Source organism: Dermacentor albipictus, chromosome 9 (assembly GCF_038994185.2).
Source record: "Dermacentor albipictus isolate Rhodes 1998 colony chromosome 9, USDA_Dalb.pri_finalv2, whole genome shotgun sequence".
Taxonomy (NCBI): Eukaryota; Metazoa; Arthropoda; class Arachnida; order Ixodida; family Ixodidae; genus Dermacentor; species Dermacentor albipictus.
In genome coordinates this window covers 49,445,304-49,677,413 of record NC_091829.1, presented here as the reverse complement: position 1 = coordinate 49,677,413, position 232,110 = coordinate 49,445,304, and the positions used below count along the sequence as shown (strand labels likewise).

The following is a 232,110-nucleotide window of genomic DNA, read 5'->3' as shown; positions in this document are numbered from 1 at the left end:
TTGAAACCTAAGAAAGAAAATCGCAAAACAATACGAAAAGCTCAACATGAAACTCGTACTCACTTTATTCCGACATCACGGTGAGCATGCGCTATCTACAGAGAACTCTGTTAACGCTTCAGGATACACATGTAGGATAATGTTTTTGCGCACATTATTTCTGCTCCTTCACGCTCGTAGATATAAATAAAAAATGCGATATTTATTATGTGAAGTTCGTGTCAGTGTGCTTAATTTCTCATCGCCTTCTGATTTATTGCGCTGTTGGTCATAAATGTCTGCCGGGTATCTTATGTGGGCGCATACTGAGATAAGCAATTTAGCAACCGTAACTCGCCGTGACTGCTCAGTGGTCATGGTGTTGGGCTGCTGAGCACGAGACCGCGGGATCGAATCCCGACCGCGGCGGCCGCATTTCGATAGGGGCGAAAATACCTGTGTTCTTAGATTTAGGTGCATGTTGAAGAACCCCAGGTGGTCGATATTTCTGTAGTCGCCCACCACGACGTGCCTCATAATCAGAAAGCGGTTTTGGCACGTAAAACCCCATATTTTCGTTAGATTTAGCAATTGCCTTTCTGGAACCAATATATATATATACATATATATATATATATATATATATATATATATATATATATATATATATATAGAGAGAGAGAGAGAGAGAGAGAGAGAGAGAGAACCCATATTTTACAAAAGATACTTCATACCTACACACTACAAAATATACCAGGACCAATTAATTCCATTCTTGGGCATTGCCTGCCAAAACCAGAAATAATTATGAGGCTAGGTGCTGCGGGGGACTCCGGATTAATTTTGACCACAAAGGTTATTTTTTTGACCATGCACCGTGCACTGGAGTTCTTGCTTTCACCCTCCTCACCCGCCCCCTCCCAAAGAAAAGAAAAAACCCGGCCGCCGCAGCCGCGATTTAATGGCGCGCCCGCAGCCTTAGCCTCGTAACGTCATAGCAAAATTACTACGGCAGTTCCAAATATAGGACAGCTAGGGTCAACAGCTCTTCCTGCTGAGTGTATCGGATTTGCTGTTGCTGTTTATTGACTGTCAGATCGTAAGTATTTGTACAAAAGAGCCCGCTATCACATATTCGAAAGTCACAGCACTACGCAGGAGAAAATATTCAGCATTTCTAACATACCTTAGCATGCGTGGCTACCTGACCCTACTGTCACTTCGTTTTTCAGGTAAGAGCCGTCGGCAGTGTATTATCGCTGCGGTAGTCGTCTTTTTTATCACGCCGATTGCTATCATGAGTGAAATGCGCTTGAACATTCTCCACTGACCCACTTGCATTTACATTTTGTAAATGAGAGTTTCGGGACCAAATTCAGAGAACTTATCAATCCAAGCGATCTTTGGCCTTGGCTGACTTTCCCCGCTGACAACAATTCCAGCATAAGCATTGGGTGTAAACTATTGGCACGAACAATTCTAGCGTAGTAATTTCTTTTTGTAAAGTACGGGCCAGGTAAGAGTCGACGCGTGATGCTCCCCAATTTCCCGAGATTCTCGTCCTCTGTAAAGCACGCCCGCCGCAGTATCATGCTGCCGCACTCACCACGGCTAGGATGCCTGAATGGTCCCTAATTCCTTAGCGGCGGGCGAGGCGGACAACAAAGCACCTTAGCCGCGACTTTCACGTTGTTTTATTTTCAAGCTAGCAAAATTAGCAGAAGCCACCCAAATTCCATCTAAAATATGTTGTTTTTACTTTCTTTTGCTTAAAGCTGACTCGGAGTTAGACTCACAAAAATTTTATTCCGTCCCGCGCACTTGGTCTCAGACTAACCGAAATTTAACTCAGCAGGGCTCACTCAGACTCACTAAAGTTTTATTCAAATAGGCTCACTTGGTCTCGCACTCACCGAAATTCTACCAAGCCGTGCTCACTCGAACCCAAACTCACAAAATTTCTACTAGGCCGGCCTGTCAGGGACTCATACTCAACGAAATTCCGTTCATCTGGGCCTACTCAGACTCAAACTCACGGGTTGGTCCGGTTCTCATTGAGTCGATTCCTAGATGAGTTTGATTGCCTATGAAATAATACGCGTTTTTCAACAACGACTTGTCTCATCGCCGTTGTACCAACCTCCGGAAGGCGAATGCTCGTTTCGGATGTCTGGCAACCGCTCTCCAAGCAGTTTCCGGACGTTCTTATTTTTTTATTTCCCCTTCTTGTGAACTTTAAATCGGGCGAAGTGCGCGAAGTGGTTGTCCTCATGCGTCAGTCGAGCTTACCGCCGCTCACCCTTGCCACTCGCTCAGCTATATCGAAAGTCTGATCGCACTTGGTCATCTGCTTCGTTTGTCGTCGCAAGTATGAAGATTGGAAAGATAAGACAGATAAGCTCGATCAGGCGTGCAACGAATGGAAGACGCGGGGAGCCAGGTCAACCAAGCATTAGACGAAGATGGCTAAAACGGGGAACCGCATGTGTTGCGCGGCTGCGTGGTGTCCTAACACCGGGAATACCAGTTCTGTGAAGTTTCTCTGGTTACCTAATGACAGCTGGTAAGCGCAAGTATTTCACTTTATTTTCTGAGCAGGCGTTCATTTTGCACGAGCAAACCAGTTCTGTGCAAGCCTCAGTGGATTGACATAGGGGCAGTGTCGCTCGGCCCATTCGTCATGACGGCAGCCCATCTGCGTGCTGTCGGTGAAATGCTTGTACTGAAGGGCTCGAGTGCGTGTTTGTTGGGCTATACATTTTGTTCGCTCTTCGTAGACACATACAGCCAATGCTAAAGAGGAAAAAAAGGACAGCCATGACGTTTTATCAAATTTGAAGAGCAATGACGGCAAAAGGATGCACGCACGTAATTTCTTGTTGCGCTTTGATCCGCCATTATTAACCCTTTACTGCACAATTTTTTGTTTCCTCAAAATATTATTCATGGCGTTGTAGGGAAGCATAATAGTACCCGTACTCCCATGGAATGTTACTTTAGCGAATGTCTGTGGTTTCAATTTGCAGAAAAAGGGTATGTTGCATATTTGCAACAATGTGCAAATAAAGAAGAAGTTGAAAGTAAAAGATAAATTTAGTGTGATTCATACTCAGATGCTTATTTGCATACTCAGATGCTTATTTGCACAAGACAATCATTGGTGCACCTATGATTTAGTGTGGAACAAAAAGAAGCACTCGTACATGTTTGTGCAGCACAGGTGGTTCCCACACTTCGTGCAGTACGTTATGCAGATTCCCGTCCAGCCAGGCAACAATGCAGTGTTTTCGGGTTGTTGAAAAATTGTAGAACATCGAAGCACAGACGTAAAGCTGTGCGCGTGACGACGTGACACGGCAACGTGCGGAGGCACAGCGTACTTTTGAAAAGAAAAAATGAAATTTGACCAGAGAACATCTTGTCCACATATTGAATCGAAACGGACTTACACTCGTGGCTGTCGTGACTAATTGAATAGTCACTGCCTTCACTATCAGGAGGAATGTCTAGGCAATACCAGCGTTTCGAAGCCATTTCATTATTCCGAAGAAAATAAACCATGTACACGTTGTTGCATTTGTGCAACATAGCAACGTTCTGTCGCCAGGAACAAACTATTCCGAAATTACAATATTTTTTTGAACCTACAGAGTCAGAAGGATGTGGAGCATAGCGTAACCATTTTTGTGGTGCTTTGTCTTATGGACAAATACATTTACAATTTGTAAAACTTACCTATATCACTGCTCCTGGGTGCGCGCAGCCTCCGCCACGTTTGTTTTGGTAGAAGATGCAAAGAATTAGCACAGATTGCAGCACAAGGTGCCGCGTTTTACAGACCAATGTTGCGAATATGCAACAACATGTAGAGGAAGCTCGAAACTGACTTTGTTTCGGTTTTTAACGCCGTTCATCAGAATGTTGCGTAAATGCAACAAGGTGCAGTAAAGGGTTAAGATATCGTACTGAAGAAGGTTGAGACTCAATATTTTATCTAAATTTTTGTCCGTAGATGGTACCATCTGCTCCGTTACCTTGCCTTAAGCACATCTTCGGTGTGTGCAAGTTTCTGAGCGCCGAGGCATAATGTTATTCTTTTTTTTTTTGCTGGCAAAAATGCATTTAATAATACCAGTAATACAAGCAAAAAATATGTAATGCTAATTGATTGTGAACTGGTAGTCCGTCTTGCGATGAAGAGGGCTATTAAGTTTTTTTTATGTGAATTGTCGGTTTCTTGTGTTGCTGTTGTGTCGAAACAGTGTCCTAATACTCGCCTTGCTTTGTGTATATATGAATATGATGCAAATTATGGCGACAGGCAAATTATATGCGCTTGTAAGCGCTATAGAAATATGCTCCGTCATTCGGCATGTAGTTCAAATAATGAGAGCAATTTCGGTTCCTTCCTGTTCATGCAGATGCATGTAGCCAATTTAAAGTTCTGTGGGTCCTTACTTCTCATACTTTCAATGACATACGTGCATTGTACTCTACCCTCTTTCTGTAAGCCACAAGATGTGTCGCCGTCATAACAAACGTGATGGTCAAGCTCCGTGTGACCAGCCCGTGAACGTTAATTTTCGCATTGGTTTGGATCTTCTGGAATCAATGTTCGCTCATTATGTACAAATTTGAGTTGTGAATGAAAATTGCTCCTGCGGATTGACGCTTTCGCGCTGCGTGGAAGGCAGTCTTTTTCTAGTACGGGTTGCGCGACTAAAAACAAGAACGTTCAACTTTACTTGTGTTGAGTTTAGCTGACTGAGAAATAGACCTTTTCACTTCACAGCACTCGAACAAAATTAACGATTGATGATGCAATGAAGTTATTTTCTTTATACTACCCCCCCTATATATGGGGACTAGTTGAATTGCAGCCCTAAACTTAAGCACAAGTTAGGAATTTCAAAGCGACTACTTTCGCAAAATGACGAAATGTAATATGTCACCTGCGAATATCGGTAGTTAACGACGGTTTGCTATAAAATATTTTCCGTTATAATTGCTTCGCACCGGTGTGTAAGATAGCTGCCCCAGCGCTTAAAAAATATGAATGGAAGACTCTAAGTGCAACGCGGCAAAAAAAACAAGCTCTTCGTAAACACAGCACACCTCAGCGGGTTCTGCTCCGCGGTCTGGACAATGTCACCGCGCGGCCAGCGGACCGGCAAGAGAGCATGACACAACCCGCTTGCAAAGTGGGAAGGTAGGGCTTCGCGGCAAGCCTCCTCCTCCCGGTGACGCGCCCTCCCCCACTACCCTCTAACCTCATCAGTGACGTCATGGAGGCATTGTCTTGTTTATGAACTATTTCCAGTTGCATATCCGGCAACCGCCAGTAGTGGAAGTGGCGTTGCCGCAGCGTATCGGCATGGGACCAAGTATCCCCAGGGAGGTATAGGGAGTTTCTGCACCCTGGTTGTACGTCAAGCTTGAAAGTCATGTGCAACGTATCTTTATAACATTAAAACTAAGGTTATTAGCCATGATACAAGCCGGCACCGTTAAGGGTGCAAACAATACTGAGATCATATCATTGTATTGCACTTTTTTTTATTTTTGAACCTAGTAATCCGCGTATACAGTTAACTTCTTTATGCGTCGCCCTTGAGTAGTCTTGAAATAACGTGAAGCGCTTCCTCCGCCTTGGTTTGTGCAGCGAGGTGGCCGGCCCCCTGTAAAAAAGAAATGTGAACACCTTATGGTGTCCTTCTTCGCGGCATGCTTATTAACGTGCCCGCTTTCTCAGTACTGTGGGTCGATCACAATAAGACAGAAAGCCTTCCACTGACGCTCTTCGAACACCCTACAGTGATTATTAAGCGTTATATATTTCTGTCTTACGTGTTCTGCTCTGTTCTTCTGAGCAGATACTTACGTTTTGGTGGCGGCTCTGTGCATCAACTAGGGCTGTATCAGAGAGATTTCTCAATGCCGCCAATCTTGGAACTGGTCTGGCAGGCAGTTATATGCGCTTGCCAATACAGGTCAAGCTCTTTGAGCCACTACTCCAATTTTACCATTAGACCTGCTTATTAAACGTTTTCATTTAAATTACAATATAGGTCGCAGTTCAAGCTGTTTGACATTTTTTACAAGTCATCAAAATATCGCCATGGCGTGGCGAATGGATATGCCGGCGATATATGGCTACTTGCTTTGGATGACCTCCACACGTACGATCACAGCGCAATATTGTCTCGAATTTCTAGAGTTATAAAGAGATATCAAATGCATTGCTAAGGATTGAAACTGTACAGTAAATCGTCGACGTAATAAAGTCTTTTTATACGAAATGTCGCTTTGTTCGAAGATTATGGGAACCTGAATCGCAGTGCATCCCTTTTTTGAGCGAATTACACGGTGTTTAGTGACACCAGACTCCGCTTACCCTAAAGTGCGAAGCGAAGCTCCACGCAGGGCCACAAAGCGCAGCATGCGCCTTGATGCTTTGCGATTCTTCACATCAATCCGCCTCGGTTGCTTTGTGGCTATGATGTTGGGCTGCTAGGGACGAAGTCGTGGGATCGAATCCTGGCTACGGCGGTCGTATTTAAATGGGTGCGGAATGCTAAAACACCCGTGTACTTAGACTTAGGAATCCAAGGGGGTTGAAACTATTCCGGAGTCCCCCACTGCGGCGTGCCTCATAATCAGATCATGGTTTCACCACATAACACCCTATAATTTCATGAAAACTTTAATTGCAAATGATTTGCACATCACCTGAGGAGGTAAAGAGTGCTGGGAATGTCAATGCGCAATGTGGCAGCAACGTCTTATATCTGCGTGTGTGACATCATGGGCTTCAGCAGAATTTCTCCACTGCCCATGCCCCTACTATCGGGCGTGAATGTGTTTCGATACACATTGTACGAGATCTGGAAATGTTGGAGCGCAATTCCCTACCCTTACCATAGACTCTTTTTTTATATAGCATGTCGGCTTTAAACAACATACCGCATGTAACAAAGCTGATTTTATGTCCCGGCGACTTCGTTGTAACGAGTGTTCACTGTACATAGGAAAAGAAATGTGAGTGGCTGCAGGTCCCCTCTATAGTAGTGGATAACGGCCATCGTTAAACTGCTGGCAGACGCCTGTTGTACTTGCACTCGTGGCATCGGCCCCCGCCCGAGCTACGAGTAACGGGAATTTACCCTTGCTGCCAAGCTCTGGCTGCTGACATTTTTGCAATATTTTAGTGGGGGCAGGATGATAGTTGGTGGTCGTAGTAGTGAAGCGCTTAGCCTAACTATGTTATTTTAATGCAGTGGTTGGACTCGTCTTGAACAGCATAGCTAATGAAGTGTGGGCACGCCAGCTTACCTTGATTGTCACGAAGGTGACGTTTCCTTCGTAGGTCTGGTAATACCCTGCTACTTGGTCGCCAAGTTTCCAAGGCTTGTATTCGGAAAGAACCTGAAAATGAGGGTTCGAGAAGGTAGTCATTCAAAACAGGAAACTATTATGGATCGCTCAGCTGCAAGATGTTTTAACTCTAAGTCAAGAGAAGAAAAAGAACTTTTCGCAATAGTGCATACCTACGATTACCAGGAGATGTCGCGTTTTCGTTCAACAACGAACACTGCAGCTTTATTTCCGGAAATCGCGGTTATTTGGAATGCGTTGGTGCCTTTAAATAGCGCAGGTGAGGGATTTTCGACTATATATAGGTTTAATGAAGGCCATAAAGATAAAAAAGTCACGTAAAAGCCTGCTCCAACCTACAGTAAAATCATATAAATATGTCACACGCACTTAACCCTAAACCCGTGTCCAACAAACAAGTGAAACACGCTCAGTCTTCACAATAAACTCAGACAATTACGTCAAATGCCATAAAAACAGTACGGGCACTTGTTAAAAAAAAGATGTCGCATAAACGACACTGACGCATACATTCGAGTCCCATAAATACACAAAATCCAGCACAAAAAAAAGAAAACACAGAGTAATGTCATCCTGTATACACTTGCTGCCTAGCGGATGCTCCTGTCTGATATATGCGGGCTGTAACTACAAGTGAGGGAAACCACGCATTGCCAGCGCAAGCTCTCCCGTGTTTCTGTGAGAGTCATCTCATAGTTCGGAGTGTTTGCTAATGTCCACGGACGGGTGACCCTCCATGGTGGGAAAGCATTCGGGGACATCCCTTAGTAATACCGTTGAAACTCCGTTCATAAATGAGCATTAGTATTTTACACAAAAACAAGGAATTTCAGTTCCATCCGGTTTCTCGCTGTAAAGTTCACCATATCGCTGCCATAACCTGTCCATCCCCATTTTCGACTTCTGTGAACGCCTGCATCTTGTAAACCCCACCCCTTATGTAACACCCCAAAATGGGTCTTTAAGAAAAATAAAGTGATGTGATGTCCCTTTCGTCTGTCGAGTTAACATCTGAGAATACTCTGAAGGCATTAAACACCTTGCGCTTAAAGATCCCTATAAGCAATAGTTCATTTTCTTTTCAATGTTCATATTAGTTAGGCAATTAGGACGAACCCGCTTACCATTCGCCGTAGGAAAGTTCTGTGAAACAAAATATTCTCACTCCTCTCACGAGTACCACGAAGCACATGCGTATTGCTCAAATATAGAACAGGACAGTTGTAGAAAAAAAATTATTCTGGTTCAGGGGAGCGATACCCGCATCATCGCCTTTCCGTCGCAGTTGCTCTGCTGCTCAAAATAAATTAGCATTGTTGTCCCCTACGATCTCAAAATTGTATCTAAAAAAATTCACGCATAAAGAGAAATGAGTAAACAGTTCTCACCTCGTAACCAAGGCTATCGACGAAAATTTGGTTGCCGACAACATTGCAAGTCAAGTCCGTGTCTCCGTTGTAGAACAACGACTTCAATTGTTTCGAGTCTACAAGCTCTTTGACGACGTCTCGCAGTGTGATGTACTGTGTAGCGTAAAGCAGATGGTCGCTTGAGAGAGAAAAAAAAGGCACAATGCTCAGAAAAGCAAAACATGCATTCTCCAAGTCAAACTTTCTTCATATTGTATCGTAACGTGACATTAAGGCTAAGCCAGTTTCGTTAGTATGCGAGGCATAGGATTGTGAAACAAAAAAAAAAATTAAGCAGATGCAAAGCGCATGTCAGTCTCAATGTGAGGCGAGGCTTTTGTGAAGCGATGAATTAAATACTTGCATTAAACTGTTCACCTTCTGGTATACCTTTTGCGGCATGTCACTTATGTGCCTGCCCGGCAAGACGCGTGGACCCTGCCACGTCACCCACGTGACGGCGCTTTGCATTGCTTCGGGAATTGGCTGACTTTACTAGGCGAGAAACCAACCAAGAAGATGCGCCAAGCACCATGAAAGAAGAGATAAAAAGCTTCGCTCACATGAAGGAATTAGTCGTTTGAAATTTATACGGCCTCTAAAGATGCCGGTACGCCTACGGGGGTAGTAAATATGGCAATATATATATATATATATATATATATATATATATATATATATATATATATATATATATATATATATATATATATATATATATATATATATATAGAGAGAGAGAGAGAGAGAGAGAGAGAGAGAGAGGGAGTCATCATAGCCAAGTGAATTTTTATTAGTGCTGTCCTGTGTATGAGACAATTGACAAAGGAATTGCTGCAGCACGGAGCGGAACCAAATGTAAAATTTGTAACGCTCGGAAGCGTTTCCCGCAGTCAAAAGTTTAAACGGGACACTCATACAGGCGCTTTGATTTAAAGTATGAAACTTAATTACGGGCTACCGATATTATTATTGTAATTGCTCGAAGGAAACCGTTTCGCTGGAAATTAGGTCCTGATCCTGCAAGGTCGCAGAAGTCTGCTGTATTTTTCTTAGCGAAGCCTCCATAACATTGCTGATCGTGGCTGCTTCTGCTGTCTGGTCGAATAGCTCGACACAGAACGGTACACATATAACGAGTTGGTTTATGCATACGGGTACTAGTTCGACAGATGTGCAGGCGGCCGGCTCTATTCTTCACGATATTATACAATGAATCAACAAACGCTACCGTTTACGTCCTCACAGCAGCTCAGATATGGCTTCTAGTGCGTCGCTGCTTCGTTGAAGTGAATAGCTTTCTTTGGCTGTTTTTCCCGTTTGTGTGATCTGAGAAGCATGCGGCCTCAATTGCAAGCATAATAATCTCCCACCAACTCCATCTAGATCTTTGAAGGCTCACATCAGTGCCAACAGCGAGAAGTTTCCGTGTCGCAGAGACATAGATGCCGACTCGCAAGTCATTGTACCGGCCTGCCACTTCCGCCACTACGTATATTCGACAGTTAATCGCCTTAAGAATCCGTGCAAATTGGTCCTCAAAAGGGGCGTTGTCATCGCAGTCAGCTGGATTCCTTGTCGCATAAAAATTCGATGCCGTGAGATTGCCGACAAAGTATGCGCTGGAACCAACATGACACCGTGCCGCCGATGTTGCCGCCCAGCCTACGGCCTTTGAAACCCTCCGAGGTGCCATTCATTACTCTGACCTCTGCCGTGACCCTGAGAACGGACGGAGGCTCGATGCTAGCTGCCATCGATGCGAGCATGCCCGTCTTCAACCTCCAAATTCGAACTCACTGCGCCAAGGATTGTGCCGCAAGGGCCATGAACTACTGCAGCAGGTGCAAGCCGGTTTTGTCCTTACTCTTGACGTGCTAGAGATATCGCGCAGTTCAGCGATGTCCATCCTCATCAAAGATTCCGGGCAGATGCACCGCGCGAGAGTGGTCAGCCTTTCGCTACACACCATCCCACCTGCATGACGTCATCGGACCGACAGGCGATCACGTAGTCTACGACCATCATGCTCATGAACCAGCCAACCTAACCTATACACGCATTTCCAATTCGACCACTGCAGTAACCGTCGCTAGCGACGACGATTACAACCGCCCTGCTGGCGTATCAACCCCACGCAAAGCAGTGCTGAAGTCGCTGGTGGTCTTCGCCACTCAAAACTGACTAGTCCAGCGCAAATACTTACCTAGTGACTCCTCCCTCCCCCCCCCCCCCCCCCCCTCTACTCTATCAGGCTGAAGTGGCATCCATAAAATAATGCGTTACTGGCTCCCACTTTAAAGCGCACGTGCTGTGTTCGAGACCTTTGTGGTGCCCGAAGGTTCAGATGTTGCTGGTGGTGAGGCTGTGTCGCATTTCACTGTATAGGGACCTCTTTCTCCATAGCCTTTGTCTATGTTCGCGGGGGCCGTTTGTCGCCGCAGTCCGCTTCGAATTTTTTATCGAAATTCGCCGTTTTGTCTTGCCGGCTGAACACAGCTTCGCTTAGACCGAGTCCCACAGTGTGCAAGACATGCGTAGTTTTAAAATAATTATTTTTACTCCCTTTCCTTATTACAGCTTATTCCTGATAGCGCCTTCCTTCTGTGCACACCGGCCTCGCTTTGCGCTATGTAGAGAGCTTTAACCCGCTATGACAATGCATGGGACATACATGGGTCCAACAGCAACCGCGAGACACGAATGTTAGGCTCGACGTTGAAGTATAATTCGACATAACGTTTTAGAAGGCAACATGAATGGGAGAACTCACCTGCACGGTGTCCAGAGCATCGGTGAATCTGCGTTATGCAAAGCTTTGCGCACCTGAGGTTGATTCAGATAGGTGGCCACGTCGTCGAAAGTCACGCATGGTGGGTTTGAGTTGAGGTTTGCCTGACGAGGAAAGACGATATAGAATACTTTATTTCGAGCTTTCCTTGCTGAAATTATTTTAGCAAGGATGAACGGTCCCTTCACAGGGAAAGAAACCCCGCCCCGATCGGCAGAGAGTTACGCGAAGCAGGGGCATTCAAGATGACATCAAGTTGCGCATGATTCTCGTAACTTCTAGAATATTGTAAATCTTCTAAAGATACCTTCGTCTTCGTGACGCCTGTCGATACGGCAATGATCAGAGTTCCGTGCACTGCGAATACAGTGGTCGTTGTCACGCTGTTACCAAGTTTGCACCAAACAGATTATACTCTGGGCACTGAAAGATGCTGTAGCTCCATGATGAACGTCCGTCAAACATTCCATTTATCTGCACTAAACTAAACAGCTTATGCGCTCTTCTAAGTGTACATACCTTTTGAAGGGATACCGTAGCATGCAGTATGATACGGTGAGAAACAACCTGACTAAATTCTGTAGCTAGTCATGTTGCAGTATGTTGTACGAGTACCTACAGTATTTTGACGTCGTATGAGTCAAATTGAGCTGCGGCGCTGCTATATAGGCGCATTGCTTATGTCTAACGAATGGTCATGTCCTCACATGTTTAGCTGCGGGGCAGCCAGGCAACCGTAGTGACTCGTATATGTCACGACCCTTGTTCCATATGCTTTACGTAACTCATTATTGAAAGCAGAGCATCCCTGACAACTCAAGGCGACGGACGTCACAGTTGACCTAGCAATCACTACACAAATGCTAAAAAGTACGGAGGCGTGAATATTCTGAGTCTTGAGTGAGAATGGAATAGTGTTACTATTAGACTCGTAAGAAATTCGAAAATTCACGGTTTGAAATTGTCAAATGTCTGTTTCTCGTGAATTATAACCAATGACTACGTCACCAAACTCCGCAAGGAGGAAGTGTGATACAAGTGGCAACCTTTCTGAAGGATACTTCTGCTGCAACAAGGCCCCGATCGCAGCGCACATGCACCAGCAACTCAGCGAAAGCGTGGATTAAGCAGAAGCCTCTGCCAGGCCACATGGCCTTTAGCTTCTGCTTCCTTTCTATTGTAAACTGGAGAAATAAATCCAAATCCAAATTCAAAATACCTTCTGGCCAATAATTTCAGTTATTCGAGCATGGCATTAGCTCCCATTTCGGCCGGTTACGAATTTGGCGTCTGCAAACGAACAGCAGCGCACATTGGTCTGCTCAGATTCTCCGTGGACTAAGGCTCTCAGGTTTCGGTTATTGATTCAGAACAGCGTCACTCACCGGTTCTTTCACGTTGAGGCTTCGCAGCATGAGCTGCCGAGCCCTGTGATGCGGCGTTATCATCCCCAAGTCTCGCCTTTCACGTTCGACGCTCAACTCTCTGTCAAGGTTAGGATGAAACCCGACGCATGTGTCATAAAGGTCGTAACTGTTGAGGCCTCTCTCTATGATCAAGTGTGCCGCGACCTCCACCTGAGCAACAGAGGAAGTTTACATAGTGAGGGTGATCAGTCTGACTTCCGTTAAGCGGTGAAGTCATTTAATTCCCTGTGCTTGCTTCATTCATCCTGGCATGCAATACTTCGAAATTTATACATACGTCATGATAAATTAAATATGTGTGTTCAAGTGCTAGGCAACGCCCCTCGAAGAAGCAACAAGCATGTAGAATACTTAATATACACAGCAGAAGAACGCATTAGAAATTTTGAATGTTCGGTTGCTTTTGCTGATCCTACAAGTGAGGGGTCTCTGCCTGAATACGTCAGGCATTATGTACAATCTTGAATGTTTACCATGCATTATAATAAAAGTTCATGCATTTGCAGAAAATCTGCTTTACACAAAAAAATTCTGTGGGGTAGAACGAAGAATGTCAACCTAGCACTTGAACACATGCTGCCGAAGGCAGCAATCAAGACTTCTATCTTATAACTCTTTCCTCAAAACTGTCGCACTTTAGTAAATATCGCCGCACGGGTCCATTCAGAAGTGCTTCCGGATTATGCGACATTTCGAACATCGTCGGTTTGACGAACTGAAATTTGTAGACGCAGCGCCTGAATATAATAATAATAGTCTTGGTGCCTTGGCTTCATTTTCTCGATATACAAGGACTATAAGGGCCAGACAATGAAATCTTCCTTGCCTCAGTAAGGAAGCCTTCATTGCAGTGAGGCTACCTTATGTCACTCTGAAAGCTTCCTTACTGAGGGGCCCTCGGTGAAGGCTTCCTTGGTGCTTCCTCAGCATAAGGTAGCTCCAAAGCTACCTTCATGCGTCCTTACGCCGCTCCTGGCCCTGAACGAGCGCTTCACCTCACTGCTTAACCACGTGGCATTCGCTTGCGCATGCGCACTGTTGCCCACCTGCGGAGAAGCGCGAGCATGGTACGTCTTGCCAGGCATGTTCGTTTCAGTCACGCGTGCGGCATGAAAGCATTGCTAGGCGTTGCTAGGCGTTGCAAGATGCCGGCGTGCCAGCGTTGCTGGAGCACATCAAGTTTTGCACTGTAATGCGCAACGTTTTTTTAACTTTAGTAAACAAAACTAGAAGAAAGCGTCCACGCTTCTCTATATTAGCTCATCAACTTGAAGATTGTGCGACGATACAACCTTTTTTATTGAATAGTGGTGTTCTGGTGTTCGCCTAAAGCTTTTAAGAGATAATCTCGAACCCAGGCACGGCGGCAACCGCTCCTTAAGTGAGGGCGGGTGAAGGGAGCTTTCAGAGTACGCTTGCTTCCTCCATCGGTCCTTCGCTGTAAGGAGGCCTCACGTAACGTTAGGAAGCGCTCGAAGGAAAGGAACGTTTCATTGTTTGGGCCTAAGTGGGGCTATTAATGAAACATGCTTACAAGAAGGAAGCTTTCCACGACGCCATGTCCACGCACAGATACGTGCGCACAAAAGGGTCATGACGCCGGCACAAATGCGTCCACGCATACGCAAGTGCGGACTTTCGATGCCGAGCTCTACGGTGTAGAACACCACTACGTCTGTTAAAAAATTTAAGAAATCTATACACGTACTGCAGTGGCGCAATCCACAGATATGAAAGGCGGCTCGACGAAGCTGCATGTATCTTCAGAGGCGCTGCCGTTGCAGCACGAAGACAACAGCTGGCTCCACAACCTGTTACGCAGCGAAACAAGTTACAAAAAATGTCCTTTAAGATGTGCACACTTTCGTACATCATCTCAGGCAAACTATAGCTGCATACGTGCGGCACTAATCTGACATTTCCAATACGCTACATGCGTACATGTATGAGCATGGACTCATGCCACCTGGGCATCCCGCGCTGCACAGGTGCTTTTAACATTTCTGCGAGTCGCTGGTCTCAACGAGATGCGTTAATTATTTGCGTGTGTATTACTTGCGTGTTAAATGTCGCAAAGATGGTGTGCATGATTTTATTGATGGTTGCGTGCAGTTGCAGTAGCATGTTAAGTGTGCTCCAGTGCAAACCCCTTCAATTTACAATAAACGTACTCTCTATCTCTTTTTCGTGCGAATTATGAGAAGAACCATGAATCTCTAAACAACCCGTAGTGTCTGGTTTCGAACCTGACATGTTCCTTTGTAGCTGATACCTTTCCCGTCGAACATGTGGCCTTATTGAAGACATTAAGCCACTAAGACCTCATCAAAACAGCCTGCTTTCATACTTCTACGGGAGGGGGGGGGGGGGGTACAGTCTGCATAGGAAAAGCACCAAAAGCGCTAATCGCATCTGACACTATGCTGCCGAAAACGTGCCCTTGGGCCCTATTATGTAATGATGCTTTAAATTTTCCATTCTCTTCCCCTCTGTCATTGGCTGGCACAACGCCAAATCTTCGATTAAACTAATATCGACCACTTACTGCGGTGGTTGAGAAGGAGCGAATAGAACCTAGACAAAAAAAAAACCTGATTTAAGAAAGCCCCTGTATTCCACTTCCATTCGTAGACCTCATTTGAACAGACTCTAGGACTACCAGAATCTGCATTTGCTGAAGTTTCCCTGAACGATGAAGACGCCTGGTTTTTTGCAAATAATTCTTACGACTTAGCTGGGGCGCCTCTCTTATCCGAAACGAAGAAAGAATAATAAATACTTTACAGATGGCTCACTTGATCTCAATGGAAAAATCTATTTATCTATTTATAGTCGATATTCAATTGATACTTAGTATGTTACTCCAAGGAACAGATAACTGAATTAAAACAAAAGAAACGCATAAATCGGGCTTTGTTAAAGTGGCATGCGGCATGTGCTGGTTTGCAAGCAATTTCGGCTCCAGGTTATATCTATTTAACTATTTCGGACGGAAATAGACAGGCAAAGAAATCTGTTGCTATCTAATGACGCCGACAAACAACATGCAAACATTTTCGCATATTCCATTGGCTCCCGCCGCGCTCCGGCTCATGATGGCGATGCCTATACCGTCAATCGAGGAAAAAAAACCTGCCCGAGCCGAACATCCAGTTTCTCCAGTGAGCAATCGGAGGAGCCACGTGATCGAGATGTTCTGTCGTATCTCGGACGTGCTCCCATCTCGAAGATGAGGGCGCGCCTCCTCGTTCTATTATGTACGAACGCGAGCGCTTTCATTATTATTATTATTTGTTTTGAACACATATGCACATATATACAGTTAACAGGAAAGGGAAAGCGAGGAGCAGGCTGGCAACTGCCACCGGAAGGGGCACAACGCCTGCCTACTCTTCTGAAGGGAGGTGACAGCAACACAGAAATGGAAGATATGAAGCAAGGGAGGAAAGAGGAAAGGAAGAGCAACAGGACAAATCTAAAGACTAAAGTAGAACACAGTACACTAGCACGTTGTTCCGCCGAGTTTCGACTCTGCAGCCGGAATTAAAGTGACGCCGCATCGAACAGCCTCCACAATTATCAATCACATCCATGGCTAGCTTGCTATGCGGCTAATTGTGCTCTCCACGATGAGACGCCAAGTATAGCTGCACGCAATCACCGTTTCACTGGCAGTCGGTTCACAATATAGACTACAAGGTGTTTGAACCCGCCACCTCCCATCTTCGAAGGAAGAAGCGTTAGGACACAGTACAGATCACACACAGTAGGGCCGGTCACTGAAGGTCTCGCTACTACAGAATGTTGAACGTTCACGCTACAAACGTGAACCTAAGTTAGTTAGCTCTAGAAAGGTTAGTAGGGTGCGATGGGCCTGATCACGTTTAGATGCACAACCACTGGGGTATAAGCATTCCTCGACCCGAATATATTCCATGCACTCGATTTCAAATGTATACACAAAACCACGAGCGTGCTATAGAGTGCTCGAAAGTACCAGTCGAATGCATGTCTTCGAGAAGACAGGTAATCGAGTCGACAAGGATTTGGGATTTTGAAAAGAAGGCGTAAGTAACACCACCGCAGTCGAGAGCGGATAGACACAGACGAACTGACAGAGGCCATTCATGTACGACAAAAAAAAACGCATACGATCTTTCCCAATGTTTACGTAAATAACTAGGCACGTGGTTCAATTTGTCGCATTCGTTATGCGCTCTGAGAAAGTTGTCAGGACGAGAAACGAGGGTTACTCAGCGCCGGACTACTCACTGTGTGTCCAGTATACCATGGTACTGCCCGAATAGGAGGAGGGAGTTCCCATTAGAGCGAAAGTCAAGCGCCCCGTTTCCGATGGCGTATCCCTGAAAAAAAGGTTCAAATAAGCATCTCGATCCTGCATAGTACAAGTGCGTTGCGTATATTTCATTATAAATGAATGGATCATAATGTACTTGGTAACAACACGTTAGCGGGCTAGTTGGTTTGAGTAGTCTGTTTCTTTCTACGTCCTCGTTCAGTCGCGCTTACACACTCTATCACAGTGAACGTTGCATGTGACGAACAGTGGTGACGAACCTATATGATGGAGGAACCATTTGTTTATTTTTTTTTAACTTCGCATACCTATTCCAACATTTAAAAAAGTCACATTCAAAGCACGCTCTCGGTGGAATCAATGGACTTGTCTTGCCGCTTTATCTTTTCGTCCCCAACCGTTCACCAGGTAATGCAAAGTGATCACCCTCAGTGGTACCGTCGATTTATCCCTTATCATGCACACACCTTCTTTCAGACTTGTGAAAAAGAAATCACAAGGTGCAAAATACGGGAAGTAAAAAAGGCTGACGGAAGCTAACCTTGTCACGCAATTTTTTGGTGCGGAAGTGACGCGCACGCTCTGCGCCGTGTGGGCGGAAGTACGTATCACTTCCGGACAGAGATGGAATGAGAGATTGGAGCATTTTTCGTCTAAGTGCATTCGCGGCACCGCTCGGGCACCTCGACGTAATATAGCTGACTGACTATGTTACCTTGTGGTACATACCTAAAACAAGCCATTTCACATAAACTAAGTTTTTCGCGAGAAAGGATAACTTGACGCACACAAGCTTTTCTGTGACCTCCACCATTGCGAAACCGATGCAAATTGTGAGAAAGGCTTGATGGAGAGCAGTGCATTGAGAAGACGAAATTTCACACGCGGACGTGGTGCCTGGTCAGTTGATGGGGCTGATAGTTGATAACTAATTATGCGCTGACGTATGCCGCTTCCCTCTTAAAGGTGACGTGTGTCTCATAAATATAATTCGCTGTTCTTCACATTCAAGTAAAACCAATCAAATCAGTTTACAGCACTCGTATCTTAAGGATAACGGTAAATGTACGCTGTCCGCCAGTAATTACTAAAAATGCCTCTGCAACAATGTTACGATAGGCAGCACCGACAACGACCACTCCCAACATCGCAAAACACATATAACCTATCCTGTAACAAGAACCAGTGCTTGCATGTCTGAGGAGTGTATCAGATAGAAATTTTGTATAGAGTGCTGCCAGAGAGGAAATAAATAAAGGGCGTTTTTTTTCTTTCTGTCGAGACTATGAAAGACTGAAGGAGGAAATGCCTTCAGCTTGATTCCCTTGTGATCTTTGAGCAGGCGGGATGCCAACATGGCGACGTAGGTGGCAGCGCTTCCCTTGCCAGAGAGGTAGAAATCGTTCGCCTTCAAGCTGCCGAACTTATTGAAGAAATCTTCGAGGGCCCCTTGTATGTCGTCAACAGTGGAGTCATCGTTGCTTGTGTAGTTGCGCACGAGGTCGTAGGAGAAGCCGACAGATGCGGGCGCCTCCAAGTACAGCACGTTGGCAAGCTGCAAAGAATGCAAGTTTTGGTTACACTCCACGGGGCATGTGACTTTAAACATATACAAAGTTACAGTGCTAAGCTGTATACGTACATCTCTCCTTTCACTGCTCGCCGTCATTTCTTAAGTTGTACTGGGGCTCATACTGCATGACAAGTGGGAAATTTTGAGCTTCCCGCTATATACCTGACTAATATTTTTGTGAATTTAGTTCACTGGTGACTTCTTCAGTGTGATTTTCTTGCAAATTCTGCACATTCCGCCCAGCTTGCTTCAGACGTTACGTATTCAGACGATTCCTTATATTTGAAGATAGGAGATGAGTGATTAGAGCTCATTACTTAAGGTAGAGTTTGGGCAGGGTCAACTGAAACTTAGGAACCATCTGTGGGTGTTTTTATTTTTCGCAGAGCAAGATCTCAATTTGCGGAGAGATGGAACTAACTGTGGTCTTTTCCTTTTGATTTTGAGTCCGAGTTACGGCGTTGATAAAATGATTTTGCGAGGCGACATATTCCACATTAATTTTCTCATGTAAAGATTTGTTTCAATTTTTTTCTCTACATTTATAAAACCTGCAATTTTTTTCTCCGTCCATTTTTCGTTTCTTCCTTTCGAAGCGCCAATCATTACGAAAATGACGAGGAGCTTTCATACCTCTCGAGTGACGTTGTGGGTGCGCGGAATAATTTCACCCCATGCTCTGTGCTACACATTTGTTAATGCATAAGGCTCATCGGCCCATTTAGCATAACTTTGTATTTTCTTTGTGGGCTCTGTTTTTTGTTGCACTAGTTGTAGCTGAAGTAAAACTTGTGAATATCTTTCCCCTTTGAGCTTCGCCTCTCCCTTCTGACCCCATTCTAAAATAGCAACAATGATTCGGAAGAAACGAACTCCTGCATAAGCCATTACGAAATTAGGCCACGGGGCTCCGCTGCTAACGTGTCTCACCTTGTTCCAGCTGTACGGGTTCGCGACGAGACTTTTTCCTCCGTCGGCGACACGAAACGGACCGTGTTCTTTGAACATGCTGACCATGGCGCTGCATCCCGGACCAGCGTCCAGCCACAGCAGGAGAGGGTCCTTCTCGGGCGTCCCTTGGCTCGCCACGAACCTTAAGAATGTGAGCGAGGCTTTGTAGCGGGTTACCTTCTCATTGCACTGGCGAAGAACGGCGCCAGTTTTCGAAGGTGTAGACATTGAAAGAAGCGGTCGCGATAAACGGCTCCAGAGAGCGCGAGCGCTCGAAAGCACGTACTTGCACCAATTCTCGCATAAAATGCAGGTGCTCTCACACGAGAGCTTTGTGGAGTCGGGTGGTTTGGAAGCCGTGGTCGGTTGTGAAACTGTGTCGCGTTCATCGACGGAGTCATCTCTGCGCACCTCTTCTCGATCTGCATCGTTTTGCCTTGCCGGTTTGGCAAGAGCTTACTTTTGCTTACACCGATTCCCACGGTGCGTTTGAACTGCGTGATTTTTCTCAGTGGGGTTGATCTTTTCGAAAGAATACGTGGTCTGCGATAGACGTGGAAGTGGAGAGCACGCGTTTAATTTTTACCATCTGGAGTCTTTTTTTTTCTTTTTTAGCTCTGCCAACCCTTCTGTCGCAGTGCATGGGCACCGAATTCTACCACCAGGAAACAGCCTTGATTGGAGCTAGGTGCCTTGAGCTTAGAGCAATGCCACTTTCAGGCGAATATCTTTAGACCAAACGAAATTAGGGTTCTGTTATACTTTTTGTGACAAGTGTATCGAAAGGCTTGATTTAATTTGATGCTTTTGCTTATGTGCCAGTGGCTCGTGTAATATTTGTAGTTTGCGCAAGAAGTATTGTCTTTGTTGCGAGAGAGCTAGTTCAGATAAATTGTGCAATAACGTGTCCTTCTAGGCATTTTACGCGATTTCGCAGCCTTGTACGGAAACATTCGTTCTTAAACGGATTCCTTTTCACGCTGTTTCCACGTTTGAATGTTCCAAACAATGTGAATTTCGTGCACTGCCTTTTCAAGCACCGATAAGAAAATGTTTTGCCTAAGGTTTTTTTAAATTTTCACGTTTACGCTTGTCAAGTTTGCGCCACGCCCAGACACGCGTGTTCGTTTTGTTTTTATCAGCTCTTACCAGTAGAACATTTTTCTCGTCGCTCCCGCATTCAAAAATCCCGAGTAGTGCTTGAAGTTAGGCTGTTCAGCCAGACCCGGAAGGAAGAGAATTTCGTCTTCAGGCGGTCCTTGCGAGTACGCCACTAAGGCTGTTGCCAAAGCAGCGCAAGCCAGCGCCCAGAGTTCCATTGCTGCAAAATAAAGGAGGTCGGGGGCATGGCAAAACGAAAAACATAAAACCAATACGTTAATATAACTACCTTCCTATTCACGCTCAACCACGGCAATACACTATGGGTAAACTATGAACCCCAACCATAAATTATATATAATGCATGTTTAAGAAGTGATACCGAGCCGTACGATTCTGCGAAGGTGGATTCTCTGTGCTGTACTTTTCCACGATTCATGTTATTCAAACAAAAAATAAAAGTGGAGATTAAGACATTGCAAGTGCTTGCTAAACATTGTTTATTCGGTGCACGGAGTATACTTACAGACGACTGATGATATATACCATGCTTCGAAAAAGCAGGATTTATTTATTGTTGGTCCTGTCTCGGTGTATCCAAGTTTCCCCTCCTTCGGCACTTAAACACTTCTTATACCAAGGCTTCGTGTAACAGCCATTTGCATTACAAAGAGTGCCCGAGACAGAAATGCCGTAGCGGAAAATAATTGGCATGTTAAAAAGCCATCAACGCTAATTAACAAATTCATGTGGTTGTTGTGGCCCCGTGGCGTTGCTTTTCGTGAAATTTCGCTAGCGTCCACACGTGTTACAGCAGCACGCTGCGATTCAGTAAGTCTCCCAGTACCGGATCCGCCTGAAGCCAACGATGTTTTCCTCCTTGAGGTTACGTTTGTTCGTCGCATCTTTTAGGCGTTGTTTTAGGCTCCACGTAAAGTGTTTTGAAAGTGACGGTGCGATTATTTCACCTTTGCCGTTATTAGCTAAAAAAGTCTTAAACATCGTAACTTCTCTATATTCCATGGACTTTGACATTTGCAGGTAGGATTGATATTTCGGCAAGAAAAGCATGACTACAATTGTTTACCTTTTTCTGCCTCTGTGATGCACAATCATGCTCTGTGCAATCGGCGTCAAGAACTCAGAAACCGTAGGACCCCAGAAAACAGCCGAATATTTCCCCAGCCTTCGTACCTAGGAATTTTAGACATTGCCACCGCAGCCATCTGTCGAACTTCACCGTAATGTATCAGCGTAACTCAATGGACATCATTATTGAAATTGATATTTCAGAAGACTTCCTGGATTGCAGCCCCCACGCAGTCAGCAAAGTCGAGAGGGTACGGCCTTCTACTGACATGGGTACTTGCGACACTTATTCCTAACTTTCCTGCTTTGTCGCAGCGGTGTGTCAATCGTGGCGAAAAGTGTTACATTGGAGCAACGTTGCTACGACAAATTGCCGTGAATAGTCGAATGCATGGGCAATGTCCAAAATTGCTGGACGCGAGGAAGCTGGTACTCGTATTTGTAGCATCTGTCATATTTATTTATTTATTGAACATACCTTACAGGCCCCTTGACAGGGCATTGAGTAAGGGAGGTAATAAAAAAAGTACGAAGTAACTTGTCGGTGTATAACGTACGGCTCAAATTTGCAGTTTAACATAAAGGAGAGGAATCGATGATAATGTGGTATGACGGCAAGTAGAAGGTTGGGCGGGAAAAAGGATGACACGAAGAGAGAAAAGAAGTATTGGCTGGCATTCTACATAAGGCAAAACTGGATACAAGAACTTTAAAGTATACCGATTACAATGACAGCAGTAACAAGAAAAGAAACTGCAACCAAATACTGACAAATAAGCGGAATCTAGGCGCATGAACAGTTGGCAGGGTTTAAAAATACGCGCAATGGTAGGGCATGATAAAAACGCAGGGACTAATGGCGTGCACAGTAAAAACATTTATCAACATAAGGAATGCAGTCGGGCACAAAGTGGTATACTGAAAAAAAAAAACACTTGCTGTGGTACAAAAAAATGACGGATATCTTTGGTCTTAAAGCTGTCAAAATAACAAATAAATAAATACATGGGTGGTATACAAAACATGGCACCGGAAGTAATATAAAACTGGAAATACTAGTGGCAAGTTTTTATTGCGAAAAGAAAGAGTGCAGGAGTTGACGGAAATTATCGTGGTCTCGTTCGGATGCAATGTTGTCTGGAAGACCATTCCACAAACAAATATGTACCACTCTTTACATTAATTTTTTTTAGATGGCGTTGTTCGCCTTTCTATGTGTATATAAGGAAGAGATAGATGGACGTGCGCGTCAAAACGCAGTGTCTAAGTAGCTAATTAAGAAAATAGTCATTTAAGTTTTATTATTATTGACTCAATGCGCATATAGCAGTTGCAAAATTTAAGCAGCGGGGTAGTGACGTCATCTGGCTTGCTTAGCACAAATAGTAAGTCTAGCACTACTCTCAAGATACGCAGCCTTCAATTCTGCCTTGAAGTTCGTAACACTTACTACATGCAGTCTCTGCCCTTCGTTATATTACAGTACACTCTATAGTTGCAGATAGACAGTTAACTACGCCAGAGCAGGTGTGCGTCCAAATCTGTGACGTCACAGAGAGCTGGTGCGGGAACTTAAACACAGCGTCGCCACTTGTCGTTGCTTTTTGCCTCTGTTGTACCTTGTCGAGCTTCTACTCAATGTTTTGAGTGCTTTTTTTTTTTGCATTGTAGAATTGTAATTGACAGCGTAAACACAAGCATAACTTTCTCTTCCGTGTCCTTTTAAATACCTTTACGACAGACACTAGTTGTAGTGCAACATTTTCACCATGTTTCCAGAAAAAGTACACAAATTCGTAGTGACTCTGAAAGAACGTTCAGACGAAGAAAACGGGCACTTACTCAACTCCTGCTTTCCCGCGATTCGCTGTAACTGTGCCGAGGCCGGCGCTCCTCCACCGATGATGTTTCGATTGCAAAATGCGTGCGCCTTATCGGCAATGACAGAAACACTCGCGAGTTTCTTTTGTTCCACCGCTGTAATCTCGATCGCATTACACATAATCTTCTACCACAGGATACGGTGTGTGGGTGAAGAAGATAGTGTGCGTTCACCGTATCAGCAGCATTCAGACAGAAGGGAGCCTGATTACAAATTGTATTCGTTTATGGTTTGAAACTACCGGATATGCAGTATATATATATATATATATATATATATATATATATATATATATATATATATATATATATATATATATATATAAATTATGGGGTTTTACGTGCCAAAACCACTTTCTGATTATGAGGCACGCCATAGTGGAGGACTCCGGAAATGTTCTTTAACGTGCACCTAAATCTAAGTACACGGGTGTTTTCGCATTTCGCCCCCATCGAAATGCGGCCGCTGCGGCCGGGATTCGATCCCGCGACCTCGTGCTCAGCAGCCTAACAAGCCACTGAGCAGCCACGGCGGGTATATATATATATATATATATATATATATATATATATATATATATATATATATATATATATATATATATATGTTTATACACGTGCTTGCGCGTTTTTTTACTGCACACAATAATTAGAAATTGCCTGTGGCAGAGAGCAAAAATCTAATACTTTTGCACAATTAATATTTGCACAATTGAATTACGTAATTGAATCACACATATTATTTGCGTAAGTATTTTCTGAACTAGTTGCATTGAGGCGGATGGTATTTTACCAATTCTAAATGGGGTGCATGCGAGGCATATTCACTTGGAAATAATCCTGAAAATGGCATCGATTCCAAGCTATGCGAACTTCAAACGTGTAGTAAAAATGCACTGTTGTTCATAAAACTGTTATCAAAATGCGCTTCTATGATAGCCATAACCGGGCGAGTTGGGAAAGAATGACACATGAAAGTAGCAAAAAAGTAACTGGAACGCCGATGTATTTCATCGCACACTTTCGAAATGACTATCTAAAACGGCAACGTGCCATACTGTGAATTCATTCCAAGTGAATATGCCTTGCTAACTCATTGAATGCAATTCACAATTGCGATATGTGGCCCATATTATTTTGTCAAAACTGAATTAATAAAATTCTAATGTTTGATTATTCATTTAGTTTTCTTGGTGATGTAATGTTTGCCTCTTCGAGTAATCCAGCTAAAGGAATATAACCGTGCTATTTGCTACAGGCAATTTTTTTCATTCTACATATTCTAAAACAAGTACACCTGGCTATTTGACAACGTTACGTGGCGAACAAGGGGAAGCTACAGGGCTTCAACTGCTGCACATACTTTATAGCGGAACGTAACCCGGCACAATTTGACAACGCTCTCCATTTTGATGCCTTAGAGCAGGTGATGAATCAGCATAGCTTGCTACTTGCATTGGTTTGCCGAAACGGGGGTAGGGTGAAGCGAAAAAAATTACACTCAAATGTACCACTGCGTGCCATAATGTACGTATTAATTCATACTCTGATAAGTGCCGTATGAAGTAAAAGTGTTGTTTTCTGCAATCAACCATACCAAACACGAGAGCAATAGTGGGACTATACTCAGGAGTGCTGTCACGCGTACGCCTTCCTCCGTAGCTTTCGTTTTCTTGCCACAGAACGTTGGTGTTGACACGAGTGTAACCACTTCAGACGATACGAATTAATTCATCATGTCCTGGATCTGTTTCAACGGACGTCGCTCCCAACGTCGCAACATATAATGCCACTTATTGGACGTAAGTTCTTCAGTGCTGTCTTTATTGATGATTGCACAGTGAACGATGCCACAGAAAGAGAAAGACGGCTCAAGCGCTGTCTGATGACGGAAACTTTGTTGCAAACGAGAAATTGGCCAGTTTCACAGGAAAGGCGAATCATTGAAAGCGATAGCAAGGTTCAGTATTGCGTTGAAGCTTCACAGACATTTTTCTGAGTGTACCGCCGCCAGCTCACTTAACACGAACGCTCCACAGCGTGGCCATGACCAGCTTGGACTGACGCCAACGCCGCGAAGTGTTGTGCTCTGTTATCTCGGTGTGTTTGCGGCGGCTTACGTTAGCTGGAGCGCAGCTCGATTTGACCGCTCGTCTTGTCTTTCTCTTGTGCCTGACCGGCGGCGAGAGTGCGCTCGCTTGACGCGTCCGTTCCGCCACGTTTCGCTCGTGGTTACGGCCTCACCCGCTTGCAGAAAACACGTTGCGTTTTGCTCGTCTCGGCAATGCAAAATGGTGGGCGACAGCTAGCGCGCCTTTTGTGTTTGGCCTCCAAGTTTGCGCTTTAAGGAAATGATAAATAGGAAAAATAGAGCAACTGCAGGTTTGTGGCGTTTGTAAAGTTTGGACAACAAATAAATCGGCGAATCCGGTGGCATAGTTGTTCATGCGCTTCATTTCTTATATTCTCTGACAGAGTGCATCGGAGTGCTCTCCCAGGTTAGTGTCTGGCTTCCTGTTTACTCCACGATGCACTGAAGATCCATGGTCGGGCGCAAGAGCTGCGCGTGTCCTGAGCGAGAAAGACGCGCGGACGCAATTCAAACTACACTTTTAATGTCTAGGTATTGCCGAAAACGCTAAGTACCATGTTGCCGGTTAAGAAACTGGCTTTTTAGGTAACTAGAAAGACTCTGGCCATATCTGCAATATATCGAAAGGTAAAATGTTATAGCTTATAAGTGCACATAACGTAACTCGACACCCCCGTCGCATCTTGGTGACTTATACAGCAGGTTACCGATCTTGTTCATAGTGTCATGCTTTTCAAAAAGGCAAACTACAGTTAATATTTTAAATGGCTGTATGTTCCTATGGAAAAAGATCCTGCAGAGGCACTCAAGACTGCTTACGTATGGGAATTGCGAAAACTTGTCATTTAGGGAAGACATAGAGGTTTGGTTGCGGTTTGCCAATTGAGTTTATTAAATGCGATGCATTTCTTCGCGAACATTTGCCACTTCGACAGGATCTGTCTGTCTATCTAGCCGCCTACGTCTTGGTGCTCTTCTGTTCGTTTCGTTAACTTGGTAGGCTCACCGCATAACATCGCTTCCCACAGGGCATGGGATCTGCCTGCTTTTTCAGGCGGTCAGCCTAATTCTAATTCTAATTTTAAGCACTGCTCGCAAACACAGACAGGAGTGTATGACATCACCCGGAATGTTTTACGACGAACGGTTGCGTCACAATTTTGGTGCGAATGGCACCTGCGAGAGCACTCCGCGAGAGAGCTCCGATGCGCGCTGTCAGAGAATATATGAAAAACATGAAAAACTGTGCCGCTGGATTTGCAGATTTATTTATTGTTCTGCCTTTACAAAGGCCACAAACCTGCGTATTGCCCTCTTTTTCCTATTTGTCATTTCCTTAAAGCACCAGCTTTGAGGCCAAACCAGAAAGGCGCGCGAACTGTCGCCCACCATTTCGCTTTGCCGAGATAAGCAAACCGCAGCATGTTTTCATGGACGCGCGTGAAGCACCAGCCACGAGCGAAACTTGGCGGAGCGGACATGACAAGTGAGCGCACTCTCGCCGCCGGTCAGGCACAAGAGAAAGACAAGACGAGCAGCCAAGTCGAGCTGCGCTCCAGCTACCGCAAGCCGCCGCAAACATACCGAGATAACAGAGCGCGACACTTTAGGGCGCTGGTGTCAGTGCAAGCCGGCCTAAGCCACACTGCGGAGCGTTCGTGTTCAGCGTGCTGATGGCTGTACGTTGGGGCGACATGTTGCCGCCACACAACACGAGAGGCAACTGCTACTGCGCTGTGGAAACAGCGCCCTGGCAGCTACCAGGCGTCTCACAACGCCAGCACGATGAGAAGTACCATCACTGGCGTCGCACACGTCGCGGCTCAATGGTGCCTGAGCTGACACCGACGTTTGCAGATTCAAGCGTACGCACCGTTCTGTTCAGACTACTCTATGCACCGTGGCGTGATATGCACACATCTGTTCCCCAGGAACGTTAGTACTTGTGCGCGCAACTCTCACGCCAGCACCGGAATGCAGAAGGTTGCTCTAGCTCCGCGGCAGGGTCGATTGAGCCGAGCATCAGTGTGCGTTCACTTGGCCTTCCTAGTATTTTCACCCAATCAGACTGCGTGTTACTGTCTGCCCGCGTGTATCACGCATGTGCGTCGAATTGGAACTCCAATATCATTAACTTGTGCTGGCAACACTGTCCGAATAAACATATATGTATAACACATCGAGGTTCACGGCGGCTCTTTTGTTTGGTGGTGCTCTCAGGTTTCTAGATTGTGGCGTCGAATTGAGGTGTTTCGTCTACTTTCGACCACTTTATTTAAATCCGTTTCAAGAATATCAACTACGAAACCGCGGAAATAGTTGCGTTGTGTGCGCAAATGTCCTGCCTGCTCAGTGAGCCAGATAAGATTTTTTAAAAGACGAACAGCCTTTCAAGCACGTCAGTGTTCAATAAATGGAGGTGTCTGTGCGTCTAGCGAGCCTCCGATAGGTGCAAGCACCTGTTCGTGGCGTTGGTCCCCTGGTACAGGCACGATACTTGACTGTTTTTGACCTTCATAGGCACCTTCGCACTGTGACCCGTGTTGCAGTACATCACATATAGCATCTGACAATATATACGTAGTGGCGCCTGTTGTGCTTTCAGAAGCTAAACAAGGATGTGCTATAGAACGAGACTGAAACTATGCTGTTAGCTGGTCAGTGTGTCTGGGGATAAAAACACATGAGAGTTCCCTTTGTCGATCGGTATTCGCCTTTCCCTAAATAGTTAGCTCATACGTTTGATAAGGTCCTGTGCGTCTGGTGACTAGCAATTTTTCATCCTCGCAATACGCAGTGTTTGAGGTAAGGCTCATGCTTGCGAACGCAGCAGACACCTGCCGCTCGTAAAAATTGTTAAGCGCCGGTGAAGCTAGAGAAGTGAATAGCAAGCACGCGGACCAAATTCAGTTTCTTCCAACCGGTATCCAAAATTTAGCGAGGGTTTTCTTTCGGGCAAAATGCCTTGTATTAGCGTAGAAGCATGACATGAAAACGAAACGAACTAGTTGTAACGGAATTTAGCTGTGTGCACAATGTGGGAATAGCGGCGCTGTACGCAGGTCGAAAGCTCCAAGGCTGGAACGTGTGCTGTTTACCGTTGCTCCTGAATTCCTTGCAAGTAAATAAACTGACAACTCAACGCATTGAAAGAACTGACAGCATCTCCTGCTTGCGCCCCTAAGTTAAAGCATGACATGAAAACGATATGTCGCCTCGCGACAGAAGATTTGTCATGACAAATTTCAGACCTTCCGATGCAATTATCAATCCTGCTACTGTGCCTGCAGAGAAAAGTACACTAGCGAGAATATTCGTGCTTCTTACACGATTACTAACAGTAATGCTCGGTGAGAAAACTATAAACTAACAAAACAAAATTATGCTTAAGTGTACGTCACTATAATTTATGAAAGCGCCTGCCTAAACAAATAACACTGCTCGGTTCGTAACGCCAGCAAGTTCTTTAAGGTAAATAAAAGGAAATCAATGCTGTTTGTCGGCGGGAAGAAAAAAAGTCATCCCGAGTGAAGTGTTTCGAACAAACCGGTACAGTATCAGTCACCTTTTCCCAATGCGGAAGTTTTATCCAAGTTTCGGACGCGTGTCTGCTTTTTTCGGGAAAAGATGAAATTATACATTGCTGCCTTTCCACAGCAATGACACCCATTTTTGTAGGCAACAAATGTCTTCTGACATCGGTCTATTTTTCATTTTCGGGTTTATACGCCCTGAAATTCGGTCCTGAAATGTGTTTGTGCTCTCGTCCATACTTCCCTCTAGTACAAAGAGCCGTTGAGTGTTACCTGCGACATCAAAGCACTTTGCCTCAGATATTGAGGACGCATCTCTTGAAAGTAGCACAAGTACGTGATTTCTGCGAAGTCGACATTCAATACTACACGGCTTCAATTACGCATATGGCGCACTTGCCCTAACATGAATTACAATCGTAATTAGTAATGTTTCTTTCATTTTCTGTCTTCAATTCTCGATTTTACCCTGCAGTAACGTTCGCGTTTTCAAATAATCCAGCTCATGTGATAAAATCGCACGACATGTACCACAGGACATTTTGAACAACTGTTTGCAGGAAAAAACACCATTTTGCATAATAAAAAGTAAATATCAAAATGCTGACTCCAGAGCATTCAACAAACTTGGGCACCTAGGTAAGGCCGAATTGCAGTTGGAGGTGAAAATAGACCAGCTAGACAGCAATCTCTCGAAGATTCACGGCCGCTGTCATTTTTCTTTTCTTTTTTTCGTGGAACGCCCTCGAGCAGTACGGATGCTTTGCGTTGTTCCATAAAAAACAAGAATTTGACAATAGCTCCCGTCAAATTATCATTTCTAAGGACTCTCCAACGCGCCAAAATGTTTGCGCTCGTAAACGCTAAAAACGCAGTGATCAAGTTACACGCTAGTTAGCGTTCGTCGTAAAATATTGCCAGAATGAATAATGAGCGGTAGTGTTTTGCAAAACCGGTATTCAAGTTTAACGACTTCTTAGACTAGAAATGTATTGCAGTTAGAGAGCAAGGAAATAGTTCAGAAGGCGAGGCACTGGAAGTCACGTGGTTCGTAGAACAGATAACTGGTGCTGTAATAATGAAATGGGGTACCAAAGAGACGGACCTGTATAGTAAGGGGCGATAGAGCAATACTAGAATACTGACCGGGGCATTGGTTGGGCTACGTTGGCCTAGGGCATGGCCAAATGAAGATTTCTGGGGTCGCGCCTTCGTCATGCACTGAACTTATGAGAGACAGAGGGCGATTCTGGCCATGAGCGTGTAGGCCAACGCTTTCAAAGTGACGCATGACAGGTTTTGTAAACACAACCTTTACTTAGTGGCACGTCCATGCAAACTTTATCACTGGCGGAAGTTCGCGTACATCTCGAAGGACTCGAGGTAGGCCATTGCAACGTCGTAGCAGAACTTGTACTGGTCCTGAAAAAAAGAAAAAAAAAGAAGACAAGTCAGTGACGTTCTTAACCCGCTTTTGCTAGGAGAGGCTCTGATTACTTTATCTGTGCTCGCTACATGTAACCGATAGTGACCATATGGCCTGCAAGGAGCCTGAAAATGATAGAGAGTAGCCGTAATCGTCAAGTTGTTTATAAGCAACAATTGCTCGACAGAAAGGGCGCTGACCATTTTACATTTAGTGCTACCTAAAATTTCCCTAGAGCGGGGTTTTACATGTGGAGTGGATTGTTACATTTGTGCGAGGTGATCATAACAAATGTTCTAAACTAGCGGAATCTTTTAGGAAGGAGAGTGCATCAACAAGTGTTTACATCTCCTGTGTTAATGAGGTGCTTTATGCCTATCCTCCTTTTTAGTTTCTTGTTTCCATGCCACTATCTCTTCCATTGAGGAAGTGTTTGCAATAATAATTGTCCCCAGGGCCGTTTGCATTGTGCTTGTAGATGCGTGTGTGGCTGTTTTGGCCGTTATGGTTATACTTCAAACACATGGTATGTGCGTAGGGAATACCATCAACAAAAAGAGAACGTATAATTTAACAAGAAAAAGCAGGAGCTAGCCGTACACTCTTGTATCGCTAATCATCTTCGTCGTGAGTACTTTGCGTATTTCCTATTTCATCGCTGGTCACAAATATACCTTTAGTCTAACTGCTATCTTTAGTCATCCTTAAGGATTATAACTATTTAAGGCTGTCCTTGTGCATTGTTAATGTATTAGGCTTATTGTTAAGGGTTATACATCAAAACTGAAGTCGCAACTTCAAGGAAGTCAGTACTGTGAATGGACGAGCCGCTGAGTTCCAGTGTTAGTGCTCCTCAATGGGCGCTTACGCCGTTTCTGCACACTTCGCAGCAAAATTTGCCTGTCCGCGCTTTCGCATTAGCTTTAAAATAGTCGTCAGCAGGTTTTACTGCTACAGTAGCATGCATGTGTAGGCAATGTCTACATAGTGAGGTCGCAATTAGCGCTCCAAATGGTTCCATGGCAGCTACTTAACAAAAAAAGCGTATCGTGAATTCTGAGCGAGCTACAACGATCCACCTTTCGGTAGAAGTAGCGGCGAAAGCTGCGCTGAAAATGAAACAACGCGACTCCTTGTTTGGACAGCAGCGCCTCTCATTGTTGCTGCTGCTTCTGCTGTAAGATTGGGTGCCGCGCTGACGCACTGCTACGAATGCCGCCTATGAGTCCCTTCACCAATGTCGGCTTTCTTCGCTCGCATCATCGCGCGTCGCGAAGCTTGTGCACACACACATACGCCGCGTCATCTAGCACCGTACACATATGCTGCTCACGGCTGCGGGCATGAGTTCCAACATGGCTATCTTGAATAATCTAGTGCCTATTTTGAAAGCATCGTGACTGTAACTCCAACAGTTGGCACGTGCCTTTTTGAGTTTGTGTGCGTGTGTGTGTGCGCGCGTGTGCGTGTGCATGGACTGGTTGTTTTCATAACTACATTTCGTTTCCCCCTAACTTTTCAAACCTTCCATTTCCTTTCTCTCCGTACTGCCTGCCCGGCAAATACGCAGGCCGGAAAAATGTGATTGATTGATTGATTGATTGATTGATTGATTGATTGATTGATTGATTGATTGATTGATTGATCATCAATCAAACATTTCCCGCAAATTTATAGTCCTGACAATATGTGATAGCGACCAGGCCGGTTTCGGAACTTTCGACCTCGTGCTAGGCAGCGAAATGTCATAGCCACCAAGACCCGGGGTTTGGTTCATGTGAAATATTTCGCAGGCAGCTCCGCAACGGACGCCACGAACGTCTTACGCTGTCCAGGATGAACTGCGGCCGGTTTTCTCGAACAATCCTCGTCGCGTAGAACACGTCCACTTCCTGCTCGTCCTTCAGCTTCTCCAAGACGAGCAAGCTGCAGCAGAACAGTCCGCTGGCGAAGCACCCGTTCCTGTGGAACGAGAGCAGGGCGCTAGTTTCACAATGCGTTAACCTTAACTTCATACCATAACCCCTAGTTGATCTAGCAAAGAAACTTGTAAACATAAGCGGGGAGCAGTAAATCGAAGACGTGTGTGACGAAAGGGCTGCGAGTTTGACTGGGTGTCTTAGTATAAGCAGCCGCACGGATGCTATGTAAGCGGAGTAAATTTACAGCATTTCATCGATGGCTGATTCAGAATATTAGATACACGTTATTTGATACAAATCAGCATTCTTTGCTAGCCGAACTGTTCGCGACATCAAACTGTGTGAGATGATATTCAATAAGATTATTACCAACACTTCACTCATCAAACTATAGTTAACTACTTCAGTCGACATGTTATTGCAGAAATGAAGACAGCGTGTGCTCTTTGCTTAACACTTTGCTATAGTAATTGTGCGATGTAGCACTTCTTTTGCAAAATAAGATCTTTAGGGAAATGCACTTTTGTTCCACTAAAGGTTACTTCATCGCCAAATAAAAGCAAGGTAAGAAGCGATATTTTTTTTAACAGCAGTACATTTCATCTCAGTTTGTCCAAGTGTTCATTGCTAGCCACTAGGGTTTAGCGAAATGTTGTTTCCTGCAGTGTGTATACCTTCACTTCGGTATTACTGATTACCCTGGCCGTGAGTATTTAAAAAGATTTAGCTAGATAAATCTATTAACTAAGCGTATTGGCAATTATCTCGCAAGTTCTCACACCCGCTCGTGCTGTGACGCTTGTTCAGGAAATTTTTGTCTTATGTTCCTCATTGTAGTCCTGTAGAGCCGTCGTGAAAAATAAACGCGTGGTCTAATGGCACGTATTGTACAGCCTGTCTAAAAAAAGCAATTATGTCTACGACCGTTCCCCATAACAGCCGACATAACTTTATTTTCTTGCGGTGAGCTGTATGCGTGGTATTCTTTTTTGGAATTACGCTTGTTCGTCATAATTGATGATATGAAATTGTGAAGTCGTGGTGTTTCGTCTGGTCAGCGGTAGTTTTTTTTTATGCGAAGCATATTACGAGAGCACAACCCAAAAAAGCAACGAGGCACGCGCCCCGGGGTATACTGGCTTTGGACCTCAAAGGGGCCTTTGACAACGTGTCCCACGCCAGCGTGCTCGAGAACCTGCGCAAGACGGGGTGTGGCCGCAAGACCTACGGTTATATCAAAGATTTCCTAACCAATAGAGCAACAACTATCCGGATAGGAAATGAACGGTCAGAGCCTGTGGAGCTCGGAGACAGGGGTACCCCACAGGGGTCTGTCCTGTCGCCTCTGCTTTTCAACCTAGCACTCCTGCCCCTGCCCGAACTACTCAATGAGATCGAGGGCGTGGACCACGCGTTCTATGCCGACGATATAACGGTGTGGACGAACCGCGCGGGTTCCGATGCCTGGGTGGAGGAAGCCCTGCAGAGAGCGGCAACGACCGTCCACGAGTATGCCAGGACCTGTGGCCTGAGCTGCGCTCCACAGAAATCGGAGCTGCTCATGGTACAGCCCGGAAGACCGAAGAAAGAGCCGCCGCCAAACATAATCATCACCATCGAGGGCACAGAGATCAAACCAACGCAGCAGATCCGGATACTGGGCCTGCTGTTGTGCAGCGACGGCAAGGCGCACGCAGCCGTCAACAAAATCAAGACCACATCCGAGCAAGTCCTCAGCATGATCCGGAGAGTCACCAACCGGAACAGAGGAATCAAAGAAGAAGACGCACTGCGCCTGGTGCAGGCATTCGTCGTGTCACGCGTAACGTACTCCGCCCCGTACCTCCAGCTTGCGAAGGTGAACCGCGAAACGCTGAACACGACGATAAGGAAAGCAGTAAAACTCGCCATGGGCATCCCAGTCTACTCGTCAACGCAGAAGCTGCTGGAAATGGGTGCCCACAACACGGTGGAAGAGCTGGTGGAAGCACACCTATCCCACCAGAGGGTAAGGCTGAGCCGGACAGAGCACGGTCGGGCCGTCCTACGCAAGATAGGATGGCAAATTGAACAGCTACCGACAACGGAGCCGCTCCCCACAACGTGGAGAGACATTATTAAGACCAAGCCCCTCCCCCGGAACATGCAGCAGGGGAGGAACAACGAGAGACGCTCTGCGCGGGCCAAGACACTGGCTCGACAGCTGGAAGAGGACCCCGAGGTCCTCTACGCGGACGCCTCACTTCCCAAGCACGGAACCAGAGCAACGGCGGTCGTCACCACCATAGATAAACTTGTCACAGGCGCGTCGATACGGACAACGAATACAGCCGAAGCAGAAGAAGTGGCCGTGGCCCTCGCACTCGCACAACCGGGAGTGAGGACCGTTGTCACAGACTCCCAGACCGCCTACGCAAGCTACCGCAAGGGGAACATCTCTTCCGTGGCACTAGCGATCCTCAACAAATGCAAATCACCGGGGCGAGCCGTTGAGCTCGTGTGGGTCCCGGCTCACTCGCAAGTGGAAGGCAACGCACTCGCCGACCACTATGCCCGAGAACTATCGATCCGGGCCGAGGACGAGCCAGGGCTACCGCACCCCGTGACAAGCTACAAAGACATCACGCAAATGTACAGAAGCGGCAGATGTAGGCTTCCCCGTCCGCATCCGCAACTCAACCGAATTCAGCAAACGATCGTGCGACGCATGCAAGCGGGGTCGCTAGCGCATCCAGTGCTCTTGCATAAGATGTTCCCAACAGAGCATGACACTTCATGCCCTTTTTGCAGACGGTCAAAAGGCACTCTAGCACACATCCTTGCAGAGTGCACTAAGCTCAAGAACCCCCCACCACCCCTACCCCCCACCCTCCCCAGCCCCAACCCCCCCGAGCGATGGGAGACCTTGTTGTCCAGCCCCGACCTACCGACCCAGCTCGCGCTGGCGGCTAGGGGCCAGGAACTGCTGGACACATATGGGACCTGAGAATAAGGTTCCACCCCATCTGGTGCAAGCGCGCACCACCCGTCACTAAGGGCTCAGCACAAAAGTTGATTCTCTCTCTCTCCACTCTTGAAGGCGAAGCAGAGTAACGCATGAGTTGTTTCTTCATGTAGCCGAACCAAATATAGCCAAGCAACAGCAGTTCACCAGGCTAAACAGTGGTTCAACAACTAAAATTAAGGCTAGTATGCTTCGCATCCTGGGCTTAACCTTAGCTAAGCCACAGCCATTTTTCACTTTAAGGATCACGTTCTTTTTCATCCGCCCATTTTTTTATGTTTCCCTAACTAAACTCATTTGTTTTATCACGTGAATACCTTCGCTTGAAATTTCGTTCGTTGTATGCGTGAAGTGCTCACTCGGAGCGCATGGCTTAGGGTCCACTTTTTGCGCCACCGGTGTTCACTGGAGGCACGCAGTTGATGCATTTTTGTATCACATAAAAGCGAGAGCTTTTGCAATGCGTTTTGCAATGCTTTTGCAATGCAACCCCCTTTCCACTGATTACCGAGCACGTACCCAGCGCTCACTGGGGGTGCTACAAAAGCACCGGCCGCCATTTTGTCCGAGTATCGCGTTTCAATCGCTAAGAACTGTATATGCCCACAGTTAATTTGACAACAGTCATATCCTTCTCCTTGGGCTCAGTTTCACATAATATGCTTACACTCGTAATGGTTACAGTTTGCTCCTGGAGGCTGCAGTTGTAGTCAAGAGAACGGCCCTTGAAGTCTGTTATATCAGGCAACCCTTCGTTTAAACCTAGCTTAGCGCGTAGTTAGGCATGCTCGGCTTCCTCTATTCCCCGTTCTTGTACACCTACAATGTTCATCTGCTTAGACTCCCGCCTCTTTTTGGAAGAAAAGATTTTAGAAGCGTGGAAAAGTGTTGACCATGCCCAACGCACCATAAAAAAACACTCTTGAACTGTCTGTGCGAGATCGGCTCAGATGATCGTCTCTAGGACCTGTGAGACGACCTAGGACAGTGCGAAATGTGTTTACGCGATAACGTTCTTTTGTGGGCAAGATTACTCATGCGTGTAGTGTGTCTAACGAGCGCATCCGCGTAGTGGACAACATGCACATAGTAGCTCAATGTAGCATATCATAATTACCTTCCCTCTATCTCCCACTTCCCCTCACTCAAGTGAGGAGTTGCAGGCTAGAGACACGCTCGCCAGGCCGACCTCTCCTCCTTTCTCTTCATTAAACACTACTCCTCCTACTCATGTATACTTCATCTATCACTAGAACAAAGTCGGATTTGAACCATGCTAAATCATTATTTTGTGTGTGCGTTTTTTATTCTATGCACATCTCTACATTGGAACCACCTTCCTCTGTAATGCCATGTACCAATAAATAAATAAAAATAAATAAATAAAAACAAATAAATAAAGATAAATAAATAAAGATAAATAAATGAATACTATGTCATGGTTGGGCCCTAGAAGAGAAGATATCACAAGCTCCCTTACCTGCACTGTACAAGGATAAGCTTGTCGTCTGACTGCTGCTGCCAACGTTCCACGTGGTCCACCAAGTCGACCATTTGTCCCGCGCTATTCCACGTGTTGCGGTGAAAGTGCCTCACGGTTACCGCTCCCGACGACCCTGGACCCTGATGAGTAATAAATGGCGCAAACAATGATGCGGCTGTGCAAAATCATTGCGCAAGCACACCAAGCGCCAGTGCGTCCTCCCTAATGAGTTAACCGTCCTCGAGACGATGAATTCCGAACTGGCGCACAGATAAATGAGGAGCGACAGCTAAGCTTTTGTTGGCTTAAAAAACAAATAACATTACCTACACTCAGCGGCTTGACATATCCAATTGGCTGACAAGAGGTGAGGAGCACGCTAAAGCGGAGAGGGATTCGATGGGCCGAGCCACTGCACTGAAAATCGATGACAGGATGAAGAGGGCGGTGCCGGCGTCTGCGACTGGTCCGCTTTCCTTTACTTATCTTGCGGTGGCTGGTCGAAAATCGCGGCGGCGCGCAACAGAAGCTTCAGAATGACGCTAAAGCGGATCCTCAGCAAAGAATAGTTCGCACAACGATGTGGCAAACTTGCTGAAAGTGCTCGAAAATGTTACATGGCCAGGCAAAAATTTTTATTGTACGCGAATAAACCCATGGTATCCGGCTGGTGCGAGTAGCCAGTGCCTGAGCGATCGGTGGCAGCCATCTTTTATTCCTTTCGCAACCGGGCAGCCTGCCGCTATTCAGAAGAAAGTTCAGTTTACACGTACACGTCACTTTGACGCGGTGAATGCGGTTTGGTGACGTCACGTGACAGGCAGGTGAAGTAGGTGCAGCCTGAAAACTTGTAACCAATAGCCGAGGGCTAATGGCGAAAAGGCGTTGAATCAGAAATAACTTTTTCTTTTGTTCAGTCAAATCATGCATAATCATTGTGTACATGTCATATCAGATGGGGTGCTATCGCGGTGTTCGTGACGTCTCGTGACAGACAGGTGAAGTGGGGCTTGTTCAAAAAAGTTTTTGACCAATCGCGGAGAGCCGATTGCAGAATTGGAATAGAAAAGTTTGGAATAGTCTTACGTTATAGCCCCCATGGACACGGTTTCATGCTCCATGAGTGTTCTTGTGGAAAAACAAAAGGCAACATGTCCACAATAAGGCAACAATAAGGCAACATGTTCACAATAATGGAGCTACCGAAAATTTACACCAACAGCAAATACACTTGGTAATTGAAGTATAGTTCGGCGTTTGTCTGGTTAAGCTATATGCTACCAGGTGGCTCCACCAATCCGACCACTGGTGTTTACGTAACACGGTAATCCACAAATGATACCGGAGTACCGGACACATTAAAGCTCTCCAGTGACGAGAATGGCTGGAGCTGCAAAGCGTCAACAGCAGCAGCAAGCGGCGAGAGCGGTGTCTTAATAGCCAGCACACACTGAATAGACAAATTGAAAAGGCAAGAATAGCAGTGGTAGCAGACAAATGTCATCTCACCATGTGGCTTTGCATTCATGGCTAAGGAGCTGCTTAATTATTGAAAATTTTGGCACCACATTTTTGCAGCACACACACAAGAAGCAGGACATACATTCCAAATGAAATAAGCGAACCACGGAAGACTGCTTTTCATGTTCTGGTGCTTCAACTGTGCGAATAAGAACACTCAAAATTGCTAAGAAAATGTTCTCGCGAGTGTTCACCCTCGTTTAGACACCATTACCTTCTCAATGTTAGCGTGAGCCATTGCCTCAGAACTACTACAACACTTTTTGAGCGTTTCTGTTCATCCCGCTCACACGAGGGCATTATTCAGTACCGCTTCGATATAGTGTAAAATGATTATACCGTGTGTTCCAGCTAACATTAGCCAAGCTGTTCAAAGACGAAAAAGTTTTAAAACCCTGTGCAAGACACAATTACAACAAAGAAGTTCTGATGATCAAACTCCGTAAGGGATGTAATTGTATCTTGCACCGGCTTTTTAGGGTTCTTTTTTTCTTTGAACAGCTTAGCTAGCGTTAGCTGGGACACTCTGTGCCGACCATCTTATTTTCAGTTCATTGGCGCCGGCACCTTTGGCGATTACACGAAAGGTTTCTTAATTTTGTTCTTAGTGACGTCAAACTAACATGGGCATCAATACATCCTGCAATCATTTCCATGCACATGAATCCACTATAACGTTCTAAATTTGGCTGGCAGCGTTGAAAGCCCTACGTGGCAGAATTCTAACGCTTCCGTAATATAATCTGTGTCCTTTTCAATTTTAAAGCTTTTTTTTTTCCTAACGTGCTTGGCTACCATTGTGCCATTTTACGATTCACCTCACTCACATTTCAAACATGACGCAACATGAACAATCTGATTGATACCTTGTGCTTTGGCGTAACTTTGAAGGCTTGCACGGACATGTCGTTCACATTTCGGTTCTCTGTGCACTCGACCTTGTGATCGCCGTACCGGGCCGAGCCGCTTGTTGGCCAAAATTGCACCTGCGCCACACAGAAACAAACAATAGAGGGTTGCGTTTATGGGAAACCACAGCCGAACTCAGCATGTCCTGACGGTTGTGCCACGGTGAGTAAATACACTTGCTCACGTGCACTATAGTGAAAATCCGCAGCTGTTTTTCTTTTCTCGGTCATTGACCTGTAGGTGATATAAAGACACTGCATCATCTGTGTCGAAGTTCTCAAGATATAAGGCCAAATGAAAAAAAATGAACATTTTGGCAGCAAATAGAGTCCTCTTTTCGTATCTATTTCATCGTTTGTTAGCTTCTTTCTGATTTCTAGGCTTTTCTACAAGCTGTCACTATGACTACGGTGCAAGCGCGAGCAGCCACAGGTATGCCTTCTAGGTTTGGCGACGGGCGACGGGAATTATATCAGCTTAAGACTTTGCTTGTTGTTTTCTACATTTCAATCTATACCCTCAGATAATTTCACCTATGCTTTTCGCAGCGTTATTATCTCTTGGCTTCATGTGTTCATGCTCGGCTGAAGCCGCCCTGTTGTGACACCTATAAAGTGTCCGACACAAACGCCGAGGCATATTTCGCCACAAAGAACCAAACCGCGGTTTTCAGACGCAGTATTGTAGCTAGTTTTTCTCAGCTGTGCATTGTTTTACTGCCAGCATCATTAGCTTCATGGCGAAATGTTCGTAATCACTGTTACTGGTTCCGGTTCAATTTAAAGACAACGTGACTTCTCTTCAGTGTGTGACAGATATTATGCACGTAGCCACAGTCCTCGAATAGGGAAAATTAAAATAAAACAGTATAAATAAATGAAGCTTAAATTTCTGTGGGCTGTAAAACGCCGACCGTCGCAAACGTTTTAAGGTGGGTCGTACGCTAGATGGTACCCACCTACGTCTTTTCCTGCTGACATGATTACAGTATATATCCGTATCTCTACAGCCACCAGGATGTTATACGACCTCTAGCGGCACCCAAACATGCACGTTCATTTTTTCAATGTTGTCTTGCACCATTTTCCTCCCTGTCACGCATACGCTCTCTCCCTCCCTCTTCTTCTTTGGTTGTTGTTGTTTCTATAATATGAGAAGTTAACTACCCGCTACCCAGCACGACATTGAGAGCTAGGACTTCACGCGCTACATCTTGACGTACAGTCAACCGCAAAAGTTTACGGAACGCAGGATCTGCCAAGAAGCTGAATTCTCGCGAAGCGTGGTCACACAGCCTCGAATTAAATGTTCCAGCATGTAGTAGCCTCCGCCACCTACGCAGTGATTCATCAAATACGAAGTGCCATGCCTTAACAGCGCAGGAATTCACATTTCAAGGGGAAACTGCATCCCGTAAACTTTTGCTCTTGACTGTACATGCGCGTTTGGCAGCGGACGCAGCAGGAATCGTTAGCGCGCACGTAGCTCGTCACGCGTTGTGGAAGTTAAACACGAATCAACTTTCTTGAAATTGTCGGCAGTGAAACTATCCTAATAATATATTTAAAGGCGTCTTCGAGAAACACGAGAGCATTTTGCATTTTCGTTACACGCGTGGTGCATTTTCGCCTCGATATCGCATAGCGTCGGCGGCGCGCCAATAAGAACTCGCGCGCCTCCTCTGTGTTAAGGGCACCAACACTCACCACATCAACCCGCCGTGGTTGCTCAGTGGCTGTGGTGTTAGGCTGCTGAGCAAGAGGTGGCGGGATTGAATCCCGGCCACGGCGGCCGCATTTCGATGGGGGCGAAACGCGAAAACACCCGTGTACTTAGATTTAGGTGCACGTTAAAGAACCCCAGGTGGTCGAAATTTCCAGAGTCCTCCACTACGGCGTGCCTCATAATCAGAAAGTGGTTTTGGTAAGTAAAAACCCCACATTTCTTTTTTTAACTCACCACATCAGCGTCGTCGCTAAAGACGTCCAGGGTCACGATAGTCCTTGCTCCCGACTCGACGACCAATTTCCAGAAGTCGTCGACATCCCGGCTAGACGGCGTCTGCGTCACCAGGAACTTGTCTTTTTTGTGAAAACCCTGTTTTCGAGGGAGCGCAGGGCGACGCGCTTTGATATACTACTCACGCACATAGAAATATCTGGTTCAACTTATGCAATCTACTGTTGGGAAAAAAAAAGCGTACGTGCGCTTCATGAATATAAAAGCGTCAAAGCAACATGCAAGCAGTGATTACAATGAGCACAACGTTAGTTGCAACACTAGTTCATATTTCTATCCCAACGTTACCGGTAAGAGGGGTAGTGAAGTGTTATCAAGGGTTTTGCTTACGTTGACGTAGACGGCGTTTACGAATGTCCCGTCCCTCAAAAGCGGTCGACACCGGTCCGCTGCAAGGAAAGGACATATACTCAACTTCAAAATTACATAAACAAGGACTGTTGTGGACCATTTTGCAAGAGGAAATGCAAATAAGAAACTAGGTGCAGAGAGCTTGGACTGTTTTACGCAGGGCGCATGATCATCTGTGACTTACGTTACAATGACAAGAGTTTTTTTATATTATTGTTATTATCGGGTTCTGGAATTACTTGTAAAGCTCCTGAAGTGCTGCATCCTCCAATCTCCATCGTTGTGAAGAACGTCTACCAATAGCACAGATGGCATTGCACTGCATGGCGGAGCTATGACGCGCCTTGACGATGATGCCACAGAATAATGACGGTAATTGAGATGCAAAACACACTTCCGTTTATTAACGCAACGTTTCTTCCTCCATAAATTTGGAACCTCACCGTTATATTGTTGTTATGACAACGCCTACACGATAAAAATAAAGTAAATTAACAGCAAAATGTTCGGGAATTGCAAACGAGGTACAAATTAACTGGCTTATTTCCGCCAAGATAATCGCTGTCGGTGATGCGAGGCCAGATAAAGTCCTAAAGGATTCTCTAGAGTCGATCACTGCCCATGTAGCTGCACAGGTCACCATATCTAGCTATCAAAATTCGTTTCGCCTCCCGCATGCATAGGTATGTTAATTCAATCATGGTTAACAAATTTTACTTCTAGAATTAAAAAAGGAATCAGCTCACCTGCAAGGACTGAAGTGTCCCGGCTTTTCCTTAGGTTTGCGGGGTCGTTTGCTGTTGTGAAATCTGCAGGCGTAAACCATGGTTTCACAGACTTGAGTTCCTACAACAAGCAGGTAAAAAAGACAACACGGTCTCTTTCGCAATCTCCGCAGTGCTGAAATACTGCGGCTTTTATAGCATTTCAGTATATATAAACTAATATCTAGGACATTTGTCGAGTCACCGAACCAAATGCCTTAAGTTACTTGCAAGAAAAATGGCCTGGAAAAATAAATTGCACATTGTTCCCAAAGTGCGCTTGTTGGGTAATATCTATACAGGAACACTTGGGGACAGCAATAGAAGGTGGGAAAAGATTGGACAGCACGAGCGCCTAACATAACCTTTTTCTAATTTTTTGAGGTGTCCTCAAACTTTCTCGGGGAAAACTCACTCCTTATAGCTGACCCGTATTTCATGATCTACAACAGACATACGTGAGCCAAGAAGCCACTTAGGCGCACTTGAATCCGTCGAGCTGTACACAAGGTCGGATTCTGGACTTCAGACTGCATCAGTCAGGTCCCAGGTTTGACTTCCAACCAGAAGCTTTCCGAGAACACCCGTATGGTTTTCCGTCATTACCTTCACCCAAAGCACACATTTACTTTCCATAAGACGCGGCAAAGATGCGACAGCCGCTGCGATAGGTAATCTCACCAGTGCCAAACAGTGGCAAGAGTTTATACATACATACACTCTGAGTGGTCCCTGCCTCTGAGGGTACATAGGATCTGGTCATGCTGGTCATGCAATTTCCACCGATACCTTAAGGACATAATCTTGCTACCCACTTCAATTTCAGAGGGGAGATATACCATCAGCTACTGAAATTTCTTGGACTGACTTCATCAGCGAGTGGTGACTTTTATAAGGCGCTTGCTAATAGCCACTAATGGAATTTTGTAGTAAGATTGTACTTGGTGGAGTGGAGGCATCCTACCTTTGCCTCCACGCTTTGCTTATCTCCCTTAACAGTGTAAGGGATAAGGGAGATGCATACAAAGGCTGCATGTTTGCACTGAGGCATATATCTATTTAATGTAAGTTAACATTTGACGCTGGGTCGGAACAATTGCCGCCCCGCTCTTGCAAGGCTGGATCTGCCTTCAGCCAACACCGCCCTTTTCCTCCTCCTCCTGCTCTTCTGAAGAGCTGCCCACGTTGAAGGTAGACAGGGCGCGATCGTGAAGATTGAAAACCACCTCGGCTGTGCTGAGTTTGGGTACTTTCCTAGGTAGCAACTGCGTGACACCACTTTATTACCCTGATGCTATAGTCAAACCAAAGGCCATCTACAGGCAGAGCGACATCATTACATAGGAGCGCTTGCACGTATCACGTCTAAGTGCGCGTGCATGTTTCACGCGTATCAAAGAAGTCCGTCGGAACAACCATCGTGTTTCCGCGCGATTCCCCACCTCGAACTCCTTAGCGAAGTTGTTCTTTCCCGTCGACTCGTCCACTGCTAGTAGCTCCCGGTAACGGTCGGATATCTTGCTGCAGGGAACGCTGTGGTCCCGGATGCACACGCTCTCCATCAACGCTCGGTGGACGAAGTTGTACTGCTCCTGGAATAACGAGAAGTGACGCACTGTCTTGTCGGCTAATCGGAAAAAGAAAGCACCCTTGCACAAACGACGCTACTTGAGTTTATTGTATTGATGTATAGGCGACACACTACCCATGGAAGTGTCTGTTTCAGCCTCGTAACACTGATAACATCAGAAATTGCAGGAAATAAATTTTTGTGCTGGTAACAAGGTGGATTTCCTCACTTCGATATGAAACGATGACAGCGTCAGCAGTGCAACATATTTCAGCTATCTTTTCCCTAAGATCATTAGGTACAGAAACCTAATTGAAGTAAGAATTCCCCGTCATTTTTTGTCGCTTGTTAATGAACAGTTTCGTTGTTTTCTTATTGAATCAGTGGCTGCCATGTTCTGCGTTATAGTTTTTTTCAGCAATGACTGCGGTTTATATTAGAAAAAATCGCATTCTAGACAAAATTTTCCCGCCCAAACTGAGCAGCAGTAATGGCAGCATAAATTGCGGGAAAAGAGCCGATGTTGGCGTAAATTCCCTTTAAATAATTACGCTCTAGTTATTCAGCCCAGATATTCCAACGGCGCAATTGAAGCTTCTCAGAGGTCAAGTCCAATTCAATAAGTAGGCATTCTGCAACTACATAGCGTCAGCTTCGACATGACCACTCCGAAACATGAGGTTAGATGCACCGACATTCTTATAACTTTACAAGCAAAGCCTTCCTACTCGAAAGTGATGTTATCAGCAGAATGTTTCGTTTGGCAGATACGCCTTGAGCCCACCTTTACTTGAGCGAGCTAAATTCACTCATTTAAAAGCTTACTTGTGAAACTGTTACCTTGAATGTGTGGTGACGATTCTCGCGCCGTTTTGGCTTTTTTTTTGTGTGTGTGTTCGTCGCTGCTATGAATCCACTTCACCCAAAAATATTTTATCTCCGTTTTGCTATCTTTAATAACACGTCACTATCGTCGATAAAGCCACTAATATGGCTACTGGCTACTAATATACTAATACTAATACTAATACTAATATACTACTAATACTAATATGGCTAATAATATGGCTATGGCTATGGCTACTATTCCTCTTTTTCAACCTGCCGATTCTTGAAGAAGAGGCGCGAGCAATAAAGCGTACTCACATTACGTTAACACTAAGTGTACTGGTTGTGATCTTAAGGCTACTTGTTTAATTTTACCATCCATGCATTCCTCATTCACAGTAATCACAATTCACAGCCACGAACACCCAGCTATGTGAGCTACGTCGCATCTTTACACATGACCGTTGTGGTCGTTCGTGTGCTATGTGTGTCCTGACCTTTCCTAGTTCTCGCTCTAAACAACTCGCAAACGATTTCTGAGGCAAAGAAAGTAAGCATGTTCAAAAAGAGGAGACATCCATCTATGCTCTAGGTCGAGTATGCGTACCTTAAGACACCTGCGAATAGGCATTCGAAAGAGCACATGATCTTGCGTTTCATCATATGTCAGTCAGCGAAAGTGTTGTCTCGATAGAACTTGAAGCCTAAGCGTTACTAAAGCGCTCTCCTACTTGCGCAGCGGTACTGCCCGTTTGTTTTGGTGCCAGTCGCCAAAAATTTTATTTTACTTCCAGCCTGTCGTGCTCGAAATGTTCGTATATTGAATGAATATTTACGTACAACTGCGTTTTAATTGATCTCCAATGTGATCTCTAGAGAGCAACGTGTTGACGTACACGGCTTAAATTTGCTTCAATTGTTTAAATGCGTATTTCAAAAGAGAACGTTTTACGGCTGTCAGACGTTTAAATTGTGACGTCAACAACGACAGGAAGAAATTGTTCCGTGATTCCTGGTCTCTGGCGCAACATATGTGTGGTTCAAATTGTTGTGTGTTCTGCCATGCAAACAACGCAGTTGACCTAACTTTATTTGACGGCGGTTGCCACCATTCGCATATTAGGTCGATTGCGCTCAAAACTTGCAAAAGGCGCGAACGGCTTAAGCGGAAATCCTTCAGTTAAATTTTCGGGCAACTTGAACCAATTTCTCGATCCCGCCGAAATTCGGGTGACGGCACTCGTCCGCAGCTCAGTTCAACTCCGCGTTTGACGAAGCAGGCCATCCAAAACCACTATTCTCAGCAGAGTGCTTTGACTATCCAGTAGATGGAATTCCTGTTCAACTTTAGCACAAAGAGGACCAAAGAAGAAGACAGGACAAGGTGCTACTCCCACTTGGCATCTTTAATACTTCACAGATTTGCTTATAAAAGCCAAGAAATTAAGAGCGCGCGCCGTAGTTAGCGCCTTGTCTTGCCTCCTTCTTGTGTCATCCTGTTTGATCTAAGGTTCATTATGAGCCATTATGCTGCTGATGTAAGTCTTACCAGCGTCTCGACTACGTTCATCCGGTTGTGGCGCATCGCTGCCAGTTGGCCGATAACGTCCACCACTCCCTCGGATTGCGCTTGCTCGATGAGGTTTTCCAGAAGGATGTACGCGCCAGTGCGGCCCACGCCAGCACTGCAAAAAATAAATAAAAAGATAAACAAACAAGATGGCGGATTTGCTTCTTACTAACGCGAACTTGTGCCCTCATCACTGGATAGTCGCGCTTAAACAAGTACATGAAGAAATACTTTTGCTCTTTCTCAAGTTATCAGGTATTCGTACTGAACGTCGGATTCTCAGTCGGGACACGTTGCAATATAGTGTGAAGTGATGAGGAGGCCGAAAGCAGTGAGAATTTTACGGTCCTAGATGAACGACGTAATAGTCGCCGTTCAGTCAGTTGTATCCGCGTAAAACAGATATTTAACTGCGGCACAGAGGATCCAAGAAAGGAATCAAATGACATGTCACTGGACTGAACCACTAAAAAGCCCAACAGAGTGCGCCGTTAATCGTATATGTATTGCCACCTCATCGGCCAAATATCACCTGTCTCTCTCAGCAAGAGTACCATATTCGTCCAGCGCTGCGTCATCTCTTTCTTTACCTTGCCCTGTGCTCGTACACTGCTTTGCATTTGCCTACCGCTTTAGTGGTTACTTATCTGACAGCAAAGCTTCCACAGCAGAGGTTATAAGTGCCCGATATCAGTGCTGTTGGCACCCAGAGTAAAAAAGAAAAGAAAATACCTTCAGTGATTTTCACCATCTATCTGGTGTTTTAGAGCAGGCAAGCCTTTGCTACTTAGCCACTGTTATTTTTGTCTTTGTATAGGATGCTGGCTTGCCACACATGGCTTTTATGCCCCTCAAGGTGAGACGTCATATCGAGGCACTCTTGTAGGACCATCAGCGCGGTAAATGATTGCATAACGCAGGCGTACAGACCCTGCGCCGTATTATGAACGCGCATCGCCATATCACTACAGCCATTAGCCTTTATGCCGCCTTGCGCGCCCCAACGTACACGTTAATTTTACAGTAATATACTCCACAAACAATCAATGCCTCTATTCAAACAATTATAGTCACCAAGCTCTGACCAAAGGACATTCCTTATGGTAACGCCGGATTACGCAGTAAAGTAGTTCCTAAGGGTGGGCATGGCTGTGTACGTCCACGAAGAACGCCATAACTGCCGTTTTGAAGGCGATCGTCTGAACTATAATGTGGCAGAATTTATGAGCAATCGACCAACTTAGGTTCTCTCCCCAAGATATGGCCAAGAACATGCAGGCTAGTTTCGGGGATCTCGCAACAATCGGCCTATTCAGCGTGACAGGGTCCACGGCCAGACTATATGTAGGACCCACAAACCACCGAAGCACCGTCTTCGCTGCGACGCCGAAAGTGCGACTGTAACATAAGTCCCTCGCTAACAAAATATCTATCTCATGCTCACGCACCTCAGGCGCTCTCTGTAGCAAACTTTCACAGGCCAAGGCACCCATTATTAGACTGCGTTACCCTTAGTGGCGCAGCAGTTGCCCGCACTCTTCCGATCTTAGACAATGGATGCGCGTGCGCTCTTACCAACTTGTACGTCCACAACGTGGATCCGCGTCAGTAAGCCAATAGGTGCCATTGCCACTCTGTCCAGGCAATGCGACACCCCCAGTTTTGCCCTCACGAAAACATCTACAACGGATAGCACATAACGCGAGCACACTAAACCTGTAAAATAATGTACACCCTTATTCACGTTTAACGGTGTAAATTATTTTGCACTGCGTAGGAACGCCGTTTCCCCGCTTTGAACACGCGTATAGTGGGGCTGTTGGGCTGGTTTGGCGTGCTTGCCTGCAATGTACCACCACTGGCGCCTCGTTGAACGTCCGGTACTGGTTGACCTTCTTCCGGAAGGTCAGCAGTGCGTTGGGGTAGAGGGGCACTCCGTGATCGGGCCACGACGTCAGGTGGAAGTGCTTCACCTCACGCGTGGTGTCGGCAAGAGTGATGTGCAGCTGGTGAATGGTGTACTCTGGAAACGTCTCCTCGGTGATAAAGTGCACCTGCACGTCTCCGTAGGTGGCTGTTTTCTCCGGCCAGTACTTTTCACACTTGGTCTGCGGCAATGTGGGCGACGGTAAAAAAAAAAAGGAGGTCAGTTAGCGTGCTAACAGTAACTACACGAGACGACGAAACTGGCTGGCTCGCGTAGTTTCTGTTTTGAAACTCGATAACTGGTGCAACGGGAAAAAATATGAAGTTGCCATCGTGTGCATCGCTGCAAATGGCATCTGTGCGTGTGAACGCGGTCACGCGTAAGCACGTCTCTACACGACGCGTCTCTACGCCACAGAGCGACGTTGCAGAAGCTTATTTTTTTATTTATTGCAAAGGGCCACACCAGTCCACACAGAATAACGTGCTTAGGTTAGCATATTAACTCACATATTAACATATTACACACTTTAAAAACAAGATAAATTTACCGGACATGTATCACATACGTTCTTTATGTATCACACTCCCTTATCACAACACAGGGGAAATTACTTTTTCTTAATCCTTGGAGGGAAAGAATACAGGTGTATTAGATCTTTTAAATGATTAGGCATTTCTGTGCCTACCCAGCGAGGCAACCCGTCACGTATAGGACTATCTATTTCAACATCGGGTCCGCAGCAGCGAGCAAATTGACCTTCGCGCTGCCTCTGGCTTCAACGCGAACTGGGCGGCGAGCACACAGCACACAAGAAGCTATCAGCACTCGACGCGCTATACGCATCCGCCGCCGGAGTACGTTTGATCACGCTTGATAATGGTTCGACGCGGATTGATAAGGCGCTGAAGAGCGATAACGGCTTATAATGATCGGAACGTCATTAGTGCACCCGGCGCCGCCACCTGCAGTGGTTTGCTTGCGTCATCAATTCACTTCACACTGCTGTCCGCAGCAATTCGTGTCACCGCACCGCTCTCGTTTATACTGGTCGGATCATGTTCCGTACCTTTGATAAGTACACAAGGCGGCATGGAGATGAGTGGCCCAATGCCTACGCATACTTAGGCAACGCCCAGGGGAATTTCTGCGTGAATTTATTTTTTTCTAGCGGGTGGAATATCTCCTGCATTCTTCATTTGTAGAAGGCTTGAACTGTCAGCCAAACAACGATGCCTCTTTAAATGCCTAGGTCAGGAACCTTATTTGAAATACTGCAAATCATATTGACCGAAAATAAGACGGGGACAGAGGAAGAAAACACATAAACAGCACGGGCGGTTTATGTGTTTTCTTCCTCTGTACCCGTCTTATATGCGGTCAGTATGATTTGCAGTAAATACCAACTAGGCCAAACTCAAGTTCTTCTGAAGCTTTTTTGAAATAGTCAGAGAATCCTCAAGGTAGCTGTAATGTGTCATGCAGCCTTGCTATGGAAGCGTAAAAAACATGGGCTGTCAAGCAGACGCCCGTTAATATATACAAATAGATGGCCCAGTCTTCATACCTTGCCGTTTTCCACGAGGCCAGTCAGCATGACAACCTTGCACACATTCTCCTGCCACACCATCCGCCAAAAGTCTTCTACGGTGTGCGGCTTTGGGCCTGTAATGAAGAAGCTTTTAATGGTTCCGAAATGCGTACCCATAGTGTCCCACAGTCTGGCTTAACTTTCGAAGGCAAAGCTGGACTGTGCAACTGCGTTCTCAGTGTTATTAGTGTCAAATACGCTTCTTTCCCGCAAGAATGTCATCAACGAAAACTGAAATAATTGTTTTCTTCGAAGTTTTTGAAATAGATGCTGTGTGAGTATATATATATATATATATATATATATATATATATATATATATATATATATATATATATATATATATATATATATATATATATATATATATATATATATATATATATACACACATAACACATAGCCAACAGGCGCATGGTAGTGGCAACAAATGTTGCCGTTGGCAACCACAGCTACCTTATTTTTTATTACTCTTCACATTTTATTGCTTTGCGCAATTTAAGCCATACTAAAGCAGAAAACGATTTATCCAAAGCCTTCACTGAATAAATGATACAAACGCGTGCAGAGAAAACCTGTGTTCGTGAAATTGGGATGTACCTTGAGTGGCGATGTACCGCTTCGGTCGGCAGTAGCCCTAGAAGAAAGAAACTCTGAACATGAAATGAATTAACCGAAAGCCCTGGCGTTAAACCTAGTATTTAATACTTACGTCAATGTAGCTGGCATTGATATAGTCTGAGAAGGATACACCAGGTATCGGCTTGAGTCTTACACGGCTGTGGTCATCTAATGGACGGGAGAAACATGCACTGCACTTAGTTCAGGCGTCATAGACGCACAGGTTAAGGCGAACACCTGATCACTCACAGATGGTTTAAAGTCATACCGATGTCATTTGTCTATTTGTGACCGATCTCATTCAGCTCACTTTATATCAGTGTTTTCCATGATTCGCTGTACCCAGTATACGCCTTGACTGAGATTCACGGTTTCCACATCGCATGTTTTGAGCTCCTCACGTTTGCACTAGTAAACAAAGAGAGCTCTCCCTGGTCTCTCAGTAATATTTAGTGATTAACGAAGTGAAAGTCCGTCGCATGGGTGAGATGTGATTTCTGAAAAGGTATTGAGAACCCTAAGCCGTTAACATGGAGTCCTAGTCTTAAGTGGACAACCTGAAGTTGTAGGTATCTGCAAGCGCTTTCAGTTTGCCTTGCTTTTGTGAAAGTGTGACCCACCTTAAATAATGGTACATGGGAAGATTAAATAAATCTGCTGGCTTCCTTCATGTCACGATAACTAGCAATATCTGATGGAGTCGTTTCTCTTATAGTGGGTACTTTTAATCGTGATGCCGATAATGGCTTGCAGTAAGTTTTCTGTAAGTTGAAAGTTTGCTGGACTCACAAGCCAGTAAATTGCCGTAGCGGTTCTTGACCTTGTTCTCGGTCCTCTGTGCCTCTATCGTTGGGTACTGGCGGCCCTTGGCCTGGCGCTGAAATTGATTCGCATAAATCATTATTGCGGTTTGCTTAACAAAGAATGCTAAAGTGCAGACAAAAATCTACACCTGATCGCCCTTCGAAATTACAGTTGTGACACCTGTGCAATTTAAGGCAGGTATAAAGTGCAATACAAACAAGAAACAAATTCGTGACGCCGCACTTATTCGTGTTGGGATGGATTACCAGTGAAGCTGTTGAGGCTACATAGATGGGCTGCACACATCAACTGCGTACATTATGAAATTATACATTATTTTAATACAGCACGACACTACGCCGACACCAGCGCCACCGCAATCACGGCACCGGGATCCCGTGTATCTGCCGCAACCACTGCTGCAGCCGCGCCGGCACCTAGCTCATAACCAGAGAAGCCCAGGCAACGTGCACAGTCGCCGTCACCACACTATTTCCCCCTCATTATCCGTCAATCAGGACTTAAAACAAATGAAGCGCAGCAAGGCCAACCTGCTACATTAAGTGCACTTTCTAGTATATAGTGTTTCTCTTACAACGCCGAATTTATGTGGTTCTATGTGGACCGAAGACATTAAACTTATTTTTCGAAGTTGGCGGAGTGCTTGATACTTGCTTCACCTCCGCCACGTGGGTCGGCCCGATATTGCTCTATCTCCGCACAATAGTTACGCTGCACGACTATTAACTTGAAACTGGGCACCTCAATTGACGCCATATGATTGGCCACAGTATGAGTGAGGCTTCGCATTTGTTCAACCTATTTTTGTTGCTCATCTCTAAATATTAATTCATCGTAAACTACGATAACAATGGCTACCAGCCATTGCACTTACTTGCTTTATTGGCGCAAAACTTTTCAATTAATATCTTTCCTGAGAAGGGTCTAAAAGAAGACAAGCTTAATTTCGTGCTCAAGATTGCGAGATAGCGGCGTTGTAAAGGCATAATGTGAGGCAGCGGTACCAGGTGGCAGCACCCGTCCCCCTACCCCGTTCTCACTCGTCTCAAAGCCCGCGTGTTACTTCGGGACGTTGCACCCCATACTTTCCAATCTCATAACTAAACAGCAGCTTGTTGCCATTGGAGTTCAGTAATTCTTTAAATCACATGGAAAATGTTGCAAACCTTCTTCGCCAGAATTTCCACAACTCTTCTTTTTCTGTACGCTCTTAAGCAAATGTGAACCCTTTGGGGTGTGTATTTGCCACACAACAATAATCGTCATCTGTCTTGCTTGGGTTTCCTTCCTTGAAAACGCTTCGCTCGCTACTTTCCTGTCGAGAATACTCTATAATGGGGATAACGGCATTCCGTTCGTCACTTGGATGTTCCGGGCTCGCAGCGTTAAAGATAGGAAATGCGGACAGGACAGATGACGATTATTGTTGTGTGGCAAACGGGTGTAATTTTGCTTAAGAGTGTATCTATATGTCAAATGAATCGACTGAAATCAGCAAACACGCACGCGCACGAACAGCGAGCATTTAGTGATGACTCGCTCGAATCGATGAGCAATCTGACGAGGTTGAAAATGCGCTTGCTATAAGATGCGCGACGCATTTGTCCAGCCGAAGGACAAGCAATTGAAGAAAGTGACCCAATATACAAAACTCGTTCCAGGAAGGTATAACCGCGAAAACGCCGACGCGCTGGGCATCTCGCGTGCGACTCACGATGAACTCTGATTTGAGGCCATTGCACGCTAGCATGCGCTGAACGTAATCCTGAAGATCAGACACGGGCAGCGGCTTGGAGCTGGTCTCGGTTCCGTTGCCGTTGCCGATTTCTTCCATCTCGAATTCCAGCCCGTCGCTCTCTTCAACAATTGACAGGCTTGCCGCTGCGGTTGTACAAAAACGGAAAATAGAGGGTTTTAGTGCGTTCAGTAGTCCAGTGTACGCAACGCTCGTGTTCACGTTCTGCTAGCGCTCTCGCCGAAGAAAGAAACATTCAATAGGCCAACTTGTCCTTGAGTCCACTGCCGAAAATTTCCGCCAGCAGCGAAGCATAATACGCTTAGTAAGTGAAATATTAGCTCTGTTTGTCTGGTGGAGCTCTGTGACACCAGGTGGCGCCACCAATCCGGTCGCTCGCATTTACGTCTCCGCTGACCCGGTGGTCCGCAAACGACACCGAAAGACCAGGCGCGCGAGAACTTTCTAGTGATTAGAATACCTGTTAGCCTCACAACTAAAACAGGTGATTTTATTTACCTTTGTTTAATTTTAGGACATTCTTCTTCACCTTTAGCATCGGAATCTCGATCTAAGGTCTTGTTTTTATTTTTTTGACAACATGGCCGAAAATTTTTTATGACAGATCCATGACTGCAGACCACTCCAGGCAGAAATTCTAAGAATTGCCTACTAATACGTAATGATTGTTTGACTCGGCTGTGACTTCGCTGTGTGCTTAGTTTTGCTTACTTGCTTTTCCCAGCATATGCGCATCTACCAATGAGTATACCCATATCTCCATGAATACATTATTGCCCTAACAGGAAAATAAAAACTTAGGAGGGCAAGTAAAAAACGATACGTCGAGCGCTAGACCTATCATTTCGTACTTGCCCTCCTAAGCTTTTCTTTTTTCCTGTTAGCGATATAGCGCATTCTTTAGATTTCAGCCAACTCGTCCAGCAACAAGTTCCACCCACATCTATATGACTATACCCTTTGTTTTTTTTCTGTTTTGACTGTTACTTATGGCTCAAAAGCTACATCTTTTTTTTTTTTTGCATGCCAGAACCACTATCTGATTATGAGGCATGCCGTAGTGCGGGACTCCTGGATAATTTGGACCACCAGGGGTTCTTTGACGCGCGAACTCACCAATCATCTACATTTGCACTATTGTAAAGATTAAATGTCTTTGCAAATAACACATTTTTTTTTCTGCAGATACGAGGCATTACACTTCTTTGAGTGACAGGGCTGCGGAGCTCTGCAAACAATGCTCACGCATTAATACCGCGTCGTCGGCGTTGCATCGACACTGTACGAGTTTGCATCCTCCTCCACTGTGCTGCAGGCTGCCCGCGCAATTGCATATGCACGTCCGTTGACTGCTGCATGACCGCCGATGCATTGCTAGACGCTTCCGCTGCTCGCCGCTAGGCTACAGCGCATGCGCGCGCGGAGCATGCAAACGGCGCATTTCAGAGCAGTGTACGATGAGTAAATTTCCGCCGTGTAATATAACGTCTTCATTCTGAATCGTACACGCCTCGGTAGCTTAGTGGCCATGGCGTCGCACTGCTGAGCCCAAGGTCGTGGGTGCAACACCGCTGCGGCTGCCGCATTTCTTTGGAGGCGAAATGCAAAAACACTCAAATACTTAGATTTTGGCGTAACGTTGAAGAATCCCGGGAGCTTATAATTAATCTGGACTCCCCCTCTCTCCGCCCAAGGCGTACCACATGATCATACCCTGTCTTTTTTTGTGTTTTGTTTTTTCACGCGAAAGCGCAGAATTTAATTTTTGCACTGCATTTATGGATTAGTGCAGAATGCCAGAGATCCGATGCGTGAAGTGCATTTGTTGCCATGTTTGAACAATGCAGAAAATGAGTAAGTTATGGTGGATAGAATAAAGGAGTATTTTGCGCTATAGCGGGAAGGGCCTACTACATCGCAAAATATTTTCAACTTTAAATGTGAATGAGGGTGTGAATCGGTCTATCACTCCCACCGTTTCACCTAAAAAGAATGTAACCGTAGTATTTGTAGAACAATTTACACCATTATTCACTTATAGGGGTGTAACTTATTTTACATTGATTGTAAAATATATGTATAATTAAGAAAACGTCCTCAAATAATGAAAAAGGAAGGTGATGTGCCTGTTTAAGTAGTCATGGATTTCTTCGTGCGAAATAAAATTAGTCTGATATCACGATTAAAAAGTCGCTAGACAGTTTACCGTCACTTGCTGGTGTTGCAGGCTTGTGCGGGAACGTCCGCGGCAATCTCCCTATAATTTTCTTTCGCCATTTCCTGTATGGAAAAATAAATCTCAGCGGCCTACCGACGCAACATTCACTGCAGCAAAGCACGGAACAAACACACAAAGAAAAGTTGGAAGGCAGGAAGACAGGAGTGTTTCGAATACCCGAAAATGAACCCCTGCATAAAGTTCCCACAGAATCCTCACTGCATTAAAAAAAAAAATTTGAGAATACGTACCAGGCGGCAACGATGAGCACTACCATGAGGATCACGACGATGACAATGACTGCAGTCGGCGTAGACCCACGGCCTAGTGGTTCCTGTTTTCGAACTGAAATGAGGTCGTTGAACGTTATGTACACGTTATGAAAGAACCGGAATCCCTGTAGGCTTTCCGTTATCCCTGACTTGCTTATAAGTGCTGCTATTTCATGCACGACAATGAAAGCTGTGCGTCAATGTGGTTAGCTGTGGGACTAAGTAAGCCGTATAGTGTGTAAATAAGTCTAAAAGATTCTGTATGAATACGCATGTTCGAATCACTAGGGCCAATTTGACGTACTGTCGCGCTGGTACAAGCAAGAACGCGCGTTCCCATGGTTGGATAGCAGCGCCGATCTCAACCGGCAGGGCTCTGGTCCTGTTTGAAACATCGCCCCTTTCATACCGGATTTTGCACCCCCTCCCCCCCCCCCCTTGTTCACTGCATAAAATATTGGTCTCGCGAAAACGATAAGAAGAGATGGAGGTCTCGTGTTGGGGGGGGGGGGGGGGGGTTGCGACCTAAGCTTCATTCAATTTTCTACGCATTTCAACCGGTGAAATATGGCAGATATAAGACACGCTCGTCAGCGACATTTATATTGCGTATATGGCGATTGCACGGTGAAAGAAAGAGAACAGGGCAAATGTCTGCATTGAGCGCTAATGCAGAATATCTGTCTGCTGACGCATCAATGGAAGGGAGGGGGGCGGGGGGGGGGGCGATAAATCAAGCATACGTGTCGGATAGCGCTCATTTTCTTTTCCAGATGCGTGAGTGATACTCAGCTCACGCAAAAGGTGGCCAACGATCTGTTCAAAATATTTTCGTGAGACAAGGGTTTCTTCCTCGAGCGAAACACGGAAACACCCATGTGGTTAGATTCATGTGCACGTTAGAGAAGCCCGGGTTGTCGAAATTATTCCAGAGTCCCCCACTACGGCGTGCCTCATAATCAAATCGTGGTTTTGGCGCGTGAAATCCCATAATTTTTTTCTTCCTCAAGCCTGGGAAAGGGGGCGAGAGCAAGGCACACAGCTGAGATGTTCGAATGAATAACGGCAGAACACTATCCCTTTAAGTCGTTATAGGTCGCACTATCCCATGAGCTGGGGCATTGTAGCTGATCCCGAGAGTGATAGTGCAGTGACTTTGGCTAATTACCTTGCCCTCTTTTCCTAGCAAGTATGTGTTAGTGCTCGAGTGTGATGGAGTGCCACTTTGTATTATTATTATTATTATTATTATTATTATTATTATTATTATTATTATTATTATTATTATTATTATTATTATTATTATATTTTTCCAAACTGAAAATGAGTAGCGGAAAGCACTCTGCTTCCCCCCTGTATAGCAGCACATTAGTTTATCCTGATTATACCCACCTATTTGAGGCACGCGATATCCTTGCATCAAGTGTTTATTTTCCTGTTTTCAACCTAGCACTTAGGAAAGCGTTCATGTTATTTTGACCACGTCAGCGCACATCGCGCTCTCGTCCTAAAAAATTCTGCAGGCTTAAATTGCAGCTGTAGATTTACCGAAGGTGTTCACAGGCTTTAGCGGAAGATTATACAATTTTCAGGGTAGAAAAGTCACCTTACACTCTCACTTTACGAGCTGCTGATTTGTGACACTAGAGTCTATTGACAGCGGATTCAATATCTTATTTCATTTCATTGATTTCTCTACATCTTAGTAATGGTGCACTTGCGTTGTGCAAAGAACAAAAAACAGAATACAAAACAAAAAACCGGAATTAACAGTGATACAAGATGAAAAAAAAATTATAGCAAAGGCAGAAGTCAGATAAACAACAAACACAAGAGCGAAAAATTTCGCGATCACAACGCAAGATATTTTCGTGCCGATAATATCGCAATCATAAATCAAGCTGAATTCACGAAGAAAATGCCGGGAAAACGCAAGTTTGGGCGAGCCACGCAAAACGTTTCGTCGACAGAAACTGCGGACAGGAGAAGTCGGTGTGAATAGGTTTATACAAGAATAAATAATCACGATATGTTCGTCCTGTTTCTAGAGGTCTAATAGTAAACATGCACAGTGCACGCTCAAAGGCATTAAATGCACGGCGTGCAAGAAATCGGCCGTACAGGATACGAATGAAGCCTCGCTGAACACATTCAATTCTTGCCACGTTGGTGAAGTTAATGCAGTTCCGTACAACAGAACTAAACGTTTACTTCGAGTGGACAACAGAAGAATGAAGAGAACAACACAGTGGACAGTCGTAGGCTTTTCGTGTCATTCTTGACATCATACCTACGTGACTGTCTCTAGGATGCATTTACAATGCTTGAAACATCTTCTTCGAAAGTTAGTCGGGTGTCAACCATAGGCCACGCGTACAACTCATTCCTGTTAAAGCAATCTTGTTAAGTGATTATTCTTATAGAAAAGTGGGGATTTTGCGAATAAAGGAAACAGGAATTGTCTTACTTGGCACAATACGCAAAACGTTGGAAGTACACCATTCCGCGACATAATTCACATCTTCCTGTAATAGTTCACCATCCTGCACTGATTCTATTTAACGGTAGTGTCATATCGTCAGCGCGCAAACTGAGACGCGAATGACGCAAACATTGTTCAAGATTATTAACAAAGATATTGAAAAATATCAATATAAAATATCTATATAATAAGTATAAGCATCGCGAGTTGGCGAGACAGTCAGAGAACAATAGAATGGATAAGGGATGACATTTTTATCTAACGCCTATTGTCTTTGAGCACTGTTTTCTCTAGGAGAGTAACCGCCCGAAACTCTCGTAAATTTCCCCGCCTCAGTCGGTGAATAGAGTCAGTTGGTTGGCTACCTCAAGGGCTGATGTGTTCGCCGCAGCAATTCAGCGCATTCAGATAATCTGATGTGTTTACATTTCTAGAAATGCTCGAACAGCAAAATTTTGGCATCGGTTCGAGTGACGTATATCTGAAATAAAAAAAATCGAACATGAATCATTGAATTGAATACGAATATTCCCAATTTTTACATTAAAAAAGTGGTATGAAAAGCGTTTTTGAGTATCTTTGACAACAGTATGCTTGTTTACATTGCTTGACACACATAATAACGTTAACTCGATGTCAGGTCTACTGAGAAGCTTGGTAATAGGAAACAAGAAAACGTACGGTCACGTCTGGTGGACCATGACAATGACAGTCACAAAAATGACCAGCCCTTCCACTACAGAAAAATGTCGGTAAGCGAAGCTTGTCCTCCGTGTACCTGACCTTCGTCCCGTTTAAGTAAACCACAGGCAACGGTGCCGGATTGCTTCGGCCTCCGGCTCCTCCATCTCGGTATCTTCTCGTTGCTGTCGGATTGCCCGGACTCGAGCGGCTCTAACGGCTGGATCGGCGTGCCGACGACGAGCCCTCTGAAGGGCGAGTTCTGGCCGCCGCACGTCGAACGCTGTCCCTTCCTCGGCGAACGCACAACGCGCGGCCGTCCCATCCATTTTCGGAGACTTAATTGAACGGAAACGAAGCAGACGGCAGCGCGCGCAACCCTTTCCTGCCCTCTCCCTCCCCTGCGGAAGCGAAACGGCTCTGATTGGTTGCGCGCGTGGCATGAGCACGCGCCTATGCAGCTGGAATTCCTGCTAAATTGCTCATGCTCCGGCGCCGGCGCACCTGTCAACTCCTCAGACCGCCCTTTCCTGCAGCAGCGCTGCTCTGGGAGCAATTGTGTTTTTTGCATGACTACGACAACGCCACTTGTGAGCGAATACAAGCTTCGCTTGAAAAAGGAAACAGCGAGTCCCGGATGCTCGTTGAAGGAGCTGAGGTCAGTACTGCAGCACAGCGCGCACCGTTTCGAAAAAGAAAAAGCCGACACAATATGAGATTTGCCAAATGATGAATAGCTGTGCCTAAATAGAGACAGCGAATTCGTGGAATGCTTACAAGGTGAAACGTGAGATTTTACTGAGCGGCTGGTAACTATTGTGCTTGTGTGATTTGGTCCATGCGTTTGTTCAGTAAGTGGATCATTTGCGCAGCAACAACGCTTCTCCCGTACCACGATGCTTCTGGCGAGTCTCGGATCCATTCACATCAGTCTTTCTCCTTGTAGACTGCAAGCGCGGCTGCTGCCCCTTGCAGTCTTTAATCGAAACGAATCTTCCACAACCTCGAATATAAATATTAATAATTGGATACTAAATAGATAGAACACTATGCGATTTATATTCAAAATTTCGAGTATTCGCTTACCTCTAGTTTAAATGTAACTTGTTATAACGTGTGAAACTGAACAAACTACTACGTCTTTCGTTCTAATTTTGTTATGTCTGAGTAACAAGGAAATGTAATATTCCTGAGGCTGTGTAGTAAGAAGCCAGAAATGTACAAATAATTCGAACTTTCCGGCAACTCATTCAATGCTAGAAGTTTATGGTTGTGTCACGATTCGCGCGAATGTTTTACAGAAAAAAGTTGCAGTTTTCTTTTCAGTTCACTCATGCTGCGTATAACGAAAGGATTTCTAAGATTGATGCAGATCACATTTCGATTTGCAAATTTATCGGAATCCAATAAAAGAAACAAGCCCTTACCAGTGACTGGTTCAGACAGGAGTCTGTAAGAAATCCTGCTATCCTGAAAAAAAAGGATTCAAGTATCAATGATGTGCCATCAGTCATCAGATACGCGATACGTGGCTATTTTCTCGCGTTAGGTATGCGTGATTCTTCATGACTTTGCTCGCGTGTTTCAAATAGTAAAGGCCACATGTAATACGGAAATTAAGGACACAGTCTTCTAATGAAAAAAGAAAACTTGTACTCAGAAGCTCTGCAGATATTTTAAAAAATGCAGCATGGTTTTAACATATATAATACCAAGCATAACATGTTCTTGCCTTTGTCTTTTTTTTCTTCCTCGCTAAAGCACATACTATTTTAACCAGCTATATGCTAGTTCTGGTCAATTAATATTACGTTATGTGAATTTTAGTGAGTCCTACATACAGTGGCTGCACGCAAAAGCTTGCAGATGGCAGAGTAGCGCTCAATAGTATATATTACACATACGCTCCCCAGTTTTCGCTCGGAGTAATATTGCGTTTCACTTAGTATAAGTCATTTTCACTGTTTGAAATATTGGCTGCTGTGAGATTCGGTTATCGCCTATGTTGTTACGCAGTATAACGATATATTTCATCCACACGCAGTTATAGTCCCTGCTCAGGCATCACGACAATGCCACAAGGAGATTGTGTGAGCATTACTTCAAAGCGTCATCACTGAATGGCTGATATTACTCAGCTTGTCTTCCCCGTGTAGGCTGGCTTATGCACATCATTCAGTGTCCGCTTCAAGTGCCCGTCATGAGCCAAGTCAAGGCTTTTTGGGCAATTAGCGACAGACCTTTAAAGAATTTGGAGACTTCATCATCATAATTTATCCTTCTCTCTGTGTCACTCTCAAGCATGAGTATACGCTAATAACGGCAGGGTGTCCAAAACATTTCAGCATGCAGCTTCAGCTAATAAGTAATACCTGCATGGTCAACGAGGAGCGATATAAAGCATCACTACAACACTTCGCAAAAGTCAGGACAAAACGCCTAGTACGAATGGTGCCACGGAAGTTCATTGTTTTATCATTATTACTGACAGTAATTAAGGCGACGTTGGTGCCTGCATGTGCCGCCGGCTACTTTCTTCCTACGATGTGATAGCTGTAATCACCATGGTCAGATAATAAAACAACGATTAGAAAACAGCTATACAGCGACATTACTGCTACATTTAGCGTGTACGTATACGTTCACACAGTATGCGTGTTCAGAGTATTTCACAATTGTTTCTATTAAAGCACATATTTCGGATGGAGCTCAGAACTCTCAGCATTGAACTGCGCAAGTGAAAAACAGGGACAGGACGCACACAAGTGCTCGCTCGCAACAAATGTTTACTTCGTTCTCTTTACGCGTCTCGCAGCTTCCTCTGAAGTTGCGTTGTTTATAGTGCTAAGGATGTCCGAATCGTATAGCGCCCGTAGTTCGAAGCACCCTCACAACCTTCCCGCGCCGACGAACGAGTACCGAACCGAACTCACGCCTTCGAAGTCGACCTCGGCTGCCAGCCCGACGCTGTAAGTGGACTCGGGCACCAGGGGCGCATTGTAGTATCCGCCGTAGTAGAGGCCGTCGCCCACCGTGAAGTCTCCCCCGCCTCGCACTTCCTCGGGCGTCATCTTGGCGGCCATGTAGAACGACAGGTTGGCGGCCAGGGACTCGTTGTAGTCCGGAGTGCCTTCCGTCCACTCGTGAAGGCCGCCGCCTCCGCTATCGCCGCTCTTCGGGCCATCCGCGGAGCGTCTCGAGCGATTCCTCGCCTGCTCGTGTCGTTGCACCAGCACGTAGTACGCCCTGAAAGCGGGCGAAGCGTTCGGTTCCAGGTCAAACGGCATTCGGCCCTGCACCGTGACCAGTGAGCCGCGTACATTGCGTTTACATTTCGTCAGCTTTTGCTTGTTTCACCTTTTCCCGACCCTCCCTCCCTCTGCCCTCCTTGATTCCTAGGTCCGTCGGTTCAATTTACTTATTTTTTTCCTTTCTGCAATCTTCTCTCGATTCATTTATGTCAGCCATAGCATTTTTTTTCCTTCCGTCTCTGGTTACGCACTCGTAGGAAAAAGCACATTTGAATAACAAGAGCTCGGGAACAGACGTTCGAGAGAAAAAAAAAGCCGGGAAATGTGCGCAACGTTCACGCAGCTGCAGGTTGCAGACAGCGAACAGCTGCTACCATCCGTCGCATTCTTTCACCTCGTGGCTGACTGCCTCGCGTGCGATGACGCGCCACAGGATAAGGGCGGTAATGCACTTCCTTAACTTAAGCATTAATTAGGAAGGCGGGGCGAGGGTTTTCGGGGTGCGAAACAGGAAGCTGTGAGAAACATCTGCACCGACTGCGGCAAAGACAATTAATGGGTGCACAACGAGCGCCGGTAGTCGTTTGCGCGAGGGACACGTCCATCGCCTTGTTCGCGATGCTAATATCACCCGCCGCTAACTCAGTTCTTATGGAATTGCGCTGGCTGAGTACGAGGTCGTGGGTGCGACTCCCAAGCAGTGGAAGCCGCACTCCGATGGGGCGGAATGCAAAAACACTCACTCGTGTATCAAGATTTAGGTGCACGTTAAGGCACCTCAGGGGGTCAAAATTATGCCCTATGCAAAAGTTAAAATCGTGCAGTTTGCAGTAAGCATTGCGTAATTTCGGTGTACTAGAAATATGTTATGACATTCCTAGGCATAGGGGGCAGTGGGGGGAAGGGCGTCTCTGCTATTTATAGCCTACATTTATCACTGCTATAAAGATGCTCTTAATCATTTAACATTTATTCCTATCCTTTAAATATTGAGCGGCGAGATTTATTAGTAAGAATTGTTCGTTCTAACGGTTACAATAAGAAAGATAAAATAAACTAAGGAGTCGTAAAGCACGCACAATGTAACCATGTCTGCTTACAATTAGGTTTATTGTTTACCCATTGCATGCACCTTCATCACACCTTGTCACGCACCGCGGCAATGCGTTAATAATTGAATGTCGTTTATCTCAGCATATACTGATGCAGACAAAATCTCGATCATTTTGTCCCGAGTGGCAATCTACTGAACTCATCCGTATGCAGTGGCACCGTGCACCACTCTAGGTGCCATCATTCCAAGAAGGTCGCTGTATAAATATTTGAGTTTGTGTAACAAACTACCAAATATTTATCGCTGAAACGTAATTGCGATTGAGGCGCAACTACATTAAATAGTAATCAGATGACTTCAGTGATTTCTCCGGCTCTCAACCTATTTGCTGCGAAAGCATCATGGTCTCACAGGGGACATGGTTATATTAATTTCGTTTCGTTTCGCTTCGTTTCGTTTTCGTTACCTGATGGCGCATACTAACTTCGGGGGATAGGCCAAGATTCTGAGGATATTAGGATAGAAGGCAGGTTATTACTATATCAGCGAACAACATCAGAAAAAAAGTGAATGAATAAATAACGCATGAACAACTAACTGAAAAACATCGCTCTGAAACAACTAAAAAATACATACAGGGCTGAGAAAGCATCCCTATGGCAGTGTACAATAGTTATACCAAGCTGTCTGAAGCTTGACTTTAAGATGTCTTTTTTTTTCCTTAAACAATAATAACGGTGACAGGAGAAAACAAATTCTAAAAAAAAACTACTGTGCCATGCACGCTCGCCAACACTTTGAGAGTCTATGCGGAGCGTACTACCACCACAAGTTGACTAAATTGTCTAGGATTTCTCGAAACGAGCGACGTGACGTCTCCTTTTCTTTCCCTACTGCCGAACGGCCGTTAAATTAGCGTAATCTGTCAAGAGTCGCTAAAAAATAAAAATATATTGTCTTTAAATATAGAAAGTGCGTCACGCATCCTTCTTCGACCTGATCGTCTATGGGGAAGCTTAGCTGAGTAAGTTCAGGATAACTTGATACAGGAATAACGGACGGGCTGGAAACTGGCGAGGCAGTATTTCAACATTTCATCAGTAAGTCATCTGGTGTTTGCAATATGCACGTATTTAGCTATTATAATATTATTATATTGCCTATTATTCTTCATAGAACATGCAAATAAACAGTGATTGCGTTGCGAGGAATCTGGTTGATGTTTTTTTTTTTTATCTTGTGAAAGTGGAACAAAAACATCACAATTTTTTCAGGAAGCTTGATGCTTTCTCATCTTGCAAGCAATTCGAAAAAGCACTTCCGACGGCGTATATTTTTTAAAGTGTCAGACAGGTGGCGATTTATATCTTGGGGAACGATGCGGTACTTAATATCGTCAGGCGCATCGTTGGCTGGTGCCAGTTGCAAAGTAATGGCGCTCTCGTCCACAGTCTTCAGTTCAACCTTCGTCCCAATGACTGGTACTGCGCAAAAGGGACAGAAAAGAAAAACAGCCGTCGATGATTATTGCGATTCTGGCACTTACATTTCGGGAAACAAACAAACGAAAAAGAAACGGCTGCATGTTCGTTGGTAGGCATATCGCGACAATTTTTCGTTAAAGCCCAAATAGGCTTTAGAATCATTTTCCTTTTCTGTGTGTGCGTGCGCATGCGCGCGCGATACGCTTCATGTGCACCGTCGGCTACGTACGGCATGGCCGTCACAGTTGTACTTCCCTGCACTCTAGCACCATTCATATTCGCGAGATGGCGCCACGAGGGCTTCTACTCACATCTGCGACTCCGGCGTTCCGAAGTCGCAGGCTGAAACCCGTACGGATTCCTGCAAAACTCGAATGGTTCACCTCTCTAGCTCCGTGCATCAGTCATGCGGAAGAAAGTTTCTCCCTTTTATGAACATACCCCCACCTCGGGGGCTTCCACTTAACTGGCTTTACTCCTGTGTTGTGGTATTCCGCACCTGAACAGCTGTACGGAAATGCTGAAACACGCTTTTAAGGCAAGCTTTTTGAAGCGAGAACTCTGGCGACCCCGTTCGCTTGGTTTACGTTCTACGAGCATGCCACAACGGCCTGTTGCGGTGTGCGCGTTTTATTCAGCTAATATGCCTATCGCAGCCACTACTTCCAACTTTCGGTTCGAAGTAGCGGCTGTATTCCTTACTGCAATCTTGTTTTCACGGGACACTTTGAAAACTAAATATAAACTAAAAAGAAAGAATATCCAAACGGCAAGGGAGATAGGCACTGTTTGCTTACGGCGAGGTCTTGTATGGACGGTAATTTCCAACGGTTTGCCGTATCCTGCCGCTGTCCTCGCTTCCACTTGAGCAACGTAGCCGGTTCCGGGGGTGAGGTCGATGAACTGCGCCTGCCTGTAGTCCGCGGGAACTTCAGTCGAGATGTTATTCTCGGTAGACTGTAGCTGCCGGTTCACCAAGGTAACCTAGCGTGCGCGCACAGAGATCGCAAGGATTCTTGCTGATTAGGTTAGAACCTACCAGAAGCAACATCTCCTCGCAGAATAAGTGTGCAGTCAAATTTGCGCAAGCCCAGTGTAGCTTTCTCACGCGTGCATTCTGTGGTAGAGGAAAACAATGCGACCTGTGCGTCGCAGTGTTTGGCTCTGCCACACCTGGATCAGCAGAGATCATGAAAAAGAAACTTTTAACGAATAAAAACGAGGTATTCAAGAAAGTGGAAGAGAAAGGAAGAAGAGAAAGGTAAGACTAACCAGAGAAAACAAGAAAAGGTTAACTAGAGGCGCGTACGGTTTACTACTCCGCACAGGGGGAAGGAGGTTGAGGGATGGCAAGAAAGAAAACAGACAGAGGAAACACTGCATGTGTTAAACTAGACTGGCACATCGACACCATTGTTGGTCACTAAGGTCTGTAGACTTCGGGAACTCCAGTAATTCGCACATCTCTTGCTTAGCTTAGCATATTTGTTTTCGTTATGGCGCTGCTCCGCATGGAATATGTAAGACCACTGCATATGTAAATGACTACTTTGCAGATGTAGATGACCAAAAGTTGATTGATTCGTAGCAAGGCAGCGTAATGGAACTTGGTAGTTTAGATTGGAAGCCCACTTGAGAATCATATTCCAACGTACCCTGTAGCCGAGAATGATGCCGTTGGGAAGGCTCGGCTCCTTCCAGGTTATGATCACTGCTGACTCATTTCGCCCGCCTTCGGAGACGTGGGATGGTGGTCCGGGCTCTAGAAAAAATGACACTGCTGCTCAACAATAACGTCAAAAAATATACACTGTATATCATTGGCAGCGCGCCCTCTTCACGAAAGCTTCAAAGGGACACCTCAGGCAAGTACTAACTCATACGGTACTGGTGCTTATACTATTTCTTAACTAAGTCAGTCATATTGCGAGGGTATTTTTGGGTGTGTCCAGAAACCTAACTTGAAGAAAAGACAGGTGGCGGTGCCACCGTGAAGTTTCCCCACTAGCTTTCCATGACGTCCTAGATCTTGGCAGTGTTACAGCCTGAGGTACCTGGAGAATCTCTAAAGAGAACCTTACATTACAGTCTACGGTAAGCAAGCACTCTGGCGTCCAGCCTTAGATGGCTTTTTCTATATACAGAAGCACGTATACATGCCAACCATCATGAAATCTCTGATGTCGCTATGATGCCAGCAGTGCCACATCATAAGAGTGCGATATTTGAAAAAAAAAAAATGGGCCGTGTCTTCGCTCTTCCGTGTCTTCGTGCTGTCTGATTATTGATTGAAAGCCGCTGACGGAGTTTGGGTACAGCGATCTACCAGTTTCATTAGAGTTCAGGTTCTGTTATAAAAGAAAAAACAAAAACAAAAAGATATATCCTTTTGGTAGCGTTTCTTTTCTGGAGCTGTTAGTACCATATTAAAAAAAAAACGCTGAGGCATTTTTTTACTTGTAACTGCACCAATATGAGCATTCCTGGCCCCTTGGTGAAAAAAGAAAAATATGTGGGCTGGAAAAGAAAGTATATTTGATTGATCGCACACTGGAACTGTTAATAAGTCGATACTTTGTTGCCTTGTTTCGCTGGTAAGTGTTGCTAGAGAAGCTGCTTTTAAATCGCAGCTTCTTTTTCTTTTTTTCCCATCTTCCATACCACAGCCTGTCCGTTTTTTACGTCTTTTCCAAATAATGTAAATCATTATAGTGAAATAAACGAAAATGTACAACATGCTGTGAGTATTCTACAGGGGACCGTTTCGTATCGCAGGAATTAATGACGCAAATAAATGAGCGAACTATATGTGCACGCCACGGTATGAAGCAAATGTTGGAATGGAAGCACGTGCTTTTTGCTACATTTCACTTATGTATGGGTTAATGTGGTGTGAGTAATGAAATTTATTTAAAAAGTACTGAATAGGATGGAAAAATATGAAATACTCATATCTTGAATGATTTTATGTCACATTTAGGCGCTATGTTAAAAAAGAACGAACGAATCAAAATAGACACGCGCAAGCACTCACACTCAGTAGAAGGTAGACAAATGTTAACGATAAAACAAAAACAAATTTCAAACATCATTACACTATTAGTACTTTGTATCAAGGTTGCACGAAACAAAATTTTAAAAATCCGTACTGTACATAGAGCCCATTTTTCAAAGCCCAGAGAAGCGCACCGGTTGAAGAATAGTCCGTAAAGATTGCGCAGGAGTTTGCGCGATTCGGCGCCTCCTGATTGGCTTACTTGATTCTCGTGTCTGCGCCGTTACCAAGTTGCTTCTTTCACTCCACGTCCTGACGTCTTTGTTCTTGGCGACAACCTGAAATTTTAAAAAAGTTCAATCCACAAAGCAAACTTGTTGGACACTCGGAAGTAACTCACGCCTTACAGGGAAATCGTTCTCGAGTGTGACTTCGACATCAGAATTTACAGTCCTTGTTATAAAACAAAGTGCGTGTTTTGTCTTATACCTTCCACTGTTGCTGTGCCAGGAAAATTGGGTGATTTATTTACTCTCAGGGTGGCACTGGACGTACACAGATCAGGGATTTAACCACTACGAGAACGGTAAATTATAAATGTAGGGGCTATCAACAGGCTGTCGGGAGAGCATGGTTGAAGGTCAGAAGAACGGTCACGCAGGTGACTTTAGCGGGAACGTGTGTGCAGTCTTGATTTTTGTTGAGTGCGAAGATGTGCTTTGTCCCGCAGTTCGGTAACCCGAAGTTACAGGAGTTGGTCAGTTGGGGTTGGTCTGAGCTACATTACTCCTCCTACAAGTTAGGATTATGGCCTTTTATTGAAGGTATAACTACGAATATTTGAGAGTATACTCTGTAACATTATATCATAGCACGCTCACATAAGCAACATTTGTTAATAAGCTTTCCGCAAGCCAGGTTCTCGAAATTATGAAAGTTTGCTCTAACATTAAAAGAAAAAATAAAGATCCGTTGTTGTGGTAATTGGTAGGAACCTAACAAGAATATTATTGCCTAGTTTGCGACTTTTACAACAGACTACTGCCTTGATGAATGCGGAGAAAATATGGTCATCTTATACGTGGCAAAAATAAAAAAATAATTTTCCCACTTAAATAACAAGAGTTAGTGATATGCAATCTCTAAACCTTAGAATAAAAAAGGCTTCAGTTTGTTACGCTACTTACGCAACCTATCCTACACCCAATCCTAATATTTCGGCATTTATCAACTAGACTTGCTCGTTGCCGTTGGCAGGACATGTTAACATCGTACTTTACCCAAATGACCACCTACAAGTTTTATTTTTTCTCCATAATAAAAGCGAATTCACTCGTTTAAGCGATCTCGAGACCCAATTTAGTGACACTTTTCTGTGCTTCACTGCTGCATGTTTCATGATTTTTTGCTTGTTTCCATGCTGTCTATTGCACTCCCTATTTAGACGATATGTTCTCAGTTTTAAAAAAAAGAGAAGTAAAATGAAACTTAAATATCAGAGTAAAGAAAAGTGATTCTTGATAATGTCATTACTATCGAACACTTTGTGGAAGCGGCGCAAACCAAACACGTGATCTAATATAACTACCTAAGTTTTTTTTTTAATTTTTATAGCAGGGGCTTGGTGCCTTGCAGTTAGGGTAGATTTGCCTTCTAACGCAACTTATCGTCGACATTTGCTTTGAAATACATGGTCAGATATCTTAGAAACATCACTATAGTATTTATTTAGGCTCAGGAGAAAAAAAATTCATTTGGCCTGCAGTTTTCTTTTCGTTATTGGCTATATGCTATGCGATGCTTACAAACACGTGATATTCCATCTTGGGAAGCAGTGCTCCGAGAACCGCGCAGTGTTGCCCAATCCTGGCGTCGGCATCGCCTACACAGGTCGCTTGGTCAGGCGTCAGGTTTACGCCGTCCTGGAAAACCGAGTCTCGCGTAAGCTTGTAGTGAACCACGTAGCGCTCTAGCACTCCGTGTGGCGGATATGGCGGGTTCCAGCTCAACGCCAGGTGTTGGCTGCTTGCGCTGTACACCGTCAAGTTACTGGGAGGTGGAGGGACTGCATGGAAAAAAAGAAAGACTCAACTGGTAGTCGATGTCTACACTCTAAGAAGAAAAGGAGGAAACGGGGTATTGACGTTACTCCTTTAGGGGAGGAACTGATCGGCCACAAGGATTCCTCCTCTTATGGAGTAACAGCGAGGGGATGCACTGTCACTCCCCATGCGGTTACTCCTTCGAGGGCTAACAGTTGCCCTTTTGCGATACTTCTCAGGAGAGTAACGGTCATTCTTTCCGATGCTCCCTAAAGGTAGAATTAATGCAATTAGGCATTTATACCCTCATAAAAAAATACTGCGTTGAAGAAACTACGTGCCCGAAAGTGGGATTCCAACTCACGTCCTTCCGCTCACGAGTCACGTACTCAAACCACTTCACCACGGCAGGTTGGTTGACAGGAAAGGATATTGAGACAAGGTTAAGCGTCGGAACACAGATGCGTCAATATAAAAGCGACTCGGCATATTGTGTATGCTATGCGGGGAGAGTATAACGCTGCGTGTACTTGCAACCATAAGCGACTGCGAAAATAAGTTTGCCCGAGTATTCTTAGGGTGATCTCAACTGAGGCACTACGCGATGTATACGTGTAGCGAGCTCAAAGGGGGCACCCAAGACGACAGCGAAGGCTAATTTCTCTGTCGCTTAGCATGTCTTGTTTAAGCTACACATACCTTCAGTTAAGTTGGTAATATCCTTGGAATGGAAGAAACTTAAGTACTATTGACCAAGAAAATCTAGCAGTCTATCAATGACTTGCGAGTTTAATTTGTATCCCTCACTTATGGTGTGCCCACGAAGGGCATGGATCTTCACACTCCAGCTTTTAAATTTCATGCAATTTTCTCACGGAGAGGCAAAGTGCTGCTTCGCATGTAGTTCAATAGAGCGTGCACGAACTTCAAGATAGTCACGATATATAGACAATACCGCTTTCACCGCATCACTTCACGACACGGTCAAAAACAGCGGAGTGCATGGGGAATAACTGTTGCCGTTCGTGCTCCTGCTGCTCTCTTTCCGACCAGAGACTAAACACTTACTCTCCGAAATTTGCACACGGCACGTACATTCGTGCAGTTAATCCCGCGAGGAATGAAAGCGACGCTTTTAGGACTCCCATTCCTCCCGTTTTCCCCGTCATCCTTTTTTAGAGTGTACGAGATGCGAAGCATTCATAGTTTGTAGAGAACAGTCGTGTAAATTTAAGTATCGTGTAGCGAACGGTTATGTATAGGTTATAGACTGTACTGTGCGTACTTCTAATGAGTAAGACAGAATGTTTCTAATGGTATAATACACGATTGAAAGCCAGTGATTCATTACCCAACGGCACATACCTAGACACATCAGGGGCACATACCGGGTGGGCGCAGCGCACATACCAAGTTGCCGCTGTGGCGCATAATTTTAGGTTGCACTTTCACCGGGACCGGCCCAGAAAAACGGCGAGATACCCCGACGGACCGTCTTGCTTCACTTGTACAAGAATGATTCAAAATAAAGGAGTTGATTTCGAATCAGACCATTTTCAGGTTCAGGCTAGTCCTTCATACACAAGTTGTCAGGACTGCTTGGCGTGGACGAAATCAATTCGGTGATAAGGACGAGAGAAGGATTCGGGCCAATTAACTGGCCCGTACGCTCTCGAATCAAGTCCTAAAGACCTTCCCAATTTCCCAGTTATAGCGAGAAACAGCAGGGTTATTTTAGTTTATTATTCAATGCAACCAAGCGTCTCTGAATTAAGCGTAAACTTTTAAACTCCCAAGCATAACCAATTTTTCGAGCGCAGAATCGAAGAAAAAGCAATATTATTGGTGCGCGCAAGAATGCACCTATCGTCAGTTGGTTACATCTACAAGAGCACATTACATGTGAAGGAAGGGAACGAAAATTTTGGCAAAAATCCGTAACGTCAGCATGAGTTAAAACCCAAAGAGAAAGTAACCGCGTACTTACCAGGAAGTGCGACGTGGACTCGCTCTGTATCCAATTCGTAAGCATAAATTAGCTCAATATCTGCGTTCTTGAGTCTGAATTAGTCCACTGTTACATATAACAGTGAACTCGGAAGCGTAACAGCGCATTCCAGTCTTTTCAACTTGTTCCCGTTTGAATTTGAGCTGATGGTGTATCCATGCATATAAACGACATTGTCGCCAATGAGAACCTCAGAGTAGGCGTAGTAAAACCAGGCCGCATCGGGGGCAGAGTCCAGAGGCAGAGTCCAGCAAGATGGTGCGACCAGTGGCAGAGTAGTGTAAACAGTGCAACCCCTCTGATTGGCTGAGACACGGTCATCAAGTTCCCTCGTCTAGTTGCCTAGGGAAAACGACTGTTTTGAAGGGTGCACCTTTGGTGCAGAGTAGTCTGGTGACACGTGTTTACTCGGACCCGAAGTGGAGCTCAGGCCTGTAGAGTGCACCAATCTCCATGGAGCGTGCTCCCATCACAAGGAGCTTTGTGGGTCGCAAATATTTAAAATAAACGACTTCGTTTCCTTCACACGTCATGAACTCTTCTTCTCACCAACAAGCAAGTCTCGGCACCACAGCGTGGCTACGCTTAACAAGCTTAACAAGTGCAGGCCAGCTACTAAGTTTCAGGCGCTCCAGCGGCGTAGGCAAGCAACCCTCTGTGTGGCGCCCTAGTCGGAACCATGAACCCAGAAGCGGATCACAACAGTGACTGTGGAATTTGTGCTGCATTCTGAAAACTTATTCCAAGTTAATACACGTTGCAAATTGACCGGCTACAATTGGTAAACTGCAATATGTGCCGCAAAATCAATAACAAGAAAGTTTTTAGTATTTTATTTTTAATTAGTAGAATATATGCTTTTTTCAATTTCTCGTGCATGTCGGCCTCATTAAACAATCAATCTCAAGGACAAGAATTATGTCATCTGCAACTAGCGATTTTTTTAATCCCGTAAAACTTAAAAATGATCAACATATATACTTCATGAGCAGCGCCATTAATTGCCTGAATAAAGCAAATATTTCTATTGATACTTTCCTCAGGTTTGGGATTTGATGCATCTGCTTGGTTGGTCTTCACTCAGTAATCTGCAGTTTAATGTTGCACCATCTCATGAATGAGCTTCCTCTAGTCGTCGCGCCGACTCTGGACACACTACTGTCATTGCATAAGGAGGTATACCCAGAAGGCATTACATGGCCACGTGGTCGGAGTCTCCGCGACTTGCCGTTTTCATTGGCAGGCAGGAAATCCTTATAGCACGTAACACTGCAGAATGGGTTTGCTCAGTCGCAGTGCATTTATTTACCCGCTTGACAAAGCGTTTGCTTCTAGCATTCCTATATGTGGGTGAGATCTGCGAGATTGCTTTTTACTCCACCACTTGGCGTCGTATGGTTAAAACGTCTTCCCCAAAAATATCCGCTAACCCACCTAGCTTTTTAATCTTGATATTTTCCCTAAACTCTCAAAGCTGTCCGAATTTTTCCCGCTCTTGTAAGAGCGTTATAAGCCGTCAGCCATTGCTTCTGGCACCCACTGCCTCTTATCAGTGCTTTAATAAGCTCATAACCAGCGGGTGCTTTTCACTATTTACGCCTCTGTCACTATAAATTTTATTGAGTAGAATGAACTCACTTTCTTTCTGCATTCGTCACTTCGCGCAGCGTGTTACGCTCGTTAGAGGAGGAGGAGTGACACTGCTGTGCTTCAAGCGAATTTGACATAATTTGGAGATTTTGAACTCTTTGTATATTGAGTTCTTGAGGTCAGGACCATAATGAAAGAGTGGTATTTATGTTTTAGGCGTATAGCGCTATTTTTATGTTAACAGAAGGCACTGACTTTTATTACTTAACTCGCATCCATATGGGTTGCTTCTCCAGGGTTCTTTTTTTTTCGTTTTGTTTCCATATATTATTTATTTTGTATACTTTGTAAGCTTGTGTCTCTGTGATATGTGTGTCCGTAGTTATAGGCAGGTGGATAGTTACAATTTCTTAACTGTGTACGGGGGTAGCCAGGTCTAATGTAGCCTACCTTCCCATCTATGTGCAGTTAATAAACAACAATAACGAATGCCACAGCACGATGTGACAGCCGTCCGGCTAAGACAGCTGTATTGTGCAAACAATAGAAGGATCTCCGCCGGGTCGCAATCCGATGTAGCTTACGAAAGCACAATTGATTGATTGATTGATTGATTGATTGATTGATTGATTGATTGATTGATTGATTGATTGATTGATTGATATTAGAAATGCTCGCAGCTTCCGTCAAATTATTCCACGAAATTTGATTCTTGAATGGGTAGCATTGACATAAAAAAATAAGAAAATAAGCATACACCACACGCAGCATACGCGTGCGCCCACGCACACACAGTGACGAACAATTAGCATCGACGTACTTGAATCAAGGATATACGAGTACTTACGTATGAATTATTGAATCAATGACATAAGTACCGAATCCCGCAGCCGTGCACGACCGATGCTGATAATGATGGTGATTTATCGGCATCCTCTTTTAACCCGGGCGGCGACAAATAGTCTACTAGACTGCTTGAGTGGTTCAGAAATGCTATACGTGCATTTCATTCTATCAGTTTTGCGTATATCTCCTTTATGTTTTTTTTTCCTCATCGAAACTCTATCTGCCTTGCATCATTGCCTACGCATGTAGTGGACTTGGTCGCAACAATCTCCACCCTGCTTTTTTTTCCACCAATATTTCTAATGTATTTTGCTTATCTCGACTACTGACAGGTCGATGCTTCAGACCACTTGAAATCCAAGCACTTCTGGAAAGTGCACATTCCTACAGGTCTCACTGCGTGAATGCCTTCGCTCCGTTAGTATGGGCTCAGGGGTCTCCAGATTTTTTTGCAGCCTACATATGCTTCATCTTGTTGTGAGCATTTGCACCGTTTTGCTTTTGTGCTTAGGCAACCAACTCAAGCCTAAATAGAGCCAATAGCATCCTTCGTGTTATCCTGCAGATTTTCATACTTATTTCTTTATTCCCATTCTGTTAAATCTCCACGGTTTTTTTTTATTTCCATTCTTTGCATCCCATTCACTGTCTCTGTTTCTCTCAGTGTCTTTTTGACGACTCTGGGTTGTCTATTTGCACTTTTATTTATCCTGTACTTGGTTGCCAACTTTCTTGACATCTTGCTCCATTCTGTGTCCACGATTTTCAGGTACATATACTTGTGCACGTTAGCCGTTCATCCGTGCTCCTGAGTCTGCCTTCAACACTAATTTTGTCCTCTGCTTCTTTGGCTTCAAAATAGTCCCAAGCCAAGTGACCCAGCACTGCCATGTTTGTGGTTTTACCGTGGGCTCCCAAAGTTGCCCAAAGCGGGGCCTACCGATCTTTGGGCGACTCCCAACGCCGACAAGATATCTGATTTTATGCATATAAATGGCATTTGCGAACGCTGGCACCATTAACCTATTGAGATTCCATGCACGATCTCATATTTATTTGGCCCCAAGGTGCTCTATGTTTCATTAGTCATGCATTCTGTAGAAAAGCTGGTAACGACATCTATACTAACGCATTGTCCAACCACGATACATTTGAAATGCGTTCGTGCTGCGGGAGTGCTTTCGTCGAAGGAAAATCCTAAAGAGACAGCTTGTTAGCGGTTACGTCACTACCAGAGCGTTACACCAGCAGTTCAGTAAATATGGTACGTCACTACCGTATGCGCTTTGTTTACACTTTCGTTAAACTTTGCATTATAAGGTGCCACTACAGGAACTGTTGCTACGGTACACCTCACCTGTGATTCCGCGAACGTTAATACACTTACGGAGAGCTTAAGACACTGTGTACTTTATTGGAGCAAGTACTCCTGCGTATTGACGTACCACTGGGTGCCGTCTTGAATGTGACGTTAGCAGCGGGGCCCATGCCGGCGCTGTTCTCAGCGGACACGCTGAGCTTGTATTCCGTGAACGGGACGAGGGCGCTCATTTCGACTGTTCTCTCAGCCTGTCTCCTCGAGAGTTGGTCCGCCGCCCACTCCTCCGGCGAGGTCAGAAGGACCGAGTAGTTGGTGATCGGACCGTTGACACTGCGGCAGTCGGGAGCTTGCCAGGACGCTACGGCTGACCGGTTGGCTATTCGATCCACTGTGAGCCGCTGCGGAGCACCCTCTGGGACTGTGAGCAAGAGAGTTGGAAGGTTACTCCTTAAAAAAAAAGCAAACTTTTGTTATTCCGATACATGAATACAGCTTGCGGACATAACTGCTCTTCAAGTCGGTTCTGATTACTGACTGGTGCATATTACGAACGTGAAAAACCCAGATTTTTGTTGAAAAGGAAGCTTTAGCTCGGGCCAACTCCGTTTCTCCTATTAAAATATATGTAAAACGCTGAAACGCTTTGATGAGAGAACCGATGGATAAATTTGAATGAAGTTTATTGTATTTGAGAGAAACAGTTTTCTTCGAGCGGCTCTGTGGAGTAAAATTTCGAGTTAATGCCTGTAGTTTTTTTTACAAAAATTTCCTGAAATATCTAAGCTAAAAAAATTCAGTATGAAGTTCGCAGAATCAGACATTGCAGTCCTCAACGCAGGATCCTTTAGAGCATCCAAAGCGGAGGCAATTGACACAGACATTCTCAGTCTACCTGAATTCACCAGCTTGCTTACAAGGAATTCGCGAAAGCCATATTCACAGGTTAGCCGCATGTTTCAGAGACCTAAATTTCCTCAGTTTTAGATATATCTTTAAACACCCTTTAAAGGGACACTACAGCGAAACAATAAATCAGCTTAGACTAATAAAGCATTGTTTGAGAACCCCGCAGGCAGTCATTTAAAAAAATAGTTTGATTATTAGATGAGAAAATGAAGGTCCAAGTATCAGTATTCGAATTTCGCGCCGAAACCTCAGCGCTGGTACGTCAGCGTGACGTCAGGGATTCCAAAGTATGTTTTCGCATTTGGGCCGCGTTGGCTGAATAAAGGTTCCTGAAACTTGCCATGTTTAATATTTGGTTCCTTTAGAACACAATGCAGTCAATCTGTACCGCTATATATAATTCGCAGGCCCTAGAAGATGCTATCATAATCCAAGACGTCACAGCCCCCAGGTGCGGAAACTTAAGTAGGCGTCGCCACCCGTCCTTCGTTCTTTCGCTTTTTCTGGCTTACCAAACGTCTTATCGTTGTAAGAGTGGTGTTTTTTGGTGTTGCAGAACGGTAATTTACTGAGGCAGAAGAAATCATTTTTCACTTTAGTGTCCCTTTAAGGAATTGTGTTATCGTGTTTTATTGATGAGGTCATCATCATCATCACCATCAGCCTGGTTACGCCCACTCCAGGGCAAAAGACTCTCCCATACTTCTCCAACAACCCCGGTCATCTACTAATTGATGAAGGTGAGGTACAATATACTTGATGAGGTATAATTGATGAGGTACACAATTAAAAATGTCATAGTTCGGGGTTTTCTTGGGGGTTTGCAAAATTCAACACTCTATATAAAACATTACGGACTAAATCAAAGATAGCTTTCGTTGAGTCAATAAATCTGACGTATTCTTGAAATTGCAACAAACTTCATCAACATTAACGCAGTGTTTCCCGATAAAAAAATAACGCTTTCTCCGAACCCATGTGTTTAGATAAGAGCCCCCCAGCTAAACCTTCTTAAGTGCCGCTGTTAGATGCCAGAGCCTTCATGTGTGTGGACAATGTGACCATCTCCTCGTGTATGATATGGTAATAACTTATTTTGTTTGCATAAACATATAGTTGTACACTGTTGTCCTTTATGAAAGGGAACACGCGAGCGCGTGGCCTGCGCTCTGCGGCGGCTGCCTACAGTGCCATCAATCTATAGCTAAAGAAAGCGCGTCCGTTTTTGGCGTCATCTATTGGCAAACAAAATAACGACCGTGCTTGTGCACCACGCTCGATTTGTTGGCGCCAGACCACGCGCTACAGCCATCGCCCGTTGCGCGAGTGAAGAGGGAGTGTAATCTAGCAGCGCTTGTCCACCGGCCATGACTCGTTATTTTAAACAAAATAAATATTTGCTAAGACATTCGCATATGCTTTTACTACTCCTTGAATGCGCAATGCCTCCATGACCCCTGGTGTGCCAATACCCGACCCATTCTTGACGATTTCAAAACTGTAATGCAATATAAAGTAGAAACTCCGTGGCCACAGTACATAAGTCTTGATTCTTCAAGTCTCATCATTATGACGCAAGCTTTAACTGCCGCTGCCTGCCGCTCGGTGTCATTTGTCTAGTGATGAGCGCTATATTGTGGTATCTCTTTGTATGATTGTAGAAATTATTACCTCTTCCCACACACTCCGGCGTCTCGTTTATTTGAATTTATTTCGCTACGTGAAAGAGTAGGAAACATTGTGCACTGTGTATACATTTAAAGCAGTTGACACTGAAAGTCGATGGGCAAATTTCCATGCAACGACAAATAATCATTGAAACAGCAAACCTTCTTCGTTGGTAATCAGCCGATAATCCTTCCACGGGCCGTCCTTAACTGTCGTTGCCAGTATGGAAACGCGGTACACCGCGGAAGCTGTGAAGTTGTGGAACACCGTCGATGTCACGTTGGCGGGGAAAGAAGCGTTGATTCTCTCTCTCGGGACAATTGACACTGTCCAGGCCAAGAGCGAGAATCAGCAGGTGGTATTCTCGCAGTATGCCGTTGGCTACGGCCGGTGGTTGCCAGTGAAGCCGGTAAGTCTTCGGTGACAACCTTTCGTTGGACAGGCTGCTCACTTCCCCAGGAGCTGTCCACCAAGGATTCACGTGGTGCATGGAAAGCGTCAAATTAAATTTACCGTCAGAAAGAAAGCAACGTCCTTGAGGTAATTGATATGCGTTCATGTATTCACTCTTACGTAACAGTTTCGAGCTTGAGCCTTCGTGTTACTTGATGGCATAACCTACTAGACATGCTAGACACCATTAAGCGCGCATTCAAGCCATGTTGCTTCACTGCATATTTATCGTAAACAGACAAACATTTATATTTTATTTCACATCGCACGATATTAAATTGGAACCTTTCAGAACACTCACCACATTTACGGCTAACATTTGAACGTTATCTTTTTCTTTTTCACTGCTCTTGGTATTGTGTATATAGCCTTCCTCCTATTTATGGCATTATTGCACCTTTCCATTGTTGGAATCTCAAGGCCGCGGTATGTATTTAAATAAAAAAAGTTAACAACTAAAAGAAAAGTATCGGGACTAAAGAAGCCTCAGCATGACGCCAAAGTTTCGAGTTCTCATCGTCAGGATGCCTACTTAGAAATTGGCAGCGTTTGTGTAGCCCACTCTGGCCTGTCCCCTCCCCCCCCCCCCGCCCATGCTGCCCGATGTGGGGAGAATGTGCAGATACTTAAGTGTAAGGCGAGTGTGAATGTTCAAAATAAGGATTAGCTGGGATCGTGAGATGGGTGGAGTTTGTTGCTAGCTATTCAAAGTTACGGTGGCGAAATGCAAGTAATGAAAATGGGAAAGGACCACCAGGTGTAAGCAGGCGTTTCAACTACAGCAGGCTTGCTTGTCACCGAAAACAGGAAGCAAGCACAGTTCGGTTTTGGACAGTCGAAATACGAATGTTGCAAAATAAGCTGGGTTGTCTGAACAGGTGCCCATGTAAGCTTAGAAAATTCCAATTAGGGGGAAAACAGAAAGAGCCATCAGTGCATTCCTCATCAAATATTACTGTGAAGACAATAAGTGGGCATACCTTCTTCACGTGTGGTAAACTCGAAGGGGTCTGACCAGGGGCCAGCCTTCTCCGGGATCGTCATGAGGCGAACCTGGATTCGGTACGCAGTGAAATGTCTCGTCGAGAACGTGAAGCCGAAACTGTTGGAGTGTTGAGGCGCGCCATCGTTGACCTGCACCTGGGCGCTGACTACGTCGCACTGCCATTCGGAGCGTTCTGGAAGCTGAACAAAAGCGTGGTGATCAGCAATGGAGAAACCAAGCGCCGGAATATCTGCGCGTGTTTTCTGGCAAAAGGCAATGATTGCCCGCTTGTAAACACATGACGATGAGGCAAGTAATACAATAAAAACATTGCGCTTAATCGACTTTAATTTGTGATAGATTTGAAGGAACACCATTACCCGCCATGGTTGCTCAGTGGCTCTGGTGTTGGGCTGCTGAGCACGAGGTCGCGGGATCGTATCCCGGCCACGGCGGCCACATTTCGATGGAGGCGAAATGCGAAAACACCCATGTACTTAGATTTAGGTGCACGTTAAAGAACCCCAGGAGGTCAAAATTTCCGGAGTCCTCCATTACGGCATGCCTCATAATCAGAAAGTGGCTTTGGCACGTAAAAACCCCATAATTTAAGGAACACCATTTCTTAACCCTCCTTCAATTACACTTTGCAATGCCGAAACTTATTTCTACTTTAGGACAAATTGAAAAAAAAAATTCTACTTCGTTTGTGACTACGGAGATTGTATCTGCACGAACAGAGAACTACAAAATACTATTTCAGTAAACCAAACTATTTTAGTTGCCACCTAATTAGTCATTTTTCTTCTGAACTATCCGTAAGAAGGAGAACTCTCTTCAGACCATAAAACACGCTGCCATATGCTACGCTTTAGTGTTCCCATGCTTAAGTCAGAATGTTGAGGTATGCCTTAGCATACTATAGCAGAATCAATGCGCGTGATTCTCTGTGGGCACCATACTCCGTCCGTTAAAAGCGCCGTGCAAGCCCTTGCCGGAGATGCAAGTATTTATATGCTTTAAATACGTTTTTGTATCTGTGCTGCTCGCGCAAGACAAGCCCACACACAAGATTCTTCGTTGCGCGTTTCTTGTGAACTTTCGATTGCATTAATGACTCCGTCGAAGCACTGGAAGGCGGATGACTTTCTGGTTGACCTTTTTGGTCTACGTTGACAACCATCAGAATGCGAAACTTGCCTGCATTACTTGTGTTTGACTCTTCTATGTCATCGCCATCCCTCATCCAGCCTTTACGTCCCCGTTCGCCGTCCTTCTGTGCAGAGTACCAGGCTAGAGCACGCTAGCTCTGGCCGACGTTCTCTGCATTCTTACAAGTAGCGTTTTCTCCGTCTCTTGAGGTATGCCAAACTCAGCGTATGGTATACATGATACGTTGGGCGTAACATGGTTAATTGTGATTCTTATTAGCACACTTTCTCTGCGTTTTTCTACACTTTCTACACTGCTGTGGCGTTGAATGTGGCAGTTAAGTTGCTTATACATGTCAAAGGCACCATCCCTATCGTACAGAACTATCGTTCCCAGTTCCGACACAATTGAAGAGGTGCCTGTTATGTACTGGAAACGGAGCTTGAACTAAATTTTGTTTTTGGACCAAAGTGCCCAAACGGATCAGTGTCCGTTTAAAGAAAGCATGCAAGACGGGAAGCAATGGTAACTTCTTTACGGAAATCTCACTTGCCACATGACCTTGACCGTTCCGTCCGTTCGTTCCTCATATTTTAAGTCGTGAGGTGCTGACAATGGTGCTGAAAAGAAGAGCAGGAAATGGCCGTTACGATGTACAATAGTTCCTACAAAACCATTCTGTACACTTCTGAAGTTCCCTTATTATTAATTCAGTCGCCATTCAACGGCAAGATGGTGGTGAGGCCTACGAGAAATAAACAACAATGACTGTTTATCGATGGCTTCCTTTCTTCTTATAAGTATTTTTGCGTTAAAAATAGCTGCTGTAGTAGATACTAATAGGGTGTTGTCCCTTGGCAAATGCGAAGTATCAGGCTATGTATGTTATTCTCAATCCAATAGTAACTTTAACGGGCCATGACGTGGTCATCCAACTATTCTCAGTTCACCATCTTAACTGACAGTTTAGAGGCACAAAATGGTTACACGCATAAAAGAACCCGGTTCTGAGCACATAAAATATATCGAAACTTCAATTTAAACTCACACAAAAGGCATTCCAGTTAAAGTCGTTCACACAGGCCGGTAGATCGCAAGAAGCGCAAAAGCGCTTGCACGGCCTTCTTCTGCGTTTTCCTCTCTGTCATCTTTCTAACCCCTATCCCCCATCCCCAGTGTAGGGTAGCAAACCGGAGACTCATATCTGGTTAACCTCCCTGCCTTTCCTCTTCATTCTCTCTCTCTCTCTCTCTCAATTTGAACTCGCAGTCTCGGAGTCCCTCCAACCGACAGCTGCCATTTCGGCAGGGACTGTGTGACAGCAGGGAGCGCAATGCCAACACTGTCTCGTGCAGCTAAACAGGCTGAAACTTCATGGGACTTCTCGCTTCTCACGGTCTTGCTGCGCCCAAGCACAGGAAAAGGGCGTCGCCGTTGAGTTGCTCCGGTTGTATAACGTAACCGGAGGAGCTACGACTGACTCCTGTTGACTCCGGTTGCTAACGCCTTCTCGAGCGTTTTCGAATGTAAAACATTGTGCAGTGCTTTTGGCATACGTTGGAAAGCCCCGAGTGGTCGAAAGCGAGAGCTGCGCATGCACATGCAAAGACAGCGTATTCGTGTGGGATGCTTGGTGCTTCGTGTTCCGTCCTGTGGTTCCTTTGCTATTTTCTCCGTCGCGCTGTTTAAAGCTGTTGTTTAAACAAGATGCAATTACCATTTGATACGACAGGAATAGCAAGGTCAGCTTAGGTGAGGATTTGCCATTTGCAGACTGTCGAATCATAAAAAACGGTTTCCTGGAAAAGCTATTTTACGCGACAAAGAAATAAAAAAGTGCTCACCTCCGCAGAGCGTCCTGACCCTGGCAGTCGGCGCCGTCTGCGAGTGCACGTGACCACTGACGTCGTGCACTAACACCTGAACTTCGTACCCCGTGTATGGCTTCAGGTCTGTGATATCCACTGACAGTGTACCGTTGCCGGAGTCTGGGATTATATCCGTGCGGTTCCACGTAGTGGCCTCTCGCTCCTATGAAACAGGTAGAACATAGAAGGGAAAAAAATTAATGTAAAATTTTTTCAGCATTTTTTTTTCACACGGCCTACCGTGCAAACCTGCGTTGAAGACACAGTCATTTTGTTTGTTTGTATTATATTCTCCCGGAAACCGCAGACGTAAACTAAAGCGTCAGCTCTCGTAGCGACCTCATATGACGCCGTGTGCTCCTACAAAGCTTGAGGCTTGCCCTGCGAGATCGTGATACATGCACGGCTGAATTTCGGAGGCCATGCTGTAACAAAGAGGAGCCCAAAACAAATTCCTCAACACAGGTGCGTGTCAGTCTGCTCCGAACCATGCAGGAGAACAGGTTACAGAATGGCAACCATGAAAACTTGCAACCAGTAGTGATTATGACGTTCGAGTGTGAACCACTTCTTGTAATAAAACCACCCCCGTTTCCAAAGTGTTTTATTTGGTGTTTCTCAGCAATATTGTATCGCTGTCTCCGCGTTATAGTGGCAGCTTATAGTAATAATAGTGCGCTCATTAATCCCACAACGCCTAACGTAGAAGTTTTGATACCCCAAGAAGAGGATACGGGAAACCTTCAAGTGCGATGTGTCATGAGGTGCTCGTCTTTTTCGCCACACTGCATCAAAATGAACTATGTGCCAACTAGTCAAACTGTTACTTTAGATACTTCAGTAAGCATACTTTGACCTAACCAAGAGAATGGACCTCTGGCTACGGTCTACTAGGTCTAAATATAAATGGTTGTGACTTGAGTATTGCTGCCTTGTGTTCCCAACACTGTCCAAGCTTTCAAAACGCATGTCTCACTTTTAACATTGCTACTAGCCGGTACGCAGCCATCGTGGTTAGGGCGAGTTGCAAATCTGGGAACGCCTGCTTAAGAAAATTTGTTATATCGTCCATTACCTAAACTTTTCAATTAAAGTGCCTTAAGCTTAACACATGCTCTACCGCTCCGCATAGCTTCCGTCTTTATTGCGCCGAGAGAACTGCTACCGTAGCCTCAACTTTCCAACGCATGCTCAGAGCCGAACAATCACAAACTACCAGTCTTACCGTCGTCGTGATCGGTCATTAATTGCTTATAGTGCCGTAGAAATCGATCTCTTAGATTGTCTTTCAGTTACCTCCCTATCTTATAATTGAATGAGTTTCATGCTTGCAATGTTTTCAATTTGGACTCCGGTACGGCTTCCTGTAAATTAAAGCGAATTGATCCAAATAATGCGTAGTCACCACTGCCTACATCAGCGGCTTCCAGCGTCCTGAACGAAGGCACGCTGCCCTTAACGCCCATCTTTAAATTCTCACATAAACGATCATTGTTTCCCGCTCCAAGATACACGCCTACATACTGTAACATTAGGGTCATCAACTACCTCATAAAGGAAAACAAAATTGACGCAAGAAAATGTGTCACTCCGCTTCTCGCTAGACCACCTATGAGCTAGGCTAGGCCTGGGAAAGAACAGCTCAGAAGCCAAAGTGTTAGTTCCTTGTCCTGAGGCCTGGAACACTTCAGGTTTCTACCTCATACGAGCTAGTTATTTCTTCTCAGCTGATGAGTCCCTCTCTCTTCCCTTTAAGGACACTTGGCTCTCGCAGTGTGGTCTGCTCACGGCAAACTAATTACCGACAGTCACAGGAATGTGCTTCCCACTGAATCTAACAAGGCCACCCGATATTCGTTGATCACATTTTATGCGAAGCATATTACTAGAGCTCAACCCAGCTCCTCAGGCGCGGCGGTGTCGCCATCAATACCACGTGACACCGTGACGTCATGACAGAGGAGAAACGGGGCTCCAACTCGCGCCGTCGCTCGCGGCGTCACGGCGGTATATAAGCAGCTGCGCTTGCCTCTGCTAGACACTCACGTGGTGAGATGCCTCCTGGAGACAGAGCTACTCGTTGGAATGAGAAGCGAAGGTTGCGGCGTGCTACAGAGACTGTCTCTAGGTGGCTTTGCTACGGCGCAGCGACTACGCGCCCCGCATCGGACGCGGTGAGCGTCGAGCAACGCAGCGTTCGGCGCGACAAAGAAATGTGCGCCTGAGCAAGCGCCGCACGCCTGAGCCGACACCGGCTTTTCTGCGACACGAGCTCCTTAACGCTGTCGCGTTAAAATAAAGGCTAGTATGCTTCGCATCCTGGGCTTAACCTTAGCTAAGCCACAGCCAGTTTTTGTCTCCCGCCACGCAACCTTACTCCACACGTGACGCGAGAACTAGCACCTGTTTTGTTTGGGTACCCCGTCCGTGTAAAGTAGAACACGGCGCACTTGTGTTCTTTTTGTTTATGGCTTTTCAGCTTTGTGAATTAGAAGCCATTGATATGGACATGCTTAGTAACTTGGGGACCAATCACAATGCATGCTCAATGACATGGAGAGGCAAAGCGAAAGGGTGGGTCTAAAAATTAATCTGCAGAAAACTAAAGTAATGTTTAACAGTCTCGTAAGAGAACAGCAGTTTAAGATAGGTGGTGCGGCACTGGAAGTGGTAAGGGAATACATCTACTTAGGGCAGGTAGTGACCGCGGATCCGGATCGTGAGACTGAAATAATCAGAAGAATAAGAATGGGCTGGGGTGCGTTTGGCAGGCATTCTCAAATCATGAACAGCAGGTTGCCACTATCCCTCAAAAGGAAAGTGTATAACAGCTGTGTGTTACCAGTACTCACATATGGGGCAGAAACCTGGAGGCTTACGAAAAGGGTTGTACTTAAATTGAAGATGACGCAACGGGCTATGGAAAGCAGAATGATGGGTGTAGCGTTAAGGGATAAGAAAAGAGAAGATTGGGTGAGGGCACAAACGCAAGTTAATGACATCTTCGTTGAAATCAAGAAAAAGAAATGGGCATGGGCAGGACATGGAATGAGCAGGGAAGATAACCGATGGTCATTAAGGGTTACGAACTGGATTCCACTGAAAAAGAAGCGTAGCAGGGGGCGGCAGAAAGTTGGGTGGGCGGATGAGATTAAGAAGTTTGCAGGGAAAACATGGCCAGAATTAGTACATGACCGGGGTAGTAGGAGAAGTATGGGAGAGACCTTTGCCCTGCTGTGGGCGTCACCAGATGATGATGATGATGATGGACATGCGACCTTATCACCTCTTGGATAACACGCCTCAAAAAAAGAAGAAAGAAAAGCTTGTCATACCTTAAACTGTATCACGTAGCCGTCGGGCTCCCCTTCTCCCTTGTCACCTTTCAAAGAAGACCACGGTTCCCAATACACATTGATGCTTTCTTCATCGATAACTTTGGCGTAGAAGGTAGCCAGTACGGGATACTCTAGAGCGATTGGACATGAAAGCAAATGAGCGTCAGATACGTTGGGTTACTCAGTGGCACAGTGAACTGTTTATGGCGAAAAAAGTTGGCAATGTTGAATACCGCAGATATATTGCGTTCATATCAATATTTTCATCATGACCACGAAAGTCGACATCATTCAACATCAACGACAAAAAGAAACTTTCGCTGGCGTTAATGAAAGCATGCGTCTTTAAATTTTGCAAAATGCAACAGACATGGGACGTGCTTAAAAAGAAAAGGTTATGAAACATTTAGGTCCCAACGCTTGTTTAATGAGCAAGGTAGAATTTGGTTTTATTTCACGAGATTCCGGTACTAAGGAAAACAGGATAATCGATAGCATCAATAGAGGGAGCACCAAATTCATTGATGGAAAATATAAAAGGGTTCTTCTCCACGTCCGGTACTGCAGGCAACCAGTATCTATGCACCCTCGGCTCTGCGAAAGTTTCTTCTCGATTTAGCGTCATAATAAAATGATGCGAAAAGATTCATTATTCACGAAACCGTGAGCCACTTAGGAGCAGGTGAAATTGTCACAGCCACAGGCACTCTGACTCGTATTTCTGGAAAAACAAACGACCCAGCTTTCCTTTCTTTCTTCTTTCTTTCGTTTTTTCCCGCAAGCAGTGCAGATATGGTATTGTTTGCTACTTGGTGTTATTTAAGGGCGAGATTTCGGTACGCAACTTGAGTGTTCCATTGTTCATCCTTGTAGTAGCATCGTGTCTCTGCATATTATTGGTTCATTATTATGTTGGGGCTTTTTCATTCACATAGCCTGTAGTTCTGTTGTATGTTCCTGAGAACTGAAGACAGGTCATGGACATAGTCGCTTATCTGTCGCCTTATCTGCGCCTTGTCTGTCGTACATGTGTTCTTTCGTCCGCGTATTCGTAGCGCTCATTTCATCAAGTCGCTTATCAAATCCGCGCTTTTTACCTACTAGTACTTTAGGAATGTGGGAAAGGAATTTTTTTTGTTCATATACCGTGACTATTTATTTATTTATTTCAGAATACTGCAGGCCATTGCTTGGCCCAAGCAGGAATGAATTTACATTGTTACACAACCAAGAGAATGCAATTTATACAATATTAGTAGCACACGCATATCAAAAGAATAAACAAAAAAATAATTGTACAATATTAGCAGCACAAGATACAAAACATACATATTATCAGGTATTTACGCAGTAATGAACACCTGTCCGTACGTAGACAAAGAAAACATTTCCTAAAAAAAAACCTTCTTTGCCTAAACAAAGGTACTTCATCAAAACTGAGAGCTGGGAGAGTCGATGTGGCTCCATCTTAAGAGAAACCGAGAGCGCAAAAGATGGGGACGAGCAATGAAACGACAAAAAGCACCGTGCTTGCCGTTTCTTTGCTCGTGCACGTCTTTTTTGCGCTGTCTTGTTAAGATGGCGAAAGCAAAGAGATCAAGGTATAACATCATGTGGTAAGTTTGCATATTGATGCAGCGTTAATTATTTTCATTGCATTTCGCTGTATTCTAAAAGCACTTCATGGGCGCTTTTCGCCCTCTGAGATGACACCATGGATTACATAACAAAATTATCAACTTTCTCAAAAGCTCACGGCAACAACAATTAAAGCACTCGCGTACAGTTCGGCATGAATCGGACATCATGTCCAGCACGATTATTTAACGTAATAATTGAAAAGGACTGAACACATGGAGGAAGGAAAGCATAGGAGAGGCCCGGCCAGCATGAACATATTGGAGAAAGTGTGGCGGAAGTCACGTGCTGTTTTTCGCAAAGCAGCACTGGGAATGGAGCCCCAAACGTCAACGTTGCCATAGCAACCGTGCTCCTAAAAGTCTCGCTTCTGCTCCAGGCGTTTCTCCAGGCGTGACTTTGTCGCAGCAGGTTCTGTTCGCGAGACAACCTGACTTTGGAGCATGGTGTGTAAGCTTGAAAGTTCTATTTTGGGTCTGCGAGTGTGATTTGTCAGTCAGCAACACGCGCATTCAGATAATCACGGCGTGGGTCTTCGTCGTTGTCTTCAACGTGCCACGGAAACGCACAGGAGCACGTCTGCCTCACTAAAACTTCTACAGAGGTTTCGTAGGCCCTGTGAAACGCACAGGAGCACGTCTGCCTCACTAAAACTGCTACAGAGGTTTCGCAGGCCCTGTTCGGCGGCGCGTCAACAGCCCACACTACCGGCGGCTCGTAGCAACGCAAGTTCAAAGCTCCCGCCTATCTGCTCCGGCGAGCTGATTGGAGGCGCAACGGGCAGGTGGCACACCAACATGGCGGCATTTCCGGCTTCAAAAACGTGACGTCAAGGGCTGTCTTATTTCGTTTCTTTCCTCCGTTACTGAAGGCAATATGCATTGCACTATACAGGGTGATTCGTGAAGATATTTACTATAATAAGAATTACATAATAACTGTAGTAAAACTATACTAAGAAGGAGAACTGTTGAGTTGTATCTTTTGTTAACTACAACGACGTAAAGTTAACAGACAGTGAAGCCAAACAAAGTACACGGGATGTTAATTGTCTTGGTAGGATAAAATGGGAAAGGGAAATAAAAGTTAAAGCAAGAATAGCTTAGCACCAGTGCAGGCCGAACCAACATATTTCGCATGACGCGTTCGTCGACCTATACCTTATAAGTTCACCATTTCGATAAAAGAAGAGCTGTTAATATCCTGTGCACTTTCCTTGGTTTTATCGCACGTTGTCTTCCCCTGTGAAGGTCGCAAGAGGGACATCACATGTTTTAACCTTAATTTAATGTTACGGCGTATGAGCTATCGCGTTCTCTCACTGCTTTCCGTTTGCTTAGTTTCTCTATTTGCATCTCTACCTAGCCTAACGAAACTCTGCCACAAATGACTGAAAATAAGTTTGGATCGTCTAACCTCTTTCGCAGAACGGCGCATCTCTGTAACCCTCTTCGCAGGTGCCGCCAGCACACACTCCCCACTGCGGGTGGCAACCGACGCCATGTTGGCAGTGGCACGTCCGCTTCTGCTGGCAACCTGCGCCGAAGGTGCCCTCTGCGCACGCTGAAAGCGAGAGATTCTTTCTGTTCGCAACAATTACAAGGCAGCGCTGCATGAACAAAAATGGGGCCGTTAACCAAATATTTCACCAATAAAGCGGGTGAAAATAACCTCATGAACCCCCTGCATCATTACGCATCAGGAGAAATTTTATTTTATTTATTTATTTATTTATTGATACTGCAATCCCCACCGGGATTTTAGCAGAGTGGGTTACAATACATGAGAGAAAATACAACATAATGGCAAACGAAATATATGTACATGCCTAGGTCACAGTCAAGAAAGAATAAAAGAAAAATTAAGGAAAACATTTATCAAATGTGCAAATGAAATAGACGCACACTCAACGTATAAATCATATAGACAGTCACTATAATATAACCAATTATATTTCAGCCATCAAGAAGGGATGCGAAAGCTGACAAAGAGTCTGCTTGAACGATACAGCTGCTCAGATTATTCCAGTCTCTGACTGCTCGTGGAAAAAATGAATACTTGAAAGAGTCATTATGAGAACGAAAAGGTATTATTGTTAGTTCATGTCTTTGGCGTGTCGAATAAACGGAAGAAAATGTAATCCATTCGCTAACGTCGACTTTATAGTGCCCCTTAACTAATTGATATAAAAATTTTAGTCGCTATGAGCGGTTTCTATCGGATAACGGGATTAGGTTAGCGCGAGTTTGTAGTTCAGTGATTGAGCTACGTCGAAAGTTGTTATAAATGAACTGTACGGCTTTTTTTGGACATTCTCTAGTTTCAGAATATTACCTTTTGTATAGGGGTCCCATATTATAGCAGCATAGTCTAAGACTAATTATAACGTGTTCCCCTTTATTTCGAGTCTTAGGGATTTATTCATAACAAACGAAACAATTAAGTGCTGACTGAGTAAAATATTTATGAGTAATGTAAATAATACATACGTTATTGGTTTGCTGAGCTGTCCACAAGTGAGAACTCGCTCTAGCGTAATAAAATAAACGATTGTCTGGGCTTTGCATTAGGGTTAATTCCCATGCTCTAGTGAGAACCTTGGGGTTCAAAAGGGTGCGTAGCCGGAATCATACTTTGGGCTTTGTGGGGTTAACCATTACAAATAGTAAGAAACGGAAAAATGCATTAGTGAAAAAGAAGAGTGATGAGAAAAAAACATTATTCTGTAGTGACACACAGCTGCCACTAACAGTATTGACAGTTTATTTTCGTCAGCTTTCAGACTACGTACAAAACCGTGGAAACTTAGCAAAGATCACTTGTTCAACTTCCAGCATCAGAACAAGTGGAACAATGTAGGCCTAGTGCTCGGCTAGATTTACTCTTTTGAATGCTCCCGGAAAAAAAAAAACTTAAACCTGCTTTCAACACGTATTGTAATCATTACAATTAAAAAAAATGAACACCGCCATTGCTTAAACTTTGGCTTATAGAGTTAACATCCTCCATCTTTTAGTGCAGGTTCGCACTAATCTAAAGCACTTTTCCATTAGCATGCAATGAACCACTGCTTTCGCCACTGTACACAAACGTTACAGCAGTTCCGTGTGTATGGGGTAAAAAAAGGTCATCCTGTCAACTTAACATGGAGCGTCTGCGGGTTTTGTTTGTTTGATTGAGACACTAACAAAACGAAAATATTTATTCGGCAAACATAAAAAAAAGAACCTGTTCAACAAAACTTTGAAATTTGTTGATTTCTGCGTTTCGTCCAGTAGAAATACACGAACTTTCTGAATTCATCAATTTTTGCCAGTTCAATATTATCTGTGCCATGCCTAGTACAAAATGTTGAGACCATGTCGAATACGTGGGGATGTGAAAATGACAGCTAAATTTTGCGTTATAGTGGAACTAGGCGATAGACGAAACTCATAACGATTCCTCTGGCAAAAACCTAAGTTAACATAACAAGCATGTTTTTCTTTTTTTTTTTTGCCCGGCTATCGAACATGACGTCTCTCTTTCCGCGACAGTCACTCTACCTGGTTAGCTAACTAGAAGTTTGGATAATGCTACGCTGAGAGCGAGTAACCAGCAACTCGAAACAAACTTGCTGTTCTCTGCTTGTAGGTACAGTGCGGCGAAAAAACATGGAAGCATTAGGCTGGCCACAAAAACACTTCTATGAAGTAGCTGAGAACGACAAAAAGCAGAGCCTCTTTCACGCTCTGAAGATCACGTGTGACTGTGTAAGGCATCGCCACGAATTGTCAACCAAACATTCAGTATACAAAAAAAAATGATGGAATACAGCGAAACGTACTTGACCACGTAATTTACAACAATGTTCAGTCAGGCACATAGCGTGCAAGCTGCGTGAAGAATGCAGTACAAGAGCTTACTTTCGGTGCAGTCCAATCCTCGGAACCCGGGGTAGCAGGAGCAGCCATACGGATCTGGTAGGCAGAACAGCATGCCCCGGCAACGTGGGTCACCTCCAGCCAGTGCCGAAACTTCGGTGCAGTTGTGGCTGCAGTTCTTGCCAAAGTGGTTCAAGTTGCAAACTGTAAACGGAAAGGAAAGCACAAAGCTGGTATCTCTAGTACCATGGTTTGTTTTCGATTCGAGGGCATTCTGAAAGTTGGCCCGGAATTTGAAGGGGATGATTTGGTGGCTTTCTGCTCAACCGTCTAACGCGCAGAAACCCGGCGCCATGCATAGCGCGCGTGGTGAATTGCCAACGCAGGCATTGGCCTTGGAGATGTTAGGCGTAAAACAGCGCGTGGCGTCGTAGATCTCCGACGCCATGCCCGAAAAACTGTTCAAGTTTGTGCGATGGTGTACGAGGTGATGGAATAGCTTCACCACTAAACAAAGCGGGTTTACACTTCATCGTGGATTGCTTGCCTGACACGGTGCAAATCCACGTTTAGACGTGGCCTGAGCCATATCTTGTAGCGCACAGCCGATACTCTGCACGCAATTACGCTTAATGAAATAGGCAAAGCGAAATAGCAGCCATTCGCTGTGCAGGTGCTGAGAGACTACAGTCGAATTCAAATGTACACCCCGATAAAGCAAATTGTTGACATAGCAAACCTGCGAAATTTACTGACCCATTATTTCGCCAAATAATTCTCTTATAACGAACGGGAGATTGCATATATCGAAGTAACCTGGTTAGTTATAGCTGTCACAACATGGAGAAAGATTTGTCGAACACAACAATTAAGCTTGGTTGAGGTCTGGTGAGGTTTGCTTAAAGTTAGCTTTAGGGAAACCTATAGAACAAGCTACGAGGGGCTACGATTGTGGGTGCCTTTTGAGATAGTTTAGAGCATATTTAGCAGCACTTGGTGCGAAAGGATATTAACGTCAAGTCTATCACAGGACTGCCTTGGAAAGAAGATAGAAAGAAGCACCTGTCACTGTCGTCTTGTCTGCGCAGCGGCGAGCAAGTTTGTCAGGTGATCTTGCACTTTTGCGCGTTACAAACGTGAGCATAGCTGTGAGAATCTTTCGAACACTGCCACATTACATTTGTTTTGGCCCAGTGGAAAAGTGCCGTACGGACAACTTACTAGAACGGCAGCGCGTTCTATGAAAAACATACAATGCATTTTTCTCGGAACTGGTGCTACTGGGCATAAGATGTTTAGCAAAATTTTCAGGGAGAGAATTAAGGTGATCCGAGGGGCTAAATCTTTAGACGCTCAAAATCGTATGAAGCGACAGACAGTGAAGCCAGAGAAAGCTTCGAGAAGTCTGTTAGACTGAGATGTAGAAGCAACCAGAAAAAGGGAAATGAAAGCGGAAAAAAAGATAATGGGGGCCAGATAGGACTTGAATCCAGTACCTCTCGTTACGCGAATGGTGCTTTACGAACTATTGCAAGCTACTGCGACCCCATACTCCAACCCATGCACTTACTTGTGCCATTCCGGATGCGAACAAAATAAGCCCTGGGAGCATTAGCCAGTGCCGCTCTTGGCCATCGCGGCGTAAAAAGGTTGTCAATGTGCTTTCACTACTTTCAACAGGTCCCACTAAATTAAATCATTAAAAAAATAGTGAGTGATATAATGTTCACTTGTAATTGCAATGGCCATTATCCCACAATTCTGCGCGCCTGCGCCACTGTCATGAAGCTTGGCAAGCAAAAATTACATTTTTGTTTCGAATTTTCTATACTGGATGATCATATCCACTAGTTGCCACAACACGTGGTACATGCTCTCTGTCAGCGTATATCGACGACGCAAGGATAACATAACTAGAAGTTGAAAGGAGTCCGATGCGTGAATTATGTGCTACTCACATCCTTCACATCGATCTCCTGTAAAGCCCGGGGGGCAGACGCAGACGCCGGTGATGTCGTGGCAAACACCTCCGTGTAAACACTGGGGGCAGATCTTTTGACATACGTCACCGTATCTTCCACCAGGGCACGCTGGAAGCAAAATAGTAGTAGTAGTATTATTAATAATAATTTTAACAGCAGCAACAATAGGAAGAATATGACGAAGAAGTTCGGTTAATTATGAACTAATTTACTGCGGCAGCAACATTTTGCGACTGTGCAAATTGCCATCTTGTTTCTCCTTGGTTGCTTGCGTGTTGCTCCAGTAATTGCGCTCACACACTGTGGCGGGATGGCCAAGAAGCCCGTGGTTATAGGGGTTGTGGTCGAATAAGAACGTATCTATTGAAATTAAAGATACGAAAAACTGAAATACTAGTGATAATCATAAGCTTCCTAATATTGGAGAGGATAAGTGTTCTTTAGATAAATAATGTTGCGACTTATCTTTGTGATGTTCGCAACTCCTTTTTTTTTCTATACATGATTGCATGTTGTGCACGTTTAAATATATACCCAGTCTTACTATTCGCGTTGAGCAGAGACTCCAAATTGCGACGGTAATTCCCCCCCCCCCGCCCTTCAGCACACACCTAGCTAGATACTGGGAAACATTTACGGCTATTCTTATTTCAGAAATCCACTGCACCAGTCCACAATGCCGGCACCTGCGGACTATAAACTCTGTCTTGAAGTTAGCAGAAGACATGCTTGGCGAAAATGGAGGGCGTGGACTTTGTTTTTTTTTGTTTATTTCAGCGTCGCCCATAATATTCACCCCCTATGCAGACAGCTGAAACATTGTCTACTATATGACGCAATTTCTCCGCGACTTCTCACAATTCTCGCTTCACTGGAATTAGGTTTGCCAGAAAGTCACTATCATTCGGGGCCAAGTTGTCGAAAGTTATCGGCAGCTGTGAATACCAGCCAAGGCAGCGGATCAATCGAAGAAAGCGCGGAACCAGCGTCGCGCGCGGTCTTTTTCTCTGCACCTTTTATTGTCCAATATTAGGATGTCGCAGGCTATGAAAGGAACTGTGTCTCACGGCAATAATTGTTGTTCGCTTGGCGGATTTCTGTGTCTAATGCTGAGAACCTAGAGCTGTTCTTTCACGAACGGTGTGGGGTAAGCGCGCCACTTTCCTGAGAAAATAATGTACCTGCGTGGGGCACAGGGTACTTTAAAGAAGTGCCTCCCAAAACATGTTGAACGTTTTTTCGGGTGCAATAATACACGCAGAGGTGCAGTATGTTTCAGAGTGTGAGAGCACGCCTTCTGCCTTTAGTTTAGAAGCATAACCTGGCTTTTCTTTTTAACCTGCACTGAATCGCGCAGTCAGTTCTCGTTGTATTTCCTTAATTCACGATATAGCAATACGCAGGACTTGCCGGACGATGCGAACAAACGCTACTGCAGGGTGTACAGTCGCTGACGTTTCGAACCTGATCGTAGCAAACGCCAACCGAACGCTCATGCAGCGCCTCCCTCGAACGCCTTCTGGTGACGTAACACTGATATTACATGGTCTTCTCCCCAACTTTCGCTGTTTTGTTATACCGCCGCGACTCCTGGAATATTTTATTCCCTCTTGCTTCTTTCTTTTTTTTTCGCATTAGGAACTTACTTGCCACATCCATATTATACATAATAGTAAGATGAGTGACTAAGTAGCTTTAAACCCTTCACATGCTACTCATGAGAATGACCTTGTGATACAGACTACTAAGGAGCCCACAAGTATGTGAACAACTGCGTATCATTTGCGGGAAAGAAGTGGGATTCGTCGTACAAACTCACACGGTTGGCTTGCGTTCATGATGTCATTTCATGCTGCATGCGTATTGCGCCTGAATTTTGCCAGTTGTTATTGTGAGCAGCGGTTTTTGTAAAATAAATAGGAGGTGACGAGAACATTTCCATCTCGTACGCAACCAGTGGAGTAATGGCTCCAGAACCGGGTGGTTTTGAAATAAATTTCAACTGGTGTTTGGAGGCTGTGCTAACTAGGCTGTACTTGTGCAAGACGCGAGGATGTTTACTGTCGGTGACGCTGCACAATTTTCCCCCAATGGCGTGCTTGAGCACTGTGCCTGCTTCGGAGCACTGAACTTACCGCGCACAATGACTCTCGACACTTGCACGGGCCCAGGCGGCTGCCTGAATGCGTACAAGCCTCCGTCGCCCAGTTGGGCGTTCCAAATTTGGATCGTTGACTTTCGGTTGGCCACACCATCCCCGTCCTTGAACCAATCAGTCGAGCCTCCTCCGTTGGCGTTACCGATATTGACGCCTTCGTTCACGCTGATCGTCTGGCTGAGAGTGGTCGGGAAATAAACTGCAAAAGCACAGGAAGTGGTTGGAGGAGAAAGTAAACGTTCACGAAAAAAAAGCACCTAAAAGTACGGAATAAGAATGTTCAGGTTGGTGCCAATATTACTTGTTGAGCACGCTACTTTGGTTGAATTGATCCATGATTTTACGTAGATTCTTTGGGTTTAACTTGACATCAATGCGGAGCTGCAACAACAGACCTAGGGCGAATCACTTGTTTGGAAGGTCAAAAATCAAGAAAAGGGCCGACAGATAGAATATCACACTTTGGTATAAAGCTTATAAAGAGGGATAAGATGTCTCAGAAAGGCTGGCCAACGTTTTGATAGGAGGACCTGTCTTCGTCAAAGGCACTTTGACGATGATAGGTCCTCCTATCGAAACGTTGGCCAGCCTTTCTGGGGCACGTTATTCCTGTTTATAAACTTTACACCACTTTGCTTGCAAGGTCGTAAGGTGTAGGAAGGTTCGTGAAGGGAATTTTCACCCACCCGACTGCAGCACGCTGGTACAAAGGAAATGCAGGAAGCACGTAAGGGTTTTCTTTGTAGCCTCATGCTACCGTGAGGTGGATGATCATTATACTGGCATACTCTTTTTGACTATGCATGCATGCATGCATGCATGCATGCATGTATGTATGTATGTATGTATGTATGTATGTATGTATGTATGTATGTATGTATGTATGTATGTATGTATGTATGTATGTATGTATGTATGTATGTATGTATGTATGTATGTATGTATGTATGTATGTATGTATGTATGTATGTATGTATGTATGTATGTATGTATGTATGTATGTATGTATGTATGTGATAGCAAATTATCTAAGGCATTTGGGTCCAGTATTTCTTCCCGCGTTTCGAGATCGTGGACATTTTTACAAACAGAAAAAGAAAACGAGAAGTCCCAAAGAAATGACGTCAGTGCTCCAATAAAAAAAACTGAAGAGCGAAAGAATGGCAGGAACGGCTACGACACAAAGGGGCTCCACGTTTCTCTCGTGAGCATCCCCGTATTCTTTGAGCGCTTCAACGCTGCTCATTATGAAACCCAAGCCAAGTTCCCTGCATAAGGAGAGATTTTCGTTAAAAATGAATTCAACGCGTTTACGCACAGCTCTTCTGCATGGCCACCGAGGTCGCGGATGTCAGCGCGCTGCCCCGCACCGAGCAGACAAAGGCTCCGAAAATGGCTCCACTTCCGTCGGTAGGGGGCCAGACCTTTCCGAATACACCTGCGCGTAGAGGTCGTGTGCAACGATGAGTACGAGGACGTGACGGTTGAAAGACGCAGGCAAAAGAAAGAATGGCTAGAAGGTAAAAATCCACATTAAGAAGTGCATGCATTTCGTGCCAAACACAATCCGACGCTGCCACAGTAGACCTTGAATGTGTTTATTTTTCGGCTTCATTCATTCATTCATTCATTCCATCTGCACACAAGCCCCCAGTGGGCATTACAGCAGGGGCGGGAGTGCACGTTTATACACAATATACATGCGTGTGTGATAGAAATGACAAAGTACAAAGCACTGCCATAGTAGTACAGAAAGCTTTATGGCACATAAAAAGACACTATTAGAGAATAACAGTCAAAATCACAACGATCTGAAGAAACTCTTGTCTGCTTAGCTTGCAATGTTTTGCACCCGCCCCGTATCCATTCTGCTCATCAACATGCCGCGGTGGGAACGAACGGCGCAAGCAAAGGTACACCTTCCAAAGCTATCGTTTGCCTGGTAGCGAGCACTGACATCCGAGGATCTTTTTGTTGTTATTCTCTTTGTAGTTTTTGTGGCTGAAGTTGACCTCAAAAGTCCATGCACCATATCAGACTCAAGAAAGTATACCTATTCCTTGGTGAAATACCCATCTCCCACTTTCAAACTTCCATAAAAACGGGCGTTTGTAATTGTGTTGGAAAACTGCCGTAATGGTTATCCTATCCCGGTCTGCGTATTAATCCGCTGTAACAAACTGTGCAACAATACCTCTTCTTGGAGCAACATGTAGATCATATCAGTTCGTCGTGAATTTACTTATGCCATCCTCACCGATAAATATTATCCAACAACAACCCTTTCTTCACCTGGCACGCTCCGTTTCACCTTTAATGGTTTCAAACGCTTGCCATGACTGTGAAGTGACTGTGAAGAATGACAAGTGAAATGCGGCATACTTCCACTTCACTCTGAAATTCGACGCCAAAAACTGCCTCAGCATGATTTTGATATCTCTGTGACATACAAAGGCAGTAATTTGGGATCATTTTCCGAAGCGAAGAAACCGCCATAATATCAGGCACAGTCCGTTCGTCCAGGTAACAACAGATGGCGCAACCGTTTGTAGCAGTGAGAAAGTTTCATGTGACACCGCCGAAATGAAAGGGAACTCTTGATATTTGTTCCGGACAGTTGAGTATCACAACGTTTCCCCAGCGAAATGAAAAGCTACTACTATCAACCCTTTCCTCAACACAAGAGCTACGTGTCAGGCATCAGCAAGGAACAGCGTGTATATCCTTAAGTTAAGCGTTGTTATAACACAACTAGACGTTATCTGTCGGCCTTACGTTTCTTATATTTCATAATTACGAGGAAGCATACTAAGTAGGGTAAACAACAATCGTACTGTTAAACAGAGCCCAGCACCAAACGTCACCTTCACGCAAAACTTTGAGCGCAAAATACAGGACGTTTTATTCAGAAAACTCACTTCCAGGAAAGCACTAAAAGAACGCCGCCCTAAACGGCCTAGTCTCAAATTAAGAAATTATGGAGAACTTACCATCATACGCACTAGTTCCTTCATACTGGCGGGTATTCCAGCCCAAGTGCGTGAAGTCGATCACTTGTCCCGGTGGCGCGAAGCATACTTGCGCGTGCTTCTCGTTTTGCTCGAAACGGTAACGCACGTGAACCGATGTCAGGTCAAGTAGTGGCTCTGGAAAACGAAATTGGGAACGCCCATGTTGCGTACGCACTGCAGTTGTGCGCATTCCCAAACGGGGGCCACCGATACGCTGCAGCAATTCTTGCGGGATATACAAGAAACAGGTTGCTTCTTTGAATAAGTGCTCTGACAGCGACACGACACCGTACTTGTCATACAAACTTAAGAAATTCAAGGCTCACCTTGAATACGTTGGCTTACAAAGCGGTAGCTCCCTTTATAAGCGAGTAGTAGGCTCCCGTAACTGAATCAAGAATAGGAAAAATAAAAGCAGTCATTTATGTTACCATGGGAAACGATTCGTTTTAGCAGAAAGTTTCAGAAATAGCGTACCCAAGGGGCTTTGAGTAAAGGCAAAAGCTCAAAAGCCATTATAGCCCGCTTGCGTTCTTTTCTAACCCTCACGGTTCACGTTCCTATTCACGTTGGGTGCGTAAAAGCTAAATCTACCTAATATTTGAAGTCCAATATGCCAGAACTTATTGTGGTCTCACAGTTTGTGCTTACAGAATGTATTCTCTTTACAGACCGGCTACAGTTTTGCAGCTGCAACGTGCGTTCTAAACTAATTCAACATGCACCCGCGAAAAACGCCTGAGTGACTGGTTGGTTAGCTGGTTGGTTTTCCTCTACGTGTGGCTCGCGCTCACAGTGGGGGTTTGATCAAGAATTGCTTGCGTTAAAAAAATAATTGGTTGAGTCACGAGAGAAACACTAACGAGAAATAGGCTCTTCCTGTATTTATCGTCTACCCTGTTAGCATAACCCCCCCCCCTTTCCTGCCCCGATTTGTGCACAGGAATACTATAGTACAATCAAATGTCGATAGTGGTAGGAAGTACAATGAAGCAGAAGCTCGGGATTGTTGGTGCAGCACAGTTAAGATATTTTTGAACCAGCATTTAGACGAAGCACAAGGACAAAAATAATTTGCAGATCTAGCACACATCTTCAAATATACAGGAGGCGAAGCTTTCGTGCAGCGCGTAATTAAATTATGTAAATTTTTCCATTTACTACCGGCGTCGTTCGCGCGCAGAAACTGGCTAGTGCTCATGTGCTTTCGCACACCCTTGCTTGGCAATGTATTAAAGTATTATATTGTTTTGTATTTATTTATTTCTTATGAATTTTAAATGGGCGGTCCACTCCCTGGCTATTCCTCATTGCTGTATCATATTATGTAAACCATATGATCATGAACTCGTGGTAATTATATCAAAGAGCTGACCCTCATGATGTGATATTTGTGCCACCCTCTTCATGGTCGAATCCCTGTGTCGCGTATGTGCCATAGCACGCGGAAACTATGATCGTCATCATCCTAAAGGCGCAGCGATCAGTTGGCAGGAAAAAAGTATTCACGCGAGCGGGGCCTACAATAACGAAAACAAAATCAGCCGGGACACTTTAGACTGCTTACATGTAGGAATCTGAAAGCATTATGCCGTTTGTAGGCCTCAGAACGTCATGAACGCACTCATTTTATACACATGACGTGGTGCCACCTCCTCATTGGTTGCGCCTTCACGTGGGAAGTGACGCACGCATTAGGCCACACCTTTAGTCAGCCAGAACCGCCGAGCCGTCGTTGGCGTCGGATATGCCTGCTCGTCTCACATCGCGCAAGGCCGGACTCGATTCTCCACCCTGACTGAAATGTACGAAATTCATGCACATATTTTCTTTTGCATGTTTCCCGATTGCGCGCGCTCTGGTGAGTCCTCGTGTTCGCAAGATATTGCACATACAGTCTTTGAAATGCGAGCGCGGCCGTCGGGTCATGTGTGCATAAAGGCAAATAAAGCAGTCTAGACGCGGTGTGTGTGTGCGCGTAATTACAGTATCTCACGGAGCTTTGTGGTGCGATACGCACCACCCTACCTGTACGTCTTGACCCCGTTTCGCCACGATCCCCGGTAACTTCTTGCATCCCGGTCTCGTTTGAAGGCAACTGTGCGATGGGTTCTGTGCCACGGAGATAGTCGGAGGTCGTGGATTGCGGCAATGCAGATGGCTGAGTCCTGTGTCCAAGAGCCAGTGCATCACATTGTGACGAACGGCGTCATTTACCGGCGTTTTCATGTGCAGCCTTTTTTCCTGTACACGCCTACTTCGAAACAAGGCATTCTTTACCTGTCCTTTGTTCTGATCCATCACTCAGAGCAATATTTGGCTTACTATTTGCTACCGCTCTTGTATACATGAGCGTAATATCACGTGCCTGTTCTGTTTGACAGTCTTGCCTCTGTCACGATACTCGTGGTACTGTCGCTGTCAAATGAAACGTGACCAGCGGAGCGCCTAACTGAAGGTAAAGCGCGTGCCGCTGTTAAGTCATCAACATTGACAGGCGCGCACTTCCGTCTCGGCTGCCCTACGCGATGATATTCCCGGTATACTTGGGTACTTTAGTTTCTGTTCTGGTTCTCGTTTATGAGACAGAGAGAGAAGATGACGGTGCAGTAACGATGACTACACAAAACCTTGCATCGCGTTTCATTTGACGCCATTATAATACATATGGTTTCGCCGCACCGGGTCATATTACTTGCCCTATACTGTGATATTTTAGCTTCCGTTTTTTTTCCCTCCCTTTCAATAAAGAGAGACCCAGAACAGAAACGAAAAGGGGGAGCAGCATCGTGCAGTGCGTTCAAACCGCATGAGCGCGCCTGCCGATGCTGATGACGGACGGTGCGCGCTTACGCTCTGCACGGTTCCCGTTTCCTTCGACGCCGATAGGAGATCGTACCTTCATGTGACCCGTTGTAGCTTTTATTTGGCACTATGAATTATTCTGTTCAAGCGGAATTTCATTTTGAATATGAGCTCTGGGGCTTCAGGATTCCGCGGACTGCCAAACGAAGCAGTCTTTCGGTTCCTAAGTGAGATTAAGGCAAAATGTTCCTTCGGAGCAAAAGTCATGCAAGTTTATTTGGTCAACTCATGTAAGCTACTGGTTTAATGAAACGGGAAGTATCACTCGCTAAAATTGAAGGTAATATAAAACGGGGACGACAGTGCACTAAATGGTTAGAGGGGATTCTTCAGGCTACAGGCAGACGTTTCAGGGAGCTTCTAAAACGTTAGAGCGTTAAACATTTAAAAGAACCTTAACATTACAGACCTGAAAGCTATAAATATAACATTTAAATTTCCCTATGTGCAATGGCGTTTGCGTATTATCGGCTTATTGGACGCTGGTAGCGATATCTTGTGACCCTTCGTGCAACCACTGTGCCCTATAAACACCTGTTCGTGCTCTAGGAGAGTTTGTGTTGAAGTAGCATCTAAAACGGCAACGTGCCCGCATTACGTAGCTGTCAGAAAATTACACCTACAGCGAAGTAGAATACAAGTAATTACTAAAATAATAGCTATGTGTTTTTTTGGTTGAGCTCTGGATCACCAGGTGGCGCTACCAACCTGGCCGCTCGCCATTATGCCTTCGCTAATCGGATAAGCCGCAAACGTCATTGCGTATACAGGAATGCCGGACATGCTAATGCTCTCTCATATCTTTGCTAATGGTTTTGCATTTGCTGTCGTACTCACTTATTTGCTCTATTTTGCCTTCCTTTGTTAATTTGTTATGAACTTTGTTATGAGCTAATTTTGGTTTGAAACGTGTGTGTTTCGGAGCTTTTGCTATAGGCGTTAAATATCAGCAGGTGGTATGTTATTCCCGAGATCATTACTGCGTCTCTTGCGACTTGAGCTCTGACTCAGAATGCTAGAAACCACCAATCAAATAATTAAGTTTTTCGCCATGGCTTGCAATTCTTTTGAATTGTTACTGATGTAGTGTGATTGTTTTAATGAAATTAAACTACACAGGTGGTTATGAGGCAAGCCGTTGTGTAGAGCTCCGGATCATTTTCGGACTAAAGTTACTGTATGTGCTACCTTTGGTAACATACACAGTAGCTCTATTTTGGACCAGCTGGTGTTCTTTGGCGTGTACCGAATGCATAAGGTACACGCTAAAGCTTTCAATACACGCATTTCGGTACACGCACTCGGTACACGAACGCATTCGGTACACGCATTTTTGCATTCCGCCCCAATCGTAATGCCGGGCTTTTCGTTTATAGCGATACGTTATCCATCACGTATGTAGAGTTATTGCTTCTCCAAATAAAGGTTTTCGTAATTCATTCCTTAGGCGGATACCACGAGTGCTGCTATATAAATTGTGAGAAAAATCGTAAGTGCTTCATCGCGTTATTTTTGCTCTCGCTGTAGAAAGTGGGGCAGAAAGAACGTAATAAATGAGGCGAGCTGTTTGTGCGGCGATTGTTTTCTTTTTTCTTTTACAGCTGTGGGTCAGACATTATCACGTGTCAGCATGTGTCAGACATTATCACCCATGAACATGAAAAGGCGATGGAAATACTTACATATGTGTACGTCTCGGTGCCGTATAGCTTGCGGTCCAGCGGGCAAACTTCCGGACACGTCACCCTAAAAAAAGAGAGGGGCGGGGAAGGATAAAAAAGAAAATAAACGTGCACTTGCAAAATCACACAAATTCACGCACGCGACAGACGGTCTCCACGTCTTACCCTCTTATACCAGGCAGGCATGTATACGTTTGCTATGCTGCAAAATGCAGTACGGCAAATGAACAGCCTTATAGCATCTGATTAGCCGCTTCACGAAGGCATCGATCGCTTCGCAGAGATTGGAACATATGCGTTGAATGTGGTTATTTCTTGCATTGTTTTTTTTTTTTCGTCTGCCCTTTGATTTTCCTACGCGGGTGGAGTAGCCTGTAGGCGAAGTTTACGCCAGAGTGCTATGTCTATTTCTCGCGCTTTATGTATGTATATATATATATATATATATATATATATATATATATATATATATATATATATTGGAAGTCATTACTCCAACTGAAAAGATATTTTTTGCAATATGGCACGTTTCCGGAGTCCCCCCGCTACGCCGTGCCTCATCGTCAAATCATGGTTTTGGAACCTGAAACGCCCGAATTTTTGACTAAGGCAGAGTAGGTCAACACTGAGATGAAGATGAAGTAGTGGTGCTTCACTGTTAAACGCAGTGACATCGCGAAAGTAACGGGACTGTCTTCAGCCGCATAAGAAACAGTACGTTTGCGCGTAATCGCCGATGAAAAAAAAAAACTGCGGTGTTACCTTTACGTTTCCAGAACACCTAACAACGACAAAAATACCATGTCTTTTTTTTTCATTTACAAAAATATATCATTGCAAGAGAGCATTGAGAAACTCGCGAAGCAATGTAATGATTTCGCTTATCAGTTGTGTTGCACTTTTACGCCGTGGTGAATTCAGTTTTCTTGGCCATATTTCGCTGAGACGCGTCATTCGTGCGATTATGACCGACGGTCTCTGCACAACGTTCCACGTACGTTGGCTCAAAGTCTTGAGGGCGAACCTTATGCTTGACCTCATTGTACGCCAATACAAGTCAATTCCGGAAATGCTCCCGCAAAAGAATTGTTCAAAGCAATTTCGCTTCAACTTGTCGCGTCTGAAAGATAAAACCCAAATTCATTGTTCTTCAGAGGACGAATTTCGACGTTCTAAATTCACTGATGGCCATTATAACATCCAAATTTCAAAACGTACTTGGCCCTTGCGCCAATAAACATCAAACACTCGTGCATTCAAATTTCAAAAGTAAAAGAAAATGGCTTTCAACAGCATTCTGCCTCGGCAACAAGTTTATGAATCATCACAGTATGCTCCTTACAGAGTGAATCAAAGAATTCCAAAACGCATATCTATAACTTCGGTGAAAATTAGGCTCTAGTGACGTGAAAATTACGAAATCACTATTAAAAAAACTGCTGTATGAGTATGTTCCTCCAGCACGTGGTACATGAAAATGGTACTTCTTGTGAACTAATATTGTATTACCCACTCTGCATGGACTTCGTGTCCGCAGTGCGTATTAAATAAATAAATAAATAAATAAATAAATAAATAAACAAACAAACATCAGTTTCACCCACATCAACAGTCTTATATGCCTTTTCGCTCTCTTTCTTTACATATGCTTTCGATAGTCTTGTTTCTACCGGATATTGAACTCAATGCACGAGAGAGAGATTGTTTGAGATTTTTCTCAAATTCTTTCAAATGTCTTCCGAGTTGGAGCGAAAGAATATAGGAAAATGGTCCGATTGAATACGATTAAGTAGCGGATGTTTTCTCACTCCTGGACGTAAGCAAATAAATAAGTTAGCCTAAAAAAGGTGGTCCAAATGTTTTCTTTTTTTTACTACCATAAACGCAATGCAATATTGTCCCCTAGATCACTTTGTAAATTGGTAAGAACTCAAACGCAAGGCAACAACGCTTTTGAAGCAGATCGAGGGCCGCGTGCAGAAAACTTTTGCCATAAGTATACGAAGTTTTGATAATCTTCGTAGCTGCGTATAGTCGATCGTAAACGAAGTTATCGGATATCTGATTCCAAAATAGAATGCTTCAAATAAAAACAAGCAGCGTTTGACTCATATTTCATATTTCTAGCATTCGTCGCCATGCCCCTGCATCCCTACAGCACTAAAATTTGCAGCTTGTTTTGCTTTACAAAGGCAATACATTTCATTTATATTATTTCCTCATTAGTTCAATGACCACCTAAAAAGAATATAGGCACAAATCAAGCAGAACACTACTGGCAGTGTTCTTTGATAAAGTTGACAAAGGGCTATAGTAAGAGTTTAGACGGCCTCATTTCTATTCCGTGTTACGTGTTGGTCTTCAGCGTTGCCTATTTGTCAGAAAATCTGGAATTTCTTTTTTTTTTTACCGTTGCCTTTTGCGCAGAAGATTTGAAAGTTTTTCGCACGCCATCAACTCAGTAATATTCGGCTCACTGCGCGTTGGAACAAATGAAGTTTTTTTTAAAGTATCATATCTCAATATCACTCACATTCCGTGCGCTGTCTACCTGACGCATGACGTCATGTTGACGCAAGCCAAGACTATACTGACAGCGCCGTTATAGGAGAATGAATACTCCTCGCCACCTGCGATGCTAAGGTTTGGAATATCGAGGATAGCGCGTAGTCAACTTTGTACAAGCACTAAAGAACACCGGACGCCAACACTATATCTTCGGCTACGGGGAATATGATTTGTGTATATGGAGCCAAGGGACCATATTCTTACCAGCAAACGTGACCAAAATTGCAGTTCGAAGCAGCAGCGTCGGTGTCGCAGGCAATCCTTTTTGCCGTGCCTGTAATACAGACTAAGTTGTTATGACCGCATCCACCTTTTTCATTTTCTTTCATCGTATTTTGTATCTGGCCATTCGACTTAGAGACGGAGAGCTTAAATTATTAACACCCCCCCCCCCCCCCCCAAAAAAAAAGAAAAGACAGCAAGGTGCTACGGAAGCAGACTTTGTGTAAGTTGGTATTACTGATCGCGGAAATAAGAGTCACCGTATATTCTTCCTTTTACCTCCATGCTCTTATTCACTCCGCACTCAAGAATCCATCCCTCTGTTAAAACGGTTTGGCTTATCTTGATAGTTTACTCGTAAGTTGTGGTGCTCAAATGGCATAAACCTTTCTCAAGGTGTCGGTACGTTTCGTGTTAGCGTGGGATAGAGAGAGGGTGATTTACAAGGCAGGATTTCCTCTCTTTGTCGATCTCTCTCTTCTCAGGTGACATACACAGGGATAACGATACCTTAACGCGAACGTACTTCCAGACACTTCGCGCAAGGTCTGTTATATGAGGGCAGTTACTTGTTCGAGTACACCGTGAAGACACGCCATAGCGTACTCACAAAGACATAATTGATCGCGCAGGGAAATAGATAGCCGAGGCACGAACGGGTGAATGGGACAAACTCTGTTTACATGTTTCAGCCTTGGTATTTGTCTTGATTCTGCGAATATTAATTTTCAACAGTACAATACGAACCAACGAGCCCAGCAATGAGTAATCGCGTCATATACCAACTAGCTGCCGAGGTTCCCGCGCGGCTATTGGGAAGACTCGTTTTTTGCAGTTTGCTGCCGTGACTTATCAATATAGTTATCGTGCTGCTGCGGCATACCTTAGGAGGAACTCGAACACAGGCATACAATCAGCTTCTTCTGTTATATAGGCCGCCAACGTAAGCGGGTATTGTATAGTTATTACGCCCGTCTTTATCATTAAACTGCATTCGCATCGTGCACAAGATGAACGTGTAATGTTACCAGCGTTTTCATCTTAAGGACATCAAAAACGAAATTTCACGTTTTCTAGTGCTTCGTCCTACCTCACGTTTTGCAGCTAGATATCATGTTATGGTACCGATTGTCCAATATACCACTCGGTTTCGTTATTCGCTTGTTCGTCAAAAATAAAAAATTCCAGCGAAGTTTCCTTTGTCCGCGCATGTCGCCGTGTCCACATGACACGTACAACTGGAAAACCGATCTCGAACGCGATGCTTTGCCCTATACTACAGGAGCCGAAACCGAACGGTGACATCATGGCCGCCATTATTAGGACTCCACCTATGGCGGGCGTACGCAAAGGAAGATAACGTCATTGCGTTTTTATTTCTTTTCTTTCTTTCTTCCCAGTTGAAAAACACAACAGGAAATTTTAACAGTCTGTCGTATTTTGGGACGTTGTTTCTGTAGTTCTGTTGCCTGTAGTTCTGTTGCCTGTAGTTCTGTTGTCTGTAGTTCTGTTGTCTGTAGTGTGACGTCCTGTAGTAGAAAGTTCTGTAGTTCTTGATCAATATTTAATTAAAAATTGACAGAGACGTCCGTAAGGTTATGTAAATTTGTTAGTACAAAAAAAACATAAAAATAAAAAAAATAAAACGTCTCCGCCTAGGATTTGAACATGCGACCCCACGATTCCGAGCCCGGCATCTTACCACTGCACCACCCCTGTTTTTTTTTTATTACATGGAAAAGAAAACTGAAGTTGTAGTACAAAGTGGACACCACTACACACTTAAAACTCAGGCAAAGACACACATGCATCCAACAAGTGCATCCAGTCGGGCGGAGGTTCCTGCGCAGCGTAGACACTTCTTACGTAAGCAGCACTTTCCCGAAAGAAGGACTTTGTAGATCGCGGGCTTTCGGCATGGCGGTCACACAGTCTACTTCTCCATAGGCTATGTAAACCAAGTACTATGAACATGTCATAGGGAGGACCACCCGTAACCTTAAACGGTAGAAACCTAATTGTATATGGAGTCATGTCAATGTCCTTTTTGAGCGTCCGTTGGAGAATGTCCCAAAAGAATACAGCGTCCCTACAGTCTATGAAGCAGTGATCTATGGTTTCGGCACGTGGACAGAGCCGACAGTTTGTTGACCACGGCACAAAGCAACCCCTCGAATTCAACCAAGTTTTAACAGGGAGTGTTTCCGAATGTAATTTAAAGAAAAATGTTTTTACTCCAGGAGGTACACACATTTTTCGGACGCGCTTAAGTACATCCTGATAAGGTCGGTTTAAATAAGGTGCACGATACAAAGGATCTGGGAAAATAGAGTCCACCAGTGCCGCAGAAATTGCTTTTCGACTCGCAGTGAACACGTACTCCAGGCTGAATCTAACTTTCAAGAAAAGAAATGTGTCAACAACCTCCTTAAGAAAGCCCCAAGGGGCCTGCGGGACATCTTTGGCATTTGATGACACTACTATATTAGGAATATAATGAACTAAACGGAGTTGCAACATTTCACGCAAAAATGGATGGTCATTGTCTCGAAAGAAAAACAGGCGTGAAAAAATTTGCCTGATGAAGAGGTGGACTAATCCTAGACCACCACGTTCAAGAGGGAGGAACAGATTGTCGCGCCGCATCGATTCACAACTGGAACTCCAAATAAATGTTGCAAATACGCGATGCAGTGCCTGAAGGCGAAGCCGTGAGCAGTGCAGTACTTGCAGCACATACATAAGACGGGAAGCTAAGAAAACGTTACACACTTCAGCACGAAAGAACATTGACAAATTCCGCCCTCGCAATGAATTCACTTTACGTTGAATTTTGCCAACTTCTCGCGACCAATGAGCGTTGCTTTTTCTATACTGTGAGAGAGGCACACCTAAATAACGCAGATCTTCTTTCCATTGAATGCCAGCGTAATGTGATGGCATTGTGGCCCATAATCCAAACCAAAAACCTGAACTTTTTTCAAAGTTAACGCTTGCACCAGAAGCCGCACAATATTCTTCTGTAATTGCAAGAGCAGTCATCACACTCTCTTTATCTGTACAAAAAAAGGCCACATCGTCTGCATACGCAAGAACCCGAACCTCATTAGTCAGTAATTTAAACCCTTGGAAATTTTGTTCTTTAACAATGCTCATACAAAGTGGTTCTAAATACAAGCAGAACAGGAGCGGTGACAAAGGGCATCCTTGTCGTACTGATGATGCAAGCCTAATCGAATCGGAGAGAGAGCCATTCACTATCAGCCTCGTTGAACCATTAGCATAACATATCCTGACGCCTCTAAGGAGCAGTGACCCGATATTTATATGCTCTAGTACAGTAAACAGGAATGAGTGATTTACCCTGTCGAACGCCTTAGCCAGATCTAGCTGTACCATTGCCACCTGTCCAAACCCCTCAGCTACACACTCGAGCACCGATCTCGCAACATGAATGTTCGTCTGAATGGACCGGCCCCTGATGCCACATGTTTGATGATCACCGACCACAGATCTTATTACAACTTGCAAACGGTTAGCTAATACCTTAGCAAAAATTTTATAATCAACATTGCATAAGCAGATAGGCCGATATCCGTCAACTTTTTGCAATTTAGTCTCATCATCGCTTTTGGCTATAAGGACGGTGTGTCCTTCGTACATTGTGGCGGTTAGGTAACCTACTTCCAAGGCCTCACGGTACACCTGAAGTAATAATGGTGATAAGAGGGAACGAAAACACTGATAAAATTCGGCAGTAAGGCCATCGGGGCCGGGCGTCTTGCCCTTCGCTAACGAATCGATGCATGAAGTTACCTCATTGATATCAATGTTTTCATTTGTGTAATTGTAATCATCCTGATTTAACTGGGGCAGCAACGATACAATTTTTTAGCAGCATCTGTATCCAATGGCTTGTGGTCTCGAAATAGTTTTTGATAATGCTCGAAAAACGCTTTAGTTATTAGAGTAGGGTCATTAACAATGATTCCACCATACTCTATATGTAGTATTTGTTTCGACAGCGCGTGTCGGCGTTCATCACCAAGGGCCCTACTGCAAGGCTGTTCTTCCAGGAAACGTTGCTCTCGTGCACGCACTAGTGCACCTCTGTATTTTTCTGCGTTCAAAGTTTGTAACTGTGCCTTGACCTTATAAATATCATCAATATATTGACCCGGATGTAGGCATTCAAGCTCATGCAGTTCACTCAGAAGTTTATACAATGTTTTGTAATTATTCTTTTTTTCAAAGGCCAATATTGATGATTCCTCGATAGCTATCATTTTAACTTCCTGTTTGAATAATTCCCACACAGCAAATAGTGGCAAGTCCTTGCGGCATGATGCATGAGCTATAAGCTCAGTAACACGATATAAGAAACACTCACGCGAAAGTAATTGGTTATTAAACTTCCACAGCTCCCAGCACATACGCCGACTTTGATACCGACGGCTGCCAAACGATGCTGAGACTAGGCAATGGTCACTAAAGAATATAGGGTGCACAGTGTAACCATATATAAGAGGTAGTGCGCTAAGTGAAACGTAAATTCGATCAAGCCTTGGATGCGAGGTGCCCTGGAAGTGCGTATATCGACATCCTGCCTTTTCATTTTCCCCAATGTCCACAAGCTGATAATCACACATCAGGCGTTGCAATGCATCACTACTTGGATCATGTCTCAGCTTCAGTGACGTACGATCTTGCGCGTTACATACACAATTAAAGTCTCCAAAGAGGACCAATGCGCGATCAGTACAGAAATGATGTTCTAGAGATAAGAAGAAGCACTCGCGTTCACGTAACTTGTTCGGAGCATAAACACACACAAATCTAAAGCTCATACCACTGATATCCATATCGCAACAGATTAGGCACCCTTCCCTATCTGTAAACAAATGTAGCAAATCACATGGTAAATGTTTTCTAACAAATAACATACAGCCTGCGGAAACGCCGACTGCATGGCTGACACAAACATTATAGTCAGATAGGAATGGAGATAGAGCTGCTTCTGTGTTTTCATCGGATTCAATCTTTGTTTCTTGGATAGCAGCAATGTCTAATTTTCTATTGCGTAACAAATGAAGAAGCTGTACTTGCCGTCGCTTACTGCGTAAGCCACGGACATTTAAAGTGCCAAAATGGAAGGGAAGAGCGCCCGCCATGATTACCTATGGAGGTGCAGCGTCTAAACACTGCTCCAGAGGTGCACCACTCGCTTCTTGATGAGGTGATGCACAATGGGCCTTATGGTGCACGTTAACACAAGGGACATCTGCAGGAGTAGGCGTTCCCCGGAGCGGTTTTGTCAACTTTGACACCTTGGGAACGCGAGCCTCTTTTCCCGAGGGCGATGAATTGTCAGATGGCGCTGGACGCTTCTTAGCGGCCTCGCACATCGATCCAGATTCCACTGACGGTGGGCGATCTTGAACTGGTGGCGATTCTGCCCATGACACAGATGGTTCGTCGTCAGGCACCTTAGACCCATCCTCGCTCGCAGGCTTCTGGCTGAGGCTAATGTCAGCCGACGACGGCTTAACCTGTTCTGGTCGATGAGTGTCAGGGAGTGTTTCGCCAGTTGCGTCCACAACTTCGCTCACGTCCATTAGATGATCGGTGAAGGCATCATCCTCGGCTGGTCTATTTCCACGAAGTTTGTCAGCGTAGGTTCCGACGCATGCATCTGCAGGGTGACCGTAGCGGTGACAGTTACTGCAGCGTGGTGTTCGGCATTGTCGCCGGATATGCCCAACTCTGTTGCACCGGAGGCAAAGTGGTGGTCGGCCAGGTACCAAGATAAGGCACTGGTGGCCATATATGCTCAACAGATGTGGCAGATTACTGGCAGAAACGCCATCTTTCAATGTGAATGCCACGTCTCGGTTAGTCATTTGCCAGCCCTCCATGCCGTCACACCGCCACATTTCTCTCGTGATGGACTGCACTGTGCCATATGGCTCTAGCGCGTCAACAATCCGTCTCTGTTCGAGGTGTGGGGGAAGCCAAAGAAGCTTCATCTTGATATTCTTGCATTCAGGGTCAATGACAAGGCACTTGAGGCCCTTCACCAACAACTCGCCTTTGTCGACAAGTTTCTGTTTCGCGATGCTATTAACGCATGTCACCAACCACAAATGGCTCATCTGGTATTGTCCAGCGCCGAGTATGTCAGTTGCATTTAGCACTGACAGGAGAGCATCGCGAAAGTCCGGGGCCCGATACGGCCGCCCTGCCAGGTCAGCATGCAGGAAAACTGAATTGAGGACGGTGTTGCCAGTCGGTAGACGAGGAAGAACGACTTTATAATTACCGGAATCGGTAGATGACGGTGGGTGTGATCCTCGGCCAAGGGCCGATGCGCTGTTTCCAGCGGAGCTCATCGCAAACGTGGCCGTTCGAACAAGCCTCTTTTTCTTCTCACCACCCCTGTGTTTTTTTTTCTTTATTCACTTCAATTTATTCTTTATTTATTCTTTATTCTTTATTTTTCTTTATTCATGTGAATGCGCGCCCAGCGCGAGAAAATTTTGTTGAAAGCATTATTTTCATACGTGAGATATATCGTGTACAGGCAGATCCGCCTGACTGGTTGGGTAATCTTGATGAATTAGTGAATTTGAAGAAATTTTAGCTTGTCACGTTGGTCCAAGTAGTCCAACGTGTTTTTATGTATGTCATTTTGTGAATAAAGAAAAAAAACACCACCCCTGTTTTTTTTTCTTTATTCACAAAATGACATACATAAAAACACGTTGGACTACTTGGACCAACGTGACAAGCTAAAATTTCTTCAAATTCACTAATTCATCAAGATTACCCAACCAGTCAGGCGGATCTGCCTGTACACGATATATCTCACGTATGAAAATAATGCTTTCAACAAAATTTTCTCGCGCTGGGCGCGCATTCACATCGGCGTGCGTTACCGCCATCCGTGTCTTCCAAAGACTATGGAGGCCGAGGAGCATTATCATGTCATACGGAAAGCCCTGATGGCTGTCTACCGGCAGGAAACGTATACCCTGTGCTGTTATCGGCAGTTCCTTTTTAAGAGTTCTTTGCAAGACATCCCAATAAAAAATTGCATCCCAGCACTCAATGAAAGCGTGCTCAATGGTCTCCGGCTTGTTACATAGCGCACAGTTGGTCGTCCATGGTACAGATATTCCTTTGTCGGCTATCCATGTTTTGACCGGAAGGGTAGATGTATGCAATTTAAAGAAGAACGACTTTACGCTTGCTCTCACTGGCATCTTTTTAACTCTTTTTAAAACATCTTGTCCTGGGCCTCCATAGTATTTCATTAGATACAATGGCACTGGCATCATAACGTCAACTAAATCCTTGTAAAGTTTCTTTCTTACATGCTTTTCGAGCGTACGTTTTGGCCATGTGAATAGTACGACGTGCTGATGCGCTGATGTTTACATTTGCATTTTGAGAGCCAAGATCCGCTATCACTCCACCGCGTCAAGTGCCGCATCTCTAGAAGAGCAAGAGTGTTCGTACCATCAACAGGTACATCATGCAGTGCTAGAACATCGATTTTGATGTACGATATCCATATTAAATAAGGAATTCAGAAATAGACAACGTTGACTTTTAGGGTTATTACTGCTAGTTTCGACAGTTGTCTCTCGTTCTTTACACTTTTGAGCGCGCATATAATTCGTGTGTTCAATGCAAAATAGCTACATAAACATTCGTGGATGAGAGTTCTTTCTGACAGCATACTGGCTTCTCACGGCAGCACTGTACCAGATTAATGCGACCCGAGCGAGACAGCTTTTCACGCAACTTTGTGGAACAACCCAAATCTTCTTTTCCGCTTCGCATAAGCTTGTGAAATATTCCTGGGAAATTAACTAATGTGTCAGTGAAACAGCACATGTAAGTCCACAGGCCTGTGTGCCACATCTTACCAAAAAAAAAAAAAAACGGATACGCAGCCATTCCCGCAGATGGTATGATTTTGATCAGCGGCCGATTTTGAGGAGGCCGGTAGGGCGTTGCTGGTGCCGCGTCGTCACGGCACAATTATAACTATTCGCCACGTCGACTTTAATACCGGTGTCGGTGCCATCAGCATTGCCGGCTTCAGAGAAGCGCGATTGAATACCGCGCAAGAGAAAAGTACAGTGTACACCACCGATGCGAAAACATACAATTTTAAAGGACCGCGACGGAAAGCGCTTCTGTTGCGACTTCGGAACTCTTGGCCGTCGCGACCGAATGTTTCTGCTGCGACGACAGAATTGGTGTCGTAATGTCGGAATCGCTGTCAGGATATAAAGCTGTTGTTCCGACTTCAGAGCTCTTGTTGTCGCGACAGAATGCTTCTGTTGCGAAATCAGAATTTCTGTCGTAACGTCAGAAATGTCTCCCAATTAAGAAATGTCAACAACTTCTGTCGTACAACAGAATTTCTGTAGTTGCGACAGGAATTCATTTTGTCTTTTTCAACCGGGCACTACAGAAGCTTGTCGCATCACACAATTTCAGTGCACTTCTGTTGTCATCATTGGGTACATGCTGCGGCGATAGGTTTCCATTGTGGAACAGTTCTCTGTAGTACAACAGAAGTTTGTCCATTACTTCAGGAACACTTCTGTCATGACAACTGGGGGCCTGTTGCAATGATAGGTTTCTGTCGTACAACAACATTTTTCTGTAGTACAACAGAAGTTGGTCGCATTACTTCAGGAACACTTCTGTTGTGACAATTGGGGGCCTGTTGCCACAATAGGTTTCTGTAGTATTTCAACAGCTCTCTGTAGCACTACAGAAGTTTTTCGGGTTACTTCAGGAACATTTCTGTTGGGACAACAGGGTGCCTGTAGTGATGACAAATTTTTCTGTAGTACTACAAAAACCTGTTGTAGAGCTTCAGCTTTCTGTTGTAACAACAGGCATACAACAGACTGTACTTCTGTAGTAGCAATAGCAAATGTCTGTTGTACATCAGAAAAGTCTGTCGCTCCATCAGGAATCTGTAGTTACTACAGAAAAATCCTGATGTACAACAGAAATTTCTGTAGTACTGAACACAACCTCTGTTGTCATTTTCAACTGGGTTGCCACGCCGCGCAAGTAACAGCGCTAACTAGCACGCTGAAATATGTTAGGCTGGCAATGCCGCATTGTTCCGAAATTTGAACGAGAACAACGCAGAGGTACGTGAAATATCTTTGAGGTTCTTACGGTAAAAACGCACGCCATCATGCGTTCGTTTCGGTAAATACCTGTTTTCATCTTACATTACCGTTCGCTGACCCAATGGTGCCATTTTGTAATCACTTTTGCTATCGCCATTAGACCCACCTTGTACTCGCAGAGAATGCTTCTCTTGGCGTATGAGGACAAATACAGACTAGCGTCTTTCTAGGGCCCAGGAACAGAAGTGGAGACGCAATCCGACTCACGAAGATGCTGCTGTTACACTTTTGCCAATCGGGCGAGAGCATACCTGTGCCCCTGTGATTGGTTCTTGTGATTGGTACTAACCATCTCCCACTGCCACAAACCTGCGCAATGCTAGGAACGGGTGTGCACTGTCTCTGGCTAGTGCAAACATCTCTTACAGCGCGTACATCGTTGTTTTGGTCCCTCTGTATATGTACGCGCCGTACGTGATGTTTGCAATGGAATATCAACTAGCCCGCTCCAAAACACTGTCTCTAACTAGGCCAGGTGGGCTTAGAAATGGCGAACGCGTCATTCGGTCTCGTTGTAGTCGCAAATATAATTTCTCGTCCAAAGTGACTGACATATTCAGGTCGCGAACAATCAGTAAATATCTTACTGAGGCGCTTTTCTATCTGGACACGAAACTACACCGCGTTCCTTACTTGGCAACAGCAAAAATATTTTCGAAGCCGACTGAACGTCTGCACACCTTGTCACAAGTCTTTAGCAGCACTACCGAAGGTACCATAGGTGAACACAGGTATTATCATTGCACAGCGTAATATGCCGGGTGTTTCTGCAAAGGCTGCCGAAGATTCCCGCGAAAGTAGAGCACTCAAGAAAAAAATTTGATTTTTGACAAACAGGATAATTGAGAACCGAGGGCATCTGCAAACAGACTAGTTGTTCAAATGTTATCGCTAATTAGATAATTACACTGTGTAATATAATTAATTAGCGCAGTTACGCGGCTACTGACAATGAGTTCGTAGCTACTGACAAAGTGATCTCGTATCCGTTTTTAAATCGCACCAAAAGACATTCCCCTAGGCCCTATACTTCAAGAGAGTTTCTCATTTTCTCGCTGGGAAATCGAAATGGAACATTGCTTGAGCAGCACATAAAAAGATGTCTGGGCTCTTCTCACATCTCTCGGTCTACGCCCGCGTGCACCGAACTATCTTTCTCATTTCGACGGGCTAATTATGGCTTGTGTCCTGCCCTTGGCTTTCGTGGGCAATATAGACCATTGGTCATCACATATCATTCCCAAGCCAGATGGTAACTTAAATAACCACAATGGGCATGAAAATCACTTTATCAGAAGCGCCAGGCGTGGGGAAAAAAATTTGCTTTAAAATAGAACCAAGGAGTTCATATACTAGTTCAGGCATACATTTAGGCAATTAAGTGAGGCCAAGCACCTATACAGTCTACCATGGTTCGTGTGGGGCACATCGATGATATGCGGTCAGGGAGGCGCCCGCCTCGAGCAGTAATCACTACGTCGAAATAACAAAGGTGCTTCATTTCGCTTGGCGCTGACCGGCAGACGTCAACAGCTGACGTCTCTCGTACACGTGGCTTTCTCTGTGTCTCATCAAGCGCTCAGTTTGTTTTCCAGCGAAAAAGTGAGAAACGTTGTCGTGCGGCAACCCGCCTTGGTTTCTTAGTGGTAATGTTGTTGGGCTGCTAAACATGAGGTCGCGGGATCAAGTTTCTTTGCGGGTGAAATGCGAAAACACCCGTGTACTTAGATTTAGGTGCATGTTAAAGAACACCGGAAGGTCTAAGTTTCCGGAGTCCCACACTACGGCGTGCCTAATAATCAAATCGCGGTTTTGTTACGTAAGACTCCATAATTTAATTTCATTTCCCGTGCTGGCACGGTCTAGGAGAAGGAAATGTTAGCGTGATTTGAAACCTGTTATGCGATCGTGTCGTCAGCAACCAGCAATGTTACAGTAGCAACGTAACTGCGCTATTTAATTAGATGCATTTAAATAATTAGCAAGAAAACTGCATCACTTAGCCAGTTTCCTCGTGTCCGCTGCTCACGATACACTGGTTCGTAAAAAATCGAAATATTATATCGATGTTCTCTTTTTCAGGAATTGGTGACAATCTTCGCAGAAACACCCGGTTCTTCCAGGTATAACTACCATTAATGACGGGATAACAGGATAATGCTTTTCCTTCGTACGCGATACGTTAAAGCAACACCTTAAATTTTAGGACCTTCGCGCGTGCGCGCATATACTGTAAATTAATGTGGTGGTTAACGCCGGTAAGAGCCTAACCAGCCTAACCGTGATTATACGCACCAATATGGCAGCGCTCGTACTACACCGATCGCCCGCTTCGATCCCAATTTGCGCTCGTTACGAGCTCTCCGCCCAGTGAGCAACAAAATTACGCAGATCCGACGCACATGTTGGGATCTACATGACGGGAAGCTTTTATGAAGCGGTTAACTAAATGCTATAAGTTTGCCAGCTCGCTGCGTCGTCCGTGGCGTAAAGAAAACAGGCGCGCGCATGGGCTCTGACTTAACCGTGCTACACAATGTGACAAACCTTATATTTGTTTGTTTGTTTGTTTGTTTGTTTCTACGATTGACTCACACCTACTGTGGGGCATTGGCTAAGATTGAGGCGAGTTAGGAAACTAATTTTACTCCACGAAGAAGCAGTAATGAGAAGTTTTGAAAAGTTAAAAAGAATAAAGTCAGATTAAGATTTCAGAATTTAGCAAGGAAATCGTCCTGCTGCAATTATAAACCTCAACACAGCTGCGCCAACACCCTTTCCTCGTATCCTCTTCCTTGCTTTATTTTATCTTTCTTTTTTTCTTTTGTAATGTACCGGAGGCTTTGTGCATGATCCCGTTGTAGGTGTGTTCGACATAATCATAACCATCATCAACACGCGGCGTTCACCTCAGTAAAGCTGGTTGGTTCCACGATATCTACAGCACGCTTCAGGGCCAATCACTCGTTGTGGGTATGTGGCATGATACGGAAGTATATCATATAACCCTCATGCTTACATGCTTCTTGGCCGATTCTTTACCATGGGTATACGCCATAGTATTCAAATAATAATCATGAACACGCGGTGATCTTGAAGCGATAGTTGGTGTTGTTACAGTATGCACCACCCAAAAAGGCCCCTTCCTGGTAAATGTCCTATTGGGAGCATGCGCCATTGTGCCCCCGCTCATTGAGTTTGCGCAATTGTATGTATATACAATGGCGCAAAAATTTACAATATCATCCTGGAGCCACGCTTCTTCATCGCTCTCGTTGTGGGGATGTCGCAGGTAATCATAATCATCATACAGACGCGGCAATCGTCTCAAAGAGCTTCTTGGCCGCACTACGTGTACCGCTATCATCTTGGCCAATCGATCGTTGTGGGTACATGCCCATAGCATGATAAATCGTCATCATAATCAAACGGTATGTTTAGTGAAATCTTGCAAAGTATTTGTTTACCGTTGCAGATGCCGCATTTAGAACTCACATGTTTGTGAGAAGTGCGTTCGCGTCCAAGGCATTCTAATCTAATATATTTACTTGCGTTAAAAAAGAGTGGCTGTTCCTACTTTGTGAAGACCCATTTTCAAATGTGACTTGGTAGAAGCAGTAACGCTGTGTAAACGCTGGAGTACGCTTATAGTGCATCTCTTGGCAAATTGTCATAGTAAGCGTAACAGATGTGCGGCTGTTGATACTCACGGGAGGAAAAGTTTTCAGAACATCAGGTCAGTAATATAAATAAACTTATTATTATATTGTTTTTCTAGTGCAGCCCTGCAACGTGCAATTGAAGGAACGCATTGAATTAATCAAACACGCGCGCGATGGCTTTACATTCCGCGTTCAAATAGTTCAAAACGCAATTTCGTGCAGTGCTCGGTCAACTTAGAGATATCTCGGAACAGATATTCTATGGAGCTCACATGGAACTGCGGAACACTAAATGCGCACTCTCGATGCACGATACAGCTGGCGACACATTCTCTGCGGGATATCCGCGACATGAGTAGTCCTTACTGCACCGTCTAGAGATAATCTGAGTAAGCTGGATCGGTAACGCCATTTGTTTTTCTTTCTTTCTTTCTTCTTCTCTCGAGTGCAGTCCTCATTCTTATAAGAAGGTAAGACACGGTTACCCGCACTTACCCTGACTCCCAGCCGGCGTCACGCACACCACAAAAGCGATGAGCAGGTAACCACCCGCTGCCACACGTGTCCCGTACATGGGCGTTGAGGAAATCGGTCCGGGGAAGCGAGGTAATCCACAAACTGCTCAATGCTTTGGCTCCATGGGCGCACAGACATTCACAGACCCGGTTATTCGGTAGCAATTGACGTCGCCCGCATGGCTGCCGCGGCCAAGCCTTCGCCTCACAGAAGGTCCTGTCGCGATTGCAAGCGTGTCCCACTTCCGGCGGCGCAAGCAGGCGTTTGCGCGGATGTTGCCTGCGTCGCGAGGAACGGATACGCCGGGTGGAGGGTAGAGTCCGCGTGGTGACATCCCGGAAGCAACTGTCGCCTGAAGTCTGGCTCCACAAGGATTTGTGATCTCGAGGGCCTGCCACCATGGCACGCCTTCCGAGAAGAAATCACATATAAACTGTCTCCCTGGTATTGCCCGAAGGGTTTCTGCGTGCTTGGAGTCCCAGCGTTACCTTGTGCGCTGTGTTTTGGTGTCAGAGAGATAGAGAGAGAGAAATCACAGATGATGAATAGAGAGATTAACCAGAATAACTTCTCGTTAGCTAATCTGCACTAGAGGACGGGCTAAGGGTAGAAAAGATCAGGAGAAAATAGGAAAACGAAATGTGAAGAAACACCTGTCCGCCCAAGCACAGTGAACGCATCTGACTGGGACTACGCTAGCCCTGACGCCTTAAAAGTACAGTAGTGGCTTTAAGAGCCATTCGGGCTGACGTTTGCTCGGATCAAGGTTCAAAAATTGTTTTCCGGTATAGGGTACGGGTGTCAAGTTTGTCGACCGTGGTACTGCGGACTTTTCTCCGGGCACTGAAACTAAAGCAAACAGCACAAAAAGTACGCAGTCGTCTCCTTGCGCCCGCAAACTTTGCATTCTGAACTTCTCGCCATTCCGATTCGGGAAGTTCGGTTTATCTTTGAAAAGGCACTAGGATTGAAGGACAAGGCGAAAAAGGGAGACACAGGACACATGTGTCCTTTCTTCTTTCTTCTGTTAAATGATGCTTTGGAACAACTTAAGAGTAACGTACAGTTGGCCACAAAGGTTTGCGTGACACGCAGATTCCAAGATAACTTTCACCATTTCTGTTGATACATTCCACTGGTTTCTGCGGCGCTAAACCTCTGTTTGCAGTAAGGTAGAAAGCTTTCGAGGCTTAAACTAGAGAAAATCTGTCCCAGCCGAACGTGCTAGGTGCTCCCTAGCACGTACTATGGCTGCTCCTAGGATGCCATACTTTATTGTACAAACGGTTCTTTGTACGAGCCGTCGTCGTTGGCAACCGATCATGTATAGCTTTGAGCTTGGGAAACTCCCTGATTCACTAATTCACACGCACGGACAGTACTTTGTCTTCACCGTGCGTTACCTATTTTCAACGGACCATGCAAACCTAATGGTCCTATATACTGTCTTTCTTTAAGGTTTGCAATTTTGTATGCCAGAAATGACGTCAAGACGAAACAGGAGCAGCGATAGCTGTCTTTCAATTCCCACGCCAGCTTGTCAGTAACGTCGCAAATGTTTAAAACCTTGCCTCGGAGGTGATTAATTGTGACTGAAGCAAGATTACGCCGTGTTCGAAAGGAAGCAAAATGTTGCCGTGGCAACTTTTCATTAGCCACACCGCATAAAAACCGTACTGAAATACTACGCCAAAATGTCTCAAAATCTGCACTCCACAATAATATTACTGGTGTTGCACTTTGGGTGCGAAGTTCCGAAATGAAACTCGGGCCTTCAATTTCGCTGCTAAAGCTTAGTCTTCTGCTGAACAAATTTAAACGCAATTTTAAAATAACATTCGGTTCTAGAGCCCTAAGCTATATTATTGTGTCTAATTGGTGCGTTTTTAAACCACTTCAACCTGTAATTATTCAACAGTACCGACATTTGTAATATTCCCTTTGTAAACAGCTAATTTATTCTTGAACAGCAATTGCCGATCGAGCCGGCCAGGCAAACCCTACCCGTAACCAGAACTTTAATCTGGTAATTCCCAAACATAGCTCTATATCAAATAAAGTTAGACCAACATGTTCTCCTTTATTTCTAGCCATGCATAATATATTCGTACAATAGAACTGTTATGGGAGCTTAAACATAAATGTTATATTAATTCATTAATTTTGCCCGGTTTTGTGAATTGTACACAGCCAAAACGTCACTCCATGCTGAGTATAAAAAACACTATTGCAGGCTTTACTTTAAGTTTCCCGTGCCTAATTCGAAATTTTCAGGCATAGAACCCCAGGCCACCAGGCCCAGTTTTACTAACCACCACGAGCCGCTTTTCGATATGACTGTTACTCCTGTCAAGACCTTGGTTTAGCTCCTTTTAACTCAGCCTAGCTTTTCTGATACGTAGCCTTGATACGTAGCAGCTGGATAAAAAAAAGTTCCGGCCTAAGCGGGCTGCAATTAAATCGCACTTTTTTTCGTAATCTAGCAGTTTAGTCGACATTGGCATGATCACTTTTCGAAAAACAATTAAAGAGAGCAAAAAAACAACAATTCATAATCATTGTGGTACTAACTACCATTAAGTTAGCGGGAAGCAAGGACTTAATATTGTGTTTCCACTAGCCACAACAACCCACTTTGTATCTTGAATCAACAATAAAGTGAAACTGAAACGGAAACCATTGCCAATCCCCCACTCATCGGTGCGTGCAATATATTGGAGGCGAAGACAACAAAAACAACAATGGGAGTGAGCGGTGACTGCCACAGTTACATTCGAGGCCGCTTGGCTGCCCCGAGCAACGCTAGCTGACGAAGCTGGGACGCATGGGCTTTCACGGGTGATCCTGGCACTTTTTCGAATCCGATCCCCGACAACCGTCCTCGACCATTGGCACCCTGGTGGATGACACCATTCTCGCGCGCGCGCGCGTTAGGCCGCAAAATTTCCTTTTCAACCAATCGCGGTGGCATTGCCAACGCACCAATCGAAGAACCACAATTTCGGCACGTGCGCTGCAAGTGTGCCAGCGAGGAAGAAAACACGTTCGCGCGCTACCCGTAATAAAGAAGAAGAAGACGGTAGTCAAGATGGCTGCCAGCTGGGTGTCTCCTCGTCTGTCCTCCGTCACCTGCCTCCTGCTGGCGCTGGCACTGATTCCTCGTAAGTGACTAGAAAGCTTTCACTGGATCTCGCAGTTGCGATTCAATGCACACGGCCTCCAAGAGGGAGCAGATCGAAAAGAGACAGAACATAGATGAAGCAAGTACTCGAGCAACCCTTACACCAAAGGCAGCGAAGCCAAATAAGCTAATTTTCGCGTCCTTCGATAGTAGATGGGTGTCAAGCCGGGACATTGGAAACGCTTTTCGCTCTGTCCGACCTCGGCGCTTCTTTATTATCCTCTGTTTCTGACGCTTGTTCCTGCATGAAGGGTCAGCTCATGATCTGTAACTCGGGAACAACGTGAAGCGCCGGGACTGAAAAAGACAACACCTTGGTGCATGCGTTACCTTTCTTGTCGCATCGTTTCACGCTGTTCCGAGTTATCAGCAAAGCACCAAGCTCAATTTTCAACCCTTCTGCGCTGTTCACTGCAGCTGGGCTTCTTCAATACCACGCACACTAACGCACGTTGCCGTCACCAAACGAAAACCGCAGCTGCACATCAGCCGAAGCTGGTAAAGAAGTTCCGGACAGGACTACTGGCAGCCAGTAGAGTGGCTTGTGGTGGTTAGCCAAAATAGACCTAATGACCTGGATGCTATTCTGGTGTCGAGCTTAGTCATGTTGTCTTTCCTTGTTTCCTATATCTCCATTCATTTGATCACACTGCTGAATTCGGCCGCATTTCCGTTTTGAGCCAGTCAGAGCTGGCCACATGGCGAGCTTGACAATATGGCGGAAATGGACAGACCCCATCGTAAACTAATTTGCACCCCTTAAATATGAAAAAAAAAGGTGTACACTTCTGTATAATTGTCACCTTTACGGCCTTTTTTGGGTTTAAAGGCGTGAGTTAGAGAGAGGTTTACACCGTTATTTACGTTTAAGAGGAAGCTTTAGCTCGACTGCTCCTATCTAAATACATGTAAACGGAGAATTCGTTGTTCTCGGCAACCACTGTGCCAAATTTGACGAGGTTTGTTGCATTTAAAAAAAAACGTCAAATCTAGTGACAGCTCGTTTCGAATTCTTGAGTTAGGTTGTCAATTTTTTATTTAAGATTGGCAAAAATCGAAAATTTTCAAAAAACGAAACTATTAAGTTTACAACACTGTAACTAAACAACGAAATAGGATAATACAATTCTGTGAATTGTATCTAATAGTACACCTAAAGCGGACAAAATTGATATGTTCCACATGAATATAAAAAAAACTTGTAATAGGGAAATAGATCAACTTTTGCAGAACCCTTGTAACCAACGTAACAAATTCACGTACGATGTAAAATGACATATCGAATTTGTCCGCTATCAATGATCTAATGGATGCCGTTTACAGAACCGCGATATCAGTTCTTGATGCAGAGCTATAAATTTGTTAACTTCGTGCTTCTATTTTTTTTCATACGGTCAAATATTTGAAAATTGTTTTAACAAAATTCATGCCCTAAATCGAAATTCCGCTTCCAACAGTCACTAGAATTTAACTTTCTCTTTCAAATGCAACAAATTTAATTAAAATCGGTCGAGGGGTTATTTATCTCATAAAAAGTTTTTGTGTTTTACATGCATTTGAGTAGACCGTGTCGGAGTAAAGCCCGAGCTAAAGCTTCCTCTTAAGGGCGTAACTTATTTTGCAGTGCAGCGTAGCACCCTTGGCGCCCCATGAGTGGACGCGATGCAGCTAACGAACCGGAAAGGCGGGACTATATGCGAACGAGGCAGAACCAACGTTGACAGTATCGCGTTCGCCTAACAGTGTAGGTTTGGTTTGATGTCAAATAACGATGTCGCGACGTGATACTTTGCAGCTATGAAGGCTAGATGCTTGGTAATGTTGGTGGTTCACGGATAAAATAAGAAAAAGCGCGAGAAACAGAGGCAAACGAAGGCTGTTCAATTGATCTCTATGCGTGGATCAGCCTTTGCTAATTCGTTCAACTTACATTCCAGGGCACTGAAAGCGCAGCGCGTTAGCCGGCAGTCACTTGGTATTTTAAAAATTTAGTGCACTTTACAAAAACTGGATAAAATCAGACAGGGCCGTCATTTTATCATAAATGAAATAATCCGATGTTTAAGCACTAGCATTGAAAGCTTTCTATTAAATATTTTTTCATGGAGATAACATTTAAAAAGTTGACTAAGCAATCTTTGTTAATTAGCCGGCTTAACGGATTGGAATATATAATACCATTACGTACTCCATATGGCTCAGGACAATACCAGCGCAATTTTACATGCGTAGCGCCTCTGTTTCTATTTTTTAATACTTGTCCAAGTTAGCTGAAACACCATGTATATACATGCAATAGTTTCATTAAAAAGCGATTAGAAATTTCGAAAATACTACTTTTTTTTCTATTTGAGTTGTCTCTTCTTAAAACTGTGACCGGATGCCAACGACATTGGTTACTGAACGCGATGCCACTCTTGAAAATCATGCATCTATGTGCCGCTCCATTCACCGGGACGGAGCTGGTTTACACGAGGCATTTCAACTCGTGCCAGCTGGAAACGCGAAAGAATTTGCGGTCTCGTTCGAAGAAAACTGCGCAGAAGCGCATTCAATGCAAGTTCATTCAATGGACTATTATATACAAGCAAAATTACTCTCGCTGCTCCATTTTTTTTTTTACATGACAGCACACGCATAGGTGCACTGTTGCGCCGTCGGGCGACGCCACATGTAATTTTTTACACAACTTTCAGAGCCAGAACCGGGTGCCCGTCTGGTTGACCTCCCTGCCTTTCCTGTCCATGCTCTAGCTGTCTCTCTTTCTCTTAATCATTCTATCTCTATCTCTCTGTCTCTCTCTTAATCTCTCTCTCGCTCTCTCTCTCTCTCTCTGATAGTCAGATTAAAACGAGTAATTCCTTGTTTAAGAGATACAAGCATGCTCGCTTACTTTAATGAACTGTGGCATCCACAGCGGCTTCTCTCGAAGTGGCCAGTGTCGGTTTGGGGCGCTAATTCAACCCCATAAATCGATGAATCAATCAATCAATCATTCAATCAATCAATCAGTCACAGAGGGGGAAGTAAATATACATCGGTACCGACTTCTCCATAATGCACGGGAATGCTTCTCTCGAGGACAAACGTTTTGTCGTTGTTTTCATCTCGGAGTGGCCGGGCCTGTAATCATTTCCAGCCGGGACCGTGCAGGCGCCGCCCAGGCGTTGACCTGCTCGGTGTGCAACTCGGTCTTCGACAAGGACTGCCTCACCTCACCGCAGAATTACGTCAAGGAGTGCGTGGCACCTCCGCAGTACAACAGCAGCGATTACCCGCCCTTGTGCCGGAAGAGCAGGCTCGTGGGCAAGTTGGCCACTTTTTTTTTTGCGAGATGGGGAAGGAACGTCGCGCTGTCATATGATGACACTATATGACACCGCTGCACACCCTTCCCTTCGTAATTTTCTATGGTTAAGTTGATTCACGCTGAACGGATGATACATCGTCGGTAGTAGTGCTATCGCTGGGTTAGAGACGACCGATCAAGCTGCAAATTGTTACCGGAAGACCCACAAAACGCCTGCCTGTAGTTAAGAAACAAGGGGAAGAAGCAGAAATGAAAAACAGAAAGAAGGCGAGAAAGAAAAATACGTGATTCGCCACAAAGGATAAAACTAGGATAAAAAACTAAGTATGACATTAATGGGTAAAATAAGAAACATCAGAAAGATGACCAACCCCTAAAGGGACGCTAAATATATATAGAGAGGACACAGGCCTTCGTATTTATTAGACACAGCTGTCAATATCAGGATATGACTTCTACTTCATGGTGCTGTGAACTGCCCAATCATTTAGTTAATAATAGATCATTAAAGGACAAGCCCTCGGAGGATTTGGACTGAACACCACATTGAAGTGAAGCATGTGATGATCACGTGGGTTAACCGATTTTGTACCCCCAAAAAGCATGGTATACTCTAGCCTCATCTAGCCTAGCCTCTAGCCTCTAGCCTCTAGCCTCTAGAAGTTTATGCATATGCGAGTGAGGTATCCGGTAGGTGTCTTTAATACATCATCATTGAAAACTATATATTCGGCACTCCAGCGCAGCTTGCGCTGCTGGCTGCACTTTGATCGCATTTCGTACCGAGCATGCGGACGCACGCCGGTCCTTCACCATCGCAAGAAGACGCCTGCAAAACTCTCCTTATCGCTGAATAATGGAGTTCTCGGCGATGCTAGATTAAGGAAGTCAAAGGATCGAGTCAGCCTCAAGCCCGTAAAAACTTTTGTTTTGTTTTGTTTCGTAAGGGGAACTCCGTTTGCTGCATGCCTTGTTTCGCAGTGTACAAGCCCGAAATGCCACTGCGGGTGTCGCGCTCCTGCGGCTACCTCAAGGACTTGCACGATAAGGACTGCCGTGATGTTTACCCAACGGGCATGTTCCTCGAGGTGTGCCAGTGCTTCACGGATGCATGCAACGCGGCGCCACCGTCACTGCCCTTCGGCGCCGGCGCCACCTGGCGGACGTGGTGGTGGCCAGCCGTGACCATCATCTTAGCGCTGTTTCAGTGACGCCGAGTAAAACAGCGCGGCCCCCGTGTCAGTGTCGTTGAGTTCTTTGCGCGGACGTAACCACTCGGTTGACGGCGCGGCGACGATGACGCGAGAAAGGCCTCGTTGCTCGTCCCATTATTTGCGCTGTTCGCAATGTCGACTGCTAAACAACTATCCCATCTTCGCGCTCTCGTCCCGCTGGTCAGAAATGAGTGCAGTTGTGAATGAAAAGTCTCAGTTTCGCCCAAAAGACGGAAGCATTGATTGCGATAACGATGTATTACCCAAGTGCACGAGGTAAGATTCGTAGTTCTCTCTTTTTTTTGGCCATGTAGTTGCATTAAACATTCGCCTGCTAATTAGAAAGCGTGGTGTCAAGCGCGCACAAGCAAGTATGAACCGATCTCACCCTATGAATGTGAAGCCACGCTGTCCGTTCACTGTGGCAGAAAGCTAACTACTGTCACGACGTTGGCATTATAAAAGTTGCCAACTTTTCGCTGTCTCTCCCGTGAACAAGTTTTATCACATTTAACAGCTCTGCTTTGCGAAGATTAGTTTGGTGGTATATACTACTCGTTCATAAGAAATTCACCCTAAGTGGTGGGTGGGTGGGTGGCGAAACTTTGTTCTGAACGCCTGCAGAACGGTTAGCCTTCCCCTGTTAGGGAGGCGTTACCGCGACGCGGCCATGACGTCTTCGCGGCGTGTGGCGCCTCTACTTCGGCCGCGGCCGCACTATTCCCTTTGGTCGACCGCGCCTGCCCCTCCTTTGGGGTGGCAGCCTCCCTCCGGTTTCGCTCGGTCGTTGCCTTTCGAGGGCCGCCGAGATCTGCTGGACGGCCTGGGTTTGAACATCTTGGTCATAGCATCTCGTTGCGGCCTCGAGCCGCGGCGGGATCGTTGTTAGTGTTGCAGCTTCATGCGGATTCTTAGCACAGTCCCAAAGGATGTGAGCTGCAGTGGCTCTTTCCTTTCGGCACACACAACACAGATCACTTTCATAAACACTTGGACACACGTGCCTCATCAGCACCGGGGTGAATAACGACCCCGTTTGAAGTTGTCGGTATAAAACCGCCTCCTTACGGGTCAAGCCCGGATGAGGTGGCGGCATAGTCCTTCGATCTAGTCGGTACCATTTCACAATTTCATTGTACGAAGTCATTTTGTCCTTGGTTTCCCACCACCACGACGGGTCGGCTGTAGTAGCAGCGGCACGGTTGGTTAGTCCTCGCGCCGCCGCGTTCGCCGTCTCGTTGTGGTTAGCGTTGCCGCGATCCGACACATCACTGCCCATGTGGGCCGGAAACCACTTTATCACCACACACCGACTTTCACTCGCGAGATCGACCACACGCAGCACACGCGCGGCTTCACCACACACCCTTGCTCTGGCGTAATTTTTCACTGCCGTCCTAGAATCACAGAGCACAGTCGTGCACTCGGGGTCGGCGATGGCCGAAGCAATGGCCACCTCCTCGGCTTGATGCGCCCCTCGAGTCCGCACACTCGCCGCTGTTCTAGTTGCACCGGTCGATGCCCCGACGACTGCAGCGGCGAATGCCTTTCTGTCATGGGGATACTCTGCCGCGTCCACGAACACGGCACCCCTGTCTTTGGCATGGAGATCGATGAGCGCCTTGGCCTTCGCCGCCCGCCGCTCTTTGTGGAACTCAGGGTTCATATTTCTTGGCACCGGACATACCCGTAGCCGTCTACTAATTGCGTCCGGTACAGGCACCTCTGTATTTTCGGGTCCCATTTCCTTTGGTCCCAGGCCTAGGTCACGCAGCACTTGTCTGCCCGTTCTTGTTTCTGATAGCCGCGCGAGCTGAGCGGTCCTCTGCGCCTCGGCGATTTCCTCCAGGGTGTTATGCACTCCCAAGGCCAGGAACTTGTCGGTGCTTGTGCAGTCGAGAAGTCCGAGTGCAGCCTTGTACGCTTTGCGTATGAGCGCATTGATCTTATTGCGTTCGCACTGCCTCCAGTTGTGGAAAGCAGCAACGTATCTAATGTGGCTTATAGCGAAGGATTCCACTAGCCGGGTGAGGCTTTCTTCCTTCATGCCTGCTGTTCTGTGCGACACCCTCTTAATGAGGCGGATGGCCGTGGTGACTTTGGCCGCCAGACGGTTGACCGTCTCGCCGTTGACTCGTTTGCGCTCAATCAGCATCCCCAGCACTCGGATCTTCTCGACAGCCGGGATCATGTGACCACCGCTCGTCTTGATCTTTATTGTGTCTTGCTCTCTCGCAGGCTCGTTGCCTTTCGTCTTCCTAGCTGTCCTTTTCGGAGGAACCACCAACAGCTCAGACTTGCTTGGGGAGCAGACGAGCCCAGACCCGTCCAGCTGCTCCTCGATAGCGTCAACCGCCTCTTGCAATGTATTCTCGATGTGTCCGTCGCTTCCTCCTGGGACCCAGAGCGTTATGTCGTCGGCATAGATGGTGTGTCGGACCCGCGCGACTCGTGAGAGGCGCTCGGCCACCCCTATCATTACAAGGTTGAAAAGCAATGGCGAGATGACTGAGCCCTGGGGGGTCCCGACACTGCCGAGCTTCTTCTTTTGGAGCTGCAGGTCACCGGCGATGATTTCACCGACAAGTACCTCCCGGTCACTCCCACAGACACGCACCCTAAGTGAAATTTTGTTGCCGTGGGCCTTTAAACGTCCCCGTTAGCGTGTCTTCTTCAAACCTGAGAACACATTGACATGAGTGCAACGTTATTGTACGATTAACGCATGAATATGAGCAACTGAGCAAGTTGAATTCTTTTGTTTATTAATGCCACATAGAGCGCTGTCGGCTTTTTCGTCTAGCCCGGGTAGGCTTGATTGTACGTTACACGCAACCTTCAAGTTTGCAAACAAGAAACCTGTGACGTCGCTAGCGCGCTGGCTCATTGGGAGAGTAAAAAAAAAAGGCTTTTTGTGATTTCTCGTTAAGCCTTTTCAATTCATGGCCACAGTAATCTGCACTTGAGTTCTTTTTATTTTCCCTACACGACGATAAAAGGCTGGGGACAAGTAAAACCACACGTGCCTCGCAGAACCACCTGGTTTGCGGTAGGCAGATACTTCCATGACGTCATGACCTGGACGAGCTCCATAAGGGCCCTGGCAACGCCTTTTTCCTAAGCCTCAATAACGCACTGTAGTGCCCGAATAATGAACGAATGCAGGTGACCATGAACTGCATTGAATTGTCTGTTGTTATAATAGACGCAATCAGAAGTTGGCATATAAGAAAAGAAGAAAAACTGCGACAGTCCTTTTTCGTATTTCCTCGCATGCTCGAAGCCGCGGAGAAGTCTCGCGAATTTCGAGTTTTTTTTCTCTGGTAGTTAGGTCTGGCGGCTGTGATTGGACGCAAGATGGCAATGGACGGCAAGAGGAGGTTCGAATTTTTTTTTTTGTCTACGGCCATCTAGCCGTCCAGCAAGCCATCGTTCTCGCTAAACAGGACATCTTCCCGCATCGTCCCGTTGACGGAGCGCCGACTAAGTTTCGTCGGCGAACGCTGCAGGATCCGCCCGCCAGCTCAAGGAATGTCATTAGTGGCGGTAGACCCTTCACAAGAAGAGCCGCCAGCTAAAAAGAGCTCGTTGCCTTCTGGACGTGCATCAATCCCCGTCGAAAAGCTTCCACATGTCCGCAGTTATAGGTGCGGGTCCTGCAAGCAGCACGTGCCCCGTGAACCCAGAGGCTCGAGCACAAGTCTCTCCCCCACTTGCTGCACCACCACTACCACCCCCACCACCGCCAGTTTAAAGTATTTGTACAAAGCTCTATAATAGATTGAAATACGTACACGATAAAAATACCTCGCAAAGGGCCTTTCCTATTACTTATCCAGAGGTAGAAAATCTACATTGATAGCGTGGCGACAGTACTGTGCTCCTGACCGCTGTATTTAACAAAGCTTTTGCACGAGCATTCTAAGAGTCGCTTTAAGTAGCCTGTTAGATGTGGCTGCCAGCAAAACCAATATATATGTGTGTATTTTAACTATGCAATGGTCGATAGCTTAATAACGCTCCTGAACCAGCTGCACTCTCATATGTCGCGTGAACAGAAAAAGAAACTGAAGCAATTCCACTATTGCTGAATCATGCAATGCAAGAAAGAAAACAAGTGCACCGGCACTGAACTCTTTTTATTGCGCGATACACTAATCTCCTCAATATACAGGTTTTACGCTATGATCGAAAGAGGCTATTTACAGATTTACAGACTACTACCGCTTGGCAAGCAAGGCCGCCAGGCCAGCCTTGACCTTTGTGTCATATGTTTCAAAGATGCTGAAAGTGTATGCTGCGATTAAGTAGATGTAACAATGGGAAGCAAAATAACAATTGTGCATTCTTTGTATGTTCGTTAAGCAGCTTCATATATATACTCAAACCGTTTAAGTCAATACTCAATGCGGTTTAAGTATGAGTAATAGCTGCTTTTGAACGCAAATCAGTACAATTATGCAATGTTTCATTTTATGGCATAATGGACAGTTACAGTGCCAACTTATGCTGGTGCTACAGCAACAGTATGTTGCTTTTAAGACAAGTTCATATATTACGCATCATTGCAATTATCCCAAATGAAGTCTATATCAATTGCTGAAACAAGGCTACAGAGTTGGACTTTCTGTGCATTTTTTGGCCGGTAATTAAATATGCTCGCACACAGGGATATGCTCAGAAGAGTGATTGGAGTTTTCACAGTATCATGTCAAGGATTGTAATTTATTTTCCTTAATACACATTTAAATGTCTTCCTCATACTCTTAAACGAATGGGTCATTGGCCATAATTTCAACAGAAGGTAGATGGATTGATACCATTGATATGGTCACTTAGTTTCTTACAGGTAATAAGGCCTCTTGGGCATGATAACACGTTTATAAGTTAGGTATACCACATGAGCCCTCGAAATACCACGCGAGCACTTTGTGTCATGGCACGACAGATATGCACCTCCTAGGAAACAAAACTGAAACTGTAGTTCGAATGAATGCTATCACAGTAAATTATTTAAGGTTAACGCAAAAAAATTGAGTAAAATATGCTATGTCGGTATGCTTGACTTTCATTTTTTTTTTCAGCGAATGAGACCAATTTGCAACTTTTTATGAGGTGAAAGGTTTTAAAAATATGTTTAACAGAGAGATTCCCTGAAAACATTTTATGAAATATAACAAGACAGCATACATATATGGTCATTTTAAAATTTCCCGATCTTTTTCCAAGCCGTCCCTGGCTGTTTTAATGAATATTTTCGGGCAATCTATGACGCCCGCAGCTTAAGTGAAATAAAAAAAATATTGTGGTTTAATGCTTGCCAAGTACTGCCAGTCCATAATATTGAGATAAAACGAATAACACATCGGTCAATTGGCATGCAGTATTAGATACAACTGACTTGAATCCCTTGTTTAATAAAGCTGAGAAGGGCTTGGGCAAGTTCGTAATTGATGGCCACACGAGTACAGCACGGAAGACAAGGACACAGAAACACACACGTAAAGCAAATGCAACAATGTGAGGGAAAGCTATTCAATGAGTTATCTTTGCGGTTCAGTCGTAGTTTTCTATATCATTTGCTCACATCACTTATGCCTCTAGTTAACTTTGTTCACCTCTGGCTAAACACGACATGGCAATATGAATCAGTACTATTATGATGTTTCGTTATATTACAGTATGATAAGCAGTAAGACCACCGTAATGGTCGCCGGTGCCAGCAACGGTACGTTTCTTTTCAAGACAGGTTCATATGACATATGGTGTACTTATAAAAATAAAAGAATGAGAATCCCAAGGGATCCCAATAATAATAATTGCTGAGACAAAGTTACCCGGTCGGGCTGTGCACATTTTTCGGATGTTAATGCAATATGCCAGTGGCGAACGAACATGCTCAGCATACTGACTGCAGTTTTGAACAATCACGTTAAGGATCGCAACTTATTTCCGCTTAGAGCAGCTTACAATGTCTCTTTTCTCATACTTCGAGATGAATACATGTGCCACACTTTCAGTAGAATGCACATGAATGGGGCGTATTGATAAGGTTACTTATCAGCTAAAACATGGTACGATCTCTTAGTTCTGATGATAAGGGTAGAACAAGTGCGACATCCACCAAATTATGTGAATAATCTGTGCATTATCTACTAAGAAAAGACCACCAAATGAATAATCTGGCTTTTTTTTCTTATGTACCGCGCATGTAGTATACAGTCTGTCCAAGACGATGGCACTAAATGCAACAGTAATGAAAACCGGAACACTTATTACGCACAAGGACTTCATACCATGCACAATTGGCACAATGCGAATCGGCGCCAGCAGCTGCCTAGTGATTAACAGCACGTAAACTGCATAACGCCGAAGTATCGAAATGCGCTTAACGTTTTTGAAATAGCCCGAAAGATAACTTCTGCTGCTAAACTGTTTATAAAAGAGACAAAAAAAACAGAAACATCCAACTATCGTCAAACGCAATGCCTTCAGTTTGAAAGGTGTAAAGGTGCTTCAGCGAGCGACTAATTTATTGTTCTCTAACTTTTTCGGCTAAGCTCCCAAGCTGCGAGTGACTGAGCTTATCGCAGGTTTCTAGCTCCAAAAACTTTTGTGGTTGCATATATTTAGATTGGGTGAATCTAGATATTTATTTAAGTCTAGTGTTTTGCTTGCGGTAACTTCCTCAAATTATCTAGATTAGCTGCCACGAACCTTAAAAATACGGCTACCTTTAAACTATAGGAAAACGGCTGCGCACACACTGCTGATGCATGCCCCGCAAACACGGCCTTTCATCCGAGTACGCTAGCATTTATTCGACTATACGTGTTTGTTTGAAAATTCTTCATGCTAACACAATTTCAAAATATATACGTAAAGCGTGTCACGAGAATTTCACTACGCATGCTGCGCAGCATTCGCCATGGCTGGATTGAGCGCCACAAAATGAGATCTACCACAGTGGCTGCTCAACACACACAATCCGCTTAGTGGCAGCTTATTATCAAGTCAAAACATGGTGTACTTTCTTCTTTACGCTCATCAACTATAACGCTCTAAAATCAACAAGCGTGAGCGATCGCTTGCCGTAAAACGTTCCGTATAGTAGAAGCGAGAACGAGAGCGCGTTATCAAATTATGAAAATGACAAACCGATACTATACCCGAGTCGCCTGCGCTACATGCAGCCGGTTCGGGCTACGAAATTCGCTTACCTAATCGTGAGCTATTTACGGAAAACATCTTTGCTAAAACTTGCCGTTCAGTGTAGCTGACGTGTGATGCCACAAAGAAGATACACATACACAGACACCAAGGTTCAGGCATAAACAACGCACCGCTACAAGCGTTTACGTGCATGGCGCACTCGTTGAGAATTCAAATTGACGTGGGCAGATGGCGATGCGCCATTGCGCATGCGCAGGAGCTCCGCGCTCCGTGGGCGTGCGTGCTTTGAGAAGTCTGAGCGCCTTTTCTTTTTTCATTTTTTCTTTCTCTCTCTCTGCGCGCCATGCGCGCGGAACGGGTTGCTTTTCTTTTCCATTTTTCTTTTTCGTTTTCATTGGTGAAGGAAATTCGCTGGCAAGTTGTATTGCAAGCGCTGTCAGCTATCGTATGAAACTGAAACGGCCATGAATGCGCTGTTTGTAAAAGCCGTTACTGGACCCTTCAGGCGCTTGCATTATCGCAAGCGACGATGAAAATACTGTGCATTTGTAGCACATCTTCCAGGGTGCGGCCAAATGAGATACCCACACGTATGTCAAAGAAATCAGTACAGCAATGACGTAGTCATATACGTGGCCGCGCTTACATACCGCCTGCGAAATACTGGGTGGGCTCAGTGAATACGAATGAGAAACGTTCATGAGTTTATAGTGCAGGATATCAGTGAACGAAAAACCACCCGATGTTAGTGATGAAGCCGAGATATGAGGACAATGTGAAATGTATTTGAGAATCGGACGACACACAACGCACGCACCACATGCGCGACATCGATTCATCGCACACTCACAAAGTCTGCGTTGTCAGCTACAAACATTGCAAGTCTGTGCTGTTAGCGTGATGCCTGTTTGGAATCCACTTGTAGCTAAAGTTGGCCTCCATAACATCTATTATCACGATTGGATCGGCCCTTTGCTTTCTTTATTCTACTGCCGCAAAAGTCATGCTATGACAACTGTGAAGACTGTCTTGGGATTGCCGAGAGTGACTACGTAGATCATATCATGCGGTCAACAAATACGGTATACGTGGTATACACTATGTGCATACTAATGCCTACAAATGGGCTCTATAGCAATCTCACCAGTATAGAACTTCAGTGGCTTATATCAAACGTAGCTCCGTATTGTCGACCGGTACCTGTGCTTGGTTACAGCGTACACGGGTTAGGCCGAGTTTAACGACTTTTGTTTGTTGTCAATCTATAGACGGCGTGCAAACCTGAAGCACTAAGAATTTTACAGTATCAGCTCTTTTCATGCACTTCATCTCACGCTTTACCACAATCGGTATACGGGCTGTTCGCACAAGTTAATATGACCTTTGGGGACTTCCCACCCTAAGGCCATTACCGGCGGCGATATAGGAAACCATGGAAAATAATTCGAATTGCAAAGAAATATCCGGGGCGTTTAACTTAATTTGCGCTAGACTTTAATTACGCAAATGCTGCGTAGCAGGAGGGAACCAAGGTAATGTTGCTTGCCATCGCTTGGAGGTATTCAGATTTTGTTTTGCATTCCCCCTGATTAGATAATTACTGGTAATTAATTTCTCAATTGCAATTAGAAGAAAATGCTCAATGATAAAACTGTAGAGCAACATAAGAAACTCCCGATACCGCTTTCTGTTGATCAACACGTGCTCCATAGAAGTGTTTTTCCGAGCGTGAAGAAGCCCGCGACTACACGTAATCTGCCTCTAGCAGCCGGTCGTGCAGCAATATATATATATATATATATATATATATATATATATATATATATATATATATATATATATATATATATATATATATTTAATGTGTGTGTGTGGGTAGGTGGGTGGGTGTAGGTGGGGGTGTACGTAAATGTGCGCATTTGCGTGTTTGTTTGCGTGTTTTAATAGACAAAAAGAAATGGAAACTTTATCGACTTTCGTCTATAGACAGTCTGTAGACTTTGTATCAACAAAAGTACAAATCTATAGAAAGGCAAGGTTGTTTTTAAAAGTCTATAGATTTTCTATAGACTGTCTAAAGAATTTTTTGTAAGGGATGTGTTCCTGGCGTAGGCCAGCGCACACTTAAGGTCACGTTGACGGGCTGCTGATGGTTCAGTGGGAAAGGGGAAGGCCACGACATAGGTATAGCTGTATTGTGTCAGGTATGATGGTGACTGAACGCGGTAGCAAACGCTGGCGTTATGCGGTGACTCGAGCAGATCTCCAGAGAGGAATGTTGCGAGCACTTGGAAATCGAGGAAGACCTCCGCAACTTGTGAGGAACCACTTTATTCTAACTCATCCCAAGCCACAACGACAGAGAAAATGCTACTCGTGTTGACGATGATATGCGGAGATAAAGAAGCTGAAACCAAAATATTGCGCTCCTGCTATTATGAATAATCCGTAAGAGGAGGCGCGAAAAACGATGTAGGACCGATCGTAAACAGCCAATCAGTGCAATACGTTTTGCCAGAGCTCATCTTTGCATTACACTGTATGAATCCCTAACAGTGCGCGTGATGAACAAAAGGTTGTAACTTTCTCAGCCCACAGTAATGTGAGGTTGTTCTGTCGTGTGATTTGATTATTCTTTTGCTGTGTCTGTGCTTAGAATACCATCTATTACAACCCGATGTAGACACCCTATTAGCTGGTGTTAGGGTTCGGACCCTGCGTGATATCTCACTTATTTTAAAGATTGCTTCATGTAACCTCAGATTTTTAAATCCTTGCGTTTGCTGACTCCCTTCAGTGTCTTGAAATGCACACGCATATTAATTGTGCGTTCGTTAAGGAGCTTTGACGAGTGTACGCTTTCTTCTACAATGACCTTCCCACGTCAGACGATCGTTTGTCAAACCCTTGACTAGCAGCCTAAATAGTAAGGCTGCAGTTCACTACCCTAAATTTGTGAGCTTATCAAAGTCGCTGAGCGACTTCGATACACGTTTTCCATCATGGTTGATCAAGTTACGCCACTCGTGTTCAATAAACATTTTCCCCTTAGTAAGTTATTTCGAACGATGCCGGGCAATTTCCACAACTTCGTTGTTTTTCTGTTTTGGCTGCAATCTCTTTATAGAAACCATGTCCACTTGAAAACTTTGCGGTCACGAATGCTGACAAGGAAAGCACAAGCCTACACGTAAAAGAAAGTCCCATTTTAATTTTTTTTTAATATATGGGCCCTAAATTTCCGTCAGCAAGTTAATATCTGAGAAACAATGAATGTCACTGGTCATTCGGGAAAACGTATCGTTAGCGGCTTGCCGTTTATGACCGCTCATAATGAATGACGGCAGAACTTGTAAAGGTAAACTCTTGTTATTACATCCACCACTACATAAAAAATATATACCTGTATTGTTCTCTGCCGCTCGCGTTTTTGCGTGTTTGAATTTGGACGTTGGTGTCTTCTTGAAAAAGGGCACGCAAAAGTGCGTATTACCATCCCAGGAAAAACAGCGTGGAAATAATTCCTCAGTGGTATATTGACGTGTGCTTGGCCTATGGACATTGTTGGTTCAACGTAAAAGGCCACTACAGAGCAAGATTAGATAAGTTTAGACTTATTGGTATTATTATTCCTATTATATGGCACGGAAACATATAAACACACGAAGGAAACAGGGCCCAACTACTCTGTTTTTTTTTTCTTACGCAGACATCCCAATGCTGGTACGCTAGCGTGAGATGACGGATTTAAACGTATTTGCTGGTGTTTTGGCGGTTGTACGGACATATAATTCTCTCAGCCTGTCAAGTTCAGTCAATGGGTCCTTTAGAATACACTGTGGTGCATCATTTATCGATAAAGAAATTAACTAGACTCAAGCAGACGCCGTGTCAAACCGGAAGGTCACGGCCAACTGATGCCGTCCTCGCCCGTTTCTAACACGATAGTGTTTCGTGTTTCGTTCGAAAAATATCTTATCTACCGAAAATCTGTCCAGTGCCCGTGCGTCACACAAATCCGCGTGATGCGATCTCTTTTGTGTTTACACCTATAGTGGTTAGGAAAGTAGGCGTAGAAAGGTTGGATAGGTTCGCTTTCTTAAAAGGATTGCGCTCTTGAGGCCTTACACTTGCTGCAGTGGGACATTTAGGCATATTGGGGCATAATTTGTGTTATCACTGAGTAATTTCGTAGAAAACTGCCTGTGTGGGCATCGAGGAGGGTAACTGCGCCTATAGGCTGCAAATACAGGGTCGCCACTGAGAGCACAAAGCGAGCATTCGTCGCCTACGGGTGGTATAAACACGGAGTGGTTTTTGCTGCTGCCCTCTGGACACTCTGGGATGATGCCATGCCGTAGCGTTCCGCTACGTCAAGAAGGGGATGTTAGGACTAGTAAAGCCGGCGACCTTTATAAGCAAGCATGGAGCCGAAAACATTGACAAGGAAAGCGTTGAAAAAATGATGAAATGATGAAGCACCCGTTAGAATCAATGCGCGTGCATCTGTAGAGTCTCAAGAGGTCCGGCTGTTAAAGGTGCCCTGAATGGGCTCGTCGCGTTGGAGCGAATTATCACTGCTCTTTGCATAATGCAAGGACCTGTCTCAGCACCTGCGCTGCCCACGCAGCTTACACACAAGATCCTTCGTTGCACATTTTGGTGAAGCTTCAGTCGGATTTGTGACTCCAGCCAAGTTCAGCAAGGCGGTTGACACTTCCGAATGACTTCATTGGACTTCGCTGAGAATAAGAATGCTGAACTTGCCTTCATAGTTCTGCATCCATCTTTTATGTCAACATGATCCCCCATACAACCTTCATGTCCCCGTTCCACCCTTACCCTGTGAAGCTGTGAAGAACAGCAGGCTAGAGCACGGCAGCCCAGGTTGACTTCTCTGCCTTCCTTCAAATTGATTTTCTCCTGCTTGGGTCAATTAGTCGGCGTAATAAGAGTTTAGATCAATAGACTTGCCCCAGATAGACAAACTAGAGAAGTGGGCAAGGAATAATATTCGCACTAAAAGTAATGTGAGTTTCGATTGCTCTTTTATTTATTTCCCGCCGTAGTAGTCCGATGGCTACGGCGTTGCGCTGCTGAGCTCGAGGGAGCGAGTTCTACGGAGGCCACGGCGGCCACATTTTGATGGGAGCGAAATGCAAGGGCACTCGTGCATCGTGCGTTGTGTGCACGTTAGAGAGCTCCAGGTTGTCAACACTGACATGCAGTCCTTCACCGCGGTGTGCATCATAATCAGATCGTGATATTGACTCGTAAAACCACATAGCTGAACTAAGAACCAATCCTCAGACATGTTTAGACGCTTCACAAGAATCCACATCAACCCTTCGTGGTCAAAAGACCTACTCAGGAAAAAGCTACCCCATTGTATCACGCTACAGCTAGGCCCGCCTACACATGGGCAAGAATCAGATGTATGCATTAAGAGACAATGCCGGCAATATCGTTACTAATATAGATGAGATCGTTCAAGTGACTGAGGAGTTCTATAGAGATTTTTACAGTACCAGTGGCGCCCACGACGATAATGGAAGAGAGAATAGTCTAGAGGAATTTGAAATCCCACAAGTCCCGCCGGAAGAAGTAAAGAAAGCCTTGAGAGCTATGCAAAGGGGGAAGGCAGCTGGGGAGGATCAGGTAACAGCAGGTTTGTTGAAGGATGGTGGGCAGATTGTTCTAGAGAAACTGGCCACCCTGTATACGCAATGCCTCGTGACTTCGCGTGTACCGGAATCTTGGAAAAACGCTAACATAATCATAATCCATAAGAAAGGGGACGCCAAAGACTTGAAAAATTATAGACCGATCAGCTTACTGTCCGTTGCCTACAAAGTATTTACTAAGGTAATTGCAAATAGAATCAGGAACACCTTATACTTCCGTCAACCAAAGGACCAGGCAGGATTCCGTAAAGGCTACTCAACAATAGACCATATTCACACTATCAATCAGGTGATAGAGAAATGTGCGGAATATAACCAACCCGTATATATAGGCGTGGTTATTAAAGGCTAAATGATCCGCGTCACAGCATTGCGCCTTATGGGGTGAAATAGTTGACGTGAAACATTTTGCCTGGTTGTGCCCAGTGTTTGGCGTGGAATGGAAGGCGTTGCTTCAGGACCGACAGAAGAAAGGAATTTCACAGGTCGCTTTCAAGACCTAGTGTTCCCCAAAGAACCCGAGTAATCAGGAAATTAGCTTTACGCCTGTTGACTGCCTTCCTCCTAATAACAGTGTTAACCGACGTTTGGCAGCACACCAACGTTAACAACGCATCACATGCTCAGGCGGCGCGATACTGGCCGTACATGCTAGGCTAATCGCACCCGATTGAATACTACAAAGTGAATCGAAAAATACGTAACAAATTGCTATAACATACCGCTTTAGGAGGAAAATTGATTGGTATCAAGCATAAAGCCTTTCATCGCTGGCAAGCAGTCCGGTTTGTTGACGTTGATGTTGTTTTTTTTCAACATGGCGCATATTCACGAGGCGGATTCGCCACTCAAATAAGAAGTTTAATAAAGCAAACAAATGAGAACAAATAAGTACAATGAAAATAGTAAGAAAAGCAAGGTAATAAATATATTTAATGAGAACATATAATAATGAAGATTTTGCGACTGCCAGTCAACTTGAAAAGAAGACGCAATAGGAGAACGGCCTCGCGAGGCTCGTGCTCGCCTTCACAGAAGAAGAAAACGTCACGCGGAGTGCGGCCGCGTTCTGCCCCGCTGGAACGTCTGGAAAAACCCAGCCCCCGGTCGCGCCATGGAGAAGAGCCCCTTCACCGCCAGGGACTTCGTGGTGGAGAGCGTCCTCAACTACTTGGAGACCGAGGAGCTCTTCACATGCGCCGAGGTGAACCGGTTGTGGCAGGCGGTCGCCCTGTCCCTGCTGCGAAGGAAGCTGGTCTCCATCTCCGTCTGCTGCACGCCGGTGAGCCCCGTCGTTTTCGTTTCTGCGACCAATTCTCCACCGATACGCGATTAAGCAATCGACGGATATGTATACCAGAATGACTTCGTTTTAGAGCCACTCAGGTGAGGCCATTAGCTGGTTGCGGGTGCACTTAATTAGCTCGAGTACATTGTTGGAGCAGCATTGTCAATGCCAGTTTTAGAGTATGTGAAGTAGCATATCAGTATCGGGCCTTCGAAGTATCAGTGTTGTAAAGTATTTAAAGTATTGGCGACCCTGCCCCAACCACTCATCATTTTTTTTTTTGTGTGTGTGTGTGTGTGACAGCACCCACTGGTAAGTTTTGAGCGTCAGAGCGCAGCATCTGCAATGCACAGCTGAATTCCAGGTCATATTGTGTAACTGTATTTGGAGCACTGGTAGCACGTATGCAAGTTCGCAGAAATTGCATGCAGCACAACAAACGCGAGTACGCTTTCGCAGGACTCGGAGCGGGCTACCCCCGCCTCAGCACTGGGCAGCTCGCACGTTTCGTTGACATCTTCTGCTCCAAGTTTTCGCGCTTCCGAAACATCGCGCGCATGGCAGGACTGCGACCATCGCTGGTTTTCCTCTCCCACCACGCCGATCTCGGCGAGGACAAGCGAGGTACGCAACTTATGGCGCCGCGGGAGTGCTGCAATCCAGACCGCTCCGGAGCTTGCCATCGGAAGCGTCGTGCTTAATGCGGCACGCTGATTGCTGCGTTGCCTGTCAGCCAAGGAAAGAAATACAGGAACTACATAAGCAAAAAAAATGTGTTATTACTGCACTCTGTTTTTCACAACGTACCGAGCTAAAACGGAGTTAACAATGAAACCCAAGAACCTTAGGGCCGCTATAACAGTCTTGTAACAGAAAAATCGTAGTCGTAGCTCTGAGACAGGAAGACGGCTCCGTTGACAAAAAGGGAGGGAGGGCAGCTAGTGTTTTATTTAGATTAATACGAGGCTAATTAGACAGACCTAGTGCGCACCCGTTGTCAAGACGTCGTCCTAAAGTTGTCGCCTCTCCGTTTGATGCCGCTGTCGTCGCGCCGTCGTCTTGGTCACGTGGTTGTGATTCCGTTGTGATCACGTGGTCTATGGCGTACAGCCGTCCTCGTGGGGCCGCCAACTCTATTGTCGTAACACCGGCTGAGCTAACACTATCGTCGTTAGTCATCGTCGTCACGCTGTCGTGTCATCTGTACAAAAACACGCCGAAGATTTTCTTTATTTTATTTAGAATACTGTAAGCCTGTACGGTATGTTATAGGGGCGGGGGGGGTAGCATATACAATAGACTAATCTCTGTCATTGATGAAAATACAAAACATCACGAGGAACAGCGATAATAAACACAACTCATTAAAAATACAATACCAAATTTCGTTCAAGCGCAATCAACCATCAGCCCCACTGAAAACTTCGGGACCAAGCCTATTTCTCTAAACTATAGTGCGAACAAGGAATGAATAATCGCACAGATCAAGTCGTGAGCTGTAGGAAAAAAAAGAAAGACATCGCAATAGTTGATGTGAGCAGAAATTATTCCCGGTGGGAGCAGATATAACGTTGAGTCCGAGTTAAATTTACCGTTTAACAACTGATAAGGGATTTTTGACGATCTATTAATCTCCGGACATTTAGCGTTTGTAGTCCTGCTCTTGTCAGCAGGGCTATTGTGGATTGCGTTCGTTTACAGGAAGAGTAAATAAATGTAAATAAATCTTGCTGCTGATGTCTGAACAAGTTGATGTTGATCGATTTGGTATTACTGGTGAGGATCCCAAGTTACTTTAGAATATTCCAAGGCATAGCGTATGATTATCTTGTAAGCTTGAAGTTTCACCCCTGGGGTAGTAGCTTGTAGGCTTATTTTCAGAAGGGCAAGTTTACGTAGGGCTACTCCGCAGGTGTTATCGATGTGGTCTTTCCACCTTAGGTTATCTGTGACTCTTACACCAAGTTATGTAAGTTCTTTTTGAGTGTTTTATTTCTTTACGGCTCACAGCGTACATGGAGCACCAGTCAAATATCATCTGCAAGGATTCCTTAAGAAAAACTTGATCGTTGACGCTTTGAACACAACAAAACAGCAGTCAGCCGTCGGCAAATAATCGCACTTCCACATTTGGAATCAGCTCGTTGGGAATAGTTAAATACAGCAGAAACAAAACGCGGCCCCAGTTTCGAGCCCTGAGGAAACCCCGAAGTGGCAGGCGATCTAGATGAACGTTCACTAGATATTTTAACGAATCATTGTCGTTACTAAGATATATGCTTCAATCCATCTGATGATTTGTACGTTGATGAAGCACAGTGGAAAAGAAATGCGTGCCACTACTATCAAAAATTTTATTGACGCTAGCCAATATACTGGATTTATTTTTGAGGCATACAGCACAATTATAGTTCATGAGCTGGGTTACCTTCAGAGGCAGTCATTACTTGCGCAAGAAATCGACATGCATAATCAACTAATTATGAAGAATTGCCTGAAAACTTTTAATAACTTTACAGCACATAATGCGATTTACGAATTGTAGTGGGTGAGTAGGCAAGGCTTATCTAATTGGAAAGAATTCTCAGGAAGACATGACTTTCGAGATATTCATCCCCTTAGCGGGTGACGAAATGCAGTGGCGCTCCAGTTACTTTTGTGCTTCAGTGCATTAAATTGTGTTTGTAAGTCGAATATATGTGAAACAGTGCATCGAAACCAGTGCGATACTGGGAATTCATTTTACGTCGATATGCCTTGGAAACTCAAGTAGAATTTGTAAATTGCAATATGTACCATAAGGTAATGAGTAGAAGCTTTTAGTTTAATTTTTGATTTTTCGGGGAAGTAATGTCCTCCTCTTCGAGTAATCCACTTCAAAGATTACAATTGCGCAATTTTAACTGGCAATTTTTAAAAAAATTGTTTATTCCATTGAAGAACACCGCGTAGTTCAGGAGTACGTTTAGTGTCTCCGTTTTTCTCTGCTGCCCATGCGAGTTATCTTACTTAGGCACTCATCTTCGATGGTTTCTACAACTTTTTATATTGTGGTGACGCCTGTCAAGAAATCATTACTATGATGATTGTTTGCTGACATATAAGTGACGCCTTGAAACCCATATGGAGCAACCCTTTACGGTTATTATGGCACAACGGTTGCGGGAATCTGTACGGAACAAAGCGAATACACAATCGACTCATTTTCGTTTGAAAGGTACGCCATCGGAACCATCGCATACTCAAGAAAAGCTATGTACAGGCGTGATAATTAACGAAATTGAAAATACCGGTATTTCCAATGAGTGCATTTTACAGCCGTCCGATCCATGTGCATGGTTTCTCTGACGTCTTTGCAGTTTCGCAGCATTCAGCTGCGTGCTAGTATTTGTCATTGAGATGAGTTGTTCTTCATTGGAAATTTTTATCTGTCGAGGAAAAACTCGACGCGGGTAGTTCCCGTGAAGTATGAACATTTGGTGGAACATGATGGGTGTGACGTTAAGGAACAAGAAAAAAGCAGATTGGGTGAGGGAACAAACGCGAGTTAATGATATCTTAGTTGAAATCAAGAAAGAAGTGGGCATGGGCAGGACATGTAATAAGGAGGGAAGATAACCGATGGTCATTAAGAGTTACAGACTGGATGCCAAGGGAAGGGAAGCGTAGCAGGGGGCGGCAGAAAATTAGGTGGGCGGATGAGATTAAGAAGTTTGCAGGGACAACATGGCCACAATTGGTACATGTCCGGGGCAGTTGGAGAAGTATGGGAGAGGCCTTTGCCCTGCAGTGGGCGTAACCAGGCTGATGATGATGATGATGATGATGATGATGATGATGATGATGATGATGATGATCATTTGAACAAGCACAAGAACTGCTGTCCCCGCGCAGTGGTGGAGCGCCTGCGCGAGTTCCTGCCCCCGGACTCAGTCATCGTGTATTTCAAGCTGGAGCTCGTCCCAACCGTGAACGACACCGAGGAGGCCACGCACGAGGGCATCTTCGGCGAGTTCCTGTTCCGCGTCGAGGACGACGCATCCGCGAAGGCGCCAGCCACCACCTCCGAAGAGGCCGATGACCAGCCGTGGCAACAACCAGATGGCGCCATCCCCGGGTGAGTAGACATGGTAATTACCGCTATGCCCTCTGTGGAGCCCCAAATAACTGAGCCTGATGTCTCTCAAATAGTCGCAGCCCAGTGGATGATGCTACTGTGGAAGAAAGGGACCAGTACCGTATCTACTCGATTCTAACAGGCACCTTTCTTTCTCCAGAATAATGGCCTGTGCGTTAAAATGGGGTACGAAACGAAAAATGCAATAGGTGGACAGCTATAGCCATTAGAGTTCGAAACTGCCGTAATAAAATCCACGCGTATTTTGCAGCCAGAGAGGAGCGGGGGGGGGGGGGTAGATAGGGTTGGTGGTGGCTGCGACGTCATGTATGTTGGAGCCGTAAGCTCGTTAGGCTGCGATCGTCGGAAAGTTGCTTCAGAAATGCAATATTTAAAATGCCATCGAGGGAACCGAACCTGAGAAGCTACTGTATATTGATAAGGGGGCGTCCCACATCGACGATGACCGATCCCTTGCTCGCGGTGACTGTAATGCAATAAAATTTATCTTATCAAATTATAAAGATTGTTACTTTCTCATCTGCAATGAAAATCTGGCTAGTTAGGCCAATGTACGCGTTGCATTCAAGGGCACGATAGAATAAATGGTCGTGAATCTAGAAAATACGGTACTGGTGGGTCGGCCGCCTGAAGCGATCCCGAAGTCTTGAAAGGATCGTTGTTGTGACGCGCGAGATTACCACCAAAGACAACTAGGTATTGCTGATACCGGTGCCGGGTATTTCATTCATCTATGCATCTGCTACATCTGCTAAATCACAGTGGGATTAGCTATTCTATAGTATGTGCAGAAATGTTGCTGGAAAAGCATGCGAAAAAGAGCTTGCGCTGTATTTAGCTACTCAGAATGCCTTTTATTCGTAACGCAGAATACTAGGAAGCAAAGCAAGTGTAATGAAGTATACAACTATAATGGGACTCATTCGCAAACTGCTTGAAATGCACATTTCGCAAAAATACATGCACAATGCACAAATACAACAAGGCTTCCAATCCTCGCTACATCACTTTGTATGACGGGATGTTTCAAGCTTTGAAGACCTGCGGGTTTCTGTTTGTCAGCAATAGTATCTGCCGCAACGCAGCTGTTAACCTTTGTGAGAACTTCAAGGAGCATATCAGAACTTGCGTAATGTACCTCCATGCAGATTCATTTACACTCCACGTCTGGCACACTAATATCTGGCTAGGATCCACACTCGGACAGCAGCCAGTAGGGTTTCGAACTCGCTCCATACCTGCGGCTTCGAGTGGGATGAATCCTTGAAGCCGCCAGAGGCCTTGGCTTCTTTGCAACATTCAGAAAATTATTGGCCGATCTTAGTAGCTTATGATGCTGGCTGTTCACTAATGTAACTATTTTATTTGCCTTAAAGCAGTAAAAACATATTATGCAACAGGCAGGCATCAGGCGTCAGTAACAAAAAAAAATTAGGAGCGTAGTTGACTAGCTATAGCCTGCTTCGACGAAAGGTACATTTGTGCGGCGAAGTGGATAACACGTCTGACTTCACCCACTTGAACAGGGTGCGCCGGAACGGACAAACCTTCTTGAAAGACTTTACAAGACGACTTTGAGGTCATCTCTGCAACAGACTAAAGAGACTTTACAAAGGGACTAGTAGGTAAGTATGTTGACCAAATAGCCAACTGGTTCAATACTGTTGCAGGCCGTCGTGGTGGCGCCCACGGGTCCAAGAGACGCAGTCCGTGCCGCCATCGGGCCTTGCTACAGACCTGCCCGGGCCGTCCACCGCAGTGGCACCGCTGTGCCCGTGGCCTCGCCGTCCGCGCCTGGCGCCGGGCGGCGAGCGAGGTGCGTTGTTTCGCAACGTGCTCCCGGGTGTGCTCGTGTTCCAGGCGCTGCACGTGACCGCGGCTAACATCGAGGGCAACGCGGTCACGTCGTTCTTCACGGAGGAAGCCACCGGCAGGACCATGCAGGTATCGGCAATCGGGACGAATGGTGCACTTCAATAAATGGTTCCGTTGAATATTCCATCCGCCCGAAGAGATGTCTTAAGATGGTCGCCAACAATGAGCAAGTGACGGTCACGCCCCGTACGCGCAAAGAGCCAAGATCGCTTGTAGTGGGTACGACGGGGAGCTCACAGCTCTAATGGGGTAGCTGCACAACAGTGACTTATACTAAAGGGCAGGGACTTCACTCAGTTTCTGCAGAGTAGTTGCTTGCTAACATTACCGGCTAGATCACTACCATGTTACAACTCGTAAACGGCTGAAAGTACGACGAGCTGTGGGCAATATGTTTCTTTCATTTCGCTCCTACCTCAGCCTCGGACCCTTTATTAAAGCTGTTAATCATATAAGGGTGCTTGTGTTAGCACCCTAAGGTTGCTTATCTGGCGACAAACTGATTTACACACCTAAACGTGATAAGATGTTTGGTCTGAGCGCCCTAACTCAAGCGCACGGACGCATTAAACACTGACTCTTGGCAATTGTTGTTGCGAGATGCAACGAAAACACCCGCCCATTTCGGTTGTACCGCTTCCTGGCAGGTGACGTCGGCGGCTGTCTTCAGCGTCATGCCGAGCAGCCAGCTGGAGCCGCTCATGGGCCGGCTGAGCGAGGAGTTAGGCTCGACCGACGACGCCATCGCCGTGGTGTTCCCGCGCAACCAGGACGAGGTGCTCGGAGAACTGGAGGCGTTCGAGCGCGACTTCCCCTCCGTCCCGGCGCTGGCGAACCAGGCCACCGAATTCAACGTGGACGGCCAGTACGCGCCCATGAGCAGGCTCAAGGTGATCCTGCTGCTCATCAAGCTGCTCGACTGAGCCCGGTGAGCGGTGTACGTGCAGGCTGTGACATCTCGGTAGTCGCGCTCTAAATGTGGTGGCGTAAATCTGCACATTTCCCATACTTTTCCTTTTACAGTTAGACCGCGCCTTTTGACTGCAAACAACGGCGATCACCCTCGCGTACTTGGACGTTATCGCAGTTTTCAGTGTCGCGAGACAACTATTCTATCACATTCTGCGAATCAAAAATGCACCTGCGTTAAACATGCCGTAACGTCACTGCTGGTGTTGCACTTACATAATTTAAGCGGAAACAAATTTTACTTCATTTTACTCGCATTTCAACTCTTCATGTTGGCACTATTTTAGACAAACTGCCATCGTTTAGGGTATATTAATTGCCATTAGTTGCCAATATTTATCGTTTTGCAAATAGACTCACCTTATATGCAAACCGTTACACTTCTGGTCATATTGTCCAGCTGTTTTATATAACGCTCGTGCGGTTTACCTCCCAGAACAAAGCGATATTGTGCTCCGATAAGAAGTAGAATAAACTGCCATGGTAAACCTGAGTAAACAAAGTTAATAACGTGTGCTCATTTCGTGAAATTTGAGATGCCCTCGTAGGCTAACGTGGTCAGCTGTGGAGATAATTTTTCGAATAAACAAGAATGAAGGTTCAGATATACTATATCGCCCACTTTTAATGACGTAAGACGTAGTGTAGGGGGAGGGGGGGGGGGGGGACTTACAGTGGCCCTCCGGTTCACCCGGTTTTTCTTAATCAAAATCTTACCAATGGTCCTTTCTCTACAGGTATCGCAAGCGAGACAGAGCTTGGTCACCAGGCCCTTCTCCACCCACCGACCACGCCATCGAAACTGAATTGTATATAATATGTAAATTAGATATTACCATAAAGAGCGCCTTATTTGCCCCACTCATCGGCGACGTTGGATCGATTGTTTGCTTGTATACTTAACCAATTCGCAGATACATTATATCTCTATCTTGCAAGACTTTTACATGTATCCGTTCAAACTGTTGCAAACTGTATCAGTCGTTTGCAAGTACAGATCAGTTTAACTAGTCATGGCGACATCTGTGGAGTTGCATTGAGGTTGACGTTAACTTTATCACGCTAGAGTTGTAACGCCGTTCTAGTATAGACGTCCGTTTCTTGTAATTGACACAGTCTGTGTCTGTGGTGGTGATGATTAGGTGTAATAGACACAACCATGTCCATGGAAAACGTCTCCGAGTTAAAGCGAAGCCTGTTACATTAGCGCTATAATGCCGTTGTGTAAAAACGTCGCATTTCACACAACCGACACGAACCGCGCGTTGTGCACATGCGGAAGGCAGAGCACCGAGTCGCTCTCATTCATCTTGTCTTTGCGAAATGTTTTGGAGCGAGCTTGTGCAAAACGTTACTGTGGCGGAATCAACATTTAGCTTCGCATTCTATTGTCTTCTGGCGGAATAAAGTTACTGAAGTTGGCAAGTGCACGTACTATATGTTCTTGTAGAATCGGCTCACCCCAAGCAGACAGGGGTGAATTATGGGTGTGCGAGGTACCATTCTGCGAGAGCTGCATAGAAAAGAAGAGGTAACTTGGCCTATAGCTTATCGTGTGTTTTAACATTCTGGACGAAACGAAACTCCTTGCTGGTCCGAGCTGAACCGACATCTGCATAACGAGTGCTGTGCTTTATATGTATAGAGCGTTGCGGAGACCTCTATTCACGACCACATTCTTTAGTATGTATGTGCGCAAGAGCTGACCCTGGGAGTGATAGCAAACACCATTCCTGACCATGGCAGTGGGTGTGGCGCATTCTTTTTAACCCCAGGCGTCGCGTAGTGCACGTGCAATTTCGGAGTAGATAGGCAGCTGGCCAATAAGAAGTGCCAGCCTCTTTGCACAATGTCGAGAGAGCCTGTGAGTGAGTGAGTGAGTAAAGACTTTATTTGAAAACAAGGTATTGACGGATGACCTTGTTGTTAGGCAGCCACGAGCCCCTGGGCCCGGGCGGCTTCTTCAGCTCTCTCGATGACCTTGGCCTGCAGGTCAGGGTCGGAGCTGAGCAACACGGCCTCCCACTGCTCAGTATTACTTATTTCGTGATTTGTATGATTTTCGGCTGGGCACGACCACATAATATGGAATAGATCCGCTTTTTGCTGACAATGCTTACATGTATTAGGGTATTGGTCCGGGTAGTAATAGTGAAAGGCTACGGGGTTGGGGTAGGTGTTCGTCTGAAGTCGTCTCCAAGCTACTTCTTGTCGCTTGTTAAGCGATTTGTGTGCTGACGGGTACACTGTCCTGGCTAACCTGTAGTGCTGAGTTATTTCCTGGTAACTGACCATGCGATCCCTCCCTGATCCTAGCGTGAGCCGTCCGGGTGCTCGGTTGGCGAGTCCTCGAGCGGTGGTGTGGGCGGCATCGTTGCCGGGTAGGGAGGAGTGTGCTGGTGCCCAAATGATGTGGATTGGTCGTGGGTGTTGGTTTGTGTCTATTATGTGTTTTACGGGAGCCGAGACCCGACCTTTCGCAAAATTGCGTACTGCTGCTCTGGAATCGCTAATAATGTAATGACAATGTGTGGAGGCTATTGCCAGAGCGATAGCCGCCTCTTCCGCTGTTTCGGAGCTTCTGGTGCGAATTGAACCACCAGCGCGTATTTGACCTGAGGAGTCCACCACTGCAAGGGACATACAGTTGCGTTCTATGTATTCTGCTGCGTCGACATAGACTACGTCTTTGAAGGCGTGGAATTTCTAATGTAGGGCTTTGGACCGCTCGGCCCTCCTTTCCTTGTGGAATTCGGGGTGCATGTTTTTAGGGAGTGGATTAATTTTGAGATGGCGCCTCTGATCGTGAGAAATGTCTACTTTAATGCTTTGCATCGACTCGTAGTTGATGCCGAGATTCTGGAGGATGTTTCGCCCGGCGGCACTCTGAGCTAGCCTTTCGTATTGAGATATAAGGTGCGCTTCTACTAGTTCATCGAGGGTGTTGTGCACACCTAGGGCTAGCAATTTAGCGTTGGCCGTTCTTATAGGTAGCCCAAGAGCCTGTTTATAGGCTCTCCGGATAATCCCCTCTATTTTCTCTCTCTCAGCCGCTTTGAGGCAGAGGTACGGGGTGATGTAGGTGATGCGGCTGAGAACGAAGGCTTGTACCAACCTTATGAGGTTGGCTTCTTTCATGCCAGAGTGTCGGTTGGCAATTCTTGAAATGAGTCGCATCGTTTGCTGAACGCATGCTTCCAGTTTGTGAATTGTGTTGCCGTTGCGCCCGTGAGCTTGCATGAAGAGGCCTAGTACACGGATGTGAAAAAAATTTGTGCACCCCTCACTGTGTCGATCCAGATTAAAATTCAGTGAAGCCAGTGCAGGTCTTGCAGGAGTCCGTGCGCTATCTGAAATAACGTGGTCACCACAAATAACCTGTGGCAGCCAGCGCCTGTCCAACCGGTGTGTCGAATCGGAGCGGCGACATTGCGTCCGAGGATGGAGTGGTGTTTAAGAATTTATTTTTAGTTCTTCCTGTACTCCTTGTGCTCGTTCAAGTCTGACTGCTGTCACTTTCGCGTTCGTTCGTTGTTTTCCAAAGTTTGAAATGTTTTTATGAACGTGCGTAAGTTAAAACGCCTGAATACACTTTCTATGCGGGGTTTTGTTTTTTATTCAAATTTATTACATCGCAACATGCGGGATGAATTTCTTCTCGGTTGTGCAATTTTTCCTGCAAGTTTTATTTCAGTTTTATTTCAGTTTTATTTCATGGGGAATCGCGCGTGGTGCGTAAGAGCCCTTAGTGTAAAAGAAAAACAAAAGAAATTAGTGTGTTTAGGAATTCTGATTGCTTTTTGCCTCTCACAAAAATTTTACTTTCTAAGATCCAGCGTTTCAATTGCCCTGTTCTTATGCACCTAATTTAACCGCTCGATTTGTGGTCAATCCCACTAGTATATGCCACAACCAGTCAGGTCAACAACCACCACCACCTCCTTTATAGGACGTTGCCATAAGGTTGTCTGCGCAGCTGTCCCGATTACTTTATTTGAACAGGACTTCCTTGCGAAATTGCTAAGAGAATAGCTTTTTTTTTACTTTTCATTTGATCACGAAATTTCTCATCAGTGTATTTTTTAGACGTCACTATCTTTTAAAACCTGTCCAGTTCTGGGATCCAATTCGCATCCCCACACATGCGAGAGAGCCACAGATGTTTTTTTTTTCGGTTCAGCCGAACAAGCGGCCATTGCCTTCGCCCTGCTGGACGACAAACGTGCCAATATCTTCCTCGACTCCAAGGCAGCCATCCGCGCCTTTAGCGTTGGCGCCATGCGTAAGCAAGCCTGCCGCATCATCGACGGCAAAAGCATCCCAACCCACACTCTCACGTGGTTCCCTGCTCACATGGGATCCATCATGGATCCCATGTGAGCAGGGGTCCCCACAAACCTCAACGAGCTGGCCCACTCCAAGGCGCGAGGCCTCGCTTTCCGCGACCATGGAGAACTCCACTGGACTTCATTAGGTCAGCAAATCTATTTTCATTCATTTAATCAGCCCTATTCACCCCTATCCCATACCCTTGTATGCCCTGAGGCATTTATGCTCGCATTAAAAAAAAACAAAAAAACTCCACTGCCGGCCCGCAGTGGTGGAGAGCAGAGATCAACCGACCACATCCAATGAAATTACGCAGCACTTTCATCTCGGCAGGAGAGACTTTCGCCTTCCTCACAAGAAGTTAAATAGAGCACAGGCATTGACCCTCAGATTCATGCAAACAGGCTCGTACCCCAGCCCGACTTTACAAGCTTTATCCCGATACTTATGCTACAAGTTCTTTCTGGCACTGCAATGACTTCGCTAGCCTAGACCATATGCTCTGGCGTTGCCCCTCGTTACGAGGTACAGAACAAATCAATGAGGACAAGTGGCTCTCCGCTATCAAGAGCCCCGATGCCGCGGCGCAACTATGGGCTGTCCAGAGGGCCCACGATGCGGCGGTCGGGCATGGCCTGACTGTCCCAATGTGGGAGCGGCCCGCAGTGCGCTCCGTCGCGTACCTCAGGACCTTCAATAAAGATTTCCATCCATCCATCCATCCGTCCGTCCGTCCGCCCGTCCTTCCGTCCGTCCGTCCGTCCGTCCATCCGTCCGTCCGTCCGTCCGTCCGTCCGTCCGTCCGTCCGTCCGTCCGTCAGTCCGTCCGTCCGTCCGTCCGTCCGTCAGTCCGTCTGTCCGTCCGTCCGTCCATCCATCCATCCATCCGTAAAAAAACAAAAAAAACTCAAGAGGCTCTTTTTGTTATTGCCCCGCTACGGAGCTGGTCATTTCGCGAGCAGAGAAGAAAATGGCGCTAGCCCTTATTCTGTAGCGGTCTTGCTTAATTAACGAAGGACATTTTAGAATGAAGGTTTAGACAACCTAGTGTAAACGTTTCCACAATGTGTATTCTTTCTCTCGGAACCTCCTTTCTTGGAAACTGCCGGGGGCTGTTCGCTCAGCCGTGAAGGAATGTATAGTTGTTTCGGGGAGATTTTTCTAAAGTTCATCGCGTGTTGTATTTTTGTTTATTTCTTCCAGAAAATTCTGCACATTTTAGCAGTAACTGAAATTTCCTAGTGCCATCGAAATATTGGCCAATTGGCATTGCTGTAAACGCTCAAAACATTCTCTCTTTTGGGGCAGCTACGTTGGGTTTTAGCTACAGGAACGTATGCATGTCGGTCTGCGATATATAGATAGATTTGATAGATAGTAAATGTTGCGAGTTCCTTTGTGGCAAAAGGAGAATACCTGGTTAACTTACTGATTCATTATTTTGCAACATACCAATTTATTTAACTGTAATTCAATTTATTACCGTCTAGTTTGCTCTTCTTTCTAAAATCACGCCTTTTCCTCTAATAAAAGATGTCTCTAGCATTAGTTTGTCTACTTTAATTACTTGTACGATTTCGTCTGTGCCCTCGCATATACTTTTTCCCCTCACGTTTTCTTCCACCGCCCCATCGCTTTAACCGCCGGATTCTTGGCAAATCCGCCCTAGTTGGTACGCGCCATAATATAGGAAGCAAGCAAGCAAGCAAGCGAGCCTCATCAACATCATTAGCGTTTTGTGGCGAACCCCTCCCTCCTCCCTCCTCATGAGCACGCGCCACAAGTACAAAGAAGAAGAAGAAGAAGGTTACGGTGAGGGCCAGCAGTCGGTTCACGATAGCTGAATGGGAAGTCAGGCGTCTTGGGCCATGCGAGCAGAGCCCAGAAGCAAGGCTCCTAAGCCGCCGTGGAAGAGCGCGAAGACCGCAGAAACGGGCAGCAAGGGCAAGGCGCCACCCAAGACCCCGGAGTCCGTGAAGGTGCCCGCGAAACCCAGGAAGTCGACGCTCGACCGATCGAAAAGCTCGAGGCAGCAGCGGGACCCCAAACTTGGGAAGCCGCGAGCAGAAGTGGCCCCTTCGTGGTCTGCCGAGCAGCGCGGTGCGGTTCGCGAGGAAGCAGCTTGCGAACGAGACAAGGTGAGAGTGAATTCACTTCGGCATGGCGTAGTTTGACCTGGATGCCTTATTTAGCCCTGATCCCCACAACCGTCATCGGCCCGCCCCTGCACACGGTTACCGCACCGCCGTCCGCCAGGAGCGTTTAGTCACAAGTGCCTCCACGCGAACGGGGGGCCGGCAGTGTTAAGGTCATTGGCTAAGGTCGCGGCACTTCACTCTTGAGGAGAAACTGGTGAAGAACTTTTTGTGTGTAATATGTATTGCCACGTTGTCGTTACTGGGACGAATAAGATATTGGCAGATGACTTTTTATCGGTCGAACTTGTGCCCAGAAAAACAGGTAACACTCGGAGCAGAACGATAGCGGCGAGCACGGTTGTCGATCGTCGAAATTTGGTCGGCGGGTCAAGCGCGTGGGCTATTTGTTAGAGGTGGGCGAATATCAAACTTTTCATAAACAAGTCGATTAAGAAGGGCAAGTCTTGAATATCGAAATAAATATCGAATAATCAAACGCAGACACATAGCAGGAATATGTATTTTGGTATAGTTAGGTTTCAAAGCTTGTACCAACGACTTGAAAAATAATACATCCAGCTCTCACGAACAATTAGGATCATGTTTAAACGGAACATCATCAATTATCAACAAAAAAACTGCAAGAATAGCCTCGCATCTTCAGAGCCTGGTTCTAAACAAGCTTTCCAAGAATGAATGAATGCTGTCTGAAAGACACTGAATGAATGGTTAAAAAATTACTTGCTGTGGAGAAAAGGAAAAAAAAACACTGCTGAAGGATTTGTGTGCTGTAGACACATGTAACAAGGCCCGTTTTAGGTCAAGTAAAACATCACCGTTTGTGGTTTTAGAGATAAACCAATATTTGTCTAGGCTGGATGAAACACAAAATTGCAGACTAAAAGCGAAATTCACAGACTTTTATTTACGCTTTCGCCGTGAAACCGAAAACAAAGCTTGCATTACCCATTCTGCGTCTGCGTTGCTTCAGGTCCCTTCTTTACTTCTGGCATTTTGCGATATTTTGTTTAGCAGACGGAGAGCAGTAACTCGACTTTCCAAGTCGGTTTCGTCGAAATTGCTGATTAGATTTGGTATTAGAAAATAACCGAATTTCTTGTTTCTGAATACCAATACGAATAGTGGGTGTGTAATATTCTATTCGTAACCGAAGCTTCGAATATTCCCTCACCCTTAATGTTTATACATTACTCGACGTGGACAATGTTGGCATTTTCACTATTCATTTGACTAGAATTAGCTACTTATTTCGTATACTTACTGAGAAAACGTTTCTATCTAGCGTCCAGCGATTTTTTTTTTCGCGACGTGACAGAACAATTCACGACACATTAGCGACTTGCTCGGATAGAGAATTTCTTACTAATTGGCTACTTAAAACGCACTTTAGTGCATAAAAGCTGCAAATAGGTAGAAAAACTGGTCGTATGGCGTGTGGGTACTTCGATCATGTTGCATCTGCCGTGATATCCGATCCTATATGTTATACGCTGCGATTATTTGCGCCTAAGGATTTCCATTGAGCTGTTTACGAAACCAATGTTCCAAATGCGGCGAGCGCTGCAATTTTGCTAAATACGTTGCATCGGTGGTCATTCGCAAGCATGGCAGCAAGTTGTCGAAACCTATTGCCATTATTGTTACGGCGAGATTTAGATCAAGGCGTAGATGTAGGAGCGACTCGGTTCCTTCACGAGAATCAGCATGCATTGCTTCCCTTCCTCATGGGTTTGGGATAAGTCAAGATAACGCAGGGGTATATTATGGGGATCAAGGAGCAGTAGCGCAATATTGTACGTTTTCATAACGGCCGCGTAATTATCAGGACAACGTTAACGTGAGGAAACAGGTGCCGCGAATTTCATGTACCCGTTAAACAGTGGGCGGTAACCAGAATAAACTGAAAATAAGCGTTATATAGTTCTTGGCAAATCAGGTTACTTCCGCTATTCTTTTAACTGCGCTGTATATGTAACCTTACAATCTGAAGCCACTTAGCGTGGAAGCTGGGGCTTGTTGGTGGTGGTGGTGGCTACGTCAACGTGAGTAATCTTTCCTGTGCTGCTTGCCTCAAAACCCATTTTCTCGAAATCTCTGAGCATATTTTTCCGGACGTCATGATTCCGTCCTTCTCCCATTTTGTAAGATGGAGATGTACTTCACCCTTGGGTGGGCGTCAGAACGAAGGGTCTGAAGTGGAATGGTGTCGGCCGCACACGAAGCCCTAACAATAGGCGACACCAGGAGCTTTTGCCAATTATTCGCCATTTCGCTTCGACAGGATGTTTACAACGTGCGTTCATTTACGTCGTTGTCCTTAAAGGGCCACTCGGGGCAGACATGGGCAAGTCCCTGGTGGAGAACTGGCATCTGGTTCCGCGGGCTGCTCTGTCCGACCCGACAGCCAGTCAGGCGTCGAGCGCCATCGAGAAGCTCCGGCTATACGTGCTCCAAAACGGCAGCGTGCCGCAGGGACCCGACCTGTCCCTGTTGCCGTGCGCGTTCAGCTTCCCCTACTTCGATGCGATGGCCCCGGCCGCCTTCAACTACGCTGGTGTGGGTAGCCTTGTCGCACAGGGGCTCAGCGAGCTGTTCCTGGACGCGCAGTCCAAGTCGAAAGCGGACTCCGCCCTCGAAACGTACCGGGAGTGCATGCGAGACATCTCTTCGTCTTCGGTGAGTACCGGACGCAGTTTCAGTGAGGGTCACCGAACAGTTACGATGTGTGTATCGCCTTGAATCAGCAGTGATAATGCTGAAACACCCGGGTACTTGCATTTTGGTGCGCGTTGAACAGACCTAAGTGGTCCAAATTTCCGGAGTCCCTCACTACGGCCTGCCTCATAATTAGATAGTTGTTTTGGCAGATAAAAGCGCATAATTTTTTTTGTTCAATGAGAAGCGCTAAGTTTTGAAGCCAGATCAAGATGCCAACGCGCACTTATAAAGTGAGGTACACCAGGGAAGACACATGTGCTTGCAGCGGTAAAGTTAGGGAAACGATGGAACAAGCTTATTAGAAATGTGAAGGTACATATATATATATATATATATATATATATATATATATATATATAGGCCAGTTGTCCACCCAGCTGCCACGTAATTCACTTTGTCGTGCCCATCTCTTTGGGTATCTTTGTAGGTTTTGTAAGCTGACAGGATTACAACGCATGGATTATGGAATGGTCATGAGAGGACCATGCAAATGCATCCTTGAATGTACTTTGTCAGGCCCAGAGGCGAATATGATGCAAAACCATGGAGTGTGGGTTCAGTGACAAGTTGCGTTAATCGAACGGTTGGGCAGGAGTTGACAAAATCGCTTTCGGCAGTGTGTTGTGGCGTTGCTGCTGGCAGGTTAGTCGACATTATTGCGGGAAAGCTAAAATCGCCGAAGAGTAAGATCGGAGAGTGGTAACGTAATTTGTTTACCGAACGCATATGTTTTCTTCTGCAATAAAGTTGGGATCATAACCAGCGGGGCGATAGCGTACTAATATCATTGTGCGTGGGTAACTGGTGCTACACAGAAGGAATGCAATTTCTAAGCAAGACGATTTCAGAAGCTGAGTACACTGAATGTTTCTTTTCATGTGCTCCAATGAATACACGACCGCCACGCTTGTTAGTTTGATCATGTCCGAAGACATTAAAATTAGGGGGGGGGGGGGGGGTGGAGACACAATTTCAGAGTAATCTACCGTAGAGTTAGCCGCGTTTCAGTAGCTATGATTAGTTGACACATTGATGTGCCGCCATGATTACTGAGAGCACCAAGCTTCGTTACGATGCTACTAATGCCAGTGAAGACATACGAAAATGAATTCTTCCAGGAGTTAGCATTGCTTGGTCCTTGACATGCATATAACAGGCGAGAGACAGCCTTTCGGGTGTTCATGATCAATCGTTTAAGATTTCTCATCAACAGCTAGTCTGTCGTGTCTCAGCCTGAACGGCTTCTGTTGTGTGTTGGCGAATTTGACTAAACGCCTTCTAGATTTTAGAATATTATGGCAGTAATTTTCTCAAATCCGATATTCAATGCCCTTCGATTTCTAACCGTGTGAAAGCATTTCTTCTTGTAGTTTGAAATCGGAAAGATTAACGCTAATTGATATGGAGTTTGCTAATGAATTTGGCCATTCAGTGGGCACATTCGATCTCTATTGAATGGTCAACCAAATTTATTATTTACGTCAAAGTTCTATCATTAAATATTCTGATTCGGCCCACGTTTCTCATGCGCTATCCGTTAATCCAAAGAAGACTAGGTTAGAGCGCCATGCGTGGTCCTCCGAGTCACCGCGACTGGTCTTAATCAATGCTATATTTTTTTTTTGCATTTTGATCGGATAACATCCGGATATCGTCCGGATATCTACAGCGCTTTCATCCCTAGGCTTAGAACCGCTATCAGGTCGCCGACGCACGGAATCACTGAAGTTTTTGCATTGCGTTATTAACTCTTCTTGCCGTATATCTTCAGATAACTACCTAACTCCTGCGAAACCATTTAATAATGGAAGTCACCATCACCTAAACATCGCACCTTATTTCGCCCGTACGGACACATTTCAATACAGTTTATTTCCCCGTGTAATTGAGTACTGGAATTCTTTGCCCGGAGCTACTCGTTCTCTTCCTTTAAACTTATTCTTGGCGGCCATTCAATAGTTTTGGTTTGTGTTTGTTTGTATTGTTCTTATTGGGCCTGTAGTACTTACTGTTTTCATTTCTCTGCCTTTCACGCCCACTCCTGCAATAGCCCGGTCGGGCTGCAGTATGTACAAATAAATAATAAACAAAATAAAATAAACCTGTTTCTTTTTTCTTCACAGCCAGTGATGCGCAATCATCTTCAATTTTGGCAAGCCGGTTTTCAATCTCATTTGTAGCACTGTCACTCTGGGACAGCTTGCGTTGCATGGACTTCCCATGCAAGTTTACCCATATTGGATTTCAGACATTGCTGCCTTTATGTCACCGGACGCTTGCGTTTCGACAGCACGGGTGCGTGAACCCGTGTTTAAACTCGACGTCTCCTGACAATTGTAGTTGCTGATGAAGGATGCGTGCACAATCGAATGCAGTGTGAATACAACACTGTGGGCTCGGAAGCACAACGAGGGCTATATAGGGAGTGCGTTGCGCATACAATGAATATTGATCGTTTGTCATCAGAAAAATAAATGTCAGCCCTTCCACTCTGTGAAGAAGGACGAGCAAAGAAACTGTGGAGTGCTTTACATCAAAATCGACGCAACTCTCTCTCTCTCTCCCTTTCCATATATATATATATATATATATATATATATATATATATATATATATATATATATATATATATATATATATATATATATTAGTCATATAATGAGAAGCCAACAAACACTGACACCAAGTACAACATAGGGGAAATTACATGTGCTCAATAAATGAAATAAAGTAATGATAAATTACTGGAAATTAAAGTGGATGAAAAAACAACTTGCCGCAGGTGGGAACCGAACCCACAACCTTCGCATGTCGCGTGCGATGCTCTACCAATTGACGTACCGCGGCGGCGTTTCCCCATCCACTTTCTTGGGTATTTATGTGTACCAGGAGAACCCTGGGAGTGTTAGCCAGCGCCCCCACTCACAGACCTTGGCAGCGGACGTGGAACGTCTTTTTTGCCGCAGGCGTCACGAGAACGTGATCTTTTTTCGGGTGAAGGCAACTGGTCAATAAACCCACATCCTTATATATATATATATGGGCGTTATTATTATTATTATTGTTATTATTATTATTATAGAGATGTAGAAGACTTCTAGCCACTATTGAAAACGTTCTATTGGCCCATGCTAACCATAATATACTCATAGTTGGCGATTTTACTACGCCTGGCATTTCCTCGCAAACTGGTGAAATTTAAACCAATTCGTATGAAATGGTGAAAGGGTGAAATTGGTGAAATTTAAACCCATTCTCAACCATATTCTGAACTCTTATGGCAATTTACTAGACATATCTATGCCTCAGTAACGCAGAAGCTGTGAATATGTCCTGCGGCGATTTTCCCCCTGTTAAGCCAGATAAATATCATCCCCCGCTTCATAGTTCGTTACATTTCGCGTTACCTATATAATAGCAGGAGATTAAAGGATACACCAACACCTTCGTCGTTTTATTTGTGGTGTGGAGATTACGTGGGTCTATCTATCTAGTGGGTCTACCACTATCTTAATATTGCTGACTGGTCTTCAGTAGTACAACCAAGAGATCTTAATGACCAAGTCATGGCATTCACGATTATGATTAAAGATGCGATGAAGAACTTTATACCACTAAAAGGTGCTAAACGGTCTAAATTTCCCCACTGGTTTTCTGTTGCACTGAAAACAGCTTTGAAGCTTAAAGACCGTGCTCACAGGAAGGCACAGCGTACAAATCAGGAAAACTGGCTTATAGATTTTAAAATGTACAGGGCATCCTCTAAACCTTTCTACAAGCGTGATCATTCCTTCTATATAGCACATAGGGAAGCTAGTACTTCTAAAAATTCAAAGTCCTTCTGGAGACACGTTCGTGAACAATCATCCAGCAATACGAAACAAGGTATCTCTTTACTTAGCGACGACAGCCAACCTGTTCCAGATGTCCAGGGTGCCTTCGCCCTACACTTCAGGTCTCTGTACGGTGAAGGGTATAATGACGGAGTTAGTCAGCTTTCCAATCACCCTTCCCTGGATTCCAGTCTATCGGCCTCAGAGGAACTTCTGCTTTAAGAGCTTCAAACGCTTAACACTTTCTTTTTCTTGTGGTCTCGAGAAGTACGTGTCCTTGCTTGTTCCAGTGCTTACTTGCATTTTCAATTCTGCTTTATAAGAGGAGGAGGAGGAGGAGGAAGTAAACTTTATTACTCTAGAAAGAGTAATTCAGCGGTCGTGCCGGATGTCTTGATCTTCTTGGTTGATGAAGATCTCCGGCCTGCATGGTTGGCGCCCCTATTCCAGGGCACCACTGAGCGTGGCTGCTCGTCGGGCATGATCCACCAGCTTCCGTTGGAGGCTAGGGTCGCCGCTGGAGAGCACGCTCTCCCACTGCTCCGCACTCGGATTTTCTATTTTGTGGAATTCCTTATTTGTATTGCACTCCCATGTGATGTGATAAAGTGTGGGTATTGCACCACACCACGGGCATTTGTCCCTGTATTGACTTGGGAACATTTTGCATAGTATATGTAAATTTGGGAAAGTTCCTGTCTGCAGCTGTCGCCAGTAAACTGCCTGTTGTTGAGTGAGTGTATTGTGGGGCGGGGGATATCTGATTCTCGTCCCTCTATGGTAATTTAGTATGTCAGAGTACGTTGGGATCACTGTCATGAAATCCTCAGGATCTCTATTTAGGTGCGCTCGGTTTGCATGCTCGCGAGCGATCCTATCAACCCTTTGGTTGCCCTCAATCTCAGTGTGCCCAGGTACCCAAAAGATGGTGTGTCTGATGCGTTTATTCTGTTGGCCAGCGCGGAGGAAGATTTGGAGCGCTTTTTGACCGATTCTGCCATTAATGTAGTTTCGGCATGCTTCCTTGGAGTCGGTTAGTATTATAAGGGATCTATTTGTGCGGTAGCCCTCCACAGCTGCTAGAGCAACAGCCATTTCCTCTCCCTCGGTTACCGTACAATCCCGTGCCGACGCGCAAGCGATTTCCCTATAGTCCGAGTCTATTACTGCCGCGACAACTCTTTGTTGTGTTTCTCGTCGTTCTCGAGGATACACCGCGGCGTCCGTGTATACCGTGTTCGCTTTTGTTGCTAGGTTTTTTTCCACATATTCTGCCCTAGCGTTCCGCCTGGCTGTGTGTAAATTTGGGTCCATGTTTCTTGGTAGGGACCCTACCTTGATGGTGCTGCGATACACATCGGGTAGGTTTGCCGTTCTTTGTTCTTGCCTTTCAATTTCTTTGTGCCCCAGTTTTTTTAGGAGCTTTCTGCCCGTGGTAGTCTGCTGGAGTCTGAGTAGCTGCGACCCTAATTGTGCTTCTCTGAGCTCCTCGTACGTGTTGTGGAGTCCGAGGGCCAGGAGCTTCTCTGTCGAGGTGTTGGCCGGCAGGTGAAGCGCTGTTTTGAATGCTTTTCTTATGATGGCGTCGGCCTGATCCCGTTCGCCTTTGTTTGTGTTGTAATATGGGAGGGCGTACGTAATCCGGCTGATTATGAGGCTCTTAACCAGCTTGACTGTATCTTCCTCCTTCATTCCGCTTCTTTTTTGCGAGACGCGGGTGATCATACGTGCCACCTGTGTCGTCGCTTGCTTGAGTAGGTTTATGGCGTGTGTGCAGCGTTGATTGCTCTGCACCCACATTCCCAGAATCCTGACGGCTTCTTTTTCTGGTATCTTTTGTCCTTGTAGGGTGACGCTGATTTGTTCTTCCGAGCGTTTTCCTCTTCTGACTCTCAGGAGCTCTGATTTCTCCGTGGAGCAGGCGAGGCCTCTTTCCCTAACACATTCTTCCACGCATGTTGCTGCGGCTTGTAGTCGTTCTTCTTTTTGGCTGAGCGAGCCTTGGTTAGTCCAGACGGTGATATCGTCGGCATAAATGGCGTGATGTATGCCGTCGATTTCTTCCAGCTTCCGGGCTATCCCTATCATGGCAATGTTGAAAAGGATCGGTGAGATCACGGATCCCTGCGGGGTTCCTTTGTTAGGCGTGTGGAACTTGTCTGTCCGCAGGTCTCCTAACCCCACCGTGGCTGTTCTGTTTGATAGGAACGCTGTCACGTAGCCGTGGATTCTTCTTCCGCTGTTGAGATCATCCAGTCCCTTGAGGATGGACGCGTGGCTGACGTTGTCGAACGCCCCTTTGACATCGAGTGCCATTATTATGTTTTCTCCGTTGTAGGGGATGTTGCTTAGAACCCCCTCTTTAATTTGTAGTAGGACGTCTTGGGTTGATAATTTGGTGCGAAAGCCGAACATACTGTGGGGATACAGATCTTCATCTTCCATGTATTGTTGTAGCCTCCTTGTCACGATTCACTCGAACAACTTGCCAAGGCACGAAGTGAGTGATATCGGCCGTAGGTTTTCTACTAGTAGCTTTTTCCCTGGCTTGGGGATCATAACTACTTCTGCATGTTTCCATTCCTCTGGCAGTGTGCCCGCTTCCCAATGTGTATTGAGGAAGTTCGTCAGCTGTGTGACCGCCTCATCACTTAGGTTTCGGATTAGGGCATTTCTAATCTTGTCCGCGCCTGCTGCTGTGTTCCGGGTCGATGCCTTAACTGCTGCGAAAACTTCCTCCTTGGTGATGGGTCTGTCTAGGTCGGGGTTTTCTTCGCCTCGGTATCTCTCCGTGTACGCTTCGGGTTTATCTTGTCCGTAGCACTTTACACGGACTTTTTCTAGTAGCTCTTCTTCTGTCCCTTCAAATTGGTGTACTAGTCTTTGGATGGCCTTGTTACTTTCTGACTTGGTCTTGGTTGGGTCCATTAGAGCCTTGAGGATACGCCAGGTCTTTGCGGTGCTGTGGGTTCTATTCAGCGAGTCGCTAAACTTTTGCCAACTTTGTCGTGTGAGTTGGGCTGCGTATTCCTCTGCCTCCTTGGTAACCTCTGCTATCTTCTTCTTTAGCTTCTTATTTAGCCGTTGTTTTTTCCACCGTTTGGTTAGTCCACGCCTTGCCTCCCATAACCTGAGGAGTCGCGAGTCCACCTCCGGTGTTTGCTCTGACCTTTCGACCTCCTGTGTGTAATGTTGTTGTATTTCCTTAAGTTGTTTGCACCATTCCTCTATGGAAGTTATCCCACCCTCCATGTGCTTGCATTCTTTGCGAAAAGCGTTCCAGTCCGTTATTTTGGCTGTTCCTATCTTGCGCTTGACGTTCTCTGCTGACACTTGCGTTCTTATAATGAAATGGTCGCTACCCAGGTTCTCCAGCAGGTTCTCCCACGTGGCTTGCCTAGCTCCCCTGACGTATGTCAGGTCTGGGCACGTGTCGGGACTAACGCTGTTGCCTAGGCGCGTTGGTTGGTTTGCGTCCATTAAGAGGGTGCAGGTTGTGATTTCTGCTGCGTCGCTAACTTGCGTACCCTTCTTAGTGTCTTTTTTATATCCCCAGCTCTGTCCCCTGGCATTAAAGTCGCCCATTATAAGCGTTGGATTTTGCTAGCTTGCTGGCTCCTATGAAAAGTTTCTGAAAATCCCCATCATTTTGTCGTGGTGGACTGTATAAGTTTATGATAAAAGTGCTTTTTTGTTTTCCCTTTTTCTTTGGAATTATCTCTGTCACCATGTGTTCTATCCGCGTGTCCGGAATTTCATCGTGTGCTATGGCGACTAGATTTTTACTAATTAAGGTGGCTGTGCGATCTTTTTCTTGGCACGTGTATCCCTTGAGTGTCGGCACGGTGTTTGTCTCCTGCAGCGCGATTATGTCAGGAGGATTTAACTGTGAATTTATGAATTGCTGCAGCGGGCCTTGCTTTTTGTGGTAGCCCCTGCAGTTCCACTGCCATATATCTAATGTGTTGTGTCTAGCCATGTTGGTTTATCGTTGGTTGTTGTTATACTTTGGTTTTCGGTGCCGAATCTTTTTTCGTGATAGAGTCTATCTCTAGCCTCATTTGTTATCTTTTGCGTATTTTGATTTTTTATGTAGTTGCGAAAACTTTGATCTTGCATTGCGATTTTTTGTTGTATCAAATTCATTTGCTCCTGCATTTTTTGCATAAAGGATTGCATTTGCATTTCTACGGTTCCCTTTTCCGGCTGCTGTGGCTGTTGCTCCATAGCTAAAGGTGGAGTCTGCTGTCGCGGCAGGCTACCCACCCTTTGCTCTCGCAGTTCCCTGATTAGTTCTTTGATTCTCTCCTCTAGTTGTTCTGTTTTCTTCGTACTCTGCTCTAGTTCTCGCCTTAGAGCCTTATTTTCTTCCCTTAGTTGTTTAAGTTCGTTGTCGTTATTGTTATTATCCGAGTGCGGAAACAGTGATTTGGGAGGGCCTGCCCCCCAGCTTACCTTAACTCCGCCCTTCTTTTGTTGTTGTTGTTCTTGTGGTGGTTTTGGCTGCTGTTTCCCCTGCCCTTGGGCTGCAGGTGGTGGCCTCAGCGGTTGGAAGGAGCTGTCCCTGGACTGGCTCCGGTCCCGGCTCCGCGTTTGGCTGCGGCCCCGGCTCCGCGAGCGGCTCTGCTCTCCTTCCGAGCTCAGCCACCTGGGACGGCGCCTACGGCTCCGGCTCCGCCCTCGGCTTTTCTGCGGGGCTCGTCCTCGCAGCTCGTCCATGTTCTTGAGGCGCATCCGACAGTCCCTGGTACCGGCGGCGTGTTTGCCTCCACATACCAGGCACTTTGGTTGGCACTGGTGTCCTTGAATTGGGTTGTTTGCTCCGCACTGCCTGCAGGTTCTCGCTCCCGGCGTTGGGCAGACGTCCGAGCGGTGTCCTTGCGTGCCGCATACGTAGCAAAACTGTCTGGTTGGTCTATAGGGGTATGTCTTGTATTCTACTGCGCTGAAGATGACCCACTTGGGAATGATGGGGCCGTCGAAGGTGATTAGCGCCATCTCTGACTTGCCCAGCATCCTTGCCGCTAGGATCCCCACCCCTTGAGTGCGTAGTCGCAGCTTGGATTCCAGTATTTCAGATGGTAGTCCTATCGGTAGCCCATGGATTACCGCCCGCTTTACGTCCCCAGGCATGGCCACGTAAGCGTTTACTTCGTAATTGATGCCGCTGTATGGGAGGTACTTGATCTTCCTGATGACGTCCGCAACTTCTTCCTTCGAAGTGCTTGCGATGACGATGTTGGACCCTGGTCGGAGCCTGACCAGAAAGTCTTCTTCCTTGAATTTCATTCCGCAGGCCTCTATGATGGCTTGCGTTGCTTGGTATGGTTTCATGTCCTTGATTTTCAGCCCCCCCCCCCCCCCCCCCCTGGGCCGGATGATGATCTTCGCGTCGTCCGTCGGTAGCGGTGGCAGCCTCTGCCTCGGCTGCCGCGGTGCTCCCCCCTTTTGTTGTTGTTGTTGCGGCGGTGCTCCCGTCGTGCCGTCTTGCGTGATGCCGCTGCCAGCTGTGGCTGCCGGCGTCATCTTGCTATTCTCCGTGGCTTGGGGTCCTCTAGACTTCAAAATGACGTCGCTCCGTGTAGCGCGCTTGAGATTCTTTTTCTGGCGCCTGGAATGGTAGATTTGCCAGTTTTTTTCCCCATCTTGCTGCCGGCTCGCCTCGCCCGTGGCGTCCTGCTGCATGAGGTGCTCTTCTGCGGCTCCGGTGCCTGCTTCCTCCATGCTCGAGTGCGTGGTGGCGGGCGCCTCCTCCATATCTTGGAATTCTGCCGGGTTTTGGGCTGGCCCGGCCATAAAAGTGCTTGTCGCAGGGTTGGTAGCGCCCCGGGGATCCATTTCGGTCGATTCCTTGTCGCTCCGACCTACTCGGTGCCCGCCCGGGTGTCGGGTGTGGCTAAGCCTAGCGCGAGACTTAGCTCCCCGGCCACGTCGGAGATCTTCGAAGTCCGATAAAAAGTCCAAAAATGGGCCTACCGGCTCGAAGGTGGTATCCTCGTGGTCCTGACGATCAGCTGCGTTGATGTTGCCAAAAAATTTGGTGGCCCAATGAAATTGTCCTGCCGAAAACTTCGTAAATTTGGTGAGCCCATGCGACGTGCGTCAGCTCGCTTCGGCACTTCTTCTTCTTCTTATAAGAGGAACACATTCCCAATGACTTGAACAACAGCGCGGGTCGGTGGTAACACGCTGGTAGCGCGGGTGCGCTGGTAACAAGCTGGTCAAAAATGCATCACAAATGAAAGTTGTAAACTTTACGTGGACGTCTAACAGGGCTCAATGTCAGAACTGTCAATAAGAAAATTATCGGCCGACATGAAAAACTCCCAATACTGCGTTCTGCTGCTCAGTGCGCGCTACATAACATTGTTTTTCCGAGCGTGAAAGAAGCCCACAAATGCACGCAAAATTGCCACGCGACTGGCTGCTCGAGGCACTTTGCGTGAATTCGCGGGTTTCCTTCAAGTTCAGAAACACATGTTTATGTAGAAGGTATTGAGCAACGGAAAGCTGTATAGGGAGTTTTTCATGTCACTTCACAATTTTCTTATTTACACCTTCCATCTGTTTGTAATATTTCAGAATTTATAAATAATTAAGACTAATTGTTTAATTAGGCGGAATGGGAGAAAAATTAGTATCTCAAGGGGCCGCAAGCAGCGTTACCATTGTACTGTCTAGCTACGTGGCATTTGCATGTTTTAAAACTCTGGCTTAAGTTAGCTGGCACACCCTATATACAACTTCGCTGTAAAAACGCGTCGCAGGTAAGCGGCCGATGCCACGGCTGTCGTGCTAGCGAGCCCAACATCAACGAATCGCCTTCGTCCACACGACGTCGCAGAGTTGACGTCTCAGGCATGTGCGTTCGCCATTATCCGGTGTTTCCATTTCCGCATAGCTCGAGAAAGGCTAAGTGCATAAACGCAACTATTGCACGACATTGAAAAGTTGTGACCTGTGCGGTGCATAAACATAGACATTGCGTCAGTGCACGTGTTGCGTAGGATTGAAATTAAGACGTGCGTCGCATTTCGTTTTGCCCAACTCATGTGAGCGCTTTACGTGAAACTTCGTTTCACGTAAATTGAGCCTTGGTTACGGGTAATTTTTGTTATTGTTTTCTTCTTCCGTCACTGGTCGACGTTGCACACAGCTGCGCCTCTTCATAGCCAATGCTGCTTCTGCGTGCAGCTCGAACGTAGCAACCGGGCTCTATACATGGATCCTGTCTCCCTGAAAACGAGCCTGGACGCGTACCGTTCGAGTGGAGGCGCGTCCAGCTACAATCCTGTCCAGGGCCTGGAGTTCCTCTCTCCAGAGCAGTTGTTCTTCGTGGCCGCGTGTTTCACGCGCTGCGTCGGCGGCGACGCACGGTCAGGCGGCTTCACGCATGCGCAGTGCGACGCCACCTTTAAGCACGTCGACGAGTTCGCCCGCGCATTCCGGTGCCCTCCCGAGTCGCCCATGAACCCGGAGCAGAGGTGCAAGCTGTTCCGACAGAGTGGCACCGGTGACTACAACGAATATGCCTTTGAGCAAAAATGAATCACCATTTGTGTACTTGTGACAAACTTCCGTTTTAAGTGCCATCTTCGGCACACCTTGTGCTGTGAAGAACATAACGTCGCGCGAAATCAATTTTTTTGTAGGATCGTTAGGTCTTGTGGTGTTTCGGAGAAACTAGTTTAAGCCTTATGCAGTGGGCCGGGCGGAGCACAGACTTCAGGAAGACGTCTATGCTATGATGAACATTGTCGCTTGCACTGGTATGTTTTCTTAACTTTACTTTTTACACAGATAGTGAACTACGTAAGGAATGATTGATGGACCTTTCAGATTTTGTACTATGAAAGAATGTTTCTCGTCATTGCTCGTTTTTTTACTAATTACAAGCGCCGATGCGAAATGACCGAATTCAACAGGCCGCCTCCTAACTCAGTGCTTAGAGCCTCTCAATCTGAGCTGAGACGAGAAATGCCTTACATCGAACACGACATAGTTGGAACTGCGTGTGTGATTTCGAGTAAATTATGCGCGAATGTATAATTTGCACATGACTGTCTCATTAGTGCCATTAGTACCAAGACTATGATGAGCACCTCGGTGTCGTACCGGAACACGAACTTTCTCCGAAATGAAGGCCTCTTGAAATCGGCGCTTGCTCTTCAGGCGGTGGCGTCGCACTCTTCTGTACTGGTACCACTCGGCCAGATAGCTCTCGTCTACGGAACTGGCACTGTCGATGTGCAAAAAAGGACGGCGATGCAATCCCTGCTATGGAGAGGCTCGACTAACAACGTGCTGACGGCGATCCGCCCGGCAGATTAGTGGACTTGGCTCGTGTGGACGGACGAGGCGACTGGTACACGGTCGTCAGGTTGACCCGTGACCAGCCAGGGAACTAGGTCGTGCGGCAGTGAGGTTTTGTGTTCTGCTTCTTCCGAGGAGCTGGAGAGCCGCCTGCACACAACAGGTTCGGTAGGAACCTCTTGTGGGGGTTCAGCTACTCCCGGTAGATGACGCTAAAGCCCCTTCATCCACGCGCCACCACCGCTTTCTTAACCAGCGACAACCTTTGTTGTGCGCCGCCTTTTCCCCTCACGCCAATTCCGGTTCCGGCGTTTCCGCTTCCTTGAGTTGCGCTGCGGGAATTTCCGCTTTGACTGCTGTTAGACGATGGTGAGACGCCCGCGTATGCTTAGCAGAGCTGTGGCAGTCACCATGAGAAGCATGCAAAGGGGACAAGCTGTTGTATTCCGCTGAAGCAGTAGTTTGCAGTCGCTGTTTTCCACATGCACGAAAAATGGCAGTGGTCTCCAAGCGCACAGGGACTACATTCCACTGTACGTTTGTCTCTCGTGGCACAACCCGCCGCAAGTTGACGCGATCAGATCGATCAGATCGCTGATTACAGTAGGCGGTGGTTCTCGGATGGAATCGCATTCACAGTTTAAACCGCAGCTGGTGCAATTAAAGCCTCTCCATCGACACGAAGGTTAACAACGCTAAAAAAACCACAACAAGACATAGCGTCACTTCCACTTGGAAGAGGAAGCTGCAGCTGCGTAAGTTCCGCTTGACGCCGGAAGCTAAGGGGGTGAGTAGGAGAGGAGCGTGGAGGAGGAGGGTTGGTTGGCGCTACTTAACCTGGTCGGCGGAAACGTGTATGGACGGGCTTTAGACAACGTGGGCCCGCACAAGGCACGGTGTCCAGGAATTCTAGTTTCATGAGTGTAATGATTCGTACGATGGGATTAGACAAAGATCTGCACAATACCTAAGGAAAGAATACGAAAATTAAGCACCTGTACAGATTTACCAAAATTTGTCAACGCCAGAAAACGCCTCGAACCCATTCCTACACCTTCTGTCAAGCGCTGCAGGCGACATGATGGCAGCGAATTGGCGCTTGGTGCGTTTTATATCGTAGGTGATCACGTACAATTTATTTGGCTGTTCATTAACGGCGAATGTGTCCTGCATTCTACCATAGAACATGTGTGCATTGCACCCCCAGCTTCGAGTACATTGTTCGTTTTACTCGCAATAGCATGTAATGCTGCGAGGTGTGGCCCATGCAGTCCGGTACGCAAGAAATAGGACCAAGGATACCGCGAATAAGGCAATCTCCTTTTCCAGAAATTATTGTAACTTAAAATTGAAGACTTCGGCCGAAAATTGTCATTGCAAGCCGTCAGAGCACGCGTCAATTTCAATTTCCGCGTCCGAATCACGAATAAGACTTCTTTTCGCTGATCCTGTGGTCCACATACATTTAATGACGGGTGTACGTATATCGTAATATTTCTGCAAGCATTTTACTCTCGCCACACGAATACGCATATATTCTACGCGAGTTTGTGATAGCAGCGCAAGGCTTCACGGATCCTAGCGCGATTACCGAGCCTGAGCGTATACGAGCGTGTCGACGAATATGCTACAGTCGAGGGCGATAAGGGAGCGTGATAGAACGAACGTGATACTCCCGAAGAAAAGACCCGAGAGATGAGACCGCAGATACGGCGGGTTACTCGGCTCGGTTGCCTTGGCAACCGCCGAGCATGCGCAGTCCGACCATGGTCCGACCGAGACGCGACAGAACGGTATCGAGAGCTGCCTGCGGAAGCCACGGCTGCGTGCGAGGTGAGCCGAACAGCAATTTTTATTGCAATAAGGTTTAAAGTAATAATTCTTGTGAAAAGTCAGTGAGAGGCTAACTTTCCTAAAAATCGCATACGCTAGATAGAAAAAGGAACCCGTTAAATGTTGCTGGGGAATCCCGAAGAATGTTTCGTTTTGTGCGTTCTTGCCAAATTGTGGCGCGAAATATGGTCTTGCCCTGTAAGCCTGATGTGTATATGTCTGTAGCTGAAGCGCACTGCCGTTAGAGCTCTACTTTCGGTCAGACGCTCTGAACGGCAGCAGGGGGAATTAAATAGTACGTTGGACTAGCTACATGCTGTGTTGCATCTCGAACGGTACAACGCGTGTGCAAGCCTCTCTGCTGAAGCAGTGGCAAAGGCATTGGTCAAGATTTAGCGAGGCCAAAGCTCTTCTATGCGCCTCCGTAATCGGGACCACAGCAGGCGCTCTCGTGACTCCTGATGCCGGTCATTCTACACTTCGGTTGTGGGTCTCGTACCTTTCCCCTGCTAGTACTACGTATAAAAGTAATTAGACCGCTACAAGCTTACTATCCCAAATGGTGTAGCAACCTTAATGCTGTCTTGGCACCGGGAAACTCAGACATGTTTAAAACGTCCCTTTGGCATCCGAACCTTCGACGGAACAAATACGTTCAAACGACAGGAAAGGGCTTACCAATACAATGGACAGTTTTGGTCAGCGTGAAATTCGAATCCTCGTAAGGTTTGTTAGCTCTTAATGAACACTGGTAAACGAACTTAACTGTTTTCTTAAATCTAATCTTTTCTTAAACTGCTAGCGGGTGTAATTGTTTCACTATCTTCATGTTCAGCAATATTGCAACAGTCACGGTTCTGCGCGACTAAGAATCATTACGTCAAATAAATCCAGGTGGCGAAATTAATCCGTCGGTCCCCCCTCCATATATACATTGTACCTAATAAGGGTGTCATGGTTTCGGCACGTAAAACTGCCGAAGTGAACTTAAAGCCCTCCTTGTAAGCGAGTGTTAAGATTTCGCACAAAATACCGGGAACAAAGAATAGGTAGGGATGTGTTCGAGTCTGTACAACGTAGTTTTAGGCACAGTATCAGTTTTAGTTAGTACTCACAGCGAGGCAAAAGAAAAAAAATGCGCAGAATTAAAGTCGGGCTTTCCGTGAAGCCCGATCCTTCCGTGCGACGGTCGCTTAGTTCGGGACCGTCAATAGCGGAATGCAACGGGAGATTCTTGATGGCGTTAACTTTTCCAACTGGTTGACCAGATGCGAGCTTATCTGCCAGACCTAGTCGCAGTAGAAGTTTGCCGCGCAAAGGAGCACAGCACTTTTTTATGTCATGCTGTTACAGCGAAGCTGTTCGTGCAAGTGTGAAAGCGCTTGATCGCATTTCCGCCTTCTCCCAAGAGAAATAAATGGAATTCTCCCTTGCGCCAGAGCGTGACCTCACGGGCCGTGCTCAAAGCGAAGTGCGAGACGTGCGGAAATTGGTGAAACATCTCCCTCGTGTCATCACTAGCGTGGCATATGGGCGATGGATTTCTCCGATTGCCCAAGTTTGCTGCCAGAAGCTTTTTGTCAGCGGCAAGCAGTTTTTATTTTTTTTATAGGCAGCTGGAACCACGATGCGAAGTGAAGGCCGTCGTGCGATTCTGCGACGTATGTGTTTACATTGTGGAATGAAACCATACTGCTCGCTTAAGGCGTGTGCCCCCTTGTTATGAAGGGACGTGTTCGGACATGTGCTCATTGAGCTTTCAGGGTGCAGACGATTGACACGGCGCTCAACAAGATGGATCATGATTGAGTGGAACCAGATGGAGCAATATCGCGGTCAGAAAGGTCGTGTAGCAGCACACTATCTAGGTTTGGCTCTGCCACTATCGAAAGTGCCCGTGTGGCCCCAACCAATGTGACAGGAGGTACAAATGATTGCTCCCTGCGGTGGCAAACTGTGGTTGACATTGTCAGCTAAGAAAAAGCCGGCCGCATTCCATTTTACAGTAAAGCTACATACAGTAACCCTGCGGCGGTGGTCGATGTTTGTACGTCTATTGCGTCACGTCGACACGAAATAATTTTGATCTCCAGTTTGTCGCGAATGCTCTGTAGCTCTCAATTTAATGCAGGTACCTTGTTAAAACCTACAGTGAAATAGTCCGCTAAGACGACTCTATCATTACGCCGAGTTTGTTTTCTTAACAGGGTAGTTCACAATGAAGTTGCAAACGTTAAAGTTGCATTTAAAGTTGCATTAAAAGTTGCATTCCCGTCTCCTATCAATAAATGGCCGTCTGTGGAGGGAGCATGGTTACAGAAAACGGCTGTAACTCTTGTTTTATCAAAATTTTCCCGAAAAAAGTTACATGACAATTAGCCGCTAAGACGACTCTAACATTACGCCGAGTTTAATCTATTTTTCATGTTTACCTAGTTGACAGTGACGTGGTAAACTTTGTGGAATTCCTGTCTGCAATGCGGCGGTACTTGCACACGTCACTACTTCATAGAAGAACAAGATGAAATCACTTCACAGTCAAAAGATATGCTCGTTGGCTGTGTTCTTTATTATTATTAATAATAATAATAATAATAATAATAACAGGGTAGAAGACTTGAATTTTTTGCTTGCGATTTATGCATCAAATCGCGCAACAACTTGCCGTCATAACGATCCGGCAGTGCGGACGCGCACAGAACCCACAAAGAAAGGAACAATACCCGCTATGCGCCATGCTGTCAGTGCAGGCTAACGAGCGTGCAGCTTGATTTTTGCACACCAAACACTTCAACATGTACCCGCAGACCACGCGACCGACTCATCGCAACGCAGGCCAGGAGAGGTCTATTATTCACCGAGTTCTTATTTAAATGGAAGCTGAGGCACTTTGAGAAGTGAACTTTGAGCGACTTGTTATAGCTATATGGCTGAATACAAAAATAGCTGTTTAACTGGCCATAGGACGGCGCAAGTAACTTTAAGTAAAACGAGCAGCAGAAGTCGTGGGGAATGGCGTGGAGAGCACGACGTGCTGTGATTGGCGAAGGTGATCGTGACGTCATCGAGCGTATCGCCGGAGCGCATAATTCGAGTGTGGGGAAGAACTTGCTGGACTGTGTCCTGCGTGCTCAGAAATGCTGCACATTTTGCCGTTAAAGGAGAGTTTCTGTTTCGTTTGGAGTTTCTAATCTGCATCCATACAGGAATTAGGAAACTGTGAACGCGATTGAGCTAGTTTGACAAGCACAGTGCAGAGAATCATGGTGCAAGGATGCGCGGAGCACTGGGCCAATTTGATCTTTCGGAAATGGCTATTGCTGCTGTTTTATTTAGTCTTATCTCAGCCCTATGTGTTCTGCGGGAGAAGATTGGGCGGTAAATGTTTACACAGAGACGTAGCTGAATTTTTCGCAAGCTTCGCGGCAATTCACTGTATGTCAAATCCCCGAGTGTGCGTGTGCTTTCAAGTACAAGTATAGCCGTTCTTACTTTCAAGTGCTCTTGTGCTCGTTCTCATTTTGAGGTCTGCATCAAACAAACGTGATGTTAGGGTTCAATGAACGGTACTTTTTTTCGAATTAAACATGTCCTATTTGCAGCTGTGTTTCAGGAGGCACGTCGCTATAGCGAAACTGCTGCGTCTGTGTTTCTTCGCCGTTGCCGCGTTCGCGCGATGCGAACGGGGCGATGGAGAGCCGGGCCAAGTTCTGCTTCCCAGCACACATGGTGAGCACAAACGAAGCTGCTGCTTTCGAAGCTAAGTGGTTGCGCTGAACTAAGTTCGCTCGTAGCAATCATTGGACGTATCTGTTTGGGTGATTTTTGCTATAAATTGCTTCTTTTTTTTTCCTCCCCACTAAGCGGGCGTATCAACTGTTAGGCGAATGCACTATAGCTTGCCTGTTCAATGCAACTCCCCACTGAAGTTCATTTCAGTACCTTGACAAGATAACTAGCTAATTCGTAATCCCGAAGCGCGATTGAAAGTTTGTTGAAAGTGCATTCAAAGGTTATCGCAAGCAGCTTTACGTTTACCGACGCTTTGCCCTGGGTTTGTTCTCTACTGTCGTGGCACCAGTGGTGAAAAAAATAACATATCAGGTATACGCCAAGAAGAAGAATATTGTGCAGAACGAAAACATATGTAGAACGAACACATATATCGGAATTTAAGCAAAAGTCTATACGTAAATGTACACATGGCCGTTATTTCTGTCGAACTTAATTATGAAGCTTCACCTATGCAATGACTAGCATCCTATGCAACGAGTCAATTCGCGAATCTCTATGGGCAGCAAAGGCCACAAAACTCAACTCATACGATTTTTTTTTTTTGCATTCGTGCACTGCACCGTTCAGAAGCTATTTTTGAAATGCAAATGCGAAAGGCCCACGGACAGTATGACACGTCTGCGTAGCGATACCACGAGGACGGAGCCGATGTGTGATACTATCTAAGGAAGAGAACTTATGACAGGTGTGAGCCAGAGGACTGGGACACATTTGTAATTGCCCCAAATCTGGACAAAGTGAGGCGCCTGTAATCTGGAGAAGGTGCTGTTCGGCAGCTTTACGTGAATGGTGACAGAGGGCCATGTATCCTTGGTTGTTACGGCTACGTGCCTTGTCACTTAGGTCGCCCATTATATGAACAGCGATCTTATCATTACGAGAAAGAAAAGTTTCGTCGGCGTCGGTCAATGCTGTAGGCAAAATTTTGAACAATCTGGTTTACGGTCCCCACGCTGCACTATTTGTGAGACCAGCTTGTACAACATTCCCTTTCTGCCCGTGCCTGCTGTATTTTCCAGCTCTAGTTGTGGACGATCCTTGAAACGTTTCTTTGTGTGCAATATGGACCTCCTGTTTTGCGTTCACTTATGGTCGTGGCTTTCGGGAACTCGGCTTACACTTGCCATGCTTTAGAAGCTAATTGTGAACCGCAGTTAATTTTGTTAAGTTCACTTGCAATAAACAAATAAATAAATAAATATACGAACAAATACATAAATAAATCGAAGGATTAAATAATTCATTAACATGCTGTTGAACAACCCTTAGGTCTGAGTACTGGCGCACGCATACTTGCAAAATCAAAAAGCAAAAAACTGCAGAGGAATATAAAGATGTATAAAAAGAACAATAATGGAAAGAGGCGCGCACCTACACCAAAAGGCAACGTTAATGCAAAAGAAAAAGGAGGATAAAAGCAGCGGTAGAGTGCGTGAAAGTTGGACACAACAAGCAAAACATCGAAAAGAACGATAACAACTAGTTATTTTAAAAAAATGTTAAGAGACTCAGTATTCCGTGGATGTTTTGGTATTGGTGATTACAGACAGGAACATGGAAAGATCTATATTTTCTGGTGGTCTTGCGTAGAATATGAAACATTATACAACTGACGATTTCGGGGAAAGTCAGGATACCGTGAAGGAGTTTGAAAAGAAGCAAAAGGTCAGCGCGATTACGTCGGCAGCGAATTAAGGGCAATTAAATGAATAAACAGTGCTACAACGAGATCCAGTGTCTATGTTAGCAAAGCGGTGATGCTATATGCTTAGAAACGTTTTTTATGGACCAATCTATAACTGTTCGTTCTATAACTGTCATTCCAGATGACTAACGCGTATTCGAGTTGAGGGAGACTGATTGTTGTGTACAACTTATGTAAATGTGTAGAAGACTTGAATTTCTTCGACACTCTGCCAACAGAGCCCAGAGAACGCATACCTTACATTTCAACGCGTTTGCTGTGTGCCGAAAAGTGTAATGTTGTACTAAAAACTACACCGAGATCTCAGACCTTACGCAATGATGCACAGAAAAATTAAACACATTACGATTTTGCAGGCTCTTCCTAATCGATGGGCGCGCGAGCACATTTGGAGAAACGTAGTGCTCAAGTTCGCCATTGGCCGTTATATTAAAGGAAGCTTAACAATATCACTGGAAAACACGATAGTTATGAATTCATTAATTGCAATGAAGTTGAGCTAAGGGTGCTATTCAATCGACGACTCGCAAGTTACTAGGCCTACCGACTCAATACCGATAGTATTCTAAAGCATAGCGACATTACAGGAAGTCGAAACACGAGAATAATACAGCTTTGTACAAATTAGTTAGAGGTGTTACTGCTTCCAGTATTGCTGTTAATATTCTTTGGGAACTTCGCACAGTATGCTTCTCTGTCGGTTTGTCTGTTGGGCCGTTTATCTGTATGTAACCTGCTACACGCCGACTTGATGCACTGGGTAGTCCATGGGCATAGGATCTTATGGGTTGCTGTGCTGAGGGACCAGGGTTTGAAGCCAACTTTGGAACGACTTAGGTCACACGGCATGTGATAGTACGTACCGCTCATCACTCAACCGCTTTCACACAACTTTGGTCGCTGGGTGTTTGCCGTTCAGTATGTACCACCCTTTATTCAGTGAACAGATTTTCACGCCACCTTCGGTGATTGGACTTTTCTAGTGGTCTGTTGTCTGGTGTCTTGCTCGGAGAATCTGCTGGTCTCTTGTTCTGGTGACCTGGTATCTTGCTTCTAGTTCTGCCACCTGGTGGCAAGATCTAGTAGCCTGGTGTCCTGCTGCCTGACCTGCAGATCTGGTATCCAGCCATTCTAGTGACCTGGTATGTTCCTGCCGCTCAGCGGGCCTGATGTAGCTTACCCTTCGGAACAGGTGGCCAGCGATTCCAGTGGCCTCGCATCTTGCTGCCCACCCTGCGGAGCTAATTGGCACGCGTTCTAGGGGCATGGTGTGCTGCTGCCGCACTACGGACCTGGTGACCAGATGTTCGTGTGGCTTGGTGTGCTGGCGGAGCTGGTGGCTGTTATAGTGACATGCTATATTTCTGCCCACCCTACGGACCTTACTAGCCGCCCTAGAGGCCTGGTGTGCTGCTGTCTTCTCTGTTGGCCTTGAGGCCAGGTCTTCTTGTGGCCGAGTGTCTTGATGCCCGTACTACCGACCTGGTGGCCATTTGTTCCACTTGCCTGGCATCTTGCTATCCGCCCTTCGCTTTCACCTCTGCCAAAGTATGCTAGCTACCAAGACGTATTTCTAGGTAACATCCCTGTCACCTCCCTTTCTTTCTTTCTCCTCCATTCTGCGCTCCTGCTGACCATTTCTTTTAGGGGCCCTGATGTGTTCATGTTTGCTGCCAACCTTGCGGACCGAGTGTTTAGCCCTTCTAGGGCATTGGTGTCTTTCTGACCGTCTTGCGAACCTGGTTGCCAGATATCATAGCAGCCAGGTGTGCAGCTTATCAAAATATGATGAAGATCACGCGTGCGTTAAAAAATTACTGGCGGCTAAAGAGTGTTCTTCTATCAAAGTTTCTATAAACACGGCAAGTTAGGCGACTTGGAAGGTTAACAGCCTGAAAATCAGCGTATAAGTTGACTGACTTCCTTTCTGTTTGATTCTGGTCATTTCATTATATTTAAACGTTGCCTTCACTGAAATAACGAGCGACGCAGGCAGCACCGGTATCGTGGCTTGCTTTGGCGCCTTTGCTAGCATTTTGTCATTTTATGTGCAAGTGGTTGTAACTAAGAGCACTTTTCTGCTTTCGGGAATAGCTTTCGCTTGTGCCGCCACGCCGCCTACTTGAAGACACCACGAAGTGGCTGAAAGAATACTGGCCGGTTCGTGTAATTAAGAAATCCCCGAGTCTTCTGGTGCAAGCAACGCGGAGACGGACAGCCGAGCCAAGTTCCACTTCCCATCAGACGAGGTGAGTACAATCTTTGCAGCTCTTTTGAAATTATTACGCTTAATCAACTTTTGCTGTAGCAGCAATAAGTGAGAGGCTTTCCGCTGCTTTCTAGCTGTAGACGTTTTCTTTTTCGGGCCTGTGAAGTAGGCGCATCATCGGGTAGGGAAGTGCACTGCAGCTTTTTTGGGGGAGCCGAACCTCCCTGAATTTCATCTTGACGCGCTGAAAACATAGCCTATTCGTTCCTCCTTGCGAAACGCAATTCTAAACTTGGTGGTAGTGTATTCAAGGAATACTGCAGTTGGCATTACGTTGGTATAAGTGGTGCCTTAGTTTTTTTTTTATATCTGTCAAGACAACAGCGTCGGAAGAAATGTTGAATCAGGGATACAGCAAGCCGAGAGCAAAAAAAAAAATTGCAGAACTAAATATTATATGCCTTTCCAGCGCACATGTTCGTATGTATTTGAAGCGAAGCATTTCAATGAATTCTATACAGTCAACGCTTATGCGCACAATTGTTTATTTCATCATATCCAGTGAATAAATTCATGTAGTTTTTATACGTGACGTTCACTTCCTACAATATTTGTATTTGCGCCCTGCACCGTTCAAAAATATATTCCGGAATGCAAACGCCAAATAAGATGGATCGACAGTGTGAGTCGTCTGCGAGCAATGTCACGAGGTTGAAGGCGATGTGTGACACTTGCTGAGGCAACAATGCCGATGAGAGGTGTGTGCACATATAAGCAGGGCACATTTCTCATCGCACGAATTGGGGACATTTTCGAAGCAGTTGTAATCTTGAGAAAAGGTGCGGTTCGACAGCTTTTTTTGTCGACTCACAGACGGCCGTGTACCCTCTGCTGTTCCACCTATGAGCTCGAGTCTCTGAATATATTTGAAGGGTAATCTTTAAGCGTTCTTTGGGCATCGGTCAACGGACTCGGTTAAAATTAGTAACTATCGCTTTTCTCTTGCACTTACTGCGTTACTAGTGAAGCCGATGTATCGTACAACATTTTGTTTATGCACATTCGTGCTTTTTTTTCTTGGACGGTCCATGACACCGTCCTTTAGGGATCGCAGTTATATTATTACATTGTGTTAACCTACAAATTATTATTATTATTATTATTATTATTATTATTATTATTATTATTATTGCCATCAAAAACAGACCACAACATAAACAGGCCACTCTAAGCCTCAGTTGGCTTGTAGGACCGTGCATTAATATGATACACATGGTGAAAAAGAAAAAATATAAATTGATGGTACATGTAGAATAAAATAATAATAATAATTGGCTACAGTAAAATTCTGCCCCTGACAATAACAAAATTACGATACAACCACCTCGACATGACGTGATGACTATGTCATCGGTGGCATGACTACTTGACTGTAATTGCAGGAAAAAATGTATTACAGCGCACACACGCGTGATCATTGACGATGATGTTTAAGCAGCGGCATCTGTGACGGTCGCAGCTCGCTGTCGAACGTTTATGGTTGAAGCTTTTGAAAAATAGCTCCTTTTGCCATTTCCCCCCTCTGCGTGGTTGGGCGGTGGTTGACGGTCGGACGCAGCGAAGAAAACGTTCGTTCGTTCTTTTGTTCGTTGGTTAGTTGGCTTGTTCAGTCTTTCGCTAGTGTGCTCCTTTATTAATTTGTTCAGCCGTTTCTTTAGTTAATTTGTGCTACTCACCTAAAATTAACAATCATTGTAGCTGGTTCAAGCAAAATTTTTCCTTGCCGCAAGATTTCACTTGTCATGCCACCGACGTCACAGTCACCATCACATAGTCGTCATATCGCCGTAGTTTTGTAGTATTGTGCTTGTCGTGCAAAGCATGCTAGTGTCGTCGCCATCTACGTGTCATAATCGCCATGCTGTCGTCTACGTCGTTACTATATTTCATTGTCCTAGCTATTGTGGTGTCTTCGTCACCCCCCTGTTGTATTGTACGTATCATGGCTGTCAGGTTGGCGTCATAGTCAAGCATCGTACCTGTCATCACCGTTGCAGCCGTGTTATGGTGCCGCGGTCGTCCTTGTGACAGCATCTCTGCGTTTGTGCTATCACTGTCACCATCGCGTCCTTGTCATTAATGTCAAGCCGTTTTTATCCTTGACTTCCGTGGTCATCGTCGTACCACTGTCTTGTCATCGTCTCTCGATCTGACACGCAATCACGCACATAATCACACGCGGACGCGCACACACGCACGCGCACATGGGCATGCACACACGCACACGCACACACGATAGTTCGCCTTGCAAGGAGGATGAATTATCTGCCAGTACGGTGAGGAACTGTAGTGAGAGGCAGGCCCACACAGAGGAGGGTAGCATAACCGTAGCGTAAAGCACATCAACAATCTAGGCGGAGCAAGTTAGATATACACACGCCGCATGTTGTGTAATTGCTTACATTTTAAAACGAAAGTTTTTTCGCCTACTCTCTCCGCGTTTAGCGTGGCTGCGGCTGGGTCGGCTGGCACTGCGGGGGATATGCGAGGAGGTTAGGCGAAGGTTATATGTGAGCCGAGCACAGGTACCAGAAAACGGAGTTAAATAAACGCTCTATGCCTGCCGGAAAAGTAATGCCAGTGCTTGCGCTTCGGTTAGGCGTAATACAAAAGCAGTAAATCCCTACATACAATCATAACATATGATACCTGCGCATAGGCATCTCATAAGCACACAGACGTACTAGTGTGTCAGCGCGTTGTAGTGAAGTATTTATTGTACTTTATTTTGTTAGAAGATATCAGGTATGTTCCAGCGGGTGTGTGCCATTTCTTGGTCAATCCTCCTGAATGGGAGAGAGAGAGAGAGAAAGGCAAAGGAAAGACAGGGAGGTTAACCAGAGATTATCTCCGGTTGGCTACCCTGTACTGGGGGAGGGGAAAGGGGTAGCGATAGGTGAGAGGGAGAAGGATTTAAAAAAAAACTGCACACACACGCACGTACACACAAACTGTTTCTGTGGGCACTGACACGCAGCCCGCAAAGGCGTTCCTACTGTGATGCAGTGCACCGTACAATCCTGAGTCACACAGTGAAGTCACAATCTGGCAGAAAGTCCAGTGTCTTTTAAATACCGCAGCAGCGCCTTCATAGCCGATCGCGCTGATGTTCGCGTAGGCCAGTGTCCAAGGATCTTGTTTTCTGACAGTGGGCGCTTGTCCAGTTTGTCTAGGGTGGCTGAGAGGACTGCTCTTTGCGGGTTGAAACGAGAGCACTCACAAAGAAGGTGCGCGATTGTTTCATTGCACCCGCAGAAGTCACAAAGTGGGTTGTCGGACATTCCGATAAGAAAGGAGTACGCATTTGAAAATGCTACTCCAAGCCATAGACGAACTAGAAGGGTACAGTCGCGTCGTGGAAGCTCGGGCGGAATACGGAGTTGTAAAGTAGGGCCCAGGGTATGAAGTCGTGCACTTGTGAAATCGGATGAATTCCACTGAGCCAATGTCAGGTCGTTTGCCAGTACGGCAAGTTTTTTCGCTGCGTCGGCTCTCGAAAGAGGAATGGCAACGCACCTGACGCCGTCATGGGCAGATCGGGCAGCTGCGTCTGCTCGATCATTGCCGTGTATGCCACAGTGACTAGGCAACCACTGATATATGATATCGTGTCCTTCGTCAACTATGCGATGGTGTACTTCTCTGATCTCTGCGACGAGCTGTTCATGTGATCCATGGCGCAGTGCTGAGAGTACACTCTGTAGGGCTGCCTTGGAATCACAGAAGACTGACCATGCATGCGGTGGTTCCTGCTGAATGAAATGGAGAGCCGCACGCAAGGCTACCAGTTCAGCAGCTGTCGTTGATGATACATGCGACGTTTTTAGGTGTATTTCGATGGATCTTGTTGGTATCACCACAGCAGCAGCTGAACTTGCAGATGTGACTGCGCCATCGATGTAAACGTGTACGCGGCCGCTGTGCACCTCATGTATAAGTTGTAATGTGGCCTGCTTCAGGGCAAACGACGGCATGTTTGCCTTTTTAGTGATTCCTGGGATGGTGAGGCGTACTTCAGGTCTGTGCAGGCACCATAAAGGTGTGGATGGTCTTGCTGCAGGCATGTAGTTCATTGGCAATGAGGTGCGATTGGCAACAATCATACGACTGATAGCTGCGTGTGGCCTTTCTGCGGGTAGAGCGGCAAGGTGGTGAGAAGGTAGTCGGGCAACGTGGCGAATATGCGCTCTGAGAGCGTCGATTACCAAGTACGTTGTTATTGGGTGATCTCGAGCTATGACAATCGTTGCCGCCGTAGACGCACACCTCGGAAGACCGAGACACGTCCTTAGGGCTTGAGCTTGTAGTCCCTGGAGTACACGCAGGTTTGTTTTGCAGGTGTTCCCAATCACAGGGAGGCTGTATCTTGCGAAACCGAGGAACAAGGCGTTATACAGCTGCAGCATTGACCGCACCGAAGTGCCCCATGACTTTCCGCCGAGAAATTTGAGGAGATGAATTATTGTCAATAATCTCTTCTTTAGGTATGAAACATGCGGGCTCCATGATAGGTCTCGGTCAATAATTACCCCTAAAAAGCGGTGTTTCCGTGCATTTGCTACTGCTTGCCCATTGACCTTTACACTGTAACGCTTCATTTCCTTCCGAGTGAATGTAACAAGGCAGCATTTCTCTGAAGACAGCTCTAAGTTCTGTTTTCGCAAGTACAGAGATGTTATCGTAGCTGCCTTTTGTAGCCGTGCTCGTACCTGCAGTCGTGTTACGGCAGACGCCCAAACGCAGATATCGTCGGCATATATTGATACCTGAACTGTGTTGGGCAAGCATTGGACTAGGCCAACGAGCACTAGGTTGAATAGCGTCGGGCTGAACACTCCGCCTTGCGGTACTCCACAGAACGTTTGGTGTTGAGTCGTGGCGCCTTCCTCGGTCATCACGAAGAAATGCCTGTCGGTCAAATAACTGCACAGCCACTGAAAAGTGCGGCCACCGATTCCTGCTTTAATCAGAGCCTCTATAATGGCATAATGTGCTACATTGTCATAGGCGCCTTTTATGTCAAGGAATAATGCCGCAGTGAGTCGTTTCATCCGTTTTTGATGTTGAACATACGCGACCAAATCGATGACATTATCTATGGATGAGCGCCCACGCCGGAAGCCAGCCATAGCATCTGGGTACACGTTGTAACTTTCCAGGCACCATTCCAGGCGCGTCAAAATCATTCGTCCCCGCAGGGGCGTCTGCGTCAGCAGGCGTTTGGTGTGTTGCGACACCACGTACCCGAGCACACGAGGGTTGGACCCTCCCGCGTGTAGCCGTGCGCGGCTTAGCCGTGTCCGGGGAAAAGGGGATCCTGGGGGTTGAGCCAATACCGGGTGTTTGGACCGTTACGGCCCCTCGGCGGCGGCAACACACCCCTTTGGCCTCGGCTTCACGTAGACACCCCCCGGACTGACCCACCCGGGGGAAACCGGCAGTCGCCTTTTCCTGTCCTCCTCTCCAATCTTCGTCTTTCTCTCTCGCCTTTTTCATCTTTCCTGTCTTCTCATCACTTCTCCTCACTTCCTAGTTTCCCGGCGGCAAGGGTTAACCTTGTGTAGCTAGCCAGCCTTGGTTATGCTGTATTTGGTTATAGCAGCGATGTACGGCTGGCGTTGGCAGGGTTTCTCTAGCAGGAACTCCTGTCACGTCCCCCTGTTGGGCTCCATGGTGGGTGGTCGGCATCGCGGCCGAAAACCCAATATTACTTATGGAACATGCTTTTCCTAAACTACCTGATCGCCCTCAGAAACGAGGGCGCACCGAAGAAGTTTTTCAATTTTTCGGACAACAAGTCCAGAACTATCCTAGATACCATGTTATTCACTCGGAAAACCCAGACAAACTAGTGCGCAACATTTCACCGTTCCTTGTTTCGAAGTCTTTAACTGAAGTTTTTGGAACAGGATATAAGGCATCGAGAATGACAAGTGGTGATCTTCTTTTGGAGCTCCACGATAAGAAGCAGTACGAGAAACTGCCGAAACTTGTCTCATTTGGGGAGACCCAAATAACAGTATCCCCGCACCGTACCATGAACACTACCCGAGGCGTTGTCTCGGACGATGACATGCTAGAGCTCACTGAAGCTGAACTCTTGGAGGGCTTCAGTGAACAGAATGTAATAAATGTTAAGCGAATTAAGATCAGGCGAGACGGTAAAGAGATCAACACGAAACACCTGATACTCACGTTCGGTTCAAGTGTCCTCCCCGAGTCCATCGAGGCCGGTTATATCAAACTTCGTGTTAGGCCATACGTGCCAAATCCTCTCAGATGCTTTAAGTGCCAAAGGTTCGGCCACAGTTCACAGAACTGTCGAGGCCGGCTGACATGTGCCAAGTGTAGTGACACTGAACATTCCTCCGAAACATGCCAGAAGACTCCACATTGTGTCAACTGTGATGGCGAGCACGCCGCATACTCGCGCGCCTGCCCGTCCTGGAAAAGAGAAAAAGAGATTGTGACAATCAAAGTCAAAGAAAATATATCTTTCAAGGAGGCACGTAGGCGGGTGTCATACCTGTCTAAGAGCAGCTTTGCCGATGTGGCGCGTAAGGGGGCAGCGTCGCAACGGCCTCCGGCGGCTGTCCGACCCACAGGCAGTGAGTCGGCAGTTACGCCATCTGCCCCCGCGGCGGTTGCAGCTAGCGCTGCTCCGTCAACCGAGGAGAAGGGACCATCCACCCCAAAGGTGGGTGCAGCCGAGGCTGCCCCAACCTCCGAGGCCCCTTCCAGCGCTGGCAACGTCCAGCGCAGCCAAATCCCTCAGGGAACCCCATCGACCTCCGGGCTGGTGGGCGCAGGGGTCTTGCCCTCCAAGGCGGGACTCCCTCTGAAAACATCTCGCTCGCAAGAGCGCTTGTCCGGCGCCTCACACGAGGCAATGGACACTACACCTGACCCCAAGGCGCACCAAACGCCTAAGGAGCGTCGAGAATCGCTCGAACGCTTCAGAAAGAACAAAACACCTATTACAGGGCCTCGAAAGGGCTCTGTAATATAAGGCATCCACTCCGTTTCCGTAAACACAGCACCAATTTACCTTAAAGATGGATACACAAATCATTCAATGGAACATCAGAGGTCTCCTTAGAAACCTTGATGATGTTCAAGAACTCATCCACAAACACAATCCAAAAGTGCTGTGTTTACAGGAGACACACTTAAAATCTACACACACAAACTTTCTCCGAAAGCACGTTACGTTTCGCAGAGACCGCGAAGATGCTGTCACAGCATCTGGCGGTGTAGCTATTATTGCTGACAAAAGTGTAGCGTGTCAGCATCTAAAGCTCCAAACGGCCCTTGAGGCCGTGGCCGTTCGAGCGATACTTTTAAATAAACTAATTACCATCTGCTCTTTGTACATACCACCACATTATCAGCTTCACAGACGCGATTTAGAATCATTAATAGATGAGCTCCCAGAACCCTATATGATTCTCGGTGATTTTAACGCACACAGTAGTTTGTGGGGCGATCCACGCTGTGATGCGCGAGGTCGCGTCATTGAACAAATGCTTTTCTCTTCTGGAGCATGCCTCTTGAATACAAAGGAGCCCACATATTTTAACCTAGCCAACAAGTCATACTCTGCCATAGATCTTAGCATTTTATCGCCGACGCTTTTACCCTATTTTAAATTTAATGTACTTAACAACCCGTATGGGAGTGACCACTTCCCAATAATCCTAACCACTCCGAAACAAGATCAACTTCCCCCGCAGGTCCCTCGGTGGAAGATTGACTCAGCCGATTGGGAACGGTACCAAACTCTTACTCACATGACGTGGACTGAGATGTCTGGTATTGGCGGCGAGGAGTTACGGAGTCGCCCTCTATCGGAAGCGCCTCGCTGGCGTAGTATGAGGGATCACGTGGCGCGCTCCTCGTAGGTTTTGCTGTCAGCGCTCACTGAAAACACCACGCGCGAGCTTTCCCGGACATTTCTGTAAGTACTTTCGAAACGAGAGAAGTTTCTTACTGTCTAAATAATAATCTTGGGCCAACTGAAAGCACACAATCGTTTACAGCCGCTATCTCATTACCGAATACGTACAGTGAACGCCACTGCGCGCGGTCGCCGCGATGGAGTCTGCCGAACCGGCTACTTGCGTGAAAGGTAGGTAAACGCTGAGAGCAAACTATGTGAAATATGTTCTTATAGTGTTTGTATAACTAAATGGAGCGTAATAGAATGAAGCCTCAATGCAGCGATCGCGTAGATTCGCAGCCACCGACTGCGCGTCTGCATGCTTGTCCGCGCACTGTTTCGCTTTCTCCGCGCGCACGTTTTCGCACCGTGCCATGAGCTTTAGTCCGCAGAATATGAGCATTTGACAGTATACAAGCAACCATTGTTGCGTGTTTGCTATTAGAGCTGTTCAAAAATAATTTCATTGTAGAGACTTCGACGCCTACGGGGACTGTGATGTGCCGTCGCGACGATTCAATCTTTTTTTTCTTCTGAATTCTTTGAGCTTTCAATACTATTTCTCGAGTTGCGTCGCACTGCATGTTTATCGGTACACTCAGCGTGCAATTTCCCTCTGCTCCTTTTTTGTAATCCAGTGCATTAATTCATAGCACAAACATGACCATATGCCATGCTTTTTTTTTAATGTGCTTCTTACAGCTGCCTTTCCAGTCCACTGAACTTGCCAGTATCTATAGCATCGACAAGTTCATACACCAAACCGTCATGACATTAGTCGGGCAGCGGACTCGGGCGAGCGTCTCAGTGCGCGTTTTCAGAACATCGCAGACCGGGCGCCGGAGCAGACATCTTCTTCGCGTCTGTGCTTGCTGCATACCCGAGTTGCAGCCGATGACTGTTTGCCGGTTTTATGTTTCGCGAGCCAAGCTTCACGCAGCTTGTCCTGCGGCTACGTGTGAATAAGGCTGACACCGGCCTCCGTTACGTGCGTCCGGCCCTGCGGCACCGAGCAGTAGCCTACCATGTTGCGCGCCTTCAAAGGTACCCACTACCTATTGTAGTGCTTACTAGCGTTGTAAAGGAGACACTCGAAGCGGGAAAATTTCGCCACTAAATGGGGACCGCAGCGTCCGAGGGAATTTAAACTCGTTTTCAGCTCCCTTCGGCGCGCCCGAAGCAGCCGACGCGGCCGCTATGTCCACGTGATCCCTCCTAGCACGTCACGCCGACGGTGGCGCCAGCTTTTCCAGTGGTGGAGCTCGAGGCCAATAGCCATAGATGATGCAGTTGCGTATTTTACAGCTTTTATACTGGATGCCGCCTGTAAATGTATTACGCAAACGAGCGGCATGGGTTCCAAGCGGCGTGTTCCCTGGTGGAATGATGCATGCAGGCAAGCACGGAGGAACCAGAACAAAGCGTGGGCCATATTTCGCGATTCTCCAACAGCAGAAAACCTAGAAAACTTTAAACATATCAAATCACAGGCAAGGAGAACGCGCCGACAAGCAAGACGAGAGAGTTGGGCGAAGTATATAGCAAGCATCAACTCGTACACAGATGAGAGCAAAGTATGGAATAGAGTGAAGAAAGTTAATGGGCAACAAACGTATTCCTTACCTCTAGTAAATAGCCACGGAGAAAGCCTTGAAGACCAAGCCAACTTTCTCGGTGCACATTTTGAATACATATCGAGCTCTTCACACTACTCCGAAACCTTCCTAAAATACAAAACACAAATAGAACAGCAAAAATTAGAAAGGAAATCTGCTAAAAGTGCTGCGTACAACGATCCATTCTGTATAGCAGAACTGCAGGCAGCACTAAACTGTTGTAATACATCCGCCCCAGGTTCAGACCGCGTAATATATGAGATGTTAAAACAACTACCATCCGAAACACAGAAAACCCTCCTTTACCTATACAACGTTGTTTGGTCTTCCGGCGAGATCCCCTCTGTTTGGAAGGAGGCTATTGTAATTCCAATCCTAAAACCCGGAAAGGATCCTTCCTCGGTATCGAGTTACAGGCCTATAGCATTAACAAGTTGCCTCTGCAAAGTATTCGAAAAAATGATTAACTGTCGCCTCCTGCACTTCCTAGAATCAAACAAATTGCTGGACCCATACCAGTGCGGGTTTCGGGAGGGTCGATCCACTACTGACCATCTCATACGTATCGAGGCACGTATCCGTGAAGCTTTTGTGCATAAGCAGTTCTTCTTATCAGTATTCTTAGATATGGAGAAAGCCTATGATACAACGTGGCGGTTTGGTATTTTGAGAGACCTCTCACAGTTAGGTGTACACGGAAATATGTTCAATGTTATCGAAAGTTATCTGTCGAATCGGACATTCCGTGTTCGAGTGGGCACTGTTCTGTCACAGAAATTTGTACAGGAAACTGGAGTGCCGCAGGGCGGGGTGCTCAGCTGCACGCTCTTTATAGTAAAAATGAATTCCCTTCGTCTACACATACCACATAACATCTTCTATTCAACGTATGTTGACGATGTGCAGATAGGTTTTCAATCAAGTTCTCTTGCTATCTGTGAGCGACAGATCCAGCTTTGTCTTAACAGGGTCTCCAAATGGGCTGATGTGAACGGGTTCAGACTGAACCCACAAAAAAGCACCTGTGTCATTTTCTCTAGAAAAAGAGGCCTGCACCCCGATCCTGAAATTGTGTTGCATGATGAGCGTCTGCCTGTAAACAAGGAACATAAATTTTTAGGCATAATTTTAGACGCGAAACTAACCTTTGTAAAGCACATAAAATATCTTAAAGACAAGTGCATGAAAACAATGAATATCTTAAAGGTGCTCTCACGCACAACCTGGGGCAGTGATAGAAAATGCCTCTTGAACTTGTACAAAAGCCTCATACGCACACGACTAGACTATGGAGCCATAATTTACCAGTCGGCTACTCCAACTGCTCTAAAGATGCTTAACCCTGTTCACCACTTAGGAATTCGCCTGTCCACAGGCGCCTTTAGAACAAGCCCAGTGGAAAGCCTCTACGTTGAGTCGGATGAGTGGTCACTGCATCTGCAGAGAACATATTCGTCTTTCATGTATTTTCTTAGAGTGAACGCAAACAGTCAGCATCCCGCGTATTACACCGTAAACGATTTGTCCAGCTGCCAACTTTTCCGCAACCGGCCCAGAGTGGCACAGCCTTTCTCCATGCGTGTTAGAGACATGGCTGAAGAAACAAGGGTTCCACTGCTTGAATACCACCTTATGTCCCCTGCTATACGGCCCCCGCCGTGGCAGTGGCAACCAATAGACTGTGATACATCTTTCGTAGCTGTCACAAAGCACGCGCCTGTCGCGCATATACGAATGTACTTCCTCGAATTACAGCACAAATACTCCTCTCCTGAATTCTTTACAGACGCATCGAAGTGTAATTTTGGCGTATCTTACGCAGCGGTCGGTCCATCTTTTTCAGATGCCGGTGTTCTGCACCCTAACACAAGTATTTTCACAGCAGAGGCCTACGCGATATTGGCTGCCGTTAAACACATTAATGAATCTCATATCCCCAAGGCAGTTATATACACAGACTCTTTGAGTGTTGTAAATGCTTTGAAAACTGTCAGGAAATATAAAAACCCTGTAATTCTATCTCTTTACTCAGCCTTATGCACAATCTATCAGTCCAAACAGCATATCGTCGTATGCTGGGTGCCAGGGCACCGAGAGATAGAGGGAAACGTGTTGGCTGACGAGCTAGCCACATCCGTCAACGCGAACGCCTCCAACACTTCCACGACTGTCCCTGTAAATGACCTCAAGCCCTCAATAAGAAAAAAGCTAAGGGCTTTCTGGCAGTGCTTGTGGGACGAACAAACAGGAAATAAACTACATGTTATCAAGCCGTATCTTGGCAACTGGCCGCCGGTATCAAAGAACCGCCACACAGAAGTAACACTTTGCAGACTCAGGATAGGACACACATACAGCACACACGCATACCTCTTGTCCGGTGGCGATCCACCCATGTGTGATAAATGTGGTGAGCCACTTACTGTGCTTCACATCCTGCTGCAATGCACTGAATTAGACGCTAATAGGAAAAAGCATTTTCCATTACCACACCGTCAACAAATTCCCCTTCATCCTCTTATGATCATAGATATGGAACCACTCTTTAAATATCAACACTTGTTCGCATTTTTAAAAGATGTACACAGTTTTCATGTCATATCACCAGGAAATCCGTAGCACGGCCTCTTAACTGAGGTTTCTGCTGCGATAACTGCACTAAAAGAAAGCACCTGCCTCCCAGCCTTTGGGCTCAAAGGCCTCCCGGAGGCTTAGGTGGTATTTCCACATTTTTCCATTTTAGCTCCACGACCACTGATCACGCGTACTAGATCCATAGACATCTAGTTGTATCACTATCATAATTTTATATTATATATCATTTTACGCTTTTATGATACGGATTGATTTTAGGCCACTTTACAGCCATGTCACATCCCACCATCGCAACTCACAAATCGGCACTTAACACAACATTATCAGTCATGGCGCTCTTTGGCCATACTTGGCCCTTGCGCCACTAAACAATACACATTCATTCAAAATCATTCGTTCCATTATTTTCCCTATGCAGCTGGCCAGAGCGATGGGGCGGTACGATGACAAGTTTAACGGTGATTTACCATGTTTGAGAAGTGGAACCAAGCGGCTGCATCTCCATTCACGTGGAACCAAACCGTTGCGCCAAGACTCGTTGTAAAGGTTTAGCAGCATGAGGCGTGCATTCTGCCCAAGATTGGCGAGCGCCGCATAGGTAACGCCGTCCGGCCCAGGTGACGAAGAGCGCCTGCAAGTCGCTAGTGCCGCTTCAAGCTCCTCCACCGAAAACATTACATCCATGCGGGAGTCCCGTGGCACAGGAGTGGCACATGGTGTAAGGGCGTGTTGAGGCTGCGAGCTGGCAAGGCTTGAGCAAAATTCTTCGGCAACGTCTATTTCGCTGCGACCTCCTGAATGGGTATGTGCCACTGAACGCAAGCGGTACAGAACCCTTACCCCCGTATTCAAAAAATGCAACTTAAGTTGAAGCCTATGGTTGACTTGATCCGAGTGACGCCTACCGGGAACGCGCCGAAGGAAACGCAGTGAGCGTCTTTGGGCGCGTTAACGCCAGGCGTCATCTAAATCAAGTCAAGCATGTGCTTCGACCTAAGTTGCATTTCTGCATACGGGGGTTAGTGTATCTTCACATATGTCACACCTCTCCGGGCATACACTTGTCATCGCCGTTTCTTTCCCAGAAGAGCATCATCTCACCTTTGCCCTCGTGACACTGTTGCGTAGATGTGTAACACTGCGAAGCCGCGTTTTTTGGTGCTGGAGTTTGGTCATAGTTTGTGAATGGTGTAGCCTATAAAAGAAATTGCATGAGATTAATGTTCTGACCTTTTCGGTAGATAAACATGTACGATGGAAGTTTAACACGTGGCACAGGACGAAAATAAATGCAATGGTATGCATCGCCATTACTTGTATGGCATTTATTTACCTGCTTCACTCAAGCTTCGCATGACATAAATTCCAAAATGCGCATCGGATCTGCATAGCTAATTTTCTTCTCACGCATTAGTAATTTTGAAGTGTCCATTGGGGCCAACTGTTACATTGAAGGTTCTACAACAGCGTGAAGATGTGGGAAACAAAATTCGACTCCGAGCCATCGAGCGACTAACAAATTTGTGAGTTTCGTACGCCTTGTTATTTCTTAATGAATAAATTACTTATGTTCAGCGCCCTTCCGAGCAAAATCAACTGCTAGTCAGCGCGTGTGTTTATTCTCCGCTGTTCACTTTGCTACTTCATAAATACATTATCTTGCTTTATTCGTCGACTTTTTGCCCTTACAGTGAGCGAACCCAAGTGATATTATAGTCCCGAGAATTGAACAGCCCAACGCATAAAATTTATCGTAGAACTAAAACAGCAGGCCTGGTGTGCCTTTGACTTCTTGGGATAACGAAACGAGAAATTTTGATGTATGCATTTGAGCAGATTAGAGGATGCACTACGATTATCGTGTCTTCAAGCAGGACTCTACTCTAAACTGTTTTGACAGTCTTACGATTATAAAGCTGTGAAAGCGTTACGACTTGAAGTCGATGGTAATATAATACACATGTGTAGAGAGTGCCAAAATAAGGGAATATAGGCAGCAGTGCCATTGCACGACACACATCTAAGCCTGAAGTTTTCGTTTCCGCAGCTGACGTTGTCGGCGACTGTTTGTTCAGCGATCATTCTTCGTGGTGCTGCTCCACCACTTTGCTTCCCTGTACGGCGCTGAGTCATCCACACAGGTGAATCTGGGACTGCGTGGCCAAATCGTGGTCTGCTGCAGGCATCCGCAAAACCATCACTGGAGGTCGCTGCTACTGCGGCGCACCCTATAAACAATTCGACGTCAACGACTGGTCTTCACTGGCAGCATAGGCATTGCATGACCCACATCTAAGCCTGAATCCTCTGTTTGCGCAGTTATACTCCTGCGTTGACATATTTTTTTTTTCTTTTGCAGCCACTGCTGCTGCTAACGCTGCCATCAACCCTGTCTTCTTTATTTTCTACCCGAGTCTGTGTTTAGTACTCATACCAAGCCGACGAATGCAGAACTGTCGAGAAACATTTAAGGGTTGGAAGAAAAGATTAGCAACATGGCTAAAAGCACACACGAACTCGTCTTTGGTACGATCTTGCTGACAATGAAGGAGTCTGGCATCGATGTTGTTGAGCTGAAAAAAAAAGTTTATTCCATGAATAAAAGTGCTGAGCACTTGAACGGACTTGTATAAACTACTCAGCCAAAATGCTACGCTAATCGTTGGGAACAAGCAACTGAAATCTCAGAACCAGTAATTGACTTGCAAGGTTGAGGAGCTTAAACAGTACTCTCGCCTTGCCATTGTCGAGATGATGGGCGTTCCCTGCTCCCAAGTAGATGTCTGTGTTACAATAATGGAAATGGTAGTGGACAGAATCGGCTGTCCCGTATCGCCTAGCGGTCTGGGCGTTCTTCATCGCGTACCCACCAAATATAATGGCAAGAAAGATGTGGCTACATTCTGTTATAGAACTAATGGGAAATGGGAAAGCGCTGCTAAAATAGAGGCTTAGGAAGAACACTTGAAAAAGCGCTTTTCTTGTCGTGTCCAAACTGTCTTAGCGACATAGGACTGTCTGGCTCTTTCAGCGCTCCCGTTTTCTAAGTGAGCATCTCATATTACGAGGCTCACTTTTCCAAAACCCTAACTTTGATGAAAGAAAGAAACTGGATAATTCTGTTGGGGGACAACTGCGAAATTAAGGCCAGGAAGACTACTAACACCAAAGCTCGGCACATTCGAGATGAATATGACATACATACAATAAACTACAGCTCATTGTTTACCCAGTTCACATAACAATTATGGTTTGTCTAGTGGAAACCGATTAAGGGAATTCCTTTTTAAGCGGATTTCATTCGATCATTCATTTTGACGGCAGGAGTCTTCGCAAGCACTTCAATGCAGTCGGTAGTTTCCGCGCTTCACTAACTTTGGCGGTGGTGTTGAGCTGCTAAGCACGAGGTCGCGAGATGAAATTCCAACCATGGCGGCCGCATTTCGATGGGGGCGAAATGCGAAAACACCCGTATACTTAGATTTAGAAGTTAAAGAAGTCCAGGTGGTCCAAATTATTGGAGTCCCCTACTACGGCGTGCCTCATTACCAGATCATGATTTCGGTGGGTAAAACCCCATTATTTAGGTTTAGTTCGTTTTCACTTATTGTCATTACCCAAACTTGAATTTCTATTGCTTCCCTAACTATAAGTCGGAATACTGCAATAGAATAGCGGGCAGTGATGGTGGTGCAGCCATATATGTTTCTTCTAATATTTCTTATCGAAGAATACATGACCTATTATTAAGCGTTACTCATTGTTAATCTGCTTGGATTAAATTGAGTAACTGCTTTCTTGCTCAGGTCACTAAAAATTTCATATTTGGCTGCATTTACTGTTATCCTCCTTCGTCAGTCAACGAATTCTGTACCAATTTTGGTCATATTTTACACACTGTATCACTAGAAAATAAGAATGTTGTTATAATGGCTGTAAAAAACAGTAATTTACTCGATGAAGCATCACCCATCTGTGTTAATTATACTAGTTTCTTCCATAGCTGCGGATATGATTAATTGACGTTCCCACACGCGAAGTCTCTAATGGCACAGGCACTATTTATGATCATGCTTTTTATTGTCTGCTTCATTGACCAGTGGCGAAAGTTTTGCACATCGACAGCAGTAATTACCTTCTGCTCTGATGCTTCCATTGTAATGTACCACCTTGCCCACTTTCACATACTAAAGCTGTCTTGGACAAAGACGGCTTTATAACTGCTGTTTATACAAACTTTTCTCAAATTAGGTCACTAAACAACCTACAGAGAGCTTTCCAATTTTTTTTCACGAATTATGTCATACTTACGAAAGCTCACCTCCAAAAGAGATGTCGAAGAACGGTGACATTTTCTCAAAGTCCCTGGATCTCACAGCAGTTATTTAAAGCATTGTCCAAACGAACTACCTTAGACAGTAAAGCTAAACGGCAACCGTTTAGCATGAACTTACTTGCCCGATATAAAGGCTTCTGTAACGCTTTCAACTGTAAACTGAAATCAGCTAAACGGTTGTATTTTGAGCAAAGAGCTTTACAGGTGGCCAATAACACACGCACACACAAAAAACGAGATTGTCAACGCCTTTTTAAACTCGAACACGTGACTAAACCAGGTACCCAGAATTTTATTTGATGCAGTAGAGCTCAGTTCCCCTTCTGATGTAGCTCAGGCTTTTAGTAGTTTTTTTTTTCATAACAGTTTAAGTTGTCCTACACAGATCATCAACATGAACCGCCCAACTCCTCATTCTTTTTATTGCCTACAACGTCAGAAGAAATAGCTGCTGTTATAAACAACCTAAAAGGGACAAGCGCTGTAATTGATCAGGTCTGTCCTGCTAACATTAAATCGGGCACCTACTTTAAGACATATTTTCATTTATTGTTAATTATTATTCAAGAATGGTTTATTTCCTTCTACGCTTAAGCGTTGGAAAGCCACAGAATTCTAAAGGAAAAGGGAATAGCTCATTATTACATAACTACAGACCTATTTGCATTCTACCGTTCCTTGGGAAAGTTATTGACAAACAAATTGCAATACGCCTAACTAAATGCCTTTCGAAATTCTGTATCCTCTCTTCATACCAGTTGTGTTTTCGCCGTGGATATTCTACAGAGCTGACACTCATTCATATTACTGACCAACTGAAAAAAAATTATTCGATGAAGGATTTCTCGTCACCTTAATTTTTATCGATCTAACGCAGGCATTTGATAGCATAAAAGCTCGAAGCAACTGGCATTTACGGACCTGCCCTTTCACGAATTAAAAGCTACTTACATAACAGAGTTCAAGTTATTTCCATTTCCAGTGCTTATTCTCGTGAGCGAACTACTAACATGGGTGTGCCCTAAGACACTATCCTAGGACCACTTCTGTTTTTGGTTTATATTTATGATTTACGTAATTGTGTCCCTTTCCCAAACTGCTTTCTGTACGCTCATGACACCACCATTTTCACCATTTATAAAGATATTTCATCTCTCGTTAATAAGCTAAATGCTGTCTAAGGTGGTGTAATGTTGACACGTTACCTAATAATGCAACTGGGACTAAATTTGTTGTATTATCTTCCCATCATCGAAACATAGCATCCATTCCACCTGTCACTTTTGATCCCTACTGCCTTCCTCCAAGTTCTTGTTCATCTTTTCTTAGCATTTTAGTTAATTGTAATTTGAAATATCACGATCATATTGCTCAAATAAAAAGAAGGTAGCTTACGGTATACTCTTTTTAATTAAAGCACGTCCTTACTTCACGCGTACCCCATTACTCTCACCTTATCACTCTTGTATCCACTCTTACTTACGGTGCAGTATGTTGGGGAAACAACTGAAATACTCATATGGCGTCTTTCCAGGTGGTTCAGAAGCGAGCGAGTAATAAGAATAATTACTTGCAGTTCACGCAAGTAATTATTCTGCCTGCTAGACGAGAATAAGAGACTTACCATTTCTGGAATTACTAAATAGAACCTAAGTATATTTTTCTACTGATTTTTAAATATTGTGCTAACGTCGATCGCATTTTCATCTAACCTGATAACTTATAGTACCACCGGATTCACGTTGAATAAGAACTTTCTTTTGCCAGGAATCCATAATCACTATGGTAAACAGACTGGAATTCCTTTCCATATCAATATGGAACACTGTTTCTTTCATAATGAGAAATGCAAGATTTTTACACCAAATTTATAAAGGACTAAAATGCATTTATTATTAACAGACTAACGAGAAGGTGCACTCTGTCTATTCTTTTGTTCTTCTATGTTTTTTTTGTGCCTAAACTGTTGGTAATGTCTTTCCAATCAAAGTTTCTTGCGGCCATTAGATATGCTAAACCTTCTTGTTATTTGTGATCAATTATGTATCAATTGCTGTTAACGTTCTTGCTGATCGTGTACTACCTTATTATATGCTACTGTTGCTTTGAAATGTTAAGTATCATAGCTGTTATTGTACAAGAGGTCACGATACAGGGTTTGACTATGGGGCCTGGTTCTGTATAATAAATACTTGCAATTTCACCCAACTTCTACTGTTAAATTCTGATCCTGAATGCAAGTGGAGCATGCAAACAAAGTGCAATGTTCTGATAAATGATTTGAAGAAACAGAGAAATATAATCCTGTGTTGTTCATTTGCAGATGTCATAACTCCTTACGCGATAGCGCAACTAATTCCACGCACACGCACGACAACGCTAACCGGCACATCTCTTCTATTCTCGATTATGTGTCGATTTTATCGAATACTGGCCAAACTGACCTCGTTGGCTCATCTGGTTACCTCATAACGTCAGTTACCGAAGGTGACTTTAAAAATATGAACTAATAAAAATAGGAAGCCAAATCCAGGAATTATAGCAGTCATCGCCATCATCACCATACGCTTATTTATGTCCTATGCTAGCGATTTCCAATAACATTTGTCTTGAGCTGGCTGATTTCACCTTACGCCTGCAAATCTTCTAAATTTATCACACCACCTAATTTTCTGCTTTCCTTGGCTGCACTTACCTCTTCTTGGCACCCATTTTGTGACTCTAATAAACCACTGGTTATCTGTCCCAGGCATTACATGGGCCGCCCAGCTTAATTTTTTCCTTCTAATGTCCTCTAAAACTTCGGCAACCCTTGTATGCTCTCTAACCAACAATGATCTCTGAACGTTATGTTTACCATTTCTTTCATTTATGTTTCCTGTTAATCTCCAAGACCCTACTCCTTATTTTAGTACACATAGAACGCAATGAAGGTACCTATTTCAATGGCGCGCTGCCGATCATGATTTCGTAATGTGTAGCTTATGCTATCTAAACAACTTTATTATGACCAATTATATCCCAAACAATGCCTGGTAATTCCTCAGAGTCCTGCTAAGCTAGCATTACTCGGCAGGGTTCGCGTATTGTACATTGCCAGGGTCACTTTCCATTGGGGCTCTGTCCGGGTCCAGAGATTCTTAGCACCCTGTGCTGGTATGCGCCGCTCTTAATGAACAGTTTTCACGCCAGCTAGGTTGACTGCGTTCTAGCGACCTGGTACTTTGGTGCCCGTCCCACGAACGCGGTAGGCAGCAGTTACTTCGTTGTCAGACTTGCTGCCCACCCTGTAGACCTGGTGGCCAGCTCTTATATAGTGTCTTACTGTCCGACATGTGAATCTGGTAGCCACGCGTTCTTGGGAACTGACATGCTACTCTCCACGCAGAAGGCTCGAGGACCAGCTATTTTATAGGCCTAGTATCTTGGTTTCCGTATGTAGGACCTGGTGGAACTTTGCTGCCTGACCTACGGACCTGCTGCCCAGCTGTTCTAGAAGACCGAGTACCTTTCTCGCCACTCTGAGGACCATGTGACTGGAAGTTTACGTCCTGGTGCATATCTTCTCCCCCTGCGGAGCAGCAAGTGCCGGATGTTTGAGTCTGTTTATGCTAGTAACTTTATAAACATGGCAAGGTGAGTAAGCTGGGAGGTTACAATTCAGGGAAGTAGCACCTTTGTTCGTTTCATTCTGTTTGATTTCGCCCATTTCTTCGTATTTAAACATCACCTTCACAGCAGTCACAGGCAATATAGGTAGTACCCATATCGCGGCTTGCGTTAGCCTAGGTTTCCATTTTGCCATTGGCGTCGACTCTGGTTGGACGCAAGCGTGCTTACCTGGTTTCCTGAATAGCTTTATCTTGCAGCGGTCGAAGGTATCTCACACCTCATTTTTGGAAGCACCACGATGTGATTTAAAGAATCCTGGCTGCTCGCTTGTCCCCGTGGGTTTTCGTTCAACCAGTGCGGGGGCGGACAGCTGGGCCAAGTTCTTCTCGTCAGACCATGTGAGCACAATTCTCGTTGCTGCTTTGAAGTAAGCATGCTGAATGAACTTTTCGTGTAACAGCTATGCGGTTTATGCCTTACGCACATTTTATCTTAGTGCGTTTTCATTTTCCTGCTCGCGAAGTAGGCGTATGAATGGTTGGACAGTTGCACTACATCGATTTTTCAGTGCAGCACGTCACCGAATTTCATGGCGACGTGTTCAAAAATTTACCTGTGCTTTCGTTATTGCGAAAAGTAATTCAAGACATGTTGATAGTGTATTCGAGGTATTATGCTTGCAGCTTTCTTTGCCGACATTCCGCACTTACTTTTATTTTTGTCATGGCACCATTGGCGGAAAGAAATGCGAATCAATGATACGCCACGTCGGAAAAGTTACACTGAAAGAAAAATCATAGATTTCCAACGCACATGTTCAACCATATCTGAAGCGAAGCTTGTTGTTTATATGCTATAGAACTAGCGGCAGTGACTACAGTTGTAAGATTTCATTCTATGCGACGGATAAATTCATTCAATGTTTATGCACAAACTTCACCTCGTGCAATGTTTATATTTGTGCACTGCACTGTTCAGAAGCTATTCAGAAAAGCAAACTCCGTATCGGGCGGATGCACAGTGTCAGTCGTCTGTGTAGCCATGTCACGAGAATGAAGGTGGTGTCTGATGTTTGTAGAGTGCTGATGACAGGTGCATGCACAGAGAAGTGGGAATCCTTTGTAATCGCATGCATTGAGGACATTTGGGGAAATTGTAATCTTGAGCATGCGCGGTTCGGCAGTTTTGCGAAGGTGGTCATTGAGGGTCATGTGCCCTCTGCCATGGCGGTACGTGTTTATGGCCCTGAGTATCCGAAGAGCGATCGTATCATTATGGGAAATAAGTTTCTTGGAGTTGGTCAACGCACCTGGCTAAAATGAAACAATCGCGTTTGCCCTGCCCACGCTGCATTATTAGTGAGACGGGTCCACCGTGCAACATTCTGTTTGAACCATGGTCCTTTTTTTATCGACGATCCTTGACAGTTTTCTTTGTGTGCAATATGGCCTGTGTATTTTTTTTAACTTTGCAGCTTTCGGGAACAACGTTTTCACCTCTACTGTCCCGTCAAACGTAAGGAGTCAATCGTGGACACCACTTACCTTATCACATGTTAAAACCTAGAAATATAATATTAAAAATAAACGGCAGAAACATTCTAAGGACAACATCACGAGATAACATTGACATAGCGACGTCATGCTGACTGTCATCGGTGGCGTGACTACTTAACTGCGATGGCAGGAAGATGTTGGAACTCTAAACATGTACAGGGCGTGCATTGTCATTGGCGATGATGCTTAAGCAGTAGTCCCGGTGAAAGCAGCAGCAGTGTGCGCATTATACTGTTCGTGGTTGCACATTTATAAGTGAATAGCTTTTCTTGCCTGTTTTGCCGGTTTTCGAGGTTGGTCTCTGGTCAATGGTCGGTGGTTGAACTCGGAAAGGAAATCGTTCGTTCGTTGATTCGTTATCTCGTTAGTTATTTTCTGGTTAATTCTTACTTTCATTGGTTCGTTCACTTGTTCAATCGTCTATTAGTTTGCTCGTTCAATCATTCGTTCGGTAAATAGTTGGTGCGTTCCTCCATTTCCTGTTTCGTTTGCCCATTCAGTTGTTAGTTCCTTCCTTCCTTCCTTCCTTTGGAAATTATCGTCGATGTTTTCCGCGCGCTTTTTTCTCCCTGCGAATGTACTTCATTCATGCCACCGACGTCAATGTAACCATCGCGGTCTTATCGCTGTCATTTCTTAATCTTGTGGCTGTCCTGTTTAGCGTATGGGTGTGATCATCTACGAGCAACTTTCGCCATGTCGTCGTCGGTGTCGTTCCTTATTTTATTGTCTTAGTTATTGTGCAGTCTTTGTCACAGCCACGTAGTCACCACCATTCTGACGTCATAATCAAGCTTCGTCGCAGTCGTCACCGCTGCTGCCGTGTCGTCGTTTTGCCGCGGTGGTTTTCGTGACACCATTGTAGTTTTCGTGTTATCGCTGGCACCCTGACGTCCTCGTCATTTTTGTCGCGCTTCATCGGCACGCTTCAATGTTGTACAGTTGTCACCGCACCACTGTCTTCTCACTGTCTCTCTTTCACACGCATACACGGACGCGAACACACACAATTTGCTGCCTGACAAAGAGGATGATGCATTTGGTAGCCCCTTACTGATCTATTAGGGTGTGAGATCTTTATGCAGGTAGTCTGCTTCACACACAGTGGAGTGTAGCGTAATCATAATGCAAACCATATATATAAACAGTTTACTAGGAGCAGCTTTGATAAGTGTACGCCATTGGTTGGTCAATTGCTAAGATGCGAGTATAAATCAATGCGACGCTTTCTCGCCTTCCCTGCCAAGGCAGGCGTGAGCACTACTGCTGCTGTGTTGGTCAGTATCCCGGCGGACTGATTTTTGTATGTATATGAGAAGGCTATATGTGCGCCGAATTCAAGTCAAAGTGCGTGGACTTGTATAACCCTTTCAGGCTGATCGGCAATGTAGTGTCAGTAAGCGCACCTCTGTTATACGTAATAAAAATAATTCCTGCATAAAGCCTTGATATATATCTGAACGTAAGTAACTCGGAAGCACAACAGATGTCCTAATCAATCAGCACATTATGATCAATTGATTTTTAGTGCACTTGATTTTCCTTGAATTCGCCGTCCGGTATGTTCCACTGGGTGTCTGCAAATTTGTTTTCTATCATGCATAATAGTTATGTGCCATTGTTTACATGAGCGGTACATAATCTTAACTGTATGTAAATATGTCATAGTAATTTGGGGCGACTGACACGTAGCAAGTTGTAACACTGCGTGACCATACGGGAAACAAAATTGTGCTCCGGACTATGCATTACCATTTTCTACTTCATTCCTTTTGATATGCACTGTTGGCTTTTTTATATACATCAATTATATATGTGCTATATTTAAAACAATATCAGCTGATAGGCAGTTCAAGCATTTAGTCTCAGCTGTTTACCTTGCTACTCCAGAAACTACGCTGTCCTAGTCAATTCTTGACTCCTTGTACTTACATTGTACTAACGTTCTTGGGAATGTAAAACTGCTGATAGAAATATTTACGACTGGGGCTCGTTGGTAATATACTACATGCTACAAATATACAAGCATACATATACTACAAACATGTAGTGCATACATGGACTTGTAGCGGCAGCAGCATCGGCGTCGCACGAGAGTTGACGCAAACGCTCGCGTCTACACGAGGCTCGAGCGGCTGGCGCGTTCCGGCGCGGGCTAGCGTTCCGAAGATCATTAAAAAGAATGCTACACTAAGCGACGGAGTGTTGGTTTTTCCTCTCCTGCGAGAGCCCGATACTTTGACGGTCTACGTGGTCGCTCGTCGCCACAGTTTGGTGACCCGGACGTGATATTGCCATACGCTCCTGTGGTAGAGACGACCATGGACCAGATCAACGCTACGAGAGCTCAAGGCCAGAACCCTTCCGAGGAACGTGGTGAGCCCTCCTGTTCCGCCATCGCTGTTCGCCTCCCACAGTACTGGGACCAGCATCCTTCGGCGTGGTTTCTTCAGGCCGAAGCGCAATTTCAAGTCGCTGGTATCCGCTCTCAAGCCTCGAAGTTCCATTACGCCGTCGCAGCGCTCTCGCCCGCCGCCATTGACGAGGTAGCAGATTTGTTGAACTCCCCATTGTCTGCCGCCGCCTATGACGATCTCAAGGCAGCACTGCTACAGCGCACAGCAGCTTCACAGCGTTCTCGCATCCAGCAGCTTCTGTCCGCTGAAGAACTCGGCGACCGACGCCCTAGTCAACTTCTTCGCCGAATGAGCCAGCTGCTCGGAAACAACGCGAGATCCATCGACGACACGCTGTTGCGCGAACTGTTTTTGCAACGACTCCCGGCTAACGTGCAGATGGTCCTGGCGACAGCCTCTACCATGGACCTTACCGGACTTGCCGCTTTGGCCGACAAAGTCATGGAAGTAGCCACCCTAACCATCGCAGCCACGTCACCATCTCCGGGTGACAATACAACCGCTCTGCAAACTCTTCCCTGCTCTTCCGCAGTGCACTCTCCGCTCGACTCCTTGTGTGAGCGCCTGGAACGCATCATCAGTGGAGCGGAGCATCGCCGCACGTCTCGTCGCCCACGCAGCCGTAGATCCAGCAGATCAAGACGCACGGGCACTCGCAATGAAGCCTCAACTACAACGCCTGGCGTTTGCTACTACCACCGCCGTTTTGGAAACGACGCTCGTCACTGTCGGCGTCCCTGCGCTTGGCAGGGAAACAGGCCGGCCGACCTCTAACGGCGACGAGTGGTCCGGCCCAGCACACAAGTCGCCTTTTCTACGTGACGGACAGAGTTACGGGACAACGATTTTTAGTCGACACAGGTGCTGACGTCAGCATTCTACCCGCCCAGCACTCCGACCGAAAAGCGACACCTGTCTCGTTTTTGCAAGCCGTCAATGGCACCAGGATTCCAGTTTTCTCGTCACGCTCCGTCATGCTAAACCTTGGCCTTCGACGAGCGTTCCGCTGGATTTTCCTGGTTGCAGACGTCCGTCATGCAGTCATTGGAGCAGACTTCTTGCATAACTACGGACTCCTTGTGGACATCCAACGACGCCGTCTCATCGACTCCGTGACCCAGCTATCCGTTCCCGGCGTCCCATCATCAGGCACATCGCCCATAGCGCCTATTTCTGCCATGTTGGACGAACCTTTCGCCGCGCTCCTACGCGAGTTTCCCACTTTGACGCGCCTACCGGACTGGACGCAACCGGTGCAACATGACGTGTGCCATCACATCGTCACCTCCGGCCCACCGGTCTACTTCCGACCCCGGCGTTTGTCCCCGGAGAAACTCAAGATCGCTCGCGCGGAGTTCGAACACATGCTGCAACTTGGCATCATCCGCCCTTCTTCCAGTAACTGGGCATCACCACTTCACATGGTGCCTAAGAAGACGGGCGACTGGCGCCCCTGCGGCGATTACCGGGCACTAAACAACGTCACAGTTCCTGATCGCTACCCTCTACCGAACATTCAGGACTTCACGGTAGCGTTACACGGTGCGACGATCTTTTCTAAGATCGATCTCGTTCGCGCCTACCATCAACTACCGGTCGCTGAAGAAGACATTCCCAAGACCGCCATCACCACACCCTTCGGTCTTTTCGAATTTCTCCGCATGCCTTTCGGTTTACGGAACGCGGGCCAATCTTTTCAGCGCTTCAGCGATTCCGTCACCCGAGGTTTGCCTGTCGTTTTTGCATACATTGACGACCTCCTCGTGGCAAGCTCTTCGGCCGAAGAACATCTTCACCACTTGCGGTTGTTGTTTTCACGCCTTGCCAGTAAAGGAATTGTCATCAACGCCGCCAAGAGTGAATTCGGTCAAACCGAACTCGAGTTCCTCGGTCATATCGTCGACGCTAACGGCATTCGACCTCTGCCGTCCAAGATTCGCGTCATCGAAAACTTTCCCCGACCGACCACACTCACCAAGCTTCGCCAATTTCTCGGATTCGTCAATTTCTACCGCCGATTCATTCCCGAGTGCGCACGACTTATGGCTCCGCTAGACGCTATCCTGGTAAACAAGCGCAAACAAGTGCTTCAGTGGACTGAAGAGGCCGCAGACGCTTTCGCAAAAGTCAAGTCTGCCCTCGCCGACGCCACGCTGCTTAGACACCCAAAGCCAGACGCACCCACTGCCATCATGACCGACGCTTCAAATACCGCCGTTGGTGCCGTTCTGCAGCAATTCATCGACAATGAGTGGCATCCACTCGCTTTTTTCTCCAAGAAACTGAAGCCTGCGCAGTCCCGCTACAGCGTTTTCGGCCGTGAATTACTCGCTGTTTACCTGGCTATCAAGCATTTTCGCCATTTCCTCGAAGGCCGTGCATTCACCGTTTTGACTGACCACAAGCCCCTTGTGCACGCAACGAATCGTTCGGCGTCCTGTTACTCGCCCCGCGAGATTCGACAGCTTTCCTACATCTCCGAGTTTACAACAACGTTCCGCCACATCAAGGGCACCGACAACATTCCAGCTGACGTTCTGAGTCGTGTCAATGTCGTTTCCACGTTGACATCGGAACCTTTCATCATCGAGGCCGACTTACTCGCCAGTCAACAGCGTGACGACACTGAACTTCGTACACTCCGGAATTCGCCAACGTCCCTGCAATTGGAAGACGTCGTTGTGACCCCAGATGGTACGTCCATCGTCTGCGACACTTCTAACGACACACCCAGACCATACATTCCGGCATCCCTTCGCAGACGTCTATTCGAAACCGTGCACAACCTGTCGCACCCTGGCATACGCGCGACACAGAAGCTTCTTTCCAGTCGTTTCGTTTGGCCTCGGCTAAACGCGCAAGTTCGCGATTGGGTTCGCTGCTGTTTGTCATGTCAACGTTCGAAGATCCAGCGTCACCCCATTCCGCCTGCCAAATCTTTTCTTCCACCAGATGCTCGTTTCGACACCGTACACCTGGACCTCGTCGGCCCTCTCCCACCTTCGAAAGGTTACTGCTACATATTGACATGTATCGACCGTTATACACGATGGCCAGAAGCTACACCTATATCAGACATCTCCGCACCCACTGTTGCAGCAGCTTTCGTGTCTACCTGGATCGCAAGGTTCGGCTGCCCATCCACAATCATCACAGATCGCGGTCGACAGTTTGACTCAGCGCTCTTCAACGAGCTACTCAAACTACTCGTAACGACACGTTTTCGCACAACTGCTTACCACCCGCAGTCCAACGGACTAGTTGAACGTTTTCACCGGCATCTCAAGGCCTCCCTTATGGCACATGAATCACCGGAGAAGTGGGTCCTACATTTACCTCTCGTCTTGGCATCAGAGCCAATGGAAGCGAGGCATGCAAGCATAGCATGATCTGCAGGCAAAAAATAAAAAAAATAATGGAGAAATATAATGTTATATGTCATCCATTCCGAGGTACTATAACTATTTATGCGATAGCGCACCTTATACCATGATCCCGCGTGAGGAAAACCAACTGGCATAAATATTGTTACGTAAGAAGACGCAAATGAAAAGCTATATACAAGTATATTTACAACGTAATACGCCGCACTTGGCCAAGAGGCAACAGCCCGCGCTAACCTCCAATCGTTGTCGTCGTCTTCTTACTGCTCGCCCCTTCGTCATCGGTAATACTATTCCGTAGCACTACCCCCGGCGGCAAAAGCGCCGTCCCGGAGCGACTAAAGGCCGGACTTGGAAACAGTGTAGTAGGCCTTGAGCCTACTGACGTGCACGACATCACTAGGTGCCACAGTAGATGACGAGGTTGAGCTCACAGGGGCAATTTCGTACGTCACAGGCGTCACCTGGCGCAGCACGCGGTAGGGCCCTGTGTATCGCGAAAGGAGCTTTTGTGAAAGTCCGACGTGACGAGAGGGCGACCACAAGAGCACGAGCGCACCAGGCGAAAACTGTACGTCACGGTGGCGGGCGTTGTACTGACGCTGCTGAGTGGTTTGCGAGTCCGTCAGTCGAGCACGGGCAAGCTGGCGTGCATGGTCGGCGAGAGCGATGGCGTCGCGCGCATACTCGCTTGTTGAGATCGAAGCAGGAGGAAGTGCCGTGTCAAGGGGCAAGGTCGGTTCGCGACCGTAGAGCAGATAAAAGGGAGAAAATCCGGCGGTGTCGTGCCGGGAAGAATTATAAGCGAATGTGACGTAAGGAAGGGCAATGTCCCAGTCGCGGTGGTCCTTGGAAACGTACTTTGACAGCATATCGGTAAGAGTACGGTTTAACCGCTCTGTCAGGCCATTGGTTTGAGGATGGTATGAGGTAGTCAGCTTGTGTTGAGTGGAGCAGGAACGTACAATGTCAGCGATAACTTTCGAGGGGAAGTTACGACCACGGTCAGTGAGCAGCTGTCGCGGGGCGCCATGAAGTAAGATAATGTCACGCAAGAGAAAGTCAGCGACGTCAGTGGCGCAACTGGTAGGTAGAGCCCGCGTGATAGCGTATGGGGTGGCGTAATCAGTTGCGACGGCTACCCATTTGTTCCCAGAGGATGACGTGGGAAACGGACCGAGGAGGTCTAATCCAACACGAAAGAACGGTTCCACAGGGACAGTGATCGGCTGGAGATGACCGGCAGGTAGCACCTGAGGTGTTTTCCGACGCTGGCAGGTATCACAGGCAGCAACATAGTGTCGCACGGAGCGAGCGAGACCAGGCCAATAGAAGCGGCGGCGGACGCGGTCGTACGTGCGGGTTACGGCAAGATGTCCTGCAGTAGGTGCGTCATGCATCTCAAAGAGCACAGTCTGTCGTAGATGTTTTGGCACGACAAGAAGAAGATCAGATCCGTCAGGGAGTAAGTTCCTTCGGTACAGAATGCCGCCCTGGAGGACATATCGGCGAACGGATGCGTCGGTAGGTGTAGAGCGCAGACGCTCGATGAGTACTCGCAGCGATAGGTCTCGGTACTGCTCATCGGCGATGTTAGCGAAGGCAGACAGAGAAAATGCCGTCGGCGGTACTACTGTCGGCGTCGTCAGGCTCGTCTACCGGGTAGCGAGACAGGCAGTGAGCGTCCTTGTGTAGTCGGCCAGATTTGTAGGTGACAGAGAACGAATATTCTTGGAGGCGTAAGGCCCAGCGACCAAGTCTTCCTGAAGGGTCTTTCAATGAGCATAACCAACAAAGCGCGTGATGGTCTGTGATAACGGAAAAGGGTCGGCCATATAAGTATGGGCGGAACTTCGCAACCGCCCAAACTAGGGCCAGACACTCACGCTCAGTGATGGAATAGTTGCGCTCCGCGGGTGAGAGGAGCCTGCTGGCGTAAGCGATAACACGGTCGTTGCCGCGCTGGCGTTGTGCCAGTACTGCGCCAATTCCGTGACCGCTCGCATCAGTACGAACTTCGGTAGGCGCAGAAGGATCGAAATGGGCCAGAACGGGAGGCGTTGTGAGAACGTCGATTAGATGCGAGAATGCAGAGGCCTCGTTATCGCCCCACTGGAAAGGGGCGTCTTTTTTCAAAAGCTCGGTTAGTGGTCGTGCTATGGCCGCGAAATTTTTCACGAAACGGCGGAAGTAGGAACAAAGGCCGATGAAGCTGCGCACATCCTTGACACACTTCGGAACAGGAAAGTGCGTAACAGCATGGATCTTGCCTGGGTCCGGTTGCACTCCGTTCGCGTCAACGAGATGCCCAAGGACGGTAATCTGGCGACGGCCGAATTGGCACTTCGATGCGTTCAGTTGCAGACCGGCGCGACGAAAAACGTCCAGGACTGCCGAGAGGCGCTCGAGGTGCGTAGCGAACGTTGGGGAGAATACTATGACGTCGTCCAAGTAGCACAGGTATGTGGACCATTTGAAACCGTGAAGAAGGGAGTCCATCATGCGTTCAAAAGTGGCAGGAGCGTTACAGAGACCAAACGGCATCACTTTGAATTGATAAAGACCGTCCGGAGTTACAAAGGCAGTCTTCTCGCGGTCGAGATTGTCCACAGCAATCTGCCAGTAGCCGGAGCGGAGGTCCATAGAAGAGAAGTAGCGAGCACCATGGAGGCAGTCAAGGGCGTCATCGATCCGAGGTAGGGGATACACGTCCTTTTTGGTAACCCTGTTAAGGTGCCGATAATCCACGCAAAAGCGCCATGAGCCATCCTTCTTTTTTACCAGTACAACCGGTGACGCCCATGGACTACATGACGGTTCTATGATGTTATTGGCAAGCATTTTGCGAACTTCAGCGTGAATAACTTGACGCTCAACCGGTGACACTCGATACGGGCGGCGATGAATAGGAGGGGCATCGCCGGTATTAATGCGATGTTTAACAGTTGTAGTTTGGGCCAAAGGACGATCGTTAAAGTCAAAAATATCGTTGTAGGAAAACAGAACGCGGTAGAGCTCACGAGCGTGCTCGGACGGCATGTCGGGCGCAATCATTTTCTGTAGGTCGGCGATGGTGCAAGTTGTCGACTGAGATGGTAGAGGAGGATCGGCTGAATTTCTGTCTACCTCAATAGATGCTATTGAGTGATCTTCGAATGAGCAAAGCTGGGCCAGAGACATCCCGCGTGGCAGCACTTGTGTCGTCAAGCCAAAATTGACCACTGGCAGGCAGACGCAATTAGCCGTAATAGATAAAACGGTATGAGGTACCGTGATCCCGTGTGTAAGGAGGACGTCTTGTATAGGAGCCGCGATATAGTGACCGTCGGGCACTGGTGGGGATGACACTAGGTCAACGTAAGTCAGTGCCGTAGGCGGCAAGCGAACAAAGTCGACGGAACTGAGGCGACTGGGGTGTGGTTCAGCGGGATCCAGAACAGGCAGGTCAAGGCGGAGAGTACTGGCGGAACAATCAATGAGAGCAGAATGTGCGGAGAGGAAGTCTAAGCCGAGGATGATGTCGTGGGGACAGTGGGCGATGACTGTGAATAGCACGACTGTTGAGCGATCGGCGAAGGAGACGCGGGCGGCACACATGCCAATTACGGGGGCTGTTCCGCCATCGGCGACACGGACAACAAGCGTCGTGGCGGGCGTGATTATTTTTTTCAGGCGGGTACGAAAGTCCGCGCTCATTACCGACAAATGCGCCCCAGTGTCTATAAGAGCAGATACAGGAACACCGTCGACTTGCACGTCAAGAAGGTTCAGATGAGTGGGCAACGTCAGTGGAGGATTTGGCGGCGTAGGGAGCAATGCAGCGTCACCTCGAGGCGCTGCATCATTCAGTTTTCCGGCTGGGAGCGGCGTCCGAAGGGAGTCGGCGAAAAGGAGCTACGGGGCTGGGGAGAGCGAGATTGTCGTCCTTGGGGTGAAGGTGAACGAGAATAGGGGCGGTTCGGCGCAGGAGAGTCAGTGGCGGCATTATCGGAGCGTGCGGCATAAGGACGAGAAGGGCCACCCGAGGGGCGAGAATAGGCAGTATAAGCAGACCGAGTCGGGGAAGTCCAGCGACTTCGGCAGTGCCGAGAAATGTGCCCGATGCGACGGCAGTGAAAACAAATGGGCTTGTCGTCAGCAGTGCGCCATTCAGCTGGGTTGCGGAAACGTGGTGGGTAAGAGGCTGCGGGACGGGGCGGAATCGAAGAAGCCGGATGGGTATCAGGGTGATGGGCCAAGCAGATGGTGTGAAGGCCCATGTTTTCAAACTCCTGGCGGACAACTGCCTGGATCAGGGAAACCGTGACTGCCGGTGCGTTGGTGGGGCTGGAGTCGAAGGCAGCCGCATAGGCGGCCTCAATCTCACGCCGAACGATCTTGGTAATATCGCCGGTGTTGTTGGGACGAGGAGCGTCGGCACAGGAAGAAGTCGCTGGGGTGTTGGGCAAACGGGCAAACTGCTGATCGATACGTCTGCTTTTAGCGAGTTCCAGGCGGCGGCACTCTTTGATAACAGCATCCACCGTCGCGACGTTGTTGAATACGAGCAAGTTGAAGGCGTCATCGGCAATGCCTTTGAGGATGTGGGATACCTTGTCTGACTCAGGCATGTGTGCATCAACTTTGCGGCACAGAGCCAGGACGTCCTGAATGTACGTGACACAGGGCTCTGTTGACGTCTGCACACGGCCGGAAAGCGCCTTCTGCGCGGCAAGTTTGTGACCGTAGGGGTTGCCGAACAAGTCTCGGAGCTTGTGCTTGAACGAATCCCAACTGGTGAGCTCCTCTTCGTGCGTCCGAAACCAAACTCGAGGTGTGCCACCGAGGTAAAAGACTACGTTGGCGAGCATGATAGTAGGGTCCCACCGGTTATTGCGGCTGACGTGTTCGTACAGGCTGATCCAGTCGTCGACGTCGTCCCCATCTTTGCCCGAGAATACGCCAGGATGACGAGGAGCAGGGAGAGAGATGTAGGTCGTCGAAGTGGCAGGAGGGGTCGGAGGCGGCTGAGTCGAATTGTCATCGCCGGGAGCCATGAAGCTAGGCTCGACGTACCGTCCACTGCGAAGCTCCGTGACGAGGTACAGGGAACGTCCACCTCCACCAGATATGTTACGTAAGAAGACGCAAATGAAAAGCTATATACAAGTATATTTACAACGTAATACGCCGCACTTGGCCAAGAGGCAACAGCCCGCGCTAGCCTCCAATCGTTGTCGTCGTCTTCTTACTGCTCGCCTCTTCGTCATCGGTAATACTATTCCGTAGCAATATTATGGAATGCTCCATTGAGGTTTACGAGGAAAAATAAACGATATCTGCTTTCGTCTCGAGTATTTGTCGCATAATGTCCCTGCGTATTGCTTAACCTTATCACATTTGTTCGTCTGGTTACTCGTAGCACCCCATTCAGTCTATCAGAGAACATGACCGTAATATGAAAAAAGGAAGGCATATCTAAATGGGAAAAAAAAGCAGTCAACATCACTATCAGCCTGTTATTCCCATAACCCCTGTCTTGCACCACCATCTTTTACCTGCCAACTTTCTAACTTTATCACTCACCTAACCACGCGCAGGGCTCGATTGCACTTATCCTCACTTGGCACACATTGTGCAATTCTAATAAACCACCGCTTACCTGCCCTAGGCATTAATTGGCCTGCCCAGCTCCGTCTTTTCCTCTTAATGTCAACTAGAATATCAGGCTAACCTTGTTTTATTTCTAATCTACACCACTATTTTCCTCTCCCGGAACGTGACACTGAACATTTTCCTTCTCAAGGTTCTTTGCTAATGTCAAAGCTGCTCAATATATTAGCGCCTGCAGAATGCAAATGTTGAACACATTTCAATGATACCGGTCAGCTGCGAGTCATGATTTCGTAATTCGTGCCGTTGGCCCAGCCGATTTTATTTTCCTGTAAATTTTCTTCTGATGATCATTGTTACCTTTGAGTTATTGGCCTTGATATAGGTATTTTTTCACCGATTCTCGTGGCTAGCTGCCACTCGCGAATATTCATTCTGTTTCTAGGCAAATGAATTACTTTACTTTCTTTACTATTAATATTACTTTACTATTAATATTCAAACTTACTCTTGCATTGTGCAGTCTCGGTCTTGTTACAGAGGTCATACCTTGCGTGTAACGCCAAATCGCATAAGAAAGAAAAGCCTGGTAAGGTTTTTGCGGATAACTAGGCGTTCTAACAAGACCCATCGCAAGCACCGCATTCTTATACGTGGGATCCCCATAGGTGAATTTTATTACATTTGACAGTAAATCGTCAGATATCACGTAGGCAAGACTGCACCCTGCGATAAGCAAAGGTCGAATGAGCATCAGCCAAATGTTAGAATATATTCTTGGCGTCCAGTTTTCACGCTTACAGCAATCGCCTAAAGTTAAAAGAACCTGAAATCTTGCATAAGAATAATAATAATAATAAGGATGATTGAGATGACGTAAAAAAGATACGACGGTTGGGTTTGTCATGCTATAGTAGCGCATGATACCACTTGTGGTATAACATAGGGAATCACGTTATCATGGAGTAAATAGCCTATAGGTCCTTCTGCACCTCCTCGAATTGCAGTTCTTTCGCTTTGATTTTCCTGTCTGATGATACATAATATTTATCCTGGCCTTTTCATAACAGCTTCGTTTGTTGAGATTTGACGCTATGTTCGAGTGCTTCGCTTTCGTTTCCCTGTTTTTCTTTTACTGTCCTTCATTTGTTGGCAATCAGCCGATTAAAACCTTACCATAAAACACCATGGCCCTTACGCTTGCATTTCAGCTGGGGATGCTGTATATGGGGCTACGTAAGTGAATGACTCATCGAGGCGCAGAACGCCAGTAGTTCGGGATGAATATGTGGGGCGATCATACCGTATCTGTGCGTGTATACGGCCGAAAACGTTTCTAGCACTGTGGCCAGCTAGCGATTTCGTGGTGAATAGAATAGACGTTCAAGGTTTCATGTCCTCTTTCAACGTGCTTCTCACATACGTGTGCGATGCCTTTTCATTTTTTTCTTCATCGGTGCCGAGAACGAACAGAGCGAGATCGACGTGGTCGTGTCTTCCACGCATCTGTCGGCCAAAGACGATGCTGGCATTTCCTGAGTCATCTATAGGTCAAGCGTGGGAGTCAGCACTACAATACAACGCGTAGCCGGACTATGTGATGGGGTCAGGAAGGTGAGCGCAAGGAAAATATGACATCGCGCGATGTAGTCTTTCCATTGCCTTTCGCTGTGACCATTGCCTGTGACACAACTTCATGCAAACTATGCTTTAGTACGCCTGTGCTCCTGTAATTCTTATCAATGAAGCGTGAATAAGGCGCTGTAAATGTATATTTCAGCAGATTCTTTTATTAAGAAATAGTCGAGAAAAAATTTAACTAGCACAGCCTACAATATATTCCACCTGAATAATGTTATCACTACAAAAAACAGCAAACTGGGTGAACTGAAATTATCCAGTAAAGCAGTGCATCATGAACTGGGGAGGAAGGAAATAGCAGAAGTGGGCTTTCTGACAAGCGAAAGTTAATGGGAAAGCAGAGAGTGAAAGCATCTGCGTCATTCACAGCATATATCTGGCTCGGCTGTCAAATAAACTTTCAATTATCTGCCATAGGTGGCCTTTATTTTTTTACTCTGTTGTGCTTGCGGTTTCAATGGCTATATTTACCACTCCAGAATGCCAGTAGTAGTAGTAGAAGAAGTCTTGTCTATGTACTTCAACTTTTATCCTATAGTCTCTAGTAAAAATTATTATATCTACCCACTACAGCGTACCTCATAATCCCCTAGTTACATATTCGATTATGTACAGATTGATTTCATGTGCCGTTGCGTACGTGCTGTCCTTTAATCAGTACCCTTGACGCCAACTTGCGTCGCTGGGAAGTTCTGGCGGCCTGGTGTCTTGCAGCCTGCCCTGTGCACCCGGTAGCCAAGCCTTCTAGTAGGACGGGGTCTGGGAGCGCGTCGTGCTGTCTTCGTGGCCAGCTGTTCGAGCAGCCTGGTGTACTGATGCCCACCCTGTGGATCCACTTACCAGCTGACCTAGCGAGCTGGTGTCTCGATGCGCACCCTGCTAACCAGATCTTCTTCTTCGAACCAGCTGAGGCCAGTCTTCTTGTCGCTGCCTAGGCTTCTGATCAGAAAGTCACGCTACCGTTACGGAATCACAGGTGGCAAAAGTGTTTTCTAACACAATTTCTTTATAAAAAAAAAGAAAGTTGGGCGAGTTCACATACGCAAATTTAGCATGTGTGTGTACTTAGTTCTACACTCGCTGTTTAATATGTCCCATTACTTTGTATTTAAAGATTGTCTTTAGAGTGTAATAGCAGGTTGATTTCGCGTTGGCTGCCATTTTGTGAATAACAGTACATGGGGTAGCGCGAGTGAGTGGTCACATGTCTTCCTAAATAACTTTAGCCTTTAGCACGTGAACGAAACTCGTACCACTTTTCCGATGACGCCAAGAATTTGATCGATTAATTCTCGCTGCTCATTTACGTAGGACTACCCCTTGGCTTTTGGTTCAAAGAGCATGGGACGTACAGCCGGGTCAAGTTCCGCGTCCTTGCATACGAGGTAAACACAATCCGTGCGACTGTTTTCAATTACACTTGATCAACCTATGGTGTGGCAACCACGCGAATTACCTTACGGTGCTCTTTGCTGTAACCGCTTTCTCTATCGTGCTTGTGAAGTAGGCGTATCTGTAGTTAGACAGACGCACTACATCTATTTGTTCAGCGCAGCACATCATTGAATTTGATGGCGCATACTTGAATGAAATAATCTGTTCGTTCCTCTATCCAAAACACAATTCAAAATTTGCTGATACAGTATTCTAGGAATACTGCAGGCAGCTTTACATTTGCAGACGCTTCACGTTTTTTTTATTGTTCCTCTCGTGAAGGCATCAGTGGAGAATAATGCTGGCCGAATACAGTTGTTATAATCTATATGAAGCGAAGATTTCTTTAATGGACGCTCTACAATTAACGGCGATGCGCTCAATTGTTTGATTTCATCTTATGCAACACCTAATTGAGGCAATAATTATTCAGAACCTTCTCCTTGTACAGTTTCAGAATTTTGCGCTACACCGTTAGAAATGTTTCTGAAGTGACAACACCAGATCGGGAGGACGCACAGAGGGACGCATCTGCGTAGCGATGCGATGAGGACGAAGCCGATGTGCGACGCTTGTCGAGGGAAGAACGCTGATGACAGGTGTTTGCACAGAGAAGTAGGACGCCTTTGTAATCACGTGAATTCGGGACATATCGGGGAAAATCAAAATATTGAGAAATCGCATTTGGGTAGATTTCCGTAGACTGTCATCGTGGGCCACGTACTCTCCGCTGTGGCGGCTATGTGCTTATGTCCTTGAGCACCCCAAGAGTGATCGTATCATATGGGAACGTAAGGTTTCTTTGGCGTAGGTCAAGCCACCTAGTTAAAATTAGAAACAGTTGCGTTGACCTTTCCCACGCTGCATTGTTAGCGAGACCAGTGTATCTGGTAACGTTGCTTCTACCCGTGCCTGTTTGTGTGCAATATCGTCAGTATCGTCTGTATTTTGTTCACTCCTGTTTGTAGTTTCGGTGACTCCGTTCTAACTTCCATTGTCGCTTCGAACTTTAGAAGTTCATTGCGGACCAACAATTATAATAGTAACAGCGACATTCTAAGGACAAGATTGCGACACAATGGCGTTGACGTGATGGTGTGATGCTGACTATGTCGTTTCTAGCATGGCCACTTAACTGCTGCCGCAGGAATAAGTTAGAACTCTATCTATACATGCACAGCGCGCGCGTCGTCGTTGGCGATGATGTTTAAGCAACAGCGGCCGTGAAGGAAGCTTGCCCGCTGTAGAATGTTTGTGGCTGCAAACTTCTGAACGAATAGGTTCTTCATTGCTCTCGTCTGTTTTCGTGGTTGCTCGGTGATCGGACTCGGCAAAGAATCCTTCATTTTTATGCTTATTCATTTATTTATTTAAAGATAATATACAGGCCCCTAGACGCATTCTGTAATTGGGGAGACTACACGCACTGATTATACAATAATTATAATACATATGTAAATATATATAAAAAAGACAGTATAAGAAATGCGCTAACATTAAGATGTGGTGTTAAAATTGTCCAATGGACAAGCCGAACTCTTTTGAACGCGAGAGGTCACAACATAACGAATTGAATTACAGTGCAAGCGGGACATATTTGGCCATGACAAAACAGCATTTAAGGTGTAGTAGCACAATAATAAAGGGAAAGGCAAGAAAACATGTCACGTTAGGTTATGCTTAGTTTGAAAAATGCATTGTTAGAAGAGGCCGGAAATTTTCCTGGTCTCTCTCATGAGCGATGACGTTCGGAAGATTGTTCCAAAGGCGAATGACTCTTGGTAGAGCGGAGTAGGTAAATGAATTAGTCATTCCGTTGATGGACTTGAACTCATTGTACAATCGGTGTGACCTGTAATGAGGAATTTAAATAGGCATAACTGATGGAGCTGTATTATGGACATATTTATGAAAAATGATAGCAGAACTATATCAGACGGTCGTGTAGTGAAAGGTCGCGTTTAATTTGTGTTATGCTATTGTTATAGTCATAACAGGAAATTAAACGCGCAGCCCTATTCTGAACATATTCAATATTTTCGATCAAATATTTCTTAGGGGGAGACCAGGCGGATGCGGCGCATTCAAGCTGAGGTCGAACAAATGTTAGATAAGCTGGTTTACGAATGTCTTTAGTAGGATTATGCAACTTGCGTCTTATGTATCCTAATGATCTCGATGGATTGACGCATATGTATGCAATGTGCGTTGACCACCAAAGAGTGAAGTTAGGTCAACACCAAGGTATTTATATTGAGTATCATGCAAAACAGTGATTTATTTATGTGATAAAGCAACGTAAATTTAGTGCGCTTGCAGCTAAAAGAGATAATTTTACATTTAGAAACGTTAAGCTTCCTTAGCAAAGTGTTACACGAACGAGAATTAGGCTCTACATCTTTTTGGATCATTGTATGATCATGGGCACACCTTATGGCACGATATACAATGCTTGTTCGTTAGTTCTTGGTGAAATCGCACGTTGTTTCGTTCGTTCGCTCGTTCAGGCAGGCGTTCAGATGTCGGCGCACATTGAAAGCCATGCAATTTCGTTTTTTGCGATAGCACTTAAATAGTCATGCCACCGATGCCATTGTCACCATCGCACAGTCGTAATTTCGCTGTCTTTAGGTAATTTGATGGCTCTCGAGCTTGGCATGGTGGTTTGGCCATCATCTACGTGCCACTGTTGCTATGCCGTCATCGATGTCGTATCTCAATATGCCCGCTGTTGTACCGTGTTTGTCGCAGCCATGTAATGGTTATGTCCTAGCCGTCATGTTGGCGCCATAGTCAAGCTTCGTCGCAGTGATCACCGTTGTGGCCGTGTCGCTGTTTTGCCACAGTCACCTTCGTGACATCATCGCTTTGTTCGTGTTGTCTTTGGCACCATTAGGTCCGCGCCATTTTTGTCACTGTTCAACCTTGTCTAGTTATCGTTCCGTTTTGTTGTCATTGTCATTGACACGCACGTACATACACACACACACACTCGCACACGCACGCACACACACATTTGACAACAAGGATGAAGTATCTCCTAACACAGTGCGGAGATAGTGATTAGGATGTAAGATGGGTAGCCAGAAGGATAGCTACCAGCACAGTAAGGAATAGCGTAACCATAACGTAAACCACGAAAACAATATAACATGAGCTGCTTTCAGGAGCACTACTCACTCGTTGCTCAAGATACATGCATAATTTATAGCGCAGCTTCCTTCACCTACCATGCCATGCTTGGAGTGAGCAGTCCTGCTGCTGGGTCGGCCACTATCTCGGTGGATGTATTTGTGAATTTCTATGCGAAGGTTATCTCTGCGCCGCATGCAAGTACCAGTGACTGAGCTTATTACTCATGCAGACGGATCGACGAAGTAGTGCGAGTAGGCGAGCCTTTTTGCCGTAATGAAAAAAAAATAATTCCTACATATCATATATGACATTAGGTATCTCTAACAAGAAGAAGGGGGGCTAACCGAGGGGCCCGATTTTTAGAAGTCATATCATTAGAAGTCAACAAACACTGGCACCCCGTACGCACGCCATAGGAGAAATTACTTGTGCTTAATAAATGATATAGAGAAATGATATAATAATGGAAGTTAAAGTGGATGAAAAAACAACTTGCCGCAGGTGGTAACCAAATCCACAACCTTCGAATTTCGCGTGCGATGCTCTACTAAATGAGCTACCGCGGCATCGTTTCCCTATCCACTTTCTTGGGTATTTTTGTGCCCTAGTGGAACCCAGGTACTTCGGGCCCTTTCGTTAACCCCCTTGCATTTCGTTTATTACATAACCAGGAACTCGAATCCGGCAACATTGATGCCTTCAGGTAGCATGTGTGGGTTTATTGACCAGTTGCCTTCACGCAAAAATATAACGTTCTCGTGACGCCTGCGGTAAAAAGGACGTTCCACGTCCGCCGCCAAGGTCTGTGAGTGGTGGCGCAGGCTAACACTCCCAGGGTTCTATTAGGTCACACAAATACCCAAGGAAGTGGATGGGGAAACGGCGCCACGGTAGCTCTATTAGTAGAGCATCGCACGCCAAATGCGAAGGTTGTGGGTTCGCTTCCCACCTGCGGCAAGTTGTTTTTTCATCCACTTTAATTTCCATTAATTTATCGTTTCTTTATTTGATTTATTAAGCGCAAGTAATTTCCCCTATGTTTTTTCTTGGTGTCACTGTTTGTCGGCTTCTTATGATATGATTAAGTATCTCTGAAGTCTAGGGTTTGACGAAAACTCGTCTGGCGAGGAAAGAACATGGCTGAATAAACGTACACTCGCCAACAGAAAAAATTTCAAAACACGGATTTACGTTTCGGCGCCCAATACGGGTGCCTTGTTCACCATGAGCAAATGCATGGTGGTCTTTATTATATATGCGTCAGAAGACGTAATGCGCTTGCGTACAACTCAGGGAGGGGTCCCCGTGTCCGGTTTATCGTGTTAGTAGTAGATTGTGTGCAGAATGATTCAAGGAGCAATCGGGATAATTTTTTCTCTCTTTCGATGATAGAAGTCGAATTCCAGTTAATACTGTGTCCAGTATTTTCATGGTGCTCTGCCAGGGCGCTGGAGACCGTGTGTGCTTTAGCTACATCATTGCGATGCTGCTGTAGCCTTCTTTTAAAGTTCCCCGTCTCGCCTACGTAGCATGCATGGCAGTCCTGGCAAGAAATTTTGTAGATGACGCCCGGGAATTTTTCTTTTTCGAGGCGGTCTTTCACTCGGACGAGTTGTTGTTGTTGTAGCTTGCTTGAAGAGACGTGGCAGATTTGTACATCATAATCTTTGAAAATTCTTGATAATGACTCGCTTACGCCTCGTGCATAGGGTGGAGACGCCCGTTTTCTTGTTCTCATCGGCCTTACATGGGGTTCAGCTGCACGCTTTTCTTCAGTCTTTATAATCTGGCCGGGGTAGCCATTGCTGACCAAATCCTGCGTCACTCTCTTCAACTCAGCTCTGCGTGCGTCAGTAGTCGAGCATAATCGGAATGCACGGGTGAACAATGTGGAGGCAACAGATCGTTTTTGTCCAAGGGGGTGGGCCGAATCAAAGTGGAGATATTTCCCTGTGTGTGTAGGCTTTCGGTAAACACTCGTGGAAAGGCCGGATGCAGTGCGCATGACTTCAACGTCAAGGAAGGCCAAGCGACCATTAACTTCTTCTTCAACGGTGAATTCTATTGTGCTTTGGAAAGAGTTCAGGTGCTGCAGGAAAGGTACGAAATCTTCGCGGCGGATAATAAAAAAACAGTCGTCGACATACCACAGGAACAATTTTGGGGTGGCCTGAAACGTCGTGAGGGCTTTATCTTCGAGGGCTTCCAAAGCAATGTTGGCACATGACACTGACACCGATGCTCCCATTGCCGTTCCAAAGACCTGCCTGTAGAATGATCCATTAAATGAAAAATATGTGTTGCGTAAGCAAAAATCCAAGAGGCGGCACACGTCGTCGATTTCGAATGGGGTGCGCAAAGGCAGAGATGTGTCGTTTTGTAATGCCGTTCGGCAGCAGTCAACAGCATAATCCACAGGTATGCGTGTGAACATAGACTTGACGTCAAAGGAAACCATGACGTCTTCGCTCCCTAATGTCACGTTCCTGACCTTGTCGACAAAAATCAGCGGAGTCCTTTACGTATGTCGGCATTCGTCCAACGAGGTGTCGGAGCACACCATGAAGATAGGCAGAGAGACGGTGCAACGGAGAGCGAGTGTAGTCTACTATAGGCCGCAGCGGGACATTAAGTTTGTGAACCTTAGGCAGGCCGTATATTGCTGGAGCTGAGCCGTTGTGGCACAGCAGCTGGTTATACAGATGCTTCTTTTCGGGAGGCACAAACTTGAAAACGTCAGTCAGTAGCTTGTGAAGTTCTGACTCGATCTTTTTTTGTGGGGTCCCGGTTGACTTTTGAATACGTGTTCAGGTCCTGGAGATGTTCCGTCATCTTTGAAACGTAGTCATCCCGATTCATGACAACCGCGGCATTCCCCTTGTCCGCAGGCAAGATGACAATGGCTTTGTTATTTTGCAGTCTTTTGCGGGCTACTTTATCGAGGTGGCTGATACTTGAGGTCCTACCATTACGAAGCTTTGAAAGAAACCCCAGACTTCATTGCCCTTCGCGAAAAGCATGGACGGTCCACCGTAACGAAGATTCGACAGTTTGCGTCCCTCAAGTCGAAGTTGGCGTCTTTTCAATGCCACCTGCAATTCAACCTGTGCTGTAAAGCCCACAGCATCATCCCGAAGTCGCTTCACCTACCCGTCTTGGTTCGTGCGCCGTTTGGAAAGCATGCTATCTCACGCTGCGAGAAGCTCCTTTTACAAGCACGCAACCTTGAAACGAAGGCTACCATAAAGCGCTTGGAGAACGATGTTTTCTTTAGCCAACGCACGCTTGAGCGCACCGTTCCCACGGAATTCCACTAGATTTTACTCTACTCTAACGGAGCAGCTACGGCGAATCGACAGAAAGAGAAAGGTGCCAGGAAAAGAAGTTTTCGTCTCTGCTGGACAAAAGTCCGGCCCCTGTCAACCAAGGTGGTGTTTGCAACTTGTCGTCGTACGACCTTGATACCGCAGAGCTTCACCTGCTAAACCGCAGCCTGAATTTCAACATTGGTACCACGCCAAGAATGCGAAAAATGGCTTGTGCAGTTGAGGAGGCAGTACGCCATGTCGAGCCGTCTCTGCAAAATGAAGCACGTACCCGCGTTCTTGGGGCTCTTTCAAAGCTTCGTAATGCTAGGACCTCAAGTATCAGCCACCTCGATAAAGAAGCCCTAAAAAGACTGCAAAATAACAAAGCCATTGTCATCTTGCCTGCGGACAAGGGGAATGCCGCGGTTGTCATGAATCGGGATGACTACGTTTCAAAGATGACGGAACATCTCCAGGACCTGACCACGTATTCAAAAGTCAACCGGGAGCCCACAAAAAAAAACCGAGGCAGAACTTCAGGAGCTACTGACTGACATTTTCAAGTTTGTGCCTCCCGAAAAGAAGCATCTGTATAACCAGCTGCTGTGCCACAACGGCTCAGCTCCAGCAATATACGGCCTGCCTAAGGTTCACAAACCTAATCTCCCGCTGCGGCCTATAGTAGACTACACTCGCTCTCCGTTGCATTGTCTCTCTGCCTATCTTCATGGTGTGCTCCGACCCCTCGTTGGACGAACGCCGACATACGTAAAGGACTCCGCTGATTTTGTCGACAGGGTCAAGAACGTGACTTTAGGGAGCGAAGACGTCATGGTTTACTTTGACGTCAAGTCTATGTTCACACGCATACCTGTGAATTATGCTGTTGACTGCTGCCGAACAGCATTACAAAACGACACATCTCTGCCTTCGCGCACCCCATTCGAAATCGACGACGTGTGCCGCCTCTTGGATTTTTGCTTACGCAGCACATATTTTTCATTTAATGGATCATTCTACAGGCAGGTCTGTGGAACGGCAATGGGAGCATCGGTGTCAGTGTCATGTGCCAACATTGCTTTGGAAGCACTCGAAGATAAAGCCCTCACGACGTTTCAGCCCACCCCAAAATTGTTCCTGCGGTATGTCGACGACTGTTTTTTTTATTATCCGCCGCGAAGACGTCGTACCTTTTCTGCAGCACCTGAACACTTTCCAAAGCACAATAGAATTCACCGTTGAAGAAGGTAATGGTCGCTTGGCCTTCCTTGACGTTGAAGTCATGCGCACTGCATTCGGCCTTTCCACGAGTGTTTACCGAAAACCTACACACACAGGGAAATATCTCCACTTTGATTCGGCCCACCCCCTCGGACAAAAACGATCTGTTGCCTCCACATTGTTCACCCGTGCATTCCGATTATGCTCCACTACTGACGCACGCAGAGCTGACTTGAAGAGAGTGACGCAGGATTTGGTCAGTACAGGCTACCCCGGCCAGATTATGAAGACTGAAGAAGAGCGTGCAGCTGAACCCCCTGTAAGGCCGATGAGAACAAGAAAACGGGCGTCTCTCCCCTATGCACGAGGCGTAAGCGAGTCATTATCAAGAATTTTCAAAGATTATGATGTACAAATCTGCCACGTCCCTTCAAGCAAGCTAAAACAACAACTCGTCCTAGTGAAAGACCGCCTCAAAAAAGAAAAATTCCCGGGCGTCATCTACAAAATTCCTTGCCAGGACTGCCATGCGTGCTACGTAGGCGAGACGGGAAACTTTCAAAGAAGGCTACAGCAGCATCGCAATGATGTAGCCAAAACATACACGGTCTCCAGCGCCCTGGCAGAGCACCATGAAAAGACTGGACACAGTATTAACTGGAATTCGGCTTCTATCATCGACAGAGAGAAAAAATTATCATCCCGATTGCTCCTTGAATCATTCTGCATACAATCTACTACTAACACGATAAACCAGACACGGGGACCCCTCCCTGAGTTGTACGCAAGCGCACTACGTCTTCCGACGCATATATAATAAAGACCACCATGCATTCGCTCATTGTGAACAAGGCACCCGTATTGGGCGCCGAAACGTAAATCCGTGTTCTGAAATTTTTTCAGTTGGCGAGTGTAGGTTTATTCAGCCGATTAAGTATCTCTGAAGCACACAGATGTCCTCGTGAATTAATGCCTTATAATCAATTTACTCTTTAGTGCCTTTGACATTCTTTGAATAAGCCACTCCGAATGTCCCACTGGGTTTGTGCCAATTCATCGCCAGTCCTGCAGAATGGTTATTTGCCACTATTTACACACGAGTTACATAATCCTAAATGTGTCTAAACATGTTTCAGGCTTCTCTGTGTATACACTTCTCATCGCCATTCTTGCTGCGGCAAAGATAACTTGCCTTTGTCCTTGTGGCATTGCTGTGTAGGCTTCTGACAGTGGGAACCTGGCTGACTTAGTGTTGTCTTATGATGATCATGGCTTCCTTTAATTGATTGGCCTTGATATACGTTTTCTCTCACCGATTCTCTGGATTGACAACCAATCGAAATTAGACATCCTGGTGCTAGGCAATTTAACCTTACCTTAGTCTTCCGCATATTAGTACAGAACCATGCTTTAGCATGTTGTCGGCTCGGTCTTACCACTGATGTCAAACCTTACGAGTAACACGAAAGCTTATAATAGAAAAAAAAGACGTTGCACAGCCCAAATATATACATGTGGTAATTTGGGCACCAAAATTCTGGTAGGGTTATAAAGAAAAATTGATCGTTGTAGCAAAACTCATCTCAAGCATCGCAGTCCTTACCAGGCATGGGCACAGATGCTCTCTATAACATTCGACAATCACTCATCAGACACGGCCTGGGCAAAACTGCACGCTGTGTTGCGCAAAGGTGCAATGAGAATCAGCGGAATGTTAAAAAATACTGTAAACGTCCACTTTTCATGCTTAAAGCAATCGCCTAAAGATAAGGAAAATTGTAATCTTGCATATTAATACGAATAAATTTAGACGACAAAGATGAGCTAAACGAACATATGGCGGTGGGGTTTTTCATGCGTTAGTAGCGCATGACAACGCTGGTGCCGTCACGTGGGGAGCTACGGTGTCATATTCTGGATGACCTAGGCCATTCACCACAACCTAAAACTGCGGTTCCTTCGTTTCGTTTCTCCACTGTGATGAGATGGAGCATTTTTCCTCGCCTTTTTCACAATGATTCATTTGTTGAAAGTTGCCGCTGTGTTCGTGTGCTTCGCTTGCGTTTGTCAGTTTTTCTTTTAATGTACATCACTCACTGGCCATCGGACTAATAATGTCATGCCATAGAATACCACGGTCCATACCACTGCACGTCAGCTGGCTTTGCTGTATATGGGACTATGTAGCTGGGTAACTGTCACCGAGCCGCGGTCAGCTAGTGGTTCGGAAGCAACATCTGGGGTGATCACTTTCGGATGCGATCACCTCGAATGCGTGCGAGTATACGAGCAAAAGCGTCTCTGGCTCTGTGCCAGGCTCGCTATCTGATGGCGTACAGATTAGATTAAGGTTCCGTTAATCTCCTCCAGCGTGCTGCTGACATACCTGAGCATTGTCTCCTTTTTTTTCATTTGGAACGAATGGCACGAGATGAACATGTTCCTACCCTGCGCTCAAGTACGGGGCCAAAGACGATGCTGCCCTTTCGCGCGTCATCGTGACGGAAAACCTGGGAGGCGTCACTGGGTCGAACAGCAAGAGTCAAGCCAGCCAGGTGAGCGCTTCGCAGACGTGACGTGTTCCGTCGTGATCTTTCCATTGCCTTTCGCACTGCCAACGTTACTCCAGATAAAACGATTTCACACCACTAAACTCGGATACTTTTGATTTTGATAACCCGACTTGAGTGAACAGGAGCGGGTTGCGATACGAACAGCCTGTTTTTTTTTCCGCGATAACTAATTTGTGAAAATTCCTTTATCAATCGTGTAAGATAGTGTCGGCACATGTTCAATTGCAGAGGGTGTAATGTATGCGTTGAAATTTTTTTTCAGAGAAATGAAGGAACAGGAGCGCGTCGAGGTTCTAATGTGCTATAGGCTGATGTTTTTTACCACAACAACTCATTTGGCCAAATTAGTTTTTCAATCATGAAAGTTACCGTGAGTGTAATTGCGTTTGCTGAGGCAGTGTTGTATACATCCAATTTGAGCTTTTCCGAGATTTGAGTGGACAGTAGCCCGTTGAGATTGGAACAGGCTGTAGCCCTGCATTTTCTTTTCGCGGTAGCAAATCTGCACAAATTCGTTTATCAATCGTTTAGATTGGTTTCAGTATATGTGCTTATGCGGCGGGCCGAATTTATGCGTCGATATTCAGGTTTTCACAGAAGTGCGAGTACATGAGCGCGGTGAGGCTTTAATGCGCTATAGGACCACAACACATTTGGGGATTTGTTTTTTCGATCATGTAAGTCACCGTGAGTGTAAGTGCGTTTGCTGCGGCAGCGTGTAGGCATCAAATTCGAGCTTTTCAGAGATTTGATTACCCAGCAGAGCGTTGAGAATCGAACAGGCTATAGCTTTGCGCTTTTTTTTCGCGGTAACTAATTTGTCCAAATTCGTTTATCAATTGTTTAGGTTAGTTTCTGTATATGTGCGTATGTAGGGGCTTAATGTATGCGTCGATATTCAGGGTTTCAAATTTGTGCGGAAGCAAGACCGCATTTTGGTTGTATAGGGCTATAGGGTGACGTTTCTTACTATATTACCTAGTTTCGGAAAATTGGTTTTACAATCATGTGAGCTAGTACAAGTGCAATTGCTTTTGCTGAGGCTGTTTTGTATGCATCCAATTTGAGCTTTTGAGGTATTTGACTGAACATTAGAACGTTGAGATTCGAACAGGCTATAGCTCTGTTTCTTTTTCCGCGCTAACAAATCTGTCCAAATTCGTTTATCAATCGTTTAAGTTAGTTTCAGTATATGGGCATATACAGGGGGCTTAATGTATGCATCGATATTCAGGTTTTGAGATTTGTGAGGAAACTAGAGCGCGTTTTGGTTCTAATGGGCTATAGGCTGATGTTTCTTACCACAAAAAGATTCGGAAAATTCGTTTTTCAATCATGTAAGCTATTACAACAACTAAAACTGCAATTGCGTTTGCTGAGGCAGTTTTGCATGCATCCAGTTTGAGGTTCTAAGAGATTTTAGTGAACAATAGTGCGTTGAGATTCGGACAGGCTATAGCACTGCGCTTTTTTTCCGGGGTCCGTTATTTGAGCAAATTCGTTTATCAATCGTGTAAGTTAGTTTCAGTACATGTGCATATGAAAGCAGCTTAATGCATGAATCTATATTCAGGTTTTAAGAGAAGTGAGAGAACGTAAGTGCGTAGAGGTTCTAATGAAGTCTGCGCTCATATTTTTACCACAACTGATTTGGGCAAATTGGTTTCTCAAATATGTAAGTTAGCATAAGTGTAATTGCGTTTGCTGGGGTAGTGTTGTATGGTTCCAATTTTCAGCGTTTGAGATATTTGTGTGGACAGCAGTGCGTTGCGATTCGAACAGGTTTAGCCTTGCGTTTTTTTTCCCTGGTAACTAGTTTGTCCAAATTCGTATATCAATCATTTAGGTTAAATTCAGTATATGTGCATATCATCATCATCATAATCATAATCACCATCATCATCATACGACTGGTTACGCCCACTGCTGGGCAAAGCCTTCTCCCATACTTCTCTAACTACCCCGGCCACGTACTAATTGTGGCCATGTTGTCCCGGCAAACTTCTTAATGTCATCCGCCCACCTAACTTTCTGCCGCCCGCAGCTACGCTTCCCTTCTCTTGGAATCCAGTCAGTAACGCTTAATCACAATTGATTATCTTCCCTCCTCATTACATGTCGTGCCCATGCCCATTTCTTTTACCTTGATTTTAACTAAGATATCATTAACTCGCATTTGTTCCCTCACCCAATCTGCTCTTTCATTATCCCTTAACATTACACCCATCATTCTTCATCGCGTAGCTCGTAGCGTCATCCTCAATTTAAGTAGAATCCCTTTCGTAAGCCTCCAGGTTTCTGCCCCGTACGTGAGTATTGGTAATACACACCTGTAATACACTTTTCTCTTGAAGGATAAAAACAACCTGCTGTTAATGATCTGAGAATGCCTGCTAAACGCACCCCATCCCATCCTTATTCTTCTGATAATTTCAGTCTCGTTATCCGAATCCACGCTCACTACATGCCCTAAGTAGATGTATTCCCTTACCACTTCCTCGCTACCTATCGTAAACTGCTGTTCTCTTCCGAGACGGTTAAACGTTACTTTAGTTTTCTGCAGATTAATTTTTAGACTCACCCCTCTGCTTTGCCTCTCCAGGTAAGGGAGCATGCATTGCAATTGGTCCCCTGAGTTACTAAGCAAGGTAATATCAGCGAATCGCAAGTTACTAAGATATTCTCCAATAACTCTTAACCCCTAATTCTTCCCAATCCAGGTCTATGAACACCTCCTGTAAACAGGCTGTGAATACCATTGGAGAGATCGTATCTCCCGGCCTGACGCCTTTCTTTATTGGGATTTTGTTGCTTTCCTTATGGAGGGCTACGGTGGCTGTGCAGCCGCTATAGATATCTTTCAGTATATTTACATACGGCTCCTCTACACCCTGATTAAGTATAGCCTCCATGACGGCTTGGGTTTCGACTGAATCAAACGCTTTCTCGTAATGAATGAAACCTATATATGAGGGTTTGTTATATTCGGCACATTTCTCTATCCCCTGATTGATAGTGTGAATATGGTTTGTTGTTGAGTAGCCATTACGGAATCCTGCCTGGTCCTTTGGTTGACAGAACTCTAAGGTGTTCCTGATTCTTCTTGCGATTACCTTAGTAAATACTATGTAGGCAACTGACAGTAACCTGATCGGTCTATAATTTTCCAAGTCTTTGGCGTCCCCTTTCTTATGGATTAGGACTATGTTAGCGTTCTTCCAAGATACCGGTACGCACGAGGTCATGAGGCATTGCGTATACAGGGTGGCCAGTTTCTCTAGAACAATCTGCCCACCATCCTTTAAAAAATCTGCTGTTACCTGATCCTCCCCAGCTGCCTTCCCCTTTTGCATAGCTCCAAAGGCTTTCTTTACTTCTTCCGGCTTTACTTGTGGGATTTCAAATTCCTCTAGAATATTCTCTCTTCCATTATCGTCGTGGGTGCCACTGGTACTGTATAAATGTCTATAGAACTCCTCAGCCACTTGAACTATGTCATCCATATTAGTCATGATATTGCCGGCTTTGTCTCTTAAAGCATACATCTGATTCTTGCCTATTCCTAGTTTCTTCTTCACTGCTTTTAGGCTTCCTCCGTTCCTGAGAGCATGTTCAATTCTATTCATATTATACTGCCTTATGTCAACTGTCTTACTCTTGTCGATTAACTTGGAAAGTTCTGCCAGTTCTATTCTAGCTGTAGGGTTAGATGCTTTCATACATTGGCATTTCTTAATCAGATCTTTCGTCTCCTGCCATAGCTTACTCGTATCCTATCTAACGGAGTTAACACCGACTTCTGTTCCACACTCCTTAATAATGCCCATAAGATTGTCGTTCATCGCTTCAGCACTAAGGTCCTCTTCCTGAGGTAAAGTTGAAAACCTGTTCTGTTGCTTGATCCGGAATTTCTCTATTTTCCCTCTTACCGCTAACTAATTGATCGGCTTGTTATGTAGCAGTTTCTTCCGTTCCCTCCTCATGTCTAGGCTAATTGGAGTTCTTACCATCCTGTGGTCACTGCAGCGCACCTTGCCGAGCACGTCCACATCTAGTATGATGCCAGGGTTAGCGCAGAGTATAAGGTCTATTTCATTGCTAGTCTGGCTGTTAGGGCTCCCGCACGCCCAATTTCGGCCTTCCGGCTTGCGGAAGAAGGTATTCATTATCCGCATAATCTTCTGTTCTAGAAGCTGTGCTAATAAGTATACCCTGCTATGCCTAGAGCCGATACCATATTCCCCCACTGACTTGCGTCCAGCCTGCTTCTTGCCTACCCTGGCATTGAAGTCGCCCATCAGTATAGTGTACTGTGTCTTTTTTTTGCTTTACCCATCGCCGATACCATGTCTTCATAGAAGTTTTCGACTTCCTTGTCATCATGACTGGATGTAGGGGCGCAGACATGTATGACCTTCAATTTGTAGCTCCTATTAAGTTTCAGAACAAGACCTGCCGCCTTCTCTTAATGCTATAGAATCCCTCTATGTTACCAGCTATATCCGTATTAATCAGGAATCCGACTCCTGGTTCTCGTCTCTCCGCTAAGCCCCGGTAGCACAGGACGTGGACCCTTTTTAGCACTTTATATGCTTCTTTGGTCCTCCTAACTTCACTGCGCCCTATTATATCCCATTTACTGCCCTCTAATTCCTCCAATACCACTGCTAGACCCGACTGACTAGATAACGTTCTAACGTTAAACGTTGCCAGGTTGCGATTCCAATGGCGGCCTGTTCGTATCCAGGTATTCTGAGCACCCTCTGCTGCGTCACAGGTCAGACCGCCGCCGTGGTCAGTTGCTTCGCAGCTGCAGGGAACTGAGGGCCAGGGTTTGATTGTTGTATTCATATAGGAGGTTGTGCCCAAAGACTGCACCAGGGTGGCCAATCCTGCTCTGGTGAGGGAGTGCGTTACCGGGATCAGGCCGCACTCCAGGCCTGTTTAAGCAATTTCATCAACACGCAGATTTTTTTTAATCCGGTGAAACCTCGCGCCGCACAGGGAATTCAGCTACGGTCCTCCTGCACGCGAGGCAATTACTCTGCCACTGCGCCACCCCTGCACACATGCCACAGTATATCTGCATATGCAGGGTCCTTTAATACAAGGGTCGATATTTAGGTTTTCAGAGAAGTGACGGAATAGGAGCGCGTCGAGGTTCTAATGGGCGATAGTCTGATATTTTTTACCACAATAACTAATTTGAGAAAATTGGTTTTCCAATCATGTAATTCAGCGTTAGTGTAATTGCGCTTGCACTGGCAGTGTTGTGTGTATTCAAATTGAGCTTTTCAGAGATTTGATTGAACAGCACTGCGCTGAGATTCGAACAGGCTAGAGCCGTGCGTTTTTTCGCCCTGCTACGAATTTGTCCAAATTCGTTTATAAATCGTTTAATTTAGTTTCCGTGTATGGGGGGGGGGGGTTGGGGGTTACATAATCAGGGGCCTTAATATATGGGTCGATATTCACGTTTTCAGAGAAGTGAGGGAACAGCAGTGCGTCGAGGTTATAATGGGCTATAGGCTGATGTTTTTTACTACAACTCATTTGAGCAAATTCGTTTTTCGCTCATGTAATTCACTGTGAGTGTAATTGCGTTTGTTCAGGCAGTGTTGCATGCCTACAATTTGAGCTTTTCAGAGATTTTAGTGAGCAGCAGTGCGTTGAAATTAGAACAAGCCTTTCGTTTTTTTCTGTGGTACCTAATTTGTCCGAATTCATCTATCTCTCATTTTGGTTAGTTTCAGTATATGTGCATATGCAAGGGCCTTAATATATCGGTCGATATTCAGGTTTTCAGAGAAGTGAAGGAACAGGAGCACATTGAGGTTCTAATCAGACAGAGGTTAATGTATTTTATACAACTCATTTGAGGAAATTGGTTTGTCAATCATGTAATTCACTGCGAGTTTAATTGCGTTTGCTGAGGCAGTGTTGTACGCATACAATTTGAGCTTTTCAGAGATTTGATTGAACAGCAGTGCGTTGAAGTTCGAACAAGCTTTGTAGCCTTTTGTTTTTTTTTTTGCGCTGTAACTGATTTGTTCAATTTGGTGAATGCATCATTTAATGTAGTTTCCATGCAGGTGCATATGCAGGGGCCCTAATATATGGGTCGATATTCAGGTTTCCAGAGATGTGAGGGCACAGGAGCGCGTCAAGGTTCTAATGGGTTATAGGCGGATGTTTTTTACCACAACAAACATGAGCAAATCGGTTTTTCAATCACGTAATTCACTGTGAGTGTAATTGCGTTTTCTGAGGCAGCGTTGCATGCATACAATTTGAGCTTTTCAGAGATTTGAGTCAACAGCAGTGCGTTGAAATTC

General features: G+C 45.7%; 5 protein-coding genes and 2 long non-coding RNA genes across 10 annotated transcripts; 3 read left to right on the top strand and 4 right to left on the bottom strand.

Annotated features, from left to right (window-relative positions):
- Nucleotides 1-5,510: 5,510 nt before the first annotated feature.
- LOC135911920 (lysosomal protective protein-like) lies at nucleotides 5,511-23,954 on the bottom strand. Its single transcript, XM_065444265.1, has 11 exons — nucleotides 23,876-23,954; nucleotides 20,993-21,164; nucleotides 19,823-19,985; nucleotides 18,629-18,874; nucleotides 17,274-17,365; nucleotides 14,710-14,812; nucleotides 12,960-13,151; nucleotides 11,557-11,678; nucleotides 8,763-8,922; nucleotides 7,312-7,404; nucleotides 5,511-5,657 (listed from the first exon to the last, which is right to left on the bottom strand). Exons 2-11 carry the CDS (start codon nucleotides 21,160-21,162, stop codon nucleotides 5,577-5,579), a joined length of 1,422 nt encoding a protein of 473 aa, XP_065300337.1. The 5' UTR covers nucleotides 21,163-21,164; nucleotides 23,876-23,954; the 3' UTR covers nucleotides 5,511-5,576.
- Nucleotides 23,955-30,836: 6,882 nt separating this feature from the next.
- LOC135911939 (receptor-type tyrosine-protein phosphatase kappa-like) lies at nucleotides 30,837-119,689 on the bottom strand. Its single transcript, XM_070526338.1, has 34 exons — nucleotides 119,611-119,689; nucleotides 97,200-97,319; nucleotides 95,859-96,080; nucleotides 91,784-91,945; nucleotides 86,238-86,371; nucleotides 82,879-83,065; nucleotides 81,584-81,654; nucleotides 79,878-80,082; nucleotides 78,606-78,770; nucleotides 75,995-76,288; nucleotides 69,869-70,128; nucleotides 68,326-68,401; nucleotides 66,724-66,830; nucleotides 65,866-66,052; nucleotides 64,972-65,068; nucleotides 62,213-62,525; nucleotides 60,707-60,749; nucleotides 56,096-56,189; nucleotides 55,833-55,906; nucleotides 53,585-53,751; nucleotides 51,835-51,922; nucleotides 51,137-51,213; nucleotides 51,025-51,061; nucleotides 50,401-50,498; nucleotides 48,749-49,014; nucleotides 46,886-47,021; nucleotides 44,381-44,530; nucleotides 42,921-43,020; nucleotides 42,154-42,212; nucleotides 41,764-41,901; nucleotides 39,762-39,881; nucleotides 37,372-37,514; nucleotides 32,792-32,927; nucleotides 30,837-30,961 (listed from the first exon to the last, which is right to left on the bottom strand). The coding sequence occupies exons 1-34, from the start codon at nucleotides 119,687-119,689 to the stop codon at nucleotides 30,884-30,886; spliced, it is 4,683 nt and encodes a 1,560-aa protein (XP_070382439.1). The 3' UTR covers nucleotides 30,837-30,883.
- LOC135911921 (uncharacterized) lies at nucleotides 111,407-112,637 on the bottom strand. Its single transcript, XM_065444266.2, has one exon. It carries the CDS (start codon nucleotides 112,616-112,618, stop codon nucleotides 111,407-111,409), a length of 1,212 nt encoding a protein of 403 aa, XP_065300338.1. The 5' UTR covers nucleotides 112,619-112,637.
- A 2,974-nt stretch (nucleotides 119,690-122,663) lies between the features above and the next one.
- LOC135911940 (uncharacterized) lies at nucleotides 122,664-149,328 on the top strand. Of its 4 annotated transcripts, none has more exons than XM_065444296.1 (9): nucleotides 122,664-122,792; nucleotides 125,966-126,118; nucleotides 127,104-127,612; nucleotides 141,229-141,475; nucleotides 141,941-142,105; nucleotides 145,376-145,598; nucleotides 147,290-147,563; nucleotides 148,142-148,422; nucleotides 149,201-149,328. In XM_065444296.1, exons 4-8 carry the CDS (start codon nucleotides 141,388-141,390, stop codon nucleotides 148,415-148,417), a joined length of 1,026 nt encoding a protein of 341 aa, XP_065300368.1. In that variant the 5' UTR covers nucleotides 122,664-122,792; nucleotides 125,966-126,118; nucleotides 127,104-127,612; nucleotides 141,229-141,387; the 3' UTR covers nucleotides 148,418-148,422; nucleotides 149,201-149,328. The 4 variants fall into 4 exon arrangements, with proteins under 4 accessions (XP_065300368.1, XP_065300364.1, XP_065300366.1 ...); XM_065444292.1 differs by having other exon boundaries at nucleotides 141,167-141,475; XM_065444294.1 differs by having other exon boundaries at nucleotides 141,167-141,475; nucleotides 148,142-148,431.
- LOC135911923 (uncharacterized) lies at nucleotides 130,514-141,008 on the bottom strand. Its single transcript, XR_010567505.1, has 2 exons — nucleotides 140,916-141,008; nucleotides 130,514-130,992 (listed from the first exon to the last, which is right to left on the bottom strand). It is a non-coding gene; the product is annotated as an uncharacterized lncRNA (long non-coding RNA).
- A 4,380-nt stretch (nucleotides 149,329-153,708) lies between the features above and the next one.
- LOC135911924 (neprilysin-1-like) lies at nucleotides 153,709-169,557 on the top strand. The gene is made up of 3 exons (XM_065444267.2): nucleotides 153,709-154,930; nucleotides 157,275-157,627; nucleotides 168,697-169,557. Exons 2-3 carry the CDS (start codon nucleotides 157,292-157,294, stop codon nucleotides 169,048-169,050), a joined length of 690 nt encoding a protein of 229 aa, XP_065300339.1. The 5' UTR covers nucleotides 153,709-154,930; nucleotides 157,275-157,291; the 3' UTR covers nucleotides 169,051-169,557.
- A 9,696-nt stretch (nucleotides 169,558-179,253) lies between these two features.
- LOC135911925 (uncharacterized) lies at nucleotides 179,254-215,073 on the top strand. Its single transcript, XR_010567506.1, has 3 exons — nucleotides 179,254-179,397; nucleotides 199,346-199,539; nucleotides 214,819-215,073. It is a non-coding gene; the product is annotated as an uncharacterized lncRNA (long non-coding RNA).
- The last annotated feature ends 17,037 nt before the right edge of the window (nucleotides 215,074-232,110 follow it).

Bases quoted from the DNA above. Each gene is read 5' to 3' on its own strand.
- LOC135911920 (XM_065444265.1), bottom strand. From the start codon at position 21,162: ATGGAACTCTGGGCGCTGGCTTGCGCTGCTTTGGCAACAGCCTTAGTG. The intron at 18,875-19,822 runs GTGAGACACGTT...CATTCTTTGCAG, and splicing joins ACCCGTACAGCTGGAACAAG to CTTGCCAACGTGCTGTACTT. The intron at 11,679-12,959 runs GTGAGTGACGCT...TTTCCTCGTCAG, and splicing joins GCCTCAACGTGAAAGAACCG to GCAAACCTCAACTCAAACCC.
- LOC135911921 (XM_065444266.2), bottom strand. From the start codon at position 112,618: ATGAGCTCCGCTGGAAACAGCGCATCGGCCCTTGGCCGAGGATCACAC.
- LOC135911939 (XM_070526338.1), bottom strand. From the start codon at position 119,689: ATGTACGGGACACGTGTGGCAGCGGGTGGTTACCTGCTCATCGCTTTT. The intron at 91,946-95,858 runs GTAAGTTCAGTG...TTCCGTTTACAG, and splicing joins GTCGAGAGTCATTGTGCGCG to TTTGCAACTTGAACCACTTT. The intron at 51,923-53,584 runs GTGAGTCGCACG...AATCAATTTCAG, and splicing joins GCCTCAAATCAGAGTTCATC to CGCCAGGCCAAGGGCCGCCA.
- LOC135911940 (XM_065444292.1), top strand. From the start codon at position 127,540: ATGAAAAGTCTCAGTTTCGCCCAAAAGACGGAAGCATTGATTGCGATA. The intron at 127,613-141,166 runs GTAAGATTCGTA...TGCGACTGCCAG, and splicing joins GTATTACCCAAGTGCACGAG to TCAACTTGAAAAGAAGACGC. The intron at 147,564-148,141 runs GTATCGGCAATC...GCTTCCTGGCAG, and splicing joins CCACCGGCAGGACCATGCAG to GTGACGTCGGCGGCTGTCTT.
- LOC135911924 (XM_065444267.2), top strand. From the start codon at position 157,292: ATGGGCAAGTCCCTGGTGGAGAACTGGCATCTGGTTCCGCGGGCTGCT. The intron at 157,628-168,696 runs GTGAGTACCGGA...TTCTGCGTGCAG, and splicing joins GAGACATCTCTTCGTCTTCG to CTCGAACGTAGCAACCGGGC.